Source organism: Scyliorhinus torazame, chromosome 12 (genome assembly GCF_047496885.1).
Source record: "Scyliorhinus torazame isolate Kashiwa2021f chromosome 12, sScyTor2.1, whole genome shotgun sequence".
In the NCBI taxonomy this organism is placed as follows: domain Eukaryota; kingdom Metazoa; phylum Chordata; class Chondrichthyes; order Carcharhiniformes; family Scyliorhinidae; genus Scyliorhinus; species Scyliorhinus torazame.
The window spans coordinates 66,561,533-66,814,659 of NC_092718.1; the positions used below are offsets into that span (position 1 = coordinate 66,561,533).

At 52.2% G+C, this 253,127-nt stretch overlaps 2 protein-coding genes across 6 annotated transcripts in view; both read left to right on the forward strand.

Annotated features, from left to right (window-relative positions):
• Positions 1-31,140: 31,140 nt before the first annotated feature.
• Positions 31,141-181,256, forward strand: LOC140387051 (mitochondrial adenyl nucleotide antiporter SLC25A24-A-like). Its single transcript, XM_072470062.1, has 8 exons — positions 31,141-31,181; positions 68,420-68,534; positions 74,906-75,073; positions 93,027-93,176; positions 137,117-137,224; positions 162,100-162,267; positions 168,976-169,126; positions 178,095-181,256. Exons 1-8 carry the CDS (start codon positions 31,141-31,143, stop codon positions 178,277-178,279), a joined length of 1,086 nt encoding a protein of 361 aa, XP_072326163.1. The 3' UTR covers positions 178,280-181,256.
• A 66,808-nt stretch (positions 181,257-248,064) lies between these two features.
• The window catches only part of ankdd1a (ankyrin repeat and death domain containing 1A), a 205,058-nt gene continuing 199,995 nt past the window's right edge, over positions 248,065-253,127 (forward strand). For all 5 annotated transcript variants that reach the window (XM_072468816.1, XM_072468820.1, XM_072468817.1 and 2 more), the window contains exon 1: positions 248,065-248,176. In XM_072468816.1, coding sequence (XP_072324917.1) covers positions 248,143-248,176 — 34 coding nt within the window. In that variant the 5' untranslated portion in view covers positions 248,065-248,142. The remainder of the gene's footprint in view (positions 248,177-253,127) is intronic.

Here is a 253,127-nt window from a genome sequence, read left to right on the forward strand (position 1 = left end):
GAACCTACGATTTTTATTTCAAAGGCCTTTTTTATGAAGCTCAATAGATTGATATTGGGGTTTGTGTGGACGGGAAATTCCCTTGGGTGAAGAAGGTGCTGCTGGAGTGGGGGCGTGCTGGCCTTGCCAAATTTAATGAACTATTACTGGGCAGCAAATATAGCCATGGTAAGGAAGTGGGTAGTGGGGGAGGGGTCGGTATGGGAGCGGATGGAGGCAGCCCCGTGTAAGGGCACTAGCTTGGGAGAACTGTTGACGGTGCCCCTGCCGTTCTCACCGGCCAGACACTCCACAAGTCCGGTGGTGCTGGCAGCCCTGAGGGTATGGGAACAGTGGCGGCTGAACCTGAGGCTGTAGGGAGTCTTGGTTTGGGCTCCGATTTGTGGGAATCACAGGTTTGTTCCAGGAGAGGGGCTGGACGCGGAGTTCTGGGGGTGGCGAAGGGCGGGGATTGAACGGTTTCTGGACATGTTTGTGGGGGGCAGTGTTTCGAGCTTGGAGGGGTTGGTAGAGGAGTATGAACTGCCCAGCAGGAATGGGTTCCGGTACTTACTGCCCAGCGGGAATGGGTTCCGGTACTTACAGGTTTGGGATTATGTGAGGAAACAGGTGCCGTCCTTTTCTGACCTGCCACCCCCGGGGTTGCAGGACAAGGCAGTGTCGAAAGCAGGAGTTAGTGAGGGCACGGTGACGGAGATTTACAAAGAATTAACGGAGGGCTCCCCGATAGGAGATGTTAAACGGAAGTGGGAGGAAGAGCTGGGAAGGGTGCTGGAGGCTGAGCTATGGGAGAAGGCTCTGAGAAGGGTGAATGCATCCTCTTTGTGCGCTACCCTTAGCCTCATCTAATTTAAAGTAGTTCACAGGCAGCGTTTGACGGTGGGGAGAAGGAGCAGGTATTTTGAGGGGTCGGAGGATAGGTGTGGGCGGTGCGCAGGGTGGGGGGGGGGCGGGTCGCGAACCATGTCCACATGTTTTTGGGCCTCATCAAGGTTCCTGTCCGAAGCTGGAGGGATTCTGGCGGGGGTTCGCTGATGTGATGTCTGAGGCGCTGAGGGTGAAGGTGGTCTGAGTCCAGAAGTGGCAATTATTGGAGTGTCGGAAGTCCCAGGAGTCCGGGGGGGTGAGAGAGGCCTACGCTTTGGTCTTTGCATCTTTGGTAGCCCGGATACAGATCTTGTTGGGATCGAGCGACTCAGAGCCGCCGAACCCAGGGTGAGCGACCTCGCAGAGTTTCTCAGGATCGAAAATATTAAGTTCGTCTTGAGGGGGTCTGTGAAGGGGTTTGCCCAGAGATTGTTTTAAAATTCATTCTGCGATGAGGGCCTCGCTGGTTAGACCAGCATTTATTGCCAATCCCTAATTGCCCTTCTGAAGGTGCTGGTGAGTTTCCTTCTTGAACCGCTGCAGTCCTTCAGGTGTAAGTACACCCACGGTGCTGTTAGGACTTTGTCCCAATGACAGCAAAGAAACGGCAATATATTTCCAAGTCAGGGTGGTGAGTGACTTGGACTGGAAACTCCAGGTGGTGGGGTTCCCAGGCATCTGCTGCTCTTGTCCTTCTAGATGGTAGTGTTTGTGGGTTTGGAAGGTGCTGACTAAGGAACCTTGCAGTGCATCTTGTAGATGGGACACACGGCTGCCACTGTTCGTCGGTGGTGGAGGGAGTGAATGTTTGTGGAAAGATGGAAACCGTTTATTGACTTCCTCCAAGATAGTTGAGTCAGCAGGGGAAGTGGGGAGGCAGGGACTTTGGGGTTTAAAAAAAAAGGAAGCTGAGTGGGTAGAGGGTAACAGCAGGGAGGATGGTATGCGGGGGTGGTGATTATGTATTTGTTTTAAGATTTCCTGTTTGTTCTCTTTTTGGTTTTGGTCATTTTTGATGTATATATACATATAATTATCTTAATAAAAACATTTTTTTTTAAAATGAAATCAATTTTTTTAGGCATGACCTCCCTCTGACAAAACCATGCTGACTATTCCTGATCAAACCTTGCCTCTCCAAGTGGAAATAGATTCTCTCCTTCAGAACTTTCTCCAATAGTTTCCCGACCACTGATGTGAGACTCAGTGGTCTGTAGTTTCCTGGCCTATTTCTACAACGCTTCTTAAATAGTGGAGCCGCATTCTCCAGTCCTCAGGAACCACCCTCATGACCAGAGAGGAATTAAAAATTTGGGTCAGAGCCCCTACAATATCCTCCCTCACTTCCTGGGACGCAATTCATCTGGACCTTGATATTTATCCACTTTTCAGCCTACCAACACCTCCAATACCTTGTCGCTCCCTATGTCAATTTGCTCAAGAACCTCGCAGTCTCTCTCCCTGAGTTCCATACCGACCCTCATTTTCATGGGTGAAGACGGATGAGAAGTATTCGTTCAACACCCTATCAATGTTCTCTGGCTCCACCCACAGATTGCCCCTTTGGTCCCTAATGGGTCCTACTCTTTCCTTGGTTATCCTCTTCCCATTGATATATCATAGGATAGAATTTACAGAGCAGAAGGAGGCCATTCGGCCCATCGAGTCTGCACCGGCTCTTGGAAAGAGCACCATACCCAAGGTCAACACCGCCACCCTATCCCCATAGCCCAGTAACCCCACCCAACACTAAGGGCAATTTTGGACACTAAGGGCAATTTATCATGGCCAATCCACCTAACCCGCACATCTTTGGACTGTGGGAGGAAACCGGAGCACCCGGAGGAAACCCACGCACACACGGGGAGGATGTGCAGACTCTGCACAGACAGTGACCCAAGCCGGAATCGAACCTGGGACCCTGGAGCTGTGAAGCAATTGTGCTATCCACAAGGCTACCGTGCTGCCCGTTTTTTTTTTTTTGAAAAATCTTATACTTATAGAGTATTTGGGATTTTCCCTACTTTTACCAGCCAGAGCTTTCTCATATCCCCTCTTTGCTCTCTTAATTGCTTTCTTAAGTTCCACCCTGCACTTTCTGCACTCCACTAATGCCTCTGCTGATTTGCTCCCTTTGGACTTGATAAAAGCCTCTCTTTTCCTTCTCATCGTATCCTGAATATCTCTGGTCATCCATGCTTCTCTGGGCTTGTTACTTCTTCCTATAACTCTAGGGGGAACATGTTGGAACTGCATTCTTCCCATTTTCTTTTTGAAAGCATCCCCCATTCCCTCATTCTCCTCCCCCGCTCCCCAAAGCTCTTCTGTAGATTTCCCTACGAGAAACTCTTCCCAGTCTACCTTGGCCAAATCCTACCTTATTTTACTAAAATTCACTCTTCCCCAATCGAAAACATTTTTTGCACCCTAGAACCATAGAAAAGTTACATCATAGCAGGAGGCCATTCGGCCCATCTTGTCCATGCCAGCCCGAGGAGACCCAGGCCCATTCACCTTCCTGCAAATGGCCCATAGCCCTGTAGCTACAGCACTTAAGGTGCAGTTCCAGGTACTTATTAAAAGAGTTTAGGGTCTCTGCCTCCACAACCAACTCAGAGCGAGTTCCATAGTCCACTACCGCTGCGTAAAAAGGTTCTTCCTCATGTCCCCTCTACACCTTCTGCACTTAACTTGAATCTATGGCCCTGGTTCTAAAATTCTCCACCAAGGGAAATCCTGCCCACTCTATCTCTTGCCCTCATAATTTTGTACACCTCAATTAAGTCATCCCTCAGCCTTCTTTGTTCCAAGGAAAATAACCCAATTCTATCTAATCTCTCCTCATTGCTACACTTTCCTAGCCCTGGCAACATTCTTGTAAACCTCTTCTGCAGTCTCTATCGAGAGCAATGATATCCCTCCGGTAATGTGGTGACCAGAACTGCACACAATACTCCAGTTGTGGCCTCACCAGTGTTTATGCAGTGCTAACACATCCACATTTATATTCTATAGTCTAGTTCTTTGTCCATAACGAGCTTAAATTGTACCATGTTGTGGTTGCTAACACTAAAATTTCATAGAATATCATAGAATTTACAGTGCAGAAGGAGGCCATTCGGCCCATTGAGTCTGCACCGGCTCTTGGAAAGAGCACCCTACCCAAGCCCACACCTCCACCCTATCCCCATAACCCAGTAACCCCACCCAACACTAAGGGCAATTTTGGACACTAAGGGCAATTTAGCATGGCCAATCCACCTAACCTGCACATCTTTGGACTATGGGAGTAAACCGGAGCACCCGGAGGAAACCCACGCACACACGGCACGAACGTACAGACTCCGCACAGACAGTGACCCAAGACGGGAATCGAACCAGGGACCCTGGAGCTTTCAAGCAATTGTGCTAACCACTATGCTCCCCCACCGCCACCTCAACAACCTGTTCAGCTTCATTCCCCATATGTAGGTCCAGCACTGCTCCTTCCTTTGCTGGACCCTCTACGTATTGACCTAAAAGGTTCTCCTGTATACATTTTATTTATTTAAAAAATAAATTTAGAGTACCCAATTCATTTTTTCCAATTTTTTTTAGGGGCAATTTAGCATGGCCAATCCACCTCCCTGCACATCTTTTGGGTTGTGGGGGCGAAACCCCCGCAAACAGGGTGAGAACGTGCAAACTCCACACGGACAGTGACCCAGAGCCGGGATCGAACCTGGGACCTTAGCGCCGTGAGGCAGCAATGTTAACCACTGCGCCACCATGCTGCCCTCCTGTATACATTTTAAGAGGTCCACTCCATATAATCCTTAACCCCATGACTATCCCAATTAATGTTGAGAAAGTTAAAATCACCAATATAATAACCCGATTGCTATTTTTTTTTAAACACCTCCCTATATTATGCACATATTTGCTGCTCAATTTCCTGCTGACTATCTGGGGTCTCCAATAAACACCTATAATGTGGCTGTAACCTTTTTTATTCCTAAGCTCGACCCACATGGATTCATTCGATGCACCCTCCAAGATATCATCTCTCCTTACTGCAGTAACTGACTCCTCAACTAATAATGCAATTTTCCTTCCTCTTTTACCCCCACCACTGTCTCACCTCAAGATTCTATATCCTGACATGTTGAGCTGCCAATCCTGCTCCTCCCTCACCCACACCTCCATGATGGCTTCTAATTCACAATTCCATTTGTGAATTCTTGCCCTTAACTCATCTGTTTTACCTGTAATACTCCTCGCATTAAAGTAGAGGCCATCCAGTCCTGCCTTACTCCCTTGAAAATTAGTACAGATGTATTCCCTTGGACTTGATTGCTTTACTGTATTATGCTGTATCCCTATTCTGCTAACAGTCTGTGTCCCGTCCCCTGTCAAATTAGTTTAAACTGCTCCCAACAGCACTAGAAAACCCGCCTGCAGCGATATTAGTTCCGCACTGGTTCAGTTGTAGACCATCTCGCTTGTACAGGTCCCACCTTCCCTAGAAACAGTCCCAGTGATGCAGAAATCTAAAACACTCCCTCCTGCACCAACTCTTCAATCATGCATTAATCTGTGCTATTCTCCTATTTCTGTGCTCGCTAGCATAAGGTACTGGGAGTAATCCAGACATTACAAACCAAGAGGCCCTGCTGTTTAGTCTACTGCTTAGCTCCCTGAACTCTTGATGCAAGACCTCATCCCTCTTTCTACCTATGTCATTGGTACCAACATGCACCATGACCTTTGCCTTATCACCTGCCCATTCAGGATGCCGTTCAGTGACATCCCGGACCCTGGCACCAAGGAAGCAGCACACCATCCTGGAGTCACATTGACAGCCACAGTAGTGCCTATCTGTTCACCTGACTATAGAATCATCCATTACTATTTCTCTTCCCCCATCCTCCCTTTCCCTCCTGTACAGACAGGCTGCTTGTGATGCCAGAAGCTTGGCTGTATCTGCATTCCCTGGGGGAACCAGCACCCTCATCAGCCTTCAAAATGGAATACCCATTTGCGAGCGGGACCTCAGGGGACTCCTGAACTTCCTGCCTCTTTCTCTTGGACTGCCTGGTGGTCACCCATTCCTTCCTCAGGTCCCTTCAGTGTGACCACCTCTCTAAATGTGCTATCCATGATGTTCTCAGACTCGCAGATGTTCCACGGTGTCCCCAGATGCCTTTCCAGCTCTGAAACCATAGCTTCCAGGAGCTACAACTGGACACACTTCCTGCACACATGCTGGTCCCGGGGACGGGAAATGTTCCTGGATTCCCACATGGAGCAAGAGGAGCAAACCACGTCTTTGAGCTCTCCTGCCATGACTAAACCCTTTAAATTTAAAACTTTAGATGACTATTATACATAGAAAAAAATAAGTCGACTAAGTCCCTCCTCTTACTAAACAATGACTTACAGTTTAATATTGTTTGAAAAATACCCACCAGGACTTACACCCCGTTCAGCTGCGGCCGTTGGTTCCACATCACTTTCTGAACTGTGCCATCTCTGAAAGCCGCTGCCAGCCCTGGTTGTCCTCGCTGCATCTTGTTTGACCTCTGCCAATTTGCATGTGGCTCAGGTAATAATCCACAAATTATTATCTTTGAGGTTCTGCTTTTCAATTTGGTGCCTTGCCCCTCATACTGACTATGTAGAACCTCCTTCTTGTCCCGCCTGTGTCGTTGGTACCTACATGGACCACCATCACTGGATCCTCCCTCTCCCACTGCAGGTTCCTTTCCAGCCCTATGTAGATGTCCTGAGCCCTGACACCAGGCAGACAACACAGCCGCCTGGATTCATGTTTCTTGTTACATAGAACAATATCAATCCCCCTCACTATCTGTCCCCTGCAACCATTACGTTCTTATGTGCTCCCCCACTTGAATGGCTTCCTGCACCATGGTGCCTTGGTCTTTCTGCTCACCCCACTCTTATCCAAATAAGCTGAACAAAACCTCAATCCTGTTGCGGTTTTTGCAGAGGCTGACACTCCACTCCTGCCCTCTGGGTCCCCTTATCTGCCTCAGCTGCACTCATGCCCTCCTGTCCCTGACCACTTTCCACACTGGAAGATCCTATCCTAAAGGATGTGACTGTCTCCTGAAACAAAGCATCCAAGTAACTCTTGCCCTTCCTGATGTGTTGCACTGTCCACAATTCAGCCTCCAGCTCAATGACTCTGAGCCAAAGTTCCTCTAGCCCCAGAAATTAACTGCAGACGTGCACGTCCTGGATCACACTAGTGTCCACGAGCTCCCACACGCTGCAGCCACAACACATCATCTGTCCTGCCATATCTAGGAACTTTAATTAATTGCATAATTATTTTATTAAATTATTTGTTTTCTTTTAGCTATTCATTAGTTCTATCCCACACTCCAGTACTATTTTAAACCTTGGAAAATAGCCCTTGACCACTTACCGATATTCACCAGATACTCACCGACAGCTCATCTCCTCCCCTGCAGTAGAGCAGAAACCAATTCCTACACGAAACGTCCTCACAATGTTTGCAGTTTCACCCAGTGCTGCTCGCACAGAGAATGTCTGAATTTATATGTTCTGAACAAAGGGACTCACTGGGTCCAGATACAGCAAGATTAGTTCAAGCAGGCTTCCTTAACTAACTCTTTCAACTGCTACCAATGAATCGCTTCTATGTCCCTAGTTCGACCCCTGGGCGAGACTCACAAGTTAAACAGTACTTGCAGTTAAATGTTAAACGTAAATACAAACAATATTCAATTTTTAGAAGGATATATAAAGTTTTCCTCTTTCTCACCAAACCTGCACACTCTGATTGAAGTCGCACTCAGATACAATGACCACTGCCCCCTAAATGTTCTCCTACTGACGCCTAATCCACTTTGCTCAGCACATTCCCAGGAGCCAGGTCCAGCAATCCGTCTTTGTTGGGCTGGAAGCATACTGCAGTAGACTATTTTCCTGAATACACTAGGGAATCGTGATCTCTCTGCCCCTTACACTATCACTCCCCTGTCTATATTTGGGTAATTAAAACTCCCCCATTATAGCTACACTATAATTTTGCACCTCTGTGTAATTTCCTTGCAAATTTGTCCTCTGCATCCTTCCCTCTAGTTGGCGACCTACAGACTACACCGGGCAATGCAAGTCCACTTTTTCTTTGTCCCTTGGCTTTTGCCAAATACATTCCGTCCTTGACCCCTCTGGGACATATTCTTCCTCCAATCAATACTGTCACACCTCCCTTTGTATCCAGGAATATTGAACATCCAGTTCTGCCCTTTGAGTTTTGAGTCAGATCTCTGTTATAACCACAGCATTATATTTCCATATGGTAATCTGTGCCTGTAACTCTAGTTTACCACACTCTCGGCATTCATATATATGCACAGCACATCCAATTTAGACCTTGTTACCTTCTCCTGTATTCTGACCCACCCAATAACTGGCTGTTCCCTCTTAGCCCTCTTCTATCTAACTTTAGTGGAACTATTCCCTTCTCTAGCACAGCCTAATATTCTAACTTTATGCAACTTATTTATCTTTTTCTACTTCTCTATTCAGGTGCCCACCCCCCTGCCAATTTAATTTAACCCCTTCCCCCACCTCCCTAGTGAACCTTTCCATGATGTCATTGATCCCAGTTCTGTTGAGGTGCAAACTGCCCTTTTTGAATACTGTCTTTTGCCCAAGAATTGGTCCCAATATTCCAAACCCTCCCGCACTATTCAAGCCACATATTGATCCTCCCTATCTTCCTATTTCTACTCAGGCTAGTGCACGGAATTGGGAGCAATCCAGAGTAAATTCCTTCCTAGCTCCTGAAAATCTGGCCATAGGACCTCAATATCCGCTCTCTTTGCCGTTGCTACCAAACTGTGCCACAACTTCTGGCTTATTTCCTTCCCCCAGCAGAATATTCTGCACCCCCCTCCTTGATTTGTTATACCCAGGCACAAGGGAGGCAGCACACTAAGTGGAACTCACGATGAAAGCTGCAGAAATACCTGTCTGCCCCCTAATAGTGGAATCTCCTATAACAACTAGATCTCTGCACGTTGTGCTACCATGTGTACAGCCGCTTTTCTATTGATCTGGACTGCGCTCAAAGATATCGCCGCTCCCAGTTTGTTTTAATTTACTCTTTAGATGTGAGTGTTGCTGACTGTTCTTCGTTAATTGTTCGGTTGAGAAGATGGTAGTGGCCTTCTTGAACTGTTGCAGGCCACCTGATGTAGTTACACCCACAGTGCTGTTAAGAACAGAGTTCTCAGATTTTGACCAGCAACAGTAAAGGGTGGTGAGTGACTTGGAGGGGAACTTGCAGGTGGTGGTATTCCAATGTATCTGTTGCCCTTATCTTTCTATGTGGTGGAGCTCATGGGTGGTGTTGCCAAAGGAAACTTGGTGAGTTGCTGCAGTACATCGCTCACACATGCTGCTGGGACACACTGCTGCCACTGTGCGTCGGTGGTGGAGGAAGTGTATATTGAAAGTGATGGATGGGGTGCCAATCAAGTGGGCTGCTTTGTCTTGGATGGTCCAACCTTCTTGAGTGTTGTTGGAGCTGCACTTGTCAGGCAAGTGCAGAGTATTCCATCACACTCCTGACTTGTGCCTTGTAGGTGGTGGACAGGCTTTGGGGAATCAGGAGGTGAGTTATTCTAACCTGCGCTTGTGCCCACAGTATTTACTTGGCTAGTCAATTTCAATTTCAGATCATTGGCAATCCTCAGAATGTTAATTGTGGGGTTTTAATAATTGTAATGCCATTGAATGTCAAAGGAGATGGTTAGATTCTCTCATGTTGAAGATGGGCATTGTCTGGTGTGACCTGAATGTTACTTGCCACTTATTGTCCAGGTCGTGTTGCATATGGACATGGACTGTTGCAGTATCTGAAGAGTCTCAAACGGTGCTGAACATTATGCAGTCATCTATGAGCGTCCCCACTTCTGATCTTCTGATGGAAGGAAGGTAATTGATGAAGCAGATGAAAATGGTTCGGAGGAGGACTACTCCCCTCAGGAACTCCTGCAGTGATGGCCTGGGATTGAGATGATTGACCTCCAAATCATTGTTTAGCAAGTAGTTCTGTGTTGTAGGTTCACTAGACTGGCACCTCATTTTTAGGTAGGTCTGGTCTGCTCCTAGCATGCCCTCCCTGCACTCTTCATTGTACCAGGGTTGATCCCCTGTTTTGATAGTAATCACAGAATTGATATGGTGCAGAAGGAGGCCATTGGCCCATTGTGTCTATACCAGCTTTCCAAATGAAATAGACACACGAAGTCGGCTTCGTGCCAATTTTGAACATCTCTCTCAAATCTCCTCTTAGCCTTGATCTCTCCAAGGAGAACAGTCCTAATCTCTCCAATCTATCCTCACAGCTGAAATTTCTCATCTCTGGACCCAGTCTTGTTTTTAAAAAAATATATTTTATTAAAGTTTTCAAACAGAATTTTTCCACTTTACAAATCAACATAAAAATAACACAATAGCTAATAAGTAACATTATTTAAATAAAATAGTGAGCTAACAAAGTAACAAAAAAAAAGTTTTATAGTGCTCCCCCCCCCCCCCCACTTCCCCCCCCCCACCCTCTAGGCTGCTGCTGACGACGATCTATTTTCCCTTAACGTTCCGCGAGATAGTCAAGGAACGGTTGCCACCACCTGGAGAACCCCTGAACCGATCCTCTCAACGCAAACTTCATTCGTTCCAGTGTTATGAACCCTGCCATATCGTTTATCCAGGCCTCCACGCCGGGGGGTTTCGCTTCCTTCCACATAAGTAAGATCCTTCGCCGGGCTACCAGGGACGCAAAGGCCAGAATATCGGCCTCTTTCGCCTCCTGCACTCCCGGCTCTACCGCTACCCCAAATATAGCTAACCCCCAGCCTGGCTTGACCCGGACCTTCACCACCTTTGAAATCACCTTTGCCACTCCCGTCCAGTACTCATCCAGTGCCGGACACGACCAGAACATGTGTGTGTGGTTCGCCGGGCTTCCCAAGCACCTCCCGCACCTGTCCTCCACTGCGAAGAACCTGCTCAGTCTAGCTCCCGTCATATGTGCTCTGTGTTGAACCTTGAATTGTATCAGGCTAAGCCTGGCGCACGAGGACGAGGAATTTACCCGACTTAGGGCATCAGCCCACAGCCCCTCCTCAATCTCCTCCCCCAGCTCTTCTTCCCATTTTCCCTTCAGCTCCTCTACCTGCGCCTCCCCCTCGTCTCTCATCTCCTGATGTATTACGGACACTTTGCCCTCCCCGACCCATACCCCAGAAATCACTCGATCCTGGATCCCCTGTGTCAGGAGCAGCGGAAATTCCCTCACCTGTTGCCTCGTAAACGCCCTCACTTGCATGTATCTAAAGATATTCCCCGGGGGCAACTCATACTTTTCCTCCAGCGCTCCCAGGCTCGCGAACGTCCCGTCAATAAACAAATCTCTCAATCTCCTAATTCCTGCCCGATGCCAGCTCTGGAACCCTCCGTCCATCCTTCCTGGGACAAACCTATGGTTGTTCCTGATCGGGGACCACACCGAGGCACCCGTCACCCCCCTGTGTCGCCTCCATTGCCCCCAGACCCTTAAGGTTGCCACCACCACTGGGTTTGTGGTATACCTTTTCGGGGAGAGCGGCAGCGGCGCCGTCACCAGCGCCTTTAGGCTCGTTCCCTTACAGGACGCCATCTCCAGCCTCTTCCACGCCACCCCCTCTCCCTCCCTCATCCACTTACAAACCATCACCACGTTGGTGGCCCAGTAGTAGTCGTCCAGATTCGGCAACGCCAGTCACCCTCTGTCCCTGCTGCGCTGCAGGAACCCCCTCCTTACCCTCGGGGTCTTCCCTGCCCACACGAAACTCATAACACTCCTGTCTATTTTCTTGAAAAAGGCCTTAGTGATCAGAATGGGAAGACATTGAAACACAAAAAGAAACCTTGGGAGGACCATCATTTTTACAGCCTGCACTCTGCCCGCCAGTGAGAGCGGCAGCATATCCCACCTCTTGAAATCCTCCTCCATCTGCTCCACCAGCCGCGTCAGATTGAGTTTGTGTAGAGTTCCCCAGCGCCTAGCTACCTGAATCCCCAAATATCGGAAGCTCCTTTCCACTCTCCTTAACGGCAGGGCGTCTATTCCTCTTCCCTGATCCCCAGGGTGTACTACGAAAAGATCACTCTTCCCCAAATTTAGGGGCTGTTTAGCACAGGGCTAAATCGCTGGCTTTGAAAGCAGACCAAGGCAGGCCAGCAGCACGGTTCAATTCCCGTAACAGCCTCCCCGAACAGGCACCGGAATGTGGCGACTAGGGGCTTTTCACAGTAACTTCATTTGAAGCCTACTTGTGACAATAAGCAATTTTCATTTCGTTTCATTCATTATATCCCGAAAAATCTCCAAACTCCCTCAATATCTGCATAACCTCTGTCATCCCCTCTACAGGATGCGCCACATATAGCAGTAGGTCATCTGCGTAGAGTGACACTCGATGTTCCTCTCCCCCTCTAACCACCCCCCCTCCATTTCTTAGAGTCTCTCAACGCTATGGCCAGTGGTTCAATTGCCAACGCGAACAGTAATGAGGACAGGGGGCACCCCTGCCTTGTTCCCCTATGTAACCGAAAATACTCCGATCTTTGCCGATTTGTGACTACACTTGCCACTGGGGCCCCATATAGGAGTCTGACCCAACTGACAAACCCCTCCCCGAACCCAAACCTCCTCAACACCTCCCATAGATACTCCCACTCTACCCTATCGAATGCCTTCTCTGCATCCATCTATCTCTGCCTCCCCCTCCGCTGGGGGCATCATTATCGCCCCAACAGCCGTCGCACGTTGACATTCAGTTGTCTCCCCTTTACAAACCCTGTCTGGTCTTCATGCACCACCCCCGGGACACAGTCCTCTATCCTCGTCGCCAGCACTTTTGCCAGCAACTTGGCGTCTACATTCAGGTGCGAGATAGGCCTATATGACCCGCATTGCAGCGGATCTTTATCCCGCTTCAGGATTAGTGATATCGTCGCCTCCGACATTGTCGGGGGTAGAGTCCCTCCTTCTCTGGCCTCGTTAAAGGTTCTCGCCAGCAGCGGGGCCAACAAGTCCACATATTTCCTGTAAAATTCCACCTGGAACCCGTCTGGTCCCGAGGCCTTCCCTGCCTGCATGTTCCCCAGCCCTTTAGTCACCTCATCCACCTCAATTGGCGCCCCCAGACCTGCCACCTCCTGCTCCTCCACCCTCGGAAACCTTAGTTGGTCCAGAAACTGTTGTATTCCCTCTTTTCCCTCCGGGGGTTGGGACCTATATAGCCTCTCATAAAAGGTCTTAAACACCTCATTTACCCTCCCTGCTCTCCGCTCCGTAGTTCCCGTTTCATCCCTGACTCCCCCAATTTCCCTCGCCGCTATCCTCTTACAAAGCTGGTGGGCCAGCAGCTGGCTCGCCTTTTCCCCATATTCGTATCTCATCCCCTGTGCCTTCCTCCACTGTGCCTCTGCCTTCCCTGTGGTCAGCAGGTCAAACTCCGTCTGAAGTCTTCGCCTCTCTCTATATAGTCCTTCGTCCGGGGCCTCCACATATCTTTTATCCACCCTCAAAATCTCCCCCACTAATCTCTCCCTTTCTTTGCCCTCTTTTTTCTCCTTGTAAGCCCTAATGGAGATCAACTCTCCCCTAACCACCGCCTTCAGCGCTTCCCATACTACCCCCACCTGGATCTCACCATCATCATTGGCCTCCAGGTACCTCTCAATACATCCCCGCACCCTTCCACAGAACCCCTCATCCGCCAATAATCCCACATCCAGTCGCCAGAGTGGGCGCAGCTTGCTCTCCTCTCCTAATTCCAGATCCACCCAGTGCGGAGCATGGTCTGAAATGGCTATGGCCGAATACTCCGTTCCTGCCACCTTCGAGATCAGTGCCCTGCTCAAAACAAAGAAATCTATCCGGGAGTATACCTTGTGGACATGGGAGAAAAAGGAGAACTCTTTGGCCAGCGGCCTAGCAAATCTCCACAGATCCACTCCCCCCCATTTGCTCCATGAACCCCCTAAGCACCTTGGCCGCTGCCGGCCTTCTTCCGGTCCTGGATCTAGACCGATCTAGCCCTGGATCCAGCACAGTATTGAAATCCCCCCCCATTACCAGGCTTCCCACCTCCAGGTCCGGGATACGTCCCAGCATCCGCTTCATAAATCCCGCGTCATCCCAGTTCGGGGCATATACATTTACCAGCACGACCTCCTTTCCCTGCAATCTACCACTCACCATCACATATCTACCCCTGTTGTCTTCCACTATATTCCTAGCCTCGAACGACACCCGTTTCCCCACCAATATCGCCCCCCCCCCTATTTTTCGCGTCCAACCCTGAGTGGAACACCTGTCCCACCCATCCTTTCCTTAACCTAACCTGATCCGCCACCTTCAGATGCGTCTCCTGAAGCATGACCACATCTGCCTTCAGTCCTTTTAAGTGCGCGAACATTCGGGCCCTCTTAATTGGCCCATTTAGGCCTCTCACATTCCACGTGATCAGCCGGATTGGGCCCCCCCCACCCCGCCGACTAGCCATCCCCTGTTCTAGGCCAGCCCCCCGTCCGGGTCCCGCGCACCCACCCGTCCCCCAGGCGGCGCCCTCCCGTCCCGACTACCTCTTCTCTTGCCAGCTCCCACTCGCTCCCAGCAGTAGCAACCCAGTTGATCCCCCCCCCTCCCCCCGCTAGATCCCCACCTAGCATGGTTACTCCCCCCATGATGCTTCCGAAAGTCAGCTAACTCTAACTGACCCCGGCTTCCCCCGTTCTCTCCTTGAACCCCCTGTGCGTGGAACTCTCTTCCTTCCTGCGCCTATCTTCCCGCCATCATCTCCCTAGCGCGGGAAAAACCCCGCGCTTTCCTGGATCGGCCCCGCCCCCTATGGCGCAACTCCCCCATTCCCCATCCCCCCTCTCAGTCTCTTTTTCCACCGGCGCCCACATTTCTCAGTGTCCCCCCATCAAGAGGAGAAAAAAATCCCCGTCTATCGTCTCAACACTATGAACCTCCCATTCCCCAATTTACATTTCTGTACATCAACCTCATTGTGTCCCCCCCCCAACATAAGTCCCTCAGTTCTGGTCCAGTTTCTCTTCTTGGATGAAGGTCCATGCCTCATCCGACGTTTCAAAGTAGTAGTGCTTGCCCTGGTGCGTGACCCACAATCGCACCGGCTGCAGCATCCCAAATTTTATTTTCTTCCTGTGAAGCACCGCCTTGGCCCGATTAAAGCTCCTCCTCGCCACCTCTGCGCTCCAGTCCTGATACACTCGTATCACCGAATTCTCCCACCTGCTACTTCGTACCTTCTTGGCCCAGCTCAAGACAGCCTATCTGTCAGTGAAGCGGTGAAATCTCACCACTATCGCCCTTGGTAGTTCTCCAGCCTTTGGTCTTCTCACAAGGACCCGGTGAGCCCCTTCCACCTCCAGGGGGCCCGAGGGGGCCTCAGCTCCCATTAGCGTGTGGAGCATCGTGCTCACATAAGCCCCTACGTCAGCTCCCTCCATTCCTTCGGGGAGACCCAGAATCCGGAGGTTCTTCCTCCTCGAGCTGTTCCCCAGGACTTCGAGCCTTTTGATACACCTCTTATGTAGCACCTCATGCGTCTCCATTTTTATCACCAGGCCCAGAATCTCATCCTCGTTTTCGGATGCCTTCGCCTTCACCCCACGGAGCTCTATCGCCTGGGCCTTTTGTGTTTCTTTTAGCCCATCGATTGCCAATAACATCGGCGCCAGCACCTCCTTCTTTAGTTCCTCCACACACCGTCGGAGGAATTCCTGCTGGTCCGGGCCCCATGTCGTCTGGGCTCCCTCCGCCGCTATCTTGCTTTTTCCTTCTCTTCTCTGCCGCTGCTCCAGAGGATCCTTCGCAATCTGGCCACTACCACCGGTCCTTTCCATACACACCCGGGGGGACACCTTCCTTCGTCACCCCACACTGGGTTTGGTCCGAAAAAATTTCCGTTGGGGCTTCCGAAAAGAGCCCAAAAGTCCGTTAGAACGGGAGCTGCCGAAACGTGCGGCTTAGCAGTGCATCGCCACAACCGGAAGTGACCCATTCTTGTTAATGGTAGTGTGGGGGTTATGCCAGGCCAGGCCGTGTAGTTACAATCCCGCTGCTGATGATGGCCAACAGCACCTCATGGATTCCCAGTTTGAGTTGCTGGATTTGTTCAAAGTCGACCCCATTTAACGCCACACAACATGCTCAATGTGAAGAAGAGACTTTGTCCCCACAAGAATTGTGCAATAGTCACTCCTACCGATGCTGTCATTGACAAATACAATGTCATCAGGTAGATTGGTGAGGGCGAGGTCATGTACGTTTTTCCCTCACCACCTGCCACAGACCCAATCTAGCAGTGATGTCCTTTATAACTCAGTTGGTTTGTTCAGTGGTGGTGCTACCGAGCCACTGTTGGTGATGGACATCAATGACCTCACCCAGAGCACATCCTGCGCCCTTAAAACCCTCGGTGCTTCTTCTAGGCCATGTTCAACATGGAGTAGTACTGATCCATGCTGAGTGGAGGTGTCATGGGGGTGAGAAGGTGGTAACCTGATTCCAGGAGGGTCCAAAGTCAATTTTGAGGACTCCCTTGGGCAGCTCCCTCCCGGCTGTATACCACTGTGCTGCCACATCTGCTGGGTGTGTCCTGTTGGTGAGACATACTCAGAGATGGTGGTGGGATGTTATCTGTGAGGTATGGTTCCGTGAGTATGACTATGTCAGGCTGTTGCTTGACTGGTCCATGAGACAGCTCTCCCAATTTTGGCATAAACCCCCAGATGTTAGTAAGGAGGGGTTTGCAGAGTCGACCGTTGCCCTTTATAGTGCCTAGATTGATGCAGGTTTCCATTCCGTTTGTAGATTTAGTAGCAGTATGATACAATGAGTGTCTTGCTTGGCCACTTCAGAGGCCATTTTTGAGCCAACCACATTACTGTGGGTCTGGAGTCACAGACCCGGTAATTCAGCAGATTTCTTTGCATTAGTGAACCACATGGGTTGTATTATAATCAACAATGGTTTCATGGCCACTATCACTAAGAAGAGCTTTTATTTCCAGATTTATTAACTGAATATAAATTCCACAAGCTTCCCTGGTGGGATTTGAACCCATGTCCCCAGAGCATTAGCCAGTGACATTACCATGATGTCACTACCCCTCTTAAACATTGTGCAATCATCAGAAAACATCCCCACTCTGACCTTGTGAGGGAAGGAAGGTCATTGATGAAGCAACTGAAGATGGTTGGGCCTTGGATACTGGGGAACTCCTGCAGTGATGTCCTGGGATTGAGGCGACTGACCTTGAACCACCACAACCAGCTTCCTTTGTGCCAGGTCTGACTCCAACCAGAGGAGAATTTTCCCTGATTCCCATTGACTCCAGTTTTGCGAGGACTCATTGATGCTGTGCTCAGTCAAATACTGCCTTGATGTCAAAGGCAGTCACTCTCACCGCCCCTCTGGAATCCAACTCATTTTCCCATGTTCGAATCAAAGCTGTAATGAGGTCAGGAGCTGAGTGACCCTGGTGGAACCCAAATGAAATAAAATGAAAATCGCTTAGTGTCACAAGTAGGCTTCAATGAAGTTACTGTGAAAAGCCCGTAGTCGCCACTGACCAACTGTTCAGGGAGGCTGGTACGGGAATTGAACCCGCACTGCTGGCCTTGCTCTACTTTACAAGCCAGCTGTTTAGCCCGCTGTGCTAAACCAGCCCCAAAAGTGAGCGTTAGTGAGCAGGTTATTGCCAAGTAAGTGCTACTTGGTAGCACTGTTGATGATCAAGAGTAGACCGACGGGGCGGTAATTGGCTAGACAATGTTTGTCTTGCTTTTTGAGTACCGGACATAACCTGGACAATTTTCCACATGGCTGGTTCGATGCCAATGACGAATCTGTACTGGAACAGCTTGGCTAGGGTCGCAGCAGGTTTGGGGCACAGCTTTTCAGTAATATTGCTGGAATATTGTCAGGAGTCATAGCCTTGCAGTTTCCAGTGCTTTCAGCTGTTTATTGATATCTAGTGAGTGAATCAAATTAGCTGAAGACTAACATAGTGATCCTGGGGAGGAGCTCAGGGTGAGGCCGAGATGGACCATCTGCTCGACACTGATGTGTAGCGCTCCCCATCATTAAGGTTGCAGGTATTTGTGCAGCCTCGTCCTCCAGTTAGTTGCCTACTTTTCCACCACCATTCATGACTGGGTATGGCAGGGCTTGCGATGCCATGGCGTACACAGTTATAGGCCAAGTGCTGTAAAATGGGATTAGGATAGTTAGGTGGTGGTTTTTGACCGGTGCAGACGTGATGAACCCAAAGGCCTTTTCTGTGATTCTATGACTGCAGAGCTTAGATCTGATATATTCATTGCGTGGCTCTGTCAGCTTCTGTTGTTGAGCACGCAAGTGATCCTGTGTTGTAACTTCATAAGGTTGACACCTCGTGGCGCGATTCTCCCAGCCCCGCGCCGGGCCGGAGAATCACCGTAACCGCGCCACGCCGCCCCGACGCCGGTGCGCGAATCTCCGAGGTGCGGCGAATCGCCGCCATTTGCACCGCCACGTTTGGCACGCCGCCGGTCGCGGGCTGCTGGACGAGGCCGGGCCGCCGATTCTCCGGCCCGGATGGGCCGAGCGGCCGCGCGGAAAAAGCAGAGTCCCGCCGGCGCCGTCCACACCTGGTCGCTGCTGGCGGGAACTCTGCGCGAAGGGTCGGGGGTGGCCTGTGGGGGGGAGGGGGGCTCCGTCCCTGTTGGGGGGGGCGGGGTCTGGCCCGCGATCGGGGCCCACCGATCGGGGGGCTGGCCTCTCCCACTCCCACGGGCCTACTTTGTTGCGCGTGCGGCCCCAGAACCCCTGCGCCATGTTGCGTCGGGGCCGGCACGTTCCGTAAAGCCACCGCGCATGCGTGGGTTGGCGCCGCCCTCAGTGCGCGCCAGGAAGTGAGGCTGGAGCGGCGTGAACCGCTCCAGCGCCGTGCTGGCCCCCTGTGGGGACCAGAATCGCTCGTGCCCACGCCTGTTTCGCGCCGTCGTGAAACACAACGGCGTTCACGATGGCGCGGACACTCTGTCCCGTGATCGGAGAATCGCGCCCCTCATTTTTCGGTATGCATAGTGTTGCTCCTGGTATGCCCTACGGCATTGTTTATTGAGCCAGGGGTTGATCCCCTGGCTTGATGATAATGGTAGAGTGGGGGATATGCTGGGCCATGAGGTTACAGATTGTGGTTGAGTACAATGTTGCTGCTGTTGATGACCCGCAGCTCCTCAAATATGCCAAGTTTTGAGCTGCTAAATCTGCTCGAAATGTATCCCTTTCAGCACAGTGGCAGCGCCACACAACGCCATCCTCAATGTGAAGACAAGACTTTGTCTCCACAATGCACTGCTGCCAGTACTGTCATGGACAAATGGTTGAGGTGTTTCAACGACGAAGGGTTGGGAACGCAGTCAATAAATAAAATCCGAAGCGGAAGGATCAGTAATCAGAGGACACAGATTTCAAATGACTGGCAAACGAATGGTGGTGGAAACACTTGATAGTAACCTTTAAACGGGAACTGGATAAATACCTAAAGGAAAACAAACACGTTAGTGATACGGAACAGGGTGGAGAGTGGGATTAACTGGATTGCTTTTGGAAAGAGCCTGCAAATTTGCTGAGTATAGTGACCTTTCCTAAAATATTCCATGAATCTGTAAAGAGTTCAGGTGACGTTTAGGAAAGTATAGGAATGTAGAACTCGCTCACAGAGAATAGTTCAGGTGAATAAATCATTGCATTTATGAGGAAACTAGAAATAACGCACGAGGGAGAAAGAAATAGAAGAAATGAATGGAATGAGGTAGGATGGGAGGAGTCTCTTGTGGAGCCAGCAGAGAATATTAAACTCTAGGATTAAGCAGATGATTTGGAAAGCCTCTAATTCCACAAATATGACAGTGTTATCCCCACTGTACGATGGGAGGTGGTTTCCAGTATAATAATGTGTATGATTTGTGGAGAGGTTTTGCTTTGCTGGAACAGAATGCGAGTTATCACGTGAGCATGCTGTTCTAGTCATCATCCTGCCCATATAAGGAATTTATCAGCTATTTAAGCTGAGTGCTGTGACACAACCTTTGCCTGATGAGTGGTATCGGCACTGAGAAGTTGGACAGTATAAATAACTGACGACTATAAACCATACCACATCACAGGAAGCTGTAGAAATAGGAACAGCTTTCCTGTAAATTTACAATGTGTTGCTCACATCATAAGCAATAGGTTTGAAATTTAAACTGCTAACTCTGGAAGGATTTCCGCAAAGATTAGCTGCAAAATTGTCACAGTGTTCTGCCTGTTGAAGCTGGCAGTTTCTCTGCTGTTAGGATAAGGCTGGATATCATTGTTAAGGCTTTACTATTTAGTAAAGTGCTGAAGGTTCACGGCCGTGGTTACAATATTCACTGCCATTTTTCTGCTCTTTCCCAGAAGTAGTGGCAGATCAGAATACGTCTAGCTCCCCTGATCACCAGTAACACAACACATAGTGAGACATTGACAGCACTGATTGGGACCCGAGGTAACTGTCAGCACTGCATGGGGCTCCAGGGTAACTGTCAGCACTGCATGGGGGCCCAGGGTAACTGTCAGCACTGCATGGGGCTCCAGGGTAACTGTCAGCACTGCATGGGGGCCCAGGGTAACTGTCAGCACTGCATGTGGGCCCAGGGTAACTGTCAGCACTGCATGGGGCTCCAGGGTAACTGTCAGCACTGCATGGGGCTCCAGGGTAACTGTCAGCACTGCATGTGGCCCCAGGGTAACTGTCAGCACTGCATGGGGGCCCAGGGTAACTGTCAGCACTGCATGGGGCTCCAGGGTAACTGTCAGCACTGCATGGGGCTCCAGGGTAACTGTTAGCACTGCATGGGGCTCCAGGGTAACTGTCAGCACTGCATGGGGCTCCAGGGCAACTGTCAGCACTGCATGGGGCTCCAGGGTAACTGTCAGCACTGCATGGGGCTCCAGGGTAACTGTTAGCACTGCATGGGGCTCCAGGGTAACTGCTAGCACTACATGGGGGCCCAGGGTAACTGTCAGCACTGCATGGGGCTCCAGGATAACTGTCAGCACTGCATGGGGGCCCCGGGTAACTGTCAGCACTGCATGGGGCTCCAGGGCAACTGTCAGCACTGCATGGGGCTCCAGGGTAACTGTCAGCACTGCATGGGGCTCCAGGGTAACTGTCAGCACTGCATGGGGCTCCAGGATAACTGTCAGCACTGCATGGGGCTCCAGGGTAACTGTCAGCACTGCATGGGGCTCCAGGGTAACTGTCAGCACTGCATGGGGCCCTGAGGTATCTGTCAGCACTGCATGGGGCTCCAGGGCAACTGTCAGCACTGCATGGGGCCCCAGGGTAACTATCAGCACTGCATGGGGCTCCAGGGTAACTGTCAGCACTGCATGGGGCTCCAGGGTAACTGTCAGCACTGCATGGGGCCCCAGGGTAACAGTCAGCACTGCATGGGGCCCCAGGGTAACTATCAGCACTGCATGGGGCTCCAGGGTAACTGTCAGCACTGCATGGGGCCCTGAGGTATCTGTCAGCACTGCATGGGGCTCCAGGGCAACTGTCAGCACTGCATGGGGCCCCAGGGTAACTGTCAGCACTGCATGGGGCCCCAGGGCAACTGTCAGCACTGCATGGGGCCCCATGGTAACTGTTAGCACTGCATGGGGCTCCAGGGTAACTGTCAGCACTGCATGGGGGCCCAGGGTAACTGTCAGCATTGCATGGGGCTCCAGGGTAACTGTCAGCACTGCATGGGGGCCCAGGGTAACTGTCAGCACTGCATGGGGCCCCAGGGCAACTGTCAGCACTGCATGGGGCTCCAGGGCAACTGTCAGCACTACATGGGGCCCCAGGGTAACTTCAGCACTGCATGGGGCTCCAGGGTAACTGTCAGCACTGCATGGGGCTCCAGGGTAACTTTCAGCACTGCATGGGACCCCAGGGTAACTGTCAGCACTGCATGGTGGCTCCAGGGTAACTGTCAGCACTGCATGGGGCCCCAGGGTAACTGTCAGAACTGCATGGGGCCCCAGGGTAACTGTATTCACTGCATGGGGCCCCAGGGTAACTGTCAGCACTGCATGGGACCCCAGGGTAACTGTCAGAACTGCATGGGGCCCCAGGGTAACTGTATTCACTGCATGGGGCCCCAGGGTAACTGTCAGCACTGCATGGGACCTCAGGGTAACTGTCAGCACTGCATGGGGCCCCAGGGTAACTGTCAGCACTGCATGGGGCCCCAGGGCAACTGTCAGCACTGCATGCGGCCCAGGGTAACTGTCAGCACTGCATGGGGCTCCAGGGTAACTGTTAGCACTGCATGGGGGCCCAGGGTAACTGTTAGCACTGCATGGGGCCCTGAGGTATCTGTCAGCACTGGATAGGACCCGGGGGTAACTGTCACCACTGGATAGGACCCCGGGGTAAATGTCACCACTGGATAGGACCCCGGGGTAACTGTCACCACTGGATAGGACTCCGTGGTAACTGTCACCACTGGATAGGACCCCAGGGTAACTGTCACCACTGGATAGGACTCCGGGGTAACTGTCACCACTGGATATGGCCCCGGGGTAACTGTCATCACTGGATAGGATCATGGGATAATTGTCAGCACTGGATGGGGTCTTGGGGTAAGTGTCAGCACTGGATAGGGCCCCAGGGTAACTGTCAACATTCAGAGAGGAAAGTTCTAGAAACAGTAGGACTTGAGATCACTGGGAGAAGAATAATGTGATTGAGGGAGGGCACCCCCACACTCCCCCTCTATCCAACTCCAAATTGACCCCCCTACCTCCATACTCCCCTCAACCCCACACTTGACCCTATCCCATCCCACACTCCCCTCCCCCATTCATACACTCACCCCAATTCCACCCCTGCACTCCCCCCTACCCCCACACATCCGCCCCACACTCCGCCACCTACACACTCCCCTCTTCTACCCACACACTCCCCTACCCCACCAGCACTCCCCCTACTCACACTCGACTCCCCACTTCCACACCACCCCCAATCCCACTCTCTCCCCAAATCCCATACACATCCCCAACCCCTCACTCCCCCAAAGCCCCATTCCCCCAAACCCCACACTTCCCCCAAACCCTACACTTTCCCCTAATCTACACTTCCCCCTAACTCTACACTTCCCTCTAACCCAACACTCTCCCCCACCCCCGCACTATCCCCAAATCCCACAACCTAAACCCACACTCCTCCAAACCCCACACTCCTCCAAACCCCACACTCCCCCACCACTCTTCCCCATCTTCACCCCCACACTTCCTCCAACACTCCCCTCTCCCACCCACACACTCCCCTCCCCCACCCACATGCATCCCCACATCCACATACTACCCCCACCCCCACAATCCCCTGCACCCTCTCCCTCCCCAACTCTCCCACCCCCCTACATCTCTTTCCCCCCACTCTCTCACGACCCCACTACCCACATTCCTCCCACACCCCTCTCCAACCCTCACACTCCTCCCCATCCTCACAGACCTCCAACACTCACCCAATTCTATGATTCTAGGATTCTATAACCTCCCACTCCCACCCGGCCCCCATTCTTACCATCAATTCTACACCCCCAATCCCACATTCAGCCCCACCCTCACATCCTGCCCCCACCCACACATTCTGCCCCCACCCCCACACACTGCCCCCACCCCCACTCCTCTCACACTCCCCACAACCCTTACACTACCACCCCAACCCCACACTTCTTCTGACCCCCATCCTCACCCCACATTCCCCTCCCCCACACTCACCCACAATTCCAACCCCCACACTACCTCCTTCCCCCACACTTCTCCCCGCATTCACCCACCTACACACTCCCCCACCCACACTCTCCCCTCCCCGCCTACACTCCCCCACTCACACTCGACCCTCCACTCGCCCACATTCCCCCACTCCCACACCCTCCCCCAAACCCCACTCCCCCAAACCTCACTCCTCTAAAACACACGTTCCCCAAACCCCACACTCCCCCAAACCCCACACTCTCCCCCAACCCCATACTCTGCCCCAACCCCACCCTCTCCCCCAACCCAACACTCTCCCCCACCCTCACACGCCTCCCAACCTCCACACACCCCCACACTCTTCCCCACCTCCCCACCCCCACTCTCTCCTCACACTCCACCCCCACACTCCCACCTGACCCACATACTCACCATCAATTCCACACCCCAAATTCTGCCCCCAACTCCTTACTCTGCCCCCATCCCCATGCTCCCCCCTTACCCCCACACTCCCTCCACCCCCTCATTTCCCCCCTACTCCCCCAACAATTCCCACCAACACCACACTCCAACTGACCCCCATACTCACCCCACATTCCCCACCCCCACACTCACCCCCAATTCCAAAACAAACACACTCCCCCACCCCCCATAACCCCTCTCACACACTCCCTCTTCCCCCACACGCCCCCCCCCACACTCCCCCACTTACACATTCCCCTCCCCCAGCTCCACACTCCTCTTCCCCAACCACACACACCCCACTCACACTCCCTCCCCCCACTCACATTTGGCCCCCACCCACACTCGACCCCCCACTCCCCCTCGACTCACCCACTCCCCCTTTCCCCCAATCCCACACTCTCCCCCAATGCTACACTCCCCCAACACAACACTCTCCCCCTCCCACATTACCGCTGACCTCCACACTCCCCACACTCTTCCACCAACCCCCACATTCCCCCGCCCCCTCTCTCCACCCCACACTCGCTCCCACACTCACTGCAACACATCCACCCCACCCTCACACTATCCCCCACACTCCTCCATCCCACACCCCAACACGCCCCACCCCTCACTGTCCCATCCCCTCAAACTCACTCCCCCATCACCCTCTCTACCCCTTACTCTCCCCTCACTCTCCTTCACTCTTTTCCCCCCTCCCATGGTCTCCCCTCCCTCATTTTTCCAATTGTTATTCCCCTCCCCATCATGATTTGTGGGTGGCGATTTAGTGGGGGAGTGGCGGGGGGTGGGGAGGGGGGGGCGTATTGGTCTGGGGTTGGAGTCGGGAGAACTGGTTCGAAGTGGATGATACTCAGGACCTAGAGGCAGTGACAACCGGATGATTCCGAGAGCCAGATGTGAACTGTTGTCTTGAATAAACAAGCACTTTCCTGCTAATATTGATAGGATTTTCTAAACAGCTTTGATCCTCTTTCTGCAAAGAGGATTTCTGAACACTTTGACCTAAAAAAAAGTCTTTGTTCAGGATGCCTTGTTAACATTCTTCAGCTGTTCGGATGTTTTTTGTGCAGACCCCTTACCCATGCAGCAACAGGGTGGGTGATAGACCACCCTGTCAGTTTGGATACCTGCCCTGTATCCACTGGTGAGAATAGCTTGAATAGCTGTCTGACACTGGGTAAGCTACCAGCCCGCAGAGAAAGGGCACAGGTACTGGGGCGGGGGAGGTGGGGGTGTGTGTGTAGTACTTGTTGGTAGCCTTAAGATGGACGAGGAGGAGGGGAATGGTGAGATCAACACACTCTGGGCACGAGACTCCGTTAAATCTAGCGAGGCCTTTCGAGCGTCGTAAATCTTACGCGTGGTCTCTCGCGAGATTCAATGTCCTCGTCCCAACCGCGTCGGGCACCGTTAAATAGAGCCCTTTGTTTCCTGTCTGCCAACCAGTTTTCTATCCATCTCAATACACTCACCCTAATTCCACGCGCTTTAAATTTACACGCCACTCTTAGGTGGGACTTGTCGAAAACCTTTTGAAATAAACCGCATCTACTGGCTCCCCTCGTCAACTCTATTAGTTACATCCTCCAAGAATTCCAGTAGATTTGTCAAGAATGATTTTCCTTTCATAAATCCATGCTCAATCTGTCCCATCCTGCCACTGTTTTCCAAGTGCTCTGCTGTAGAATCTTTGATAATGGATTCTAGAATTTTCCCCACAACCGATGTCAAGCTTATTGGTTTATAATTCCCTGTTTTCTCTCTACCTCCCTTTTTAAATAGTGAGGTTACACCAGCTACCCTCCAATCTGCAGGAACTGTTCCAGAGTCTAAAGAATCTTGGACAATGACCACCAATGCATCCACTATTTCTAGAGCTGCTTCCTTAAGTACTCTGGGTTGTAGATTTTCAGGCCCTGGGATTTATCGGCCTTCAATCCCATCAATTTCCCCAACACCTACTAATACAGATCTCCTTCAGTTCCTCCCTCTCACTAAAGCCTGCGTTCCCCAACATTTCTGGTAAATTATTTGTGTCCTCCCTTGTGAAGACAGAACCAAAGTATGTGTTTAGTTGGTCAGCCATTTCTTCGTACCCCATTATAAATTCTCCTGTTTCTGACGCAAAGGGACTTACGTTTGTCTTCACCAATCTTTTTCTTTTCACATACCAACAGAAACCTTTATAGTCAGTTTTAATGTTTCCCGCGAGCTTACTCTCAAACTCTATTTTCCCCTTCTTAATTAATCCCTGGGGCCTCCTTTGCTGAATTCTAAACTGCTCCCTTACTCACTCCCTCACTCCTTCTATTGTTTTTCTTGGCCGATTTGTATGGCTCTTTGTTGAATCTAATACTATCTCTAATTTCCCTTGTAAGCCACGCTTTGGCCACCTTTCTTGTTTTACTTTTGTGCCAAGCAGGAATAAACAATTGTGCAGTTCACCCATGCGCTCCTTGAAGGTTTACCATTGCCTATCCACCGTCATCCCTTTCAGTAACATTTCCCAATCTAATATAGCCAACTCGCACCTCATATTGTCGTAGTTTCCTTTATTAAGATTCAGGACCCGAGTCTCAGAATCTACTATGTAACTCTCCATCTTGATGAATATTATGGACATATTATGATCGCTCATGCCCAAGGGGCCTCGCACAACTAAATTGCCAATTATTCCTTTCTCATTACACAATACCCAGTCTAGGATGGCCTGTTCTCCAAAAGGTTCCTCAACAAACTCATTCAGTAAACCAGCTACCAGTAAACCAGTAAATCAGTACACACTCCAGGAATTCCTTCTCTACGGCATTGTGATTAATTTTGTTTCCCCAACCTACATGCAGATTTAAATCACCCATAGTTACAGATGTTCCTTTATCGCAAAATGTCTAGCCTGATCAGATCATTGCTCACTCTATATCATGCAGACTCATGAACAGGCCTAAGGCTGACACTTTTGGTCCTTAAAATTGCCCGGTGTACCTGGGGTCACCCTGGAAGGGTGACGTATCTCACAAGGTTGAGCAACAGGTGGAGACAGCTGCTTCACACTGCTACTATACAATAGATACACAAGTGGCATTCACCACTAGCAGGATGCTGCCATCTGCCTATTACACAAATGAGTAATGTGGGATCTGAATTTCAGTACCAGAGTGATGTTATGTATGTAGGCCATATGTCCCAAAGGCTGGTGGATCATATCAAACAGCATGTCCCTCCCAGTGTTCGCAACAGGCAAGGTACAAACCGTACCCAACCAGCCGTTCTTACAAAATGCAAAACACAGTCTCCAATATTACATGTGATTCTGCGATAGGACATAATTTGCAAAATAACCCTTAGTCTGCTAAGGAATATGCTGATAACCAAGTTAAGATTGTCAGTCAGAGCACGGTGGCGCAGTGGTTAGCACTGGGACTGCGGCGCTGAGGACCCGGGTTCCAATCCCGGCTCTGGGTCACTGTTTGTGTGGAGTTTGCACATTCTCCCCGTGTCTGCGTGGGTTTCACCCCCACAGCCCAAACATGTGCAGAATAGGTGGATTGGCCACGCTAAATTGCTCCTTAATTGGAACAAAAAATAATTGGGTACTCTAAATTTATATTTAAAAAAAGATTGTCAGTCAGGCTCGCACTGTGACGTATTTGCATGTACTGGAAGTTACATATATTAATACGCAGGGTGGGGGCAGCACAGTGGCACAGTGGGTTAGCCCTGCAGCATCACGGCGCCGAGGTCCCAGGTTCGATCCTGACTCTGGGTCACTGTCCGTGTGGAGTTTGCACATTCTCCCCGTGTTTGTGTGGGTTTCGCTCCCACAACCCAAAGCTGTGCAGGCTACGTGGATTGGCCACGCTAAATTGCCCCTTAATTGGAAAAAATGAATTGGGTACTCTATATTTTTTTTTTTTAAATTAATACATAGGGCTCTGTTGTTTGCAGACATGTACATACATTGTACCTGTTTCTGCTGAACAAAATAAGCGACAGTCATTCATTAGTTCATTCCTGAGGAAAATGTCTTGACCAATCAGAGTCAAGCTGTCTGTTTAAATTTCAAACAATGCTTAGCAGTTAGCTATCAGTCACCATCAACTGGTGCATTCTCCATGGCAATGCCTCGAACCAATAAGCACTCTCTTGCTATACAGTATATATTTGTTGATTTCCCTTATGCGATATTCTTGTGAATTTCCTGGGTGAAAAGCTTTGACAAAAATGCCTCTTTTTTCAGCAATACTCAAGTTAATCAATCATAGAATCCCTAGAGTGCAGAAGAAGGCTATTCGGCCCATTAAGTTTGCACTGACCCCCCAAAAGAGCACTTTACCCAGGTCCAATTCCCTACTCACCCCGACCTATCCCCGGAATCCCGTAACCTAACCTGTGCAACCCTCGACACTAAGGGCCAATCTACGTAACCTGCACATCTTTGGACTGTGGGAGGAAACCGGAGCACCCGGAGGAAACCCACGCAGACACGGGGAGAACATGCAAACTCCACACAGACAGTGGCCCAAGTCCGGAATTGTACCCGGGTCCCTGGAGCTGTGAGGCAGCAGCGATAACCACTGTGCCACCTTGCACAGGGGTAGTTCTGTACTCCCAAATGACGAAAGTTCAATTATTAAATCTTATCCACCTCTAGCCTGCTCCAGGATTACCACATGTAGAGCAGTAATCCAGCCTGGTGATAATGAAGATTCCTTAGGGAAGATGATCCATTCCAGGACACAAGCATTGGACATATCGGCATGTCTTTGGGTCCAGCTAATACGTCAGTTGGGTTTCCTTCATACAGGACATGGGAATTGCTAGTTGAGCTGGTATTTGTTGCCAGTCCCTAACTGCGCTCCATTTCAGAGGACATTTGAAAGTCAACCAGACTGATGAGTTGGACGGCACAAGTGAGTATGAGCAACATGCGGCGGCAAGGGCTGGGCCCATTCAAAGCTCCACACAGCAAGCCTGAGGTGCTGAAGACAGGTGTTGTTGGCTAAGGGGAGAATAGTTTAAGGGTCAATAACAACTGAACAAGGCACTGGCACTCCTGCCACATGTGATAGAGTGAGTGGTTAGGATCTGGAATGTGCTGTGTGGGAGTCTAGTAAAGACAGATTCAACCATGGCTTTCAAAAGGGAATTGGAGAATTATCTGGAAATATTTCCAGGGCTACAGGGACAAGACAGGGCTGTGGAATTAGCTGAATACAGTGAACTAGTGCACGATGGGCTGAAGGATCTCCTGTCCTGTCACCATTATGGTGATTTACTGCCTCACAGACATGGGGTAGAGTTCTCTCCAGCACTCAGCAAACAGGGTAGTGCAGGTGGCGCGATGGATATCAGTGGGGGCTCTTCTCAAGGTGCTTGAGCTTCTCAACGCTTCCACCCACCCCACCTTGCCAATGCCCCACATGCTGCCCCATGTCTCAATGGCGAGTGAGCAGCCTTTGCCAGGGTCCACTTCCCAGAAGGGTGTCTGCCATGGGAATCTGAACTTAGAGCAGGAAAATAAGCAACTGTCTGAATTATTCATGGCAGCACCCTGGATATGGAGCACAGAAAATGGATGAAAACCTTCTAGTGTGCTGTACAAGCTGAACATTGATGAAGATTCCAAGGCACTTTGATCATCGCATGTGTACAGTCAATGGCTCCTGTCTCCCTCGCACTGTGATTACCCTGCCAACTCCACTCAGCTCAAAAAGCCCATGTGCTAGTGATTAACGCCAGGATCAATCCCGAATCAATTTAGCACCTTACCCATTGAGTATAAAATCAAGGAACATAGGAATTAGGAGCAGAAGTAGGCAATTTGACCCTTCGAGCCTGCTCCACCATTCAGTCAGACCATGGCTGATCTCTTCCTGGTCACAAATCCACCTCCCCACCTGTTCCCCATATCCCTTTATCCCATTTTTTATCAGAAATATGTCTATCTCCCTCTTGAAACTATTTAGCAATTCAGACTCCACCGCACTATGGGACAGCGAGTTCCACAAATTCACCACCCTCTCCGAGATGTAGTTCTGCCTCATCTCAGTTTTAAATCTGCCGCCTCTCAATCTATATCTGTGACCTTACGTTCTAGATTGTCCCACAAGGGGGAACATTTGGTCTACATTTACTTTATCATGGTAGCACAGTGGTTAGCACTGTTGCTTCACAGCGCCAAGTTCCCAGGTTCGATTCCTGGCTTGGGTCACTGCCTGCGGAGATTGCACACTCCGGTTTCCTCCCACAATACCCGAAAAACGTGATGTTAGGTGAATTGGACATTCCAGTAAAATGTTTTGTCTATTGTGCGGCACTACCACCGTGTTAAATAGGATAGACTTGGAACAGCTCGAGCAACTCCAGACGGGGCATTCATGAGGCACTGTGGGCCATCAGCAGCAGCAGAATTGTACTCCAACACAATCTGGAACAACATGGTCCAGCATATCCCCCACAAACCGGGGGGATCAACACTGGTTGAGAATTTAGGGCACATGCCAGGAGCAACACCAGGCAGACCTAAAAATGAGGTGTCAACCTGGGGAAGGTACAACACAGAACTACTTTTGTGCCAAAGAGCATCAGCAACAAGACAGAACTAAGCGATCCTACAACCAACAGATCAGATCTAAGCTCTTCAGTCTTGCCACATCCAGCAATGAATGGTGGTGGACAATTAAACAACTCAATTCCTCTCTGGCGATAGGAAAGGTGCCAACAACTAGAGAATAGCCAATGTGGTGCCATTAGTCAAGAAGAGAGGAAGGGATAAACCTCAAAACTAAAGGTCAGTCAGTCTAACCTCAATGGTGGGAAAATTATTGGAAGCAATTCTGAAAAAACAGAATTAATCTGCATTTAGAGAGGCAGGGATCGATCAAGATCAGTCAGCATGGTTTTGTTAAGGGGAGGGCATGTCGACCAACTTGTGTGACTTTTTCGAAGAGGTGACCAGGTATGTAGATGAGGGAAATGCATCTGATGTAGTCTATTTGGACTTCAGCAAAGATTTTACACTGGGAGTGCAGGGGATATATAAAGAAGAGGTTCCCTGATTGGCACATTAATCAGGGAACTCTTATTCCAATTGGCCAATCTCAAAGACCTGGTCTAAGTCATTACACTTTTGATAAGGTCCCACACGGGAGGCTGTTAGCAAAGGTATGAGCCCATGGGACCCAAGGAAATTTGGCAAATGGGATACAGAATTAACTGAGTGGCAGGAAGCAGGGGTTGATGGTCAAGGGGTATTTTTCTGACTGGAAGCCTGTGTTCAATGGGGTCCCACATGGATCAGTGTTGGGGCTCTTGCTGTTTGTGGTTTATATAAAAGATTTAGACATGAATATAGGAGGGTTGATCAGTAATTCGTGGATGACATGAAAATTGGTGGGGTGGTAAACTGTGAGGAGGACAGCCTTAGATTACAGGAGGATATAGACGGGCTGGTCAGATGGGCTGTTCAGTGGCAAATGGAATTCAATCTCGATACGTGAACGAGAATGCACTTGGGCAGGACAAACAAGGCAAGCAAATTAAAAATGGCAGGAGGACTTCCGGTGGGGTGGGCGAGCAGGGCGGCCGCAAAAAAAAGAGCTCCCGCCGGTGGCCGCGATTCGCGGCGATTTCGGGGAAATCCCCGAGCCTTCACGCACCCCCCCCCCCGACTATCGTCGGCCTTTGGGGCCGCCACGAGCAGCCAGTGGGGCCGGTTTAAAAGCCGGCGAAGAACCCCGCGCGGGTGTCGGGCGGCGGGGGCTGAGGCGCCGGGCCCGGCAGGTCGGAGCAGCGGGGGCGGAGCTTTGAAGAGGTCGAGGCGGCAGGCCCGAGCGCCATGTAGGGAGGGTGCTCCACGTCGGATGGCTCCCACCTAGGAAGAAGAAGGTTGAAGCCTGGTCCCAGGTGAATGTAGAGGAGAAAGAAAGAAGATTTATGGAAGTTTGGTAAAAGTTTTTTTTTCAAAAAAGAAGAATGTCAGATTGATGAAGGGCAGGAGGGTGAAGGGGGAGAGAGGAGAAAGGAAAGAAGATAAAAATCAATAAGCCGCTAAAAGATGCAAAAGGCAGCGTCAAAGAAAGGAGGAAACGCGGGTTCGCCGCCGAAGGAGAAGACGAGCAAAAGCAAAAGTGTTGACAGGATGGCGGAAGCCGAACTGCAAGGCGGGACCGCACTACTTACGGTGGAGAAGATGACCGAGGTGATGGTGGTGGAGCTGGAAAAATGTTTGGTGAGGCACATGGAGATCCTGAGGAAAGAGATGGTGGTCATGGCGAGGTCATTGTTGGAGGAGGCAATCGGCCCGATCAGGGTGGAGGTGGCAAAGGCATCGGCCGAGGTGAGAGAGCAGGGCGAGAAGATGAAGGAGGTGGAGGAGGCCGTGACACGACACAGCGACCAGGTCACCTCGATGGGAGACGAGCTGCGGAGGGTGGTGGAGGTTAACAGAGGGCTCCGAGCAAAGCTGGAAGACTTGGAAAACCGCTCAAGGCGGCACAATTTGAGAATTGTGGGCTTGCCCGAAGGGAGAGGGCCCAAGGCCAACGCAATACTTCGCTAAGAAGTTGGCGGAGCTGATGGGGGAGGGTGAGAACCCCACCCTGTACAAGCTAGACTCAGCTCATCGGTCATTAAGGCCGAAGCCCAAAGTGAACGAGCCGCCAAGGGCAATAATTATCTGCTTCCATAAGTTTTGCATGAAGGAGAAAGTATTAAACTTGGCGAAGCAGAAGCGTGAGGTGCTGTGGGATGGTACTGCGGTTCGGATCTACCAGGACTGGACGGTGGAGTTGGCAAAAAGACGAGCGGCGTTTGGGCGAGTGAAGGCGGCTTTGTACAAGAAGGGGGTGCGATTTGGTGTGGTATACCCGGCGAAGTTGAGAGCAACATATAAAGTCAAAGACTTTTATTTTGAGACAGCGGAGGCGGCTGAGGCGTTCGTGAGGGCAGAAGGCTTGGGACAGACGTGAAGAGCGGAACTGGAAGAGAGACAGTGGACTGTGTTTGAGCGGCTGGAAAATGTACAAATGTTGCAACTTTCTTTTTACTGATTTGTATTGAAATTTACTTCTCTTTGCATTGTTACAGAGTTCAAGTTAATGGCGTTCTGTGTTGCGACGGTTAAATGTTATGTTAGTGAATTGTAGGGGTTGGGTTGTTGGGTTTGTTTTGGTGTTTCTTTCTCTGGGACTGGGCGGAAGGGGGCGAGAGGTATTGGCGGGGGGGAGCCACCTGCGCTAGCTAACTAAAGTCAGTTAGTGAATGGGGGTGAGGTGAGAGGAGGACTGCGGACGTTGGAGCCTAGATAGCAGGCTTCAATGGGCCTACGAGGCGAGCAAGAGGGGTTGGAGGGAGGGATGTTGGGGGATGTTTTTGTAGGGGGGGTTCTTGGGAGGGGGGAAGGGGTTCGATGTTAACAATGGACAGGGGCGGGTCAGGCTTATGGTGCAGGGCCCGGTGGTATGGTGATGGTGGATAAGAAAGGTGGAGGGGGTGAGAGACCCCCAGTAAGGATAATCACATGGAACGTGAGAGGGCTAGGAGTTCCGGTCAAGAGGTCAAGGGTGCTTGCACATCTTAAAAGTTTGAAAGCCGATGTAGCAATGCTGCAGGAGACTCACTTGAGGGTGAAGGACCAGGTGAGACTGAAAAAGGGCTGGGTTAGCCAAGTGTTTCACTCCGGATTTGATGGAAGGGCTCGAGGGGTAGCGGTGCTGGTCAGCAAAAGGGTACACTTCCAGATGGAGAAGGTGGTGGCAGATCAGGGGGGTAGATATGTGATTGTGACAGGGGCATTGGAGGGGAGATTAGTGGCGCTGTTAAGTGTATACGGTCCCAATTGGGACGATGTGGGATTCGCGAGGAAGGTGGTTGGGGCTATTCCCGACTGAGGCACGCATGAGCTGATTGTGGGGGGGGGACTGGAACCTGGTGCAGAAGCCAAGGTTGGACAGATCACGGCTGCGCTCGCTAGTCCCATCAAGGGGGGCGAAGGCGCTGGCTGGGCTAATGGTGGAAATGGGAGGGGTGGACCCTTGGAGGTTCCTGCACCCATGGGAACGGGAGTATTCGTTTTTCTCAGCGGTCCATAAGGTATACTCGCGGATCGACTTTTTTGTGGTGGGGAAGGCTTTGCTGGCTGGAGTCAAGGGGTCGGAATACTCTGCAATTGCAGTGTCAGATCACACTTCACATTGGGTGGATATGGTGCTAGAGAAGGGGGCAGCACAGAGACCGGGGTGGAAACTGGATGTGGGGCTTTTGGGGAACCAAGTATTCTGTGAGAAAATTGAAAAGGTAATTAAGGAATATGTAGGTTTCAATTGTACGGGTGAGGTGTCGAAGGCAGTCGTCTGGGAGGCTCTAAAGGTGGTGGTGAGAGGTGAGGTAATTTTGTTTAAGGTTAGGGTGGATAAGGAGGAGAGGTTGGAGCAGCAGAGGGTAGTAGATGAGATGTTGGAGGTAGATAGGAGGTATGCAGAGGATGGGGACCCGGCGTAGCTGGAAAAGAGGAAGGAACTACAGGCAAGCTTCGACTGACTGTCCACCAGGAAGGCGGTGCGCCAACTGAGACGAGCAAGGGGTGCAGTTTATGAACATGGAGATATGTTAGCAGGTCAGCTCCGGAGGGAGGCAGCGGCAAGGGAAATTCTTCAGGTGGAAGATGGGGCAGGGAAGTTGGTGGTGGCCCCAGTGCTGATTAACAAGGTTTTTGAGGAGTTTTATGAGAGGTTGTACAAGTCAGAGCCACTCGGAGGAGACCGTGAGATGCAGGAATTTCTCGATGGGTTGGAGTACCCGAGGCTAGGGGAGGGGGACAGGGCTACATTAGAAGGAGCAATAGTGGAGCAGGAGATAAAGGATGCGATTGGGAGGATGTAGTCGGGGAAGGTGGCAGGGCTGGATGGGTTTCCGGTGGAATGTTATAAAAAATTTAAAGATAGGTTGGCACCCCTGATGGTGGGGATGTTTGAGGAGGCGATAGGGAAGGGGGTGTTGCCGCAAACCTTGGGGCAGGCATCGATTTCCCTGTTACTAAAAAAAGATAAGGATCAGACGGAGTGTGGGTCGTATCAGCTCATATCACTTCTGAATGTGGACGTAAACGTGTTGGCGAAGGTACTGGCGGGTAGGCTGGAGGAGTGCCTCCCGAAGGTGATAGGGGAGGATCAGACGGGGTTCGTGAAAGGGAGGCAGCTGTTTTCGAACATTAGGAGGGTTTTGAACGTTGTTATGGCACCGGCGGAAAGAAAGGAAACAGAGGTAGTTGTGGCATTGGACGCCGAGAAGGCGTTTGATCGGGTAGAATGGGGGTACCTGATGGCAGTGCTGGAGCGGTTTGGGATTGGACCAAGGTTTGTGAACTGGGTAAAGCTATTATATAAGGAACCGAAGGCGAGTGTCCGCACAAATAATATCAGTTCGAGATATTTCTCTCTCCACCGTGGGACGAGATAGGGATGTCCTATGTCTCCCCTTCTGTTTGCACTTGCGATTGAGCCGTTGGCCATTGCATTGAGAAGTTCGGGAGCATGGAAAGGAATAGTGCGGGGGGGGCGGGGGGGGGGGGGGGGGGGGGGGGATAGAACATTATATGCCGTCCTTATATGCCGACGACTTGCTGCTGTATGTGTCGGAGCCGAGTGCATCGATAGGCGGAATATTGGAGCTACTGCGGGTATTTGGGTCTTTCTCGGGGTACAAGTTGAACCTGGACAAGAGTGAGTACTTTGTGTTGTCTCGGCCGGGGGTGGGGGCAGGGGTGGGGGGCTACCATTCCGTAGAGCAGGGACTCATTTTAGGTATCTGGGGGTGCAGGTTGCCCGGGAGTGGGGGAGGCTTCGCAGGTACAACATCACTAGTTTGGTGGGGAGAGTGAAAGCCGATCTGGCAAGGTGGGACGGCCTTCCTCTGTCGCTGGCAGGTCGGGTACAGGCGGTTAAAATGAATATGTTGCCGCGATTCCTGTTTATTTTTCAATGCCTACCGATTTTCCTGCCAAAGTCTTTTTTCAGGGAGATTGAGGGAAGGATCACCTCATTCATATGGGGAGGGAAGGTGGCCAGAGTGAGAAAGGTGCTGCTACAGAGGGGAAGGCAGGCAGGGGGTTTGGGTCTCCCGAACTTGTTGTACTACTACTGGGCGGCAAATGTGGAGAAAGTGCAGAGCTGGGTCAGAGGGGTGGATTCTCAGTGGGTCAGAATGGAGGAGAGTTTATGCAGGGGGTCGGGGCTGAAGTCACTTGCAACGGCGCCGCTCCCGATAGCTCCGGGGAAATATTCAGGGAGTCCGGTAATAATAGTTTCATTGAAAATCTGGAGGCAGTTTCGCCAACACTTCGGGTTGGGTTTAGGGTCAAGGGAAATGCCAATTCGGGGGAACCACAGATTTGAGCCAGGGAGGTGGGATGGAAGTTTTTGGAAATGGGAAGAGAAGGGGATTAAGACGCTAAAAGATTTGTTTCTTCGGGGTCGGTTTGCAGGATTGAGGGAGCTGGAAGCGAAGTATGGGCTGGAGCAGGGAGAAAGGTTTTGGTACATGCAGGTTCGGGATTTTGCCAGGAAGGAGATACAGAGCTTCCCCAGAGGAACCGGCCTCCACATTGCTGGAGGAGGTGTTGACGACAAGGGGACTGGAGTAGTGGGCAGTGTCAGCGGTGTACGGAGCTATTCTGGAAGAGGATAAGGCACCACTGGAAGGGATCAAAGCAAAGTGGGAGGAAGAGTTGGGAGAGGTTATAGAGGAGGGGGTCTGGTGTGAGGTGCTCCGGAGAGTGAATGCCTCCACCTCATGTGCGAGGTTGGGGCTGATACAGCTGAAGGTGGTATATAGAGCACACCTCACGAGGGGGAGGATGGGCCGATTTTTTGAAGGAGTAGAATCGCGTTCATCTGTTTTGGTCCTGTCCAAAGCGAGGGGAGTACTGGAAGGAGGTGTTTCGGGTAATTTCCAAGGTGGTGCGTGTGAAACTGGACCCGGGTCCCCAGGAGGCCATATTCGGTGTGTCGGACCAACCAGGGTTGGAAACGGGAGCGGAGGCAGATATCATAGCCTTCGCCTCGTTGATCGCCCGAAGGCGGATCTTGCTGGGATGGAGAGCAGCCTCTCCACCCAGTGCCCTGGCGTGGCGGGGGGACCTGTTGGAATACTTGACCCTTGAGAAGGTTAAGTTTGAACTGAGGGGAAGCTCGGAGGGGTTCTACAAGTCATGGGCACTATTTATTATGCACTTTCAAGAACTGGATAACATCGAACATTAGTTGGGGGTGGGGGGGGGGGGGGGGGGGGGGGGGGCTGTGTAGATTAAGAGTGACAATGGGTAATCCCTGATTCCTTTTTGTCATTTGTTTATGTAAACATGTGGGCTGAGGTTTGGGTGTTGGTGGGTGTCATGATATTCAAACACACACATCATGATAGATAGACCAACAGATTAGCACACATAACACAACAGCCAATCACAGACAAGAGCAGACACAGTATAAAACAAGAAACACGACACCTGGTGACCAGTCCATCTGGAGACAAGGACAAGGACAGGACCTGATTAACAAGACACTCATACAGTCACCACGTGCTGAGTACCAAGACAGATCTGTAAATAACAAGTTGGAATAAAACTGCGTTGTACCAATCGCAACCGTGTTGGTTCATCTGTACCTCAGAGCACCCAACACCACAGTGGGCGGATGGGATCGTTGTTATTATGGGGATTGACATATCTTGCTGACTATTGTTTATTGTTGATGGGTGTAAATGTGGGAGAAAATGTGAAAAAGGAGGAGAATTAAAAAAAAATAAAAAATGGTAGGACCCTGGGAAGCACCGAGGATCAGAGGGACCTTGCTCTGCATGAACACCCATTCCTTAAGGTAGCAGATCAGGCAGATACAGTGGTTAAGAAGGCATATGGTATACTTGCCTTTATTAGCCAAGGCATAGAGTTTAAGAGCAGGGAGGTTATGCCGGAACTGTGTAAAATGTTAGTTAGGCCACAGCTAGAGTATTGTGCGCAGTTCAGGGGCGGGATTCTGCAACCCCCCGCCGGGTCGGAGAATCGCCGGGGGCTGGCGTGAATCCCGCCCCCGCCGGTTGCCGAATTCTCCGGCACCGGATATTCGGCGGGGGCGGGAACCGCGCCGGTCGTCGGGCCCCCCTCCCCGGTGATTCTGCGGCCCGCGATGGGCCGAAGTCCCGCTGCTGGAATGCCAGTCCCGCCGGCGAGAATCAAACCACCTCTCTTACCGGCGGGACTAGGTGGCGCGGGCGGGCTCCGGGGTCCTGGGGGGGGGGGGGCTCGAGGCGATCTGGCCCCGGGGGAGTGCCCCCATGGTGGACTGGCCCACGATTGGGGCCCACCTATCCACGGGCGGGCCTGTGTCGTGGGGGCACATACTTTTCCCTCTGCCTCGGCCACAGCCTTCACCATGGCCGACGCGTAAGAGACCCCCCCCCCCCGGCGCATGCGCAGGGATGACGTCAGCAGCCGTTGACGCTCCCACGCAAGCGTGGACTTCCGCCGGCCGGCGAAGTCCTTTCGGCCCTGGCTGGTGTGGCGCCAAAGGCCTTTCCCGCCGGCCGGCGGCGCGCCAACCACTCCGCCGCGGGCCTCGCCCCTCAAGGTGAGGGCTTGGCCCCTAAAGATGCGGAGAAATCTGCACCTTTGTGGTGGCCCGACGCCAGAGTGGTTCCCATCACTCCATCCCGCCGGGACCCCCCGCCCCGCCGGGTAGTGGAGAATCCCGGCCCTGGAATCCACATTATAGGAGGGATGTGATAACACTTGAAAGGGTGCAGAGGTTGGAGGGTTTTAGCTATGACGAGAGATTAGATAGATTGGGGTTGTTTTCCGTGGAGCAAAGGAGACTGAGCGGGGACGCGACTGAGGTGTATAAAATTATGAGAGGTATAGATAGAGTAGACAGGAAGAAACATTCCCCCGTGGTGGAGGGATCAATGACGGGGGCACAGAGTTAAGGTAACGGGCAGGAGGTTTTGAGGGGATGTGAGGAAAAACTATTTTACCCAGAGGGTGGTGGGAGTTTTTAACTCGCTGCCTGAAAGGGTGGTGGAGGCAGAAACCCTCATAACATTTAAGAAGCATTTAGATGTGTACCTGTGATGCCAAAGAATACAAGGCTATGGGATTAGAATGGTTAGCTGGTTGGGTGGTTGTTTGTGCTGAAGGGCGTTTTCTGTGCTCTCGATCTGTATGACTCCATAACTCGCTGGAGGAGGAGGCTCCACAAATATCCCCATCCTCAATGGTGGAGGATCCCAGCATATATGGGCAAAAGGCAAGACTGAAGCATTCTCAACAATCTCCAGCCAGTAGTGCCGAGTGGATGATCCATCTCGGTCTCCTCCGGAGGTCTCCAGCATCACAGATGTCAGTCAATTCGATTCACTCCACGTGATAACAAGAAATGACTGCAGGCACGGATACTGGAAAGGCTATGGGCCCTTACAAAATTCCGCCAACAGTGCGGAAGACTTGTGCTCCAGAACTGGCCATGCCCCACGCCAAGCTGTTCCAGACAGCTACAATGCTGGCATCTACCTGGCAATGCGGAAAATTGACCACATAAGTCCTGTACTGAAGAAACAGGACCAATTCAACCTAGCCAACAACGGCCTGAACAATCCACTCTCGATTAACAAAGTTATGGAAGGGGTCATCAACAGCACTATCAACGGCACTTACTTTGCAAAAACCTGCTCACTGGTGCTCAATTTGGTTTCTGCCAGGGTCACTCAACTCCTGACCTTACTACAGCCTTGGTTCAAACATGGATAAAAGAGCTGACCTCCAGAGGTGAGGTGAGAGTGACTGCTCTTGACATCTCTCAACCCCCCTCCTCTCACCCCCCACCCCTCTCTAACCCCACCCTCTCTAACCCCACCCTCTCTCACCCACCTCCTCTCAACCCCCAACCCTCTCTCACTCCACCCTCTCTAACCCCACCCTCTCTAACCCCACCCTCTCTCACCCCCCTCCTCTCACCCCCACCCTCTCTAACCCCAACCTCTCTCACCACACCTCCTCTCACCCCCACCCTCTCTAACCCCCACCCTCTCTCACCACACCTCCTCTCACCCCCACCCACTCTCACCCCACCCTCTCTCACCCCACCTCCTCTCAACCCCACCAGTCACCACCCCACCCTCCTCTCGCCCCTGTTCCCCCTCACTCCCACGTTCTCACCCCTACCCTCTCTCACCCCCCTCCTCTCACCCCCACCCTCTCTAACCCCACCCTCTCTAACCCCACCCTCTCTTACCCAACTCTCTCTCAACTCATTTCCTCTCACCCTCACTTCCACTTGCTCTCTCACCCCCACACTCTCTCACCCCCACATCCACTCGCTCTCTCACCCCCACACTCGCTCACCCCCACATCCACTCGCTCTCTCACCCCCACCCTCTCTCACCCCCACTTCCACTCGCTCTCTCACCCCCACTTCCACTCGCTCTCTCACTCCCACATCCACTTGCTCTCTCACCCCACTCTCTCTCACCCCCACCCTCTCTCACCCCCACACTCTCTCACCCCCACATCCACTCGCTCTCTCACCCCCACCCTCTCTCACCCCCACTTCCACTCGCTCTCTCACCCCCACACTCTCTCACCCCACATCCACTCGCTCTCTCACCCCTACACTCTCAAACCCACACATCCACTCGCTCTCTCACCCCACTCTCTCTCACCCCCACACTCTCTCACAATCACATCCACTCGCTCTCTCACCCCCACCCTGTCTCAGCCCCACCCTCTCTCACCCCCACCTTCTCTCACCCCCACTTCCACTCGAACTCTCACCCCCCACACTCTCTCACCCCCACATCCACTCGCTCTCTCATCCCCACCTTCTCTCACCCCCCACTTCAACTCGCTCTCTCACCCCCACTTCCACTCGCTCTCTCATCCCCACACTGTCTCACCCCCACATCCACTCGTTCTCTCACACCCACCAACTCTCACCCCCACTTCCTCTCGCTCTCTCACCCCACCCTCTCTCACCCCACCTCTCTCACCCTCACCCTCTCTCACCCCCGCTTCCACTCGCTCTCTCACCCCACCCTCTCTCACCCCCACACTCTCTCACCCCCACACTCTCTCACCCCCACACTCTCTCACCCCCACATCCACTTGCTCTCTCACCCCACTCTCTCTCACCCCCACCCTCTCTCGCCCCCACCCTCTCTCACCCCCACTTCCTCTCGCTCTCTCACCCCTCCCTCTCTCACCACACCTCTCTCACCCTCACCCTCTCACCCCCCGCTTCCACTCGCTCTCTCAACCCCACACTCTCTCACCCCCATATCCACTTGCTCTCTCACCCACTCTCTCTCACCCTCACCCTCTCTCACCCACATAATCTCTCACCCTCTCTCACCCCCACCCTCTCTCACCCACATAATCTCTCACCCTCACCCTCTCTCGCCCTCACCCTCTCTCACCCCCACCGTCTCTCACCCACACTCTCTCACCCCCACCCTCTCTCGCCCTCACCCTCTCTCACCCCCACCCTCTCTTGCCCCCACCCTCTCTCACCCACACCCTTTCTCACCCGCACCCTCTCTCGCCCCCACCCTCTCTCGCCCCCACCCTCTCTCACCCACACCCTCTCTCAGCCACACCCTTTCTCACACACACCCTCTCTCGCCCCCACTCTCTCTCGCCCCCACTCTCTCTCGCCCTCACCCTCTCTCACCCCCACCCTCTCTCACCCCCACAGTCTCTCACCCCCACACTCTCTCACCCCCACCCTCTCTCACCCACACCCTTTCTCACCCCCACCCTCTCTAACCCCACCCTCTCTCACCCCCCTCCTCTCACCCCCACCCTCTCTAACCCCACCCTCTCTCACCACACCTCCTCTCACCCCCACCCTCTCTAACCCCACCCTTCTCACCCCACCTCCTCTCAACCCCACCACTCACCACCCCACCCTCCTCTTGCCCCTGTTCCCCCTCACTCCCACGTTCTCACCCCTACCCTCTCTCACCCCCCCTCCTCTCACCCCCACCCTCTCTAACCCCACCCTCTCTTACCCAACTCTCTCTCAACTCATTTCCTCTCACCCCCACTTCCACTCGCTCTCTCACCCCCACACTCTCTCACCCCCACATCCACTCGCTCTCTCACCCCCACACTCGCTCACCCCCACATCCACTCGCTCTCTCACCCCCACCCTCTCTCACCCCCACTTCCACTCGCTCTCTCACCCCCACACTCTCTCACCCCCACATCCACTCGCTCTCTCACCCCCACATCCACTTGCTCTCTCACCCCACTCTCTCTCACCCCCACCCTCTCTGACCCCCACACTATCTCACCCCCACATCCACTCGCTCTCTCACCCCCACCCTCTCTCACCCCCACTTCCACTCGCTCTCTCACCCCCACACTCTCTCACCCCCACAGCCACTCGCTCTCTCACCCCCACACTCTCTCACCCCCACATCCACTCGCTCTCTCACCCCACCCTCTCTCACCCCCGCACTCTCTCACAATCACATCCACTCGCTCTCTCACCCCCACCCTGTCCCACCCCCACCCTCTCCCACACCCACCTTCTCTCACCCCCACTTCCACTCGCTCTCTCACCCCCACACTCTCTCACCCCCACATCCACTCGCTCTCTCACCCCCACTTCCACTCGCTCTCTCATCCCCACACACTCTCACCCCCACATCCACTCGCTCTCTCACCCCACCCTCTCTCACCCCCACACTCTCTCACCCCCACACTCTCTCATCCCCACCCTCTCTCACCCCCACTTCCTCTCGCTCTCTCACCCCCACCCTCTCTCACCCCTCCTCTCTCACCCTCACCCTCTCTCACCCCCGCTTCCACTCGCTCTCTCACCCCACCCTCTCTCACCCCCACACTCTCTCACCCCCACACTCTCTCACCCCCACATCAACTTGCTCTCTCACCCCACTCTCTCTCACCCACACCCTCTCTCACCCCCACCCTCTCTCACCCCCACTCTCTCTCGCCCTCACCCTCTCTCACCCACAACCTTTCTCACCCCCACCCTCTCTCACCCCCACCCTTTCACCCCCACCCTCTCTCACTCACACCCTCTCTCGCCCCACCCCCTCTCACCCCCACCCTCTCTCACCCCCACCCTCTCTCACCCACCCTTTCTCACCCCCACCCTCTCTTGCCCCCACCCTCTCTCACCCACACCCCTTCTCACCCCCACCCTCTCTCGCCCCCACTCTCTCTCGCCCTCACCCTCTCTCACCCCCACCCTCTCTCACCCCCACACTCTCTCACCCCCACCCTCTCTCACCCACACCCTTTCTCACCCGCACCCTCTCTCGCCCCCACTCTCTCTCGCCCTCACCCTCTCTCACCCCCACCCTTTCTCACCCCCACACTCTCTCACCCCCACCCTCTCTCACCCCCACCCTCTCTCACCCACACCCTCTCTCAGCCACACCCTTTCTCACCCCCACCCTCTCTCACCCCCACTCTCTCTCGCCCCCACTCTCTCTCGCCCTCACCCTCTCTCACCCCCACCCTCTCTCACCCCCACACTCTCTCACCCCCACCCTCTCTCACCCACACCCTTTCTCACCCCCACCCTCTCTAACCCCACCCTCTCTCACCACACCTCCTCTCACCCCCACCCTCTCTAACCCCACCCTCTCTCACCCCACCTCCTCTCAACCCCACCACTCACCACCCCACCCTCCTCTCGCCCCTGTTCCCCCTCACTCCCACGTTCTCACCCCTACCCTCTCTCACCCCCCTCCTCTCACCCCCACCCTATCTAACCCCACCCTCTCTTACCCAACTCTCTCTCAACTCATTTCCTCTCACCCCCACTTCCACTCGCTCTCTCACCCCCACACTCTCTCACCCCCACATCCACTCGCTCTCTCACCCCCACACTCGCTCACCCCCACATCTACTCGCTCTCTCACCCCCACCCTCTCTCACCCCCACTTCCACTCGCTCTCTCACCCCCACATCCACTTGCTCTCTCACCCCACTCTCTCTCACCCCCACCCTCTCTCACCCCCACACTATCTCACCCCCACATCCACTCGCTCTCTCACCCCCACCCTCTCTCACCCCCACTTCCACTCGCTCTCTCACCCCCACACTCTCTCACCCCCACAGCCACTCGCTCTCTCACCCCCACACTCTCTCACCCCCACATCCACTCGCTCTCTCACCCCACCCTCTCTCACCCCCACACTCTCTCACAATCACATCCACTCGCTCTCTCACCCCCACCCTGTCTCACCCCCACCCTCTCTCACCCCCACACTCTCTCACCCCCACATCCACTCGCTCTCTCACCCCCACTTCCACTCGCTCTCTCATTCCCACACTGTCTCACCCCCACATCCACTCGCTCTCTCACCCCACCCTCTCTCATCCCCACACTCTCTCACCCCTACACTCTCTCACCCCCACCCTTCTCACCCCCACTTCCTCTCGCTCTCTCACCCCCACCCTCTCTCACCCCACCTCTCTCACCCTCACCCTCTCTCACCCCCGCTTCCACTCGCTCTCTCACCCCACCCTCTCTCACCCCCACACTCTCTCACCCCCACACTCTCTCACCCCCACACTCTCTCACCCCCACATCCACTTGCTCTCTCACCCCACTCTCTCTCACCCCCACCCTCTCTCACCCCCACCCTCTCTCACCCCCACTCTCTCTCGCCCTCACCCTCTCTCACCCACACCCTTTCTCACCCCCACCCTCTCTCACCCCCACCCATTCACCCCCACCCTCTCTCACTCACACCCTCTCTCGCCCCACCCCCTCTCACCCCCACCCTCTCTCACCCTCACCCTCTCTCACCCACCCTTTCTCACCCCCACCCTCTCTTGCCCCCAGCCTCTTTCACCCACACCCCTTCTCACCCCCACCCTCTCTCGCCCCCACTCTCTCTCGACCTCACCCTCTCTCACCCCCACCCTTTCTCACCCCCACACTCTCTCACCCCCACCCTCTCTCACCCACACCCTTTTTCACCCGCACCCTCTCTCGCCCCCACCCTCTCTCTCCCACACCCTCTCTCAGCCACAACCTTTCTCACCCCCACCCTCTCTCGCCCCCACTCTCTATCGCCCCCACTCTCTCTCGCCCTCACCCTCTCTCACCCACACCCTTTCTCACCCCCACCCTCTCTAACCCCACCCTCTCTCACCGCCCCTCCTCTCACCCCCACCCTCTCTAACCCCACCCTCTCTCACCACACCTCTTCTCACCCCCACCCTCTCTAACCCCACCCTCTCTCACCCCACCTCCTCTCAACCCCACCACTCACCACCCCACCCTCCTCTCGCCCCTGTTCCCCCTCACTCCCACGTTCTCACCCCTACCCTCTCTCACCCCCCTCCTCTCAACCCCACCCTCTCTAACCCCACCCTCTCTTACCCAACTCTCTCTCAACTCATTTCCTCTCACCCCCACTTCTACTCGCTCTCTCACCCCCACACTCTCTCACCCCCACATCCACTCGCTCTCTGACCCCCACACTCGCTCACCACCACATCCACTCGCTCTCTCAACCCCACACTCTCTCACCCCCACATCCACTCGCTCTCTCACCCCCACATCCACTTGCTCTCTCACCCCACCCTCTCTCACCCCCACCCTCTCTCACCCCCACACTCTCTCACCCCCACATCCACTCGCTCTCTCACCCCCACCCTCTCTCACCCCCACTTCCACTCGCTCTCTCACCCCCACACTCTCTCACCCCCACATCCACTCGCTCTCTCACCCCCACACTCTCTCACCCCCACATCCACTCGCTCTCTCACCCCACCCTCTCTCACCCCCACACTCTCTCACAATCACATCCACTCGCTCTCTCACCGCCACCCTGTCTCACCCCCACCCTCTCTCACCCCCACCTTCTCTCACCCCCACTTCCACTCGATCTCTCACCCCCACTTCCACTCGCTCTCTCATCCCCACACTCTCTCACCCCCACATCCACTCGCTCTCTCACCGCCACCCTGTCTCACCCCCACCCTCTCTCACCCCCACCTTCTCTCACCCCCACATCCACTCGCTCTCTCACCCCCACTTCCACTCGCTCTCTCATCCCCACACTCTCTCACCCCCACATCCACTCGCTCTCTCACCCCACCCTCTCTCACCCCCACACTCTCTCACCCCCACACTCTCTCACCCCCACCCACTCTCACCCCCACTTCCTCTCGCTCTCTCACCCCCACCCTCTCTCACCCCACCTCTCTCACCCTCACCCTCTCTCACCCCCGCTTCCACTCGCTCTCTCACCCCACCCTCTCTCACCCCCCCACTCTCTCACCCCCACACTCTCTCACCCAAACACTCTCTGACCCCCATATCCACTTGCTCTCTCACCCCATTCTCTCTCACACCCACCCTCTCTCACCCCGACCCTCTCTCACCCCCACTTCCTCTCGCTCTCTCACCCCACCCTCTCTCACCCCCACTTCCACTCGCTCTCTCACCCCACCCTCTCTCACCCCCACACTCTCTCACCCCCACACTCTCTCACCCCCACCCTCTCTCACCCCCACTTCCACTCGCTCTCTCACCCCCACACTCTCTCACCCCCACCCTCTCTCACCCCCACTTCCACTCGCTCTCTCACCCCCACCCTCTCTCACCCTCACCCTCTCTCACCCTCACCCTCTCTCACCCCCACTTCATATCTCTCTCTCACCCCCACCCTCTCTCGCCCTCACCCTCTCTCACCCCCACCGTCTCTCACCCACCCTCTCTCACCCCCACCCTCTCTCACCCCACCCTCTCTCGCCCTCACCCACTCTCACCCCCACCCTCTCTCGCCCTCACCCTCTCTCACCCCCACCCTCTCTTGCCCCCACCGTCTCTCACCCACCCTCTCTCACCCCCACCCACTCTCACCCCACCCTCTCTCACCCCCGTTTCCACTCGCTCTCTCAACCCCACCCTCTCTCACCCCCACCCTCTCTCACCCCCACCCTCTCACACCCCCACCCTCTCTCACCCACACCCTTTCTCACCCCCACCCTCTCTCGCCCCCACTCTCTCTCGCCCTCACCCTCTCTCACCCCCACCCTTTCTCACCCCCACACTCTCTCACCCCCACCCTCTCTCACCCACACCCTCTCTCGCCCCCACCCTCTCTCACCCACACCCTCTCTCAGCCACACCCTTTCTCACCCCCACCCTCTCTCGCCCCCACTCTCTCTCGCCCCCACTCTCTCTCGCCCTCACCCTCTCTCACCCCCACCCTCTCTCACCCCCACACTCTCTCACCCCCACCCTCTCTCACCCACACCCTTTCTCACCCGCACCCTCTCTCGCCCCCACCCTCTCTCACCCACACCCTCTCTCTCAGCCACACCCTTTCTCACCCCCACCCTCTCTCGCCCCCACTCTCTCTCGCCCCCACTCTCTCTCGCCCTCACCCTCTCTCACCCCCACCCTCTCTCACCCCCACACTCTCTCACCCCCACCCTCTATCACCCACACCCTTTCTCACCCCCACCCTCTCTAACCCCACCCTCTCTCACCCCCCTCCTCTCACCCCCACCCTCTCTAACCCCACCCTCTCTCACCACACCTCTTCTCACCCCCACCCTCTCTAACCCCACCCTCTCTCACCCCACCTTCTCTCAACCCCACCACTCACCACCCCACCCTCCTCTCGCCCCTGTTCCCCCTCACTCCCACGTTCTCACCCCTACCCTCTCTCACCCCCCTCCTCTCACCCCCACCCTCTCTAACCCCACCCTCTCTTACCCAACCCTCTCTCAACTCATTTCCTCTCACCCCCACTTCTACTCGCTCTCTCACCCCCACACTCTCTCACCCCCACATCCACTCGCTCTCTCACCCCCACACTCGCTCACCACCACATCCACTCGCTCTCTCAACCCACCCTCTCTCACCCCCACTTCCACTCGCTCTCTCACCCCCACACTCTCTCACCCCCACATCCACTCGCTCTCTCACCCCCACATCCACTTGCTCTCTCACCCCACTCTCTCTCACCCCCACCCTCTCACCCCCACCCTCTCTCACCCCCACACTCTCTCACCCCCACATCCACTCGCTCTCTCACCCCCACCCTCTCTCACCCCCACTTCCACTCGCTCTCTCACCCCCACACTCTCTCACCCTCACATCCACTCGCTCTCTCACCCCCACACTCTCTCACCCCCACACTCTCTCACAATCACATCCACTCGCTCTCTCACCCCCACCCTGTCTCACCCCCACATCCACTCGCTCTCTCACCCCCACCCTCTCTCACCCCCACCTTCTCTCACCCCCACTTCCACTCGCTCTCTCACCCCCACACTCTCTCACCCCCACATCCACTCGCTCTCTCACCCCCACTTCCACTCGCTCTCTCATCCCCACACTCTCTCACCCCCACATCCACTCGCTCTCTCACCCCACCCTCTCTCACCCCCACACTCTCTCACCCCCACACTCTCTCACCCCCACCCACTCTCACCCCCACTTCCTCTCGCTCTCTCACCCCCACCCTCTCTCACCCCACCTCTCTCACCCTCACCCTCTCTCACCCCCGCTTCCACTCGCTCTCTCACCCCACCCTGTCTCACCCCCCCACTCTCTCACCCCCACACTCTCTCACCCCCACACTCTCTCACCCCCACATCCACTTGCTCTCTCACCCCACTCTCTCTCACCCCCACCCTCTCTCACCCCACCCTCTCTCACCCCCGCTTCCACTCGCTCTCTCACCCCACCCTCTCTCACCCCCACACACTCTCACCCCCACACTCTCTCACCCCCACACTCTCTCACCCCCACATCCACTTGCTCTCTCACCCCACTCTCTCTCACCCCCACCCTCTCTCACCCTCACCCTCTCTCACCCCCACTTCATCTCTCTCTCTCACCCCCACCCTCTCTCGCCCTCACCCTCTCTCACCCCCACACTCTTTCTCCCTCACCCTCTCTCACCCCAAACCTCTCTCACCCCCACCCTGTCTCACCCCCACCCTCTCTCACCCCTACTTCCACTCGCTCTCTCACCCCCACCCTCTCTTGCCCCCACCCTCTCTCACCTCCACCCTCTCTCACCCCCACCCTCTCTCACCCCCACCGTCTCTCACTCACCCTCTCTCACCCCCACCCTCTCTCACCCCCACCCTCTCTCAACCCCACCCTCTCTCACCCCCACCGTCTCTCATCCACCCTCTCTCACCCCCACCCTCTCTCACCCCCACTCTCTCTCTCCCTCACCCTCTCTCACCCACACCCTTTCTCACCCCCACCCCCTCTCACCCCCATCCTTTCACCCCCACCCTCTCTCACTCACACCCTCTCTCACCCCCACCCTCTCTCACCCCCACCCTCTCTCACCCCCACCCTCTCTCACCCACCCTTTCTCACCCCCACCCTCTCTCGCCCCCACTCTCTCTCGCCCTCACCCTCTCTCACCCCCACCCTTTCTCACCCCCACACTCTCTCACCCCCACCCTCTCTCACCCACACCCTTTCTCACCCGCACCCTCTCTCGCCCCCTCCCTCTCTCACCCACACCCTCTCTCAGCCACACCCTTTCTCACCCCCACCCTCTCTCACCCACACCCTCTCTCGCCCCCTCCCTCTCTCACCCCCACTCTCTCTTGCCCCCACTCTCTCTCGCCCTCACCCTCTCTCACCCCCACCCTCTCTCAGCCACAACCTCTCTCACCCACACCTTCTCTCACCCCCACCCTCTCTCGCCCCCACTCTCTCTCGCCCCCACTCTCTCTCGCCCTCACCTTCTCTCACCCCCACCCTTTCTCACCCCCACACTCTCTCACCCCCACCCTCTCTCACCCACACCCTTTCTCACCCGCACCCCCTCTCGCCCCCTCCCTCTCTCAGCCACACCCTCTCTCACCCACACCCTCTCTCACCCCCACCCTCTCTCGCCCCCACTCTCTCTCGCCCCCAATCTCTCTCGCCCTCACCCTCTCTCACCCCTACCCTCTCTCACCCCCACACTCTCTCACCCCCACCCTCTCTCACCCACACCCTTTCTCACCCGCACCCTCTCTCGCCCCCTCCCTCTCTCACCCACACCCTTTCTCACCCGCACCCTCTCTCGCCCCCTCCCTCTCTCACCCACACCCTCTCTCAGCCACACCCTTTCTCACCCCCACCCTCTCTCACCCACACCCTCTCTCGCCCCCTCCCTCTCTCACCCACACCCTCTCTCAGCCACACCCTCTCTCACCCACACCCTCTCTCACCCCCACCCTCTCTCGCCCCCACTCTCTCTCGCCCTCATCCTCTCTCACCCCCACTCTCTCTCGCCCCCACTCTCTCTCGCCCTCACCCTCTCCCACCCCCACCCTCTCTCACCCCCACACTCTCTCACCCCCACCCTCTCTCACCCACACCCTTTCTCACCCGCACTCTCTCTCGCCCCCACTCTATTTCGCCCTCACCCTCTCTCACCCCCACCCTCTCTCAGCCCCACCCTCTCCCACCTTCTCTCACCCCCACTTCCACTTGCTCTCTCACCCCCACCCTCTCTCACCCTCACCCTCTCTCACCTCCACTTCCTCTCAACCCCACTTCTCACTCCCCCCCACCGCACCCTTCTCTCACCCCCACCCCTTCCACCACAGCCCATCTCACTCCCACCCTCTCTCACCCCCTCACCATGGCCTCTCTCACCCACACATCCCCACCCCCTCTCACCCACCTTCTTGCTCAGCCCTAGTCTCTCTCGCCACCACCCTCATTCACCCTACACTCTCTCACTCCCACCCTCTCTCGCCCCCACCCTCTCTCGGCCCCACCCTCTCTCTGCCTCACCCTCGCTCGCCCCCACCCTCTCTCGGCCCCACCCTCTCTCGGCCCCACCCCCTCTCGCCCCACCCTCCCTCGCCCCCACCCTCTCTCATTCCCACATCTCACCCCCACCCTCTCTCGGCCCCACCCTCTCTGATCCCCACCCTCTCTCGGCCCCACCCTCTCTCGGCCCCACCCTCTCTCATTCCCACCCTCTCTCACCCCCGCCCTCTCTCACCCCCACTCTTTCTCACCCCCAGCCTGCCTCTTGCCCCAGCCTCTCTCGCCCCCACCCTCTCTCACCCCACCCTCTCTCGCCCCACCCCTCTCTCACCCCACCCTCTCTTGCCCCCACCTTCTCTCGCCCCCCACCCTCTCTCGGCCCCACCCTCTCTCGCCCCACCCTCTCTCGCCCCACCCCTCCCTCACCCCACCCTCTCTCAACCCCACCCTCTCTCGCCCCCACCATCTCGCCCCACCTCTCAGCCCTACCTCTCACCCCCATCCTCTCTATCCCCCACCCTTTCTCACCCCCAGCCTTCCTCTTGCCCCAGCTTCTCTCGCCCCACCAGCTCTTGCCCCCACCCTCTCTTGCCCCACCCTCTCTCACGCCCACCCTCTCTCGCTCCCACCCACTTAACCCACGCTCTCTCCCCCCCACCCTTTCACCCCACCCTCTCTCACCCCACCCTCTCTCACGCCCACCCTCTCTCACGCCCACCCTTTCTCACCCCCACCCTCTCTCACCCCCACCCTCTCTCGTCCCACCCTCTCTAGCCCCCACCTTCTCTCACCCCACCCCCATCCCCACCCTCTCTCACCCCCACCCCCTCTCACCCCCACCCCCTCTCACCTACACCCTCTCTCATCCCCACCCTCTCTCACCCCCACCCTTTCTCACCCCCAGCCCCAGCCGTCTCACCCCCACCCCTGCACATTTTTCTGCATAATTTAATTTCGAGGCAAAATTATTCTCACTTCCTGATTAATGTAATTAGAGGTCGAGATGCTGATGAGGTTGGAATTGAGTTTCGATCATAAACATTTCCAGCCCCAGGACTTGTCCTATTTTTAAATGTTGCTAGATCAATGGTCTTTTATTCTATAAATCCTCTGAAAATGATGATTTGGTCACTTTGCAGAGTTTTACAGTGAAGGTTGGGGCCGCTCCCACTCTCTCTGACTCCCACTGACCATCTATTCTCAGAGCCTACAGTCATTTCCTCCTCCACCCATCTCGTACTTTTATCTTTCCTTGCACATTTCTTTTTGAAAATGTGCTAAACTGTGAGCTGTTCTGGTCAAAAGAGCAGCTGATGAGTTCTCAGAACTGGAGTTTCGAGCTCTCAGCTCATGGCCTTTGCAGGCACAATGCTGAGCTTGCAGACTTGAATTTCAGGCAACACCCAGCTCTACCTCACCACTGTGGTGTTGGGTGTTCTGACACACAGATGAGCCAACACAGTTGCATATGGTACAACGCTTCTTTATTTAAACTTACTATTTACAGTTTGGTCTTTGCACTCTGCACGTGGGGGGCTCCCTGCTTGTGGTGTTTTAACAGCTCTTTCTTGTTCCCTTCTCCCCAGACCTACTGACCACCAGGTGTCGTGCTCGTGCTTTTTATGTGGTTGGTGTTCTTGTCTGTGATTGGTTGTGGTGTTGTGTACTCTGATTTGCCTGTTAGTGTGTCCATCATGATGTGTGTGTTTGAATATCATGACATCCCCCCTTTTTACAAAGATATGTGCCTACGTGGTAATAAATATGATCGTGACGTGGGTGCATCTAAGAGTGTGTGTGTGTGTGTGTCGTGTGCACCATGTGCATATGACGGAACTATGTACATGGGGCGATGTCGGGTGCGTCACATGAATCAAGTTGTACCATAACATAACAGAAATGCGAACGAGAGAAGAAGAAAAAAAAAACTTGAACAGTTGTCCAGTCAGACGACATCTGGAACGATAAACAACAACAGGTTATCATGTAAAATTGTGCAACTTGTTCAACATATGAACTGTATTATAAGTCCAGTCTAATGGGCTTGCGACGAATTCGGGTTGACCGCCTCAAGGGTGGATCAAGAACCACCGGCTGCTGTGCAGGCATGGCCATGGGTGGCGATGGAAAGGGCGTGATGTGCGGCAGCTCCACAAAGTCATCCTCGGAAGCCTGTTGAGGATCTGGCGTGCTGTGTGGCTGTGAGCGTGGAAGTCGGCGAAGGGCGCGCCGATTGCGGCGACGCACGGAACCATCCGGCATGCGAACCAGGAACGAGCGAGGAGCCACTTGTCGGAGGACTTCGGCCGGTGCTGACCAGCCACCATACGGTTGATGGACGCGTACTTTGTCTCCGGAGGACAGGGGGGGCAGGTCCGTCGCTCGTGTGTCGTACCGACCTTTCTGGCGATCACGCTGCAGTTGCATGTTCCGAAGAACCGCCTCATGGTCTGTTGTCGGTGCCAGGACGGAAGGTACCGTCGTCCTGAGGGAGCGACCCATTAGTAGCTGCGCTGGCGAGAGGCCCGTGGATAACGGGGCCGATCGATAGGCCAGCAAGGCAAGGTTAAAGTCCGATCCGGCATCAGCCGCCTTGCACAGGAGCCGCTTGGCGATGTGGACACCCTTTTCAGCCTTCCCGTTCGATTGTGGATGCAGAGGGCTGGATGTCACATGAGTGAAACCATATGCTGCGGCAAAGGACGACCATTCACGGCTGGCAAAACAAGGTCCATTGTCTGACATGACAGTCCTTGGAATGCCATGGCGAGCAAACGTTTCCTTGCAGGCCCCAATGACTGCGGACGACGTCAGATCATGGAGAGGCATGACTTCCGGGTAGTTTGAGAAGTAGTCTATAATAACAATGTAATCTCTGCCGAGCGCGTGAAATAGGTCAACCCCCACCTTCGCCCAGGGGGACGTCACCATCTCGTGTGGTAGAAGTGTTTCCGGAGGTTGCGCCGGCTGAAACCTCTGACAGGTTGTGCAGTTGAGCACCATGTTGGCTATGTCTTCATTAATACCCGGTCAATATACCGCCTCCCGGGCCCTTCGTCTGCATTTTTCGACGCCCAAGTGGCCTTCGTGTAGTTGATGAAGAATCATCTGGCGCACGCTGTGCGGAATAACGATCCTGTGCGATTTCATAAGGACCCCGTCTATATTGGTGAGATCATCTCGCACATTATAAAACTGGGGGCACTGCCCTTTTAGCCACCCTTCCGTCATGTGGCGCATCACTCGCTGCAGAAGGGGGTCAGTCGCCGTCTCTGCGCGTATGTGGGCCAGACTAGGATCATCAGCTGGCAGATTTGCTGCTGTCAGAGTCACGTGTGCCTCAATTTGACGCACGAACCCCTCTGCATCTGGTGGTGTGCTCACTGCTCGGGAAAGAGTGTCCGCCACGATGAGTTCCTTCCCCGGAGTGTAGATCAGTTCAAAATCGTACCTCCTGAGTTTAAGTAAGATGCGCTGGAGGCGAGGAGTCATGTCGTTCAGGTCTTTGTTAATGATGTTGACCAGGGGGCGGTGGTCAGTTTCGACCGTGAATCGTGGCAGGCCATACACATAGTCGTGGAACTTGTCCAGTCCAGTTAACAAGCCCAGGCATTCTTTTTCGATTTGCGCGTAGCGCTGTTCGGTAGGGGTCATGGCTCGTGAGGCATACGCAACCGGGGCCCATGATGACGTGCTGTCTTTTTGCAGGAGTACCGCTCCAATACCAGATTGGCTGGCGTCTGTTGAGATCTTTGTAGGGCGAGTCGTGTCAAAGAAGGCCAGCACTGGTGCCGTGACCAGTTTGTGCTTGAGCTCCTCCCATTCCCGCTGATGCGATTGGTGCCAGTTGAATTCCGTCGATTTTTTTACGAGATGGCGCATATTTGTTGTATGAGAAGCCAGGTTGGGAATGAACTTCCCAAGGAAGTTGACCATGCCCAGGAATCTTAAGACAGCCTTCTTCGAACACCAGTGAGTTAAAGACATCGGTTGCGTGCGGGCCTGCGTAGAAGAGGAGCATTGCAATCTTCGAGTCATCCGAGACATTCTGTTTTTCGGTGGCACGGATGTACAGGTCAAATCGCTGCCTGTAGAGCTTCCAGTTGGTGCCTAGGTTCCCCGTGACTTGCATCGGCTGCGGTTTGCCGGTGTGGTCCATGTCCAGAATGGCAGGTTAGTAGGCAGGTATCGATCCACTCCTGTACCATGTGGTGTTGGGTGTTCTGACACACAGATGAGCCAACACAGTTGCATATGGTACAACGCTTCTTTATTTAAACTTACTATTTACAGTTTGGTCTTTGCACTCTGCACGTGGGGGGCTCCCTGCTTGTGGTGTTTTAACAGCTCTTTCTTGTTCCCTTCTCCCCAGACCTACTGACCACCAGGTGTCGTGCTCGTGCTTTTTATGTGGTTGGTGTTCTTGTCTGTGATTGGTTGTGGTGTTGTGTACTCTGATTTGCCTGTTAGTGTGTCCATCATGATGTGTGTGTTTGAATATCATGACAACCACTACCTCACTCGAATCCTCTACTGTTGCTAAGTTATCAAATGACTTACCTGACATTGATTCCTGAATGACGAGAAATTTCCATCAATGCAACATTGCAAAGACGAAAGCCGATAACTTATTGGACTTGATGCTCGGGCAGATAATGAATTGCTGCTCTGTTAAATCACACAACTCTGGTTAAAGCGCCAATTCCACTTGCTTCAGTATGGCAGCCTTCACTCTGGTGCGTAACTCTTGGACCTGGCTAATTTCAGAATGAATGTGTAAAGGTCTGTCTCAATGTCTGGAGACCTTCTTCGAGGATAAGCCCTTGTTGAAAGGTGGGCTCAGTCATCACGGTTTATCCCCTGAGAAGGATGATGAGATGTCACCCTCACTGGGCTGTCATGATATGCAAACATGCAGCTAATGAACACATAGAATAGGACACGGCCAATGAGCAGTCAGGACACTCAGGGGTGGTATCTCACTATAAAAGAGATGAGGCACTCACACCCCACCTCTTTCCACAGACCAACATCTACAGAGTGAGACAGGGTGTATCCTCAGCGTCACACCCCAGCATGTGGCTTAGAGCAAGGCTGGTTCAGTTAGACTAAGTTACTACATTTCGATTAGCAGAGAGTCAAACCCATTGAGAACTGTGCTAATAGTTCAATAAAACTCATTGAACTCACTTCAAAGTCTGGAGCATCTTTTACTCAAAACTGCATCAAGTGGCAGCTTGTGTTATTCCAAATTACATAACACAACATGATACCAGGTGTCGGTTCAATCTAGTTAGTTCAACTCAGCAAGATCCGTGACGACCAGCAAATGTATACCGGCACAATGGAAAAGATTCCGGCTCCTCACCAGCTCAGGACCTCCGGCAATCTCAGTGCCAACTGGCGGACATTCAAGCAGAAATTTCAGCTTTACGTCAAAGCATCAGACCTCACTGGTGCGCCTGATGCACGGAAGATAGCTCTTTTCCTCACCACAGCGGGTGATCATGCCTTGGAAATATTCAACTCCTTTCATTTTGCCGAAGACCAGGACAAGACAAAGTTTCAGGCCATCCTGGACAAGTTTGACAGCCACTGTGAGGTGGACATCAATGAAATCTTTGAGCGCTACATATTCAAACAGCGTCTACAAGGTAAAGATGAATCCTTCAACTCATATTTAACTAACCTTAGACTGCTAGCGCAATCCTGCAACTTCGGTGATATCACTGGCTCCATGATCAGAGACCAAATCGTTTTTGGAGTTCACTCTGATCCTCTGAGAGAGCAGTCACTGAAGATTAGGCATATCACCCTGCCAGTCGCGATTGAAACATGCACAGTGCATGAGCACGCTGAAAATCGCTATTCCCAGTACAAAACGGCAGAAAATGATAGACTAGCCTCCCACGAGGCGGAGAGTGTGCAGGCCATCTCTCGGATGCAGCGCCTCAGCATTTGATGAAAGCAACCATTTTGCGCCCTCTTCCCAGGGCCCGACGCGTGCGCGATGCGAACGGGATAACGAAGCGGCCGAAACCCGCACTGTGCAGGTGCAGACGTCTGAGAACCGCACTGCACATGTGCAACGACGCACGGAGTATCAGGATTCCGACGTCATGACGTGTTCGAACTGTGGCACCGCCCATTTAAAGAAACACTGCCCTGCAAGAGGCAGATGCTGTTTAAACTGCGGGAAGCCAGGCCACTATGCAGCCCTGTGCAGATCTGCACCACCAGTCAGGAGCCAGTGCCCAATTCCGACGACGGCGCATCCGGAGTGTGCAACAACGCCTACAGGATTCTGATCCCGGCAGTGCAACGGATCCAGATGATGAATGTCTGGACAACGCCTACCATGTGGGCATTATTACAATGTGTGAATATGCCACACCAGACTCATCGCAAGTCCAGTCAATCCTAGCTGTGGATTCCGAGGACGAATGGCGAGCAGTGGTGAAGGTCAACCACTGCCCCATCCAGTTCAAGCTGGACACAGGTGCCTCTGCCAACCTCCTCCCACAGGCAGACTTCAGACGCATTATGAAGCCCCCCACGGTCCTTCCAGCTGCCTGCAAGCTCCTGGATTACACCGGGAATGCCATCACGGCAGCGGAATCCTGCCATCTGCACGTATCCAACTGACACACGCAAGCACGGTTACGGTTTGAAATTGTTAAGCCGGACAGGGCATCCCTACATGCCCCGATTCAGCTCCCCGACCCGATCCAGATCCCAACCAATCCCCTGACACATCCCCTCAAGCTATCCCCGTGACCCATTCCCCCGATCCATCCCTGTGATTCGTCCTCCGGACTCATGTACCCCGGCCCATTCCGGCCAACCTGTGCACCCTCATCAACCCCACTGACGCACACCGATTCAACCCCCAACCCACCCGGCCCATCCCCCTGACCAAGCCACCGGATAATCCACCCGACCTATCCCCCCACCCAACTCCCCAACCCGTCACCCCCACTCATCCCCCCAACTCATTCCCCCGACTCATTCCCCCGACTCATTCCCACCGACTCATTCCCCCGACTCATTCCCCCGACTCATTCCCCCGACTCATTCCCCCGACTCATTCCCCCGACTCATTCCCACCGACTCATTCCCCCGACTCATTCCCCCGACTCATTCCACCGACTCATTCCCCCGACTCATTCCACCAACTCATTCCCCCGACTCATTCCCCCCGACTCATTCCCCCGACTCATTCCACCAACTCATTCCCCCGACTCATTCCCCCCGACTCATTCCCCCGACTCAGTCCCCCGACTCATTCCCCCCACTCATCCCCCCTACTCATTCCCCCGACTCATTCCCCCGACTCATTCCCACCGACTCATTCCCCCGACTCATTCCCCCCGACTCATTCCCCCGACTCATTCCACCGACTCATTCCCCCGACTCATTCCCCCGACTCATTCCCCCCGACTCATTCCCCCGACTCATTCCCCCGACTCATTCCCCCGACTCACTCCCCCCACTCATCCCCCCTACTCATTCCCCCGACTCATTCCCCCGACTCATTCCCACCGACTCATTCCCCCGACTCATTCCCCCGACTCATTCCCCCCGACTCATTCCCCCGACTCATTCCACCGACTCATTCCCCTGACTCATTCCCCCCGACTCATTCCCCCGACTCATTCCCCCGACTCATTCCCCCGACTCATTCCCCCGACTCATTCCCCCGACTCATTCCCCCCACTCATCCCCCCTACTCATTCCCCCGACTCATTCCCCCGACTCATTCCCACCGACTCATTCCCCCGACTCATTCCCACCGACCCATTCCCCCGACTCATTCCCCCCGACTCATTCCCCCGACTCATTCCCCCCGACTCATTCCCCCCGACTCATCCCCCCGACTCATTTCCCTGACCCATCCCCACCACCTGAAAAACCGAGTCATCCCATTTTGGCAGGAAGAGTAAAAAAGCAGCTTGTCATCTAAATGGTGAGATTGCAGAGCTCTGAGGTGCAGAGGGATCTGGGTGTCCTAGTGCCTGAATCACAATAGGGTGTCATACAGGTACAGAAAGTAATTAGGAAAGCTAATAGAACGTATTGATGTAATTTGGAAGCAGCTCAGAGAAGGTTTACTTGACCAATACCAGGAATGGGTGGGTTGTCTTACAAGGAAAGGTTGGAGAGGTTAGGTTTGTATCCACTGGAGCTCAGAAGAGTAAGAGGTGGATGTGGAGAGGATGTTTCCTCTTGTCAGAGAATCCAGAACTCGGGGTCACTGTTTAAAAATAAGGGGCGATGAGGAGGTTTTATTTCTCTCAGAGTACCGTGTGTCTCTGGAACTCTCTTCCTCAAAAGGCAATAAAAACAGAGTCATTGAAATTTTTTGAGGCAGAGTGAGATAGGTTCTTAATCAATTGTTTAACAAGGGGGTGAAAAATTATCGGGGTCGGCAGGAATGTGGGGTTGAGTTTACAATCAGATCAGACATCATCTTATAGAATGACAGAACAGGTTCGAGGGGCTGAGTGGCCTCCTCCTGTTCCTAATTTACGTGTTCGTATGGTTCTGATTTCTGATTTCCTCAACCCTTGTGTTCTGGAGTGATCCGATCCTCTATTAAAAACCTCACAAGAAACTCGAGGTGAGGTAAAACAAGAGGGAAGGTTTACCTTAGACACACACAAAACACGGGAAAGGGTTTCACAACGTCTGCCCCTTTTGAATGCGTACAATAAAAGACGGACAGGGGAAAGAAAGACATTCAGGGCCATATGACGATGAAAACTCGAGTCTTGATTTTACGTGAATCCAGATTCAAAAGTTCAATGGAGTACACCTTCAGAGGGTGATGGGCTGACTGTTGCAGGGTGATCAGTCTTTCCAGAAGTGAGAACACCCACGATGGGAGAAGGTACGGAGAGAAGAATTCATTTTGAAGGCAGAGACACAGGGGCTCCAATGTTTCAGTAGCTTACATTGCAGATGTGGGTCCGGCAACTTTAAACCTGGACATGGCCCCTTTGTGCTGCGACCTGTTAGGTGTAGACTGCCTGGGTTCAGCACTACATGACATAAACTGTCTCCGTGTGTGGACCTCCGGCTTAGAAATGTAAAGGGTGTTGGTGCATTTCTTTGATTTTCTGCAGTCACTCGAGCCATTTGTGTCTCTTTAAAGATAATGAGGTCCCCGCTGGTTTCTGAAGGTCTGGAATTCTTCTGGTATGAGTCATCACCAGCCAGGCATGTCTGGGTAAAGCCTTTGTCCATTTTAAAAATATAATAATTTTATATAGTGGCCAGGTTGATGTCGATAGGCAGCACGGTAGCACAGTGGTTAGCACAGTTGCTTCACAGCTCCAGGGTCCCGGGTTCGATTCCCGGCTTGGGTCACTGTCCGTGCGGAGTCTGCACGTCCTCCCCGTGTGTGTGTGGGTTTCCTCCGGGTGCTCCGGTTTCCTCCCCCAGTCCAAAGACGTGCAGGTTAGGTGGACTGGCCACGCTAAATTGCCCTTAGTGTCCAAAAAAGGTTAGGTGGGGTTACTGGGTTCCGGAGATAGGATGCAGGCATGGGCTTAAGTGGGGTGCTCTTTCCAAGGGCCGGTGAAGACTTGATGGGCCGAATGGTCTCTTCTTGCACTGTAAATTCTATGATTCTATGATATACATTTATTTTTTTCTCCTCCTCTTCTGGACACACTCCACCATTGGGGCAAAATGAAACGAATCCCATTTCAGTGGATTTTTTTTGTGTTCTTAGAGAAGGATGAACAGGAAGTGTTGAAGTGTGCGGGCATTCTCCCACGCACACTGGCACATTAGACACACAGTTAGAGGGGGAAATGGTGGTTCCCTGCTGCATGAGGAAGTCTATTCGGGACAGTTCCCTGCTGTATGGGGAAGCTTATTTGATGCTAGAGTTCTGACTTCCCTCTATTGGGGGTCAGGTATTCCAACCTCCTGATTAAGTGTATTGGTAAAGGTCCTGGGGAGGTTAGAGGGTTGTTAGCACTCAGGGAGTGAGCAATGTTCGAGCTGCTCTGGGCGATCCGCGAGAGAGTGCTGGACATCTCATATCAGGATCAGAGCGCGGAGCTGCTGTTGTCCAGCCTAGTTCCTGTCTACCCACTTTGATAACCTGTTGTGGTTGTGCGGCCCCTTTAAGGGGGCGGGCCTGGCATCCCATGTGAGCGGCCCGGGGCAATCATGTGGGAGTGCGCAAACCCCGGCCAATAGCGAGTTAGTGCGGGGCCCTGTGAGCAGGGGCCCTGTGAGCAGGGGCCCAGGCCGGGCCCAGGCAGTGTGGATCCTGGAGCCGGAGACACAAGACCTATCTTATTGTGTTCTGTACCTGTATATATACCAGTCTTTGCCTTTCGTCACTAAACCCCCTTTGGTACTTGTTATAACCTGCCTGCTTACCATTGGCTGGGGACTAATGACAATCCCACAATCCTGTGGGAGTATGAGCTTCCCCAATGAGAGGGGCAGAGAAATCATTAGCAGACTCCCTGTATAAATAAAGCTGGCCCGTTTGGAACCAGCAGGAAGGAGTAAGCAGCAAGTGAGGCTGCTGCTGTTATGTATATATATGTTATTGTAAATAAATGTTATTTCTTTGTATCCTTGAAACTTGTGCTGGATTCTTCGTGGCCCTCACAAAAGTACTGCTGGAAACCCCAGAGTGTTTCATGGAGTCATAGCATCATATAGCACAGAAAAGGCCCTTCGGCCCGTCACTGCTCAAACACATCCACCTAACTATACTAATCCCATTTTCCAGCTCTTGGCCCATAGCCTTGTATGCCCTGGGATTGCAAGAGCACATCTAAATACTTCTTAAATGTTATGAGGGTCTCTGCCTCCACCACCCTTTCTGGCAGCGAGTTCCAACCCCCCAATGTCCTCTGGGTAAAAAGGTTTTTCCTCACATCCCCTCAAAACCGCCTGCTCGTTAATTACCTTAAATCTAAGCCCCCTGGCCATTGACCCTCCACTAAGGGGAAATGTTTCCTCCTGTCTCCTCTATCTCTGCCCCTCACAATTGTATACATCTCAATCATGTCCCCCCCTCAATCTCCTCGAGCCACCACACCTTGTGGACTCAGGTTTCCGAACCCGGAGCTTGGGGTTCGGCTTAGGGTCAGGAGAGTGGGGTGTTTTAAAGGGACCTTGGCCCCCTTTGGGGTCCGGCTCAGGTGCAACCACAACTGGGGAGCTCCAGGGTGTGGTGCTCGGGGTTTTCAGGTGGCAGGGTAGCAGGCAGGCAGTCAGCTGGTGAACTTGGGTCAGCCTTTTTGGGCCGGGAAGGTGGCCTTCTGCCAGGGGCCTCTCCCATCCAATACTGAAGATGACTCCAGGGCTGTCACCTGGTGGGAGGTTATGGATCATTTTAAAGGGGGTGGTTAACTGTGTCCAGTCCTCTTTCCAATCGTGCAGGATGGATGGTGGGCAGGGGGTCCAATCTAGTTAAGGTCCCTCTGCTGGCCTGTTGTGTGCTGGGTTCAGTGTCTTTTGGGACGCTCCTGCCCTCTGGTGGATGATCAGGACAGCATTACCCTTGCTCTTTCTGGGCCAATTTGGGAAATTCTCTGCTCCACATTTAAATTCGCCATGAAGTGTAATCATGGTTAATTCCCCCTGTCTCCTTTCCATATCCTTTGGAATTCCCTCTCTGTTTTGTGAGCTTTTAATTTCATCTCCAGCATCTTTTGCTGGTGAGCCTGTTCCCTTTCATGTTAGAATCATAGAATCCCTACAGTGCAGAAGGAGGCCATTCAGTCCATCGAGTCTGCACCGGCTCTTGGAAAGAACACCCTACTTAAACTCACACCTCCACCCTATCCCCGAAATCCAGTAATCCCACAGCTCCTTTTGGACACTGAGGGGCAACTTAGCATGGCCAATCCACCTAACCTGCACATTATTTTTGGTCTGTGTGAGGGAACCATAGAGACAAAGTTGAAGATGCATGACAGTACTTTGAATGCGAGCATTTGCAGATAATTAAGTCTTTACAGAGCCAGAGAGAGGGGTAACACCAGGTTAAAGAGGTGTGAATTGTCTCAAGCCAGGACAGTTGGCAGGATTTCGCAAGCAGATGGTGGGGTGTATGTAATGTGACATGAATCCCAGGTCCCGGTTGAGGCCGCACTCATGTGTGCGAAACTTGGCCATAAGTTTCTGCTCTGCTATTCTGCGTTGTCGCGCGTCCTGAAGGCCACCTTGCAGAACGCTTACCCGAAGATCAGAGGCTGAATGCCCTCGACTGCTGAAGTGTTCCCCGACTGGAAGGGAACATTCCTGCCTGGCGATTGTCGCGCAATGTCCGTTCATCCATTGTCGCAGCGTCTGCATGGTCTCACCAATGTACAATGCTTCGGGACATCCTTTCCTGCAGCGTATGAGGTAGACAATGTTGGCTGAGTCACATGAGTATGTACCGCGTACCTGGTGGGTGGTGTTCTCACGTGTAATGGTGGTACCCATGTCGATGATCTGGCACGTCTTGCAGAGATTGCCATGGCAGGGTTGTGTGGTGGCGTGGTCAAAGCCATCCCCTATGGACAAGCCCTCCATATACACAGGATCTGCTCAGACAAGGAGGAGCGTAACAGATATCTACAGATGCTGAAAGATGCCCTCGTACGAACGGGATATGGTGCTCGACTCATCAATTGACAGTTCCAATGCACCACAGCAAAAAACCGCACCCACCTCCTCAGAAGACAAACACGGGACACAACCGACAGAATACCCTTCGTCGTCCAGTACTTCCCCGGAGCAGAGAAACTATGACATTTTTGCCACAGCCTTCACCACATCATCGATGAATACGAACATCTTGCCAAGGTCATCCCCACACCCCCACTACTTGCCTTCAAACAACCGCGCAACCACAAACAAACCATTGTTTGCAGCAAACTACCCAGTCTTCAGAACAGCGGCCACGACACCACACAACCCTGAGAGATTGTCTCTCTTTGCTGCCAAAATGATTCTGAAACCCCCTCAGGTCCCTAAACCATTTCAGTGTGAACCGATCCAATCACCACCTGTTACCGGGCAGGACACAGCTTTTTGGGCCAATTCATTGGCCATCAGCAAAGTCAATCAAAGCGAGTCATCACTGATGCCGAGCAGATTTTTCCTGCTTGAATTAAAGGCACAAGCCAATGCTTCTGCTTGAGTTAATGATACAGGCTGTATTAAAGTCACATGTCCATTACTCATCCATGGATCAAAATGGTAATAGCAAAAATAAAAGAAAGGGGGAATAAGGAAATAAACAGGTGGAAAACGTGAGGGACCCTTACAAGGGGAAGAGGTTAACCAGGGAAAGAGGAGACCAAGGGGCACTCTGTGTGTGAAGCCGCAGGACATTGCGGCAGAGTTAAATTAATACTTCTCATTGGTCTTCACTCAGGAGAAGGAGGACGTAGAGAATTCAGGAAATGGGACTGTGTGAACCTTGAGACGTTTGACATAGGAAGTGAGGAGTTATTGGAGGCTTTGGCGGGCTTAAAAATAGACAAATCCCCAGGCCTGGATGAATTGCATCCCAGGCTGGTGTGGGATCATGGCTGATCTAATGTGATAATCCTCAACTCCACTTTCCCGCCTTATTCCCATAACCCTTGATTCCCTTACTGATTAAAAATCTGCCTATCTCACCCTTGAACATACTTAACGACCCAGCCTCTACAGCTCTCTGCGGTAAAGAATTCTGCAGATTCACTACTCTCCGAGAGATAAACTCCCTCATTTGTGACTTAAATGGGCGACCCCTTACTCTGGGGTTATGCTCTCTTGTCCTAGACGCTCCCACAAGGGGAAACATCCTCTCAGCATCTATCATGTCAAGCCCCCTGAGAATCCAATTGTTTCAATAATTGTTAGAATCCATTATTAAGGAAGTAATAACAGGACATTTTGAAAGTCAAAGCGCAATCCATCACAGTCAGCATGGTTTTATGAAGGGTAAATAGTGTTTGACTAATTTACTAGAGTTTTTGGAAGATGTAACAAGTGGATAATGGGGATCCTGTAGATGTAGTGTATCTGTACTTCCAGAAGGCATTTGATAAGGTGTCGGACAAAAGGTTAATACACAGGGTTAGATCACATGGAATTAGGGGTAGTTTATTCGCTTGGATAAAAGGCTGAGAGAAGGCAGAGAGTCGGGATAAATGGGTCTTTTTCTGGTTAGCAAGACGTATCGCGTGGGGTGCCACAGGGTTCAGTCCTCAGGCCCCACGTATTTACAATAGGTGCGATTCAGCCGGAAAATGACTGTGTGCCATTTTGGGTGAAGTTGGCAGGGTGTTTGAAGCCCACTGAAATGGCGACATCGCAACTTGTATTCACCCACACTTAGTGCAAAAACTGAGCCCCCACGTGAAACGTAGCATGCCTGACTCCCTCACCATCTGATTGGCCTGACTCGTGTCTCAGCTGCTCACCGCTAACAAGGAAGAGCTGCTTTTAAATGCTCCATTCTCACTTGACGAATGTGATATAAAATACTTAGTTTAAATATATTAGTTACAGTAATGTAGATATAGGCCGGTCTAATTCTAGTGAGTTCACAGACAAAGGATTTCAGAAACCATGGCAAGGAAGGGGGAGTGGTGTCTGGTAGAGGAGGAGAAAAGGATGCTGGGTAACAAGAGGCCCAGGGTTAAGGAATGAGAAGTGAGCCAATTAGGATGTATGGCCAGGTCAGGCGGGGTATAGGATGACCTATGGGAATCGTGTATGTGAAACTTGATGCCATTTGAATGTATTTGCAGAGATCCCTTTGTCTTGGATCTCATTCGTTTCCAAGGGGTCCAGGAGACTGGTTCTGTGTTCTGTGTCCCTGAGAAGCGAGTCAGACTTGCAAGTTGGTTAAAAATAAATAATACTATGCCTACAAATCCATCTCGAGTTTTATTGAGGCCAGACTGACGGGTAAAGAATTCAACATTTGTCACACTCACTCCCAGTCAAGACACAAGGATGTTCCTGGCTTTGGGGATGCCAACCTGGCCAGGTTTCTCGACGCAGTGGATGAAAGGTGGGGCCTTGTTCCCCTGAGGGGGTCAGAGGACCAACAGCTGGATCAACAATGCCACCTGGGAGGCAGTGGCAGCTGCAGTGAGTGCGGGTAACACGACCAGGACAACGGTTGTCAAATGTAGGAAGAAGGTGAACAACCTCCTTCGAGCGGCAAGGGTAATGTACCACCTCTCCCCTGGCATCAGTCCCGCTTGCCACCCTTCAATTTCCAAACCCCCCCACCCTGCCCACCCCTGAATCGCTGGCAGACACCTCGCACCTTACCAACATCTGGCCTCCAAGTTTGTTCCTCAGAACCGCCTGACACCCACCATCACAACCCCTTCATGCCGACGCACGGTGCCCACACATGTTACCTGCTATCGACCCCCTGACCCATCAAAGGTGTGGCTCACAATGTCCTTTCTTTGACCCCACTGGACAAGATAGCCCTTAATAAATGGTAAAGGACCAAGACCGGGGGGGGGTGGAATCTCAGAGACTGAGTCATTACCCCCATGAAGAAAGGGTGCTAGAGATAGCGGGGATGCCTGCGGAGAGAGCAGTCACTGACAGCGAGGTTGGCCTGTGCCAGAGAAGTAAGGATCCACTGCCCCTTCACCCAGATGACCTGTTTCAAGTGAATTGTTGATGTCCCAGACAATTATCCTTCCCTTTCACTGACTACATGTCCATTGTCTTGCAGGATCACCATCTGATGAGGCCGGGCTATCCTGAGTCGCCGCTACCTCTCGAACATCTCGGAGGAGAGCTCTGAGGAGATCACCACTGAGGTATCACAGCTATCCCCCCCCACCTTCCACCATCGCAGAAACACACACACCTCGGTGGGTGAGATTAGCAGACAGGCTTCTCGGGCACCATCTAGTAAGCCCCACACATCTGCTGCTGCTGCTGATGCACATCAGTTGGGCCTGTAACTGCTATCTTCCATCCAAGGGAGACAGCAGTCAGAGGTCTGCTGGATCCCAGGACACAGCTGCATCCTAGCCAGATGTCAAGCTAGGGTGGCGACCGCACTGCAGAACCTGGAGCACGACATCCGCCCCTTGAGTGGTGGTGTCCAAAGCATAGCTCAGTCTGTGATGACCATGGCTGAGGGCCTCGGCATCATGTCCCAGTCAATGTGGGACATGCCCCGGCCACAGGTGGACATTGCTGAGGTACTCCAGAGCCATGGCCCAGTCACTGAGGACCATGGCTGAGGGTTTCGACACCATGGTGCAGAGAATGGGGAACCTCCAGGATTGGCAGAATCAGATGACTGAGAGGCTTCTGGAGCTCACTCCAGCTACCCCTTTTTCCCATGGAGTCACCCAGGGCCTACAGGCACCCTCAGGGAGGAGGAAGCACTAGAGCCCCTCCTGGAGACTGTCAACAAGGAGACTTTTCAATTCCAGATTTTTATTGAATTCACATTTCACCATCTGTCCAGGCTGGATAATATAAGGTGGTCAAAGGTATTGACAAAGTAGGCAATATAGAGCGAGAGGTTACAGTGTTAGTATAAGGGGTGGCAGATTTAAATCAGAAATGAGGCTACCCATCCCCTCCCAATCTCCTCCCCTCGCCTCATCGCCTACCCTCCTACCTCTCCTCCCACTCACCTCCCCTCCTCTCCCACTCTCTTCTTCTCCCCTACCACCTACCCCTCTCCTCCCCTCTGATGCTTCTAGCCTCCCCTCCCACTCTCCTCCCCTTCCACCCTCCTAACCTCCTCTCCCACTCCCTCACTCCTCACTTCCCACCATCTTGCCTCTCTCCACCCACCCTCCTCCTCTCCTACTCTCCTGCCCCACCATCACCCTCCTACCCACCCCTCCCCTCCCACGATCCCACTCTCCTACCCTCTCCCGCCTCCCACCCGCTTATCCTCCCCTTCCAACCTACCCTCCAACCTCTCCCCTCCCTCTCACTCTCCTCCTCTTCCATTCTACTACCCTCCCTTCCCACCATCCTATCCCTACCCTTCCAATCTCCTCCCCCCCCCCCTATCCTCCCATTCCAACCTCCTACCCCTCTCCTCCTACCCTCCAATTTCACTTCCCCACCCCTCTAACTCTCCTACCTTTACCTCCCACCCTCTTACCCTCCCCTCCCACTCTCCTACCCTCCCACCCGCCTATCTCTGGCTTCCTCGCCCCTCCATCACTCCCCTTATTGGTTGGATGACTTGTGATGCCCTTGCCTACTCAGTGTTGTGGTGGTGTTGCTAAGTTTCTCTCTGACCTCATGGCTTGGATTGTGAGGTCAGTTTGTTTCCTTCCCGACAAACCCTCTCTCATTATCTGACACCCTCATCAGTTGTGTAACGAACCTTTGAGAACAGAAAAATGAGAATGTTTTTCAGAACTGTTTGTGATGGATCCTGCAGGCATTTTAACTCCAGGCCTCAGAAAACCATCCAACTAGTTAAATTTTCTTTTCCCATCAACTCTATTTTCTTTTATTTGAATTCTCGGTCAGTGCTGTTTGACAATGACGAAGAGGTAATATCATATGCGATATGAGTTGTCTTTGTGTTTGTGACTATGATGAACAACTTTAGTCCTTTATTGGGAATAGTGTGACCTAATTAACCTGTACCATCTCATCAGCACGTAGTTGACTTGGTAAATTGGTGCTGCCTCATATTTTACCTGGTTGCTGAGTGAGGCCAGCTCTGAAGTCTCTGGAACTCTAAGGGTGATGCTTCTGGAAGGAGCACTGTGCTTATCTGTCCCTGTACCTCTTTCTAAATATATGGCCATATTCTCCAATTCACCAGCCACCTGTCTCTCGGGATTCTATATTCCCGTCGCTTTTCAATGGGATTTCCCTTGAAGCCAATGGCACCAGGAAACCCATGGGCGGGGGTGAGCTGCGAGCGGGAACAGAGACTCGCAAGGGCCGGAGAATTGCATATTCGGAAGTTCCTGAATGCCTTGTTTTCGGTAATCTCTGTACACTATAGAAAGGAACTGATTACACTATAGAGAGTGCAGCGAAGATTCACTCGGATGTTGCCTCAGCTGGAGCATCTCAGCTATGAAGAGAGGCTGGTTAGGCTGGGGTTGTTTTCCTTAGAGCAGTGAAGGCTGAAGGGGGAACTGATTGAGGTGTGCAAAATCATGAAGACAGAGATAGGCCGGTTAGGAAGGAATTTCTCACCTTAGTAGTGGGGTCAATTACTAGGGGCCGTAGATTTAAGGTAAGGGACAGGAGATATAGATAAGAGGGTATTTGGTGAAAAACCTTTTCACTCCGAGGGTGATGTGAGTCTGGAACTCACTGCCTGACAGGATGGTGGAGACAGGAACCCTCACAACATTTAAGAAGCATTTATATCAACACTTGAAATACCATTGCATATGGTAGCACGGTGGTTAACACTGCTCCCTCACAGCACAAGGGACCCGGGCTTGATTCTGAATTTGGGGGACCGGCAGTGTGGAGTTTCCACGTTCTCCCCGTGTGCGCGTGGGTTTCCTCTGGAAGCTCCAATTTCCTCCCACAGCCCAAAGATGTGCAGGTTAGGTGGATTGGTCATTCGAAATTACCCCTTAGTGTCCAGTGTTGGACAGTTTAGCAGTCAGAGGCGAGGTTATGTGGATAGGGCGAGGAAAGTGGGCCTAGGTAGGGTGCACTTTCAGAGGGCCGGTGCAGACACGATGGGCCGAAGGTCCTCTTGTTGTGTTGTACAACTCTATGACTCTAAAAACATACCCTGGGTCAATTTCCAATATAACTTCATGGTGGCAGAAGTGACTAATCGGATTGCGATGTTTATGCATCCAAATCATTCTAGGAGTCTGGGGGGAGATTTGTGTAGCGTGCTCCTATCAGCAATCCATAACTACATCAATCTTGTCACTGTTCAGATAGGTCCTCACATTCATCCATTACTGGACGGACCATGCTGGCCAGGCTGAACGAGCCAAAGGTTTCACAGTGGTTGCTGGATTCCCCTGAATGCAGGGTGCCATCGACTGCACCCATGTGGCCATCAAAGCTCCAGCGGGTCAGCCTGGTGCCTTTATCCATATCCATGCACGTCTAGTAGTGGGAATTTTGGGATTAGTGATCAGAATATTATATCAGTTTAGGTTAACTGCTGCACCGGAGAAAGAGAAGTTGATTGAAAGTGAGCCAATTTCAGTGGGACAAGAACAGGTTCTGCGCCAAGAAAATTTGAATTATAGGTTGGGAAGCAAATTTTAATGATGCAATGGGGTACCTTTCAAAAGGAGATAGTTCAGGTAGCATCGAGGGAAAGATAGGGCGCACAAATTCAGAACTGCTTGGATAACGAGAGAGAGTAAAATAAAGCTGAACAAGAATCACAGACATCAGGGCCGGGGTTCTCCCCTACTCGGCGGGGCGGGGGGCCCCAGCGGGATGGAGTGGCGTGAACCACTCCGGCGTCGGGCCGCCCCAAAGGTGCGGAAGCGTACCTTTAAGGGCCAAGCCCTCACCAGGGGCTAGGCCCGTGCCGGAGTGGTTGGCGCCCCGCCAGCTGGCGTGGAAGGCCTTTGCCCCCACGCCAGCCGGGGCCGTAGGGACTCCGCCGGCTGGCGGAAGTCGACGCGTGCGCGGCTGCTGCTGTCATTCCCGCGCTTGCGCAGGGGGGCGGGTCACCTCCCCGTTGGTCATTGCGGAGGCTGTGGCCGACGCGGAGGGGAAAGAGTGCCCCCACGGCACAGGCCCGCCCGCGGATCGGTGGGCCCCGATCGCGGTCCAGGACACCGTGGGGGCACCCGGTGGGGTCAGATCGGCCCGCGCCCTCCCCAGGACCCCGGAGCCCGCTCGCGTCGCCTGGTCCCGCCGGTAAGGGAAGTGGTTTAATTCACTGCCGGTGGGACCGGCATTACAGCAGCGGGGCTTCGGCCAATCGCGGGCCGGAGAATCACCGGGGGGGCCCGCCGAACGGCGTGGTGCGATTCCCGCCCATGCCGAATCTCCGGTGCCGGAGAATTCGGCGGCCGGTGGGGGCGGGATTCACGCCGCCGCCTGGCGATTTTCCGACCCGGCGGGGGTCGGAGAATCCCGCCCCAGGTTGATAATACAAGGGAGAGCCAGAATCTAGAACATTCCAAGGGAAGAGAAAAAAGGAAATCAGAAAGGCAAGGAAAGGGATTGAGACGAGATTAGCAGGTAACTTACAAAACAATTCAAAAGCCTTCCATAAGCACATAAATAATAATTGGGCAGTAAGATGGGGGCTGTGGTTGCTTGGGGCCCAGATAGGGGACTGAATTATGGAGGGCGAGAGCATAGCTGAGGTGCCAATAATACATCAGTGCCTCCAGAGCAGTAAAATACAGGGCTTTGGTCCAAATGCTGGGGTAGAGCGAGGCAAAGGATGCGCAGAGAGAGTTGGGGGTGTGGGGAGAGAATGGGAGGTCTGGGAAAAGAGTGGGGGCGGGGGGGGGGGGGGGGAATGTGTGCAGGAAGGGGGGTCGGGAAAGAGAGTGGAGGTGTTGGGGGGAGGTGGGGTTTCAGTGGGGAGAGTGAGGGTGTAGAGGGGAGAGTGGGGGTGTAGAGGGGAGAATCATGATATACATCAGCATATCATGGTGCAATCACACACACACTGGCACATTGCTGGACATACAGTAGGACCAATCAGCATACACAACATCGCAGCCAGTCACCAGTGAGAGCACACGCACTATAAAGACAGGGGACACCAAAGTTCGCACGGATTCTAGCAGCAGCCACCTCAGAGCACAGAGCTCACAGCCTGCCTCTCAGACATTCACCATGTGCTGAGTGCCTCACCTAGATAGTGATAGGACAGGGTCCACAGATAAGCTAGTAATGCACGTACCCAAGCTTACAGTATGATATTACAGTTGAGTTGTTCATAAAATAGAGTTACACCATATCCAGCCGTGTTGACCTGTTGGTAGACCAGAACACCCAACACGACAGGGAGAGTGGGGTTTGGAGGGGAGAGTGGGGGGTGCAGAGGGGAGAGTGGGGGTGCAGAGGGGATAGTGGGGGGTGTAGAGGGGAGAGTGCGGGGTGTAGAGGGGAGAGTGCGGGTGTAGAGGGGAGAGTGGGGGGTGTAGAGGGGAGACTGGGGGTGTATAGGGGAGAGTGGGGGGTGTAGAGGGGAGAGTGGGGAGTGTAGAGGGGAGAGTGCGGGTGTAGAGGGGAGAGTGGGGGTTGTATAGGGGAGAGTGGGGGGTGAAGGTGGGAGGGTGGGGGTGTAGAGGGGAGAGTGGGGGGTGTAGAGGGGAGAGTGGAGGGTGTAGGGGGAGAGTGGGGTGTGTAGAGGGGAGAGTGGGGGTGTAGAGGGGAGAGTGGGGGTGTAGAGGGGAGAGTGGGGGTGTAGAGGGGAGAGTGCGGGTGTAGAGGGGGGAGTGGGGAGTGTAGAGGGGAGAGTGGGGGTGTAGAGGGGAGAGTGGGGGGTGTAGAGGGGAAAGTGGGGGGTGTAGAGGGGAGAGTGGGGGTGTAAAGGGGAGAGTGGGGGGTGTAGAGGGGAGAGTGGGGGTGTAAAGGGGAGAGTGGGGGTGTAGAGGGGAGAGTGGGGGGTGTAGAGGGGAGAGTGGGGGTGTAGAGGGGAGAGTGGGGGGTGTAGAGGGGAGAGTGTGGGTGTAGAGGGGAGAGTGGGGGTGTAAAGGGGAGAGTGGGGTGTGTAGAGGGGAGAATGGGGGTGTAGAGGGGAGAGTGGAGGGTGTAGAGGGGAGAGTAGGGGTGTAGAGGGGAGAGTGTGGGTGTATAGGGGAGAGTGGGGGGTGTAGAGGGGTGACTGGGGGTGTATAGGGGAGAGTGGGGGGTGTAGAGGGGAGACTGGGGGTGTAGAGGGGAGAGTGGGGGTGTAGAGGGGAGTGTGGGGGTGTAGAGGGGAGAGTGAGGAATGTAGAGGGGAGATTGGGGGTGTAGAGGGGAGAGTGGGGGGTGTAGAGGGGAGAGTGGGGGGTGTAGAGGGGAGAGTGGGGGGTGTAGAGGGGAGAGTGGGGGGTGTAGAAGGGAGAGTGGGGGTGTAAAGGGGAGAGTGGGGGTGTAGAGTGGAGAGTGGGGAGTGTAGAGGGGAGAGTGGGGGTGTAAAGGGGAGAGTGGGGGGTGTAGAGGGGAGAGTGGGGAGTGTAGAGGGGAGAGTGGGGGATGTAGAGGGGAGAGTGGGGGTGTAGAAGGGGAGAGCGGGGGGTGTAGAGGGGAGAGTGGGGGGTGTAGAGGGGAGACTGGGGGTGTAGAGAGGAGAGTGGGGGTGTAGAGGGGAGAGTGGGGATGTAGAGGGGAGAGTGGGGAATGTAGAGGGGAGATTGGGGGTGTAGAGGGGAGAGTGGGGGGTGTAGAGGGGAGAGTGGGGGGTGTAGAGGGGAGAGTGGGGGGTGTAGAGGGGAGAGTGGGGGTTGTAGAGGGGAGAGTGGGGGTGTAAAGGGGAGAGTGGGGGGTGTAGAGTGGAGAGTGGGGAGTGTAGAGGGGAGAGTGGGGGTGTAAAGGGGAGAGTGGGGGGTGTAGAGTGGAGAGTGGGGAGTGTAGAGGGGAGAGTGGGGGTGTAAAGGGGAGAGTGGGGGGTGTAGAGTGGAGAGTGGGGAGTGTAGAGGGGAGAGTGGGGGTGTAAAGGGGAGAGTGGGGGGTGTAGAGGGGAGAGTGGGGAGTGTAGAGGGGAGAGTGGGGGTGTAAAGGGGAGAGTGGGGGGTGTAGAGTGGAGAGTGGGGAGTGTAGAGGGGAGAGTGGGGGTGTAAAGGGGAGAGTGGGGGGTGTAGAGTGGAGAGTGGGGAGTGTAGAGGGGAGAGTGGGGGTGTAAAGGGGAGAGTGGGGGGTGTAGAGGGGAGAGTGGGGAGTGTAGAGGGGAGAGTGGGGGTGTAAAGGGGAGAGTGGGGGGTGTAGAGTGGAGAGTGGGGAGTGTAGAGGGGAGAGTGGGGGTGTAAAGGGGAGAGTGGGGGGTGTAGAGGGGAGAGTGGGGAGTGTAGAGGGGAGAGTGGGGGATGTAGAGGGGAGAGTGGGGGTGTAGAAGGGGAGAGCGGGGGTGTAGAGGGGAGAGTGGGGGGTGTAGAGGGGAGAGTGGGGAGTGTAGAGGGGAGAGTGGGGGGTGTAGAGGGGAGAATGAGGGTGTAGAGGGGAAAATGGGAGGTGTAGAGGGGAGAGTGGGGGGTGTAGGGGGTAGAGTGGGGGGTGTAGAGGGGAGAGGGGGGTGTAGAGGGGAGAGTGGAGGGTGTAGAGGGTAGAGTGGGGGATGTAGAGGGTGGAGTTGAGTTGTAGAGTGAAGAGTGGGAGGTATAGAGAGGAGACTGGGGGGGTTTACGGGGAGAGTGGGTGCTGTAGGGGCTGGTGGGCGGTGTAGACGGCAGAGCGAGGGGTGCACGGGGAGAGTGGGGTTGTACGGGGAGAGTGGGTGCTGTCGGGGCTAGTGGGCGATGTAGAGGGGAGAGTGAGGGGTATACGGGGAGAGTGGGGCTGTCGATGGGAGAGTGGCAGTGTAAAGGGGAGAGTCTGGGGGTGTAGAGAGGAGAGGGGGGGTGTAGAGGAGATACGGGATGGAATTTGGACAGCTTGATTTGCATGTTCATCAGAAATGTTGGGGTTGTTGGCACTGGGATGAATTATCACCAAACTACTCCCAGTTCTGCTGACTGAGCAAGCTGCCCTTTGACCTCAGTTGCTCCTGAGCAACGCACTAAGATGTAAATTGAAATGTTGTGGTTGATTGGAAGCAGCAGTGAACGGGATATTGGAGAAGGGTTAATCATTCTTGAGAGTTTCTTCCCTTGATGGGGGTCTATCCTCTCCAGTTGTTGGGAAATGAGGTGGGACACGGCGCTTAACATCAATTGGCCTCCCAGGAATGGGCCGCCACTGGAATGCAAATAGAGAAACAAGTTTGGAGAGCCCAAGAATCTTTCTCTTAATGTTATGTGTTTGCTTCTAGTATAAGTCCGTTGACGCTGGGCTATTTGGAGGGATATTGATCGCTGAGCCCCCTGTTGCTGAGCCGTATGTTACAACCTGGTGGAAGCAGTTGCTTGCAGGAGGGACCGCTGGAGCTGTATCCCGCACTGTGACTGCCCCTCTCGACAGACTCAAAATCTACATCCAGGTAAAACATTGAAAATGGTGGGAACCAGGAACTTAGGCAGGATTCTCCGTTCGGCGAAGCCGAAATCACGTTCGGCGGTTAGCCGGAGAATCCGTTTTCATGCCGAAATCGGGGACACCGCTGTTTTTCGGAGGCTCCGTCCCCTCAAAAACGAGGTACTCGAGGAGTATGCCTCACGCCATTGGAACGGCCTCCGGACGTCACCTGAGGCCCTCCGCTGATGCTCCGCCCCCGGTGGGCCGACTTCCCGATGGCGTCGGTCGCGTGTCCTCTCAATTTTCGGGGACCTCGCGTGGCGGCTGCGGACTGTGCCCAGCACCACCACAGTCGGGGTGGGGTCGGGCGGGGGACAGTTCCGCTGGCAGGGGGTCTTCAGCGTGGGCTGGGGGGGGGGGGGGGGGACTGGTGGCAGGTGGTCCGCGGGTGATGAGGGGTGTTACAGGGGGACACTATCTGGCAGGCCGGGTCCGCGTGCGGCCAGCGTCATGTTGTACGGCGCGGCCACCAGAGGCCGCCGCTGTTCGCAGGTACAGCCATGGACCTGGCCATTCTGTGTCCTTATCTGCAGGTAAAGCCGGGGACTTTACGTGGCCCACAAGTTCCTCACTGATACTTACGGCCCTGCAGTATTCAAAGAGCTTTCATTGGCTGGAGATGGGGCTTCTGGCCCTCAATCGGGTGTAGTCTCTTTTCAGATAACTCTAGTGCCAGCAACAACAGAAGCTGCAGTCCTGGACTTGGACTCAAAGCAGTCGCCAGAGTCTCAGTCCTAGAAGTGTGGGACCAGTTATGTGTGAGAGTGTCCAGGGAAGGGAGCAGGTAGAGGGCAGTTGGAGTGTTGGTGGAGAGGCGGGGTGTGGGGTTGGACAGAAAGTCTGCCTGTATGTTAAACCAGGATTTTTGATAACATTACTACAACAAAATCATATAAACATTTCCAGCATTCATCATACAGTAGTTAGAAGAGGTTGTGATTCAGTGGGCAGCACGGTGGCGCAGTGGTTAGCACTGCAGTCTCACGGCACCGAGGTCCCAGGTTCGATCCCGGCTCTGGGTCACTGTCCGTGTGGAGTGTACACATTCTCCCCGTGTTTGTGTGGGTTTTGCCCCCACAACCCAAAGATGTGCAGGCTAGGTGGATTGGCCACGCTAAAATTTGCCCCTTAATTGGAAAAAATGAATTGGGTACTCTAAATTTAAAAAAAAAGAGGTTGTGATTCAGCTGCTACCTTCATCTGGAGGTACCTTATTGAACTGGGAATCACAGATTTTACAGACGGATATAGATAGGCTAGGAGATTGGGTCAAAATTTGGCAAATGGAGTTTAATGTGGATAAGTGTGAAGTTATCCATTTTAGTCAAACAAATTATTTATTATCTAAATGGAAAGCAGATTCAAGATGCATCTGGGCAGAGGGATCTGGATGTCTTTGTTCATGAATCGCACAAAGTCTGTATGCAGGTACAGCATGTAATAAGAAAGGCGAATGGAATGTTAGCGTTTATTGCAAAAGGACTGGAGTATTAAAGTAGAGAAGTGTTGTTGCAATTGCATTGGGTGTTGGTGAGACCACATCTGGAGTATTGTGTCCAGTTTTGGTCTCTTGATTTGAGGAAGGATGTTGTGGCATTGGAAGTAGTTCAGAGGAGGTGCACTAGGTTGATTCCGGGGATCAAGGGGTTGACGCTTGCGGAGAAATTAAACAGCTTGGCTTATACTCGCTGGCATTTAGAAAGCTGAGAGGGACTCTGATCAAGGTATACAATGTACTAAAAGGAATTGAGAAAGTAAACGTAGACCAAATGTTCCCCCTTCTGGGACAATCTAGAAGGAGAGGTCACAGATATAGGTTGAGAGGCGGTAGATTTAAAACTGAGATGAGGAGGAACTACTTCTCGTAGAGGGTGGTGAATTTGTGGAACTCGCTGCCCCATAGTGCAGTGGAATCCGAATAATTAAATGGTTTCAAGAGGGAGATAGACATATTTCTGATTTTTAAAAAACGAGTGACAGGGATATGAGGAATAGGTAGAGAGGTGGTTTTGAGACCAGTAAGAAGTCTTACAACACCAGGTTAAAATCCAACAGGTTTGTTTCAAACACTAGCTTTCGGAGCGCTGCTCCTTCCTCAGGTGAAGAGACCAGGAAGAGATCATCCATGATCTGACTGAATGGAGAAGCAGGCTCGAAGGGTAATTGTCTATTTCTGTTCCTAATTCCTATTTTCCTATGTTGTACACCGGACAATCCGGCAAATAGGTCCTCTATTAATGGTAAGGGATAATGGTCAGCACACAACACTGGGTTCATCGTCATTTTAAATTCACCACAGATTCTTTCTGAGCCATCTGGCTTGATAACTGGAACAATTTGGATTGCCAAATTGCTAGTTGTCAAACTCTTGATCACTCCATCTTTGATCAATTTGCCAAGTTCCACTTTGGCTTTTGGTTTTATACCATATGGCATAGTTTATGCCTTTAAACATTTTGGGGTGCAATGACATTTATCTTGAGCCGTGCCTCAACTCTGGTAATTTCCCCTAAATTCTTTTCAAATATCTCCTTGTACCTTCTAAGAGTTTCTGTGCTCTTTCCATCAACCAATGTGTTCACAGCTTTTAAATTAAGTTTAATTTTGTTGAGCCACGTTCTTCCGAAAAGTGCAGGAAAATTTTCTTTTACCACATAAAATGACAATTTGTCAGATTAACCATTTACTTCAACTTACACCAAAACATAACCCTTCACTGGAACCATCTCTTCCTTATAAGTTCTCAAGATTATATCAGACGTTGTTAATGGTAAGTTTTTGAGCTTTTGTTGAGATAAATTTTCAGAGATAAGAGATATAGTGGGCGGGATCCTCTGTGTTGATGCCAACACAGAATTCGTGAACTTTACGACAGAAAAACTGTCGCCACACCTGGACAGATTCCGCTACTATTGAGGGGCTAGCACTGGTGCCTCGTGAAACACAAAAACGGTGCGGGATTCACTGGGTCCGTGATTGACACTTGGGAGGCTGACAAGCTGCAGCCGCACAGACACATTACACTCCCTACACACACTTATCTCAGCCAACAAGATGGCACTGGCTGTGCTGGAGCGTGCCCATACAGCTGATGGGTCGGCTGGAGCCAGAGGGCACCCAAAGAGCACCCTGGGGGGACACTATACAACTTGCGGCCCTAAGTTCAAAGTGGACAGTTAACGGTGTGCGCAGCTGCATGGCTGCCTTGCCAGCTGCAGCAATGGTGTTCCATGCCCGTCCACCCCGACCCCACAGCCCACTTCCTGGCTACCTCCCCCCCACTACTTCCCCCAGCCCTACCACAAGCCCCCCTCGGCCAGTGGCAAACTGTCAGCACACTATGGTGATGTTGGACACTTTCCGTACCCCCCCCCCCCCCCCCCCCCGCCCCCCCCCCCAGCAGCCGCCACGCTGGTTTCACAATTTTTAAAAGTATAAGTGAACTGCGCCGTTGGGAAGTTGGCCCATCGGAGGGGGAGAATTGTGGAGGCCCCGGAGAATACTGGGGTTGGCCCGCTAATGATATGCAAATGGCGTCCACTATGCATATGTTCCGGAACGCATTGACGCCGCCGTCAAGGTGCTGGAGCATTGCGATTTGGCGTCAAATCGCCGCCTGACGACCTTTTGGTGTCGGGACCGATTCTCCTCCCAGTCACCTTTCCTGATTTTGGCATCGGCTGACTGAGAACCCCGCCCATTGGCTTCCATATTCCATTTGAATTTTGTTCCCATTTAGATTGGGATAGATCAAAGTCTTTGTGTATCGCCTCGAATCGATAATATACCCGAGTTTTAGTTCGTTGATCCCCGTAGACATCGTGTCTTCTTGGGAATTTTCATTGTCTTCGGTTATTCTGTAGATGGTTTTTGTGGATCCGGATGCATTCTTGAGTTTACCCACCCTCAAGGTTTGAGCATGCCTTTCTTGCCACAATTACGTCATTTGCTATCTCGACACCAACAATCCCGTTGGGAATGTCCTTCTTGGGCATACCTATGGCATGCTAACATGTTGGGAGATCTTCTTTTCTCAGTATTCACCTTGTTTATTTTGGCACCAGCTCCAATTTAGGAAGCCTCTTTGGCTGTGTGGTAATATCAGGTATTTCAGTACCCGAGAGGCTGTAGACCTTTGGGTAAGCCTAGCAGCTTACCATTGGCTGTTTGGTATGTGGCTCCACCCTGACAGGTGGGGTATAAGAACAGGTGCCGACCCAGCAGCCCTCATTCTGTACCGAAGCTGCTGGGGAACAGATCTAGTCTATTAAAGCCTTCAGTTATGATACAACCTCGTCTTTGAGTTTAATTGATCGTGCATCAATTTAATAGACTACTCTTAAGCTGAAAGAATGGATCTCCGAATCAAGCCGGAGTGTCTACAACTCAGCCCCCACGCGGAGAACTCGGCTGCGATTTCTAAGCACTGGCTGGCGTGCTTTAAAGGCTACCTCGAGTCGGCCGGAGGCACCCCCTCAGTAGAACAGAAACTGCATCTCCTGCACTCGAGAGTAAGCCCTGGAATCTTCTCCCTCATCGAGGAGGCGGAGGACTATGATGATGCAATCGAACTGTTAAAGGGACATTATATACGCCCTGTAAACCAGGTCTACGCACGTCACCTGCTTGCAACTAGACGGCAAAGCTATGGGCAATCACTGGAGGACTTCTGACGTGCGCTACTGGTGCTGGGCAGAAACTGTGGCTGCCCGCAAGTTTCGGGCATGAGCACACGATACCTCTAATCCGGGATGCCTTCGTAGCAGGTATGAACTCTTCAGAGATCCGCCAAAGACTTTTAGAAAAGGATACCCTGGGACTGAGAGAGGCACGGGCCCTGGCAGGGTACATGGATGTTGCCTCCAGAAATGCGCAGTCTTATGCGCCCGACCGCGCAGCGGCCCCCTGGGCTGCCTGGCATCCCGCAGCGGCAGCCCCACTGACCTTCCCCGTGGCCCCCACAGGCCTGCGCTGTAAGACGGCCCGCTAACTCCATTGGGCCCCGTTGCTTCTTCTGCGGGCAGGCAAAGCACCCCCGCCAGCGCTGCCCAGCCCGCACCTCCACCTGCAAAGTGTGCGGCAAGAAGGGCCACTTTGTGGGGGTGGGCCAAGCACGAGCCGTGGCCGCGGTCTCCAATGACTCCGGGCCGGCCCGGCAACCTTCCCTTCGGGCCCCAGGCGGCCAGCACTCACCGCCACCCCCCTATCCCAGGGCCACGCCCGACCCACGGCCGTGACCATCTTGCCCCTCGGACGCCACGCTGGACGGATGGGCGCCGCCATTTTGTCCATCCCCGCTGCCATTTTGTCCGTCCCTGACCATCATGTGCGATCCATGGGAGACGCCATCTTGGATGGGGCCCTAGGCCCCCAGCACAGCCGACTACATGCTGCCCGATCACAACCCACAACTGCTCCATCTGGCCTCGGTGACGCTGGACCAAAATCGACCTTGGACACTCGCAACAGCAACGCGACGATCTTCAACAACGGCCACGAGACGTCTTGCCTGGTTGACTCTGGGAGCACGGAAAGCTTTGTTCACCCCGACACGGTAAGGCGCTGTTCACTTGTAACCCACCGTGTAAACCAAAGAATCTCCCTGGCCTCCGGGTCACACTCGGTGGAGATAAAGGGGTTCTGCCTTGTGAACCTCACTGTCCAAGGCAGGAAATTCAACAATTTCCGCCTTTATGTCCTGCCGCACCTCTGCGCGGCTACACTCCTGGGGTTGGACTTCCAATGTAACTTGCAAAGCCTGACCTTTAAATCCGGCGGCCCTATATCCCCCCTTACTGTCTGCGGCCTCACGACCCTTAAGGTCAACCCGCCTTCCCTGTTTGCGAACCTCACCCCGGATTGCAAACCCGTCACCACCAGGAGCAGATGGTACAGCGCCCAGGACCGGACCTTCATCAGGTCAGAGGTCCAAAGGCTACTGAGGGAAGGGGTCATTGAAGCTAGCAACAGTCCCTGGAGCGCTCAAGTAGTGGTGGTAAAGACCGGGGAGAAACATAGGATGGTCATTGACTACAGTCAGACCATCAACAGGTTTACACAGCTGGATGCATACCCTCTCCCCCGCATATCCGACCTGGTGAACAGGATCGCGCAATACAAGGTCTTCTCCACAGTGGATCTCAAGTCCGCCTACCATCAGCTACCCCTCCGCACTAGTGACCGCAAGTACACTGCCTTCGAAGCAGATGGGCGGCTGTACCACTTTTTAAGGGTTCCCTTTGGTGTCACTAATGGGGTCTTGGTCTTCCAACGCGAGATGGACTGACTGGTTGACTGGTACGGCTTACGCGCAACGTTCCCGTATCTCGATAACGTCACCATCTGCGGCCATGACCAGCAGGACCACGACACCAACCTCCGAAAATTTCTCCAGACTGCGAAAATCCTTAACTTAACGTACAATAAGGATAAATGCGTCTTTAGCACCGACCGCCTAGCCATCCTCGGCTACGTAGTGCGAAATGGAGTTATAGGCCCCGACCCTGAACGCATGCGCCCCCTTGTGGAATTCCCCCTCCCTCACTGCCCCAAGGCCCTGAAGCGCTGCCTCGGGTTTTTCAGTTATTACGCACAGTGGGTCTCCAACTACGCAGACAAAGCCCGACCCCTAATCCAGTTCACACCTTCCCCCTGTCGACGGAGGCCCGCCAGGCCTTCTGCCGCATCAAAGCAGACATTGCAAAGGCCACGATGCGCGCCATCGATGAGTCCCTCCCCTTCCAGGTCGAGAGCGATGCGTCCGACGTAGCTCTGGCTGCCACCCTCAACCAAGCAGGCAGACCCGTGGCCTTCTTCTCTTCAGGAATTCGCCATTCCTCGGTCGAAAAAGAGGCACGAGCCATAGTAGAAGCTGTGCGACACTGGAGGCATTACCTGGCCGGCAGGAGATTCACTCTCCTCACTGACCAACGGTCGGTGGCGTTCATGTTTGATAATGCACAGCGGGGCAAGATAAAGAACGACAAGATCTTACGGTGGAGGATAGAACTCTCCACCTACAACTACGAGATCTTGTACCGTCCTGGGAAGCTAAACGAGCCTCCCGATGCCCTGTCCCGCGGCACGTGTGCCACCGCACAAGTGGACCACCTCCGAGCCCTCCACGAGGACCTCTGCCACCCGGGGGTCACTCACTTTTTCCACTTCATTAAGGCCCGCAACCTGCCCTACTCCATCGAGGAGATCAGGACCGTCACCAGGGACGGCCAAATCTGCGCGGAGTGCAAACCGCACTTCTACCGGCCAGAGAGGGCGCACCTGATAAAGGCTTCCCGTCCCTTTGAGCGCCTCAGTATGGACTTCAAAGGCCCTCTCCCCTCCACCGACCGCAACACGTATTTCCTGAAAGTGATTGACGAGTACTCCTGGTTCCCGTTCACCATCCCCTGCCCCGACATGACCGCAATCACCGTCATCAAGACCCTCCAGGGTATCTTTACACTGTTCGGGTTCCCCGTGTACATACACAGCGATAGGGGGTCCTCCTTTATGAGCGATGAATTGCGTCAATTCCTGCTCAGCAAGGGCATCGCCTCAAGCAGGACGACCAGTTACAACCCCCGGGGAAACGGGCAGGTCGAGAGGGAGACCGGAACAGTCTGGAAGACCGTCCTACTGGCCCTGCGGTCCAGGACTCTCCCTGTCTCCCGCTGGCAGGAAGTCCTCCCGGTGGCCCTCCACGCCATTCGGTCGCTGCTCTGTACAACTACCAATCAGACATCTCATGAACGTTGCCTTGTCTTCCCCAGGAAGTCCTCCTCCGGGACCTCGCTCCCAACCTGGCTAGCGACACCCGGACCCATCCTGCTTCGAAAGCACGTGTGGGCGCACAAGTTGGACCCGTTGGTCGAGAGGGTCCACCTGCTGCACACTAACCCCCAGTACGCCTACGTGGCGTTCCCTGACGGCCGGCAAGATACAGTCTCCCTCCGGGACCTGGTGCCCGCCGGAACCCCATGCGCACCCGAACCAATACCCCCCCTCCCCCCCCACAGCACCTCACTGGGGGGGTCGGTCCTCCCGCCGCTCCTACCTAGGCCATCCCATCCACCGACGCCCCCTACTGGCGCCCCCCTCTCGTGTCAACCGTTTGCCCCACCAGCGCCGTCTAGGGGTGACGAAGCTGTCATGGACGACGAAGCCACGCTCCCAGAGTCGCGGACGCCCGGACCCCCACCAGAACCACCACAGAGGCTCAGACGATCCAGGAGGACGACCAGGCCACCCGACCGACTGATTGCTACACTGTAACTGTAAATGAACACTGACTGTATATATCTTCCACGCTTGTAAATACTCACGGTACCTCCATATCTGATCATACCATGTTCAATGCAATTGTAACCACTGGCCACCACCCCCACCGGACTCTTTTTTTAACAGGGGGTGAATGTGGTAGTATCAGGTATTGCAGTACCCGAGAGGTTGTAGACCATTGGGTAAGCCTAGCAGCTTACCATTGGCTGTTTGGTATGTGGCTCCGCCCTGACAGGCGGGGTATAAGAACAGGTGCCATCCCAGCAGCCCTCATTCTGTACCGAAGCTGCTGGGGAACAGATCTAGTCTATTAAAGCCTTCAGTTATTACACAACCTCGTCTTTGAGTTTAATTGATCGTGCATAAGGCTGGCAACTCCAGAGGCACTGCCGTTTCAACAGCAGGTTTGAGTGTTAGCTTTCTGTCAGCAGTCGTCTCTAGATTGTCCCATTTCTCAATCTGCACGCAAGTCTTTCTTGCAGTGTGTCCTCAAGGGTCGATCCAAATTCACAATTCTTGGCTGGTTTCTGAGCATTGCTACAAATTGTGGAATATTTTCACCCTCTTCTTGTCTACATCGATGAAATCTGAATCCCTCTGCTACGATTAATGGTTTGGACGAGAAGTGTCCTCAAGGGTCTTCATTAATTCCTCGTAAGTTATTGTATCAGGCTTTTCAGGATGGAGAAGACTCTGTAGTAGGATGAAGGTTTTCCGTCAAGAAAGTTTCTACTTTAATTTCATTTGATATCCTGTTTGCAGCAAGTTAGTATTGGAATCTATCTTCCCAGGAGCTCCATGATTTTGCATTCTCATCGAATGATTCCATAGCGCCTACTTTTCCAGGCAACGCAGTCACCAGTTCTTAAGATGTAGCACGTTCTTTAATGTTTCCTACCCTCGAATTTCTTTCTCTTTCAATTTAATTTGTATTATTTCTTTTGTTGTTCCTTCAAAAAGTTTCCTTTATTGGTTGCACGGTGGCTTTAAGAATTTTTTGTTTCGCAAACACGATCTGTTTTAAAAAGCTGAAACTTAATCTTGGTTACCTTCGCTGTCTTTCCCCTTTTTGAGCAGTTGCTTTTCCCAAAAGCAGGTCTCTTTCTCAATCTTTCAATCTCTCTCTCAGTTCAAAGATTCGAAGCTGCAGCCCGCCACGTGTGAAAGCGCAGCTGGAAAAAAGCCCCAACTTTTAGAAATAACTCATTTTTTAATAGCCCACCCCCTTATTTCCTGGCTTTCCCTGCTCATTTTTCAGGAGGTTTTTAATTTTTTTAACCCACCGATTGTGCAAATCGACTGGCCCAAGAGTTCACGCTGTGGCCGAAAACATTTCCTCCTTTCCCGCCTGAGTGTGGTTGGTTAATCCTTGTTGAAGTAAGATTCTGTGTGTTCTGTCCCTGCATTGCTGGAGCCCTTCTTCGGTTTGGGGTGAGCTCGGTGGGGGAGATAGGTGCCCTCTTCTATGTGGTCTTTTCTATTGGTTTCCTAAATGTCTTCCTTGTTGTGGCTGGGTCTTCCACGGGGAAGCAGTGTTTCTGTCTCTGTTGAGGGAGTGCTGCTCTGTTCCCTAATATCCTTCTTGCAATGGCATGCAGTACTAGTTTCTGACTAATGTCCTTTGCTTTACTTGGGCGTTTCTCCTTGGGGGTAGGGATGGCGGGAATTTCTTCCTTTCATCTGGGTGAGCAACGTGCTGTTATAAGCCCTGTTTTGGTCGATGGGTCGGTGTGCTGCCCTGGGTAGGGTGCACGGCTGGCTGGGTGGTGGGTCCTGGCAAGTGCTGGGTGTCTTGGGGGTATTGACTCCTTTGTCACAGAGTGTGCCAAGTGCCGAGGCCGAGTCCGGTGTTGTGATTGACATTCTGGTGCTGTCTTTTGCTTGGGACCTCCCTTCTCAAAGACACGTATTAGGGGCATGCTGAGAGGTTGAATTTTTTGATGTGTGTGGTACCCTCAATAACGACGCTTAGAGTGTAAACGGTAAAGAAGGCTTTAATAAGCTAAGAACTAGCCTGGTGCCGAGACGGGTGCTTACTGGGTGCCGCCCGCAAGGCGGCCCCTTATATACGGCTCCCAGATGGGCGGAGCCGGAGGCGGAGTCCCCCAGGGTTCCAAGCCCGGTCTTAAAGGGGACATCACCTTACATGATGACAAGGGTACAGTGTTACAGTAACCGTTCATCACAATGTGCTTTGACTATCCTTGGTTTATTGACTCCTAAGTAGACAAGGGCACGATCTGGGTCTTGCATTGCGGTTGATATCTTGTTGCCCCCTTATGACTGGGACATTCCCTTATATGAACAAGCAGCTTTTTCTCTTCTTCATCATTGGGGGTGGGCATGCGCCCGAAGAATATGCACTTATGCTTGTATCTTGGTCCCCTTTTATCCTGAGGACTTTTGCACTTGGCAGCTCTCCTTTTTTCCCCTGTCTTGTTTAATGTGTCGGGAAGAACTGACTTCAATGACCAGAATTGGGATTTCTAGCTGCTGGTACTCTCTGTATAAATATGTGAAATGATGAACGTTCTCCACTGTGCCTGATGTTGGGATTGTGTGGCATTGTGTGGTATTTGAAAAACATCCTTCTGAAACTGGGGCTCTTGCATATTTTCTTTGTATTTTTCTATTTTTGTTATGGTGGGGTTTAAGAATCTGCGATTGGCTCGTACAGGGGTATAGATGGGTCCGACAACCAGAGTGGGGTGGGGGTTACAGTGTGTTATTGCTGTCTCTGGTGTTGCTGGTGTTGAGGGGGATGTGTTTCAGTGCGCGGCCAAACAGGGTGTGAAAAGTTATCCTGAATTTTCATGATCGTTGTGAGCAATCGCTTGGTGGGATGCTGTGCACTATTTTACCACTTTTTCGTCGTCTTATCCTTCTCTCCCTTGTTCTCTGGTGGTGCGCATAGAGTCATCAAGTTGAGTCCAGTGATTGTACTGAGCCAGTTATATTGCCATTCTCCTGTTCCCCTCTCTATCCATATATGTTGATACTTTTATTTTGCGCCTTCTTTGTTCAATTTAAAAACTTCAATAAGAATACTTCAAAAAATAAATGGTCTGGCCAGTCAAGTTAAACTATGTTAAAACGGCATTGTCAATGTAACGATGCACGTTCAGACTTCATTTGAAACTTGAAAGGTATTTATGACTAAGAAAATCTGTACAGAGGCTAGCAGCCCACCCAGCCTCCCACGACCCGGCCTCCCGAGACCCGGCCTCCCGAGACCCGGCATCCTGAGACCCGGCCTCCCGAGACCCGGCCTCCGGAGTCCCGGCCTCCCGCGACCCGGCCTCCCGAGACCCGGCCTCCCGAGACCCGGCCTCCCGAGACCCGGCCTCCGGAGACCCGGCCTCCCGAGACCCGGCCTCCTGAGGCCCGGCCTCCGAGGCCCGGCCTCCCGAGACCCGGCCTCCGGAGTCCCGGCCTCCCGCGACCCGGCCTCCCGAGACCCGGCCTCCCGAGACCCGGCCTCCCGAGACCCGGCCTCCGGAGACCCGGCCTCCCGAGACCTGGCCTCCTGAGACCCGGCCTCCGGAGACCCGGCCTCCCGAGACCCGGCCTCCCGAGGCCCGGCCTCCGAGGCCCGGCCTCCCGAGACCCGGCCACCCGAGGCCTGGCCGCCTGATAGCCGCTCACCTGGTCATGCGAGAGCAGCGACCTGGCGCGGAGGGGAGGGGAGGCGGAAGGAGGGAGAGAGGTAGAAGGGATTTAAATAGGAGAGCCGCTACACTAGCGAGCAGGCTGGTCGATGGAAGTACAGCGAAGGAGGAGGCCGAGGCATGCCTTGTGGAAGGGAGGAAGTGCCGGGCAGAGAGGAAGGAAAAACAGAACTTCAGGGGAACCAAAGCATAAAAAAGGAGAGGTCAGAGGAGGTAGACAAGGCGTAAAACAAAGGGGGAGGGGAGGATTAGGAGGGGGCAGCACAAGGATAGGAAGTGCAGGGGGAGAAACAGAGGGTGGGAGGAGACTGGGGCAGGGTGATTTGTTATGTTCTCGGTGTAACATAAGTGGCTTCCTTGTGGTGCACTTGACAAAGGAAGGTTCAGACGTGGAGATAACTTCAACACGTTTATTAAACTATCTACACTTCTATTACTCGGGTTCGACGTTACTGCTAATCCTACTATAGCTACCCAGACTGACTAACCAGTTGCTGCAATCCACGTGGTGGGTGTAATATTGAATCAACCCTGTGTCTGTACTCACTGACTGTCTCCACTGGAAAGAGGCAGATCATGTGTGTGGTGTCCTTTATATATGGGATGGTGTAATGCCCTCCTGTGGTGGTGTCACCTCTGTGTGTATCGTGAATGTCCATTGGTCGTGTCCTATCTAACTGATCTATTGGTTGAGTGTGCGTCTGTGATGTCACTGGTGCTCCCTCTAGTGTCTAGCTAGCCTACATGCATTTACATTGATGCACATCAGCACACAGGATAGAGCGCTGGTTGCAGCAGATAACATGTGGAGATGGCGAAAATTAGGAAGTTGGCACTGGCCATCTTGAATGGCCTGTGAGCAAGGGCAGGCCCGGACGGACAGGGCCAGCCCCATAGGGTGAGTATGGTTGACCCCACAGGAGGGGTGGGGGCAGCACCCCTTCATCCGGATAGTAACATGGAACATGAGGGGCCTCAACAGGCCGGTGAAAGATCCAGAGTCCTCGTCCATCTCAAGAGACTGAGGGTGGACGTAGCCTTCCTACAGAAGACACACCTAAGAGAGAGGGACTGATTGCGGGTAAGGATGGGTTGGGTGGGACAAATGTATCATTCATGTTTTGACACAAGGACAACAAGGGGGATGACCACACTAACCAACAGGACAGTTTCACTCACGGTGATGAGCACAGTGATGGACCCAGGGGGGAGGCCTCCTGTACGGGGACGTCTTTCTGAGCGCTGGCCACTGTACCCGCCCCCCCCCACACACACACACATCAGGAGCCCGGTGGTAGTGGCCACATGAAGGACATAGAACCGGTTCACATTCCATTTCAAGCTTGGTAAAATGTCCATAGAGATCCCCATCTGCAACAACCATTAGTTCACACGGGTGAGGGTAGAAGCCACATTTGGGACGTGGAGAGGGAGAGAGCGACACTGAGAGTGAAGGACATAAGGACATGTATGTGGACAATCGACTGGCGACCCTAGGGAAACTCTCAGAGCCTCCAACTCCTGAAAGGGAATGAGCTCAGATTCCTCCTAAGGGGAAGTAGTGGCGTTGTGGATTTGTTACTGGACTAATAATCCAGAGACCCAGAGTTACGCTCTGGGGACCCAGGCTCGAATCCCATCAGGGCAGATGGTGAAATTTGAGTTCAATAAAAATCTGGAATTAAAATTCGAATGATGACCATGAAATATTGTCGATTGTCGTAAAAACCCATCTAGTTCATTAATGTCCTTTAGGGAAGGAAATCTGTCATCCTTACCTGGTCTGGCCTACATGTGGCTCCAGACCCACAGTTGACCCACATGCCCTCATGGGTGGGCAATAAATGCCACGCCCAGCCAGCGAGAGCCACATCCCATGAACGAATAAAGAAAAAAAAACCCTGCAACTGTGTGACTTCCTCTGCAAGGAGACAAAAATGTTCCCCCAGAGACCTGGACACACATTTCTGAACACAATGACAAATATCTACAGATAACTCATAGAAAAGGTCAGGGCCTCACTGGACCAGACTAAATGGAAATGGGAGGAGGAGCTGGCAATGGAGATAGGGGGAGGACTCTGGATCGACGGGCTTCACAGGATCAACTCCACCTCCTCTTGTGCCGGGCTAAGCCCGATGCAGGTCAGGGTGGCGCGCAGAGTGCACGTTACTAAGACACGCATGAGCGGATTCTTCCCGGAGGTGGAGGATAAGTGCGAGAGGTGTCAGGGGGTCTTGGCCACATGGTCTGAACATGCCCCAGACTCGGGGAGTTCTGGATGGCCTTTTTCGAGGCCATGTCCATGATTATGGGGGTCGAGGTGGAGCTGTGCCCGACTGTAGCCGTCTTTGGGGTGTCAGAGCATCTCAGGCTCAGGATGCCCTGGCCTTTGCCTCACTGATTGCTGGGCGGAGACTTCTGGTAAGTTGGAAGTCGGCAGCTTCACTCATGGCCTCGGAGTGGTTCTCAGACCTGACCAAGTTCCTGAAACTAGAAAAGATAAGATTCTCGGTAAGGGGGTCTGAGGAGAGATTTCATGACACATGGAAGAAGTTCACAAACCCCTTTGCAGACCTGTGGGGGGATGATACACACTAATGTAAGGAAATGGTAGTACTGGGATTACTGTCACAGAAGTGGTGGCAGCTTGTGACACTTGTGTTGTTATTTTGGTTATTATTGTTTTGATATTAAGTGCACAAATTCCAGTAAATATATTTTCAAAAAACATAATCCAACATTACAACTCTGCCTCATACCCAACATTACAACACTGCTTCAAAGCTGACATTACAACACTGCCTCATAACCCAACATTACAACACTGCCTCATAACCCAACATTACAACAATGCCTCAAAAACTGACATTACAACACTGCCTCAAAGCTGACATTACAACACTGCCTCATAATCCAACATTACAACACTGCCTCATAACCCAACATTACAACAATGCCTCAAAAACTGACATTACAACACATAACCCAACATTACAACACTGCCTCAAAAACCGACATTACAACACTGCCTCATAACCCAACATTACAACACTGCCTCATAACCCAACATTACAACACTGCCTCAAAAACTGACATTACAACACTGCCTCATAACCCAACATTACAATACTGCATCATAACCCGACATTACAACACTGCCTCAAAAACTGACATTACAACACTGCCTCATAACCCAACATTACAATACTGCCTCATAACCCAACATTACAACACTGCCTCAAAAACTGACATTACAACACTGCCTCATAACCCAACATTACAACACTGCCTCAAAAACTGACATTACAACACTGCCTCATAACCCAACATTACAATACTGCATCATAACCCGACATTACAACACTGCCTCAAAAACTGACATTACAACACTGCCTCATAACCCAACATTACAATACTGCCTCATAACCCAACATTACAACACTGCCTCAAAAACTGACATTACAACACTGCCTCATAACCCAACATTACAACACTGCCTCATAACCCAACATTACAACACTGCCTCAAAAACTGACATTACAACACTGCCTCATAACCCAACATTACAATACTGCCTCATAACCCAACATTACAACACTGCCTCAAAAACTGACATTACAACACTGCCTCATAACCCAACATTACAACACTGCCTCAAAAACTGACATTACAACACTGCCTCATAACCCAACATTACAATACTGCATCATAACCCGACATTACAACACTGCCTCAAAAACTGACATTACAACACTGCCTCATAACCCAACATTACAATACTGCCTCATAACCCAAAATTACAACACTGCCTCAAAAACTAACATTACAACACTGCCTCATAACCCAACATTACAACACTGCCTCATAACCCAACATTACAACACTGCCTCAAAAACTGACATTACAACACTGCCTCATAACCCAACATTACAACACTGCCTCAAAAACTGACATTACAACACTGCCTCATAACCCAACATTACAATACTGCCTCATAACCCAACATTACAACACTGCCTCAAAAACTGACATTACAACACTGCCTCATAACCCAACATTACAACACTGCCTCATAACCCAACATTACAACACTGCCTCAAAAACTGACATTACTACACTGCCTCATAACCCAACATTACAATACTGCATCATAACCCGACATTACAACACTGCCTCAAAAACTGACATTACAACACTGCCTCATAACCCAACATTACAACACTGCCTCAAAAACTGACATTACAGCACTGCCTCATAACCCAACATTACAACACTGCCTCATAACCTGACATTACAACACCACCATTACAATACAGCCTCATAATCCAACATTACAGAACTGTTTTATAATCAGACATTACAACACTGCCTCATAACCCAACATTACAACACTGCCTCATAACCCAACATTACAACACTGCCTCAAAAACTGACATTACAACACTGCCTCATAACCCAACATTACAATACTGCATCATAACCCAACATTACAACACTGCCTCAAAAACTGACATTACAACTCTGCCTCATAACCCAACATTACAACAATGCCTCAAAAACTGACATTACAACACTGCCTCAAAGCTGACATTACAACACTGCCTCATAATCCAACATTACAACACTGCCTCATAACCCAACATTACAACAATGCCTCAAAAACTGACATTACAACACATAACCCAACATTACAACACTGCCTCAAAAACCGACATTACAACACTGCCTCATAACCCAACATTACAACACTGCCTCATAACCCAACATTACAACACTGCCTCAAAAACTGACATTACAACACTGCCTCATAACCCAACATTACAATACTGCATCATAACCCGACATTACAACACTGCCTCAAAAACTGACATTACAACACTGCCTCATAACCCAACATTACAATACTGCCTCATAACCCAACATTACAACACTGCCTCAAAAACTGACATTACAACACTGCCTCATAACCCAACATTACAATACTGCCTCATAACCCAACATTACAACACTGCCTCAAAAACTGACATTACAACACTGCCTCATAACCCAACATTACAACACTGCCTCAAAAACTGACATTACAACACTGCCTCATAACCCAACATTACAATACTGCATCATAACCCGACATTACAACACTGCCTCAAAAACTGACATTACAACACTGCCTCATAACCCAACATTACAATACTGCCTCATAACCCAAAATTACAACACTGCCTCAAAAACTGACATTACAACACTGCCTCATAACCCAACATTACAACACTGCCTCATAACCCAACATTACAATACTGCATCATAACCCGACATTACAACACTGCCTCAAAAACTGACATTACAACACTGCCTCATAACCCAACATTACAACACTGCCTCAAAAACTGACATTACAACACTGCCTCATAACCCAACATTACAACACTGCCTCATAACCTGACATTACAAAACCGCCATTACAATACAGTCTCATAATCCAACATTACAACACTGCATCATATCCCGATATTACAACACTGCCTCATAACCTGACATTATAACACCACCATTACAATACAGCCTCATAATCCAACATTACAGAACTGTTTTATAATCAGACATTACAACACTGCCTCATAATCGGACATTACATCACTGCCTCATAATCGGACATTACAACATTGCCTCATAACCCAACATTACAACACTGCCTCATAACCCGACATTACAACACTGCCTCATAAGCCAACGTTGCAACACTGGCTCACAACCCAACATTACAACATTGCCTCATAATCCAACATTACAACGCTGCCTCATAAGTAGACATTCCAACACTGCAGCTCAAAACTTCACGCAGAACATCACCTTACATAGCTCCATTACTAAACAACCTTTGAACAACACAAGATACAAATCCAAGATCAAAGAGGTTTAACTAAACTGCAGTAGAGTCTTCGATGCAAAATATCCTGTTCCTCTTTCCTTTAGGTGTATGCTACAAAGCAGCACCTGAATTTGTTGAGCAGCTGGAAAGCAATGGTGGACGAAGGTGGCTACCTTTCACTCTGGAGAGGCAATGGGATGAATGTGGCAAAAATAGCACCAGAGACCGGCATCAAGTTTCTGGCTTACGACAAGGTAATTGGCCCTGTGAAATTTAAACAACATCCCTTTTTGAAACTCTTTACTGATCTAATTTCCTCTTAACCATAATACTGAATATTTGAATTCAGTGAACTGTGTAGTTTCTGTAGATTTAAAGTTCCCTCAGATCTCTCAGTCTGGGTGTTAGCTGCTAATCAGAGAGGAGACAATTCACAATGAAACAATGGCTCAGATCTTCCAATCTCCAGATGGCTGTACCCGGCTGTACCCTGCCAAATATATTTGGACCCCCTCAAAGTCCCAACGTTAGAACTCCGCGAGTATTGCCTGAGGAATTTGAGATTCCATTGGACAATTCCTCAGCTTCCCAGGAGCCTCTTGACTTTGAGCAGGGGATTGTCAGATAGTTCTGCCTCACTTAACAGAATCAAAACCACTTTGGACTCCGAGGTAACTGTACTACTGACACCTTGACCCCCAACTACCCCCGTGACCAACCCCATCTAGCCCCTACCCCAAAACCACACAACTACCCCTGACCTGACAACCTTTCATGAATCCCCCAAATCCAATGAATACCACACAACATCCCCCCCCCCCCCCACCACCCCACCCATCGTACTCTCCTGCCACTAACCTCCCTCCAATAACCCCAGTCACCCAACTACACCCCCGCTCCATGACAATACCCTAACATCTAACACCCACCCTTCCGACTACACCCGCGGTATCCTACTCCCACCAACCCCGCCAAGTACATCCCTAATACCCGATTCCCACCCACATCCCGATACCCGACTGTACCCCCAATACCTGACTACCACCCACCCTGCCGACTATGCCCCCGATTCTCGACTCCCACAGCCCCTCCACCCCCGACTACACCCCCGGTATCTGACTCCCACCCCCCCCGAGTACATCCCCAATACCCGACTCCCATCCATTCCCCCGACTACACCCCTGATATCCGAGTACCTCCCACCTCGCAGCGACACCCCTGACACCCGAATACCTCATCCCACCAACTACATCTTCGATACCCGAATACCACCCACCCGCTAACTGCATCCCGATACCCGGCTATCAATAACCCCACAACTACACCTCCTATACCCAACTATGAAAACCCCCGATACCCGACTACCAACCAACCCATCCCACCTACACCCCGATACCTGACTCCACCCCTGACTAGCACCCCCCTGACTACATCACCTATACCCCACTGCACCCCCATACATGTCTGCCACCACCCTGATTCCACAACCGATATCCGACGACCACCCACACCCCCAACTACACCTCCGGATACTCGACTAGGCCCACGATACCTGACTACACCCTTGATAAACGACTACCACATCCCCCCAACCAAATCCGTGATAACCGACTACTAACCCCCCCAATTCCCCCCAATTCCCGACTACCAGTCCCCGACTACACCAGCGATGCCAAACTACCACCCACGCCCCCCCAACTACACCCCCCATATCCAACTGCACAACCGATACCCAACCACTACACCCCCAGTACCCGACTAAATCCCCGATGCCCAAATCTCACCCAGCCCCCGCAAACCACTGACCCCGATACCCAGCTACCACCCCTGACTACACTCTGATACCTTACTACCACCCATATGCGACCACATCCCTGATACCTGACTAGCACCCATCAGCGATTACTCAGCAACCACCTGATTAACCGTCCCCAATTCCTGACTTGTCCCTCAACACGTGACTTCTCCCTGACTCTTTAAATGCCACGCAGCACCCCTGACTACCCACCCACCACCTGACTAGCCCAATCACCAAGTTCTGTAACGCTGTACCATCCATCACTGTTTCTATCACCGTGTTCTCCATTGTTGTATTCTCCATCATTGCCTCAATCACCATGTGCCTTAGGGTTGCATTCCCCCTCAATATTTTTATCCTGTGTTCTCTATCATTGAATTCTCCATCACTGTTTCTATCAACATGTCCTCTATTTTTGTATTCTCTTTCAATGTTTCTCTCTCTGTGTACTCTATCATTGTATTCCCCATCGCTGTTTCTATCATTATTTTCTCAATTGTTGTAATCTCCATCAGTGTTTCTATTACCGTGGACGGGATTCTCCAGTCCGCCAGCCCCATTTCCCGGTGCTGCTCGCATGCGCCAACGGAGTTCCCCATTGAGGCAACGCCATGCCCTTGGGAAACCCACAGGCATGGGTGCGCTGCCGGGGGACCGGATGATCCCGCCGGCGGAGAATTCCGCTTCCTGTTCTCTATCGGTGTATTCTCCATGGTTGATTATATCACCATGTTCTCTATCATTGTATTCTCCATCACTGTTTTGATCACCGTGTTCTCTATTGTTGTCTTCTTCATCATTGTTTCTATCACCGTGTTCTCTATTCTTGTCTTCTCCATCACTGTTTTGATCACCGTGTTCTCTATTGTTGTATTCTTCATCATTGTTTCTATCACCGTGTTCTCTATTGTTGTCTTCTCCATCACTGTTTTGATCACCGTGTTCTCTATTGTTGTATTCTTCATCATTGTTTCTATCACCGTGTTCTCTATTGTTGTCTTCTCCATCACTGTTTCTGTCACCATATACTCTATTGTTGTATTCTTCATCATTGTTTCCATCACCATGGGCTGGATTTTCCGGTCGCTGACGGCAAAATCGCGTTTGGCGATCGGCCGGAGAATCAAAGTTCCCGACCAAATCGGGGGCGGCAATGCTTTTGCGATGCTCCACCCCCTCCAAAGCGATGTACTCAGGATGTTGCCTAAGGCCCGCCCCTTGATGCTCCGCCCCCGAACGGCCGAGTTCCCGACGGCGTGGGTCTCTCATGGTCTCACCCATCGGGAACTCGGCGTGGCGGCTGCAGACTCAGTCCTGCGCCGCCACAGTCGGGGGCGGGGGGGGGGGAACCGATCTGCGGGCATGGGAGACATCATCAGGGGCTGGGGACACTCCAGGGAGGGGTGGTCCGGGGCACGCAAGCCGGCCAAAGGTGGGGCAGTATTTCACAAGCCGTGTCCGCGAGGGTCCGGCGCCATGTTGTAATTCTCCAGGACGTATCGGCAGCTGGAGCCGGGTGCTCTACACTGCCGGCATGCTCGCCCTCAGCTACACGGAGGATCAGTGGCCGTTTTCCACTGAAGTTTCAGCTGTAAAAACCACCATTCCCACGCCGGTATGAGGACATAGCCTCCCAACCGGAAAATCCAGCCCCATATTCCCTATTGTATTCTGCATAATAATAATAGCTTATTGTCACAAGTAGGCTTCATTGAAGTTACTGTGAAAAGACCCTAGTCGTCACATTTTACCGGCCTGTTCGGGGAGGCTGGTACGGGAATTGAACACGCGTTGCTGGCCTTGTTCTGCATTACAAGCCAGCTGTTTAGCCCACTGTGCTAAACCAGCCCCCAAGGTTTCTTTCACCAAGTTCTTTATTGTTGTATTCTCCCTCCTTATTTCTATCATGGTGTTCTTTATCAATGTAAGAAGTCTAACAACACCAGGTTAAAGTCCAACAGGTTTGTTTCGAATCACTAGCTTTCGGACACTGCTCCTCCCTCAGGTGAATGAAGAGGTGGGTTCCAGAAATATGGGCGAGATTCTCCAACCCCCCGCCGGGTCGGAGAATCGCCAGGGGCTGCCGTGAATCCCGCCCCCGCCGGTTGCCGAATTCTCTGGCGCCGGATATTCGGCGGGGGCGGGAATCGCGCCGCGCCGGTTGGCGGGCCCCCCCCCCCCGCCATTCTCCGGCCCGGATGGGCCGAAGTCCCGCTGCTAGAATGCCTGTCCCGCCGACGTAGATTAAACCACCTACCTTACCGGTGGGACAAGGCGGCGTGGGCGGGCTCCGGGGTCCTGGGGGGGGCGCGGGGCGATCTGGCCCCGGGGGGTGTCCCCACGGTGGCCAGGCCCCCGATCGGGGCCCACCGATCCGCGGGCGGGCCTGTGCCGTGGTGGCACTCTTTTCCTTCCGCCTTCGCCATGGTCTCCACCATGGCGGAGGCGGAAGAGACTCCCTCCACAGCGCATGTGCGGGGATGCCGTGAGCGGCCGCTAACGCTCCCGCGCATGCGCCGCCCGGAGATGTCATTTCCGCGCCAGCTGCCGGGGCACCAAAGGCCTTTTCCGCCAGCTGGCGGGGCGGAAATTAGTCCGGCGCGGGCCTAGCCCCTTAAGGTTGGGGCTTGGCCCCCCAAGATGCGGAGGATTCCGCACCTTTGGGGCGGTGCGATGCCCGACTGATTTGCGCCGTTTTGTGCGCCGATCGGTGGACATCGCGCCGATACCAGAGAATTTCGCCCCATGTATATACATGATGTGGAGATGCCGGCGTTGGACTGGGGTGAGCACAGTAAGAAATCTTACAACACCAGGTTAAAGTCCAGCAGGTTTGTTTCAAACACTAGCTTTCGGAGCACTGCTCCTTCCTCAGGTGAATTCTCACTGCTCCTCACTGCTCTTCCACCTGAGGAAGGAGCGGTGCTCCAAAAGCTAGTGTTTGAAAGAAATCTGTTGGACTTTAACCTGGTGTTGTAAGACCTCTTACCATATATATATAGACAGAGTCAAAGATGCAATACAATACTATGAATGCTAGTCTTTGCAGGTAATTAAATCTACAGGTCCAGACGGAGCAACTAGAGAGAGGAATAATCACAGGTTAATGAGCTGTGAATTGTCTCAAGCCAGCACAGATGGTCGGATTTCGCAAGCCCAGGCCAGATTGTGGGGGTGAATGTAATGCAACATGAATTCAAGGTCCCGGTTGAGGCCGCACTCATGTGTGCAGAACTTGGCCGTTAAGTTTCTGCTTGGCGACTCTGCATTGCCGCGCGTTCTTTATCATTGTTCTTATCAGTGTTCTTTAACACTTTCATTCACCATTTTCTCTATCGTTGTATTTTCCCTCACTGATTCTATCACCATGTTCCCTATCATTGTATTCTCTATCACTGTTTCTATCACCTTGTTCTCTATTGTTGTATTCTCCATCTCAGTTTGTAGCACCAAAGAACAAAGGACAAAGAACACTACAGCACAGGAACAGGCCCTTCAGCCCACCAAGCCTGCGCCGATGCAGATTCCTTATTTAGACCTACTACTTATTGCCCAAACGCATGTCTATCAAGATACCTCTTTAACATTGCTATCGTGTCTGCCTCCACCACCTCCACTGGCAACATGTTCCAGGCACCCACCACCTCTGCATGAAAAACTTTCCCCGCACATCTCCCCTAAACTTTCCCCCTCTCACCTTGAACCTGTGCCGCCTTGTAATTGAGTCTTCCACCCTAGGAAAAAGCTTCTGACTATTCACCCTGTCTATATCTCTCGTTATTTTGTAGACCTCAATCAGGTCTCCTCTTACCCTCCACCTTTCCAACGAAAACAATCCAAGTTTATTCAACCTTTCCAGACCAGGCAACATCCTGGTAAACCTTCTTGGCACTCTCTCCGGAGCATCTACGTCCTTCTGGTAGTGTGGCATCCAGAACTACACACAATATTCCAAATGTGGCGTAACTAAAGTTTTATACAACTGAAACACGACCTGCCAACTCTTGTGCTAAATGCCCCGGCCGCTGAAGGCAAGCATGCCCTATGGCTGCTTGACTACCTTATCCACCTGCATTGCCACTTTCATGGAATTATGGACCTGAACATCCAGATCCCGCTGTATGTCAATGTTCCTATGGGTTCTGCCATTTACTGTATAATTCACACCTGAATTTGATCGTCCAAAATGCATCACCTCTCATTTTTCCGGATTGAACTCTATCTGCCATTTGTCTGCCCAACTCTGCATATCTATAGAGAAAATGCTGGAAAATCTCAGCAGGTCTGACATCATCTGTAGGGAGAGAAAAGAGCTAATGTTTCGAGTCCGATGACTCTTTGTCAAAGCTGTCAAAGCTTTGACAAAGAGTCATTGGACTCGTAACGTTAGCTCTTTTCTCTCCCTACAGATGCTGCCAGACCTGTTGAGATTTTCCAGCATTTTCTCTTTTGTTTCAGTTTCCAGCATCCACAGTAATTTGCTTTTCTCCATATCTATATTCTCTGTATTCTTTGACAGTCTCCTTCGCTATCTGCAACTCCACTTATCTCAGTGTCATCTGCAAACTTGCTAATCAGACCATTTACATTTTCCTCCAGATCATTTATATATATTACAAACAACAGTGGCCCCAGCACTGATCTCTGTGGAACACCACCAATCACAACCTTCCATTCAGAAAAGCACCCTTCTACTGCTACCCTTTGCCTTCTGTGACCGAGCCAGTTCTGTATCTCCACACAGTTTTTGTCATCATGTTTTTTTTTGCATTCTCTATCTCTGTTCATATCACTGTGTTCGCCATGGTTGTGTTCTCCTGCACTGTTTCTATCACCATGTTCTCTATCATGTATTCTTAACCACAATTTCTATAACCATGTTCTCTCTTGCTTTGCTTTCCATCTCTGTTTCCACACTTTGTCCTCTTCGCTGTCATCTGCATCACTGTTTCTATACCGTGTTCTCTATCGCTGCATTCTCCATCACTGTTTCTAATAATAATATAGTAATCGTTTATTGTCATAAGTAGGCTTCAATGAAGTTACTGTGAAAAGCCCCTAGTCGCCACATTCCGGTGCCTGTTCGGGGAGGCTGGTACGGAAATTGAACCCGTGCTACTGGCCTTGTTCTGCATTACAAGCCAGACGTTTAGCCATTGTGCTAAACCAGCCCCTTTCACCGTATCTCTATCATTCCATCAGTCTTTTTATCACCATGTTCTCTATTGTTGCATTCTCCAACACTGTTTCTATAACCTTGCTCTCTATCGTTGAATTCTCCATCACAGTTTCTGTCACAATGTTCTGTATCGTTGTATTCACCATCACTGTCTCTGTCACCGTATCGTATCATTGTAATCTCCATCAGTACTTTTATCGCCATATTATTGTAGACTCCAATACTGTTTCTATCAGTGTGTTCTCTATTGTTGCAATCTCCATCACTGTTTCTATCACTGTGTTCTCTATCATTCCATTCTCCATCACGGCTTCTATCACAGTGGTATCTATCATTGTATTCTACCATCACTTTTTCTATCACTGTGTTTCTATTTTTTTATTCTCCGTCTCTATTTCTATCGCCATTTTCTTATTATTGTATTCTTAATCCCTGTCCACATCACTGAGTTCTCTACTGTGTTGTGTTCTCCATCAACGTTTCTATCACGGTGTTCTTTCTGGGTGTATTCTCCATCACTGTTTCTATCACCATGTTCACTATCGGTGTATTCTCTGCAACTGTTTCTATCACTGTGTTTGCATCATTGTATTGTCCATCACCATTTCCATCACCACTTTCTCCACAATGTATCACCATGTTCTGTTTGTTGTGTTCTCCATCACTGTTTCTTTCACCGTGTTCTCTATTGTTGTATACTCAACCACTATTTCTTTCACCATGTTCCCTCTTATTTTGTTTTCCTACACTGTTTCTATTTCTGTGGTCTCTATGGTTGTGTTCTCCAGCACTGTTTCTATCACCAAGCTCTCCTCGCTATCTTCTCCAAGACTGTTTCTATCACTGTTCTCTTTGCTATCTTCTCCATGACTGTTTCTATCACCGTGTTCTCTTTCATTGTCTTATCCATCGCTGTTTCTGTCACTCCGTTCCCTATTGTTGCATTCTCCATCACTGATTCTACCATTGTGTTCTCTATTATTGTATCTCCTTTGCTGGTTTGATCCCCGTCTTTTCTATTATTGTATTCCCAATCACTGTCTACATCACTGTGTTATCTATTGTTGTATTCTCCATTACCTTTTCTATTACCGTGTTCTCTATCGCTGCCTTTTCCATCACTGTTTCTATCACCGTGTTCTCTCAGGGTGTGTGTCCCTCAGGGTGTGTCTCTCAGTGTGCGGGTCCCTCAGTGTCTGTGTCTCTCAGTATGTGTCCCTGAGAGTGTGTGTCTCTCAGTGTGTGTCCCTCAGTGTGCATGTTCCTCAGTCTGTGTCTCTCAGTGTGCGTATCTAGCACCTTTTTCTCTAATATTGCATTCTCGATCACACTTACTATCACCGTCTTCTCTATCGTTATATTCTCTTTCACTGTTTCCATGTCCGCATTCTCAATTGTTGTGATCTCCAACACTGATTCTATGTCCATGTTCTCTATCATTGTATTCTCGATCACTGTTTTTATCTCTGTGTTCTCCATTGTTATGTTCTCCATCATTCTTTTTATCTCTGTGTACTCTTGTTTTATTCAGGTCCACGTTCTCTATTGTTGTAATCTCCATCACTGTTTCCATGCCCATGTTCTCTATCATTGTATTCTCTATCTCTGTCCATCGGAGTATTATTTTTGTTGTCTTCTCCATCAATGTTTCTATCTCCTTTTTCTCCACTGTTTTGTTCTACATTACTGATTCTATCACCATGTTCTCTACAGCTGTGTTCTCCTGTACTGTTTATATCACCATGTTCCCTTCGCTGTCTTTTCCATCACTGTTTCTATGACTGTGCTCTCAATCATTGTATTCTCCATCATTGATTCTATCTCTGTGTTCTTTATTATTATATTCTCCATTACTCTTCTTATCACCGTTTTTGCTGTTGTTTTATTCATCATCACTGTTTCTATCACCGTGATCTCTATTGTTGTATTCTCCTTCAGGGTTTCTATCACCGTGTTCTCTATAATTGTATTCTCAATCATTGTCCACATCACCGTGTTCTCCACTGTTGTATTCTCCATCGCTGTTTTCATGTCCATGTTCTCTATTGTTGTATTCTCCATCGCTGTTTTCATGTCCATGTTCTCTATTGTTGTATTCTCCATCACTTTTTGAATCATCATGTTCTCTATCATTGTATTCTCCATCACTGTTTCTATCACCATGTTCTTTTTGTTGTAATCTCTATCACTGTTTCTATCACTGTGTTCCCTATTGTTTTATTCACCACCGCTGTTGCCATCACTGTGTTCCCTATGGTTGTGTATTTCTGTACTGTTTCTAACACCATGTTCTCTTCGCTGTCTTCTACATCACTGTCTCCATGACCGTGTTCTCTATCATTGCATTGTCCATCACTGTTTCAATGCCCGTGTTCTCTATCATTGTATTCCCCACCACTGTTTCTACCACTGAGTTTCTTATTTTTGTATTCTCCATCACTGTTTGTATCACGGTTTTCTTTATATTTGTATTCTCCATCACTGTTTAATTCAGGCATTTTCGAAGTGGGGGTCGTGACCCACCGGGCGTCGGGAGGGTCATGGAGCCGTCCGTCGCGGTGTTCCCGATCACGCGAATTTGCGCGCAAGAGGCGCAGCAGCTGGCTTTTAGCAATGCCGGCTGCGAGTGGCTTTGAAAATGATAGCCGCGACCATATAAAAAATTGCAGGCGCACTGTGAATGCGTGCCCACTCATCGGTGCGCATGCGCAGAAGAACACGAGATGCACCGCCTCCTGACGTCAGCGCGCTGATGCAGAAGATTTTTTTAAAATTCATTGTTATCTTCCTGCCTGAAGCGAGGCAGAGAGCAGGTCACGCGTCCCGAATGCTGACGCCACGTGCTTTGGGTGTGATTGCGAATCCTCCATTTTGTCAGCAGCAAACAAGTGAATGAGGACCAAGCAGCTCACCTCTCGCATTAAAGGTAAGACAAAATGGTGGGTCGCAAATGTCAGTCGGCGCGGGTCGCGAAGGCCGGCCCGCGTGAGTCACGAAGGTCGGCTGGCATGGATCCCCGAAGGTTGGCCGGTTGGTAAAAATTGGTGTTCCCCCCTGCTCCCGCCCCCCCAGGTTGCTCGGGATTGGGGGAGGACTCCATAGGTACATCATTTCTAGTTTGGCGGGAGAGTGAAAGCTGATCTGGCAAGTTGGGATGGTCTCCCTCTGTCACTGGCGGGTCGGGTACAGGCGGTTAAAATGAATGTGCTGTCGCGATTCCTGTTTATTTTTCAATGTCTGCTGATTTTCCTGCCAAAGGCATTTTTTAGAGATTGAAGGGATGATTACCTCGTTCATATGGGGAGGGAAGGTGGCCAGAATTAAAAAGGTGCTACTACAGTGAGGAAGGCAGGCAGGGGGTTTGGGTCTTCCGAACCTGGGGCGTCATTCTCCGACCCCCCGCCGGGTCGGAGAATGGCCGTTGGCCGCCGTGAATCCCGCCCCCGCCCCCGCCGAAGTCTCCGAAGGGAGAAAGGTCGGCGGGGCGTTAATGGCGCCGCTGCCGCGGAGAATGTCACGGGTCTGCGCAAGGCAGCCGATTTTCGGCCTGCCGATATTCTCCCTTCCGGATGGGCCGAAGTCCCGTCGACGTGATGACCGTTCACGTCGACGTGAATCAAACCTCCTTTTCATCGGCGTGACCCGGTGCTCCATGCTCACGCCGACCAGCGAGGAGGTGAGTGACGGCCTGGGGGGTTGGCTCTGGGCAGGAAATGGCGTGGCCGCAGACTGATTGCCTGAGGAGAGGTGTGTCTCGGCTTGTGTGTGTGTGCGGCGGGGGGGGGGGGGGGGTGGTTAGAGTAGGCTGGGCTCCGGGGGAGTGCCGGGAGGGGGTCCGTGCCGGGGTGGAGGTTGGGGGTTGTGGAGGGGGTCCGTGCCGGGGTGGAGGTTGGGGGGGGGTCCGTGCTGGGGTGGAGGTTGGGGGTTGGGGAGGGGGTCCGTGCCGGGGTGGAGGTTGGGGAGGGGGTCCGTGCCGGGGAGGAGGTTGGGGAGGGGGTCCGTGCCGGGGTGGAGGTTGGGGAGGGGGTCCGTGCCGGGGTGGAGGTTGGGGAGGGGGTCCGTGCCGGGGTGGAGGTTGGGGGTTGTGGAGGGGGTCCGTGCCGGGGTGGAGGTTGGGGGGGGGGGGTCCGTGCTGGGGTGGAGGTTGGGGGTTGGGGAGGGGGTCCGTGCCGGGGTGGAGGTTGGGGGTTGGGGAGGGGGTCCGTGCCGGGGTGGAGGTTGGGGAGGGGGTCCGTGCCGGGGTGGAGGTTGGGGAGGGGGTCCGTGCCGGGGTGGAGGTTGGGGGTTGTGGAGGGGGTCCGTGCCGGGGTGGAGGTTGGGGGGGGGTCCGTGCTGGGGTGGAGGTTGGGGGGGGGTCCGTGCCGGGGTGGAGGTTGGGGGTTGGGGAGGGGGTCCGTGCCGGGGCGGAGGTTGGGGGGGGGTCCGTGCTGGGGTGGAGGTTGTGGAGGGGGTCCGTGCCGGGGTGGAGGTTGGGGGGGGGTCCGTGCTGGGGTGGAGGTTGGGGGTTGGGGAGGGGGTCCGTGCCGGGGTGGAGGTTGGGGGTTGGGGAGGGGGTCCGTGCCGGGGTGGAGGTTGGGGGGGGTCCGTGCTGGGGTGGAGGTTGGGGGGGGGGGTCCGTGCCGGGGTGGAGGTTGGGGGTTGTGGAGGGGGTCCGTGCCGGGGTGGAGGTTGGGGGGGGGGTCCGTGCTGGGGTGGAGGTTGGGGGTTGGGGAGGGGGTCCGTGCCGGGGTGGAGGTTGGGGGGGGGTCCGTGCTGGGGTGGGTGTTGGGGAGGGGGTCCGTGCCGGGGTGGAGGTTGGGGGGGGGGGGGGGTCCGTGCCGGGGTGGGTGATGGGAGGGCAAATGAGTTGGTCCACCTGGCCAGGTGCCAGCCTCCAACAGTTGGACCCATGCGGTCCATGCCACCTGGCTGGGGGGAGGAGGGGATATGGGCAATGATGACATGTCGTCGTTCCCCTCCCCCCCACCAGGCCGTCATGTTTTCAGACCATCCAGCGATGTTGGCCGCCGTGGTGGCAGCCGCTCATGTCTATGTTGCCCTGGATGAGGAGGAGGAGGAGGAGCGTGCCAGAGAGGCGGCGCAGGCTGCCGCAGAGGGGCAGGCGGCAGCCGCCCAGGCTGGAGGGACACCTGACCGACAGGACGAGGAGGGGGAGGAGGACGTCGCGGCCCCACGGCAACGGAGGCACCCGAGGGCGCCCCGTGTGTACCGGCCCCGGCAGTCATACCAGGACCTCACGGACCGGGAATGCAGGAGGAGACTCCGGATGAGCCGGGAAACCGTGGCACACATCTGCCACCTGCTGGCACACCTGTCACCGCGTGGCACTGGCGGGGGACACCCTCTCCCCGTGTCCGTCAAGGTTACGGTGGCCCTGAACTTTTATGCAACGGGGTCATTCCAGGCACCGAGTGGGGACCTGTCCGGCATATCGCAGACATCGGTGCATCGGTGCATCCGGGCAGTGACAGATGCCCTTTATGCCATGGCGCACCGCTACATCCGCTTCCCCGTGGACCGGGCCAGCCAAGATGCCCGGGCCGTGGGCTTCTCTGCCGTTGCCGGGTTCCCCATGGTCCAGGGCGCGATCGATGGGATGCACGTCGCCGTGCGGCCACCTGCAGATAACAGGGCCGTGTTCACTAATAGGAAGGGGACCTATTCGATGAACGTACAGGTGGTCTGCAACCACCGCATGATGATCCTGCACGTCTGCGCCCGTCACCCAGGCAGTGTACACGACTCATTCGTGTTGTCGCGGTCATCCATCCCCGGCATGTACGAGGGACGCCATCCCCGGCTGAGGGGCTGGTTGCTGGGCGACAGGGGCTACCCATTGCGATCGTGGCTGATGACGCCTATACGGAGGCCACGCAATGAGGCGGAGAACCGCTACAATGATGCCCATGTAGCGACAAGGGGAGTGATCGAGAGGTGCTTTGGCGTGCTGAAGATGCGTTTCAGGTGCCTGGACCTCTCTGGGGGCGCCCTCCAGTATCGGTCAGATAGGGTCGGCCGCATCATTGTGGTGTGCTGCGTCCTGCACAACATAGCCCAGCAGAGGGGCGATGTGCCGCAGGCAGAGGAGGGCGGAGTGGAGGAGCAGCAGGAAGAGGCCCAGTCCTCCCCAGATGAGGGGGATGGGGGCAATGGTCAGGGCAGACGGGGTAGACACAGACGGGTGGCTGTCCACCGTTACCGGCTGGCCCAGCGGGCACGGGACAGACTGATAGACGCCCGCTTCACTGACTAGATGGGCGTGGGAATCGGGTAGTATGGCCACAGACCGCACACCATGACAACAGCCGACCACCCACACCCCCCACCCATCCACCCACCCAGCACCCTCACCCCCCTCCCCAACCTCACACACCCCACCCGCATGCACACCACCCCCCCACTCCCAATTGCCGATCCACCGGCGGCACAACGGGCCGGGCTCACCCAGTTGCGGGTGGACGCGTGTCTATCGCAGGCCATGGAGAATGATGACAACCCGCCTCCGATGAGCTCCTGGCTCTACATCGTTGGACTATGTCTGACCCATGGCCACAGTACCACCATCCACCCGGACCATCCCTGCATGCGGCTGTGACACTGCAGCGCACGGTCCCGTCCTCTGCCCGGGGGATGTTGATGGTGGCCCAGGGGGAAGGGGGCAGACTCACCTGGGACTGAGGTAAGACCACCCCTCACACACACACTTGCGCTCAACGTACATGACACCCCCGCACACTTTGGACAGAGCACAAAGGCAGCTTCGGTAGGTGTAACATTGACTTTAATAACCAAAGGAGTTCATGCACGTGCCCTAGCGCCTAAAACTCATCTGTGCCCTGCACCCGTGCCAACTTACTCAGTGTCTAATTGTTTGGCCTTACGGGCCCTTTGACTACGTCTACGTGGTTCCCCAGACGGTACAGCAGAACTGGAGGTGGACTCCTGTGATTCCTGCCCTCTGACATTGGATCCCTTTGGCGGCCGTTTCCTGGGGCGTCCTGGCCTAGATGGGCCAGGCTGCGGCCCGGGCGACTGGGATGGCGAGCTGCCAGCCTGTCCTGCCCGTTGCCCACCCGATGCACCTGGGACGGAAGGGGGGGAGTCCGAGGTGTCGCGGTGTACCGGGACCTCCCCTACAGAGGGAGCCGGGACGGACCACACCACCTCCTCCTCCCTCGGGGTGCCCGATGGCCCCCAGGCCTCTACATGGGTGGGGGATGCGAACGGACTGGCCATCCGACGCGCCCCCGACATCTGGCGCTGCCAGTCCTGGAGGCCCGTGCTGGTATCGACAGGGGTCTGCAGGTTTGCAGCCATGGAGCCCAGGGGGTTGTCGAACCCTGTCTGCGACAGTGCGACGCCAGCTCGCACATGGCCACTGGCGCCGATGCCCTCAGCGATGGCCTGCTGAGACTGGGCCATGGCCTGCAGAGACTGGGCCATGGCCTGCAGAGACTGGGCTATGGCCTGCTGAGACTGGGCCATGGCCTGCTGAGACTGGGCTATGGCGTTGAGCGCCTCTGCCATCTGGCGCTGGCACTGGCTCATGGCCTCCTGTGAGAGGGCAGCCATTTCCTGGGCCACAGACGCCGCCTGCACGGAAGGCCCCAGGCCTCGCAAACCGTTCCCCATGTCTGACACCGTCGCACCCATTGCCTCCACCGCGGACGCCACCCGTGCGGTGTCAGCCTGGGTGGCACGCATGACCGGGACCACTCCCAGCTCCTGGACGCGGGTGGACTCCTCCACCTGCGACCGCAGCCGCCGCAAGCCACCCGTCACCCTATTCGCTCGTCTCCGTGTCGGTGGTTGCATCGGATCTATGTGTGGGTGTGGTAACTGCAGGAACCCGGGATCCATCTGGGCGGCAGATGTTCGCTTGGCCTGGGCTGCCCTCCGACCGCCCGGTCCCTCTGCTGCTCCTACCTCCACCTGCTGTACCGGGACGGCTGTGTTGTGCGCACCAGTGAGTGTACCAGACGCCTCATCACTAAAGTGCCCAACCGTGGTGAGTGTTTCTGCGATGGTGGAGGGTGTTGGTGACAGCAGTGGCATTGTGTCGTGCTCTTCGTCCCACTCTGAGTCCATGGCACTTTGGGGTGGGGGTTCGTCTCCACCCATCCACTCTGAGTCACTGTCCGGTATTTCGTCTTCCCGGGTAGGGGTGTCCTGGGTAGTGCTGTCCCGGGTAGTGCTGTCCCGGGTAGTGGTGTCCCGGGTAGGGGTGTCCTGGGTAGTGGTGTCCCGGGTAGGGGTGTCCTGGATAGTGGTGTCCTGGGTAGTGGTGTCCTGGCTCGGATGTGACGGGGGCCTGTGGCTGCCCCCCTCATCGCTGGGTGGTCGCTCCCGCACGTGACGGGGGTGTCGTCTCCCTGTTGCTCCAGGTCTCTCCGTCTCCCGTGGTCTCCGAGGGGCATCCTGCGGGCGTCGCATGCTGGAGGGTTCGGGTCTCTCCGTCTCCCGTGGTCTCCGAGGGGCATCCTGCGGGCGTCGCATGCTGGAGGGTTCGGGTCTCTCCGTCTCCCGTGGTCTCCGAGGGGCATCCTGCGGGCGTCGCATGCTGGAGGGTTCGGGTCTCTCCGTCTCCCGTGGTCTCCGAGGGGCATCCTGCGGGCGTCGCATGCTGGAGGGTTCGGGTCTCTCCGTCTCCCGTGGTCTCCGAGGGGCATCCTGCGGGCGTCGCATGCTGGAGGGTGCGGGTCTCTCCGTCTCCCGTGGTCTCCGAGGGGCATCCTGCGGGCGGTCTGCATCTGCGGGGATGGGTGCCTGGACGTTTGGTCCTGCGATACACAATGAAGCATGCATGGTTAGACATCAGGCAGCGATCAGGTGATACGGGAGAGGGGGATATAGGGGAGGGGGGATATGGGGACGGGCTGTTGGTGGCTCACTTGCTCGTGGGGCCCCGACCTCTGCATCAGCAACCTCCCGGTCCTCAGGTCCGCCAGCCAGTTCCAGGGCCCTTTCCTCGTGTACGGTCAGTGGCCTCTCATCAGCGGGCCCTCCTCCAGTCCTCACATGCTCCCTATTGTTGTGTGCGCGCTTCTCCTGGGGGGGGGGGGGGGGTGGTGGCAGGGGTAAAAGGCAACAGTGTTAGGCAGGTATATGAATGCACGCCATCGGTTGCGCGTGCATTGCAGAGGTTAAGGTTAGGGCTGGATTCACTTGGGGATATGGGGGATATGGGGGAGGGGGGGATATGGGGGAGGGGGGATATGGGGGAGGGGGGATATGGGGGAGGGGGGAATATGGGGGATATGGTGGAGGGGGGATATGGGGGATATGGGGGAGGGGGGATATGGGGGATATGGGGGAGGGGGGATATGGGGGAGGGGGGATATGGGGGATATGGGGGAGGGGGGATATGTGGGAGGGGGGATATGGGGAGGGGGGGATATGGGGAATATGGGGGAGGGGGGATATGGGGGAGGGTGGAATATGGGGGATATGGGGGAGGGGGGATATGGGGAGGGGGGATATGGGGGAGGGGGGAATATGGGGGATATGGGGGAGGGGGGATATGGGGGATATGGGGGAGGGGGGATATGGGGGATATGGGGGAGGGGGGATATGTGGGAGGGGGGATATGGGGGAGGGGGGGATATGGGGAATATGGGGGAGGGGGGATATGGGGGAGGGGGGAATATGGGGGATATGGGGGAGGGGGGAATATGGGGGATATGGGGGAGGGGGGATATGGGGGAGGGGGGAATATGGGGGATATGGGGGAGGGGGGATATGGGGGATATGGGGAGGGGGGATATGGGGGAGGGGGGATATGGGGGATATGGGGGATGGGGGATATGGGGGAGGGGGGATATGGGGGAGGGGGGAATATGGGGGATATGGGGGAGGGGGGATATGGGGGATATGGGGAGGGGGGGATATGGGGGAGGGGGGATATGGGGGAGGGGGGATATGGGGGAGGGGGGATATGGGGGAGGGGGGGATATGGGGGAGGGGGGATATGGGGGATATGGGGGATATGGGGGAGGGGGGATATGGGGGAGGGGGGATATGGGGGAGGGGGGATTTGGGGGAGAGGGGATATGGGGGATATGGGGGACGCTCACCCTGCCTGCTCTGACAAGGTCGTTCACCTTCTTGTGGCACTGGGTGCCTGTCCGTGGTGTTAGGGCCACAGCGGTGACGGCCTCTGCCACCTCCCTCCACAGACGCCGGCTGTGGCGTGGGGCAACTCTGCGGCCGTGCCCGGGATACAGGGCGTCCCTCCTCTGCTCCACCGCATCCAGGAGCGCCTCCACATCGCGTGACTCGAACCTCGGGGCTGAGCGACGGCCAGCCATCAAGTCGGGTGTTGCGGTCGGCTGTTCCGGTCGGGTGGGGAGGAGCTGCGCGGCCTTATGAGCCGTCACGCCGTGCAGCGCGTATGACGCTGCACGGCGTGAACCACTGCGCAAGCGCGGATCCCGTTACGTCGCTGCTAGCCCATTTCGGGCCGCAGACTATCGGCCCATTTTTATGACGTGACGCAAGTGGGATTTGCGCCGTTTTTTGCGCCGATCGGCGGAGTTTCCGCCGATAACGGAGAATTTCGCCCCTGATGTATTATTACTGGGCGGCGAATGTGGAGAAGGTACGGAGCTGGGTCAGAGGGGTTGACTCCCAATGGGTCAGAATGGAGGAGAGTTTGTGTAGGGGGTCGGGATTGAAGGCGCTAGCGACAGCGCTGCTCCTGACGGCCCCGGAGAGATACTCAGGGAGTCCGGTAGTAATAGCTTCGTTGAGAATTTGGAGGCAGTTTCGCCAGCACTTCGGGTTGGGGGCAGGGTCAAGGGAAATGCCGATTTGGGGGAACCATAGATTTGAGCCAGGGAAGTGGGATGGAAATTTTCAGAGAAAGGAGGAGAAAGGAATTTGGACACGAAAAGATTTGTTTCTTGGGGGCCGTTTCGCAGGATTGAAGGAGCCGGGAGCCAAGTATGGGCTGGAGCAGGGGGAAATATTTAGATACATGCAGGTTCGAGACTTTGCCAGAAAGGAGATACAGAGCTTCCCAGTAGGGCCGGCTTCCACATTGCTGGAGGAGGTGCTGACAACAGGGGGACTGGAGAATGGGGTAGTATCGGCAGTTTATTTTGGAGGAGGAGAAGGCGCCGCTGGAAGGGATGAAGGCAAAGTGGGAGGAAGAGTTGGGAGAGAGTATGGACGAGGGATTCTGGTGTGAGGTGCTCCGGAGGGTGAACGCCTCCACCTCATGTGTGAGGTTGGGGCTGATACAGCTGAAGGTGGTGTATAGAGCGCACCTTACAAGGCCGAAGATGAGTCGGCTCTTGAGGGGGTAGAAGATGTGTATGAATATTGCGGGGGGTCCCGCAAACCACGTTCATATGTTTTGGTCCTGTCCAAAGCTAGAGGATTACTGGGATACTGAGATGCAGGCTACTCGACTAAACAGGATTGAGGTTCATAAGGAGGAGATGTTAGCAATTCTGGAAAGTGTGAAAATAGATAAGTCCCCTGGGCTGGATGGGATTTATCCTAGGATTCTCTGGGAAGTTAGGGAGGAGACTGCAGAGTCTTTGGCTTTGATCTTTATGTCGTCATTATCTACAGGAATAGTGCCAGAAGACTGGAGGATAGCAAATGTTGTCCCCTTGTTCAAGAAGGTGAGTAGAGACAACCCCGGTAACTATTGACCAGTGAGCCTTACTTCTGTTGTGGGCAAAGTCTTGGAAAGGATTATAAGAGATAGAATTTATAATCATCTAGAAAGGAATAATTTGATTAGGGATAGTCAACACGGTTTTGTGAAGGGTAGGTCGTGCCTCACAAACCTTATTGAGTTCTTTGAGAAGATGACCAAACAGGTGGACGAGGGTAAAGCAGTTGATGTGGTGTATATGGATTTCAGTAAAGCGTTTGATAAGGTTCCCCACGGTAGGCTATTGCAGAAAATACGGAGGCATGGGTTGAGGGCGATTTAGCGGTTTGGATCAGAAATTGGCTAGCTGTAAGAAGACAAAGGGTGGTGGTTGATGGAAATTGTTCAGCCTGGAGTTCAGTTACTAGTGGTGTACCACAAGAATCTGTTTTGGGGCCACTGCTGTTTGTCATTTTTATAAATGACCTGGAGTGGGGCGTAGAAGGATGGGTGAGTAAATTTGTGGATGACACTAAAGTTGGTGGAGTTGTGGACAGTACGGAAGGATGTTACAGGTTACAGAGGGACATAGATAAGCTGCAGAGCTGGGCGGAGAAGTGGCAAATGGAATTTAATGCAGAAAAGTATGAGGTGATTAATTTTGGAAGGAGTAACAGGAATACAGAGTACTGGACTAATGGTAAGATTCTTGGTAGTGTGGATGAGCAGCGAGATCTCGGTGTCCATGTACATAGATCCCTAAAAGTTGCCACCCAGGTTGATAGGGTTGTTAAGAAGGCGTACGGTGTGTTAGCTTTTATTGGTAGAGGGATTGAGTTTCGGAGCCATGAGGTCATGTTGCAACTGCATAAAACTCTGGTGCGGCCGCATTTGGAGTATTTCGTGCAGTTCTGGTCGCCGCATTATAGGAAGGATGTGGAAGCATTGGAAAACATGCAGAGGATATTTACCAGGATGTTGCCTGGTATGGAGGGAAGATCTTATGAGGAAAGGCTGAGGGACTTGAGACTGTTTTCGTTAGAGAGAAGAAGATTAGGAGGTGACTTAATAGAGGTATACAAGGTGATCAGAGGATTAGATAGGGTGGACAGTGAAAGCCGTTTTCCTCGGATGGTGATTTCTAGCACGAGGAGACATAGCTTTAAATTGAGGGGAGATAGATATAGGACAGATGTCAGAGATAGGTTCTTTACTCAGAGAGTAGTAAGGGCGTGGAATGCCCTGCCTGCAACAATAGTGGACTCACCAACCTTAAGGGCATTTAAATGGTCATTGGATAAACATATGGATGATAATGGAATAGTCTGGATGGGCTTTAGATTGGTTTCACAGGTCGGCGCAACATCGAGGCCAAAGGGCCTATACTGCGCTGTAATGTTCTATATTCTTTGTTCTATCAGGAGGTTTTTAGGGTAATCTCTAAAGTGGTGCACATGAAACTGGACCCGGGCCCTCGGGAGGCCATATTCGGGGTGTGTTGGACCAGCCGGGGTTGGAAACGGGCGCGGAGGCAGATGTTGTAGCCTTCGCCTCGTTGATCGCCCGAAGGCGGATTCTGTTAGGGTGGAGATCAATCTCTCAACCCTGTGTCCTGGAGTGGCGGGGGGACCTGCTGGAATTCTTGACGCTTGAAAAGGTCAAATTTGAACTGAGGGGAAGGATGGAGGGGTTCAACAATTCATGGGCGTTATTCCTAATGCACTTTCGAGAATTGGATTACATCGAACACTGGGAGGGTTGGGGAGAGGGGGCTGTATGTGTTAATGGTGACTATGGGTGATTCCTGATTCCTTTTTGTCATTTGTTTATGTTAACATGCGGGCTAATGTTTGGGGTTTGGTGGGAGGATGGGATCATTGTTATTGATATGGGGATTAACATTACATTCGTTACTGATTATTGTTTATTGTCGGGTGTAAATTTGGCAGAAAATGTGAAAAAGGAGGAGAATAAAAATATTTTTTTTTTAAAATGGGTCCCCGGAAAATAAGTTTGAAAAACACTGGTTTAATTCACCGTGTTCTCTATTTTTGTATTCCTAATACTGCCTACATCACTGTGTTCTCTATTGCTGTATTCTCCATCACCATTTCTATCACCATTTTCTCTATCATTGAATTCTTGATCACACTTACTATCCCCATCTTCTCTATCTGTGTATTCTCCTTCACTGATTCCATGTCCAAGTTCCCTATTGTTATAATCTCCATCACTATTTCTATGTCCATGTTCTCTATCATTGTATTCGCCATCACTGTTTTGATCTCTGGGTTCTCTATTGTTATGTTCTCCACCATTCTTTTTATCACCGTATTCTCTGTTGCTTTATTAACCTTCACTGTTTCTATCATCTATTGTATTCGCCACACTTTATCTATCACCATGTTTTTTTCTATTCTCCATCACTGTTCCTATCACCATGTTTTCTATCATTGTATTCTCTTTCACTGTTTCCATGTCCGTGTTTTCTATTGTTGTAATCTTCACCACTGTTTCCATGTCCAAGTTCTCTATCATTGTATTCTCCATCACTGTCCATCGTAGTATTCTTTTTGTTGTCTTCTGTTTCTATCACTGTTTCTATCTCCTTTTCCTCTACTGTTTTATTCTGCATCACTGATTCTATCACATATTCTCTATGGTTGTGTTCTCCTGTGCTGTTTTTATCACCATATTCCCTTTGTTGTCTTCTCCATCACAGTTTCTATGACCGTGTTCTCAATTATTGTATTCTTGGGCAGCATGGTAGCATAGTGGTTAGCACTATGGCTTCACAGCTCCAGGATCCTATGTTCGATTCCCGGCCTGGATCACTGTCCGTGTGGAGACTGCACGTGCTCCCTGTGTCTGCCTGAGTTTCCCCCGGGTGCTCCGGTTTCCTCCCACAAGTCCCGAAAGATGTGCTGTTGCATGAATTGGACATTCTGAATTCTCCCACTGTGTACCCGAGCAGGCACCAGAATGTGGCGACTTGGGGCTTTTCACAGTAACTTCATTGCAGTGTTAATAAAAGCTTACTTGTGACAATAAGGATTATTATTATTATCCTTCACTGTTTTTATCTCAGTGTTCTCTACTGTTATATAGTCCATCACTCGTTTTATGGCCGTGTTCACTGTTGTTTTAATCATCATATACTCAAGTGGTAGAGGCAAAGGTGATCTGATGGGAGATAATAAGTAGAGTGTACCACAGATTAAAAAGGAATCCAGGAGTGTCGAAGAGACATGAAAAGTTTCAAATGTTTTCACTGTAATAAACTAGGCCATGTAAAGTCACAGTGTTGGTGGTGGAAGAAAAGCACTGGGAAGGCTGATATGGTAAAACAGGAGAAGACAGTGGGGTTTGTTAAAGTGTTAAAGGAAAGCCCAAGTGAAGCGAAGGAGGTGCAAAAGATTGTATGGCCTTGATTGATAAGGAGGTGCCAGATGTCTTTAAAGAATTTACTTATGTGGGTAAAGTTTACTCATGTGTCTCAGAAGGAGCAAGTAAAGCAGTCACAATTTTAAGAGATACGGGAGCTAGTCAATCTTTGATGGTAAGAGATGAGGAGTTATGTAGTTTGGGAGGAATATTGCCAGAAAAGGTGGTAATATGTGGAATTCAGGGTGAGAAGAGTAGTGTTACATTATATAAGGTAAGGTTGGGAAGTCCAGTGAAGAGTGGTGAAGTGGTAGTAGCAGTAATAGAGAAACTATCTTGTCCAGAAATACAGTTTATCTTGGGTAATGATATAGCTGGATCGCAGGTGGGGGTGCTGCCTACTGTGGTTGATAAGCCAGTGGAAAATCAGATAACTGAAGTGTTGAAGGACAAGTATCCTGGGATTGTTTTCAGATTGTGTAGTAACAAGTTCTCAAAGTCACAGGTTAAGACACGAGGAGAAATCAAAGAGTGAAGATGAAGTTGAAGTGCAATTATCAGAAATGATTTTTGATCAGATGGTTGAAAAAGAACAAGAACAGGTGGAAGATGAGGTGGATATTTTTAGTTCAGAAAAATTGGCTGAGTTACAACAGAAAGATGTAGAAATAAACTGGATGTATCAGAAAGCATACACAGAAGAGGAATCTGAGTGTATACCAGAGTGTTATTACCGTAAAAGTGATGTCTTGATGAGAAAATGGAGACCTTTACATATGCAGGCGGATGAAAAGTGGGCAGAAGTTCATCAAGTAGTATTGCCGATAAGGTATAGAAAATTGCACATGAGGTACCAGTGGGAGGTCATTTGGGAGTAAGGAAAACTCAAGCTAAAATGCAAAAACATTTTTATTGGCCTGGACTACATAAAGATGTAGTTAAATTTTGTCGATCATGTCGCACATGTCAAGTGATAGGGAAACCTTAAGCAGTGATAAAATCAGCATCCTTAATACCCACTCCAGCATTTGAGGAACCTTTCACAAGGATCCTAATTGATTGCGTAGGACCACTTCCTAAAACAAAAAGTGGGAATCAATATCTTTTGACGATAATGGATGTATCTACTAGGTTTCCAGAGGCCATTCCAGTATGTAATATAACAAAGAGATTGAAAATATGCTTTAAAATGGCATAATTGAATTGGGTTGGAGCCAATGGAGCTCACCTATCGTGATGGTACCAAAACCGGATGGTACCCAATGGTTGTGTGTGGACTATAGAAAGGTTAATGCAGTTACAAGAACGGACACTTATCCTATCCCACGTTAGGAGGATTGTATTGAGAATGTGGGACAATCAGCTTGTATTTCCAAATTGGATTTACTCGAAGGTTACTGGCAGGTACCTTTATCTGAAAGGGTGAAGGAGATTTCAGCTTTTGTGACTCCAGATGGTATATTCCAATTCAAAATTATGCCATTGGCATGAAAAATGCCCCAGCCACATTTAAACAGTTAACTAAAAAAGTGGTTTCAGGATTACCCAATTGTGCGGTATACATTGGCAGCACGGTAGCATTGTGGATAGCACAATTGCTTCACAGCTCCAGGGTCCCAGGTTCAATTCCGGCTTGGGACACTGTCTGTGCAAAGTCTGCACATCCTCCCCGTGTGTGCGTGGGTTTCCTCTGGGTGCTCCGGTTTCCTCCCACAGTCCAAAGATGTGCAGGTTAGGTGGATTGGCCATGATAAATTGCCCTTAGTGTCCAAAATTGCCCTTAGTGTTGGGTGGGGTTACTGGGTTATGGGGATACGGTGGAGGTGTTGACCTTGGGTAGGGTGCTCTTTCCAAGAGCCGGTGCAGACTCGATGGGCTGAATGGCCTCCTTCTGCACTGTAAATTCTATGACATTGACGATCTGATAACTTTCAGCCAGACATGGACAGGACATCTAAAGCATTTGATGGAGTTATTCGATCGACTTCAGGAGGCGGGTTTGGTGATAAACCTAGCCAAAAGTGAATTTGGAAAAGCCGAAGTCACTTTCCTTGGCCATACAATTGGACAGGGTCGAATGGTCCCACGGGATGTGAAAACAAAAGTTATTGGGAAGTTTCCAATTCCCTCAACGCGAAGGGAAACAATGCGATTTCTTGGCATGAGTAGACTTGATCAAACATTTGTGCAAAATTTTGTAGCTTGACTGCTCCACTGATGGACTTGCTGAAAAAACGTCGAAAATTTCAGTGGACAGCGGACTTTCAACAGGCATTTGACTGCCTTAAAGCTGTGATAACCAATGCTCCTGTGTTGGAGAATTACAAGGGACTCTGTGATCAGATTGAACTAAAGTATCTGACTTTAAAGAGAAATACCAATGCGTAGAGAAATGGATGGATCGTGCAGAGACCTTCTTGTTCAAAGAGACTCATTCGAGGAGGATTCCAATAGGAGGAAGAAGAACTAAAATGGACCATGTTATTAAGCCTGTTTGCGTGTGCTGTTTTTTTTAAACTAAAAAGTATATTTATTGTCTGCATTTCGTAAAGGAAAGTGAAAAGGTGAAAAATGGAACCATCTTGAAGTCGATGGTTTTTTTTTTCTTGGGGGGAGGTGCCATGGGAATGTCACTTTAAGAAATGTTTGTCTGCTCAAGTGGCTGCAGTGATGTCAGAGTGTGGGTGGAGCTGAGCTCTGGCTCTGCTTTTTAGTTTCGCTTTGAGGAAAAGCTTGGGTGTGTCTGTGTTTATTGGTTTCGTTTTAGTGTTGGAGCTGCAGCCAGTCAAAGAAGGTGTAATTTCGATCTCTCTGCCATCTAAAGACTGTCTGGAGATCATTTGGTAAATTCAGAGTGATAACTGCTCTCAGTAGAGAATTTAAACCTGATATGCTTCTGTAAAAAGGATTTTTGTCTTATGGATGTTAAAAGGAAAGATTAAAGATTACTTAGAGTACTGTATTCTTTTGGTGAGGGGGTGTATTTGAATTGACGGGTGCTAAGATGTTTACTGTATGTTTTAAAAAGGTTAATTGAGTTCATAGAATAAACATTGTTTTGCTTTAAAAATTACTTTTAAATTTCCGCTGCACCACAGCTATAGAGTGTGTCGTGTGCTCCCCATACCACAATCTGGTAAAAGTCGTGGGTCAGGTGATCTCCATGATATACTTTGGAGTTCTCTAAACTCTGGCTCATAACATCACCGTGTTCTCTATTGTATTCTCCATCACTTTCTCTATCACTGTGTCCTCTATGATTTTATTCTCCATCATTCTTTCTATCACTGTGTTTTCTATTGTGGTATTCTCCATAACACTTTCTGATCATTGTGATCTCTATTGTTGTATTCTCCATCATTGTTTCTCCCACTGTGTTCTCTATCATTGTATTCTCGACCACTATTTCTTTAACCATGTTCTCTCTTGTTTTATTTCCCTTCACTGTTTATATCACTGTGACCTCTATGTTTATGTTCTCCTGCACTGTTTCTCTCACCGTGTTCTCTTCGCTGCCTTCTCCATCACTGTTTCTGTCACTGTGCTTTCAACTGTTGTATGCTCCATCCCTCTTTTTATCATCATGTCCTTTATTGGTGTATACTTCATCTTTGTTTCTATCACTGTGCTCTCTATTATTGTTTTCTCTATCACTGTTTCTTTCACTGTGTTCTCTATTGCCATATTCGCAATTGCCCTTCTTATCACCGTGTCCTCTCTTGTTGAATTGTCCATCACGTTTCATATCTCCAGGGTCTCTATCATTGTGCTGTCCATCACAGTTTCTCTCACCATGTTCTCTATTGATGTATTCTCCAACACTCTTTTTATCACCGTCTTCACTGTCATATTGTATCACTGTGTACTCTATCACTGTAATTTCCACCACTGTTTCTATCATCATGTTCTCAGTCATTGTATTTTCCACCCCCGTTTCTATCAAAATGTCCTCTATTGTTCTATTCTCAATCATTTTTTCTATCACCGTTTTCTCTTCATTTTATACTCCTTCACTTGTTCTATCACTGTTATATTTTCCATCACTCTTTCTATCACTGTGTTCTCTATTGTTGTATTCTCCATCACTTTTTGTATCATCGTGTCCTGTATTGTTGTATTCTCCATCACTGTTTGTATCACCCGTGTTCTGTTATGTTATGTTGTATTCTCCGTCACTGTATCTATCACCATGTCCTCTATTATTGCTATCTACATCACTGTTTCTATCACCGTGTTCTCTCCTGTTGTATTATCCATCACTGTTTGTTATTTATCTCACAGAAGGAGGCCACCCAGCCCATCGTGTCCGCGCCAGCTCCCAAAAGATCTACCCAGCTAGTCCCATTACCCAGCCCTATATCCGTAGTCCTCGAAATTAATCCCTCTCAAATATGTATCCAGTTCTCTTTTAAATCTCCTATGGAATTTGCCTCACCATTCCCCCCAGGCAGAGCATTCCAAATCCTAAATACTTTCTGAGTAAAGGATGTTTCTCCTCATCTCACTCCTAGCACTCTTGCTGACCACCTTGATATTGTGACCCACTAGTCATTGACATACCAACTAGTAGAAACAGAATATCCTTCTGTACCCTGTCAAAATTGTTCATAATTTTGAACACCTCAATAAGGTCACCTCTTAATCTTCTCTGCTCCAAGGAGAACAAGCCCAATTTCTCCAATCTTTGCTTGTATCTAAAATTTCTGGTATCATTCTAGTAAATCTCCTCTGCACTCTCTCCTGGGCTTTAACATACTTCTTTAAATGAGGTGCCCAGAACTGAACACAATACTCTAAATGTGGTCTGACCAATGATTTGTAGAGGTGCAGCATCACTTCCTTGCTTTTATACTCTATGTCTCTATTTATAAACCCAAGGATCCATTATGCCTTCTCAACAATGTTTGAATTTGCGTGGCCACCTTTAGAGAATTATGCACAGAAGGGAGTCGTGGCAAAAATTCAAATGAATCCGCAGGCCATGCCCCATTTTTTTTCATGCTCGACCGGTTCCTTATGTGATTGTTGGCAAGGTAGAGGCCGAACTCCAGTGATTGGACTGCCTCGGGATAATTCAGCGTGTTCGTTTCACAACTGGGCGATGCCGGTGGTTCTGGTCATGAAACCATCAATACGGCTTCACCTTTAGACTGATACCCACTAACTCGAATTGAAGATCTCTACGTCACAGTGGTGATTCTACATCACCAAGTTAAATATGAACAATGCTTATTTACTGCTTAAAATGCACAAGGCCTTGAGAAAATATGTTACTATCAATACTCGTAAAGGATTATATGAGTACACCCTGCTTCCATTCGGCATCTCTTCAGCAAACGGCATGTTTCAACGCATCATGAAGAGGACATCACGTGGCCTCCTGTGCATTGCCATTTACCTTGATGATTTGTTGATCATGGGGGCCATGGAGGCTGAGCACCTGCAAAACCTTGACGCAGTATTGCAGAGATTTTCATAGTATGGTATCTGCCTGCGTGAGGCAAAGTGCGTTTTCAGTCCTAAAGAGGTGTATTTGGCCTACCGGTTTGACCGGAATGGCCTGCACCCAATAACCGACAAAGCACAGGCGATTATGATGGTCCGTGTGCCACATGACACTATGGAGCTTCGCTCCTTCTTCGGCCTGATCAATTATTATGGCCAATTTATTCAGAATTTAGCGAGAATCCAGACACCCCTTCACGTTACCCTACAGAAACGCCGGCCACAGGTTTGGGGCAATAAACAGGAGGCTGCTTTCCATTCGGTGAAGTGGTCATTGGTTTTGTCAAATGTACTGACTCATTTGAACGCATCTAAGTCCCGATAACTGACGTGTGATGCATCACCGTATGGCATCGGTGCCATCCTCTACCATCTCATGGTGACGGCCACGACCGTCCAATAGCTTTTACCGCCAGGACGTTGACAGCAGTGGAGTGTAACTATGCGCACATGGAGAAAGAGGATCAGATGGTCATGTTCAGAGTCAAACAATTCATCAGTACACTTACAGCTGCACTTATTTCATGATTACTGATCCTAAACCACTGCTTGGCTTGTGTAGAGATCTACCATGTGGTTCAAGTGAAGTCTCACAACACTAACACCCAGTAGAAATTTGAGTTAAACTTCTCGGATGCAAATAAGAATCTTTTATTGCCTCTACTTGATTACAATTGAGAGAAACTTAAATCTATTCTCAATAAAGTCCTGCCAGCAAAGGACTTAAAGAGAAGTAATTTATAAAACAATTTAACTTTCAAAATAATACAGAAATGGGTTTCTTGCTTACGGCAAAACAGCTTGCACGAGCTTCAAGAGTTAGAGTGGAAAAGTGAAAATATGAAAATAAGGATAGCAAGTAGTTAGATCAAAGTATAGAGTGATCCTGGATAGAAAATGGCTGTGCGGACCCTCATGTTTATGGAAAATGTTATCAGTCTGAAGCCACCTGTCTACACCTCTATGTCATCCAAATTGGTTTGGGGGAGTTTCAAATACATTTGATTCAATGGTTAACTGTCAATTCTCAATGTGCAACATAAGTTTTAAATGTTTCATGTTTGAATAATTGTGTATGCTATGGAATGTGATTTTGTGATGTAATCAAGACCGGTTTTTACTAGTTTTCTGCCATAATCCATATTCTGAACAATGGTGTCCTCAAATGGCTATGGTGCTTATTTCAACCTTGAACTTGATTACTGGTACAGCTCATTTCTTAATATGAAACTAACTTTGAAATCTGTTCATTAGAACAATAGTCCGTTCATATTGTCAGTAGAAATGTTGTTTTTATCTTCAATTAGTTTGTGGATGTGTCAGGCTTTGAACCTCTTGTTTAAGTTATGTGTTCTGTCATGACCTAAGGTTATGAATACTGAAATTCATATTTTAAAAAGGGTATTAAAGACTGGGCTTTAATATTTACATTAAAATGGACTTTTACCTATCAGAAAATAGTTGATTTCCTTCAGCTTGTTTCGTGAAGACAAGGCAGTGCTGTCGATCGCATCAGCCTGGATCCAGCTGGGGGCTCTGCTTTTAGCTGCATACTAGTATTCTTTGGAACACCGCGCGGGCACGTTGATTGTGAATGCGGTCGCTTTGAGTCGTCTTCCCCAGCTTGTGGTTTCAGTGGAAGCACCCATGGCTGACAAAATTGTTGCGGTCCTGAATTTCATGGACATGCTGCCCGTGACGGCTGCCTGTATCTGTGAGTGGACACAGCACGATCCGGTGCTGGCTAAGGTGCAACATTTGGTTTTGTCCGGTGGGCCACGATGGCTGCTTCCAGGGCTGGTTTAGCACAGGGCTAAAGAGCTGGCTTTTAAAACAGGCCAGCAGCACGGTTCAATTCCCGTACCAGCCTCCCCGAACAGGCGCCGGAATGTGGCGACTAGGGGCTTTTCACAGTAACTTCATTTGAAGCCTACTTGTGACAATAAGCGATTTTCATTTCATTCAGTTAAAGGTTTTTTCTACCAAAATGCCAGGGCTGACCGCCGAGGATGGTGTCCTCCTGTAGGACATGAGAGTCGTTGTCTCTGCAAAAGGGCAAGCATTGGTTCTGAAAGACATTCACTGGGCACATCAGGGCATCTCCAAGATTAAAATGCTGGCTAGGAGATATGTCTGGTTGCCGGGAATCAACGCGGACCTTGCGCTTGTAGCCCAGCACTGCCCTGTTTGTCAAGACTATTAAAGGGTTCCGGCAGCGACACCTCTGCACCTGTGGGAGAGGCTCGAACGTCCCTGGGCTCACGTTGACATGGATTTTGCAGGTCCATTTTTAAGATCCATGTTTCTCATCCTGGTGGACGCACACTCAAAGTAGCTGAAGGTTCACAAAATGGCATCCATCACTTCCCGCACAACGAGGAAACGATTGCGCACCTCTTTTACGGTCCACGGTTTGCCGGAAGTGCTCATTTACTAGTGATGTGTTTTCTGCCGTTGGGAAGGTGAACAACATTCGCCACATTCGCACTGCCCCTTATCACCCAGTGTCGAATGGCCTAGCGGCACTCGTTCTCTATCGCTGTATTATCCATCACTGTTTCTATCACCGGGCTCTCTACCATTGTATTCTCCATCACTATTTATATCACCGTGTTCTTGATTGTTTTATTCTCAATCATTGATTTTATCACCATGCTCACTATAATTGTAATCACCATCACAGTTTCTTTCACTGTGTTCTCTCCTTTGTATTCTCTATCCCTAATACAATCACAGTGTTAACTATAGTTGTATTCCCCTTCACCATGGGCGGGATTCTCCCATCTGAAGGCAGAGTGTTGACACCGTCATAAAAACTGGAGAGTTTAATGACAGCGTCATCGGACCACTATGTGTAGCGATCCTCTGCCCTACAGGAGGCCAACACGGCACTGGAGCAACCCACGCCGCTCCAGCTGCCAATACCGGTGTCAAATGGGGCTGGTTTAGCACAGGGCTAAATCGCTGGCTTTGAAAGCAGACCAAGTCAGGCCAGCAGCATGGTTCAATTCCCGTACCAGCCTCCCCGAACAGGCACCGGAATGTGGCGACTAGGGGCTTTTCACAGTAACTTCACTTGAAGCCGACTTGTGACAATAAGCGATTTTCATTTTCATTTCATTTCATTTTCATTTCATTTCATTATAAATGGGTGCCGCCGGTCTGTGCATGCGCGGTAACTTCCTTCTCCACGCCAGCCCCGACGCAACATGGCCTAGGGCAACAGGGGCCGGCATGGAGCAAAAGACGCCCCCACCACGAGAGGCTGGCCTGCCGATCGGTAGGCTCCGATCGCGGGCCAGGCCATGGTGGAGGACCCCCCCCCCAGAGTTGGACCCCCCTCCTCCCCCAACAGGCCACACCAGACAGGATGGATGCCGAGGTCCCACCGGGTAAGACCAGATGTGAACGGCGCCGGCGGGACTCGTTTTTTTGGGGAGGCCACTCGGCCCATCCCGGGCGGTGAATTGCCGGGGAGGCCGCATAGAGCGAATTGCGCCCAGCGATTCTCCGACCTGGCGTGGGCTGAGAGACTCCTGCCCCTTTTCTATCACCATGCTCACCATCGTTGTATTCTCCATCACTGTTTCTTTCACCGTGTTCTCTATCGTTGTATTCTCCATCACTGTTTCTTTCACCGTGTTCTCTATCGTTGTATTCTCCATCACTGTTTCTTTCACCGTGTTCTCTATTGTTGTATTCTCCATCACTGTTTCTAGCACCGTGTTCTCTCCGTTGTATTTTCCATCCCAATTCTATCATCGTGTTCACTAGAGTTGTATTCTTCATCACTATTACTGCAGCAGCCAAGGGCATTCAGCCTCTGATCTTCAGGTACGCGTTCTCCAAGGCAGCCTTCGGGACGCGTGACAACGCAGAATTGCCGAGCAGAAACTCATAACCAAGTTCCGCACACATGAGTGCGGCCTCAACCGGGATCTTGGATTCATGTCGCTTTACATTCACTCCCCACCATCTGGCCTGGGCTTGCAAAATCCTACCAACTGTCCTGACTTGAGACAATTCACACCTCGTTAACCAGTGATTATCCCTCTCTCCAGTCACTCAGTCTGGACCTGTAAAGACTTAATTACCTGCAAAGACTAGCATTCTAAGTATCGTCTTGCATCATTGACTTTGTCTATATATGTGTTTTTGGAACCCACCTCTTCATTCACCTGAGGAAGGAGCTGCACTCCGAAAGCTAGTGATTCAAAACAAACCTGTTGGATTTAACCTGGTGTTGCAAGACTTCTTATTGTATTCTCCATTACTGTTTATTTCAGCTGAACTCTTCTGTTGTATTCTGTATCACTATTCCTATCAATGTGTTCTCTTTCATTCTATTCACCATCACCATTTCTATCACCGTGATCACTTCATTGTACTCCATTACTGTTTACATCACTTTGTTCTCCATCATAGCATTTTCCAACAGTATTTCTATCACTGTGCTCTCTATTGTATTCTCCATCACTGATTCTTTGGCCGTGTTCTCAATTATTAGGAGGGCTGTTGTCGGCTGCAAAGAGACATAGATAGGATGCAGAGCTGGGCTGAGAAGTGGCAGATGGCATTTAACCCTGAAAAGTGTGAGGTTGTCCATTTTGGAAGGACAAATATGAATGCGGAATACAGGGTTAACGGTAGAGTTCTTGGCAATGTGGAGGAGCAGAGAGATCTTGGGGTCTATGTTCATACATCTTTGAAAGTTGCCACTCAAGTGGATAGAGCTGTGAAGAAGGCCTATGGTGTGCTCGCGTTCATTAACAGAGGGATTGAATTTAAGAGCCGTGAGGTGATGATGCAGCTGTACAAAACTTTGGTAAGGCCACATTTGGAGTACAGTGTACAGTTCTGGTCGCCTCATTTTAGGAAGGATGTGGAAGCTTTGGAAAAGGTGCAAAGAAGATTTACCAGGATGTTACCTGGAATGGAGAGTAGGTCTTACGAGGAAAGGTTGAGGGTGCTAGGCCCTTTCTCATTAGAACGGAGAAGGATGAGGGGCGGCTTGATAGAGGTTTATAAGATGATCAGGGGAATAGATAGAGTAGACAGTCAGAGACTTTTTCCCCGGGTGGAACAAACCATTACAAGGGGACATAAATTTAAGGTGAAAGGTGGAAGATATAGGAGGGATATCAGAGGTAGGTTCTTTACACAGAGAGTAGTGGGGGCATGGAATGCACTGCCTGTGGAAGTAGTTGAGTCGGAAACATTAGGGACCTTCAAGCAGCTATTGGATAGGTACATGGATTACGGAAAAATTATATAGTGTAGATTTATTTGTTCTTAAGGGCAGCACGGTAGCATTGTGGATAGCACAATTGCTTCACAGCTCCAGGGTCCCAGGTTCGATTCCGGCTTGGGTCACTGTCTGTGCGGAGTCTGCATGTCCTCCCCGTGTCTGCGTGGGTTTCCTCCGGGTGCTCCGGTTTCCTCCCACAGTCCAAAGATGTGCAGGGTAGGTGGATTGGCCATGATAAATTGCCCTTAGTGTCCAAAATTGCCCTTGGTGTTGGGTGGAGGTGTTGAGTTTGGGTAGGATGCTCTTTCCAAGAGCCGGTGCAGACTCAGGGGGCTGAATGGCCTCCTTCTGCACTGTAAATTCAATGATAATCTATGATTAATCTAGGACAAAGGTTCGGCACAACATCGTGGGCTGAAGGGCCTGTTCTGTGCTGTATTTTCTATTTTCTATTGTATTATCCATCACTTTCTCTCATTGTGTTCACTTTTGTTGTATTCTCCATCACTGTTTACATCACCTTGTTCTCTGTCATTCCATTCTCCAGCAGTATTTCTATCACCGCTTTTTTATTGTTGTATTCTCCTTCACTGTTTCTTTCATGTGATCTCTTTCCTTGTATTCTTAATCATTGTTTCTACTATCATGTTCTCTATCGGCGTATTTTCCATCACTGTTTCTATCAGCATGTTCTCTATTGTATTCTCCATCACTATTTCCTCCATCATAGTTTTCATCGCAGTGTTCTCTATTGTTGTATCCTCCATCACTGTTTCTGTCACCGAGTTCTCTATTGGTGTATTCTTTATCACTGTTTCTAACACCATTTTCTTTCTTGTGTTCTCCATCATTGTTTCGATCACTGTGTTCTCTATTCTCTAGTCCAAAGATGTGCAGATTAGGTGGATTCGCCATGCTAAATTGCCCTTGGTGTCCAAAATTGCCCTTAGTGTTGGGTGGGGCTACTGGGTTATGGGGATCGGGTGGAGGTGTGGACCTTGGGTAGGGTGCTCTTTCCAAGAGCTGGTGCAGACTCGATGGGCCGAATGGCCTCCTTCTGCACTGTAAATTCTATGAAATTCTATTCGATGAAATATTGTTGTATTCCTTTCCAACACTGACACACAGTTGGAGCCATGTGCACCATCTACAAGATGCACTGCAGTAACTCACCAAGGTTCCTTAGACAGCACCTTCCAAACCCACCACCTCTACCATCAAGAAGGACAAGAGCAGTAATTATCTGGGAACCCCACCCCCTGGAGGTTCCCTTCCTAGTCACTGAGATCCATGACCTGGAAATATATTGCCAGTCCTTCAATGTAGCTGGGTCAAAATCCTGGAACTCCCTACTTAACAGCACGGTGGGTGTACCTATATTTCAGGGACTGCATCGTTTCAAGTAGAGAGCTGACCACCACCTTCTGAAGGGCAACTAAACATGGGCAACAAATGCTGGACTAACCAGCAATGCCCACATCAGATGAATGGGATAAAAAAGCTATTTCTATCAGCGCGCCCTCTATCGTTATATTCTCCAACCATGTTTCTACCACCGTGTTCTCTATCATTGTATTCTCCATCACTGTTTCGATCACCGTGTTCTCTATCAGTTTATTCACCATCACTGTTTCTTTGATTGTGTTCTCTTGTACTCTCCATCACTGTTTCTATCACTGTGTTCACTATCGTTGTCTTCTCCATCACAGGTCCTATCACCGTTTTCTCTATCATTGTGTTCTCCATCACTGTTTCTGTCTTCCTGCTCTCTCTTGGTGTGTTCTCCATCACTGTTTCGATCACCTTGTTCTCTATTGGTTTTGTTTTGACACCCTCTGCTCATGCGCAGTCAATTACAGCCCTACTTGACCCAGAGTCACGACACAAGTGAATAACCCAATAATCCTTCGAAAAATACCTGTCTTCCGGTTGCGGCTATGCGGAGCTAAGTCGCACGTTCGGCAGCACCCGCTAGAAACGGACTTTTCGGCTCTTTTTAGGGCCCCCAACGGCACTTCTTCGATGATTCCCAGTGTGGGAAGGGGACAGCAGTATTCCCCCGGCACTGTATGGATTGGACCAGGAGTGGAGCGGTGAAAATAGTGGAATTGGAGCAGAGAAAGGTGCGAGTGAGGAAGACCAAGATGGCGGCGGGTGGAGAGCAGGCAGCGTGGGCGCAGTGGTCACAGGAGCAGCAGGAGTTTCTCCAGCGCTGCTTCACGGAGCTGAAGGCAGAGCTGCTGGAGCCGATGAAGGCGTCAATTGACAAGCTGCTTGAGACTCAGACGGCCCAAGGGGCGGCGATCCGGGAGGTCCGGCAAAAGGTCTCGGAGAATGAGGACGAGATCTTGGGCCTGGCGGTGAAGGTGGAGGCGCACGAGGTGCTCCATAAGAAATGGCAGGCGAAGTTCGAGGACTTGGAGAACCAGTCGAGAAGAAAGAATCTGCGGATTCTGGGTCTCCCGGAGGGGCTGGAAGGATTGGATGTCGGAACCTACGTGGTCACCATGTTGAACACGCTAATGGGCGCGGGAGCCTTCCAGGGGCCCCTGGAGCTGGAGGGGGCCCATCGAGTGCTGGCGAGGAGGCCCAAGCCCAGCGAGCCGCCGCGGGCGGTGCTGGTGCGGTTCCACCATTTCGTGGACAGAGAATGTGTCCTAAGGTGGGCCAAGAAAGAGCGGAGCAGCAGGTGGGAGAATGCAGATGTCCGGATTTATCAGGACTGGAGCGCGGAGGTGGCTAAGAAGAGGGCCGGGTACAATCGGGCTAAGGCGGTGCAGCATCGGAGAGGGGTGAAGTTCGGCATGTTGCAGCTGGCGCGACTGTGGGTCACCTACAGGGACCATCACCATTACTTCAAGATGCCGGAGGAGGCATGGACCTTTATTCAGGCCGAAAAGCTGAACTTGGATTGAGGGCTGGGGACAAGGGGATGCTGAGGGGGGATGGTTGGGACTGTTGTGTTGTGTTTTGAGGGGATTGTGCGGTTGGTTGGGCAATATTTCTTCTCTGTCTGTCGGGTGGGTTCATAGGGGGGACAGGTAAAAGCCTGTGGGCGTCGGTGGCTGGAAATGGAAATGGGGCCCTGCGGGGGGGAGGCCCGAGCCGGGGGAATTGGGACTGTGCCTGGAAAGGGAGCTGCGCCAGAGAAGGCGGGGCCGGGGCTGGAAAGCGCGGGCTTTCTCTCGCACTGAGAGTGGAAGGGGGTGGGGTCGAGGGGGAGGGGATAGCCCGTTGATGGACAGGAGGGGGAGGGAAGACTCCCACACTGGGGGGGTCGATGGAGCGGCGGGACTGGCCGGGGTCAGCAGGAGTAAGCTGACTCACGGGAGTGCAATGGGGGGGGGGGCAATGATGCTAGGGGGAGACCTAGCTGGGGGGGTGGGGGGAGTGTGTGGGGGGGGAGGGGGGGGGACCGGGTTGCTGCTGGAATGGCCAAGGGGGAGCTGGAGTCTGTAGAGGAGGTCGGGGGTCTGCCGCTGGGGGGAACGGGAAGTGCGGGGGGCGTGGGCACGTGGCTGGCATAGAAAGGGTTGTGGCTAATCGGCGGGGCGGGGGTGGGGGGGGGTGGGTAGCCCCCTGATCCGGCTGATAACCTGTAATGTAAGATGCCTGAATGGGCCGGTCAAACGGACCCGTGTGTTCGCGCACCTGAAAGGGCTGAAGGCAGATGTGGTCATGCTCCAGGAAACGCATCTGCGGGTGACAGATCAGGTAAGGCTGAGAAAGGGGCGGGTAGGGCAGGTGTTCCATTCGGGGTTGGATGCAAAAAATCGTGGGGTGGCGATTTTGGTGGGGAAGCGGGTGTCGCTTGAGGCGTTGAGCATCGTGGCAGACAATGGAGGTAGGTATGTGATGGTGAGCGGTAAGCTGCAGGGGGTGCGGGTGGTCTTGGTAAATGTATATGCCCCGAATTGGGAAGATGCGGGGTTCATGCGGCGCATGTTGGGCCGGATCCCGGACTTGGAGACAGGGGGCGTGATAATGGGGGGGGACTTCAACACGGTGCTGGATCCGGCATTGGATCGCTCTAGGTCTAGGACGGGCAGGAGGACGGTGGCAGCCAGGGTGCTGAGGGGGTTTATGGGCCAGATGGGAGGAGTGGATCCGTGGATGTTTGCGAGGCCGGGGGCCAGGGAATTCTCATTCTTCTCCCATGTTCATAAGGCCTACTCTCGGATTGACTTTTTTGTAATGAGCAGGGTGCTGATTCCGAGGGTGGAGGACACGGAGTATTCGGCGATAGCCATCTCTGACCATTGCTCCGCATTGGATGGACCGCGAGCTGGGGGAGGAGAGGGACCAGTGCCCACTGTGGCGCTTGGAGGTGGGGTTGTTGGCGGACGAGAGGAGAACGGGTGGGTCCAGGGGTGTATAGAAAGGTACCTGGAGGCCAATGATAATGGGGAGGTGCAGGTAGGGGTTGTCTGGGAGGCGCTGAAGGCGGTGATCAGGGGTGAGTTGATCTCCATTAGGGTCCACAGAGAGGGGAAGGAGAGGAGAGAGAGGGAGAGGCTAGTGGGGGAGATGTTAAGGGTGGATAGGAGGTATTCAGAGGCCCCCGAGGAGGGACTACTCAAGGAGCGACGAAGCCTCCAGGCTGAGTTCGACCTGTTGACCACCAGGAAGGCGGAGGTGCAGTAGAGGAGCGGTGAACGAGTACGGAGAGAAGGCTAGCCGGATGCTGGCACACCAGCTTTGGAAGCGGGAGGCAGCGAGGGAGATCGGGGGAGTTAGGGATGGAGGGGGGAGCACGGTGCGAAGTGCGGTGGGTATTAATGGGGTCTTCAGGGACTTTTACGAGGGACTGTATCGGGCTGAGCCCCCATCGGAGGAGGGGGGGATGGGTCGCTTTCTGGACCGGCTGAGGTTCCTGAGGGTAGAGGAGGGGCAGGTGGCAGGGCTGGGGGCACCGGTTGGGTTGGACGAACTGGTCGAGGGACTGGGGAATATGCAGGTGGGGAAGGCACCGGGGCCAGATGGGTTCCCGGTGGAATTCTATAGGAAGTACGTGGACCTGTTGGGCCCGCTGCTGGTAAGGACTTTCAACGAGGCGAGGGAGGGGAGGGTCCTGCCCCCGACGATGTCTAGGGCACTGATTTCTCTCATTCTGAAGCAGGACAAGGACCCTGTACAGTGCGGATCGTATTGGCCGATTTCACTCCTTAATGTGGATGTGAAACTGCTAGCAAAGGTATTGGCCATGAGGATTGAGGACTGTGTTCCGGGGGTCATACACGAGGATCAGACGTGTTTTGTGAAAGGGATGCAGTTGAATATCAACGTACGTAGGCTCCTGAATGTAATTATGATGCCAGCGGTGGTGGGGGAGGCGGAGATAGTGGCGGCTATGGACGCGGAGAAGGCCTTTGATAGGGTGGAGTGGGGGTACCTGTGGGAGGTGTTGAGGAGGTTTGGGTTCAGGAAGGGGTTCATCAGCTGGGTGAGGTTGCTGTACGAGGCCCCGGTGGCGAGTGTGGCCACGAACAGGAGGAGGTCGGAATATTTCCGGCTATACCGAGAGACGAGGCAGGGGTGTCCCCTGTCCCCCCTGCTCTTTGCGCTGGTGATTGAGCCCCTGGCCATGGCTTTGAGGGAGTCGAGGAACTGGAGGGGGTTGGTGCGGGGGGGGGGGGGGGAGGAACACCGGGTATCGTTGTATGCGGACGATCTGCTATTGTATGTGGCGGACCCGGTGGGGGGAATGCCGGAGGCGATGCGGATCCTTAGGGAGTTTGGGGATTTCTCCGGGTATAAGCTCAACATGGGGAAGAGCGAGTTGTTCGTGGTGCACACAGCAGACCAGGAGAGGGGGATTGGTGAGCTTCCGCTAAAAAGGGCAGAAAGAAGTTTTAGATACCTGGGGGTTCAGGTGGCTAGGAGCTGGGGGGCCCTGCATAAGCTCAATTTAACAAGGCTGGTGGAGCAAATGGAGGAGTTCAAAAGGTGGGATATGCTGCCGCTCTCCCTGGCGGGTAGGGTGCAGTCGGTTAAAATGACTGTGGTCCCGAGGTTTTTGTTTGTGTTTCAGTGCCTCCCCGTCCTGATCCCTAAGGCCTTCTTTAAGCGGGTTAACAGCAGTATTATGGGGTTCATATGGGTGAAGAAGACCCCGAGGGTGAGAAGGGTGTTCTTGGAGCGGAGCAGGGACAGGGGGGGGGGTTAGCGTTGCCAAACTTATGTGGGTACTATTGGGCTGCCAACGTGGCGATGATACGTAAGTGGGTAATGGAGGCGGAGGGGACGGCGTGGAAGAGGCTGGAGATGGCGTCCTGTGTGGGCACGAGCCTGGGGGCGCTGGTGATGGCACGCTGCCGCTTCCTCCGACGAGGTACACCACAAGCCCGGTGGTAGCGGCGACCCTCAAAATCTGGGGGCAATGGAGACGCCACAGGGGGGAGATGGGAGCTTCGGTGTGGTCCCCGATACGGGAAAACCATCTGTTTGTCCCGGGGAAAATGGATGGGGGATTCCTGAGTTGGCACAGGGCAAGTATTAGGAGGATGGGGGACCTGTTCATAGATGGGAAGTTTGCGTGCCTTGGGGAGCTGGAGGAGAAATTCGGGCTCTCCCCTGAAAATGCTTTCAGATATATGCAGGTAAGGGTGTTCGTTAGGCGACAGGTGGTGGAGTTTCCGCTGCTGCCGGTGCGCAGGGTCCAGGACAGGGTGCTTTCGGGGGGGTCGGTTAGAGAGGGTAGGATCTCGGCAACTTATCAGGTGATGCAGGAGGAGGAGGCCTCGGCAGAGGAGTTAAAAGGTAAGTGAGAGGAGGAGCTGGGGGAGGAGATCGACGAGGGTATGTGGGTGGATGCCCTGGGAAGGGTAAACTCTTCCTCCTCTTGCGCGAGGCTCAGCCTGATACAATTTCAGGTGCTGCACAGGGCGCACATGACCGAGGCAAGGCTGAGCCGGTTTTCTGGGAGTGAGGACAGATGTGCGAGGTGTTCGGGGAGCCCAGCAAACCACACCCACATGTTCTGGGCATGTCCAGCATTGGAGGAGTTCTGGAGGGGCGTAGCGAGGACCGTGTCAAGGGTAGTGAATTCCAGGGTTAGGCCAAGCTGGGGGCTCGCAATATTTGGGGTGTCGGACGAGCCGGGAGTGCAGGAGGCGAAAGAGGCCGGTATTCTGGCCTTTGCGTCCCTGGTAGCCCGGCGAAGGATTCTGCTTCAGTGGAAGGATGCAAAACCCCCAAGCGTGGAATCCTGGATTAACGACATGGCAGGGTTTATTAGACTGGAGAAGGTGAAATTTGCCTTAAGGGGATCTGTGCAAGGGTTCTTCAGGCGGTGGCAGCCGTTCCTAGACTTCCTGGCGGAGAGTTAGGAGATGGTCAGCAGCAACCCGGGGGGGGGGGGGTGCGGGGCAAGTTTGTGTCTAGTAGGGGATGCACTATTGTTTACTGTTTAACATTTATTTGTTTATTTATGCACTTTGGTCCTTGTTGTTTTCTTATTTGTGTAAAGGGGGGTTCCATTTTTCTGTTGTGATAATCTGTGAAAAATTTTGAATAAAAATTATTTTTAAAAAAAGAAAAATATTGAAGTCTTTGGTCTTTGGCTGCTGCATAGTTACAGTCACTAGATTTGTAAGTTTATACATAATTACTGTTTATTTATAACAAGAACAATACTAAAATGTGCAGCAAATACAACTGGTTATCTATTATCTAATTCATAATTTCACACTTTAAATTTCCCACCCACCCTCTGCGCGCACACACACAAGACAGCCAAACACTGAGGGGAGGGGTGAAAATTATATGTAAAAGAAAAAAGTATCTTTGTTGTAGATGTTTGTTTCTAGCACCTTTCTCCACTTCAAATTTTGCTTTCAGTTTCACTTGTTTACTGTAGATTCATTCCGGCCTCTGTAGTTTCAGAAATAGAGGGCGGGATTCTCCCATCTGAAGGCAGAGTGTTGACGCCGTCGTAAATACTGGAGAGTTTAACGACGGCGTCATCGGATGCTTTGTGTAGCAATCCTCTGCCCAACAGAAGGCCAGCCTGGCCCTGGAGTGACCCATGCTGCTCCAGCTGCCGATACCAGCGTCAAGTGGGCGGCGCGGGTCTGCGTATGCGCAACGCGACCGGCGCGAATGCGCGCATGCGCGGTAGCCTCCTTCTCCGCGCCGGCCCCGAAATAACATGACGTAGGGCGACAGGGGCCAGCGCGGGGCAAAAGGGCCCCCACCACAAGAGGCCAGCCTGCCGATCGGTAGGCCCTGATTGCAAGCCCCCGGGGTCGGACCCCACCCCCCCAACCAGGCCGTCCCAGACAGGACCGATGCCGAGGTCCCGCCAGGTAAGACCAGATGTGAACGGCGCCGGCGGGACTAGGGCTTTTTTGGGCAGCCATTCGGCCCATCCCGGGAGCGGAGAATCGTTGGGGGGGGGTCACGTAGCGTGGCCCCGACCGGTGCTGCGCCGACCACGCCGACACCAATGCCATCGATTCTCCGGTGACTGGAGAATCGGCGTTGTGGCGTCGTCACGCGAATCACGCCATGCCTGGTGATTCTCCGACCCGGCGTGGGCTGAGAGAATTCCGCCCAAAGTCTTTCTGGAGAGAGAGAGAGAGAGAGCAGTCTTTGCTTTATTTGAAGTCTGTAATGGTTATTCCTGTAGATCCATTCATTCAGATTCTCTGCAGCTTCAAGAATATAGCACTAACAACCTTTCTGGAGAGAGAGTAAGCAGATCCTTGTCTTTGTGTGTCTGGGACGCAACTGCTCCCTGAGATCTCTGGGAACCATTTCACTGGGAGAGGATCCAATCACCACATGTTACCACACAGAGCATGGCCTTTTGGCCAATTCATTAGCCACAAGCCAAGCAATCAAATCAAGCCCCCATCCCCTTGCCATTCCTTCCCTGTTGCCATAAAGTCTGAGATCTACTGTTCAAACTAGCAGTGTTCTCTCCCATAATTTATGAATTCCTCCTGCCTCTCTCTCCTTGACATAGAGATACTATAAATTAATTATCCATGATCAAAAATGATAATGGCAAAAGAAAATAAAGGGGATATAAAGGAATAAACAGGAAGAAACCTTAAAATCTATTCTCCACCACTGTTTATAACTGGTGCTAACTACTGTTATATTCTCCATCACTATTTCTATCACTGTGTTTTCTATAATTGTTCTCTCCATTACTGTTTCTTTCACCATGTTCTCTATTATTGTATTCTCGATCACACTTTTTATCACTGTGTTCTCTATTGTTGTATTCTCCATCACTCTTTCTATCACCGTAATCTTTATTGTTTTATTCTCCATTGCCATTTCTATCACTTTTTTATATGGTAGTAGTTTCCATCACTGTTTTTTTCACCGTGTTGTCTTTTGTTGTATTGTCCATCACTGTTTCTATCACCGTGTTCCCTATTGTTCTTTCCACGACACACGGCGGTCAATTCCAGCCCCACTTGACCCAGAGTAACAACATAAGTGAATTAACCAATAATTCTTGGAAAAATATCCAAAATCCTTGGCCATTGGCTGTCCCATAGTTACAGTCACCAGGTTTGTAAGTTTAAACACAATTGTAATTTATTTAAAATAATAATAATGAAATATGCAGCAAATACAACTGGTTAACTATTATCTAATTCCTAATTCCCCACTTTAAATCCTGCCCACACACACAAGACAGATAAACATAGAGAGGAGGGAGCGGTGAAAACTATATGTAAAAGGAAAAAGCATTTTTGTTTCAGATGGTTGGTTCTTGCACCTTTCTCTTCTTCAAACGTTGCTTTCCGGCCAGGTTTTCATGTAGATTAATTTTGGTTTCTGTAGTTTCAGAAATACAGCACTCGCAGACAAGGACCTTCTTACTGTTGCGAATCCCACTGTCAGGCCGCCTGCTGAAATTAGCGAGATCCAGTGGCCCCTCCCACCCCGCAAAGCAATTCCACCCACCACGGGATTTGTTGGATCACCACCCCGACTGTACAAGGGTAACCTGACCCCACCCACTGACCTTTCACCAGAGACCCCCATAATGAAGCCACCCACCAAATACCTCCATAACACCCCCCCCCCCCCCCACCAGAGACCCCCCATAACAGAGACCCCTGCCTAAATGCCGGGGAGAAGTCCACACATTGAAAAAATCGCTACTTATAACTCACCTGTACCCTACACATGTTGCCTCAGGCAGAGAAAGCAGCAGCTGTAAATTCCTAGAAAACAAAAACCACATCTCCAAGGTTTAACCCCCTCAGATATTTAATCTGCAAGACTTTCATTTACATCAATGGGAAATTCCTTATACAAGGCTGTGATTGACAACTTGCATTGCATACAGCGAACTGTCTGGATTGTTAATTTTCATTTCCCTTCACACTTGAATGCATCTTAAGTACACTGCTGTGTAACTAACCACAATTTTTATAAACATCTAGCTATGATTTACAGCTCTTGACCACATAAAAAGCAGTTAAGTGCTTTCTTCAGAGAAACAGAGAAAGTGAGAGCACTTTGCTGCTTTTGATGTGCTTTTTAGCTTCCAAGCAGCTGTTATGGGGAGGCCTCTAGGGGGGTCTCTGGTAGGGGGCCTCTGTTATTGGGGTCTCTGGTGAGGCATCTGGCATGGGGGTCTGATGGGGTGAGCAGGATTTGCATTGTCGGGGTGAGGGTGTCCCTCCGGTCATCTTTTGAGGTCATCCACCTTGAAGACTTATCCACTTGATCCATCACGTGCTCCAGCATGTCAGAGTCATACTGGGAAATACCGGCACCAATCTACATCCACGGGAATCCTGGTTCAGAGGGCAGAGGAATCATGGGGGCATGGAAAATCCGGTGCCCATCCCATTAGTATGATAAAAATGGGTCAATCTGACCTATTTGCATCCTGCTGACGCGGGCTGCAAACCTCGATCCTGTCGCCAGTGGGGTCCTGAGAAATCCCGTTTTGTCTCTGATCCTCAATTCTCCGCTGCATTGGGATCTCTCCTACCGGCAGCGGGCTACAGAGAACCCTCCCCCATATTGCAGAATTTCTGTGATAACCTCCCTTGTGGTGAAGTTTCGAGTTTCTCGTCGATAATGAGCGTCAATCTGCTGTTTGTTCCACCAGAGGCTGTAATTCCCCGGGCAAAGTTTTCCTCTCCCTGAACACGGGCCCCTGACTCAAGGGGACCGAGGTCAGTTTTGTGCTCACTGTGTTTTCCCAGGCCACTCAGCAGAGACCATTCAATGTGGTTCAATCCATTTGGCGCAGTTCCACTCCATCGTACTGCGCTATTCTCAGGGGAATATGGCACTCTCTTTCCGTCTTTTTGCTGTTTTCTTTTTAATAATGAAGCCAAATGTTAATTACTTCAACTGGCCAGTAGTTTATGCTCCTACAAACTAGTTGTATCTCTAGCCTTCATCAAATTAACAGGAAATCATTCAAAGTTACTAAATGAATTGAATTGTGATTGTAGTGATTGTAATCTCTTCCTGTGTATTTCTGAACAGTATAAGAAATTGTTTAGTGATGGCCACTCCAAGTTGGACCTCCATCAACGTTTCATCGCAGGGTCTCTCGCTGGAGTTACAGCTCAGAGTATTGTCTATCCAATGGAGGTAAGAACTGACAGATCCTGCATGATTTGACTGAATTCTAAAAATGAACTGGGTACTCTAAAATTCTTTTTTTAATGGTTTGACTGAATTCACAAACTAAAACTAGAACCATTTAACCATAGAAAAGTTGCAGCACAGAAGGAGGCTATTCAGCCCATCCTGTCCATACCATGCCGAGGACACCCAGGTGCCCTTTCTAATCCCATCTTCCTGCACCCAATCCATAGCCCTGTGTCTTACAGCAATTAAGGTGCAGATCTAGATACTTTTTAAAAGATGTTTTTGAAAACTCACCACTATCCTTAGAAGTTCCCCTATACCAAAAAGGACCGACATTCTAAATGGTGATCAGGGATTCTCACTCCCTGACTCCGATGCAGGCTTCAGTGGGTGCTATTCAGGTCAAACTATGTTTTCAAGTTATCCCCCGGTGTAACCCATACCTTCACCGAAGATTTCATCTATTTACCACTTAGTAGCATCGATCCTGGGTCCCACATTGCTAAGTAAGTAAAGTAGACTTTGGAATAACCACTATTTCAGGTTAAATTAAGTTATTTTCTTATTATATTTTTTATTTTAAAAGCTGCAATTACTGTCTTTACAGGAAGGTAAAAAGATCTTGCTTCTGGATCCTTCTGGTCGGTTGAAGGGACCTTCAGGCCCACCTTGACAATCAATCTTCTTTGTAAAATCTGGTCTTCTTTAGATGTATTTGCTGGTTAGCTCGGTTGCTGTGTCCTATCTTTCCCATGTACCGAGCTGTGAGAGCTGGCTCTGCTGGTTGTCTCTGAGCTGACTCTGCCTACTCTTAGTATCTTTGATCTAAACATTCTAATCCAACTAAGTACTCATTTTGACACAACTTCACCTCATAGATCTGGGGCAAAATTCTCCCGAAACGGCGCGATGTCCGGACATCGCGCCGCCCCAAAGGTGCGGAATGCTCCGCATCTTTGGGGGCCGAGCCCCAGCATTGAGGGGCTAGGCCGACGCCGGAGGGACTTCCGCCCCGCCAGCTGGCGGAAACGGCCTTTGTTGCCCCGCCAGCTGGCGCGGAAATGACATCTCCGGGCGGCGCATGCGCGGGAGCGTCAGCGGCCGCTGACAGTTTCCCACGCATGCGCAGTGGAGGGAGTCTCTTCCGCCTCCGCCATGGTGGAGAACGTGGCGGAGGCGGAAGGGAAAGAGTGCCCTCACGGCACAGGCCCGCCCACGGATCGGTGGGCCCCGATCGCGGGCCAGGCCACCGTGGGGGCACCCCCCAGGGCCAGATCGCCCCGCGCCCCCCCCCCCAGGACCCCGGAGCCCGCCCGCGCCGTCTTGTCTCGCCGTTCAAAAGGTGGTTTAATCCACGCCGGTGGGACAGGCAATTTATCGGCGGGACTTCGGCCCATCCGGGCTGGAGAATCCAGCGGGGGGGCCCGCCAACCGGCACGGCCCGATTCCCGCCCCCGCCGAATATCCGGTGCCGGAGACTTCGGCAACCGGCAGGGGCGGGATTCACGGCAGCCCCCGGCGATTCTCCAACCCGGCGGGGGGGTCGGAGAATGACGCCTCTGATTACATTGTTTCCTTTGTGATATTCAAAAATGCTTTGACTTCAAGAGGTGTGAATTTTGGTTTGGTTCCTGTCATTTCTATAGTTTTATTTTCCAATTGTGTCCTCAGCTCATAATTTTGACTTTGATTTTGGCTTTGAATTATGTTTCTCGTAGACTGATAGTCTCCAGTTTTCTTTAATTTACCTGGTATTAGCAAATTTCACACTTAGAATTCTCACCAAATTCAACTGAACCTCATCCATTCTTTTCCAGCTGCTCACTAAGATAGTTACTTTCAATGAAGGTGTGAGCCATTGTTTTTGGTTTCATTCAAAATCCTGTTTGTCTTGATTGCTAAGCCTGCTTGACTAAGGCTATCTGCATTTTACAATCCTGCTCTTTGCAGCTGCTGTTAACCCTTTGTGGGGTCTTTCCCTGTATCCTCTCATGTTTCTCTCAGACCAGATATTGCCGGACTTCCATGTTTCAAATGACACATACTTTCATATTTTCAATAACAAAGAGTTTAGGGTCTCTGCCTCCACCACCAACTCAGGCAGTGAATTCGAGACATCCACTACCCTCTGTGTAAAAAGGTTCTTCCTCATGTACCCTCTGCATCTTCTGCCATTTGAATCTATGTCCCCTGGTTCTAGAATTCTCCAGCAGGGGAAACAATTTTATCCTGTGCACTCTATCTCTTCCCCTCATAATTTTGTGCATCTCGATTAAGTCACCTCTCAACCATCTTTGTTCCAAGGAAAATAACCCCAACCTATCCAATCTCTCCTTGTAGCTACACTTTTCTAGCCCTGGCAACATTCTTGTAAATCTCCTCTGCACTCTCCAGAGTAATAATGTCCTTCCTGTAATGTGGTGACCAGAACCACACACAATACTCCAGTTGTGGCCTCACCAGTGTTTTATACAATTCCAACATTATACCCTTAATTTATATTCTATACCTCTGCCAAAGAAGGAGAGCATTCCATATGCTTTCTTTAAAACCTTATCTACTTGCACTGCTGCCTTTAGGGACCTGTGCACTTGTACACCAAGATCTCTCACTTCATCTACCCCTCTTAGTATATTCCCATTTATTATGCCCTTCCTATAACTGTTTGACCTCCCCAAATGCATGACCTGGCACTTCCATCTGCCACTTTATTGTCCACCCCACCAACCCATCTATATCCTTTTGAAGATTATTGATATCCTCTGCAGTGTCCACCAGTTGACCAATCTTTATGTCATCTGCGAATTTCCCAATCATGCCCCCTATATTCACATCAAAATCATTAATATATAACACAAACAGTAAGGGTCCCAACATTAAGCCCTTTGGAACACACTTGAAACAACTTTCCATTCACAAGAGCATCCATTGACCATTACCATTTATTTCTCGTTACTAAACCAACTTTTTATCCAGTTTGCCACATTACCCTGTCTCCCATTGGCTTTTGCTTATTTGACCAATCATGTCAAATGCCTTGCTAAAATCCATGTACACAACATCCACTGCACTACCTTCATTAATCCTTCTTGTCACTTTCTCAAAGAATTCAATCAAATTTGTGAGGCAAGACCTTCCTTTAATATATCTATGATGACTATCCCTGCCTTTCTATGTGACAGTTAATCCTATCTCTTAGGATTGATTCTACTAATTTGCCCATCACTGACGTAAGACTAACTGGCCTATAATTGTTTGGTATTTCCTTCAATTCCTTTTTAAACAATGGAATCACGTTTGCATTTCTCCAGTCCTCCACTACCTCCCCTGTGTTGGGTGAGGATTGGAAAATCATCCTCAGAGCCTCTGCTATCTCCTCCCTGACCTCTTTCAGCCTCATAAACAATCCATCTGTCCCTGGCAACTTAACAACTTTCAAAGCTTCTAACCCTTCAGGTTCTTCCTCTCTCTTTATGGTGATCCCATCCAATATCCCACAGTGTTCCTCCTGGACTACTACAACTGCATACCCCTTTCCTTTGTAAACACAGAGACAAAATATTCATTTTAAAACCCACAGCCTCTGCATCTACATACAATTTTCCATCTTCATCTCGGAAAGGTCCTACTTTTTCCTTAACTAACCTTTTACCATTGATATAATGGCAAAACATTTTTGGGTTTTCTTCAACTTTATTTGCTAATAATTTTTCAAGCCCTCGCTTTGATTTCCTTATTTCCTTTTTGTCACGATATCCTGAGCAAATACGTGGTCAATCCCAGCCCCACTCATCTCAAACTCACAACACAAGTGAATTAACCAATGATTCTTCTAAAACATTCCGGAAGTCTTTGGCCCGTAACTGCCCAATAATTACCGTCACCAGGTTTGTAAGTTGAAACACAAATTACTGTTTATTTATACCAAGAACTATCATGAAATATGGAATAAATACAACTCGATAATGACTGCCCACTTTAACTGTCCCATCCTCTACCCACACACACAAAACAGTCAAACACTGAGGGGGTTAAAAATAATAAGGATGAAGGTCAAAATACTGCATCAGATGGTGGTCCTTTAGCACACTTTCTTCACAACTCGCTTGCTGGATAAAGTCTCTGGTTTATAGCTGGTAATAATCTTCTTTGCAGAGTCATTCATTCATTCTACCCGCAGATGAGAAAATTCAAAACTCACAGGCACCAGACTTTCTGGGGAAACACTTTATTTCACCTTGCTTTCAGCTCGTGGTTTGACTCCAGGCATCTGCAGCCTCAAGAGAACAGCACCCAGACGTGCTGGCGAGAGTTAGCAGGTCCTGGAGTTTGCCTATGCCGCCTTCAATGTTTCTCCTGTGGATGGATCCATCCAGGCTCTCTGCCAGTTCAGCAACACAGGCATTCTGGAGAAAAACAGAGAAAGGAGAGAGTGGGTCTTCTCTCTAAGCTGCCTGGAGTCAAACTGAAACCAAACTCGAAGCTCCGGACTCTAAAAAGCATTCCAGACGGATCGAATCCGATCACCATCTGTTACCGGGCAGATCAGAGCCTTTTGGGCCAATTCATTGGCCATCAGCCAAATCAATAAAACCAAATCCCAGCCAACCTCTGTCATTGGTGCCTTACAGTCCCCAGCTCCGGTTTGAACCACCACAGACTAACATAGCAGTCTCTCATGCTGCAGAAATCCTCTGCTTGAATTAAAGGCACAGGTTACTGCTTTCTGCTGCCTGAATTAAAAATGCAGGCTGTCTTAAATACACATATCCACAAGTCATCCATGGATCAAATGTGTAACGGCAAAAATAAAAGAAAGGCAAATAAGGGAATTAACAGGAATAAATAAAAACAAACAGGAAGGACCCTTACAAACCCCCTCCCCTAAAAGAATGAAACTTCACGGCATAGACATTTCCTTATGAGGTATGCAAGATATTAATCAGAAACACATATCCATCCCCAGTGTACAGGTTTCCTTCCCAGTCTCTACATTGGTAACTAGACAACCCTTATATGCGTGACAAAGCATCTACAATCATGTTATCCTTTCCGGGAATATGTGCAATTTTAACATTGAACCGTTGTAACAATAAACTCCAATGGAAAATCCTTGCGTTCCGGATTTTGAACTCCTGTATAAATGCAAGTGAACTGTGGTCTGTGTAAACTAACCTTTGTTTTTTATCATGTCAGACATATGCTTCAAAGCAGGGCTAGCAGCAAGGCTAAGACTCCCTTTTCACTTGTGGAATGCTGAATTTAGTTGTGGCATGAATTTAGTTTTTTCCAGAAAATACCCCATTGGCCTCTGTATTGCGGACTGTCATCTGGTGATAGCACGGCCCCTACCCCCAGATCACTGGCATCTTTGGCCATTTTAAATTATCTGAAAAAGTCCAGAGCAGCCAGCATTGGTTCGTCCACTAACATTAATCTCTCAAACTCTACTTGCCGTTCTGGAAACCACGGCACTTTCGCTTGTCTCTCCAATATGTCCAATATGCATTGGATTTCAGTCTCCAACTGAGCCACTCTCAACGCTTTTAGTTGAGATGGATTTGATTTTATTGGTTCAGAGTTTCTTATGTCCACACCATGTGTAGCTAACGGAGTGTCCCCTGGCGTTTCCCTACAACTGTGTCTCTACTCTTTCTGTCTCTCATGAAATGCAGTCAGTCTTTTCTGATTGTCCAATGAATGCTTAAACAAATTTCAAGGATCTTCAACAACTAAACTGCAAGCAATATTGTTAAGGCTGAGAAAACATTTGGTTCATTTTTAACCAGTAAACACTCCAACTCCTCCAGCAGTACATTCTCGCTTGTCCTTCGATGGCTACCTTCAGCAGTGAGTGCTTCTGAAAGTTCAATCCTCTCGGAGTTGGTTGCCTTTGTATGCAACATTCCTTGTGTTACAGTTTATACCTCCTCATTGGAGTTTTCATATTCACAGCCCTTATCTCGATTTGGTAATATAAACTGAAACAATTTGTGCCTTTCAGATTTCAATTGTTCTTTACTTTCAGAATCAGAGGATGGCACATCATTGGCGCCATGAACATTTCTGGTTGTTCTTGATAGGTATGATGGTAGAACCACTACATGGTTCTCCATCCACTTTCCTCGAAGGCATTGTTTACTGATTAGCTCACCTGTTTTGCAGATGGCAGATGCAGTACAATGTGAATAAATGTGACGTTATCCGCAACCGTAGCAAAAATAGGAAGGCAGATTATTATTTGAATTAAATTGAGAGAGGTGGATAGTTTGCGAGACCTTGGTGTCCCCGTGCATCAGTCGTGAAAAGTAAGCGCACAGGTACAGCAGGCAGTAAAGAAAGCAAATGGTATATTAAAACATAGAACATACAGTGCAGAAGGAGGCCATTTGGCCCATCGAGTCAGCACCAACCCACTTAAGCCCTCACTTCCACCCTATCCCTGTAACCGAATAACCCCTCCTAACCTTTTTGGTCACCAAGGGCAATTTATCATGGCCAATCCACCTAACCTGCACATCTTTGGACCGTGGGAGGAAAATGGAGCACCCGGAGGAAACTCACGCAGACACGGGGAGAACGTGCAGACTCCGCACAGACAGTGACCCAGCCGGGAATCGAGCCTGGGACCCTGGCGCTGTGAAACCACAGTGCTATCCACTTGTGCTACCGTGCTGCCCCAAGATGTTGGCCTTCATAGAGAGAGGAGTTGAGTATAGGAATAAGGATGTTGCAATTGAATAGGGCATTGGTGAGGCCACACCTGAAGTATTGTGTGCAGTTTGGTGTCCTTATCTGAGGAAGGATGTACCAGAAGCTCCCTCTGGCCCGGCAAAAGGTAATCCCCCCAGATTGACTTTCCTCCCTGGGGCATTAACCGGAAAGTACTCACATTTCCCGAGGTTTACCTTATAGTCCGAAAAAGAGCCAAAGACCCTCAACAGGCTCTTAATCTCATCTTTAGAAGAGACCCGATCTGTGACATACAGGAGCAGGTTAACAGCATAAAGAGACACCCTATATTCTCTTCCGCCCAGAAGCCTTCTGTGTCATCGTCAGAGGTTCTATCGCCAGAGCAAAAAGCAGCGACGACAATGGGCACCCCTGTGTTCTACCACTGTTCAGAGGGAAGTATCCCAAGCTTGTCGAGCGAACGCTAGCCATGGGGTTTGTGCAAAGCAGCTGTACCCCTGAAATAAATTTCTGCCTGAACCCAAACCTCCCAAGTACCAAAATGAGGTACTTCCAATCCACTATGTCGAATGGTATTGCAGCATCCATAGATATAATCACCTCCGGCCCAGGGGCGGAAGAAAGTGAGAGGACAATGTTTAGAACTTATCGTATATTAGAGGACAGCTGTCTACCCTTCACAAATCCCACCTGGTCCTCTACCACGGTATCTGAGACACATGGGGCGGGATTCTCCCGCAACAGGTGGGATGGCCCGACGATGGCGCCAAGAGCGGCGCGAACCACTCCGGCGTCGGGCCACCTGGAAGTTGCGGAATCCTCGGCACTTCCGGGGGCTAGGCCAGCGGCGGAGGGGTTGGTGCCGGGTCAACCGGCACCAAAGGGCCACCGTGGTCCCGCGCATGCGCAGAACCACCAGCATGTTCTGGCGCATGTGCAGGGGGTTTCTTCTCCCCGATGGCCATGGCGGAGCCCTACAGAGGCCGTGCGGAGGGAAAGAGTGCCCCCACGGCACAGGCCCGCCTGCAGATCGGTGGGTCCCGATCGCAGGCCAGGCCACCGTGGGGGGGGGCCGGATCCTCCCCCGCGCCCATCTTCAGGTGATGTCCCGGAGGACTGGAGAATAGCCAATGTTGTTCCTTTGTTTAAGAAGGGTAGCAAGGATAATCCAGGGAACTACAGGCCGGTGAGCCTTACGTCAGTGGTAGGGAAATTACTGGAGATAATTCTTCGAGACAGGATCTACTCCCATTTGGAAGCAAATGGACGTATTAGTGAGAGGCAGCACGGTTTTGTGAAGGGGAGGTCGTGTCTCACTAACTCGATAGAGTTTTTCGAGGAGGTCACAAAGATGATTGATGCAGGTAGGGCAGTGGATGTTGTCTATATGGATTTCAGTAAGGCCTTTGACAAGGTCTCTCATGGTAGACTAGTACAAAAGGTGACGTCACGCGGGATCAGGGGTGAGCTGGCAAGGTGGATACAGAACTGGCTAGGTCATGGAAGGCAGAGAGTAGCAATGGAAGGATGCTTTTCTAATTGGAGGGCTGTGACCAGTGGTGTTCCACAGGGATCAGTGCTGGGACCTTTGCTGTTTGTAGTATATATAAATGATTTGGAGGAAAATGTAACTGGTCTGATTAGTAAGTTTGCAGCCGACACAAAGATTAGTGGAATTGCGGATAACAATGAGGACTGTCAGAGGATACAGCAGGATTTAGATTGTTTGGAGACTTGGGCGGAGAGATGGCAGATGGAGTTTAATCCGGACAAATGTGAGGTAATGCATTTTGGAAGGTCTAATGCAGGTAGGGAATATACAGTGAATGGTAGAACCCTCAAGAGTATTGAAAGCCAGAGAGATCTAGGTGTACAGGTCCACAGGTCACTGAAAGGGGCAACACAGGTGGAGAAGGTAGTCAAGAAGGCATACGGCATGCTTGCCTTCATTGGCCGGGGCATTGAGTATAAGAATTGGCAAGTCATGTTGCAGCTGTATAGAACCTTAGTTAGGCCACACTTGGAGTATAGTGTTCAATTCTGGTCGCCACACTTCCAGAAGGATGTGGAGGCTTTAGAGAGGGTGCAGAAGAGATTTTCCAGAATGTTGCCTGGTATGGAGGGCATTAGCTATGAGGAGCGGTTGAATAAACTCGGTTTCTTCTCACTGGAACAACGGAGGTTGAGGGGCGACCTGATAGAGGTCTACAAAATTATGAGGGGCATAGACAGAGTGGATAGTCAGAGGCTTTTCCCCAGGGTAGAGGGGTCAATTACTAGGGGGCATAGGTTTAAGGTGAGAGGGGCAAGGTTTAGAGCAGATGTACGAGGCAAGTTTTTTACACAGAGGGTAGTGGGTGCCTGGAACTCGCTACCGGAGGAGGTGGTGGAAGCAGGGACGATAGTGACATTTAAGGGGCATCTTGACAAATACATGAATAGGATGGGAATAGAGGGATATGGACCCAGGAAGTGTAGAAGATTGTAGTTTAGTCGGGCAGCATGGTCGGCACGGGCTTGGAGGGCCGAAGGGCCTGTTCCTGTGCTGTACATTTCTTTGTTCTTTGTTCTTTGAATGATCACCTCACTTTTATGACTTGCTAATTACAGCTTTAGCAGACACACAATCTAGGGACCTTAACCTAGGTTCTTCAATAATATTACAGCAAAACATATATACCTTAACCAGCTTTCAATAACATGACTGCAACAGATATAAAATACAATGGGCGGGATTCTCTGTCAGAAAATGCACAGTGTTAGGCAGTCGGTCATGGGCAGCACAGGGAGTGGGCAGCTGGTGGCCTTTGTGAACAAGGCACCCGACCATGGTGAGCAGTCTGCCGTCAGGTGGGGTTTGGTCACCCTCCGGGTAGGGGGAGGGGGGTTACGGGTGTATGGGACTGGGGTTAGTGCCAGGGGCACAATACTGGCTACTCACCCTGGCCGCCTCCAGGTCATTCAACTTCTTGCAACACAGCTGGCCAGTCCTGGAGTTGGGGTCCACAGTGCTCATGGCTTCTGCCACCTGCACACGGCGGCGGGGGCAGCCTCCTTCCCACCCTGGGGAACAGGGTGCCCCACCTCTCCTCCACGGCATCCAGCAGAGTCTCGAGTTCCGCATCTGTGAACCGGAGTATCGCTCTTCGGACTGCCATCTTGTTGTCTGGAATGAGTGTGTGTGGGGAGTGGAGTGTTCGTATGCGGCTGCAGCTTGTCAGCCTGTCGAGTGTCAATGCCGACCCCGGCGAATCAGACACCATTTTTCATTGGAATCGCTCGTGTTCCACATGGTACCGGAGTTAACCTATTAACGGATCCTGAATTGCTCGGGAATGCCGCTGCTTTCGTGGTTGTAGAACGTCACCGATTCTGTCCCGGCGTCAGCATTTAGTCTCTGAAACTGAGAAGCCAGCCAAATATATATAACAATTTCTTACATTCATCACACCTTCACCTTAAAAGAAGAACCAGCAATATGAAAAGATGGATTCATTTTCCAAAGCCTTTTCAACATGAAACCCTACTCATTACTAAACAGTACTATCACACTATATGATACATATCTCATCGTGTTTATGCATGAATATTTAAATATTCCATTTCAGTTTTTCATTTCCAACTTCCATCCTTCTTGTACCTCAAAGTCATGATAAAGCATCTGCAATTACGTTTTCTCTTCCTGCTACATGTATAATTTATAAGTTAAATGGTTGTAGCAATGAACTCCATCTAAACAGTCTTGCCTTTCAATCTTTACACTTCAATGGATTATGGTTTTTCTTTTTAATGCCATTACCAAACTCAATGTCTCCTTCTCAATGGTTGAATATTTCTTGAGATGAATATTTTGTTTTCTGGGAAAATAACCAATAGGCCTTTGTTGTTTTCTTGTAAAAGTACAGCACCAACGCCGAGGGCAGCACGGTAGCACAGTGGTTAGCACAGTTGCTTCAAGCTCCAGGGTCCCAGGTTCAATTCCCGGCTTGGGTCACTGTCTGTGCAAAGTCTGCACGTTCTCCCTGTATCTGTGTGGGTTTCCTCCAGTTTCCTCCCACAGTCCAAAGATGTGCAGATTAGGTGGATTGGCTATGCTACATTGCCCTTAGTGTCCAAACAAAAGGGTAGTTGGGGTTATGGGGATAGGGTGGAGGCATGGGATTGGGTCGGGTGCTTTATCCAAGGGCCGATGCAGACTCGATGGGCCGAATAGCCTCCTTCTGCACTGTGAATTCTATGAAATTCTACATCACTCACATCAATGGCCACCTTAAATCACTGGTCATGATTCGGTGTCGCCAAAACTGGTGCAGTGGTCAATATGCTTTTCAGATTGTCAAACGCCTCCAGATATTCTGCCGCCCAGTGAAATTTTCATCTTTTTCAAACGTTCAGTCAATGGAGCAACGACACTGCTAAAATTTAGCACGAGTTTGCTGTTGAAACCACTCATGCCCAGAAATCTCAGAACATCTCTCCTCTTTGAGGGTATTGGAAACTCTCCAATAGCTTTCGTTTCCACATTCCGAGGGGCCATCTGACCATGTCCAATTGTATAGCCGAAGAACGTGACTCGGGCTTTTGCAAACTCACTTTTATTCATGTTTGCCACGAATCCAGCCTCCTGTAGTCGATCGAATAATTCCTTCAAATGTTCCAAAGTTCTTTCCACGATTGGCTGAAGACCACCAAATTGTCCATCGTACACTGTACAGTTCTTTAGTCCATAAATGACCTTGCTGGTTAGGCTTTGGAATGTTGTAGGTGCACACTTCATTCCAAACAACATAACTTTAAACTGATACCGATCATTTGGCATTACAAAATCTGAAACTTCCTCGGTACTTTGTGATAAGACAACTTTGGTAATAAAAGTTGTTTCTCCCACATTTTCAACACAGTCTCCCAAAGAGGAATAGGATACAAATCTGATTTTGTAGCTGCATTGACTTTACTATGGTCCACACACAATCATCGCGTTCCATCTGGTTTTGGTGTGCTCCAATCGCTGCAACTCACTTCAATGATATCTTTCTTACGAATGCTTTCAATCTCCTTTTGTAACTGCCAACTTTAGTGGATTAATTCTATATGGATGCTGCTTAATTGGAATATAATTTTCTACATCTACATCATGTACAATTACATTTGTACTTCCTAATTTGTTCCCATATATAGCTTTATGTTACTGTAACAACTCTTTCAGGCCACTTTGATTTTTCTCCAGAAGGTACCTCAGTAATTTATCCAAATTTCTTATTACTTCTCGTTGTCCAATCTAATTTGAGGAATGTGGGATTCAGAATAATCTGAATTTATCACTTCTCTCCGAGTTATAATGGCGAACACATCCTCCTTCTTTCCTTTCCCATCAAAATACATTTTGAGCATATTAACATGACACACTCTGTGAGCTTTCCCTCTAGTTAGCAAATCATTCACCTCATTCAATTTCCTTTCAATTTGATGAGATCTACTAAACCTTGCTTTTAATGGTTCGCCTAAAATGATAACAAAACTAATACTTTCTCCCCACCTAACAAAGCTACGAACTTTTGATTTCTTACCCACTTCTCTTTTTATCGCATGCTGTGACAATTTTAAATCCTTTCCAACTGATCGCCTGCCCTAGTTAATCCCCCCCCTAATGTTTGACACATAGTTCAACAATATTGTCTCAGAACTCTGAATCACCAATTTCTCCTCAATCAATTTAAATTGATGTAGATCATTTTACCTCAACTAAAACTAAAAATTAATTTGAATGGACTGAATTTAGTTGATTCATTAGGTGTATTCCTAATTGTAAATAGTACAGATAGAATGTCTTTATCCCAATCCTCTGGATAATCCTGACTGTCGGTCCTCAACAAGGTTTTTAAACTTTGATGCCACCTTTCTAATGATCCCTGTGATTCTGGATGATACGCAGTTGAGGCAAATTGCTTTATTCCTAAGCTATCCATAGCTTCCTTCAATAACTTTGACATAAAAGTGGATCCTTGATTTGATTGAATTTCTTTTGTTAGTCTGAATCTGGTAAATAAAATGTAGTCAACTCCTCTACAACATTCATAGCTCTAATATTTCACAATGGAATAGCCTCTAGTACACACATCATTATGTTCAACAAATACTAATTCCCACTTTTGTCTTAGGAAGGGATCCCACACAATCAATTAGTACCCTAACTATTTAGAGATGGGTGTTGAGAGCAAAATCTCTAAATTTGCAGATGATACTAAGCTAGGGAGAATAGTGAATTGTGAGGATGATGCTGAGTGACTTCAGAGGGACATTGACAAGTTGGCAAAATGGACAGACACCTGGCAGATGAACGTCCATGCAGCGATATGTGAGGGAATACATTTTGGGAGAAGAAACATGGGGAGACAATGCAGGCTCAATGGTACAACTTTGAGGGGAGTACAGGAGCAGAGGGACCTTGGGGTTCAAGTGCATAATTCTCTGAAGGTGGTCCAGAAAGTTGAAAGAGTTGCCAAGAAGGCTTATAGGATCGTTGGGTGTATAAATAGAGGCATGGACTATAAAAGCAAAGAAGTGATGCTACACCTCCACAAATCATTGGTCAGACCACATTTGGAATATTGTGTTCAGTTCTGGGACCTTATTTAATAAAGGATGTTAAAGCCCTAGAGAGAGTGCAGAGGAGATTTACTAGAATGATACCAGGACTGAGGAATTTTAAGAACGATTGGAGAAATTGGGCTTGTTCTCCTTGGAGCAGAGAAGATTAAGAGGTCATCTTATTGAAGTCTTCCAAATTACAAACAATTTTGACAGGGTAAAGAAGGATATTCTGTTTCCACAAGTTGTTAGTTACATTCGTGACTAGGTGTCACAAGTTCAAGATGGTCAGCAAGTGAGCAAGTGAGATGAGGAGAAACCTCTTTACTCAGAGAGTTGTTGGGGTTTGGAATGCGCTGCCTGGGAGAGGGGTGGAGGCAGATTCCATCAGAGGCTTCAAAAGAGAGCTGGATATATATTTGAAAGTGATGGATTTAGAGGGCTACAGAGATAGGACTGGGGAATGAGACTAGCTAGGTAGCTCTTTCGGATACCGGTATGGACACAATGGGCCGAATGGACAGTAAATTTCTATGATTCAAATAAAAGATTCCTCAAATGCCGGGATTGGTATTGAGGGTGCTGGGTTGATTACCGCTTGAGATTTTCCTACTACCTGACATTTGTGACGTGCAGCAAAATTGAATTACATCTTTATGCAGTCCCGATCAATAAAAATATTTCTGTATAAATTTTTCTTTTTCCTAAGTGAACTCCGACTGGAACCTCATGCATTACCCACTCAACCTCCCTTCTGTACCCACTGGTCATACAACTTGATGAACCGCTTACCCATTTTTCATCTGCCTGAATACATAAAGGTCTCCACTTCCTCATTAATACATTGTTTCTACTGTAATAACGCCACGGTATACACTCAGATTCTACTTTGATTGTATGCTTTCTGATATAATTGTTTTATCACTGAATCCTTCTGTTGTAATTCTACCAGTTTTCCTGAATTAACAATATCATAGAACCCCCATCCCCCACCGTTGGCTTCAGCTGGGCTTTGCTTTAATTTTGAGGGAGGGGGTTACCCCCTTCTTCCGTTAAAAATGAAACATGACGGTGGAAGAGAGATAAGAAGACTTAAATATTTTCATTATAATAAGGCTGGACACAGAAAGCCGCAGTGTTGGTGGCTTAAAAAAGTACTGGGAAAACAGACTTGTTTAAAACAGGATAAACCAACGGAGATTAAAGTGGAAAAATAAACCAAGGTTGCAACTGAAGAGGTGCAAAAGAGTATGCAGCCTGTTCAGACATTGATCGACAAAAATGTGTGAAATCCTTTTAAAGATTTTGTGAAGGGAAGGCTTACTCATGTGCACAAGGTAGAGTAGGTAAGGAGAATAAGATCTTAAAGGATACAACAGCAAGTCAATCTTAAATGGTTTAGAGATAAGGGGATATGTAGTTCAGAAGGGGTATTGCTGGAAAAGGTGGTAATACAAGGGATTACTGGTGAGGTGAGTAGGATTCCATGTTAGAACCATGTGGTGATATGCATCACTGTAAATACACAAGGGGTTAATGTAAATACACTAAGACTAAGTAAACACTAGAGGGAGCACCAGAGACATCATGACATGCAGACATACAGCTAATAAACACTTAGAATAGGACATGACCAATGGGCAGTCAAGACACCCACAGATGACACTACCACAAGGGGGCAACCCATATAAAAGGACAGGGCACACATGCTCTTTCTCTTTCCACAGGCGACACTTAGAGAGGAGGACAGGGGCAGGTCAGAAGCATCACATCCACTGCATGGCTTAGAGCAGACTGGTTAGTTAGACTGAGTTACTAGAGCAAGATTAGCAGGAGAGTCAAACTCAAGTAGGAGAACTGTTAACTGTTCAATAAATGTGTTAAACCTATCTCCAAGTTGATGTGTTGGGTACTCTGGATCTGTGGAGACTGTGTTTACCTTAGCAGTAACATAGACAAGCTACCAAGACTTGTAATAGTACAACACTATTTTATTAAGCTAGAAACTGTTGAACATACTTTCACTGTGGGTTAACACAATGTTAGATTAAACTAAAGACCTATGCCTATCCTAACCAGTCTATGCACTCAGCACATGGTGAAGATCTGTGTTGTAAGCTGTAAGCTCTGTCCTTCTGAGAGGCTGCATCCCGAATGAGCGGGAAAACTGATACCCTCTGTCTTTATAGAGAGTGTGCTCTAACTGGTGATTGGCTGCGGTGTTATGTGTGTTGATTGGTCTTGCTGTGTGTCCATCACTGTGTGTGTCTGCACCATGATATACTGGTGTATATTATGACATAGCCCTTTTTATTTAAAAAATGTATGTTTGTGGCAATAAATCATGTGTGGTGATAATGTTCCTAACTACATGTGGGGTGTGAAGACATATTTACAGGACTATGTACATGAGAACTTAGCTATTTACATGGGAAGGTGCCTGGTGCAGAGAAGCAGTATGCAACAAGAATAACTAGATCAACACTATATATAAACCAGGGAAACGATCAAACAAAGCAACTAAACAATTCAGAGAGTCTATAAATTCGAAAAGTTCATAAATTTAGTCTCTGAGGTGGGCGACGAATTCTGGTTGACCGCCTCAAGGGTGGGTCGAGAGCCGCCAGTTCAGGACTGCGTCAAAGTCAGGGGGAGGCAGAGTGACAAGGAGCTCTGCATAGTCCATGGCAGGGTCAACAGGAGAGTGAGGCGACACTGGAGGATCACGTGGCGAGCGTGGAACAAGATGAAGGGCGCGTCGATTGCGGCGCAGAATAGAGCCATCCGGTAGACGAACCAGGAACGAGCGGGGGGCCACCTGCCGAAGGACAACAGCGGTTGCAGACCAGCCACCATCCGGAAGATGGACGCGGACGTTGTCATCTGGAGCCAGAGCAGGGAGATCAGCTGCACGGGAGTCATGAGCCGCCTTGTGCTGTGCACGAGACAGCTGCATCCGGCGAAGGACCGGAATGTGGTCGAGGTCTGGGACATGGATGGACGGCACTGTCGTCCTCAGGGTGCGATTCATGAGTAATTGGGCTCGCGACAGGCCAGTGTACAGTGGGGCGGAGCGATAGGCCAGCAAGGCGAGGCAGAAATCAGACCCAGCATCAGCCGTCTTGCATAGGAGCCGTTTGACAATATGTACTCCCTTCTCTGCTTTGCCATTGGATTGGGGGTACAGGGGACTGGACGTCACATGGGCAAAATTGTACCACCTGGCAAAGTTGGACCATTCTTGGCTGGTGAAGCAGGGGCCATTGTCCGACATAACCGTGAGCGGGATGCCGTGTCGAGCAAAGGTACCTTGACATGCACGAATGACTACCGACGAGGTGAGGTCGTGCAACCGTATCACCTCCGGGTAATTTGAAAAGTAGTCCACGATCAGGGCATAGTCTCTACCCAGTGCGTGGAACAGGTCGATGCCCACCTTGGTCCATGGTGATGTGACCAACTCATGGGGCTGCAGTGTCTCACGTGGTTGGGCCGGCTGGAAACGCTGACAAGTGGGGTAGTTGAGCACTGTGTTGGCTATGTCCTCATTAATGCCGGGCCAGTACACAGCCTCTCGGGACCATAGGCGGCACTTTTCCACGCCAAGGTGGCCCTCGTGTAGTTGTTCCAGGACAAGTTGGTGCATGCTATGCGGGATGACAATGCGGTCCAGTTTTAGAAGAACCCCGTCTACTACCGCCAGATCATCTCTGACATTATAGAATTGAGGGCATTGGCCCTTGAGCCACCCGTCTGTTAGGTGGAGCATGACACGCTGTAGCAAGGGGTCAGCCGCCATCTCGCGGCGAATTTGGATGAGGCGTTCGTCCGAGGCAGGTAGATTGGAGGCTGCGAATGCCACATGGGCGTCAACCTGGCAGACAAATCCCACTGAGTCACATGGAGTGTTGACTGACCTGGAGAGAGCGTCAGCAATGATGAGGTCCTTGCCTGGGGTGTATACCAGCTGGAAGTCATATCGCCGGAGCTTGAGAAGAATACACTGGAGGCGAGGCGTCATGTCGTTCAAGTCTTTCTGTATTATATTGACCAGCGGGCGATGGTCGGTCTCGACGGTGAATTGAGGAAGTCCGTAGACATAATCGTGAAATTTAACAACACCGTTCAGAAGGCCCAGGCACTCCTTTTCTATCTGCGCGGAGCACTGCTCCGTGGGGGTCATCGCATGCGACGCATATGCAATGGGGGCCCATGATGAGGCCTCATCATGTTGAAGGAGCATTGCCCCAATGCCGGATTGACTGGCATCGGTCAAAATTTTGGTCTCCTTTGCTGGATCAAAGAAGGCTAAGACCGGGGCCGTGGTCAGTTTTGCCTTGAGTTCCCTCCATTCGCGCTCATGGACGGGGAGCCATTGGAAGTCTGTCGTCTACCTGACCAGGTTCCTGAGAGCCGTGGTATGAGGCGAGGTTAGGGATGAATTTCCCCAAAAAATTGACCATGCCCAGAAATCGGAGGACCGCCTTCTTGTCCTCTGGTGTTTTCATAGCTGTGATGGCAGCTACCTTGTCCGTGTCCGGCTGCACGCCCAATTGGGAGATGTGGTCCCCGAGGAACTGAATTTCTGTCTGACCAAAAGAGCATTTGGCCCTGTTGAGGCGGAGGCCATGCTCATGTATACGTCTGAATACGCGCTGGAGGCGACTAACATGCTCCTGCGGGGTGGTGGACCAGATGATTATGTCATCGACATAGACGCAAACACCTTCAATACCTTCCATCATTTGTTCCATAATCCTATGGAACACTTCTGATGCAGAGATGATGCCAAACGGCATCCTGTTGTCACAATATCTTCCAAAGAGGGTGTTAAACGTGCAGAGTTTCCTGCTGGATTCATCGAGCTGGATTTGCCAGAATTCTTTTGAGGCGTTGAGTTTGGTAAAGAGCTTGGCGCGAGCCATCTCACATGTGAGCTCTTCGCGCTTGGGAATTGGATAGTGCTCTCTCATAATATTGCGATTGAGATCCTTGGGATCAATGCAAAGTCTCAATTCGTCGGAAGGCTTTTTTACACATACCATGGAACTGACCCAGTCGGTCGGCTCCGTAACTTTGGAAATCACTCCTTGGTCCTGGCGGTCCTGCAGCTGCTGCTTGAGGCGGTCCTTAAGGGGTGCTGGGACCCTGCGAGGTGCGTGCACCACAGGTGTGGCATTCGGTTTTAATAAAATCCTGTAGGTGTATGGGAACTTGCCCATGCCCTCGAAGACATTGTGGTACTGGTTGATAATGGCGTCGAGCTGTTCCCTGAAGTCAGTGTCCTAAAAGGCAGACGCGTCAGCAGGTGAGAGAGAGTGAACTCTCTGAACTAGGTTCAACAGCTTGCATGCCTGCGCGCCAAGCAGGGCGGCTTTCGAGGAGCCCACGATTTCAAAGGGAAGGATGGCTTTGCGTGACCTGTGCGTCACTTCAAGATGGCACGAGCCACTGGCAGCAATGGCATTGCCATTATAATCTAATAGCTGGCAGGCTGATGGCAGGATGGCTGGTTTGACACAAAGGCTTTGGAGGTCAATGAGATTGGCGGAGGCACCAGTGTCCAGGTGGAATCGTATTTGGGACCGGTTGACCGTAAGGGTGGCACACCACTCATCGTCCGGATCGATGCTGTATACCGGTAGAGGCTGGATTCTTCGCTTCGGGGACACCCTGTTTTTGTAATGATACCGACTCGAAAAGGCACCTTCGGGTCCTCGGTGTCAATATCGGGTGGCAGGTCCGAATCGGGCTCGGTGACCATGGATTGAATGGCCCGGACATTCCTGCGAGGCTGGCTGGAGCGACGAGAGTTGGCAGGTTGAGCTGATCTGCATAAAGCAGCATAGTGTCCAAGTTTGCCACATTGCAGGCATCGACGGGATTTGGCAGGACATTGCCGCTTTAAATGGGCGGAGCCACAGTTGCTGCACGTTGTAGCATCAGTACGCTTGCTGTGCCACGGCGCATGCGCGGCGCGGCCGTAGGTGGTGTGCGCCTGCGTAGTACCTTTGTCGACGTTGCCGTCCCCTCGTTCGGTGCACAAAGCGCAGGAGTCCGCAAAATGCGCATGAAATGGCCGCCCTCATCCAGGCTGAGGCCCTGGAGTTGCTCGATTGCTTGGACCCGTTCTGCCTCGTGGGGACCTTGCCGCGCCGTTTCAGCTGCTTGGATGTGGGAATACCGACTAGTGGCGTGTTCATGTGGCAGCACGGTAGCATAGTGATTAGCACAATTGCTTCACAGCTCCAGGGTCCCAGGTTCGATTCCCGGCTTGGGTCACTGTCTGTGTGGAGTCTGCACGTTCTCCCCGTGTCTGCGTGGGTTTCCTCTGGGTGCTCCGGTTTCCTCCCACAGTCCAAAGATGTGCAGGTTAAGTGGATTGGCCAAGCTAAATTGCCCTTAGTGTCCAAAATTGCCCTCAGTATTGGGTGGGGTTACTGGGTTATGGGGATGGGGTGGGGGTGTGGGCTTGGGTAGGGTGCTCTTTCCAAGAGTCGGTGCAGATTCGATGGGCCGAATGGCCTCCTTCTGCACTGTAAATTCTATGATTCATGTAGCACGCAGGTCTCGATGGCAATCGCTAGGGTGAGCTGCTTTACCTTGAGGAGCTGCTGGCGTAGGGGGTCCGACTGAACACCGAAAACGATCTGGTCGCGTATCACGGAGTCGGAGGTGGGCCCGTAATTACAGGACTGCGCAAGGATGCGGAGGTGGGTGAGAAAGGACTGGAAAGGTTCATCCTTACCCTGCAAACGCTGTTGGAATACATAGTGCTCGAAACTTTCATTCACCTCGATGTCGCAGTGACTGTCAAACTTAAAGAGGACCATCTTGAATTTTCATTTATCTTCACCATCAACAAAGGTGAGAGAATTAAAAATGTGGATGGCATGGGTGGCCGTGGATAGGAAGAGAGCGATCTTCCTGGTGTCTGAGGCAGCTTCCCGGTCTGTGGCTTCAAGGTAGAGCTGGGAACATTGTTTGAATATCCTCCAGTTGGCCTGTAGGTTATGGTGATTGGCTGCGGTGTTGTGTGTGTTGATTGGTCTTGCTGTGTGTCCATCAGTGTGTGTCTGCACCATGATATACTTGTGTGTATTATGACACAAGTCTGAACCTTCTTTTGTCAGAGTATACATCAAGGAAGCAGCTTATGCGACATGAAGAAGCAGAACACAACAAACCATAGGAATGATGCAGCAAAAGAAGGTGGCCATTCGGCCCCTTTTGGTCCATGCAGATCAAAAGACACCCACATGCCCTTTCTAATCCCATCCCACTGCACACGCCCGTAACCCTGCATCTTACAGCACTGTCTTCATCCCCGGGTGGAACCAATGGGAGGACGGATCGTCCTGGGGCAGGGGCTGTAGTGAGGTGCGCTGGGGGGAGGATGGGTAGCGCCGGGGCAATCGGAGGGGGGGTGGGGAACCAGGTGGTGCCAGGTCCCTGAGGGAGACTGTGTCTTGGCGGCCATCGGGGTACTCCACGTAGACATACTGCGGGTTCGCATGCAGCAGCTGTACCCTTTCGACCAACGGGTCCGCCTTGTGTAGCCGCACGTGCTTGCGGAGGAGGACGGGTCCTGGAGCTGCCAGCCACGTTGGCAGCGAAACCCCGGAGGTGGACTTCCTGGGGAAGGTAAAGAGACGTTCATGGGGGGGTTTCATTAGTCGCAGTGCAAAGTAGCGACCGGATGGAGTGGAGGGCGTCGGGGAGGACCCCTTGCCAGCGGGAGACCGGGAGATTTTTAGACCGTAGGGCCAGCAGGACGGCCTTCCAGACCATCCCGTTCTCCCTCTCCACCTGCCCGTTTCCCCGGGGGTTGTAGCTGGTCGTCCTGCTCGAGGCAATGCCCTTCCTGAGCAGGAATTGACGCAGCTCATCACTCATAAAGGAGGATCCCCGGTCGCTGTGGACGTAAGCGGGGAAACCGAACAAGGTGAAGACGCTATTGAGGGCTTTGATGACTGTGGCAGATGTCATATCCACGTTCAGGAAGTACATGTTTTGGTCAGACGAGGGGAGGGGCCCTTTGAAGTCCATGCTGAGGCGTTCAAAGGGACGGGAGGCCTTCACCAGGTGCGTACGGTCTGGCCGGTAGAAGTGCGGTTTGCACTCCGCGCAGACCTGGCAGTCTTTGGTGACCACCCTGACTTCCGCAATGGAGTAGGGTAGGTTGCGGGCCTTTATGAAGGGAAAGATCCGGGTGACCCCTGGGTGACAGAGACCATCGTGTAGGGCCCGGAGTCGGTCCACTTGTGCGCTGGCACATGTACCTCAGGATAGGGCATCGGGGGGCTCGTTGAGCTTACCGGGGCGATACAAAATCTCGTAATTGTAGGTGGAGAGCTCGATCCTCCACCTTAAGATTTTATCATTTTTGATCTTGCCCCGCTGTGTGTTATTAAACATGAAGGCAACCAACCGCTGGTCAGTGAGGAAAGTGAATCTCCTGCCGGCCAGGTAATGCCTCCAATAACGCACAGCTTCTACGATGGCTTGGGCCTCCTTTTCGACAGAGGAGTGCTGAATTTCGGAGGCATGGAGGGTGCGGGAAAAGAATGCCACAGGTCTGCCTGCCTGGTTGAGGGTGGCGGCCAGAGCGACGTCTGATGCATCGCTCTCGACCTGAAACGGGAGGGTCTTGTCGACCGCGTGCATCGTGAGCTTGGCAATGTCAGCCTTGATACGGTTGAAGGCCTGGTGGGCCTCAGCCGTCAGGGGGAAAACTGTGATGTGGATGAGTGGGCGGGCCTTGTCTGCATAGTTAGGGACCCACTGGGCATAATAGGAGAAGAACCCCAGGCATCGTTTGAGGGCCTTAGGGGCAGTGGGGGAGATCCAAGAGGGGTCGCATGCGGTCGGGATCGGGCCCTAGAACTCCATTTTGCACAACATAGCCAAGGATGGCTAAGCGGTTGGTGCGGAACACGCACTTCTCCTTGTTATACGTGAGGTTCAGGAGTTTGGCGGTGTGGAGAAATTTGTTAACGTTGTGGTCCTGCTGGTCGTGGCCGCAGATGGTGACGTTATCCAGGTACGGGAAGGTGGCCCGCAGTCCGTACCGGTCAACCATTCGGTCCATCTCCCGTTGGAAGACCGAGGCCCCATTAGTGACGCCGAAAGGAAACCTAAGGAAGTGGTAAAGGCGGCCGTCTGCCTCGAACGCGGTGTATTGGCGGTCCACCTTGCGGATGGGGAGCTGGTGGTAGGCAGATTTCAGGTCCACTGTCGAGAAGACCGGTCCTGTGCAATCTGATTGACCACATCAGATATGCGTGGGAGGGGGTATGCGTCGAGCTGCGTGTACCGATTGATGGTCTGACTGTAGTCAACAACTATCCTGTGCTTCTCCCCAGTCTTTACAACGACCACTTGGGCTCTCCAGGGTCTGTTGCTGGCCTCAATGATACCTTCCCGCAATAGCTGCTGGACCTCGGACCTGATGAAGGTCCTGTCCTGGGCACTGTACCGTCTGCTCCTGGTGGCGACGGGTTTGCAATCCTGGGTAAGGTTTGCAAACAGGGAAGGCGGGTCGACCTTAAGGGTCATGAGGCCGCATACGGTGAGGGGTGGTAGGGGTCTGCCGAATTTTAGAGTTAGACTTTGGAGGTTGCACTGGAAGTCCAGGCTAAGTAGCAAGGCAGCGCAGAGGTTGGGGAGGACGTCGAGCCGGAAGTTACTGAACTCTACGCCCTGGATGGTCAGGGTGGCGATGCTGTACCCCCGGATTTCCATGGAGTGGGATCCGGAGGCCAGGGAGATTCTCTGGGTAACGGGGTGTACCGCGAGGGAGCAGCGCCTTACCATAGATGGGTGGTTAAAGCTCTCCGTGCTCCCGGAGTCGAGAAGGCAAGGTGTCTTGTGGCCATCGACTTTCACTGTCGTCGTCGCGTTTGCGAGGTTGTGCGGCCGGGACTGGTCGAGCGTGATGGAGGCGAGCTGCGGCTGGTGTTGGTGGGCCCCGCGCTGGTCGGCAGCGGTGGCGGGCAATGAGCGGCCAGACGAGGTGCCTGACGAGCAGGGGTCCTGAGGCGCCGTCCAAAATGGCGCCAAAGATGGTGGCGCCCACGGCGGGCGGCGTAAAAGATGGCGGCGCCCACGGGCCGCACGAGGTCTGATGGGGGGGAAGATGGCGGCGCCCACGGGCCGCACGTGGGCTGCGGGGATGAAAAAGGTGGTGCCCACGGGTCGCACGTGGGGGGTGCAGGAACAATGGGCCTGGATACAGCGGCGATCGACCGGGCCTGGCACACCGCAGCGAAATGTCCCTTCTTCCCGCAGGTCTTGCAGAGTGCGCTCCGGGCAGCACTACCGGGGGTGCTTTGTCTGCCCACAGAAATAGCACTTGGGCCCCCCGGGGTTGGCTGGCTGCGCGTGGCGCAGGCTTGGGGTTGACTGGGCGGGCCGCCGGTGGGGCCCACGATGTCCATGAGGGGGGCGCCATGCGGTCGGGGGCGTACGCTTGTACATTACGGGAGGCTACCGTTAGTGAGGTCACGAGTTGCTTGGTCGCCGCGAGGTCGAGCGTACCCCCTTCTAAGAGGCGCTGGCGGATGTACGCCGACCCCATGCCCGTAACAAAAGCGCCCTGATTAGGGGTTCAGTATGTTCAACGGCCGAAACTGCCTGGCAATCGCAGTTCCTCGCCAGGATGTGCAGGGCACGCCAGAAATCTTCCAATAACTCACCGGGGAGTTGTTGCCGCGTGGACAGGAGGTGCCTGGCGTAGAGTTTGTTGATCGGCCGGATGTAGTTCCCTTTCAGAAGCGCCATGGCCTCAGTGTAGTTGGGTGAATCCCGGATAAGGGGAAAAATATTGGAGCTCAACCATGTGTACAGGATCTGGAGTTTCTGTGCTTCTGAGGGTTGTTCTGTCGCTGATCCGATGTAGGCTTCGAAGCAAGCTAGCCAATGGTCGAAGGCCGACCTAGCCTTGTCTGCTTTTGGGTGCAGCTGTAGGCGATCTGACTTGATGCGTAGTTCCATCGCTGTAATATCTCTGCTTAATAAATTGATGCACTATCAATTATGACAAGACGAGAGTAGAGAGTAATCGAGGCTTTATTAAGCAGAGATGTGTTGCCTCCTGCAGCTGCTACCGAAATGGCAGCAGCTCGGTGAGCACACACATTTATACTCCGCCTACTGGGCGGAGGCAGTAGGCAGGGATCTACCCCCATACCTTTAGTACAGGAGCCTTACCGTATTACCTCTAATACACGTATTATACAAACAATGGTGACTACCACACAGAGCATTGGCGAGGCCACACCCAGAGTATTGTGTACAGTTCTGGTTTCCTTACTTAAGGAGAGACATTCACCTGGATTGGAGGCAGTCCAGAGGATGTTTATCTAGGCTGATTCCTGGCAAGTGTTTATATTCTGAGGAAAGGTTGAACAGGTTGGAGTATACTCAATAAATATCTTCAATTGTTCCATGTGTTTGTACCAGTTACCTTGATAAGATCTCTGGAATTTAATGTTATGTGTCATGTTTGGAAAAATCCTTCCAACCCAAAGTCAATGAAATATAAACATTACTGTCATCACTGGCAGTCTGATCGGGAATCTTTGCTGCTTTAGGTACTGAAGACAAGACTGGCACTGGGGAAAACAGGACAGTACAAGAACATCAATGAATGCGTGAAAATCCTTATCAAAAACAAAGGCATTACGGCCCTCTATGTTGGATACATCCCAAACGTCCTGGGCATCATCCCTTACGCAGGGATCGAGCTCACTGTCTATGAAGTAAGTTTCAGAAATAAAATACTGTGGATTGGTGACATTAATTTCCCTGATAAAAGGAATCATTTTAATTACTGTAATTTGGATGTGGAACTGTGGGGCTCTTGGCCCAAAGGTGAAATGAAAATAATCTATCTCCTTCCGTTGCGGTGCCATGGAGACTCCCTACAATCCTCTTTCATGATTCAGGGTCTTATATGTTTCAGTCAAATCACCCCTCACTCTTCTAAACTTGTAATAACCCTTATGAGGCCCACGGGTCGATACAAATCACTCTCCCCGTGGGACTCATACAAGGCGAGCTTCCCCACTAGTGGGCAGAGGCCCCCCCAGCTGGAGCTTATTACCTTGCACTGTAAAAGCCGGTCCGCACTGGGACCAGCATTCTGGTAGGCCCGGTGGGGACTTACTCTATGTACGCTGCCATAGCGGCCATTTTCTTTGATCAAAATAAATTTTCATTTACTTAACATCTCGGGCCTCCGGGGTCTTCATAAAACTCTAGTGGAAATAAGCCCAGTCTCTCAAACCTTGAGAACCTGTTCATTCTGGATATCAATCAAGTAAACCTCCTCTGAACTACCTCTAATGTCAGGTTTCCCTTTGGGAAACAGGATGCGAGTGATTGACTCCTGGAGTCACATTAAGAGGAAAAGAGAAAACATGTTATGGTGCTTTTCACATACTCTGGACATCCTAGAACATTTTACAACAAACAAAATACTTTGATCAACTAACAAAGTACAAAGTCAGTAGAGTTGTAATATAGAAATTATGATGGCAGCGGCCAATTTACCCTTCACAAACAGCAGTATGATAATAACCATATAAAATAGGAGCAGGGTGAGGCCATTTGGCCCTTCGAGCCTGCTCCACCATCCATTATGATCATGACTGATCATCCAACTCAGTAACCTGGTCCCGCTTTCCCCCCGCCATATCCTATGATCCCATCACCCCAATTCCACAGGCCGACCGCTCTCTGGGTAAAGAAATGTCTCCTCATCTCAGTCCTAAATGGTCTACTCCGTATCCTCAAACTGTGACCTCTGGTTCAGGCCCCCCCCCCCCCCCCCCCCCCCCCCCCCACCATCGTGAACATCCTTTCTGCATCTACCCTGCCTAGTCCTGTTAGCGACAAGGTGGGATAGTAGTTATGATACTGCTTCCTCAGCGCCAGGGACCTGAGTTCGATTCCGACCTCGGGTGACTGTCTGTGGATTTGGATTTGTTTTATTGTCACGCGTACCGAGGTACAGAAAAAGTATTGTTCTGCGTGCAGTCCAGTCAGATCATTCCATACATGAAAAAAATAGGACATTCATAAATACACAAAGTAAATACATAGACACAGCTGAAGCATAAAGGAGTGCAGTACTACTCAGTACAGAAGATGTGTGGTGAGATCAGATCAGTCCACAAGAGGGTCATTCAGGAGTCTGGTAACAGTGGGGAAGAAGCTGTTTTTAAATATGTCAGTGTGTTTTCTCAGACTTTTGCATCTCCCGATGGAAGAAGTTGGAAGAGTGAGTAAGCGGGTGGAAGGGGTCTTTGATTATGCTCTCCGCTTTCCCAAGGCAGAGGGAGATGTAGACAGAGTCAATGGATGGGAGGTGGGTTCACGTCATGGACTGGGCTGTATTCACGACTCTCTGTCGTTTCTTACGATCTTGGGCCGAGCAGTGGTCATACCAGGCTGTGATGCAGCCAGATAGGATGCTTTCTATGGTGTATCTGTAAAAATCTGAGTCAGTGTGGACATGCCGAATTTCCTCAGTTTCCTGAGGAAGTATAGACGCTGTTGTGCTTTCTTAGTCATAGTTTGCACGTTCTCCTCGTGACTGCGTGAATTTCCTCCGGGGGCTCCGGTTACCTCCCACAGTCCAAAAATGTGCAGGTTAAATAGATTGGCCATGCAAAATTGCCCTTAGTGCCCAAAGGTTGGGTGGGGTTGCGTGCATACGACGGGGTAGGGGGCCTAGGTAGTGTGCTCTTTCAGAGGGTAGGTGGCCCAAATGGCAACCATCTCCACCATAGGAATTCTATGAAACAATGATTCAATTCTAATTTTAGAGGTTTCAATCAGATCCCCCTCATCGCTCTAAACTCCAGCGAATGCAGTCCTAATCGACACAATTTCTCCTCATAGTCAGTCCTACACTCCCAGTAATCAGTCTGGTGAATCTTTGCTGCACTCCCCAATAAAATAATTAAACCAAATAGTTTTAGTGATGTTGGTCACAGGATAAATATTGTCTGGCTGTTGGGAAAGACTTCTGTGTTCATCAAATAATGCAGTGAGAGCTTTGAGATCAATCAGTACTTGCTGAGGTACCTCAGTACTGCACTGGGAGTGTCAGCATTGGGAGTGTCAGCATTGGGAGTGTCAGCACTGAAAGTGTCAGCATTGGGAGTGTCAGCACTGAAAGTGTCAGCATTGGGAGTGTCAGTATTGAGAGTGTCAGCACTGGGAGTGTCAGCATTGGGAGTGTCAGCACTGAAAGTGTCAGCATTGGGAGTGTCAGCATTGAGAGTGTCAGCACTGGGAGTGTCATCATTGAGAGTGTCAGCACTGAAAGTGTCAGCATTGGGAATGTCAGCATTGGGAGTGTCAGCACTGAAAGTGTCAGCATTGGGAATGTCAGCATTGGGAGTGTCAGCATTGGGAGTGTCATCATTGAGAGTGTCAGCATTGGGAGTGTCAGCATTGGGAGTGTCAGCATTGAGAGTGTCAGCATTGAGAGTGTCAGCAATGGGAGTGTCAGCATTGAGAGTGTCAGCATTGAGAGTGTCAGCATTGGGAGTGTCAGCATTGGGAGTGTCAGCATTGGGAGTGTCAGCACTGAGAGTGTCAGCATTGGGAGTGTCAGCATTGGGAGTGTCAGCATTGGGAGTGTCAGCACTGAGAGTGTCAGCACTGGGAGTGTGAGCATAGAGAATGTCAGCATTGGGAGTGTCAGCATTGGGAGTGTCAGCACTGGGAGTGTCAGCACTGGGAGTGTCAGCACTGGGAGTGTCTGCATTGAGAGTGTCAGCACTGGGAGTGTCAGCATAGAGAGTGTCAGCATTGGGACTGTCAGCATTGGGACTGTCAGCATTGGGAGTGTCAGCATTGGGAGTGTCAGCATTCAGAGTGTCAGCGCTGGGAGTGTCAGCATAGAGAGTGTCAGCATAGAGAGTGTCAGCATTGGGAGTGTCAGCATTGGGAGTGTCAGCGTTGAGAGTGTCAGCATTGGGAGTGTCAGCATTGGGAGTGTCAGCACTGGGAGTGTCAGCATTGGGAGTGTCAGCATTGGGAGTGTCAGCACTGGGAGTGTCAGCATTGGGAGTGTCAGCATTGGGAGAGTCAGCAATGGGAATGGCAGCACTGGGAGTGTCAGCATTGGGAGTGTCAGCATTGGGTGTGTCAGCATTGGGAGTGTCAGCACTGAAAGTGTCAGCATTGGGAGTGTCAGCATTGGGAGTGTCAGCATTGATAGTGTCAGCATTGGGAGTGTCAGCACTGGGAGTGTCAGCATTGGGAGTGTCAGCATTGGGAGAGTCAGCAATGGGAATGTCAGCACTGGGAGTGTCAGCATTGGGTGTGTCAGCATTGGGAGTGTCAGCATTGATAGTGTCAGCATTGGGAGTGTCAGCACTGAGAGTGTCAGCACTGGGAGTGTCAGCATTGGGAGTGTCAGCACTGAGAGTGTCAGCACTGGGAGTGTCAGCATTGGGAGTGTCAGCACTGAGAGTGTCAGCACTGGGAGTGTCAGCATTGGGAGTGTCAGCATTGAGAGTGTCAGCATTGGGAGTGTCAGCACTGGGAGTGTCAGCATTGGGAGTGTCAGCACTGGGAGTGTCAGCATTGAGAGTGTCAGCATTGGGAGTGTCAGCATTTGGAGTGTCAGCACTGGGAGTGTCAGCACTGAGAGTGTCAGCATTGGGAGTGTCAGCATTGGGAGTGTCAGCATTGGAAGTGTCAGCACTGGGAGTGTCAGCATTGGGAGTGTCAGCATTGGGAGTGTCAGCACTGGGAGTGTCAGCACTGGGAGTGTCAGCATTGGGAATGGCAGCGTACATCATTGCGTTTCTGGAGTGGGATTTGAACCCACGTCTTTTTGACTCAGAAGTGAAATACAATCCCTTGAGTTACAAAGAACAAAGAACAATACAGTACAGGTACAGACTCTTCAGCCCTCCAAGCTTGAGCCAATCACGTGTCCTATGCAGACCAACCGCCTGTATCCTTCCATACTCCGTCTGTTCATGTGTCTATCCAGATAAATCTTAACGGTCGCTAACGTCCTCAACCACCTCACTTGGCAGTGCATTGCAGGCCACCACCACCACCCCATGTGTAAAAAACCTCCCCCGCATATCTCCACTAAACCTATCCCCCCTCACCTTGAACTTGTGCCCCTTTATAATTCCGCCTGGGAAAAAGCCTCCAACTCCGACCTACACCCCTCATAATTTTACAAATTTCTATCTCTCGGGAGAACAATCCCAGTATTTTCAATCTCTCCTCATATCTAATACCCTCCACACCAGGCAACATCCTGGTAAACCTTTTCTGCACTCTCTCCAAAGCCTCCACGTCCTGCTGGTAGTGCGGTGATCAGAATTGGACACAGCATTCCAAATGTGGCCTAACCAACGTTCTGTATAGCTGTAACATAATTTGCAAGCTTTTATACTCGATACCCTCGTTACGGTTGAAACCTCAGGTTCAGCAAAAAACACTCATTAATAAAAATGGGCCAGAAATGGCCCCCAAAATATTGATTAAGTATCTCATTGGCCCTTTACACTTGGTTTGGTCAAGTGCTCATAATCCTGGGACTCATTGATTCAAGCAGTAATTAGAAATGTCATATGCCTAGTGCCAATGTTGGAAAATGCCAGCAGTGCGACTGAGTTATTTCCATGGCAACACCATATCACATGTGAGCTTTTGATGCCCGGCCAGTCACCTCCATGAGTACAAGGCATAAGTGTGACAGGTAAACTTGTGCTCAGGGTCTCTATCTATCATTGCTATCGTACTGTTATCCGATGCCATTGCCGTGTGATATTCATTACCTCAAAGAACCAATGCAATGAAGCAAAATCCAAAATTAAAGAGCAAAGTCTGACCTTTACCATAGGGGTTAATCAGAATATTTCACAAACCAACCCTTCCAATCTTCCCAAATCCTGATCTCAGCAAGCAAGATAGTGTCACTGAAAGCAAACAAAAGAACAAAGAACAAAGAAATGTACAGCACAGGAACAGGCCCTTCGGCCCTCCAAGCCCGTGCCGACCATGCTGCCCGACTAAACTACAATCTTCTACACTTCCTGGGTCCGTATCCTTCTATTCCCATCCTATTCATGTATTTGTCAAGATGCCCCTTAAATGTCACTATCGTCCCTGCTTCCACCACCTCCTCCGGTAGCGAGTTCCAGGCACCCACTACCCTCTGCGTAAAAAACTTGCCTCGTACATCTACTCTAAACCTTGCCCCTCTCACCTTAAACCTATGCCCCCTAGTAATGGACCCCTCTACCCTGGGGAAAAACCTCTGACTATCCACTCTGTCTATGCCCCTCATAATTTTGTATACCTCTATCAGGTCTCCCCTCAACCTCCTTCGTTCCAGTGAGAACAAACCGAGTTTATTCAACCGCTCCTCATAGCTAATGCCCTCCATACCAGGCAACATTCGGGTAAATCTCTTCTGCACCCTCTCTAAAGCCTCCACATCCTTCTGGTAGTGTGGCGACCAGAATTGAACTCTATACTCCAAGTGTGGCCTAACTAAGGTTCTATACAGCTGCAACATGACTTGCCAATTCTTATACTCAATGCCCTGGCCAATGAAGGCAAGCATGCCGTATGCCTTCTTGACTACCTTCTCCACCTGTGTTGCCCCTTTCAATGACCTGTGGACCTGTACTCCTAGATCTCTTTGACTTTCAATACTCTTGAGGGTTCTACCATTCACTGTATATTCCCTACCTGCACTAGACCTTCCAAAATGCATTACCTCACATTTGTCCGGATTAAACTCCATCTGCCATCTCTCCGCCCAAGTCTCCAAACAATCTAAATCCTGCTGTATCCTCTGACAGTCCTCATCGCTATCCGCAATTCCACCAACCTTTGTGTCGTCTGCAAACTTACTAATCAGACCAGTTACATTTTCCTCCAAATCATTTATATATACTACAAAGAGCAAAGGTCCCAGCACTGATCCCTGTGGAACACCACTGGTCACAGCCCTCCAATTAGAAAAGCATCCTTCCATTGCTACTCTCTGCCTTCTATGGCCTAGCCAGTTCTGTATCCACCTTGCCAGCTCACCCCTGATCCCGTGTGACTTCACCTTTTGTACTAGTCTACCATGAGGGACCTTGTCAAAGGCCTTACTGAAGTCCATAAAGACAACATCCACTGCCCTACCTGCATCAATCATCTTAGTGACCTCCTCGAAAAACTCTATCAAGTTAGTGAGACACGACCTCCCCTTCACAAAACCGTGCTGCCTCTCACTAATACGTCCATTTGCTTCCAAATGGGAGTAGATCCTGTCTCGAAGAATTCTCTCCAGTAATTTCCCTACCACTGAAGTAAGGCTCACCGGCGTGAACTAACATGTCTGTCAGTAGTGTTAAATTTGAGTATCTGTTCCTTCTCAGTTGTGTCAATAATTCTTTAATTGTTTATTTTATTCACATTCAATCAAGAGCGTGAAGAAAGCCTATTGTCAAAAGTACAGCAAAAATCCAAGAGAACCCAATATCTTTGTTCACCTCGGCTGTGGCACCATTTCCAGTACCTGTGGTCAGTTGGGCAGCTACCCCCTGGCACTTGTGAGGACCAAGATGCAGGCACATGGTAAGGCCTCTCATACTTCTATTCAACGTTCAAGCACAGCTTCCTTAATGAAACGCAGTGAGCAATGGGTGAATACTGAGTCACTTACTGGGTACAGATATTGAGTGAGTGGCCCTTTCTATTGAATGTGATGGCAGTGGGTTATAGAATCATAGAATTCCTACAGTGCAGAAGGAGGCCATTCGGCCCATCGGGTCTGCACCGACCCTCTGAAACAGCATTCCGCCCAGTCCACTGCCACACGCCTTCCTATCCCGGCAATTACATAACCTAACAAATACACGAATAGGATGGGAATAGAGGGATACAGACCCCGGAAGTGTAGAAGATTTTAGTTTAGACGGGCAGCATGGTCGGTGCAGGCTTGAAGGGCCGAAGGGCCTTGTTCCTGTGCCGTACTTTTCTTTGTTCTTCTTTGTTTTTTGTTCTAACCTGCACAATGCAAGACACTAAGGAGCAATTTTAGCATGGCCAGTGCATCTAATCTGCACATCTTTGGACTGTGGGAGGAAACTTTAACACCCAGCGGAAATCCACGCAGACAGGAGGAGAATGTGCAAACTCCACACAGACAGTCATTCAAGGCCGGAATTGAACCCTTGTGCTGTGAGGCAGCAGTGCTAACCACTGTGCCACATGAACCGTGTTGCCCTGTGAACCTGTAGTCCAGGCAGTAAAGTATGAAATACTGGCAGTGGATCAAACACTAGGGAGTTCAATCCACATTCAATCAAAGAGGCCTGGATCATTTGGAGAGTTTACAGAATACATTAGATCCGAAGGCTGGAACTGGTCATGCCAAAGGTTCCCAGGTTTATGCTGGAAACTGGATTCCACTGGGCATTCATACATGCCTAGCCCTGAACAACCAGAGTCTGTTATTGGTTTAATACCCCATGCTCCCCTCGTGACCCTCCACAATATTGGTCTCAGAGTTAGACTGGTAGTGCCGAGGCAGCAGATGATGTGTGCAGCGGACAGGGACACAATAAACAATGATGTAGTACAGAAACTGAAAGTCTAAGAGAAAAACTGTGGGATTGATGGCCAAGTAAATGGCAAAGGAGAATGGGATAGATGGCAAGGAAATGGGAGGAGGGGGTCAGGGATAGTGGACATGACAGGATTATGGTTTGTGGAGGTGACGGGGTTTTAGCTGGTAATGAGGGGGTCGAGATCAGTGTGGGAGATTGAGATCAGAAATAGGGGGTTGGGATCAGGGTGAGGGATTGAAATCGGAATGATGGGGATTGAGATCGGAATGAGGGGTTTGGGATCAGGGTGAGGGATTGAAATCGGAATGAAGGGGTAGAGATCAGAATGAGGGGGTTGCGATCGGTGTGGCCGATTGAGATCAGAAGGAAGGGGTTTGGATCGGTGTGAGGGATGGAAATCGCAATGAGGGAGGGGATCAGTGTGAGGGATGGAGATCGGAATAAGGGGGTCGGGATTGGTGAGGGAGATGGAGATTGGAATGATGGGGTTGGGATCGGTGTGAGGGATTGAGATCAGAATAAGGAGGTCGGGATTGGTGAGAGGGATTGAGATCACAATGACGGGTTTGGGAATGGTGAGAGGGTGTGAATCAGAATGAGGTGCTTGGGAATGGTGTGAGGGATTGAGGTTGGAATGAGGACCTTGGGAATGGTGTGAGGGATTGAGGTTGGAATGAGTGTGCTGGGATCAGTGTAATGGATTGAGATCGGAATGAGGGGGTCAGGATTGATGTGAGGGATTGCGATCGGAATCAGGGTGTCAGGATTGGAGTGAGGGTTTGTGATCAGAATGAGGGGGTCGGTGTGAGGGATTGAGATTGGGATGAGGGGGTTGGGTTTGGAGTGAGAGTTTGAGATCGGAATGAGGGGGTTGGGATCAGCGAGAGGGATGGAGATGGGATTGAGAGTGTTAGAATTGGAGTGAGGATTTGAGATGGGAATGAGGGGGTCAGGATTAGTGTGGGGGGTTGAGATCGGAATGAGGGGGTTGGGACACAAGTGAGAGTTTGAGATCAGAATGAGGGATTCAGTGTGAGGGATGGAGTTTGGAATGAGAGGATCGGTGTGAGGGTGTAAGATTGGAATGAGGGGGTTGGGTTTGGTCTGAGGGATGGAGATCGGAATGGGGGAGTTGGGATCGGAATGAGGGATTGGGATCAGAATGAGGGGGGTCAGCATTGTTGTCGGAGATTGAGATCGGAATGAGAGGGTTGAGTTCGATGTGAGGGATGGAGTTCGGAATAAAGAACAAGGAAAAGTCCAGCACAGGAACAGGCCCTTCGGCCCTCCAAGCCTGTGCTGATCATAATGCCCTGACTAAAAACAAAACCTTATGCCCTTACTTGGGCCATATCCCTCTATTTGCTGCCTATTCATGTACCCATCCAGATGCCTCTTAACTGTTGCTAATGTGCCTGCTTCCACCACATCCCCTGGCAGCGCATTCCAGGCACCCACCACTGCGTGAAAAACGTACCCCGCACATCTCCCTTAAACTTCCCCCCTCTCACCTTGAACCTGTGCCTCCTTGTAATTGACACTTCCACCATTGGAAAAAAACCTCTGACTATCCCCCCTGTCTATGCGTCTCATAATTTTGTAGACCTCTATCAGGTCTCCCCTCAGCCTCCGTCTTTCCAGTGAAAACGATCCTAGTTTATTCAACCTCTCCTCATAGCCAACACCCTCAAGACCAGGCAACATCCTGGTGAATCTTCTTTATACTCTCTCCAAAGCTTCCACGTCCTTCTGATAATGTGGTGACCAGAACTGCATGCAATACTCCAAATGTGGCCTAACCAAGGTACATACAGCTGCAACATGATTTCCCAACTCCTGGGTTCTGCCATGTACAGTTTAATTCACACCTAGATTTGATCCTGCAAAATGCATCACCTCGCATTTATCCGAATTAAACTCCACCTGCCATTTCTGTGCCCAAGTCCCAATCTATCTCTATCCCGTTGTATCCTCTGACTATCCTCGGCACTATCAGCAACTCCGCCAATCTTCGTGTCATCTGAAAACTTACTAATCAGACCACCCACATTTTCCTCCAGATCATTTATATATATTTCAAACAACAGAGGTCCCAGCATTGATCCCTGCGGAACATCACTAGCTATAGATCTCCATTCCACTGCTACTCTCTGTCTTCTATAACCAACGTAAGAAGTCTTACAACACCAGGTTAAAGTCCAACAGGTTTGTTTCAAATCACTAGTTTTCGGAGCACTGCTCCTTCTTCAGGTGAATGAAGAGGTAGATTCCTTCTATAACCAAGCCAGTTCTGTATCCATCTAGCCAGCCCACCCCGAATCCTATGTGATTTTAGTTTTTGTACCAGTCTGCCATGTGAGACCTTGTCAAAGGCCTTACTAAAGCCAATATAAACCGCATCCACAGTCCTTCCCTCATCAATTTTCTTTGTCATCTCTTCAAAAAACTCAATCAAGTTGTTGAGACATGATCTTCCCCGTACAAAGCCATGCTGCCTTTCACTAACTAGTCAATATTTTTCCAAATGTACATATATCCTGTCCCTCAGTATGTTTTCCAAAAGCTTCCCCACCACTGATGTCAGGTTCACCTGGATTATCCCTGCTACCTTTCTTAAACAAGGGAATAACATTGGCTATTCTCCAATCCTCTGGAACCTCGCCTGCAGTCAAAGAGGATGTGACGATATATGTTAAGGCCTCAGCTATTTCTCCACATGTCTCCTGCAGTAACGTGGGATAGATCCCAACCGGCCCCAGGGACTTGTCTACCTTAATGCAATTTAGGAAACTCAACACTTCCCCCTTTGACATATTGACGTTCTCAAGATCGTTCACACACCTGTCCCTGACCTCAACATCCGTCATGACCTTCTCCCTGGTGAATACTGATACAAAGTACTCAGAAAGAATTTCATCCACTTCCTTCCAATATCCTTGAGTGTGCCTACTCTTTCTCATGCTACCCTCTTGTTCTTAATTTGTACATAAAAGCCTTGGGGTTCTCCTTGACCATGTTCGCTAAAGACATTTCATGGCCCCTTTTAGCTCCCCCTAATTCCATGTGTTCCTCCCTACTTTCACTGTACTCCTCAAAAGCTTTGTCAGTTTTTAGATGCCTAGACCTATCATGTTTCCTTTTTCCTTTTGACTAAGCTTACAATTTCCCTTGTCATCCATGGTTCCCGAATCCTGCCATTTCTATCCTTCATTTTTGCGGGGACATGCCTGTCCTGCACTTCAATCAGCTGGCCTTTAAAAACCTGCCACATGTCAGATGTGGATTTGCCCTCAAATAGCCGCTCCCAATCCACAGTCCCCAGTTCCTGTCTAATTTGGATGTAATTGGCCCTCGCCCAATTAAGCACTCTCATCCGCGGGCCACTCTTGTCCTTATCCATGACTAATCAAAATCTTCTGGAATTAGTACAGTGATGCACGATCAATTAAACTCAAAGATGAGGTTGTAACATAACTGAAGGCTTTAATCGACTAGAACTGTTCCCCAGCAGCTTCGGTACAGAAAGTGAGGGCTGCTGGGACGGCACCGGTTCTTATACCCCGCCCGTCATGGCGGAGCTACGTACCAACAGCCAATGGTAAACTCTTAGGTTTAACCAATGGTCTTCGGCCTCTTGGGTACTGTAATACCTGATAATACCACAGACAGTAAGAAGTCTTACAACACCAGATTAAAGTCCAACAGGTTTATTTCAAACGCTAGCTTTCAGAACACTGCTCCTTCTTCAGGTGAATGAAGAGGTATGTTCCAGAAAGATATATATAGACAAAGTCAAAGATGCAAGACAATGCTTTGAATGCGAGCATTTGCAGGTAATTAAGTCTTTACAGATCCAGAGAGAGGGGTAACCCCAGGTTAAAGAGGTGTGAATTGTCTCAAGCCAGGACAGTTGGTAGGATTTCGCAAGCCCCGGCAAGATGGTTGGGGGTGAATGTAATGCGACATGAGTCCAAGATCCCGGTTGAGGCCGTACTCATGTGTGCGGAATGTTCCCTTCCAGTCGGGGAACACTTCAGCAGTCAAGGGCATTCAGCCTCTGATCTCCGGGTAAGCGTTCTCCAAGGCGGCCTTCAGGACGCGCGACAACGCAAAATCGCCGAGCAGAAACTTGTAGCCAAGATACTACACAACGGCTCCTCTGTCTCCTGCGGGCTGTTGGGAGGTCTATAGTACACTCCCAATATTGTGATTTCACCCTTCTTATTCCTGAGCTCCACCCATAATGCCTCACTACACGATCCCTCCAATGTGTCCTCCATCAACACAGCTGTGATCTGCTCCTTAATCAGCAATGCAACTCCCCCACCTTTTGTTTCCCCTTCTGTCCCATCTAACACAACGATATCCCGGAACGTTAATGTGTCAGTCCTGTCCCTCCTTTAAACGTGTCTCCATAATTGCAATTACATCATAGTTCCATGCCGTAATCCAGGCTCTCAGTTCATCTGTTGTACCTATTATACTTCTTGCAAATGCACTCCAGACCTACAGTCCCGCTGAGCTCTGTGACTTCCCACTGCCTGCTCGTACTCTGTGGTATGTTTATCTCAGTCTCACTTTTTCCCCCAGTCTCCATACTTACTGGTCTGCTGTTCCAGCTCCCAATCCCCTGCCACACTAATTTAAACCCAAGAGGGTTGGGATCAGATTGAAGGGGTTGGGATTGGAATGAGGGATTGACATCCGAATGAGGTGGTCAAGTTTGGTGTGGGGGATTGAGATCGAAATGAGGGTCTTGGGAATGCTGTGAGAGATTGAGATTAGAATGAGGTGGTTGGGATCAGTGTGAGGCATTGAGATCAGAATGAGTGGCTTGGGAATGGAGTGGGGGATTGAGATTGGAATGAGCGTGCTGGGGTCGGTGTAATGAATTGAGGTCGGAATGAGGAGGTTGGGATCATAATGAGGGATTGACATCTGAATGAGGGGGTCAAATTTGGTGTGGGGGATTGAGATTGAAATGAGGGGATTGGGATCGGTGGGAGGGATGGAGATTGAAATTAGGATCTTGGGAATGCTGTGAGAGATTGAGATTGGAATGAGGGGGTTGGGATTGATGTGAGGCATTGGGATCAGAATGAGCGGTGTAATGGATTGAGATCGGGATGAGAGGTTTGGAAAGTAGGCAGTAGGCAGTTTAGCCTCTCGAACTTGTTCCACCGCTCAATACGATCACGGTGATCTCATCATGGCCTCAGCTCCACCATCCTGCCCATTCTCCGTAACCCTTCAACCCATTACTAATTAAAAATCTGCCTAACTCCTCAAATTTACTCACTGTCTCAGCATCCACCGCACTCTGGGGTAGCGAATTCCACACATTCACTACCCTTTGAGAGAAGTAGTTTCTACTCATCTCAGTTTTAAATTTGCTACCCCCTTAACCTGAGACTATGACCTCTCGTTCGAGAATGCCCCACAGGAGGAAGCATCTGCTCCATGTCTACTTTATCCACACCTTTTATCATCTTATATACCTCAATTTGATCTCCCCTCATTCTTCTAAACTCTAGAGAGTGAAGGCCTAAACTGCTCAATCTCTCCTCATACGACAAACCCCTCATCTCTGGACTCAATCTAGTGAACCTCCTCTGAAATGCCTCCAATGCCACTATGTCTTTCATCAAATAAGGGGGCGGGCAGCATGTGGCGCAGTGGTTAGCACTGGGACTGCAGCGTTGAGGACCCGGGTTCGAATCCCGGCCCTGGGTCACTGTCCGTGTGGAGTTTGCACATTCTCCCCATATCTGCGTGGGTTTCACCCCCACAACCCAAAGATGTGCTGGTTAGGTGGATCGGCCACGCTAAATTGCCCCTTAATTGGAAAAGAAAAAATAATTGGCTACTCTAAATTTATTAAGAAAGTATTTTAGAAAATAAGGGGGTACAAACTGTGCACTGTGTGGTCTCATCAGTGCCGCAGGGAGCTTGGTAGGATATCAGCAATCAGAACCTCAAAAGGAATACTCTGTGGATTACTCCCAGTGGCACACACAAGTGAGCAAAGACATAGGAAGATAAAGCTGATGACTAGGTGGCTGGAAAGATGGTGCAGGGAGTTATTAGATTCTTGAGTCATTGGGACCACCTCTGGAGGCGATGGGATCTGTGCAACCTAAATGGAGCCAGAACAGAGTTCCATTCAGGTTATATTGCCAGTGCTATTGGGGTGAATCTAAAATAACTTGACAGGAGTGTGGGAAGCAGAAGGTAACATAGGAGGTACCACATGCACAGTATACTGGGAGTGACAGGTAGCACTAGAATTGAGAATAGTAAGTTGATGAGGTTCGAGTAAGGGGGAAAGTAATAAAGTTTAGGAACAGGCTATTGGATGATCAGCCATGATCATAATGAATGGCGGAGCAGGCTCAAAGAGACAAATGGCCTCCTCCTGCTCCTATTTTCTATGTTTCTATTCCCACTGATGGAAAGAACAAGAGGGCACAGATTTAAGGTGATTGGGAAATGAAGGGATGACAATATGAGGATCTGGAATACGCTGCCTGAATATGTGGAGGAGGCAGATTCAATTAGGCTTCCAGAGAGAATCATAGAAGAGGGAAACATTTGCAGGGCATCAGAGAAAAGTGCACCAGCGAATTGCTCTTGCAAAGGGTTGGCACAAACATGATGGGCCAAATGGCTTTCCTCTATAGTGTAAACATTCTGTGATTACTTAATATTTGGAATGAACATTGAGTTGAAAAGCAATATGGTGCACATGCATTACCCATCGATATTATACCACAAGCAAACCCAATGAAGGTTTGCAATCTCTCTGTTGAGCTGTTCAATTTCATTTCTTATGTTCAAGCTATAGCTTTACTGGATATGAGGTTGAGCACCACTCTGGTATTTCTAAACTGATTTATCGCAGTCCTTCCTCAGATATATCCCTCAATAAGGCTACAATTAAATTAGGACTAGACAAATTTAGAAGTGACTGTCAAGCCCAGATACAACGGAATAAATTAATGGTATGTTTCTTTCTGAATGATATGTTGGGAGAACAGAATGACATTGAGTGAGGTTAGTGATATTATTTTTAATTAATTTGTATCTTTAACTGTTTATGGCTGAAATTAAAGAAGCGGCAATCAAATGAAAGCTGGATTAAATGATTCAGAATGACTCTCTTTTTGCTCCATACTATAGCCCAGTGGGGGTCTTGTGATAGGAAGAGGGACATTAATGAAGGGATTCCTGTTCCCTGATTGCTGTCTGCTGTACCCTGTTGGGAGTTTTAAAAAAATTCTTTCATCCATGCCTGTCCCCAATTTCCCTTGAGAAGGTGGTGGTGATCCACCTTCTTGAACAGCTCCAGTCCATGTGGTGTAGGTAGACCCATGGTGCGGTTAGGGAGGGAGGCTTGATTAGACTTCTTAACAGTTGGACACAACTGACTGGCTTGCTAGGCCGATTCAGAAGGCATTTAAGAGTCAACCCATTTCTGTGGGTCTGGAGTCACGTGTAGGCCAGCCCAGGTAAGGATGGCAGATTTCCTTAGTGAACCAGATGAGTTTATACGACAATCCACAATGGTTTCATGGTGATGCTAACTGTCTTTTAATACCAAATTTATTCTTTGAATTCAAATTCTCCTCGCTGTGTCCCCAGAACCTCGGCCTCCCGTGTGTGTGTGTGCGATCAGATGGGGTTAATCTGTGGCACCCTACATGCTTTACTAGCCTGGAGGTACTGTGCGTGGTGAAGCTTGATTTCTGGAAGCAAATTTCACACATTTAGGCAAGTGCTGCTTCAAATACTCACTCATTAAAAACTGTCACATTAACCTTGCTCCTTGCCACTTGACATTGGGACTGTACCATGGCAAGGTAGGTCCAATAACCCTTCTTAACAGGTTTACAAGGATGGGAAAGGAAATAGAAAAGTGGAGAATGGATCAGATTTTTCTGTATTGTAACACTCAGTCGCTTTTCTTTTCACAGCCATTGTCAGAGGTGGGCCCGATTTGAGCATGCACAGTCACTTTTACAACATTTTACGAGAAGAAGGCTTGTTTGGTCTTTATCGAGGGTTCACACCTAACTGCATGAAAGTTGTCCCTGCTGTGAGCATCAGCTTCGTTGTTTACGAGGAAATGAAAGTACTCCTCGGCCTTAATTCGAATTAATTGCTACTGAAAGTTAAAAACTTTAAATCACACTTCCCCTACTTCTCTTCAATCCTGATCTAGAAAAGCAGGACCTGATGAAATGGAGAGATTATTAGCGGATGCAATAAGCAGAAACTACATTTGAAATCTAGTGGAGCTATCCCTCGCATCTGCAGCCAGCTCGCCTACAGGCAGACAGCCAGGACTTAGCCTAAAAACCATTTGCAGATTCATTATAAAAACCTACCCAAATAATCACCAGAAGATAAATAATTAATCCATCCATTAAAGATCAGCAACCAAACAGCCCTCTCCAGCAAAAGCCAGCTCACCCATTAACCATTCAATAAGAGGCCATTAGTTAATCCACCAGAGATGAGATAGACACTTCGCTAATTCATCTGAGCCCGATGATCCAAAGAGACAAATCAACATAGAAAATCGACCAGAGACCAGCACATGAGCTCGCCAATCCATGAGAACGCATCATATCAATTCACCAATCCACTATAGACAGTGCAGCCAACTAACCAATCCACCAGATCTTACTGAGATTATGAGCCAAAACACCAGACAACACCGAACCGACTAGTCAATACAACAGACATGACTGAGCCAAATAACCAATGACCAGAGACCACTGAGCCAATTAGTCAATCCGCCAGGGACCACCGAGCCAAGTAGCCAATCCACAAGAGACCATGATGCCAATGAGTCAACCAGCCAGAGATCACCAAGCCTACTGGCCAAGTGAACAGACAATCCAAAGACCACTGAGCCAATGAGCTAATTTGCCAGAGTCCATAAAGCAAACCAGTCAATGCAACAGAGAGCATGGCACCAACTAGCCATTCCACCAGAGAACATAGAGTAAACTTGTCAATCCACCAAGGACGACCGAGCAAACTAGACAAACCACTAGGGACCAGCAAAGAGTCTCAAACCAAGGAGCCAATCCATCAGAGTCCATTGGAACAACTAGAAAAGCCATCAGGGACCAGAAACTCAACTAGCCAATCCACCAAGCTAACTATTCAGTACAAACATGAAAACTAGCCAATCCACCAGGGATCATTAAGCCACCAAGTCCAGGCACAAGAGACCACCAAGCCTCTTAGAATATTTACCAGAGACCACTGAGCCAACCCTCCAATGCACCAGAGGCAACTGAACATCTTCCCAAGGCACCAAAGGCTACACAGCCAACTAGCCAATAACCGAAGACCATCGAGCCAACTAGCAAAACCACCTAAGACCAAGGAGCTTACTACACAATCCACCCAGCCAACCATTCAATCCACCAGAGACCAAGAGGCCAACTAGCCAACCCACTAGAACCATCAAGCCGCTGCCCAAGGCACCAGAGGCCACCAAGCTAAGCAATGTATCCACCAGGAACCAGCATTCCAACTAATCACTCCACCATAGACAACCGACTCAACTAGCCAATCCACCAAAGGCCACCGAGAAAACTAGCCAATCCACCAGAGACCACCGAGACAATTGACCAATAGACCAATGATCACCAACCAACAGGCCAATCCACTAGAGACGACCAAGACAATTAATGAATCCAAAAGAGAGCACAGAGCCAACGAGCCACTACGCCAGAGACCATTGAGTCAACTAGCCAATCAACCAGAGAACAGTGAACCAGCTACCCAATCCAGAGATCAGTGAGCCAGCTAGCCAAACCACCAGAAAGCACCGCCTCAACCATCCAATACAGCAGAGACCAACGAGCCAATCCACCAGAGACCACCGAACAAACGATTTAATCCAACAGAGACCACAGTGCAACAAACCAATCCACAAAGCCGACCAATCAATGCAACAGAGCCCACACCACCAATTAGCCATTCCACCTGAGACCACCAGGCCAACTGCTAATCCAACACAGCTAATTAATCCACCTACCAGATACCACAGAGCCAACTGAAAAATCCATTAAAGACCATGATGAGGGTTGGAATTCTCTCTCAAATCTTAGCTGGAACTCCCTCTCCCTTCAGTCAAACAGAGATGTTAGTGAGTATTCAAAGCCTGAAGATAGAGCTGGGGAGCGGGAACTTTCTGGATTCCTCTCCCATTAAAGTTATCGGACCACTCAAAGGCCTTGTGAGAACTGCTGCTCTGATATTCTGTTTAACTGAGACAAGCTGCTGGTGAGTCTGCTGAAGCTGACCACATATCAGACACTGTGCAGACCTGAAGTGCATCTTCTGTGGCTAAGACTCAGCTCAACACAAGTTGAAGTGTGTCCCAAGAGGAGATCCCAAAGCCTGAGAATCTGGCCTGAGTGGCCCAGATTGAAGATCGAAACCAACTGATGGTTTTAACACCTTGCATTCTGAAAAGATCACTGCCTACAGAGACCTCAGCCTCAGCAGCGAAGATCCTCAAATCTCTTTCAATCCCAATCCATGAGAAAGCATCATATCAATTCACCAATCCACTATAGATAGTGCAGCCAACTAACCAATCCACCAGATCTTACTGAGATTATGAGCCAAAACACCGGGCAACACCGAACCAACTAGCCAATACAACAGACATGACTGAGCCAAATAACCAATAACCAGAGACCACTGAGCCAATTAGTCAATCCGCCAGGGACCACCGAGCCAAGTAGCCAATCCACAAGAGACCATGATGCCAATGAGTCAACCAGCCAGAGATCACCAAGCCTACTGGCCAAGTGAACAGACAATCCAAAGACCACTGAGCCAATGAGCTAATTTGCCAAAGTCCATAAAGCAAACCAGTCAAGGCAACAGAGAGCATGGCACCAACTAATCAATCCAGCAGAGAACGTGGTTCGGTTTGGTTCCGGTGGATTGGCTAATTGGCTAAATACCTTTTAATCCCTGTTATTTTTAAACCTTTCCTACCCCCTCCACCATGTGTCAGTCTTGTGTGTGTCTGGGTGGAGAGCGGGACGGGATTTGGGGAATGATTAGATTAGCAGACCATTGCTCCATTCTTACCATTATATGTTCACCTTTTACTCTTGTTATAAATAAACAGTTTTGTTAATATTTTACTTGCAAATCCGCTGCCTGTAACTCATTGGAGCAGTCAAGAGTCTGAGATCTCTAGAAAATACACAAAATATTAGTTAATTCATTTATGTTGGGACGCTAGGGTTTGTGGGGCTGGAATTGACCGTGCACTCACCCAGGATGTTGTAACATAAAATGGCGGTGGCTCGTCTGGAATTGGGAGTGTTAGACGCCGAATTTAGGGTGCAGAGTAATCTGTAAAGAGACACCAGGGGCGGGATTCTCCACTCCCTCGCCGAAGTGGCCGCGCGTCGTGAATGCCGTCGAGGTTCACGACGGCGCGGAACGGCCCCGGTCCCGACCGATTCAGGCCCTGACAATGGGCCAGTATTGGGGCCGTGTCATCTACATGCGCCCGGCCTTGTCGCCCGCGTAAAAGCGGCGCCGCATAGATGACGCGGCCGGCGCTGCATAACGGACGTCATCCGCGCATGCGTGGTTGTCATCCTGTCTAAATCCGCCCCGCAAGAAGATGGGGGACGGATCTTGCGGGGCCGCGGAAGGAAGGAGGTCCTCCTTCAGAGAGGACGGCCCGACGATCGGTGGGCACCGATCGCGGGCCACCCCACATTCCAGGTGAAGCCCGGTGCAGGATCCCCCCTCGCCCCCCACAGGCCGCCCCCCCAGTGTTCACGCACCGCCCACGACTGCAGCGACCAGGTGTGGACAGCGCCGGGGGGAGACCACCGTTTTGGCCTGGCCGCTCGGCCCATCCAGGCCTCAGAATAGCGAGGGTGCCAGAGAATTGCCATTTTCGGTGTCTCCGGCGATTGTCCGGCCTGCGGCCCGCAAAACTCGACCGGGCCATTCCCACCGCTTGGGAGGGCGTCGGACCAGCATCCCCGGAAATTTTGGCGGCCCAGGCGATTCTCCCAACCGGCGTGGGAGTGGAGAATCGCGCCCCAGGTTTGTAGTTATATAACAGGATGGCAATGGATGCTGCAAAGAATTTTCTCCAGGTGGAAGACTTAACTCTGGTTCCCTTTTTGGGGCTTCACAAAGCCAAGCTTGGCAAATTGGCAGGTGAATTACAAATGGTGGTACCAGCTAAAGCTACGAAGGTGGAGGCAGTTGATGCAATTGTTAAATTTGACGCAGGAGCCCAGGGAGGCTGACGAGTGAGTGTAACAAGAGGAATGTCTGTTTGTGGGGAAATGGAGCTGGAGAGAACTCAGTTGCAATTAGAGCATGAATGGGAATTTTTTAAAATGGAGGTGGAAATTAAAAAGAGGACAGAGAGAGGGAGGATGAAGAAAATGAGAGAAAATAAAGAGAAAGAGAGGAGAGAAAAGCAAGAGAAAGAGAGAGAGAGTAAGGAGAAACAGAAAGTGAGAGAGAAGAAATAGAAAGGGAGAGAGATTTCCACCTTGCGGTACTGGAAAGGAGGTGAAGCTGCCAGTAGAGGGGAGCCTAGTCCTAGAATGGAACTTAGTGGTGATCCATTTATGTTTATACAGGCTCCTCCAAAATTTGAGGGGAATGAAGTAGAAACATTCTTTAGGACTTTTGAGAAAATAGCAACCCAGGTGGAGTGACCAGAAGAGAAGTGGACATTACCCTAGCCGAGTAAGTTGACGGGGCGAGCGCGGGGCGAGCGCAGGAGGTTTATGCCGTCTTTTCAGAGCATGGTCTAAAAGGCTATTTTAGATGCTATGAACTAATGCCCGAAGCATATAGGCAGAAATGTCAGAATTTAAGGAGACAGCCAGGTCAGACATACGCAGAATTTGCAAGGGGTAAGCAGAACAATTTTAATACATGGGTACGAGCACTGGGAGTTGAGACTACCTATGAGGCTCTGAGAGAAGCATTCTCTTGGAGAAGTTTAGGAATTCCGTACCTTCAATAATCAGAACCCATATTGAAGACCAGAATGTACAAACTGCTAGGGAAGCAGCAATTATGGCTGATGATTATGGGCTAATCCATAAATTTAAACCTTTCTTCTGTCACCCCCCATAATTTTGATAAGGATAGGAAGAGGGAGAGTGATAGGACGGCAGGTAGCCAAGGTAAGGGAATGGATGGCTGAGAATGCCCCAAGATCTCCACCTCAGACCAGGTGGAAAGTACTGCGGGTGGAAGTGTGACTTGGAAGCCTAGGTGTCCCCATTGTAACAAGGTGGGGCACGTTCTTTCAGCTTGTTGGAAGTTTCAGGGAAGGCCCATGGGACTTGTGAGGGTTCATAGGGGGATTCTGAAAAGGGAACAAAAGCAGGGACAATGCTATGGTGCAAACGGTAGCATTAACTGGACTTAGGAGGCCGAAGGTGAATACTGCTGTGAGAGCAGGTGTAAAGATTGAGGTAGGTGAGAGGTATGCTGGTTTTGTGTCTAAGGCAAAGGTTATCCCATTTTCCTCGACAGGAGTAGCCAAATCCATAACTATTTTAAGAGACACAAGGGCTACTCAAACCATTGTGTTGGAGAAGGATTTGGTTTTCCCTCCAGAGAGCTCAGTGAAAGCTGAGGTATTTGTGAATGGGATGGGTGGAAGTTGGCCATCAATCCTTTTCAAGAGTTATGGGGAAGGTGGTTGGCGAATCCTGTAGTGGTTATGCATCTGCACAGGCTGAGAAAACAAAATCGTTCATAAGAGTCAGTGATGTCCCATACTCTGATTCTGAAAGTGGAGATGCAGGCGGTGGTTACGAAAACTCTGATGAGGAGGTAAAAGTTGTCATAAGAACATAAGAACTAGGAGCAGGAGTAGGCCATCTCACCCTTTGAGCCTGTTCCGCCATTCAATGAGATCACGGCTGATTTTTTGTGGACTCAGCTGCACTTTTCCGCCCGAACACCATAACCCTTTATTCCTTTGTTCTTCATAAAGACTATCTGTCTTTATCTTGAAAACATTTAATGAACGAGCCTCAACTGCTTCACTGGGCAGGGAATTGTTACTCCTCAGCTCAGTCCTAAATCTACTTGCCCTTATTTTGAGGCTATGCCCCCTAGTTCTGCTTTTACCCACCAGTGGAAACAACCTGCCCGCATCTATCCTATCTATTCCCTTCATAATCTTATATGTTTCTATAAGATCCCCCTGTATCCTTCTGAATTCCAACGAGTACAGTCCCAGTCTACTCAACCTCTCCTCGTAATCCAACCCCCTCAACTCTGGGATTAATTTAGTGAATCTCCTCTGCACATCCTCCAGCGCCAGTATGCCCATTCTCAGGTAAGGAGACCAAAACTGAACACAATACTCCAGGTGTGGCCTCACTAACACATTATACAGTTGCAGCATAATCTCCTAGTCTTAAACTCCATCCCTCTAGCAATGAAGGATAAAACTCCATTCGCCTTCTTAATCACCTGTCCCGCCTTAAACCAACTTTTTGCGACTCATGCGCTAGGACACCCAGGTCCCTCTGCACAGCAGCATGTTTTAATATTTTATCATTTAAATAATAATCCCTTTTGCTGTTTTTCCTCCCAAAATGGATAACCTCACATTTGTCAACATTGTATTCCATCTGCCAGACCCTAGCCCATTCACTTAAACTATCCAAATCCCTCTGCAGACTTCCAGTATCCTCTGCACTTTTTGCTTTACCACTCATCTTAGTGTTGTTTGCAAACTTGGACACATTGCACTTGGTCGCCAACTCCAAATCATCTGTGTACATTGTGAACAATTGTGGGCCCAACACTGATCCATGAGGGACACTACTTGTTACTGATTGCCAACCAGAGAAACACCCATTAATCCCCACTCTTTGCTTTCTATTAATTAACCAATCCTCTATCCATGCTACTACTTTACCCTTAACATCATGCATCTTTATCTCATGCAACAACTTTTTGTGTGGCACCTTGTCAAAAGCTTTCTGGAAATCCAGATATACCACATCCATTGGCTCCCTGTTGTCTACCGCACTAGTAATGCCCTCAAAAAACTCCACTAAATTAGTTAGGCATGACCTACCCTTTATCAACCCATGCTGCATCTGTCCAATGGGACAATTTTCATCCAGATCCCTTGTAACCAGTACAGTTGACAAGGGGGAGCCAATTTGGTATATTTGGACTTTCAGAAGGCGTTTGACAAAGTCCCGCATAAGAGATTATTGTGCAAAATTAAAGCGCATGGGTTTGGGGGAAATGTATTCAGGTGGATAGAAAACTGGTTGGCAGAGAGGAAACAAAGAGTAGGGATTAATGGGTCCTTTTCAAATTGGCAGACAGTAACTAGTGGGGTGCCACTGGGATAGGTGCTGGGACCCCAGCTATTCACAATATATATTAATGATTTGGATGAGGGAACAAAATGTAATATCTCAAAGTTTGCAGATGTTACCAAGTTAGGTGGGAGGGTGAGTTGTGACGAGGATGCAGGGATCATACAGCATGATCTGGACAGGTTGGGCGAGTGGGCAAATCAATGGCAGATGCAGTATAATTTGGATAAGTATGAGGTTATTCACTGTGGAAGCAAAAACAGGAAGGCAGATTACTACCTGAATGGTTATAAATTGGGAGAGGGGAGTGTGCAGCGGGACCTGGGTGTCCTTGTGCACCAGTCGCTGAAGGTAAGCATGCAGGTGCGGCAGGCGGTAAAGAAGGCTAATGGTATGTTGGCGTTCATTGTGAGAGGTTTCAGGTATAGAATCAGGGATGTGTTGCAATTGTACAGGGCATTGGTGAGGCCACACCTGGAGTATTGTGTGCAGTTTTGGTCTCTTTCTCTGAGGAAGGATGTTCTTGCTCTCGAGGGAGTGCAGCAAAGATTTATCAGACTGATTCCAGGGATGGGGGGACTGTCATATGAGGAGAAATTTATTGGGTTGGGATTGTTCTCGCTGGAGTTCAGAAGAATGAGGGGGATCTCATAGAGACTTATAAAATTTTAATGGGGCTAGACAGGGTAGATGCAGGAAAGATGTTACCAATGATAGGTGTGTCCAGAACCAGGGGTCACAGTCTGAGGATTCAGGGTGTAGAAGACTGCCCTTGTGTTAATGTTTCTCCTATACACTTAACTGGACAGAGATTTGCACTACACTTCTCGGGTACGAAATGAAATTTTATTTGGTACCTATTGATTATAAAAAGGGTAAATCTTCTTGTGTTGCAAAATCAGATGTTCTCAATACATTCACTTATTATATTTTATTTTATATTTTAATTTACATTATATTTTAGTAACTTACAAAGCGACTTGAATTCAAAATATGATAGCAATAACGGTTTCTTTGCCCAAAGCAAAACAGCTGCGCAAGTTAGAATTGGAAATAGAAATGAAGATGTTCGATAGCTAGGCAAATTGAATAGGGTGATTCTAGAATGGAAAATGGCAGCCTGAACTGCTACCTTTAAGGAATTTGTCATCAGTCTAAGTCCATCTATTCCTACCCCTGTAACACGCTGATTAATTTGGGTGAGTCTTCAATACATTTGATTTGATGATTGGATTGTCGGTTTTAAATCTGCAACATTATTTCATTGAACTTTAAAGTTAATATAAATGTTGCATCTAAAATTCTTAAGTGTGTGTTGGAATGCAAACTCTGCTCTTATCATTGGACTGGTATGTGCTGAATACTACAATTTCTTCTTTTGGACAATGGAAAGCTCATATGAACTAAAATGTCAATCTGACCTCCAGTAGAAATGTTGCATCTTGCTTTTAGCTCTGCAAACTGTTGCAAATGTTGTGCCTTATTTCTGCAAGCTATGTGCTTTGCAAACTGATTATACAGTTTTACAGTGTCATAAAGGAATCCATTGTAAAATGATTTTTAAACTGCGCTTTTTATATTTATAATAAAATGGCTAATTAATGATCCTTTTTACCTATCAGAAATAGTAGGTTTCCTTCACAGGGTAAACCATTTCGGACAGATATAAGGAGACATTTCTTCCACAAAGAGCGGTGAGCCTGTGGAATTCATTACAACAGGAAGTAATTGATGCTAGAACTTTGAATTTTTCAAGAGGCGGCTGGATATAGCACTTGGGAGAATGGGATCAAAGGCTGTGGGGAGAAGCAGGATTAGGCTATTGAGTTGGATGATCAGCCATGATCGTGATGAATGGCGGAGCAGGCTTGAAGGGCCAAAAGGCCTCATACTGCCCCCATCTTCTATGTATCTATGCTATTTCTTCCTTGATGATAGATTCCAGCATCTTCCCTACTACCAAAGTTAAGCTAACTGGCCTATAATTACCCGCTTTCTGCCTACCTCCTTTTTTAAACAGTGGTGTCACGTTTGCTAATTTCCAATCCGCCGGGACCACCCCAGAGTCTAGTGAATTTTGGTAAATTATCACTGGTGCATTTGCAATTTCCCTAGCTATCTCTTTTAGTACTCTGGGATGCATTCCATCAGGGCCAGGAGACTTGTCTACCTTTAGCCCCATTAGCATGCCCATCACTACCTCCTTAGTGATAACAATCATCTCAAGGTCCTCACCTGACATAGCCTCATTTCCATCAGTCACTGGCATGTTACTTGTGTCTTCCACTGTGAAGACCGACCCAAAAAACCTGTTCAGTTCCTCAGCCAGTTCCTCATCTCCCATTATTAAATCTCCCTTTTCATCCTCTAAAGGACCAATATTTACCTTAGCCACTCTTTTTTGTAGAAACTTTTACTATCTGTTTTTATATTCTGATCAAATTTACTCTCATAATCTATCTTACTCTCCTTTCTAGTTTTTTTTAGTAGCTTTCTGTTGCCCCCTAAAGATTTCCCAATCCTCTAGTCTCCCACTAATCTTTGCCACTTTGTATGCTTTTTCCTTCATACGCTCCCTTATTTCCTTAGATATCCATGGTCGATTTTCCCTCTTTCTACCATCCTTCTTTTTTGTTGGTATAAACCTTTGCTGAGCACGGTGAAAAATCGCTTGGAAGCTTCTCCACTGTTCCTCAACCGTTTCACCATAAAGTCTTTGCTCCCAGTCTACCTTAGCCAGCTCTTCTCTCATCCCATTGTAATCTCCTTAGTTTAAGCACAAAACACTAGTGTTTGATTTTACCTTCTCACCCTCCATCTGTATTTTAAATTCCACCATATTGTGATTGCTCCTTCCATGAGGATACCTAACTATGAGATCATGAATCAATCTTGTCTCATTACACAGGACCAGATCTAGGACCGCTTGTTCCCTCGTAGGTTCCATTACATACTGTTCCAGGAAACTATCGCGGACACATTCTATAAACACCTGCTCAAGGCTGCCTTGACCGACCTGGTTAAACCAATCGACATGTGGATTAAAATCCCCCTTGATAACTGCTGTACCATTTCTACATGCATCAGTTATTTCTTTGTTTATTGCCCACCGTAATGTTACTATTTGGTGGCCTATAGACTACTCCTATCAGTGACCTTTTTCACCTTACTATCCCTGATTTCCACCAAAATGGATTCAACCTTATCCTCCACAGCACCGATGCCATCTCTCACTACTGCCCTGATGTCAAACTTAAATAACAGAGCTACACCACCTCCCTTACCATCCACTCTGTCCTTCCGAATGGTTTGATAGCCCTGGATATTTAACTCCCAGTCGTGACCATCCTTTAACCATGTTTCAGTAATGGCCACTAAATCAAAGTCATTCACAATGATTTGCACCATCAACTCATTTACCTTATTCCGAATACTACGAGCAGTCAGGTAAAGTACCCTTATGTAGGCTTTTATACCTCCGTTTTGAATCTTAACACCTCTATCAGTAACCTCTCCTCAGTTATTTTTCCTTTGAACTTTTCTCTAATTTTCCTTATCATTAAACCTATATCTTCATGTAACAACCTGCTGTGTCGCTTTCCATTTATGTTTTTACTTCCCGTTTTATTCCTTTTAGTATTACTGGGCCTATTCACTGAGCTGTCCTCAGTCAGTCCAGGAATAGTGCATACCTAGTCAACAAACCCTGATAGGACTGACCCCCTCAGTGGCTCTTGTTGCTAAAGGTGGCCATGTGAAGGCCAAGAGAAAATGTAAAGCTGGTGGGGTTGCCAAGAGTCTATTGGTCTATCCAACACTTACTTCCCTCAGCATTGATATTCGTACTTGTAATTTGGGTGAAGGAGATCCTCGAGATTTGAGTAAGCGTTCATTAGCCAATCAGGCAGGACTGTTAGTCTTACATGAGGAACCAAAAAAGACAGGTATAGTGAAGGTACTAAAGGAGGGTAGACTAAGTTGTAGGGAAGCACCAGGGGGCACCCTGTTAACAACCCATGGTGTGGACCTCCAACCTTTCGAACCACCAAAGCCACCTCCATCTTGCCTAAACCACAAAGACTGGCTCAGTTAGAGACTGAGGCACAATACATGTTAGACATGTTGCAGAAACCAGCAAAGCTTCCGCAGAATAACAAGGAGAGTCTAAGCAGTTGACGGCCATGTTAGAGGGCGAATCGGTGCTGGCCACTTTGCATGTTTACTTGCTAACCACTTGCGTTTATAGAGACATTTAATACCCTAGAACAAAGATTTTTCTGTCAAATTTGTTATTGCAGTTGTTTGATGTAACAAATGTATATATATTTCCTGGAACAATAATGTGATTGCAAGTACTTTGTCATGTGTTTTAAAGTTAAATCATTACTCATGTTGAAACCGGGCAAAGGACTTGTATAATGGGACTAATTAGGACAGATATGTGTGGGTGTTGTGTGTCCTGCCTACCTCATAATGAAACGGACGTGTCCTGATATACTCTGGTGCATTGACAAGTGGGTACAGTGGGGTGACACCCACACATTGGATCAGGAATCTGAAGAGAAAATTGTTGCCGCCACACCCATACAGAGGTGGGTAAGAGGGCCTCCAAACGAAGTAAGGCCATTGCGATCGCAAGCTGCCTGGAACAACTCCGTGGAAGTGAGAGGGAAATAGTTAGAGTTAAACGGGACAGAGAAGCCTAGATAACCCAGTTAAAGAAGGACAAAGCCAACAGTTAAACCAAATGAAACAAGCGAGAGATACCCAGATCACACAATTACAGCAAGACATGATGGGCGCCACCACGTGCATTCATCAATTAGAAGCCGATGTAGCACAGAGAGAGCAGAGATACCAGCTCAACTTCATACATATGAGCCAGTTTGAGGCTCAGTACGATAAGGCAAATCAAAAGCTACAGCGCACCATTAATGACAAAGACAACACTGGCACAATTGGAAGAACAAAAATTAAAATGAAGTGACCTGCAGGCTACAGTAAAAGTCTTACATCAAGCAAGGAAAGAGTGCCTGCGGAACCGACCATACCAAATGCCGGCGCGAGATAGACAGACTACAGTCCCAACTAGCTATTGAAAGAGCGATAATGAGCGCTTGCACCACACATTCCGTGGACAGCGACCCAGGGGTAGAATGGTAGGAATTAGAAGAGGCCGCCTGCAGCTATGCGACCGCCAGCCCCACTACCGACTGGGGATCCCCACCTCCGCTTCAAGCAGCGGAGTCCACTGCACCCCCTGAACTATCTCGGAACCGGCCCTCATCGCAATGAATCGGTCACTATCCGACGACAGGATGGACAGAACCCCCATGCACCCTACATAGCACCCTACACCATGACCCAACTCACTGACATAGCAAAAGCAATCAGGGTGTTCGAACCCTCCGGGGACGCGAATGCCCTTTTTGACAACGTCTCACAGTACCGAGTTCTAAATGGCCTGGATGTGACAGACGAGATCTAATTAATATTATGTTTAAGCCCCGCGATTCGTTCCACCCTTCCTGCTCCCCGAAATGTAGCAGGGGGTCCCTACCAGACATGAAAGCAGCCGTTCGCTGTTGGGTCACTGTCTGTGCGGAGTCTGCACGTTCTCCCCGTGCCTGTGTGGCTTTCCTCTGGGCGCTCCGGTTTCCTCCCACAGCCCTAAGACGTGCAGGTTAGGTGGATCGGCCATGATAAATTGCCCTTGGTGACCAAAAGCGTTAGAAGGGTTGTTGGGATCGGGTGGAAGTGAGGGCTTAAGTGGGTCGGTGCAGACTCGATGGGCCAAAAGGCCTCCTTCTGCACTGCATGTTCTATGTTCTTTGTTCTCACCGCTGTCGGGTACAATAGGGACGATCCGGTAAACGGCCTAAACAACTACCAACAGGAACAAGGGGAACACCTGACGGCATGTGCCGGCCGGCTCTGGAATCAGTTTACCGGGTATTCGGACCATTAAATAGATTCCAATTAGATCTACATCACCGCTCCACATGGATCCGCACTCTAATAGCCCATGCAGCAGTCGCAAAGTGAGAACTACGACCCCAAGGATAACACATAATGAAGCCAGGGCTATCCGCAAAATGACCCGTGCCTGGGAAAGGGACATTAAACAGCTAAACACTCTAAACCTACCAAACCAAGGAAGGTGACTCCCTTCCACCCGAAAGTACCTCCCTCCCAGATATGGCGAAATGAGGAGAGAGGTAGAAATGGGGACACTCAAACCCCGACCACCCGCCCATACCCTTGACAATCGCCGACACAGGGAACCACAGGTCCATGTGCGCAATATTCCCAATCCCTGAAACCAGGAGCAGCAGAGACCCGACCCAAGGCACCCACCGCCATGAGTGCAGTGTTACAACTGCGGGCAGCCCAACCACTTTGCTCAGGACTGTAGGGCCCCACCCAACTACCCCCCATGACCGGTTCCACGGTTCCCCGACAATGGACCCCTACCTATGCTCCTTGAAGAACCAGCATGACAGGCCACCATAACCCCGGTAGAGAACCCCAACGCTCCCTTCAGGCTGTACCCCCAAGTAGAATACCAGACGCATGACAGTGCCCGGCCTCACTGACTTGAATGTGTACCACCACATCGGATAGTGTATGGAGATCCCTAGTATTTGGCGAGGTAGGAGGCCGCACCGTCAAAATCCTATGGGACACGGGGCACTACTCTAAACACATCCCCTGACCTCAACTGCATATGGAGCACCCGCAGATCAAGGAGCAGTAATTGACCAACTAGAATTTAGATTAGGATACCTGGGGGGTGATTCTCCGAGCCGCAACCGCGCCACGACACCCTGACGCCGGCGCGCGATTCTCCGAGGTGCGGAGAATTGGCGGCATTTGCGCCGGCGCGTTTGACGCGGCGTCGGCCGTGGGCCGCTGGAATTGGCGGGGCTCAATTCTCCGGCTTGGATGGGCCGAGCGGCCGCGCAGATACGACAGAGTCCCGCAGGCGCCGTTCTTCCCTGGTCGCTGCCGGCGGGAACTCTGCGCGAAGGGTCAGGGGGCAGCCTGGGGGGCGGGGAAAAGCGCCCCTTCACCGGCGAGAGCCTCCGATGGGGTCTGGCCCACGATCGGGGCCCACCAATCGGCGGGCCGGCCTCACCCCCCCCGGGCCTACTTTGTTGCGCGGCTGGCCCCTGAATGCGGCCATGTTGCGTCGGGGCCGGCGCGCTGAAGAAGTCTCCCACGCATGCGCAGGTTGGCGCGGCCCAACTGCGCATGCGCGGGTTGGCGGGGCGCCCATTTGCTGCCAGGAAGGGAGGCTGCAGCGGCGTGAACCGCTCCAGCCCCGTGCTGGGCCCCTGTGGGGGGCAGAATCGGTCGTCCCCGTGCCTGTTTCGCGCCATCGTGAAACACGACGGCGTTCATGACGGCGCGAACACTTCGTCTCCATTTTGGAGAATCGCCCCCCTGCTGAGTAACCACCCCTCTATCTTAGTTCAACTCCAACCCGAAGCAAAGCACATACTGGGGTCCAACCTCAGGAGAAAATGTAATTTGTCCTTCAACCTGGCCAGTCCCTGCATATGGTTGATACCGACCAACCAGGTCGAAGTGGCCACAGGTAAGTATATAGATCGCATCTCCCCTATCGAAGAGCTGTGGGTGAACCCCACCGAGATGACCGATGGCCCAGGAACACAGAGTATATTAGCTAAACACACCGGGGCGTTTGCCCACCACAAACATGCTTGTGGCCGAATGATGGGGGAGGTAATCATAGAGGGGCCTGACCCAAAACCTCAAAGACAGTACAGTCCCTAAGCAAGCCGAAGGGGAAGTAGCCAGGGTAATCGATAGTTTACCGAAACAGGGAATGCTGATCCCCATCACCTCCACCAATAATTCCCCCATATGGCTGGTGAGAAAACCGGACGGTTCTTTGAAGCTCACCATTGACTACTTTTATGGGCCAGGGTTTAAAAACTCCAAAGTGTATTGCGGAGTTCACCTGACCTATACCTTTTTATGTTGAATTTGGCTAAGGCGAGAACAAAAGCCTACCCTTCAGGTGTTATTCAACAGTCTTCCCAGATACTTTAATCAAAATAAGCTTTATTCTAAGAACTTAGTTAACATTTGTATATGACCAAACAGCAAGAATTTTGATCAATTACAAACATAAAGACCCCACACAGCTACAGCAATCTATGTGTAACACTTAATGAATTCCCCCTTAACTATTCCAATTCAAAAACAAAATCCCATAAACCAAAAACCCCTTTTTAAGGGCGTGGCCCAGCACTCTGCATTCTCCCTTGAATCAGACTGGCTTTTCCTGGGACTCTGACCCTGTCTCATCAGCAGGTTTAAGCCCTTCTGGAAGGCAAACTATATTTTTTAAGTTACTAAAGCAGGTAGCAACAATCAATGGGTTTTTCTTGGAACAATTCTTTAAAATGAAAATAGAGACACAGACCAAAACACTTCTGTTCTCTATCTGAATCCACAGCAGCCGAATGTGAAAACGAAACCAAAAACAGCTCACAGAGCTACAACCCAGCTCCACACACACAATGACATCACTGAAGCCATGTAATAAGACAAAAATCTTTCTTGAAGGGACACTCGCATGACACTACCATGCACTGAACCAGGCCACCCTGGTCACGACCCCCACAGTGGCGACCAGCCCCGAAGCCATGATGCGACGGGCCCCACGGGGGGTATGGTAACACAATGGTTAGCACTGTTGCTGTACAGCGGCAAAGACTCAGTTCCATTCCCAGCTTGGGTCACTGTCTGTGTGGCATCTGCACCTTCTCCCTGTGTCTGCGTGGGTTTCCTCCTGGTGCTCTGGTTCCCTCCCACAAGTCCTAAAAGATGTGCTGTTAGTTGAATTGGACATTCTGAATTCTCCCTCAGTGACCCAAACAGGCACCGGAATGTGGTGACTAGGGGATTTTCACAGTAACTTCATTGTAGTGTTTATGTAAGCCTACTTGTGACTCTACTAAAGATTATTATGCCAAATACCTCACAGTTCTAGATATCAATAATAGCTTCTGGTCGATCTGCCTGGAGCACCACTGTCAGAAATTTGTGTTCACATTCCAGGGGCAGCAGTACACCTGGACGTGTCTATGCCATGGTTTCCACAACTCCCCCTCCTTCCACCAGATACTAGCCAAAGGCTTGGAACAAATTTCCAGGCCAGAATGTCTGATACAATATGTGGACAATCTCCTCCTGCAAACGGAGTCCAGAGGGGATCTCCTAAAATTATTAAAGGAACTGCTGAACCACCTCTCTACGTTAGGATTAAATATAAACTCCAAAAAGACCGAAATCATGGGACCACAAGTCTCCTACTTGGGTATGATAGTAGAATAGAATAGGATATTACAGCGCAGTACAGGCCCTTCGGCCCTCGATGTTGTGCCGACCTGTGAAACCAATCTAAAGCCCATCTATACTATTTCATTATCATCCATATGTTTACCCAATGACCATTTAAATGCCCTTAATGTTGGTGAGTCCACTACTGTTGCAGGCAGGGCATTCCATGCCCCTACTACTCTCTGAGTAAATAACCTACCTCTGACATCTGTCCTATATCTATCTCCCCTCAATTTAAAGCTATGCCCCTGTTTTGTTATGTTCTTGACATAACATAAGCTGCTTCCTTGATGTGCACTCTGACAAAAGAAGGTTCAGACTTGGAGATAGCTTTAACACGTTTATTAAACTATTAACAATTCTCCTACTTGGATTCAACGCTACTGTTAATCCTGCTATAGCTACTCAGACTGACAAACCAGTCTGCTACAATCCACGTGGTGGGTGCGATGTTCAATCAACCCTGTGTCTGTGCTCATTGAGAGTCTCCACTGGAAAGAGACTGAGCATGTGTGATGTGTCCTTTTATATGGGTTGGTGTAATGCCCTCCTGTGGTAGTGTCACCCCTGTGTGTATCGTGACTGCCTATTGGTCGTGTCCTATCTTCCTGACCTATTGGTTGACTGTCTGTATGTCATGTCTCTGGTGTTCCCTCTAGTGTCTAGCTAGATGTAGTGTATGTACATTAACCCTTTGTGTACTTACAGTGATGTATATCACCACATCACCCCTTTTTTTGTGTTACATATTTTCTGTACAGTGTTAAAGAAAATTGAATAAACTAGGTAGATGAGTGATACTCTGTGCAAGTTATGATTACAGTGATCATTAAACAATAAGTCCAAATCATATGCATGAGTCAAAAGTTCATTATTTATTATGGTCGAGTGGCTTTCTTGTTTGGTTGGAGAGTGGGGGATGTTGATGGTGGCATTGCATTGGAAACGCCATCAGTGTCCCTGTGCTGAAGGAACCGAGAAGTGGTCACATCACTTCGTTGTCGGATTTGGACTCTTTTTTTTTTCTGATGCTTGTGGTGGTAATTCCTGATGGCATCTGTCCTGAAAGCCAGGTTGCCTGTTGGTAGTGCAGCAAACGTGAATTGGTAAAATGCATCGTCCTGCCATGGCATGTCATTGTACTGAGCTGAGCAGCAACAGTGTCCCTCATTTACAGAGTTGTACCATGTCGTACCAGTCGTAGTTCCATTGGTGTTGTTTTTGTCGTGCTTGTTGGCGACGTTGTTGCCTTTGGTACGCTTCTTGCTATTGTCTTTGATGTTGTTGTTGTGTTGGTTGGTTTTGTTGTCGTGTTTGCTGCGCTCAAGGACCACACTCTGTGGCTAATACGAGTCCTTCACGCAGTTACTCGTGTCAGCGTCCTTTGTGGCATCTGCTGTTTCCTTGAGCATGCCGTCACTGAGTTCGCGGCGCTCTCTGTCTGGAGTCATGTCTGGCTTACTCGAATCAGCTTTGGCTTGTCGTCTCCCCGTCTGGAGTCTGTTTCACCCGAGTCAGTTTTGCTTTCTTGACGCTTCCCGTCCGGAGTCATTGCAGGTTCACTTGAGCCAGCTGAGATTTCTTGATGCTCCACGTCCGGAGTCATTTCAGGTTCACTTGAATCTTCTGAAGTTTCTTGATGCTCCACGTCCGGAGTCAAAACGTTCAGGAATTCATTTGCTTGTGGAGAGGCTCAATCGAATGAGGTTTGAAGTAATGTGGTGTCACCGGAGTTACCAGTAGTCTCACTGTGACTGTCGAGTGCCTCTGTACATTCTAGTAGAGCCTCAGTGACTTCTTGTGGTTCACTTGAGCTGGGTAGACCGTCAGATTCTTCTTCTGGTGGCTCAAACAATCTGAGTGGACTGTCATAGTCGCTTTGTTGTTCATGTGAGCGTGGTAGACTGTCATGGTCTGCTTGCTGTATACTTGAGCATGGCAGACTTGCATTGGCTGCTGCTGGTTGCTCAGAGGAGGTTGCTAGACCCTCATGGTTTTGTTCATGCAAGGACTGCGCTCTGGAGTCTTGCGTTCCTTCCATCGTGGAGTCTGCCCACGAGCTCGCTGTGGAGGCTTGTGTCACTCCCTCTGTGGAGTCTTCCAGCGTTCCTTGTGTGGAATCGTGCATTGGTCTCTCTGTGGAAACTGTCATCACTTCTTGTTCATGCAAGAACTGTGCTGTGGAGTCTTGCGTTGCTGCTATCGTGGAGTCTGTCCACGAGCTCACAGTGGAGTCTTTCATCGCTCTCTGTGTGGAGGCTGGGACCCTTTGTGGTGCGTGGACCACTCTCTGTGTGGCAGCAGGCCGCTCTCTGTGGGCTTGTACCGCTCTCTGTCTCTTGGTGACAGGCTGCAGCATAATCCTGTACTCACGAGTCGGGATGTCATATATGCTGGGCTGAAGATTCCCCAATCCGAAAAACTCGTCATCGCGGTCTTCAATGTACAACACGTCTAGTTGCGGATCGGATTTGGTACTGGGGTAGCCTCCCAAGGTGAAAGCTTCGTCTGAGTCATTGTCTTCCAAGACCATATCATCACGTTTTGTGTCGGAGCTGGCATTGGGCTCGCGATGTCCAAAGAAGAATTCAAGGTCTGAGTCATAGACTTCAAGGACTGTATCATCTCTTTGGGCGGTGCTTACTGCTTGTTGCAGGGTTCTGCGGAGGTTACTTTCAGCTACTGGTCGAATTTCAGGCATTGTGCTGTCGTTCCAGGTGAAGGAATCTGGTTTTGAGGCGGTAAATTTTTTTTGGTGTATTTTGGGACATTTCCTCTTGAAGTGGGCGTGGTCCGTGGCCTCTGACGTCATGACGCGTGTGACGTAGTGCGTAGGAAGCGATTGCACATGCGCAGTTCGCTGTTCCTTTACTTGGGGCCTTGTTTTCAATTACGCATGCACGGCTTCTCGCGCATGCGCAAACGGAACTTCCGGTTCTGTGCGCTCTTCGCGCAACTGCGCATGTGCAGCACCTTTTCCAAGAAGGCTGCAATTCAAAACTGCCGTTCGTTGCTGCAAGCCTACCTCGCGGTGCGTTTTGGCGCATCTTTTACCTTTTCTTCTTGTATGTTCCTTGCAGAATTCTTGGAATTTGTCCAGGACTGCCTGGAAATTGTTTTGCCCCTTTGAGTATTTGAAGGTCTGGAAGATTTCAGCTGCTTCTGGACCCGCGATAGTAAGTAGAAGGTTTATTTTCTCTGCATCCACCACACCATCTAGGTCGCACGCTACCAGGTAGATCTCGACTCTCTGAAGAACCAACACCAGTTTTCACTGAGATTGCCTTGGTACCTGAGCTGCTGTGGAACCGGAATCTCGAACATCATCTTGCCTGGCTGCTGTTGCTGGTAGTCACTGTTTGCTGAGTTTTAACTATATGGATTGAAACAGTCCACTCCTGGAACCATGTTTGTTATGCTCTTGACATTGCATAAGCTGCTTCCTTGATGTGCACTCTGACAAAGAAAGGTTCAGACTTGGAGATAGCTTTAACACATTTATTAAACTATTAACAATTCTCCTACTTGGATTCGATGCTACTGTTAATCCTGCTATAGCTACTCAGACTGATGAACCAGTCTGCTACAATCCACGTGGTGGGTGCGATGTGTGAAGTGTCCTTTTATATGGGTTGGTGTAATGCCCTCCTGTGGTAGTGTCACCTCTGTGTGTATCGTGACTGCCCATTGGTCGTGTCCTATGCTCCTGACCTATTGGTTGACTGTCTGTGTGTCATGTCTCTGGTGTATCCTCTCGTGTCTAGCTTGGTGTAGTGTATGTACATTAACCCTTTGTGTACTTACAGTGATGTATATCACCACAGTCCCCTCGTGCTAGCCATCACCATCCGAGGAAAAAGGCTCTCACTGTCCACCCTATCCAATCCTCTGATCACCTTGTATGCCTCAATTAAGTCACCTCTTACCCTTCTTCTCTCTAATGAAAACAGCCTCAAGTCCCTCAGCCTTTCCTCATCAGGGCCGGGATTCTCCCCTACCCGGCGGGGCGGGGGGTCCCGGTGGGATGGAGTGGCGGGAACCACTCCGGCGTCGGTCCGCCCCAAAGATGCAGATTTCGCCGCACCTTTAGGGGCCAAGCCCTCACCTTGAGGGGCTAGGCCCGCGCCGGAGTGGTTGGTGCGCCGCCGGCCGGCGGGAAAGGCCTTTGGCGCCACGCCAGCAGCTGCTGACGCCATCCCCACGCATGCGCAGGGGTGGGTCACTTCCGCATCGGCCATCGCAGAGGCTATGGCCGAGGTGGAAGGAAAAGAGTGCCCCCACGGCACAGGCCCACCCACGGATCGGTGGGCCCCGATCGCGGGCCAGGCCACCGTGGTGACATCCCCCAGGGCCCAATCGCCCCGCGCCCCCCCCCCCCCCAGGACCCCGGAGCCCGCCCGCGCCGCTAGTCCCGCCGATAAGGTAGGTGGTTTGATTCACGCCGGCGGGACTGATATGACAGCAGCGGGACTTCGGCCCATCGCGGGCCAGAGAATCGCCGGGGGGGGTGGTGGGGGGGGTGGGGGGGGGGGGGGGTGGGGGGGGGGGGTGGGGGGGGGGGGTGGGGGGGGCACGATTCCCGCCCCGCCGAATTTTCGGTGCCACAGAATTCGGCGGCCGGTGGGGGCGGGATTCACCCCCCCCCTCCCCCGGCGATTCTCCAACCCGGCAGGGGGTCGGAGAATCCCGTCCAAGATCTTCTTCCCTCCATACCAGGCAACATCCTGGTAAATCTCCTCTGCACCCTTTCCAATGCTTCCACATCCTTCCTATAATGCGGCGAACAGAACTGCACACAATACTCCAAATGTGGCCGCACCAGAGTTTTGTACAGCTGCAACATGACCTCATGGCTCTGAAACTCAATCCCTCTACCAATAAAAACTAACACACCGTACGCCTTCTTAACAACCCTATCAACCTGCGTGGCAACTTTCAGGGATCTATGTCCATGGACACCGAGATCTCTCTGCTCATCCACACTACCAAGAATCTTACCAATAGCCCAGTACTCTGTCTTCCTGTTATTCCTTCCAAAGTGAATCACCTCACACTTTTCTGCATTAAACTTCATTTGCCATTTCTCAGCCCAGCTCTGCAGCTTATCTATGTCCCTCTGTAACCTGCAACATCCTTCCGCACTGTCCACAACTCCACCGACTTTAGTGTCATCTGCAAATTTACTCACTCATCCTTCTACTCCCTCCTCCAGGTCATTTATAAAAATAACAAACAGCAGTGGCCCCAAAACAGATCCTTGTGGTACAGCACTAGTAACTGGACTCCAGGCTGAACATTACACATCAACCACCACCCTCAGTCTTCTTACAGCTAGCCAATTTCTGATCCAAACCGCTAAATCACCCTGAATCCCATGCCTCCGTATTTTCTGCAATAGCCTACCGTGGGGAACCTGATCAAATGCTTTAGTGAAATCCATATACACCACATCAACTGCTTTACCCTCGTCCACCTGTTTGGTCACCTTCTCCAAGAACTCAATAAGGTTTGTGAGGCACGACCTACCCTTCAGAAATCCGTGTTGATTATCCCTAATCAAATTATTCCTTTCTAGTGACAGAGGGAAAGAATGAGATTGAAGGGAAGTGAGTCGAGCCGGTAACACGCCTGCCCTTACCGAAGGATGTGAGCTCGCTACACTCCTGTCTGGGCTTCGTTGGTTACTGTCGAAACCACATCAACGATTTCGCCACCAAAGCCTCTCCAATGAGCTCCCACGGAAAAACACCCCATGGGCCGAGAAGCATACACACCCAGGGTGGGATTCCCTGACCCTCCGCGCCGGAATCACGCCCGGCGCGGGGGCGGAGAATAGCCGTTCACGCTAGACATGCGGCGTGACGGCGCTTCCGCGATTCTCCGCGAACCCGCCAGTCGCACGAACGCGGTTGAGGCGGCGCCGGTCAGGGGCCGTTGGAAGAGGCCCCCGCGGCGATTCTCTGCGGTCGACCGGCTGAACTCCCGCCAGCGTGGTTTACATTTGGTACTACCCAGCGGGAGCTCGAACCCGTGGCCGCGGTGGCAGTCCTGGTGGGGGGCGGGGGGAATCTGACTCCGGGGGGGGGGTCTTCAGCGGTGGGCAGGCCCACGATTGAGGGCCACCGATCGGCAGGCCATCACAATTTGGGAGGGACCTACCTTACACGGGCCCGCTGTGTGGCTTCGCCATGTCGGTGGCGCCCGCGCCGAGGTGGGCCGCCGCGCGCATTTGCAGACCCGCTTGTGGCCGCCGTGCGCATGTGCGGCTGCGCAGCCTGGACAGCAGGGCCCCGCCAGCAGCCAGTGCTGTGGGACGCACGCCGGGGCCCTGCTCGCCCCATGGAAAACGGGGAATCACCCCGGACATTCGAGGAAAAGGTCCAGAGTGATTCTCGTCCGTTTTCCGGCGGGCATGGGGACTTAGTCCCCAAAAGGGAGAATCCCACCCCCAGTTTCTGAACTATAATGGTCATCAGCACAAGCCCCTGCTCTGCAAGTACCCGACCCCAATCTCCCCTTCACCCTTGAAACCGCGGTCACGGACACCACACTGGCAGCCGTGCTCCTTCAGGAACGGCACGGGCGTCTCTGCCCAATAGTCTCTGCCTCACACCTGCTCACCCCGGTGGAACAAAGCTTCTCGGTGTGCAAGACACACCTTTTATCCATTTTCTGGGCAGTACACCGCTTCAACTATATAGTTGGCCTTAACCCCCTTAACAACCTCACCGAACACGCTCCCATACAACTACTGCTGAACAGGCGGATGGAAGACGGGACGGTTAGCCAGGACAGGACAGCACGGTGGACTCTTATGCTCCAGGGCCTGGGACAGTGCAGTAAAACATACAAGAGCTCCCACCTTCCTGTCAGACAACATAACCTATGGAGGGGAGCCTCATTAATGTCAAATTCCGGCAGTAAATGACCCCAAGGGGCCATTTCTGCCAAAACAAAAGGGGGGTACAAAGGGAACCAACCCAGACAGCCCCAACCCTAATCTAAAAATCTACATAGATGGATCTTCCATGGTGGAAGAGGGGAATAGGAAAACGGGATGTGGCATCCATGTGGAAGACGAGGAAGGCAGGTCTGAGGGAATTGGCCTTAAAACTCCCCACACACGTGCATGCACAAGCTGTGGAGCTAGCAGCCATAGCTTACATGGTCAGCCACCCTGACCTATTCCCTACCCCTGCAGACATACACTCAGACAGTGGGCGGAACTCTCCATTGCCCAACGGCGATACAGGAATTGTGGATCGTGCTCGAATCGACTCCGACGCCCAAATCGGGGCCGGCGCCAGTTTGACGCCGGTCAGCCATGCCTTGCCCCCTCTGAATTGGCGCCATCGCACCGCACACTACGCGCTGTTGCAATGGCATTGGTGCATCATCGGCAAGCACTCCCGTGATGCTCTGCCCCCTATGGGCCGAGTTCCCGACTAAGCGGGCGTATGTGTCCTCAACGGTCGGAAACCTGTCATGGCGACTGCGGGGGCTGTGTCCAGCGCCTCCACACTCGGCCGGGATCACACTCACTGTTGGCCAGGGGGACGTCTGCAGGGGCTGGGGGGACTGGTGGGGGGTGAGCAGGTCATGGCCAGGGGCTGACCTGTGCGGTTGCGGATGGCGGAATGGGTCCGCGCACGGCCAGTGCTATGTTGTACGGCGCGACCGCGGCAGGTCGTCGCCATGCGTATGCGTGGCCAGGGACCCAGACATTCTCCAGACGTTTTCGGCACGGGGGCCGGGAGTTTCACCCAGCACCACTGCTAGCCCCTCACTGGTCCCAGAGTCGGTGGGGTTTGGCGCCGATTTCTTCATCGTAAAACGTCCGCGAATTCTCCGTTCGAGCCACCACATAGCAGCTGAAATGGAGAATCCAGCCCAGTATGTATGTCTGTAATAGCTTGACCGACATCCTGCCACTGTGGGAAGGGAGGGGATTTGTCTTGGCACATGGGAAACCTCTGCCCACAGCCCCCTTATTGAGTTTCATTTTTCAGACCATCCAAGGCCGTGAGGATGATATCATTCAAGTTAAGGCCCACCACGGCACCTCCCTATTTGGAAATACAAGGACAGATGAATTGGTCAAGCAGGGGACCCGTGAAGGAGACGTTTGGCAACCATCGGTTACCAAATGGATCAAAGCGGTAACCGTCACCCAGACCGGGGCCGAAGACCTTAAACAGGCCCAAAACACAGACCAGGACCTGAAACAGTTTCAGGAAGGGACATAACCTGCCTCCTTTGAGAAATGGTGGAACACACTCTCCGGAATAGACAGGCTAGTTGTTAAGGACGGCCTGTATGTGGTTCCAACCAGGAACCGCGATCAAATTATCTTCCAGAATCACGATGTCCAGGGCCACCAAGGAGCAGGGGCCACCAGCGAGCGAATTAAGGGATTGTGCTGGTGGCCCACCCTAGAACAGGATGTGAGATATTATGTTGATAATTGTAGAATATGTGCACAGAATAATCCCAATAAATATGCTCGCAAAGGGGAGTTGAGACATATGAGCCTGGTGGAGAGTCCCTGGACGAACCTTCAGATTGATTATATCGGTCCCCTACCGCCCGGTGTGGGAGGTTACAAGTACATCCTGGTCATTGTAGACACCTTTAGTAAGTGGGTGGAGGCTTTCCCTACCCGCACTAACATGGCCAAGGTCACATCCTTGTACAGCAAATATTCACGAGGTGGGGTCTCTCCCGCAGCATTGACTCCGACCAGGGCACTCAATTCACAGCCCAGGTAATGCAGAGAGTAATGGAACTGTTCGGAATGAAACAACAATTCCACATCGCATACTGCCCCCAGTCCAGGGGTATTGTAGAGTGAATGAACCGCACCCTGAAAGACATGATCCAAAAAACCGTTTAGCAAAACGACCACTCCTGGAACTAATTCATGCCCTTCGTACTCATGATGGTACGGAACTCTGTGTCTAGTTCCACCGGATACACCCATACGTCCTAAAGACCAGACAACCCATGAGAGGAACCGAGCCTCTACTCGGGTTAGATCTATCCCGACCCGAAGTCGTGGTACTCTCACACGAAAATGCTCTGAAAGCAATGTTACATAATATGAACCAACCCATGTCTGCCCAATTCCAGCTCCAATATGCCAGGCTTCAGTGGGAAGACCCAGCTTGAAAGGATGCCGATCAAAAAGACAGGGCGACAGCAAACCTTACCCGCTATGGCGTGTCTGGTACCGGTCTCCCAAAACCATCTGACCCGGCGCTCCCTACCAGAAGTGTTAGCACAGTATGTACCCGGTAGCCAAAGACAGCCCACATGGGTTCCTTCCTCTGAGGAGGTATCGAGACGTCTCAGTCCAAATTGTAAATAGCTGTCTGCCCACTCCACACATCCACCCAGTGGCAAAAGCATTCCACTCTCCCACGTTAGACTGTCATCACTTTTCAATCAACAGTCGGCTGACTATGGGGAAAGAATGTATTACACCTCTTTTCCATTAAGGCCATCAGGGTCACACACCTACCCCAGCCAAGCATATTCTGCATGATATACTGTGTCATATTCCTTCAATCAGCAGTCGACTAGTTGTGGGAAGAAGAATGTAATTACCAGTGGAATACGTTCTCCCCGTTGCACAACTACCACAGCCAAGCACACTCAAGTGGTACCCACTTCCCCATTACACACCTACTCCAGCCAAGCACACCCAAGTGGTGCTAGACCACTTGCCCATTACACACCTACTCCAACCAAGCACACCCAAGTGATACTACACCACTTCCCCATTGTCATGATATTCAAACACACACATCATGATAGACACACCAACAGACAAATCAGAACACACAACACCACAACCAATGACAGAAAGATATAAAAGCACAGACACGACCCCCGGTGGTCAGTATTAGCTGCAGAGGAGAACCAGGACACATCTGTTACCAAACACACTCAGGGAGACAGCACGTGCAGAGTATCCAGAACGAACTGTATTATAAGAGTTATAATAAAATAGAGTTGTACCACATACAACTGTGTTGGCTCATCTGTGCACCAGAGCACCCAACACCACATGGTACAGGAGTGGATCGATACCTGCCGGCATACCTCAGTGTACACAGACAACCAGCAGTGCCCAGGCAAAATGATAGAGCTCCCGGTTCCGCAGCCGCTCCAGTGCTACGGCGATCTCCGCGAAAACTGGCGGCGATTCCGGCAAATGTTCGAATTGTTCCTGGTGGCAGCTGAACTCCAAGACCTGGATGATAGCGAAAAAATTGAATTTCTCCTCACCATCGCCGGTGCAAGGGCAAGAGAAATATTCACAAGGTTCAGGTTCTTCAGGAGGCAGCAAAGGTACGATTACCAGGCAGTCCTGGACAAATTCTCCAAGTACTTTGACGAAAACGCAATCCAATCGGCAAATAAAGGTAAGAAAAGCTGCAGTACTCACCTCGTGGCTGGGATCCCGGAGCCCGAATTCCCAGAAGCCAAAATCCCGGGCCTGAGAGAAGGCTGGGTCGAGGTCGGCGGCCATCTTGCTAAAGGTATAACGCTAGCACAGTTGCGCGAGCAGTGCGCAGAACCGGAAGTTTTGTTTCCGCATGCGCGAGATGCTGCGCATGCGCAGTCAAGAAAACGGCCATCGGTAAAGGAACAGCGATCTGAGCATGCGCAGTCGCTTCCTACGTGCTGCATACCGAGCGTCAGGATGTCAGAGGCCCCAGACTGCACCAATTTAAAAGGGAAATGTCCCAAATCCAATTTAAAAGGGAAACGTCCCAAATCAAAAAAACAAAAATCTGTTAAAGCTGTAAAACAACCTTCCCTCACCTGGAATGACAGCACAGTGCCGCAAATTGACCCAGGAGATGAATTTGACCTCCGAAGAACCCTCCGACAAGCAGTTACCTACGCACAAGCCGATGATTCCGACCTTGAATACTTCGATGACGATCTTTACAGTGTTTCCGGACCTCGCTAGCCCAATGATAGCTCCGTGGTCCTATATGACTATGACTCGGACGAACCTTTCGTGTTGCACATTGGCGGCCCCCACATTGAATCCGACGCAGATGCGGATTCATTTTTCGGATTTGAGAATCTTCAATCCAGCAGATATGACGTTCCAACTTATCAGTACCGGATGATGCTGCAGCCTGACATTAACAGACAGGGAGCGGTGCAAGCACACGGAGAGTGCCCTGCTGCCACACAGAGCGTGGTCCACGTCCCGCTCAACGTTCCCGACTCTATGAAAGAAGACATGCAAGACTCAAGAGCGCAGTCCTTGCACGAACAAGAAGTGACTCCAGTGTCACAAGCCTCCACAGAGAGCTCGTGGACAGCCTCCACGATAGAAGCAACGCAAGACTCCAGAGCGCAGTCCTTGCACGAACAAGAAGTGACTCCAGTGTCACAAGCCTCCACAGAGAGCTCGTGGACGGACTCCACGATGGAAGGAACGCAAGACTCCAGAGCGCAGTCCTTGCAGGAACAAGACCATGAGGGTCTAGCAACCTCTCCTGTCCAACCAGCGGCAGACGATGCAAGTCTGCCATGCTCACGTGAACAGCAAGAAGGCTATAACAGCCTACCATGCTCCACTACACAGCAGCATGAACATGACGGTCTCTCATGCTACAATGAAGGGCACAGCGCTGAAGACTGTTCAAGCCCAACTGAAGACAAGCCAAAGGAATCGCCTCGTCCAAGCCCGAAGAAAAAAGGTTTATGCGCTGCCCTTCAGGATCATTATAGCCGAACAGAGATTAATAATGCTGCACGGCCACAGAAGGATGCTGAGGATTTGCTAATGAAATTAATTGAATGTTTAACTTGCAAGGAGCAGACTGAGAATTGCCAGTGTTTTAGTACGGATCGAAAAAATGGACAAGACATTGACCCTCAGGTAATGGAAATAACACAACCTGAACCATATCTACAGCAGGGACAAATGTCTCCCTTCAACACAACACCGCAAAATCCCAACTTCGGAGACCAGCAGTTAGTCAGTAATGACTCTTCAAACCTTGAGGGGAACATTAATTGCATTGAACCTATACACGCTCCACTGATTATTGAGCAGAACATTGGAGCAAGAATCCTGAGGACACCGACATCGAGTAGCCAGATAACGAATTTAAAATCCACAGCAGTTTCAAGTGAACCAAGTGTGCTTTCCACTAATGGTGAAGATGCAGATAAGGTCGACCCGATTCTCCATTGTACCACACTAACCCCAGTGATTAAGCAGTTATGTATGGGGAGTATAATGTGGGCAATTGAGAACAGTAAAAGAGAGACTGTGACCATGCCAGTCCCAGCAAAATCAGACCCAGAGACCATGAAGGCATGTACATTAGACAAAGATACATATGAGGCACCTGAGAAGAAAAGTGAAACGGAATGTTCTTTGGAAAATAGTACAATGTCGATAGAAACATTGGATCCTATATTCGAGACCATACCTATGGGAGAATTTGGGGGTAATAAACAAGGTTCTGCAATGTCTGGGGGAAGATTTAAAATTCCAAAGAAGAAAAGCCCAAATGAAGGACAACGGCAAGACAATGACAGTCCACCGACATGGTGTGCACCACCAGATGAAAACTCTGACAATTTACCCAACCCTAGTGAACAGCAAGCTGCTAATGAGGATCTATCCACGGGATGTGAGACGAGTGACGACAGCATCCCACTTCCCATGCAAAAGGTGCAAGGTGACAGACCTCGCCTAGTGCGTACCGAGGCACTCGACGATCACGGTGGGACCACTGACGACTGCGGTGGCAGCGCACCGCTTCCACCCTCGATGGCTCGACCCTCTCCACTGGTTGGTACATTCCTGCATGTTCCGACTCCAGAAGTGCAGCTTCAGGGAATCCCGGCTGCCTCCAGTGAACCTGTTGGGACTCCGGACGGGGGGCATCGACGGAAGGCAGACCGGACTCCAGATGGGGAGCAGCCAAGCGCCGACTCTGATTCGCGCACGCCAGACCTTGCTCCGGACGGGCGGTGTCGCGGCCTCGGTGATGGCACGCTCAGGGTGACGGCGGATGCCACGGCGACAGGGAATGGATCGCGTGGCAGTTCCACTGGGTTGGCAGTGGCAACCAGCACCGGCGGTCCAAGATGGACACACCAATTCGCGCCATCGCCAGACGTTGATGCGAGCAACAATTCTCTCTCCAAGGCGACATGCTTCGACGTTTCTCTGCGGAGTCGCCCTTCCGGCACAGCAGGTGGCCGGAACCAGCGTACACGGTCTCGGCCAACTTCCACATATGGCACAGTCATCGCCTTGCATGATATTAGTGATGGTGCTACTTCGATGGCAACGACCCATCGGCTACAAGATGCCGTCCACCACAAACATAAAAAGAAAAAGACTCCACCTTGTTCCTGGCATGCAGGGCGGATGGATTGGTGCGTAGGCGCAATCAGCGAGCTTTGCGCCGCCTTCCACGCTCGCAACTGAACCGTACGCACACGCCGGATCCGCCACTGGTTCCCAAGGATGACTTCGTGGAGATGCCACGGATCATGCCCCTTCCATCGCCACCAGAACCAAACCACAGCCAAGGCACCACTAACAAAGATGTTGAATGTTATATTTGCACGAATGAAAAAACCAAGCACTGCACGAAGTACAACAAATGGTAAAGTAGAGACTTCGGCAACAGCATCACCTCCAACAGTCCAAGGTGAACCAGTGTGACCCCAAATCTCCACAGCTGAACCGGCTTGAGGACCAGCCCATTCTTGAGGCGGTCACCCATTAGACTGGACTTATAACGCTGTTCATACGTTCAAAAAGTCAAACACTTCTGTATTATAACCTGTTGTTGTTTATTGTTCCAGATATCGTCTGACCAGACCAATGTTCAAGTTTTTTTTTTTTTCTCTCGCATCCAAGTTTTGTTATGGTACAACCTTGTTAGTGTGACGCACCCGACATCGCCCCATGTAAATAGTTACGTCATATACACACGCTGTACATAACACACACACACACTCTTCGATGCACTCACGACACAATTATATTTATAACCACGTAGGCACATATCTTTGTAAAAAGGGGGGATGTCATGATATTCAAACACACACATCATGATAGACACACCAACAGACAAATCAGAACACACAACACCACAACCAATGACAGAAAGATATAAAAGCACAGACACGACCCCCGGTGGTCAGTATTAGCTGCAGAGGAGAACCAGGACACATCTGTTACCAAACACACTCAGGGAGACAGCACGTGCAGAGTATCCAGAACGAACTGTATTATAAGAGTTATAATAAAATAGAGTTGTACCACATACAACTGTGTTGGCTCATCTGTGCACCAGAGCACCCAACACCACACCCATTACATACCTATCGCAGCCAAGCACACTCAAGTGGTACTACACCACTTCCCCATTACATACCTATCGCAGCCTAGTACACTCAAGTGGGACTATACCACTTCCCCATTACACACCTACTCCAGCCAAGCACATCCAAGTGGTACTACAGCACTTCCCCATTACACACCTACCACAGAAAAGCACACCCAGGTGGTATTATACCACTTCCCCATTACACACCTACCGCAGCCAAGCACACTCAAGTGGTACCCACTTCCCCATTACACACCTACCGCAGCCAAGCACACTCAAGTGGTACCCACTTCCCCAATACACACCTACCTCTGCCAAGCACACGCAAGTGGTACAATACCAGTTCCCCATTACACACCTACTGCAGCCAAGCACACCCAAGTGGTACTACACCACGTCCCCATTACACACCTACCTCAGCCAAGCACACCCAAGTGGTACTATACCAGTTCCCCATTGCACACTTACTGCAGCCAAGCACACCCAAGTGGCACTACACCACTTCCCCATTACACACCTACCGCAGCCGAGCACACACAAGTGGTACTACACCACTTCCCCATTACATACCTATCGCAGCCAAGCACACCCAAGTGGTACTACACCACTTCTCCATTACACACCTACCGCAGCCAAGCACACTCAAGTGGTACGACACCACTTCCCCATTACACACCTACCGCAGCCAAGCACACACAAGTGGTACTATACCACTTCCCCATTACATACCTACCGCAGCCAAGCACACTCAAGTGGTACGACGCCACTTCCCCATTGCACACCTACCGCAGCCAAGCACACTCAAGTGGTACCCACTTCCCCATTGCACACCTACCGCAGCCAAGTACACTCAAATGGTACCCACTTCCCCATTACACACATACCGCAGCCAAGCACACCATGTGGTACCCACTTCCCCATTACACACCTACCTCAGCCAAGCACACTCAAGTGGTACGACACCACTTCCCCATTACACACCTACCTCAGATATGCACACCCAAGTGGTACGACACCACTTCCCCATTACACACCTACCGCAGCCAAGCACACCCAAGTGGTACTATACCACTTCCCCATTACACACCTACTGCAGCCAAGCACACTCAAGTAGTACTACACCACTTCCCCATTACACACGTACCGCAGCCAAGCACACTCAAGTGGTACCCACTTCCCCATTACACACCTACCTCAGCCAAGCACACCCAAGTGGTACTATACCACTTCCCCATTACACACCTACCGCAGCCAAGCACACTCAAGTGGTACGAAACCACTTCCCCATTACACACCTACCGCAGCCAAGCACACTCAAGTGGTCCGACACCACTTCCCCATTACACACCTACCGCAGCCAAGCACACTCAAGTGGTACCTACTTCCCCATTACACACCTACCGCAGACAAGCACACTCAAGTAGTACTGCACCACTTCCCCATTACACACATACCGCAGCCAAGCACACCCAAGTGGTACTATACCACTTCCCCATTACACACCTACTGCAGCCAAGCACACTCAATTAGTACTACACCACTTCCCCATTACATACCTACCGCAGCCAAGCACACTCAAGTGGTACCCACTTCCCCATTACACACCTACCTCAGCCAAGCACACCCAAGTGGTACTACACCATTTCCCCATTACACACCTACCGCAGCAAAGCACATCCAAGTGGTACTATACCACTTCCCCATTACACACCTACCGCAGCCAAGCACACTCAAGTGGTACGACACCACTTCCCCATTACACACCTACCGCAGCCAAGCACACTCAAGTGGTACCCACTTCCCCATTACACACCTACCGCAGCCAAGCACACCCAAGTGGTACTATACCACTTCCCCATTACACACCTACTGCAGCCAAGCACACTCAATTAGTACTACACCACTTCCCCATTACATACCTACCGCAGCCAAGCACACTCAAGTGGTACCCACTTCTCCATTACACACCTACCGCAGCCAAGCACACTCAAGTGGTACGACACCACTTCCCCATTACACACCTACCGCAGCCAAGCACACACAAGTGGTACTATACCACTTCCCCATTACATACCTACCGCAGCCAAGCACACTCAAGTGGTACGACGCCACTTCCCCATTGCACACCTACCGCAGCCAAGCACACTCAAGTGGTACCCACTTCCCCATTGCACACCTACCGCAGCCAAGTACACTCAAATGGTACCCACTTCCCCATTACACACATACCGCAGCCAAGCACACCATGTGGTACCCACTTCCCCATTACACACCTACCGCAGCCAATCACACTCAAGTGGTACTACACCACTTCCCCATTACATACCTACCGCAGCCAAGCACACTCAAGTGGTACGACACCACTTCCCCATTACACATCTACCGCAGCCAAGCACACTCAAGTGGTACCCACTTCCCCATTACACACCTACCTCAGATATGCACACCCAAGTGGTACGACACCACTTCCCCATTACACACCTACCGCAGCCAAGCACACCCAAGTGGTACTATACCACTTCCCCATTACACACCTACTGCAGCCAAGCACACTCAAGCAGTACTACACCACTTCCCCATTACACACGTACCGCAGCCAAGCACACTCAAGTGGTACCCACTTCCCCATTACACACCTACCTCAGCCAAGCACACCCAAGTGGTACTATACCACTTCCCCATTACACACCTACCGCAGCCAAGCACACTCAAGTGGTACGAAACCACTTCCCCATTACACACCTACCGCAGCCAAGCACACTCAAGTGGTCCGACACCACTTCCCCATTACACACCTACCGCAGCCAAGCACACTCAAGTGGTACCTACTTCCCCATTACACACCTACCGCAGACAAGCACACTCAAGTAGTACTGCACCACTTCCCCATTACACACATACCGCACCCAAGCACACCCAAGTGGTACTATACCACTTCCCCATTACACACCTACTGCAGCCAAGCACACTCAATTAGTACTACACCACTTCCCCATTACATACCTACCGCAGCCAAGCACACTCAAGTGGTACCCACTTCCCCATTACACACCTACCTCAGCCAAGCACACCCAAGTGGTACTACACCATTTCCCCATTACACACCTACCGCAGCAAAGCACATTCAAGTGGTACTATACCACTTCCCCATTACACACCTACCGCAGCCAAGCACACTCAAGTGGTACGACACCACTTCCCCATTACACACCTACCGCAGCCAAGCACACTCAAGTGGTACCCACTTCCCCATTACACACCTACCGCAGCCAAGCACACCCAAGTGGTACTATACCACTTCCCCATTACACACCTACTGCAGCCAAGCACACTCAATTAGTACTACACCACTTCCCCATTACATACCTACCGCAGCCAAGCACACTCAAGTGGTACCCACTTCCCCATTACACACCTACCTCAGCCAAGCACACCCAAGTGGTACTACACCATTTCCCCATTACACACCTACCGCAGCAAAGCACATCCAAGTGGTACTATACCACTTCCCCATTACACACCTACCGCAGCCAAGCACACTCAAGTGGTACCCACTTCCCCATTACACACCTACCGCAGCCAAGCACACCCAAGTGGTACTATACCACTTCCCCATTACACACCTACTGCAGCCAAGCACACTCAATTAGTACTACACCACTTCCCCATTACATACCTACCGCAGCCAAGCACACTCAAGTGGTACCCACTTCTCCATTACACACCTACCGCAGCCAAGCACACTCAAGTGGTACGACACCACTTCCCCATTACACACCTACCGCAGCCAAGCACACACAAGTGGTACTATACCACTTCCCCATTACATACCTACCGCAGCCAAGCACACTCAAGTGGTACGACGCCACTTCCCCATTGCACACCTACCGCAGCCAAGCACACTCAAGTGGTACCCACTTCCCCATTGCACACCTACCGCAGCCAAGTACACTCAAATGGTACCCACTTCCCCATTACACACATACCGCAGCCAAGCACACCATGTGGTACCCACTTCCCCATTACACACCTACCGCAGCCAAGCACACTCAAGTGGTACTACACCACTTCCCCATTACATACCTACCGCAGCCAAGCACACTCAAGTGGTACGACACCACTTCCCCATTACACATCTACCGCAGCCAAGCACACTCAAGTGGTACCCACTTCCCCATTACACACCTACCTCAGATATGCACACCCAAGTGGTACGACACCACTTCCCCATTACACACCTACCGCAGCCAAGCACACCCAAGTGGTACTATACCACTTCCCCATTACACACCTACTGCAGCCAAGCACACTCAAGTAGTACTACACCACTTCCCCATTACACACGTACCGCAGCCAAGCACACTCAAGTGGTACCCACTTCCCCATTACACACCTACCTCAGCCAAGCACACCCAAGTGGTACTATACCACTTCCCCATTACACACCTACCGCAGCCAAGCACACTCAAGTGGTACGAAACCACTTCCCCATTACACACCTACCGCAGCCAAGCACACTCAAGTGGTCCGACACCACTTCCCCATTACACACCTACCGCAGCCAAGCACACTCAAGTGGTACCTACTTCCCCATTACACACCTACCGCAGACAAGCACACTCAAGTAGTACTGCACCACTTCCCCATTACACACAAACCGCAGCCAAGCACACCCAAGTGGTACTATACCACTTCCCCATTACACACCTACTGCAGCCAAGCACACTCAATTAGTACTACACCACTTCCCCATTACATACCTACCGCAGCCAAGCACACTCAAGTGGTACCCACTTCCCCATTACACACCTACGTCAGCCAAGCACACCCAAGTGGTACTACACCATTTCCCCATTACACACCTACCGCAGCAAAGCACATCCAAGTGGTGCTATACCACTTCCCCATTACACACCTACCGCAGCCAAGCACACTCAAGTGGTACGACACCACTTCCCCATTACATACCTACCGCAGCCAAGCACACCCAAGTGGTACTACATCACTTCTCCATTACACACCTATTGCAGCCAAGCACACTCAAGTGGTACCCACTTCCCCATTGCACACCTCCCGCAGCCAAGCACACTCAAGTGGCACCCACTTCCCCATTACACACCTACCGCAGCCAAGCACACTCAAGTGGTACTACACTTCCCCATTACATACCTCCCGCAGCCAAGCACACCCAAGTGGTACAACACCACTTCCCCATTACACACCTACCGCAGCCAAGCACCCTCAAGTGGTACGACACCACTTCCCCATTGCACATCTACCGCAGCCAAGCACTCTCAAGTGGTACTACACCACTTCCCCATTACATACCTACCGCAGCCAAGCACACCCAAGTGGTACTACACCACTTCCCCATTACACACCTACTCCAGCCAAGCACACCCAAGTGGTACTACACCACTTCCCCATTACACACCTACTCCAGCCAAGCACACCCAAGTGGTACTACACCACTTCCCCATTACACACCTACTCCAGCCAAGCACACCCAAGTGCTACTATACCACTTTGCCATACCTCCAAGTTCCCACAACCACGCACAATAAATCCCAGGTCCCGTAAAACCAATACCCCATGGGACGCTTCCTACTGCGAACCTCTGCACCCCTCTCCCGATCGACATACGTCCCTTGCCATACAATTAACCTTTTCCTTTGACTACAACTACTCCACCATAGAACACTCAAGTACTACTGGACAAGCCTGCAATCGAGTTTTCGCTTAATTCTACCTCAACTCTAGCCAAGAACACCCAAGTGCTACAACATCTCTTCCCTGTTCCTCCCAGTTCCCACAACCACGCACAATAAATTCCAGGTCCCATAAAACCAATAACCAATGGTACCCTTCCTACTGCAAACCTCTGCGTACACCACAGCACCCCTCTCCTGATCGACACATACCCAAGTCATAAAATTAACTTTTTCCTTTGACTGCACCTCTTCCCCGGTAAGGCCATCAAGTGCCACACCTACTCTCGCCCTGCTCCTAGACCTCTTCCCCGTTATACACCTTCGCCACCAAAACACACCCAAGTACTACCGGACAATCCTGCAATTTCAGATGAGGTACAACCCCGCTTCCTCCTCCTTTGGGTGGCACGCATCCCCACCCAGGAAACACCCAGCTTCCTCCTCCTGTGGGTGGCACGCATCCCCACCCAGGAAACACCCCGCTTCCTCCTCCTGTGGGTGGCACGCATCCCCACCCAGGAAACACCCAGCTTCCTCCTCCTGTGGGTGGCACGCATCTCCACCCAGGAAACACCCCGCTTCCTCCTCCTGTGGGTGGCACGCATCCCCACCCAGGAAACACCCAGCTTCCTCCTCCTGTGGGTGTCACTCATCCCCACCCAGGAAACATCCCGCTTCCTCCTCCTGTGGGTGTCACTCATCCCCACCCAGGAAACACCCCGCTTCCTCCTCCTGTGGGTGTCACTCATCACCACCCAGGAAACATCCCGCTTGCTCCTCCTGTGGGTAGCACTCATCCCCACCCAGGAAACACCCCACTTCCTCTTCCTGTGGGTGTCACTCATCCCCACCCAGGAAACATCCCGCTTCCTCCTCCTGTGGGTGCCACTCATCCCCACCCAGGAAACACCCCACTTCCTCCTCCTGTGGGTGTCACTCATCCCCACCCAGGAAACACCCCGCTTCCTCCTCCTGTGGGTGTCACTCATCCCCACCCCAGGAAACACCCCGCTTCCTCCTCCTGTGGGTGCCACTCATCTCCACCCCAGGAAACACCCCGCTTCCTCCTCCTGTGGGTGGCACATCCCCACCCCAGGAAACAACCCGCTTCCTCCACCTGTGCCATCCCCACCCCAGGAAACACCCCGCTTCCTCCTCCTGTGGGTGCCACTCATCCCCACCCAGGAAACACCCCGCTTCCTCCTCCTGTGGGTGCCACTCATCCCCACCCCAGGAAACAACCCGCTTCCTCCCCCTGTGGGTGGCACTCATCCCCATCCCAGGAAAAACCCCGCTTGCTCCTCCTGTGGGTGTCACTCATCCCCATCCCAGGAAAACCCCCGCTTCCTCCTCCTGTGGGTGGCACTCATCCCCCTGAAGCATAAGTTGGGTGACCTGCCATGCCAGGCTGGGCTACATGTGCAGTTCGTCCTCGCCTTCCCACTCAGCCTCCTTGTCCGATGAGGCCTGCATTCGTCCTCCACCTCCAGCATGTCCCTCTTCTTCAGGTCGCAGCAGGCCAGCACGATGTTTGAGACACTCTTGGGGCTGTGGTAGTCACCACTGTTGTATTATATTGTATATATGGGTATTACGGTAAAGCCCCTGTACTACAGGTACGGGGGTAGATCCCTGCCTGCTGGCTCCGCCCAGTAGGCGGAGTATAAATGTGTGTGCTCTCCGAACTGCAGCCATTTCGTAAGCTGCTGTAGGAGGCCACACATCTCTGTGTAATAAAGCCACGATTACATTCTACGCTAGTCTCATCGTAATTGATAGTGCATCAGGAGCTATATTGGAGAGCCCCACCAGAGCAGTCTAGGCATCGGAAGCCCATCTTGGAGTATGCCGTGCACCACTCAAGGATGCTCCTGGTTGCTGCATGGACGTCATTATAATGGGTCTTCACGTCAGTCTGGGGCCTCCGGACAGGCGTCATTAAACAAGACCTCAGCGGGTGACCCTTGTCGCCCAAGAGCCAACCTCTCACCTGAGGGAGCGCCTCGAAGGTGCCAGGAACCAACGAGTGCGCCAGGATGTATGCATCGTGCACGCTGCCTGGGTATCAGGCGCAGACTTACATGATGTGCAGCTGGTGGTCACACCTTCTTATTGATGAAGGGCACCCACTGATATATCGGTGCTCATAGGAGAACATGTGTGCCATCGATCACCCCCTGGAACTGGGGCATGCCAGCTCTGGTGGCAAATCCTGCTGCCCAGGAACCTTGTGTGCCTGGTCCAGACTGGAGTTTATATAGGCTGCTGTCCACGCGCAGATGCACCTGTGCATGGATATCTGTGAGAACCCAGACAGGTCCAGTCTCCGCCCCGAGAATGACCCTGAGGCATAAAAGATTAGGGTGACCGTCACCTTGGCGGCCACCGGGATTGGGTATCCTCCTCCATACCCTTGCAGTGCCAGGTGTGCCACCATCTGGTACAGGGGGAGCATGGTCTCCCTGGTTAGCCGGAGTCTTAGGCGGCACACGCAGACTGGCAGCTCCTCGAAGGACAGGCACCAATGGTATATACGTGCCGTGATGGGGCACCTCTTTCCCGGCCTGTTGGACAGTCGGCCTCATCAGCTGGCCCGTGCTCTTCTGGGCAGGCTCCTCTTGTGTAGGGTCCTCCCCGAGTAGACCCTGTGCCTCCAGCCTCCGAGCGTGCATAACACCAGCTGCAGCCAGGTAGATAGCGAGCATAGCTGGCTGTACTCTGAAATTCATTCTCTGCAGAGGGGTGGGGAGGGTGGGGTGGGCGAAGACATGTTAGCAAGATGAGTATTCCCTTGCCCATCCAGATCCAACAGGCTACATGGTGACACTGAGTTGCACTTTAGCTCCACCCTCCACATGTCCCCCGCAAACCCATCCCCACTCCTCAGCCATTCCCCTGAAATGTTGCCTTCCACCCACCGGGGAGCTCTATCCTCACCACCTGTCCCTGTCAACAGGGGTGCCAGTGACTGCCGCGACCCCTGTCCTGTTTCCCCAGTGGAGTCTACTGTTTGTCCTTATTGGGTGGGCCGTGGGTTATCCCGCCAGCAGGGTAATGCCTGGTTGTACGGTGGAGAGGGTCACTGTGGGCCATCAATCACCTCCATGCTTAGAGGCTTGTGTGTGGGAAGGTCCTTCAGATGGGGGTGAGGAAGGGAAGTGTGCATCTGTTGGGATCCATAGCTGCAGTGTGATGTGGGTTCTGGGTGTGACACACAGGTTGTGACAACCTGACCAGGGGCAGGATGTGCTGGGTGGGCAGACAGGGCCTGGACAGCTGGTGATCCTGTGGAGTGGGCAAGTTGATGGTTTAATTGCTGAGGCCTCTGCCCTGAGATGAGCAGTGTGCCAGGGAGGGTGCCAAAGACCACGGTGCACGTGTCCTTTGTTTGGGGTGGGCTCAGCTATTCCCCTGCTTCCCCTGTTTTGTACCATAAATCGAGTTGGCAAAAAGAAAACTAGGTTTATTGCAAAACAATTATATTTACAATTTACATCAGATGCCAGCCGGGTCTGATCTGCCGGTCCCATACCTGGCCCATTTATACACATCTTAACCATGAATGATCTAGGGCTCCTCGCCCCTTGAGTGGGGGAGCTCGTATTCGGCAAGACTCATGGGGAGACTGATTGCTCCAGCCCCGTAGGTCTGATGAGCACACTGAGGAGTGCCAGCACCTCGTGGGCCACTAGTTGAGCTTGGTCACGCCCATCTTATTGATGGGTCAGCTGAGGTCTGAGGGTTTCCACACGGGTGGCCTGGGTGGGGACCCGGATGACCAAAGGCTCTCTGAACATTTACAGTGAACAGTCAGCAGGGTGAGCAGCCAGGAATTGGCCTGAAATCGGCGCCAGGCATGGACCTCGATTTGGGCCGGATGCCTGATTCTTTGCCCAATCGGTGTTCACGTTTGTGGCAGCGTGAGGCGGAGAATTTTGTCCCTGATCACAACACCTACGCTTCTCCATCTCTACTATTCCCTCTCTTCAAAGATCAAATACTCGTCCCTCAATGCTGTACCAGTTCAGGTGAAGTCCATGCCTTCAGTACAACCTTCCCTTACCCCAGGGCTTTCTCCAACACCCCAACAATATAAACCTTCCCTCTGCAACCACACTTTGGCTATTCTAATCTTTCTCTCAGTCTATAAAACACACATCATGGGAAAGTTATTGGTATAGAACAGACAGAGCAGACCCGGCTGGGGTCTGGTGTTTATTATTGCTTTGCAATAAACCAAGTTTTCTTTTCACTAACTTGGTTTGGGCTCTTTTGTGGCCTACAAAACTGGCGATGAGGATACATCTGGAGCCTTGCCTATCACCTCATGCCTACATCCCGCTATTAGACCTGAAACATATTTCCGACATTGGTTCCAAAATGGCTATCCTTCCAGGCTGCTACACCGCCGTTCCTGTTACATCACGTCCTTCACCCTGTGTAGCGCACAAAGACTCCGTGAGACGAATAGAGTGAAGTCGATGAGGCTTTATTAAGCGTGTCTGTTCCCCAGCAGCCCGATAGTAAACTGGCCTGCGGGGGAAGGCACCGGCTTCTTATACTTCGCCTTCAGGGCGGAGCATGAGGTCAACGGCCAACCAGGACCCGGGATCTGTCATCCAATGACATTAGGGCTTCCAGTCCCACATGACCCCCAATACATACTACCACATTCACCCCTTGTCAAAAATGAACCCGGCGGGGTGATGCTTCGTATGGTGGTAAGGGTTTACAGGGCTGGTCCTGGGAGGAGAGAACAGTTTCATGGTAGTACAGTATTGGACAGTATCGTCCTGTTACAACTATTTACAGAGGGTATAGGAAAAACAAAATGTTCATTGGACAGTCCATCTTTGTTTTACATCGACGCCACGAGTCGGTCGGGCGGTCTGGTCGTCCGTGTCGATCGCCTCGGCCCCGGCGGTGGTGGTGGTGCTTGTACCAGCGTTGTCGCCTCCGGGAGCCGCACGGTTTCAGCTGTCGGTGCAAAGGGGAGGGGGACTGATCCTCCTGGGAAGGGGGCGGTCGCGGGGTGCGGCGGTGGCAGGAAGGGGGGCGGTTGGGTTGATGGTGTCGGGGGGGTGTGCGTGGTGCCGGCGGGCGCCAGATCCCGCAGGGAGACCGTGTCCTGTCGGCCGTCGGGGTACTCCACGTAGGTGTACTGGGGGTTTGCGTGGAGGAGGTGAACCCTTTCGACCAACGGGTCCGCCTTATGTGCCCACACGTGCTTTCGGAGCAGGATGGGTCCTGGGGCCGCCAGCCGGGTCGGCAGCAACGTTCCAGAGGAGGACCTCCTAGGGAAGACAAGGAGACGCTCGTGAGGCGTTTGATTAGTGCTTGTACATAATAACGACCGGATGGAATGGAGAGCGTCCGGGAGGACCTCCTGCCACCGTGAAACTGGGAGATCCCTGGACCGTAGGGCCAGTAGGACGGCCTTCCAGACCGTGCCGTTCTCCCTTTCTACTTGCCCGTTCCCCCGGGGGTTGTAGCTGGTCGTCCTGCTTGAAGCTATGCCCTTGCTGAGCAGGAACTGGCGCAGCTCGTCACTCATGAAAGAGGACCCCCTGTCGCTGTGGACGTATGCGGGGTAACCGAACAGTGTGAAGATGCTGTTCAGGGCTTTAATGACTGTGGCCGCGGTCATGTCGGAGCAGGGAATGGCAAAAGGGAAGCGGGAGTATTCGTCCACTACATTAAGGAAATACGCGTTGCGGTCGGTGGAGGGGAGGGGCCCTTTGAAATCGAGACTGAGGCGTTCAAAGGGACGGGAAGCCTTAATCAGGTGCACTCCATCTGGCCTGAAAAAATGCGGTTTGCATTCTGCGCAGATGTGGCAGTCTCTTGTGACTGTACGGACCTCCTCTAAGGAGTATGGGAGATTGCGGGACTTGATGAAGTGGTAAAACCGAGTGACCCCCGGGTGGCAGAGGTCCTCGTGGAGGGCTTGGAGGCGGTCAATTTGTGCGTTGGCACATGTGCTGCGGGATAGGGCATCGGACGGCTCGTTCAGCTTTCCGGGCCGGTACAAGATCTCATAGTTGAAGGTGGAGAGTTCGATCCTCCACCGCAAGATCTTGTCGTTCTTGATTTTGCCCCGCTGTGCATTATCGAACATGAAGGCTACCGACCGTTGGTCAGTGAGGAGAGTGAATCTCCTGCCGGCCAGGTAATGCCTCCAATGTCGCACAGCTTCCACTATGGCTTGGGCTTCCTTTTCCACTGAGGAGTGGCGGATTTCTGAGGCGTGGAGGGTTCGGGAGAAGAAGGCCACGGGTCTGCCCGCTTGGTTAAGGGTAGCCGCTAGAGCTACGTCAGAGGCGTCGCTCTCGAGCTGGAAGGGGAGGGACTCGTCGATGGCGCGCATCGTGGCCTTTGCGATGTCCGCTTTGATGCGGCTGAAGGCCTGGCAAGCCTCTGTCGACAGAGGGAAAGTCGTGGTCTGTATTAGGGGGCGGGCCTTGTCTGCGTACTGGGGGACCCACTGGGCGTAGTACGAAAAGAACCCCAGGCAGCGTTTCAGGGCTTTTGGGCAGTGCGGGAGGGGAAATTCCATGAGTGCGCGCATACGTTCGGGGTCGGGGCCTATTATCCCATTGCGCACTATGTAGCCCAGAATGGCTAGCCGATCGGTGCCAAAAACGCACTTGTCCTCGTTGTACGTGAGGTTCAAGGCTTTGGCGGTCTGGAGGAATTTTTGGAGGTTGGCGTCGTGGTCCTGCTGATCGTGGCCGCAGATGGTTACATTGTCGAGGTACGGGAACGTGGCCCGTAACCCATGTTGATCAACCATTCGGTCCATCTCCCGTTGGAAGACCGAGACCCCGTTTGTGACGCCAAAAGGGACCCGTAGGAAATGGTATAATCGCCCGTCTGCCTTGAAGGCTGTGTACTTGCGGTCACTTGGGCGGATGGGGAGCTGATGGTAGGCGGACTTGAGGTCCACGGTGGAGAAGACTTTATACTGGGCAATCCGATTGACCATGTCGGATATGCGGGGGAGAGGGTACGCGTCTTTTGTGTGTACCTGTTGATGGTCTGGCTATAGTCAATGACTATCCTTTGTTTCTCCCCTGTCTTCACTACTACCACCTGCGCTCTCCAGGGACTATTGCTGGCCTGGATTATGCCCTCCTTTAGTAGCCGCTGGACTTCGGAGCGAATGAAGGTCCGGTCCTGGGCGCTGTACCGTCTGCTCCTAGTGGCGACGGGTTTGCAATCCGGGGTGAGGTTCGCAAACAAGGACGGGGGTTGCACCTTGAGGGTGGCGAGGCCGCAGATAGTGAGTGGGGGTATGGGGCCGCCGAATTTAAACGTAAGGCTCTGTAGGTTACATTGAAAATCTAAGCCCAGCAAGGTGGGGGCACAGAGTTGGGGAAGGACGTTAAGTTTGTAGTTTTTGAATTCCCTCCCCTGTACCGTTAGGGTAACTATGCAGAATCCCTGGATCTGTACGGAGTGGGATCCTGCAGCTAGGCAAATCTTTTGTGCGCTGGGGTAGGTAGTTAAGGAACAGCGTCTTACCGTGTCGGGATGTATAAAACTTTCCGTGCTCCCGTAGTCGACTAGGCATGGTGTCTCGTGGCCGTTAATTAGGACCGTTGTCGTCGTCGTCTGGAGAGTCTGGGGCCGAGCCTGATCGAGCGTAACCGAAGCGAGCCGTGGTTGTAGTAGTGGGGTGAGGTCCGTTGTTGCCGTCCAAGATGGCCTCGGGGATGGACAAAATGGCCACCCCCATACATCGCACGTGGCTGAGGGGTCACAAGATGGCGTCGGGGTGGACAAAATGGCCGCCCCCATGCGTCGTACAGGTCGGGGGCGGTCCAAGATGGCGGCGCCCCTCCTCCCCTTGTGGTGGTCGGGACCCAAAATGGCGGCGTCTGCGGGTCGCACATGGTGTGCTGGGGGGTCTGGGGAGTGCTAGGACCGCGCGGAGTTCCTGCACTGCGAGCGCCAGGGCCGCGGGCGCTAGGACCGCGCGGAGTTCCTTCACTGCGAGCGCCAGGGCCGCGGGCGCTAGGACCGTGCGGAGCTCCCTCGCCGGGGACAGCGGTGGTCAGGACCCAGGTCGGCGGCGCTGGCGGGTCAGTCGTGGGGCCGCGAGCGCTGGGACCGTGCGGAGCTCCCTCGCCGGGGACAGCGGTGGTCGGTGTCCAGGTAGGTTGCGCCGGCGGGTCAGGCGTGGGGCGCGGGACGGGGGTGAGGGCCCAGGTCGGCGGCGCTGGCGGGTCAGTCGTGGGGCCGCGGGCGCTGGGACCACGCGGAGCTCCCTCGCCGGGGACAGCGGTGGTCGGGGCCCAGGTTGGCGGCGCCGGCGGGTCAGTCGTGGGGCCGCGAGCGCTGGGACCGTGCGGAGCTCCCTCGCCGGGGACAGCGGTGGTCGGGGCCCAGGTGGGTCAGTCGTGGGGCCGCGAGCGCTGGGACCGTGCGGAGCTCCCTCGCCGGGGACAGCGGTGGTCGGGGTCCAGGTAGGTTGCGCCGGCGGGTCAGGCGTGGGGCGCGGGACGGGGGTGAGGGCCCAGGTCGGCGGCGCCGGCGGGTCAGTCGTGGGGCCGCGAGCGCTGGGACCATGCGGAGCTCCCTCGCCGGGGACAGCGGTGGTCGGGGCCCAGGTGGGTCAGTCGTGGGGCCGCGAGCGCTGGGACCGTGCGGAGCTCCCTCGCCGGGGACAGCGGTGGTCGGGGTCCAGGTAGGTTGCGCCGGCGGGTGAGGCGTGGGGCGTGGGACGGGGTGAGGGTGGCGTTAGGGATGCGAAAAACCCCCTCCTCTCCGTGGAGAGTGTTGGCCGGCACCCAAATCGGGAGCGCCGGCGGCGGGTCGTACATGGACTGCGGGGAGGGGGGTTGGGGAGCGTAGGCGGCGTGCAGGGCTCCCAGTTCTCCCGGGACCGCGGTGGTCGGGACCCAAAATGGCGGCGTCTGCGGGTCGCACATGGCGTGCTGGGGGGGTTGGGAGGCATGGACTGCCTGTAGAGCTCCCTGTGGCCCCGGGACGGCGGCGACCTCGCGGGATCGGCACACCACCGCATAGTGGCCCTTTTTCCCGCAGCTTTTGCAGATGGCTGCGCGGGCCGGACAGCATTGTCGGGGGTGCTTCGCCTGGCCGCAGAAATAACAGCGGGCGCCCCCGGTGCGACTCGGCGTTTGGACTGCGCAAGCCTGTGGGGTGTCCGGGGGGGGGTAGGGGGTTTGCCGCGACGGGTACGTACGGGGCCCAATGGCCTGCCGCGCGGTCGGGGCCGTAGGCGCGAGTATTACGCGCGGCTACGTCCAGCGAGGCTGCCAGGGCCCGTGCCTCTGAGAGTCCTAGCGACTCTTTTTCTAGAAGTCTTTGGCGGATTTGGGAGGATTGCATACCTGCCACAAAAGCGTCGCGCATTAACATGTCCGTATGTTCGTTTGCATTCACCGACGGGCAGCTTCAGGCTCTTCCCAAGATCAGCAGCGCGGCGTAGAACTCGTCCATCGATTCTCCGGGAGCTTGCCGTCTTGTCGCGAGCTGGTAGCGAGCGTAGATTTGGTTAACTGGGCGAACGTAGAGACTTCTCAGTGCTGTGAACGCCGTCTGGAAATCGTCGGTGTCTTCAATGAGGGTGAAAATCTCCGTGCTCACCCTCGAGTGCAGGACCTGCAGTTTTTGTTCGTCTGAGACTCGGCCTGTGGTCGATCTGATGTAGGCCTCGAAGCAAGTCTGCCAGTGTTTGAAGGCTGCTGCCGCATTCACTGCATGGGGGCTGATCCTCAGGCATTCTGGAATGATCCTGAGCTCCATAGTCCTTTTTAGGCACGCTTAATAAATTGTAGCGCACAAAGACTCCGTGAGACGAATAGAGTGAAGTCATTGAGGCTTTATTAAGCATGTCTGTCCCCAGCAGCCCGATAGTAAACTGGCCTGCGGGGGAAGGCACCGGCTTCTTATACTTCGCCTTCAGGGCGGAGCATGAGGTCAACGGCCAACCAGGACCCGGGATCTGTCAGCCAATGACATTAGGGCTTCCAGTCCCACATGACCCCCAGTACATACTACCACACCCTGGCTGTCACGAGACGATCTAGATTGCAAAGAGTTGTTGTGATAAAAGATTTAAACCACTCAAGTCTGTAAGTCCAGTAACAAAGACTTTTTACTCAAGCACTATTGTGTAATACTCTCTGATACAGAAGCTGCATCACATATTTGTATGCTTGGTTATCACATTTCCACGATGAATTCCTAATGAGCAGGCTGCAGGTATCTGCTGTTATCTCCCTCGGAGGTTTCAAATGCCTAAGATCTATGTCTATGATTTGTGGTTCTAATATTCTAACATTTGTTCATTCATCCTGTGAAGGTCATTAAATTTTCTGACTTGCGACTGTTAGTTCCATTCCCATCCCATAATGCCTATCCGTTGCCTCTATTTCCCACCATGTTAAGAAATAGCTCTAATAACTACACTTGTCTACTTCAAAGCTGTTAATGTTCACCTTATTTTCAATCTAAAACATGAATTATTTCAATTAGCTCACTTCAGTCGCTCCTTTTTGACCCCTGGTCAGGCACTACCTGGCCCAGGTGAGCCATTCCCAAGATCCTGTGCCCAGCAGCAACACTAGGGATCCTGCTAGAGTCCATTGGGGTTTGAGTCTGCTATCCTATGGTTCTCTTATGGCTTTGCCTAAGTCTTATTCACCTAAGCTAGGCCTGAAACCATCTGGTCAGGCCTACATGTGACTCCAGACCTATGGCAATGTGGCTGGCCCATAACAGCTCTCTGAAATGGCCCAGCAAGCCATTCAGTTGTATTCAACCGCTACGGATAACCAAAAAAGGAATGAAACCGGACGGACCACCCAGCATCAACCCAGGCAGTGGAAACGACAATGGCAAACCAAGCCCTGTCAACCCTGCAAAGCTCTCCTTATTAACATCTGGGAGCTTGTGCCAAAGTTGGGAGAGCTGTCTCACAGACTAGTCAAACAACTGCCTGACATAATAACTCACAGAATCATACCTTTTTTTTTAATAAACATTTTATTGAGGTATTTTTGGTATTATAACAACACAATAAACAATGTAAATGAAACTATAAACATAGTGCAAAAGCCATCTCCCTCCCTTACAGGTCCCACATTTATTAACCCCCTACTCTAAGCGAAACTAAACCCCCCCCCTTCTGCTGACGATTAATTTTCCGCGAAGAAGTCGACGAACGGTTGCCACCTCCGGGTGAACCCTAACAGTGACCCTCTCCAGGCGAACTTGATTTTCTCCAAACAGAGAAAGCTCGCCATGTCCGATAGCCAGGTCTCCGACTTCGGGGGCTTTGAGTCCCTCCAAGCTAATAGTATCTGTCTCCGGGCTACCAGGGAAGCAAAGGCCAGAATGTCTGCCTCTTTCTCCTCCTGGATTCCCGGGTCTTCCGACACCCCGAAAATCGCCACATCTGGACTCAGCGCCACCCTTGTTTTAACACCGTGGACATGACATCTGCAAACCCCTGCCAAAATCCCCTGAGCTTCGGACATGCCCAGAACATGTGGACATGGTTCGCTGATCCTCCCGCACATTTTGCACACCTGTCTTCCACCCCAAAGAATCTGCTCATCCGGACCACTGTCATGTGAGCCCGATGAACGACCTTTAATTGTATCAGGCTGAGCTTGGCACATGTTGCGGACGCGTTGACTTTACTCAACGCGTCCGCCCATAGACCCTCCTCTATCTCTCCTCCCAGCTCCTCCTCCCACTTGTGCTTCAGCTTCTCGGTCTGCATCTCCTCTGACCCCATAAGTTCCCTGTAAATGTCCGAGATGCTCCCTTCTCCTACCTACCCTCTGGAAACTACCCTGTCCTGAATTCCCCTTAGCGGTAGGAGCGGGAAAGTTGACGCTTGTTTACATAGGAAGTCCCGCACCTGCAGATACCTGAATTTGTTTCCCCTCGCCAACCCAAACTTCTCCTCCAGCACCCTCATACTCGGAAAGCTCCCCTCTATAAACATATCTCCCATCCTCTCAATCCCTGCTCTCCGCCATATCCGGAACTCCCCATTCATACTTCCCGGGGCAAACCGGTGATTATTACAGATTGGGAACCAGACTGATGCTCCCTCTGCTCCCACATGTCTCCTCCATTGCCCCCAGACTCTCAGGGCCGCCACCACCACGGGGCTGGTGGAGTACTGTGCCAGCGGGAACGGCAGAGGCGCAGTTACCAACGCCCCCAGACTGGTGCCCTTGCAGAAGCCGCCGCCATACGCTCCCATGCGACCCCTCCCCCACCACCCACTTCCTGATCATGGCTATATTCGCTGCCCAGTAATAGTAACTAAAATTTGGCAGCGCCAGCCCGCCCTCTCCCCGGCTCCGCTCAAGCATCACCTTCCTTACTCGCGGGGACTTGCCTGCCCAAACAAAGCCAGTGATCACTTTGTTGACCCGTTTAAAAAAGGACCGTGGAATAAAGATGGGAGACATTGAAACACGAACAGGAATCTCAGGAGGACCGTCATCTTCACCGTCTGCACCCTCCCAGCCAGTGACAACGGAAGCGTGTCCCATCTCCGAAAATCGTCCTTCATTTGGTCTACTAGCCGGGCCAGATTGAATTTATGCAGCCCGTCCCATTCCCGCGGCACTTGAATGCCGAGGTACCTAAGGCTTCCCCCTACTAATCTAAACGGCAGCTCCCCCAATCGCCTCTCCTGTCCCCTCGCCTGGACCGCAAACATCTCACTTTTCCCCATATTTAGCTTATACCCCGAAAACCAGCCAAATTCCCCTTGAATCCTCATGATTTCTTCCATACCCTCTGATGGGTCCGATACATACAGAAGCAGGTCATCTGCATGGAGCGAGACGCTGTGCTCCACCCCCCCACCCCCACCCCACCCCCCGGACCAGCCCCTTGAGGCTCTCAGAGCAATTGCCAACGGTTCTATAGCTAGCGCAAACAACAGTGAGGAGAGCGGGCATCCCTGTCTTGTCCTCTGGTGCAGTCTAAAATATTCCGATGTTGTCCTATTCATCCGTACACTTGCCACAGGAACCTCATAGATTACATAGAACATACAGTGCAGAAGGAGGCCATTCGGCCCATCGAGTCTGCACCGACCCACATTAATCCCTCACCTCCACCCTATCCCCGCAACCCAATAACCCCTCCCAACCCTTATGGACACTACGGGCAATTTTTAGCATGGCCAATCCACCTAACCTGCACGTCTTTGGACTGTGGGAGGAAACCGGAGCACCCGGAGGAAACCCACGCAGACACGGGGAGAACGTGCAGACTCCGCACAGACAGTGACCCAGCGGGGAATCGAACCTGGGACCCTGGCGCTGTGAAGCCACAGTGCTATCCACTTGTGCTACCGTGCTGATACAGCAACCTGACCCAGTCAATAAAGCCCCGCCCAAATCCGAACCGTCACAGTACCTCCCACAGATAATCCCATTCTACTCGATCAAAAGCCTTTTCTGCGTCCATTGCGATCACCACCTCCACATTCAACAGGGATATCGGCCTGTAGGACCCACACAGCTCCGGGTTCTTGTCCTGCTTCAGAATCAGTGAAATCGTGGCCTGTGACATTATCGGGGACAGCACCCCTCTTTCCTTTGCCTCATTGAATATCCTCATCAACACCGGCCCCAATATCCCAGTTAACCTTTTATAAAACTCCACTGGGTACCCGTCCGGCCCCGGGGCTTTACCCGACTGCATGGCTTTCCGACCCTCCACTATCTCTTCCAACCCGATCGTGGCCCCCAGCCCTTCTACCAGCTCCCCGTCCACCTTTGGGAAATTCAGCCCCCCCATGAAGTGCCTCATCCCCTCCGGCCCCGTAGGGCGTTCCGACCTATACAGCCTTCTGTAGAAATCCATAAACGCCTTATTCACCCCTGCTGAATCTCCAATCAGGTTCCCATCTCCGTCATTTACTTGACCTTTCTCCTTGGCTGCCTCCCTCTTTCTAAGCTGCTGTGCAAGCATTCTGCTGGCATTCTCTCCATTCTCATGGATCGCCCCCCTCGCCTTTCTCAGCTGCTCCACCGCCCTCCCTGTGGTTAACAAGCTGAACTCCGCCTGTAGCCGCCGCCGTTCCCTTAAAAGCCCCGTCTCTGAGGTCTCCGCATACCTCCTGTCTATCTGTAGTATCTCCTTAACCAGTCGGTCTGCCCTGTCCACCTTCTCCCTATGGGCCCGTATCGAGATCAGCTCCCCTCTGACCACCACCTTCAGTGCTTCCCAGACCATCGCTGCTGAAATTTCCCCCATTGTGGTAAACCGCAGTTGCACCTGTATTAGGTGATGTATGGTAGGACCTGTACTACAGGTTCGCCGGTAGTCCCTGCCTGTATAAATATGCATGTCCTCCAGCCAGCAGCCATTTCGCCAGCTGCTGTGGGAGGCCACACATCTGATAGCAATAAAGCCTCAGTTGGATTCAACTATCGTCTTTTGTCCAATTGATCGTGCCTCAATTTATTGCTATCAGTTTCTAAGGATGGACCTCCGTATCAAACCGGATTGCCTGCAGTTGGATCCGCACTCAAGCGACGCCAGAAAGGACTTCCAGCACTGGCTAGCTTGCTTCGAAGCGTATATCAACACGTGCCGTGCCGTAACACTGTTCCGGAGGCTCAGAAGATTCAGATTTTATATTCCAGGTTGAGCTCCAAAGTCTTTCCGTTAATCCAGGACGTGCCGAACTACGCCGAAGCCATGACTCGACTCCAGGACAACTACGCACAGAAAACGAACACGCTCTTCGCAGGCACGCACTCGCCACTCGCTCTCAACTCCCTGGTGAGTCCATAGAAGACTTCTGGCGGGCCCTAATCCCACTAGTCCGGGACTGTGACTGTCAGGCCGTTACAGCCAAGGAACCCTCAGACCTCATTATGCGGGAGGCTTTTGTGACTGGAATTGGGTCAGATCTCATACGCCAGCGACTCCTAGAAGGGGCCACGCGCGACCTCGCAGAGACTAAAACGCTAGCGCTCTCCATGACGGTCGCCTGTGCAACGTCCAGTCCTACATTCCCAGCCGCGCGGGCCCACCCCTCCTATGCTTCGTGGACCCCACAGACAGCCGCCCCAGCGGGGGCGCTGCCCACCCAATACGCCTGCGCTGCACGCCAGCCAGCGAACCCCAGGGGCCCCCGATGCTATTTTTGCGGCCAACAGAAGCACCCCCGCCAACGTTGCCCGGCCCGCGCTGTCCTTTGTAAAGCCTGCGGGAAGAAGGGCCACTTCACCGCGGTGTGCCAGGCCCGCTCAGTAGCCGCTATCGCCCCCACCCCCCTCGGTCACGGACAATGGCCGCTGCCTTCCCCCCCCCCTTCAGACCACTTGCAGCCAGTGGGCGCCGCCATCTTCCCCTCCGCGCAACACATGCGTTTCATGGGCGTCGCCATCTTATTCCACCCCCGCAACGTGTGTTCCATGGGCGCCGCCATCTTGTCTACCCCTCAGCACATGGGCACCACCAGCGTTCCAGGACCCGGGCTCACCAGCCGCCCTATTACCCAATGACGAACCAAGACTCGCCTCCATGTCAATCGACCAGTCTCGTCTGCATAACCTGACCAACGCATCCACCAGCGTGAAAGTTGACGGACATGTAACCTCCTGCCTGCTGGTCTCCGGGAGCACCGAAAGCTTCATACACCCGGATACGGTAAGGCGCTGCTCCCTCACGATACACCCCGCCAACCAAAAAATCGCCCTGGCCTCCGGTTCCCATTGTGTAGCGATCCGGGGGTACTGTACAGTCACGCTCACGGTCCAGGCATAGAATTCAGCGGCTTCCGCCTCTACGTTCTCCCTAACCTCTGTGCTGCACTAATCCTCGGCCTGGATTTCCAGTGCAACCTCCAGAGCCGAACTCTGAAATTCGGCGGGCCCTTACCACCCCTTACTGTGTGCGACCTCGTGACCCTAAAGGCCGACCCACCTTCCCTCTTTGCCAATCTAACTCCAGATTGCAAACCCATTGCCACCAGGAGCAGACGGTACAGCACCCAGGACAAGACCTTCATCAGGTCCGAAGTCCAGCGGCTGCTTCGGGAAGGCATCATCGAGGCCAGCAACAGCCCCTGGAGAGCTCAACTGGTAGTAGTTAAAACTGGGGAGAAACACCGAATGGTCGTGGACTACAGCCAGACCATCAACCGGTACACACAGCTCAACGCATACCCCCTCCCATGCATATCTGACATGGTTAACCAGATTGCGCAGTACCGGGTCTTCTCAACGGGAGACCTGAAATCCGCCTACCACCAGCTCCCCATCCGTAAATCGGACAGTCCATACACCGCCTTCGAGGTAGCTGGCCACCTATACCACTTCCTTAGGGTCCCCTTCGGCGTCACAAACGGGGTCTCGGTCTTCCAAAGGGAGATGGACCGAATGGTCGACCGGGACATGCTGCGGACCACCTTTCCGTACCTAGACAACGTCACCATCTGCGGCCGTGATCAGCAGGACCACGATGCCAACCTTGCTAAATTTCTCCACACCGCTATTCTCCTAAACCTCACTTACAACAAGGAGAAGTGCGTGTTCAGCACGAACCGCTTAGCCATCCTCAGCTATGTGGCCCAGAACGGAGTTCTGGGGCCCGATCCCGACCGCGTGCGCCCCCTCATGGAGCTCCCCCTCCCCCACTGCCCCAAGGCCCTCAAACGCTGCCTGGGGTTCTTTTCATACTACGCTCAGTGGGTCCCAAACTATGCGGACAAGGCCCGCCCACTCATACAGTCCACCCAGTTTCCCCTGACGGCTGAGGCCCAACAGGCCACAATGCACGCTGTAGATGAGACACTGCCCTTCCAAGTAGAAAGCGACGCATCAGACGTCGCCTTTGCCGCCCCCCTCAATCAGGCAGGCAGGCCCGTGGCATTCTTTTCCCGCACCCTTCATGCCTCAGAAATGCACTCATCTGCCAAAAAGGAGGCCCAAGCTATCGTTGAAGCTGTGCGGTATTGGAGGCATTACCTGGCCGGCAGGAGATTCACCCTCCTCACTGACCAACGGTCAGTAGCCTTCATGTTCAACAACACACAGCGGGGCAAGATCAAAAATGATAAAATCTTGCGGTGGAGAATCAAGCTCTCCACCTATAATTACGAGATTATGTATTGACCCGGCAAACTCAACGAACCTCCAGATGCCCTATCACGAGGTACATGTGCCAGCGTACAGGTAGACCAACTCTGGGCCCTGCACGACAGCCTTCATCACCCAGGAGTCACACGGTTGTATCACTTCATTAAGGCGCAAACTCTGCCCTACTCCGTCGAGGAATTCAGGACAATCAACAGGGACTGCCAGGTCTGTGCGGAGTGCAAGCCGCACTTCTACCGGCCGGACCGCGCGCGCCTGGTGAAGACCTCCCGCCCCTTTGAACGCCTCAGTGTGGACTTCAAAGGCCCCCTCTCCTCCACTTACCGTCACACATATTTTCTCAGTGTGATCGACGAATATTCCAGATTCCCCTTTGCCATCCCATGCCCCGACATGACGTCTGCCACCATCATTAGAGCCCTCAACACAATCTTCACTCTGTTCGGTTTCCTCGCCTATATCCACAGTGACAGGGGATCCCCATTCATGAGTGATGAGCTGCGTCAGTTCCTGCTCAGCAGGGGTATCGCCTCCAGCAGAACGACCAGCTATAACCCCGGGGGAAACGGACAGGTAGAGAGGGAGAATGGGATGGGGTGGAGGGCCATCCAGCTGGCCCTACGGTCCTGAAACCTCCCGGCCTCCCGCGAGCAGGAGGTCCTCCCTGATGCACTCCACTCCATTCGCTCATTACTCTGCACTACCACGAACAATACACCGCATGAACGTCTTTTTGCCTTCCCCAGGAAGTCCACATCCAGGGTGTCGCTCCCGACTTGGCTGGCAGCTCCGGGAATTGTGCTTCTCCGTAAGCACGTCCGACTCCACAAGGCGGACCCGTTGGTGGAGAGGGTGCACTTGCTCCACGCAAACCCCCAGTACGCCTACATGGCGTTCCCCGACGGCCGCCAGGATACTGTCTGCCTCAGGGACCTGGCACCAGTAGGTTCCACCCCCACACCCCCTCTGCCACTGGCGCCACCCTCCCCTCTCCCGTCGCTCCCAACAGCAACCCCCCCAGGACCATCCGTCCCCCCCCTACCCACGCCCGATGATGAAGAGGACTTTGGCATGCTCCCGGAGTCACCATCGACCAGATCAGCACCAACATCGCCGACACCACTGCGTCGCTCCCAGAGGAACATCAAGGCCCCGGACCGGCTGAACCTCTGACCGGTCCACTGGGCATCAAAGGACATTTGTTTGCTCAAATCTTGTAAATATTAACTCATTATTGTATATAGTTATCCACCACCCCCGCCGGACTCAATTTTAACAGGGGGTGAATGCGGTAAACCACTGTTGCACCTGTATTAGGTGATGTACGGTAGGACCTGGACTACAGGTTCGCCGGTAGACCCTGCCTGTATAAATATGCATGTCCTCCAGCCAGCTGCCATTTCGCCAGCTGTGGGAGGCCATACATCTGATAGCAATAAAGCCTCAGTTGGATTCAACTATCGTCTTTTGTCCAATTGATCGTGCCTCGCCCGTGTCATTGACCTGCAGGTAGTTCTGAATACATTTCCTCAGCCGCTCGCACACCCTTTCGTCAGCCAAAAGTCCCAAATCTAACCTCCAGTGCGGGCGCTGGTTACTGTCTTTACTAACCTGCAGGTCAACCCAGTGCGGAGCATAGTCTGTGTCATAATATACACCAGTATATCATGGTGCAGACACACACTGATGGACACACAGTGGGACCAATCAACATACACAACACCGCAGCCAATCACCAGTGACAGCACACACACTATAAAGACAGGGGGTATCAGAGTTCCCGCTCATTCGAGTAGCAGCTAGCTAGGAGGACAGAGCTCACAGCCTGCAACACAGACATTCACCATGTGCTGAGTGCATCGACTGGTTAGGACAAGGCAAAGGTCTTTAGTTAAAGCTAGTATCGTATTAACCCACAGTCTGAGTATGTTTAAACAGTTTATGGTTTAATAAAATAGTGTTGCACTATTTCAAGTGTTGGTGACCTGTATGTGATCCAGAACATCCAACACATCAGTCTGAGATTTTGATTGCCGAGTACCCCATGTCCACCACCCCTGCCAGTAAGAATGATAAGATCTTACGGTGGAGGATCGAGCTCTTCACCTGTAATTACGAGATCTTGTATCATCCCGGGAAGCTCAAGGAGCCTCCTGATGCCCTGCCCCATGGCACTTGTGCCAGTGTACAAGTAGACCTACTCCGGACCCTCCACGACAACCTCTGCCACCCGGGGGTCACCCGGTTCTTCCACTTTGTTAAAACCCGTATTCTGCCCTACTCCATCGCGAGGAGGTCAGGGCCGTAACCAGAAACTGCCAAATCTGCGTGGAGTGCAAGCCACACTTCTACAGGCCAGAGAAAGCGCACCTGGTGAAGGCTTCCCGCCCCTTTGAGCACCTCAGCGTGGATTTCAAAGGGTCCCTGCCCTCCACCTACCGCAACACGTATTTCTTAAACGTGAATGATGAGTACTCCCGGTTCCCTTTTGCCATCCCCTGTCCCGACATGACGGCTGCCACCGTCATTAAAGCCCTCCACAGCATCCTTGCCCTGTTCGGTTTCCCCGCCTACATCCATAGCGATAGGCGGGGAAACCGAAATATCCTCCTTCATGATTGACGAGCTGCGTCAATTCCTGCTCAGCAAGGGCATTGCCTCCACCAGAACGACCAGTTACAACCCCCGGGGAAACGGGCAAGTAGAGAGGGAGAACGGGACGGTCTGGAAGGCCGTCCTACTGGCCCTACAGTCCAAGAATCTCCCAGTGTCCCGATGGCAGGAGGTCCTCCCCGATACACTTCACTCCATCCGATCACTACTGTGCACTACTACCAATGAAACACCTCATGAACGTCTCCTTGCCTTCCCCAGGAAGTCCTCCTCGGGGACCTCGCTCCCAACATGGCTGGCAGCCCCCAGACCCGTCCCACTCCGCAAACACGTATGTTCTCTTTATATATTAACGATAAAGATGACGGGACTGGGGGCATTCTGGCTAAGTTTGCCGGTGATACAAAGATAGGTGGAGGGGCAGGTAGTATGGAGGATGTGGGAGGCTGCAGAAAGATATAGACAGTTTAGGAGAGTGGTCCAAGAAATGGCTGATGAAATTCAACATGGGCAAGTGCGAGGTCTTGCACTTTGGAAAAAAGAATAGAGGCATGGACTATTTTCTAAACGGTGACAAAATTCATAATGCTGAAGTGCAAAGGGACTTGGGAGTCCTAGTCCAGGATTCTCTAAAGGTAAACTTGCAAGTTGGTCCGTAATTAAGAAAGCAAATGCAATGTTGTCATTAATCTCAAGAGGCTTGGAATATAAAAGTAGGGATGTACTTCTGAAGCTTTATAAAGCATTAGTTAGGCCCCATTTAGAATACTGTGAGCAATTTTGGACCCCACACCTTAGGAAGGACATACTGGCACTGGAGCGGGTCCAGCGGAGATTTACACGGATGATCCCAGGAATGGTAGGCCTAACATACGATGAACGTCTGAAGATCCTGGAATTATATTCATTGGAGATTAGGAGGTTGAGGGGTGATCTAATAGAAACTTACAAGATAATGAATGGCTTAGATAGGGTGGACGTAGGGAAGTTGTTTCCATTAGCAGGGGAGACTAGGACCCGGGGGCACAGCCTTAGAATAAAAGGGAGTCACTTTAGAACAGAGATGAGGAGAAATTTCTTCAGCCAGAGAGTGGTGGGTCTGTGGAATTCATTGCCACAGAGGACGGTGGAGGCCGGGACGTTGTGTGTCTTTAAGACAGAAGTTGATAAATTCTTGCTTTCTCAAGGAATTAAGGGATATGGAGAGTGGGTAAATGGAGTTGAAATCAGCCATGATTGAATGGTGGAGTGGACTCGATGGGCCGAATGGCCTTACTTCCGCTCCTATGTCTTATGGTCTTATGGTCTTATGGGCCCGCAAGTCGGACCCACTGGTCGGGAGGGTACATCTCCTCCATGCTAACCCCCAGTAAGCCTATGTGGCGCACCCCGACGGCCGATAAGACACGGTCTCCCTCCGGGATCTGGCCCCTGCTGGATCCCCCCAACCAACCCCAACCATTTTTTCACCGGCACACACCACCGCAGCCCCCTTCCCAGGAGGATCCGTCCTCCCACTGGCCCCATCCAGATGTGATGAAGCTGAAGATGACACGCTCCCAGAGCCACGGATGCCCGAGCTGATGCCAGCATCACCGCCGGGACTGCAACGATCGCAGAGGATGACCAGGGCCCCCGACCGGCTGATGGTTTAATTGTAAAATGAACTTGTAAATAATTGTCTGTAAATATGTGTATTGCATGTAAAGGCACTGAAGGGTACCGCTATAACCTCTACCACTGTAAAAGCAAGGCCACCACCCCCGCCGGACTCTTTTTTAAACAGGGGGTGAATGTGGTAGGCTATATTAGGGGTATTGTGGTACCTAGGTGGGATGTACCTTATACTGTAGTATGAGTGGTAGAACCTGCCTGCTGGTTCCGCCCAGCATGTGGAGCATAAGAGTCTGTGTTTCACCCACAGCAGTCATTCTGTACCGGAGCTGCTGGGGTAACTACTTGTTCATTAAAGCCTTCAATTGGACTACAATCTCGCTTCAGTAATAATTGATCGTACATCACCCCCCGCCCTTCGCCGATCAGCCATCCCCTTTTTCGGGCCCGCCTCCAGCCCATGCTCCGCGCCTCCACCGGACCGCCCCCAAGCAGCCTCCGCCCCCAACTTCCTCTCTGTCCCTTGGCCCAAGTCCCTCCCTCGTTAGCAGAACATTTTCCCCCCTCCCCCACCCAGTAACAACACTATAACCCAACCCCTTATATAAGCCGAACATATGCACACCCCCCACTGCGCTTCCGTGAGCTAGCCCGCCCAGCTAGCTTAGTGGCCCCCATCCCTGGCGCCGGATAGTCTCCCAACTATTGTTCCCTCCCCACCCTGCCCCCCTGCTCATACAAATATGCTCCAACATCAACAACCCCCACACAATTGCCCGACAGAAAAACACCAAAATCTAAAGCACACCTCCATCCCCCAACAATGCAAACGAAAACCTTAACTCACTCAGCTCTCACAGAATCATACCTAACAGACAATATCCCAGACAGCATTACCACCATTCCTGGGCATGTCCTGTCTCACCAGCAGGACAGACCAAGAAGAGGCGGTGGCACAGTGGTATACAGTCGGGAACGAGTTGCCCTGGGAGTCCTCAACATCAACTCTGAACCCCATGAAGTCTCATGGCTTCAGGTTAAACATGGACAAGGAAACCTCCTGCTGATTACCAGCCACCATCAGCTGACGAATCAGTACTCCTCCACGTTGAACACCATTTGGAGGAAGCACTGAGGATGGCAAGGTGCAGAATATGCTCTGAGTGGGGGATTTCAAAGTCCATCACCAAGAGTGACTCGGTAGCAATACCATAGGCCGTGCTGGCCGGGTCCTAAAGGACAAAGCTGCTAGACTAGGACTGCAGCAATTGGTGAGAGAACCAACAAGGGGGAAAAACATACTTGACCTCATCCTCACCAACATGCCTGCTGCGGATGCATCTGTCCATGACAACATCAGTTATCTGCTCAAACAGACTGTGCATCCATGAGTACACACATTTAGTTCCCTCAACTAAATCATTAATATATATTGTGACTAGCTGAGGTCCCAGTATCGATGCCTGTGGTACCCCACTAGTCACTGCCTGCTATTATTCCTACTAAAGAACAAAGAACAAAGAAAAGTACAGCACAGGAACAGGCCCTTCGGCCCTCCAGGCCTGCGCCGACCATGCTGCCCGTCTAAACTAAAATCTTCTACACTTCCGGGGTCCGTATCCCTCTATTCCCATCCTATTTATGTATTTGTCAAGATGTCCCTTAAACGTCTTCTACCACCTCCTCCGGCAGTGAGTTCCAGGCACCCACTACCCTCTGTGTAAAAAACACTTACCTCGTACATCTCCTCTAAACCTTGCCCCTCGCACGTTAAACCTATGCCCCCTAGTAATTGACCCCTCTACCCTGGGAAAAAGTCTCGGACTATCCACTCTGTCTATGCCCCTCATAATCTTGTACACCTCTATCAGGTCACCCCTCAACCTTCTTCGTTCCAGTGAGAACAAACCAAGTTTATTCAACCTTTCCTCATAGCTAATGCCCTCAATACCAGGGAACATTCTGGTAAATCTCTTCTGCACCCTCTCTAAAGCCTCCACATCCTTCTGGTAGTGTGGCGACCAGAATTGAACACTATACTCCAATTTCCTGTTTAATGCCATTCCCAACATAACCACAACAGTTTGGGGGTCTATATACAACACCTATTGACGGTTTTTCACCCTTTTTCTCAGCTTTATCATACAGATTCCATACACTTTGTGAGAGCTCATGGGCGGGATTCTCCAACCCCGCCACCGGGTCGGAGAATCCCCGGGGGGCGGCACGAATCCCGCCCCAACGCCAGCTGTCGTATTCTCCGGTGCCGTTTTTCAGGTGGGGGCAGGTTTCATGCCATGCCGATGGGGGGACATTTCTTAAAGTGACATTCTCATGACACCTCCCCCAAGAAAAAAAACCCCATCAACTTCAAGATGGTTTCATTTTTCACCTTTTCACTATCCTTTAAGAAATGCCTGTCTGCTCATGTTACTGCAGTGATGTCAGAGTGTGGGTAGAGCTGAGCTCTGGCTCTGCTTTTTAGTTTCACTTTGAGGAAAGCTTGGGTGTGTCTGTGTGTTTTTTTGGTTTGTTTTTTCAGTGTTGGAGCTGAAGCCAGACAAAGCAGGTGTACTGTCGATCTCTCTGCCATGAAAAGACTATCCCTTGATCATTTGGTGAATTATAAATATTTTCAGTAGTACATGTAAACCTGATGTGCTTCTGTTAAAAGGTGTTTCTTTTGTCTTCTGTAAGGGGCTGTTTAGCACAGAGCTAAATCGCTGGTTTTGAAAGCAGACCAAGGCAGGCCAGCAGCACGGTTCAATTCCCGTAACAGCCTCCCCGAACAGGCGCCGGAATGTGGCGACTAGGGGCTTTTCACAGTAACTTCATTTGAAGCCTACTTGTGACAATAAGCAATTTTCATTTCATTCTGGATGTTGTTTGGGAAGTTATTAAAGAGTACTTAGTGTTGTATCCTTTGGGGGTTGTATTTGAATTAATGGTTGCTAAGATGTTCACTGTATGTTTTAAAAAGGTTAACTTGAGTTCATGGAATAAACAATGTTTTGCTTTAAAAAATACTTTTCCATTTCTGCTGTACCACACCTGTAGAGTGGGCCGTGTGCTCCCCATACCACAATCTATTAAAAGTTGTGGGTCAGGTGAACTCCATGATACACTTTGGGGTTCTCTAAACCCTGGCTCATAACAAATTGGGGGCTCGTCCGGGATAAAAGTCTATCTATTGGATTGGCTTAGTGAACTTAAAGACAGTGAGGGGTGAGCATATTGTGGTTGCTTTTCAGGTGCGGTATTTCAGTTTAAGTAGGGAGTGTGTTGTGGACAATGGCACTTTCAGAGGCTCTGAAGTTTTTGGGGGAGGAGACGGTCACACGCAGTACCTTACGGACAGAGACTAAAAGCAGACTGTTAAGTTTGGCAAAAACATTGCAGTTAACATTACCTGACAAAATGTGAAAAGATGAGGTAATTATGGCGGTGGCTACGCATTTAAAGTTGCCTGAGTTACAGTGTGACTCATTGGAAATGGCAAAAATTCAGTTACAACTTAAACAAATGGAACATGAGAAAGAATTAAAGCAGCTTGAATACGAAAGAGATAGAGAGGAAAAAGAAAGAGAAAGGGAGATACAGATCAGGGAAAACGATAAAGAGAGCGAGTTTGAACTTCAGAAAATGGCCATGAAACATGACAGTCAGTTAAAATTGGCAGACGTAAAGGGAAACGTACAGTTGGAAGATAGTGATGAGGATAGTGAGAAAGAGCTTCAATGTCGAAGGCTTGGTGGGAATCTATTTAAATATGTCCAAGCAGTGCCAAGATTTGACAAGAAGAAGGTAGAAGCCTTTTTCAATTCATTTGAGAAGGTAGCTAAACAAATGAAGTGGCCACAGGACATGTGGGTATTACTGATTCAAACAAAACTGGTAGGTAGGACGAGTGAAGTGTTTGCATCACTCTCAGAGGAGATATCTGAGTCGTATGGGGATGTGAAAAAGAACCTGGTGTTTGAAAGGATCAAACAGAGTAATTTTGATATATGGATAAGGGCTTTGAAAATAGACCAAACGTATGAAGCTCTCAGAGAAATTATACTTTTGGGGGAGTTTAAAAGTTCAATTCCTGATGTGGTGAGAACTCATGTGGAAGAGCAGAGGGTTAAAACTGTGAGATTAGCAGCAGAAATGGCAGATGATTATGAATTAGTTCATAAATCAAAGTTTGGTTTCCAACATCAGTTTCAGCCTGTGAGGGATAGAAACTGGGGACATGAGAAATACTCAAGTGGGAAAAGTAAAGGTGATCTGATGGGAGATAATAAGGAGAGTGTACCTCAGATTGAAAAGGAAATCCAGGAGGGTGGAAAAGAAACAAAAAGTTTCAAATGTTTTCACTGTAATAAACTATGCCATGCAAAGTCACAGTGTTGGTGGTTGAAGAAAAGCACTGGGAAGGCTGATGTGGTAAAACAGGATAAGACAGTGGGGTTTGTTAAAGTGGGAAAGGAAAGCCCAAGTGAAGCGAAGGAGGTGCAAAAGATTGTACAGCCTGATCAAGAGGTGATTGATAAGAAGGTGCCAGATGTCTTTAAAGAATTTACTTGTGTGGGTAAAGTTTAATCATGTGTATCAGGTGGAACATAGAAAATACAGCACAGAACAGGCCCTTCGGCCCACGATGTTGTGCCGAATAAAAATGTCGGATAAAGATAACGCAGATAAAGAAGTCACATTTTAAGAGATACGGGAGCTAGTCAATCTTTAATGGTAAGAGATGAGGAGTTATGTAGTTTGGGAAGAATATTGCCAGAAAAGGTGGTGATATGTGGAATTCAGGGTGAGAGGAGTAGTGTTCCATTATATAAGGTAAGGTTGGAAAGTCCAGTGAAGAGTGGTGAAGTGGTAGTAGGAGTATCAGAGAAACTATCTTGTTCAGGAATACAGTTTATCTTGGTTAATGATATAGCTGGATCGCAGGTGGGAGTGATGCCTACTGTGGTTGATAAGCCAGTGTAAAATCAGACAACTGAAGTGTTGATGGACGAATATCCTGGGATTTTTCCGGATTGTGTAGTAACAAGGTCACAAAGTCACAGGTTAAGACAAGAGGAGCAATCAAAGAGAGACGATGAAGTTGAATTGCAATTATCAGAAACGATTTTTGATCAGATGATTGAAAAAAAAAGACCCAAGCTTTCCTCAAAGTGAAACTAAAAAGCAGAGCCAGAGCTCAGCTCCACCCACACTCTGACATCGCTGCAGTAACAAGAGCAGACAGACATTTCTTATTTCTTAAAGTGACATTCTCATGACACCAGCAATGCAACTCCATCACCTTTCCTTTTTGTCTCTCCTTCCTAAATACTGAATACCCTTCGATGTTCAATTCACATCCCTGGTAACCCACCATCATGTCTCTGTAATCACGACCAAACCATACCCGTTTACATCTATTTGCACGATTAATTCACCCACATTATTGCAAATGCTTGCGAATTAATGCACAAAACCTTAAGGCTTTTCTTTTCAACATTACTATTCCCATTCCCACGATTTTTCACCTTGGCCGTGTTTGATTCTGCTGTGACTGGGCCGGGGGGGGGGGGGGGGGGGGAGTGTCTGGGCGGGGGAAGGGGGGGACATGTCTGGGCGGGGGGGAAGTGTCTGGGGTTAAGTGTCTGGGGAGGGCAAGTGTCTGGAGGGGGGGGGAGTGGCGGGGGGGGTCTGGGGGGGTGACTGGGTGGGGGGGGGAGTGACTGGGTGGGGGGGAGAGACTGGGTGGGGGGGAGAGACTGGGTGGCGGGAAAGACTGGGTGGGGGGAGAGACTAGATGGGGGGGAGTGACTGAGTGGGGGGGAGAGACTGGGTGGGGGGGGGAGAGACTGGGTGGGGGGGAAGAGACTGGGTGGAGGGGGAGAGTCTGGGTGGGCGGGGAGTGACTGGGTGGGGGGGAGTGTCTGGCTGGGGGCAGGAGAGTCTGGGTGGGAGTGTGGGGGGGGGAGTGTCTGGGGCGGGGAGTGTCTTGGGGGGGAAGTGTCTGGGGGTGGAGTGTCTGGGGGGGAAGTGTCTGGGGTGGGGGAGTGTCTGGGGGGTGGGGGAGTGTCGGGGGGGGTCTGAGGGGGGAGTGACTGGGTGGGGGGGGATTGACTGGGTGAGGGCAGGAGAGTCTGGGTGGGAGTGTTGGGAGGAGTGTGTCTGGGGGGGGGGAAGTGTCTGGGGGGGAGTAACTGAGGGGGGAGTGTCTGGGGGTGGAGTGTTTGGGGCGGGGAGTGTCTGGGGGTTTGTCTGGGGGGGTGGGTAGGGTCCGGGGGGGGGGGAAGAGTGTCCGGGGGGGGAGTGTGCGGGAGTGAGGGGGGGGTAGGGGAGAATGTCTGGGGGGGGAGGAGTGTTTGGGGGGGGCAGTGTCTGGGGGGGGGTGAGTGTCTGTGGGGGGACAGTGTCTGTGGGGGGGGGGGGAGTGTCTGGGGGGGAAGAGAGTCTATGGGGGGGGATGAGTGTCTGGGGGTGGGGGGAGAGTGTCGGGGGGGGAAGAGTGTCTGGGGGTGGGGGATGAGTGTCTGGGGGGGAGTGTCTAGGGGTGGAGAGTGTCTGGGGGGGGGGAAAGAGTGACAGGGGGGGTGGGGGTGTCCGGGGGGGGGGGGGTGGAGAGTGTCTGGGGGGGGGGCGAAGAGTAGTGTCTGGTGGGGGAAGAGTAGTGTCTGGGGGGGGGAAAGGGGAGAGTGGAGTCTGTGGGGGGGGGGAGAGTGGTGTCTGAGGGGGGAGAGTGGTGTCTGAGGGGGGGAGTGTCTAGGGGTGGAGAGTGTCTGGGGGGGGGGAAGAGTGACGGGGGGGGGGGGAAAGAGTGACGGGGGGGTGGGGGGTGTCCGGGGGGGAGGGGGGAAGAGTGTCGGGGGTGGAAGAGCGTCGGGGGGTGAAGAGTGTCGGGGGGGAAGAGTGTCGGGGGAAGAGTGTGGGGGGGGGAAGAGTGTGGGGGGGAAGAGTGTGGGAGGGGGGAAGAGTGTCGGGGGGGAGAGTGTCAGGGGGGGGGCGATATGTCGGGGGGGCGAAGTGTCGGGGGGGGCGAAGTGTCGGGGGGGGGTGGGAGTGTCGGGGGGGGTGGGGGAGTGTCGGGGGGGGGTGGGGGAGTGTCGGGGGGGGTGGGGGAGTGCCGGGGGGGGGGGTGGGGGAGTGTCGGGGGGGTGGGGGAGTGTCGGGGGGGGTGGGGGGAGTGTCGGGGGGTGGGAGTGTCGGGGGGGTGGGGGAGTGTCGGGGGGGGAGTGTCGGGGGGGTGGGAGAGTGTCGGGGGGGGTGGGGGAGTGTCGGGGGGGGTGGGGGGGAGTGTCGGGGGGTGGGGGAGTGTCGAGGGGGGGTGGGGGAGTGTCGAGGGTGGGGTGGGGGAGTGTCGGGGGTGTGGGGGAGTGTCGGGGGGGTGGGGGGAGTGTCGGGGGGGTGGGGGAGTGTCGGGGGGTGGGGAGTGTCGGGGGGGTGGGGGAGTGTCGGGGGGGAGTGTCGGGGGGGTTGGGGGAGTGTCGGGGGGGTGGGGGAGTGTCGGGGGGGTGGGGGAGTGTTGGGGGGGGAGTGTCGGGGGGGATTGTGGGGGGGGAGTGTCGGGGGGGTGTGGGGGCATGTCGGGGGGGTGTGGGGGATTGTCGGGGGGGGAGTATCGGGGGGGTGTGGGGGAGTGTCGGGGGGGGGTGTGGGGGAGTGTGGGGGGGGAGTGTCGGGGGGGTGGGGGAGTGTCGGGGGGGGAGTGTCGAGGGGGTGGGGGGAGTGTCGGAGGGGTGGGGAGTGTGAGTGTCGGGGTGGGGACGTGTCGGGGGGGATAGTGTCGGGGGGGGAGTGTCGGGCGGGGGGGGGGAGTGTCGGGGGGGGAGAGAGTCGGGGGTCGGGGGGGGGAGAGAGAGTCGGGGGGGTGTGGGGGAGTGTCGGGGGGTGTGGGGGAGTGTCGGGTGGGGTGTGGGGGAGTGTTGGGGGGGTGGGGGAGTGTCGGGGGGGGGTGGGGGAGTGGCGGGGGGGGTGGGGGAGTGGCGGGGGGTGTGTGGGGGAGTGTCGGGGGGGAGTGGCGGGGGGGGTGGGGGGGAGTGTCGGGGGGGGGGGAGTGTCCGGGGGGAGTGTCGGGGGGAGGGGGGGAAGTGTCGGGGGGGGGGAGTGTCGGGGGGAGGGGGGGGGAGTGTCGGGGGAGGGGGGGAGTGTTGGGGGAGGGGGGCAGTGTCGGGGGGAGGGGGGAGTGTCGGGGGAGGGGGGGGAGTGTCGGGGGGGGGAGTGTCGGGGGGGAGTGTCGGGGGAGGGGGGAGTGTCGGGGGGAGGGGGGAGTGTCGGGGGGGGAGTGTCGGGGGGAGGGGGGAGTGTCGGGGGGAGGGGGGGGAGTGTCGGGGGGAGGGGGGGAGTGTCGGAGGGGGGGGGAGCGGGGGGAGGGGGAGTGTCGGGGGGAGAGGGGGAGTGTCGGGGGGAGGGGGGGAGTGTCGGGGGGAGGGGGGGAGTGTCGGGGGGAGGGGGGAGTGTCGGGGGGAGGGGGGGAGTGTCGGGGGGGGGAGGGAGTGTCGGGGGGAGGGGGGGAGGGGGGGGAGTGTCGGGGGGGGAGTGTCGGGGGAGGAGTGTCGGAGGGGGGGGAGTGTCGGGGGGGGAGTGTCGTGGGGGTGGGGAGTGTCGGGGGGAGGGGGGAGTGTCGGGGGAGGGGGGGGGGAGTGTCGGGGGGGGGGAGTGTCGGGGAGGAGTGTCGGGGGGGGGGGGTGTCGGGGGGGGGAGTGTCGATGGGGGGAGTGTCGGGGGGGGGTGGGGAGTGTCGGGGGGGAGTGTCGGGGGAGGGGGGAGTGTCGGGGGGAGGGGGGAGTGTCGGGGGGAGGGGGGGGAGTGTCGAGGGGAGGGGGGGAGTGTCGGGGGGAGGAGTGTTGGGGGGAGGGGGGAGTGTCGGGGGGAGGGGGGAGTGTCGGGGGGAGGGGGGAGTGTCGGGGGGAGGGGGGGAGTGTCGGGGGAGGGGGGGAGTGTCGGGGGAGGGGGGGAGTGTCGGGGGAGGGGGGGGAGTGTCGGGGGGAGTGTCGGGGGGAGGGGAGTGTCGGGGGGAGGGGGGGGAGTGTCGGGGGGAGGGGGGGTGTCGGGGGAAGGGGGGGAGTGTCGGGGGAAGGGGGGGGAGTGTCGGGGGGAGGAGTGTCGGGGGGAGGGGGGGGAGTGTCGGGGGGGAGGGGGGGGAGTGTCGGGGGGAGGGGGGGGGAGTGTCGGGGGGAGTGTCGGTGTGGGGGGGGGAGTGTCGGTGGGGGGGGGGAGTGTCGTTGGGGGGGGGAGTGTCGGTGGGGGGGGAGTGTCGGTGGGGGGGGGGGGGAGTGTCGGTGGGGAGGGGAGTGTCGGGGGGGAGTGTCGGTGGGGGGGGAGTGTCGGTGGGGGGGGGGAAGTGTCGGTGGGGGGGGGGGGAGTGTCGGTGGTCGGGGGGGGAGAGTCGGGGGGGGGGAGTGTCGGGGGGGGGGAGTGCCCGGGGGGGGGGAGTGTCCGGGGGGGGGAGTGTCGGGGGGGGGGGGGAGTGTCGGGGGGGGGAGTGTCGGTGGTGGGGGGGGGAGTGTCGGGGGGGTGGGGGGAGTGTCGGGGGGGGGAGTGTCGGGGGGGTGGGAGAGTGTCGGGGGGGGTGGGGGAGTGTCGGGGGGGTGGGGGAGTGTCGGGGGGTGGGGGAGTGTCGAGGGGGGGTGGGGGGAGTGTCGAGGGTGGGGTGGGGGAGTGTCGGGGGGTGTGGGGGAGTGTCGGGGGGGTGGGGGAGTGTCGGGGGGGTGGGGGAGTGTCGGGGGGGTGGGGGAGTGTCGGGGGGGAGTGTCGGGGGGGGTTGGGGGAGTGTCGGGGGGGTGGGGGAGTGTCGGGGGGGTGGGGGAGTGTTGGGGGGGATTGTGGGGGGGGGGAGTGTCGGGGGGGGGGAGTGTCGGGGGGGGTGTGGGGGATTGTCGGGGGGGGAGTATCGGGGGGGTGTGGGGAATGTCGGGGGGGGTGTGGGGGAGTGTGGGGGGGATTGTCGGGGGGGGTGGGGGAGTGTCGGGGGGGGGAGTGTCGAGGGGGTGGGGGAGTGTCGGGGGGGTGGGGGAGTGTCGGGGTGGGGGACGTGTCGGGGGGGGATAGTGTCGGGGGGGGAGTGTCGGGCGGGGGGGGGAGTGTCGGGGGGGGAGAGAGTCGGGGGGGGGGAGAGAGAGTCGGGGGGGTGTGGGGGAGTGTCGGGGGTGTGTGGGGGAGTGTCGGGTGGGGTGTGGGGGAGTGTTGGGGGGGTGGGGGAGTGTCGGGGGGGTGTGGGGGAGTGTCGGGGGGGTGGGGGAGTGTCGGGGGGGTGGGGGAGTGGCGGGGTGGTGTGGGGGAGTGTCGGGGGGGGAGTGGCGGGGGGGTGGGGGGAGTGTCGGGGGGGGAGTGTCCGGGGGGAGTGTCGGGGGGGAGGGGGGGGAGTGTCGGGGGAGGGGGGGAGTGTTGGGGGAGGGGGGGGCAGTGTCGGGGGGAGGGGGGAGTGTCGGGGGAGGGGGGGAGTGTCGGGGGGGGGGAGTGTCGGGGGGGAGTGTCGGGGGAGGGGGGGAGTGTCGGGGGAGGGGGGAGTGTCGGGGGGGGGGGAGTGTCGGGGGAGGGGGGGAGTGTCGGGGGCAGGGGGGGAGTGTCGGGGGGAGGGGGGGAGTGTTGGAGGGGGGGGGGAGTGTCGGGGGGAGGGGGAGTGTCGGGGGGAGGGGGGGGGAGTGTCGGGGGGAGGGGGGAGTGTCGGGGGGAGGGGGGGAGTGTCGGGGGGAGGGGGGGAGTGTCGGGGGGGAGGGAGTGTCGGGGGGAGGGGGGGAGTGTCGGGGGAGGGGGGGGGAGTGTCGGGGGGGGGGAGTGTCGGGGGAGGAGTGTCGGGGGGAGGGGGGGGGAGTGTCGGAGGGGGGGGGAGTGTCGGGGGGGGAGTGTCGGGGGGGGTGGGGGAGTGTCGGGGGAAGGGGGGGGAGTGTCGGGGGAGGGGGGGGGGAGTGTCGGGGGGGGGAGTGTCGGGGGGGGGGGAGTGTCGGGGGGGAGTGTCGGGGGGGGAGTGTCGGGGGGGGTGGGGGAGTGTCGGGGAGGAGTGTCGGGGAGGGGGGGTGTGTCGGGGGGAGGGGGGAGTGTCGGGGGGAGGGGGGAGTGTCGTGGGGAGGGGGGGGAGTGTCGGGGGGAGGAGTGTTGGGGGGAGGGGGGGGAGTGTCGGGGGGAGGGGGGGAGTGTCGGGGGAGGGGGGGAGTGTCGGGGGGAGGGGGGGAGTGTCGGGGGGAGGGGGGGAGTGTCGGGGTGAGGGGGGAGTGTCGGGGGGGGGAGTGTCGGGGGGAGGGGGGGGAGTGTCGGGGGGAGTGTCGGGGGGAGGGGGGGGTGTCGGGGGAAGGGGGGGAGTGTCGGGGGAAGGGGGGAGTGTCGGGGGAGGAGTGTCGGGGGGAGGGGGGGGAGTGTCGGGGGGAGGGGGGGGAGTGTCGGGGGGAGGGGGGGGAGTGTCGGGGGGAGGGGGGGGAGTGTCGGGGGGAGGGGGGGGAGTGTCGGGGGGAGGGGGGGGAGAGTCGGGGGGAGGGGGGGGAGAGTCGGGGGGAGGAGGGGGAGTGTCGGGGGGAGGAGGGGGGGAGTGTCGGTGTGGGGGGGGGAGTGTCGGTGTGGGGGGGGGAGTGTCGGTGGGGGGGAGTGTCGGTGGGGGGGGGGGGGAGTGTCGGTGGGGGGGGGGGAGTGTCGGTGGGGGGGGGGGAGTGTCGGTGGGGGGGGAAGTGTCGGGGGGGGGGGGGAGTGTCGGTGGGGGGAGTGTCGGGGGGGAGTGTCGGTGGGGCGGGGGCAGTGTCGGTGGGGGGGGGGGGGTGTCGGGGGGGGGGGTTATTCTCTGCACCGTCCCACCGGGATTGAGGCTCCGCCCCGGGCGCGCAGCAGCAGCTGAGAGAAAGAGAGAATGGCGGAGGATTGTGTGTCTGAGGGAGAGAACCGTGAGTAACCGGGGAGTGAGGGAGGGGGATGAGGGAGGGGAGGGGAGGGGAGGGGAGGGGGATGAGGATGAGGGAGGGGAGGGGAGGGGGATGAGGGAGGGGAGGGGAGGGGGATGAGGGAGGGGAGGGGAGGGGGATGAGGGAGGGGAGGGGAGGGGGATGAGGGAGGGGAGGGGAGGGGGATGAGGGAGGGGAGGGGAGGGGGATGAGGGAGGGGAGGGGAGGGGGATGAGGGAGGGGAGGGGAGGGGGATGAGGGAGGGGAGGGGAGGGGGGATGAGGGAGGGGAGGGGAGGGGGATGAGGGAGGGGAGGGGAGGGGAGGGGAGGGGGATGAGGGAGGGGAGGGGAGGGGGATGAGGGAGGGGAGGGGAGGGGAGGGGGATGAGGGAGGGGAGGGGAGGGGGATGAGGGAGGGGAGGGGAGGGGAGGGGGATGAGGGAGGGGAGGGGAGGGGGATGAGGGAGGGGAGGGGAGGGGGATGAGGGAGGGGAGGGGAGGGGAGGGGAGGGGAGGGGGATGAGGGAGGGGAGGGGAGGGGAGGGGGATGAGGGAGGGGAGGGGAGGGGAGGGGGATGAGGGAGGGGAGGGGAGGGGAGGGGGAGGGGAGGGGGAGGGGAGGGGGAGGGGAGGGGGAGGGGAGGGGGATGAGGGAGGGGAGGGGAGGGGGATGAGGGAGGGGAGGGGAGGGGAGGGGGAGGGGAGGGGGATGAGGGAGGGGAGGGGAGGGGGATGAGGGAGGGGAGGGGAGGGGGATGAGGGAGGGGAGGGGAGGGGGATGAGGGAGGGGAGGGGAGGGGGATGAGGGAGGGGAGGGGAGGGGGATGAGGGAGGGGAGGGGAGGGGGATGAGGGAGGGGAGGGGAGGGGGATGAGGGAGGGGAGGGGAGGGGGATGAGGGAGGGGAGGGGAGGGGGATGAGGGAGGGGAGGGGGGATGAGGGAGGGGGAGGGGAGGGGGATGAGGGAGGGGAGGGGAGGGGGATGAGGGAGGGGAGGGGGATGAGGGAGGGGAGGGGAGGGGAGGGGGATGAGGGAGGGAGGGGAGGGGGATGAGGGAGGGGAGGGGGATGAGGGAGGGGAGGGGAGGGGGATGAGGGAGGGGAGGGGGATGAGGGAGGGGAGGGGGATGAGGGAGGGGAGGGGGATGAGGGAGGGGAGGGGAGGGGGATGAGGGAGGGGAGGGGGATGAGGGAGGGGAGGGGAGGGGGAGGGGATGAGGGAGGGGAGGGGAGGGGGATGAGGGAGGGGAGGGGAGGGGGATGAGGGAGGGGAGGGGGATGAGGGAGGGGAGGGGGATGAGGGAGGGGAGGGGAGGGGGATGAGGGAGGGGAGGGGAGGGGAGGGGATGAGGGAGGGGAGGGGGATGAGGGAGGGGAGGGGAGGGGGATGAGGGAGGGGAGGGGAGGGGGATGAGGGAGGGGAGGGGAGGGGGATGAGGGAGGGGAGGGGAGGGGGATGAGGGAGGGGAGGGGAGGGGGATGAGGGAGGGGAGGGGAGGGGGATGAGGGAGGGGAGGGGAGGGGGATGAGGGAGGGGAGGGGAGGGGAGGGGAGGGGGATGAGGGAGGGGAGGGGAGGGGGATGAGGGAGGGGAGGGGAGGGGGATGAGGGAGGGGAGGGGAGGGGGATGAGGGAGGGGAGGGGAGGGGAGGGGAGGGGGATGAGGGAGGGGAGGGGAGGGGGATGAGGGAGGGGAGGGGAGGGGGATGAGGGAGGGGAGGGGAGGGGGATGAGGGAGGGGAGGGGAGGGGGATGAGGGAGGGGAGGGGAGGGGGATGAGGGAGGGGAGGGGAGGGGGATGAGGGAGGGGAGGGGAGGGGGATGAGGGAGGGGAGGGGAGGGGGATGAGGGAGGGGAGGGGAGGGGGATGAGGGAGGGGAGGGGAGGGGGATGAGGGAGGGGAGGGGAGGGGGATGAGGGAGGGGAGGGGAGGGGGATGAGGGAGGGGAGGGGAGGGGGATGAGGGAGGGGAGGGGAGGGGGATGAGGGAGGGGAGGGGAGGGGGATGAGGGAGGGGAGGGGAGGGGGATGAGGGAGGGGAGGGGAGGGGAGGGGAGGGGGATGAGGATGAGGGAGGGGAGGGGAGGGGGATGAGGGAGGGGGAGGGGAGGGGAGGGGAGGGGAGGGGGATGAGGGAGGGGAGGGAGGGGGATGAGGGAGGGGAGGGGAGGGGGATGAGGGAGGGGAGGGGAGGGGGATGAGGGAGGGGAGGGGAGGGGGATGAGGGAGGGGAGGGGAGGGGGATGAGGGAGGGGAGGGGAGGGGGATGAGGGAGGGGAGGGGAGGGGGATGAGGGAGGGGAGGGGAGGGGGATGAGGGAGGGGGGGGGGGTGGAGGGGAGGGGAGGGGAGGGGGGATGAGGGAGGGGAGGGGAGGGGGATGAGGGAGGGGAGGGGAGGGGAGGGGTGAGGGAGGGGAGGGGAGGGGGATGAGGGAGGGAGGGGAGGGGAGGGGGATGAGGGAGGGGAGGGGAGGGGGATGAGGGAGGGGAGGGGAGGGGGATGAGGGAGGGGAGGGGGAGGGGGAGGGGAGGGGAGGGGGATGAGGGAGGGGAGGGGAGGGGAGGGGGATGAGGGAGGGGAGGGGAGGGGAGGGGGATGAGGGAGGGGAGGGGAGGGGAGGGGGAGGGGAGGGGAGGGGAGGGGGGGAGGGGAGGGGGAGGGGAGGGGGATGAGGGAGGGGAGGGGAGGGGGATGAGGGAGGGGAGGGGAGGGGAGGGGGAGGGGAGGGGGATGAGGGAGGGGAGGGGAGGGGGATGAGGGAGGGGAGGGGAGGGGGATGAGGGAGGGGAGGGGAGGGGGATGAGGGAGGGGAGGGGGAGGGGGATGAGGGAGGGGGAGGGGAGGGGGATGAGGGAGGGGAGGGGAGGGGGATGAGGGAGGGGAGGGGAGGGGGATGAGGAGGGGGAGGGGAGGGGGATGAGGGAGGGGAGGGGAGGGGGATGAGGGAGGGGAGGGGGATGAGGGAGGGGAGGGGAGGGGGGATGAGGGAGGGGAGGGGAGGGGGATGAGGGAGGGGAGGGGGATGAGGGAGGGGAGGGAGGGGAGGGGGATGAGGGAGGGGAGGGGAGGGGGATGAGGGAGGGGAGGGGGATGAGGGAGGGGAGGGGAGGGGGATGAGGGAGGGGAGGGGGATGAGGGGAGGGGAGGGGGGATGAGGGAGGGGGAGGGGGATGAGGGAGGGGAGGGGAGGGGGGATGAGGGAGGGGAGGGGGATGAGGGAGGGGAGGGGAGGGGGAGGGGATGAGGGAGGGGAGGGGAGGGGGATGAGGGAGGGGAGGGGAGGGGATGAGGGAGGGGAGGGGGATGAGGGAGGGGAGGGAGGGGGATGAGGGAGGGGAGGGGAGGGGGATGAGGGAGGGGAGGGGAGGGGGAGGGAGGGGGATGAGGGAGGGGAGGGGGATGAGGGAGGGGAGGGGAGGGGGATGAGGGAGGGGGAGGGGAGGGGGATGAGGGAGGGGAGGGGAGGGGGATGAGGGAGGGAGGGGAGGGGGATGAGGGAGGGGAGGGAGGGGATGAGGGAGGGGAGGGGAGGGGGATGAGGGAGGGGAGGGGAGGGGGATGAGGGAGGGGGAGGGGGAGGGAGGGGAGGGGGATGAGGGAGGGGAGGGGAGGGGGATGAGGGAGGGGAGGGGAGGGGGATGAGGGAGGGGAGGGGAGGGGGATGAGGGAGGGGAGGGGAGGGGGATGAGGGAGGGGAGGGGAGGGGGATGAGGGAGGGGAGGGGAGGGGGATGAGGGAGGGGAGGGGAGGGGGATGAGGGAGGGGAGGGGAGGGGGATGAGGGAGGGGAGGGGAGGGGGATGAGGGAGGGGAGGGGAGGGGGATGAGGGAGGGGAGGGGAGGGGGATGAGGGAGGGGAGGGGGGATGAGGGAGGGGAGGGGGGGGATGAGGGAGGGGAGGGGAGGGGGATGAGGGAGGGGAGGGGGGATGAGGGAGGGGAGGGGGATGAGGGAGGGGAGGGGGGATGAGGGAGGGGAGGGGAGGGGGATGAGGGAGGGGAGGGGAGGGGGATGAGGGAGGGGAGGGGGATGAGGGAGGGGAGGGAGGGATGAGGGAGGGGAGGGGAGGGGGGATGAGGGAGGGGAGGGGAGGGGGATGAGGGAGGGGAGGGGAGGGGGATGAGGAGGGGGAGGGGGAGGGGAGGGGAGGGGGGAGGAGGGGAGGGGAGGGGGATGAGGGAGGGGAGGGGAGGGGGATGAGGGAGGGGAGGGGAGGGGGATGAGGGAGGGGAGGGGAGGGGGATGAGGGAGGGGAGGGGGATGAGGGAGGGGAGGGGGATGAGGGAGGGGAGGGGAGGGGGATGAGGGAGGGGGAGGGGAGGGGGATGAGGGAGGGGGAGGGAGGGGATGAGGGAGGGGAGGGGAGGGGGATGAGGGAGGGGAGGGGAGGGGGATGAGGGAGGGGAGGGGAGGGGGATGAGGGAGGGGAGGAGGGGGATGAGGGAGGGGAGGGGGATGAGGGAGGGGAGGGGAGGGGGATGAGGGGAGGGGAGGGGGATGAGGGAGGGGAGGGAGGGGATGAGGGAGGGGAGGGGGAGGGGGATGAGGGAGGGGAGGGGAGGGGGATGAGGGAGGGAGGGGAGGGGGATGAGGGAGGGGAGGGGAGGGGGATGAGGGAGGGGAGGGGAGAGGGGATGAGGGGAGGGGAGGGGATGGGAGGGGATGAGGGAGAGGGAGGGGAGGGGGATGAGGGGAGGGGAGGGGGATGAGGGAGGGGAGGGGGATGAGGGGGGGAGGGGGATGGGGAGGGGAGGGGGATGAGGGAGGGGGGAGAGGGAGGGGAGGGGGATGGGGAGGGGGGAGGGGGGAGGGGAGGGGAGGGGAGGGGATGAGGGGAGGGGAGAGGGGGATGAGGGAGGGGGACGGGGGATGAGGGGGGAGGGGAGGGTAGGGGTTAGAGGGTGGCGTGAGTGGTAGGGAGAGGGACGATCCGAAAGCTCAAGCAAGAGAAG

What these genes read in the sequence shown, in the direction of transcription:
- LOC140387051 (XM_072470062.1), top strand. Translation starts at nt 31,141, where the DNA reads ATGTCGACCAACTTGTGTGACTTTTTCGAAGAGGTGACCAG. An exon ending in TGTTTGACAATGACGAAGAG is followed by an intron (nt 68,535 to 74,905) that starts GTAATATCATAT and finishes GTTTGCTTCTAG; the next exon opens with TATAAGTCCGTTGACGCTGG. An exon ending in AGTTTCTGGCTTACGACAAG is followed by an intron (nt 93,177 to 137,116) that starts GTAATTGGCCCT and finishes ATTTCTGAACAG; the next exon opens with TATAAGAAATTGTTTAGTGA.